The 288,358-nt window shown below is 41.7% G+C and overlaps 3 protein-coding genes across 4 annotated transcripts; 2 read left to right on the top strand and 1 right to left on the bottom strand.

Moving 5' to 3' along the window:
* The first annotated feature begins 149,716 nt into the window (after positions 1-149,716).
* On the top strand, positions 149,717-242,422 carry TIAM2 (TIAM Rac1 associated GEF 2). Of its 2 annotated transcripts, XM_074162188.1 has the most exons (25): positions 149,717-150,913; positions 156,774-157,209; positions 162,222-162,394; positions 163,406-163,630; positions 173,988-174,173; positions 175,404-175,550; positions 179,180-179,242; positions 184,061-184,228; positions 186,892-187,002; positions 187,465-187,543; positions 188,475-188,567; positions 189,612-189,872; positions 208,030-208,133; positions 226,827-227,006; positions 228,572-228,640; positions 229,021-229,146; positions 230,362-230,470; positions 231,051-231,230; positions 232,667-232,785; positions 235,064-235,172; positions 236,825-236,883; positions 237,724-237,829; positions 238,585-238,672; positions 239,640-239,794; positions 240,665-242,422. In XM_074162188.1, the coding sequence occupies exons 1-25, from the start codon at positions 149,717-149,719 to the stop codon at positions 241,309-241,311; spliced, it is 5,190 nt and encodes a 1,729-aa protein (XP_074018289.1). In that variant the 3' UTR covers positions 241,312-242,422. The 2 variants fall into 2 exon arrangements, with proteins under 2 accessions (XP_074018289.1, XP_074018296.1); XM_074162195.1 differs by lacking the exon at positions 179,180-179,242 and having other exon boundaries at positions 184,064-184,228.
* Positions 241,735-269,882, bottom strand: TFB1M (transcription factor B1, mitochondrial). Its single transcript, XM_074162208.1, has 8 exons — positions 269,600-269,882; positions 268,696-268,853; positions 267,010-267,161; positions 263,238-263,346; positions 261,329-261,480; positions 256,370-256,489; positions 245,724-245,851; positions 241,735-242,790 (listed from the first exon to the last, which is right to left on the bottom strand). The coding sequence occupies exons 2-8, from the start codon at positions 268,826-268,828 to the stop codon at positions 242,529-242,531; spliced, it is 1,056 nt and encodes a 351-aa protein (XP_074018309.1). The 5' UTR covers positions 268,829-268,853; positions 269,600-269,882; the 3' UTR covers positions 241,735-242,528.
* On the top strand, positions 251,931-252,590 carry CLDN20 (claudin 20). Its single transcript, XM_074144272.1, has one exon. The coding sequence runs from the start codon at positions 251,931-251,933 to the stop codon at positions 252,588-252,590; it is 660 nt and encodes a 219-aa protein (XP_074000373.1).
* Positions 269,883-288,358: the final 18,476 nt, after the last annotated feature.

Genomic DNA, 288,358 nt, shown 5'->3' with positions numbered 1-288,358 from the left:
TTGTTCCATTGAGTACTCTTTTTTTTTTTTTTTTTTTAACGTGTAATGTATCATGTCTGAAAGGGGACCAGCCAAGTACACCTCTGGAAATAACTGGGTGAAGAGCTTTTACCTGAAACTGTCTGCTCTAATGCTGGGGGTGAGGATTTGAGGTGCTTTGCAGATTTGTCACAGCTTTTGGTAGGATGATTTTGATCCTGTCATCTTTTGTATATTTTTCTCCTGTATTTACATAGACCCTCAATGAGATCAGTTTTCTTTGTAGATTAACATTCATGGGCTTGTGTATATTTAGATTAATACATCTGATCCTTCTCCAGAGATGATTGTAGGAGTGTTCTAACACAGTAGAATATTGATAAAACTTGCTTCCAGACTAGAGATGTAGTAAATATGCTCAGACAGTTTGATATTTCTGGATAATGTGACTCTGGTGAGTGATACGTTTCAGCAGATAGGTACTTCCATCATTTTTAGACTGCTCGTGTTGCTTTATTATCCATTGTGTTGGATGTGGGTGTGCTGACAGGTAACCAAGTCCCACTCTGCAGGAGATGGGCAGCTCTCAGGAACAGCCCCCCTTCAAACCCTCTCTCCGACAGGGATTCCCCTTCCCCTGCAGCCTCTCCTGCCTTCTGGCAGGGCTGGGGGTCTCTCGCCATTCCTCCAGAGCCGCTGCAGCTCTTGGCTGTGCAGCCCCATTTATGTCTCGGGTTTGATGACCATCCGCATACCCTACCAGTTGGAACGGTTCAGAAATGGGAAAGTAGCTGTAATCTTCCAGTTTTAGTTATAAAACAGTCTCTATCATCAGTCCTGTGAGAAATACTATGAATGCTTTAAAAATCTTTTTGCGTAGTGTTTGGTCATTTATATGATGAAGTCTAATGAATAAGACAGTCCTTTGGCTTTAATCACTTACAAATTTGCTCAGAAAGGGGTAGTATTTATTTTACTACACATCTGAAAGATTTCTTAATGAAATCATTGCCTCTGTGTACTCTAACAATAAATGTATTGCGATAGTGATACAACATAAAACGTGATGATTTTTTATATCTATATATGTATTATTATTCAATAATAACATATTCAATACTTTGAGTATATTGAAAACATGAGCACGTTTTATAGTTTCAGTAGCTTAATGTAAAATACATCACAGGTACTATTTTCTAGGACATCAAAGGAGTCTTTATAAGTTTAACATGTAGGACCATACAGCTGTTGCACCCAAGCAGCCCTAATTTAATTTCTGTAAGAATTATTTTAAGTAAAGGGGGGAAAAAACACTCTGTAGTTTACTTTCATAATGTAAACATTAATATACATTTATCACCAGTATGATACAGTTGCATAATACCACTTTGAAATATTTTTTTGTCCCACAGTGAGGCACTTTTATCCTGTGTTTAATTTTACCCTTATGTCTGGCTATTGGAGTTTCTAATGCTTGCTCGTTAGAATAAGTGCCTAATTCTGTAAATTAGCCTGCCATAAATCACTGAAATACGCTCTTAGCTCAATTTCCTGTTGACATGTTTCTGCTTTGCAATGTCTCCTATTTGTAACTTTTTTCAAAAACATCTTGTTTTTCCAGCATCTTGTTGGAATCAAGATCATTGTATCAAATGCAACTTGATTTTTGCTAGTTTCTACCAGCCAAGCTCATTTCCAGTGAGTTACACTGTAATTAAATGTCTGTCTTTGGATCTTGAGGCTTTAAAAAAAATTTCTTTGTAATATTGTTTGTAAGAAAAACCTTGTATCATTCCAATTGAGCCTTATTTTTGTAGCTCTGAAAACAGAAACCCAAAACTGCATTTGCCCTAAAATATTTTTCTTGTGAATTTACAGACGTCATCCTGTGCTCTTCCTCTCACACTCTACCTGATGGTCCTTGTAGAGGTGGGAAAATGTCAGACCATCCCTGGAGAGCATTGATTTAGGTAACTGCTGTAGTTGCAAGTTTTGAAGCTTCTGCAGCCTGCTGAGATCCCGCCAAACTATTTAAAGTTAATTGTTCGCTTTCATGTCAAACAGCAAATTTCAGCCTACTTGTGGTGGGGGTTTGCTTTCTTGAGGTACGTCTTTCCTTGCTCTACACTGTGGTCCATTGGTGTCTGGGATGCACGGGCTGGAAACCACTGACTGAGGCTCATTATGGATATAATTCCATCAGTTCTTTCTTTTCCACATAAACACTGTTTCTGCCTGAAAGAATTCTCAGAAGCCAGTAAGGTAGCTAAGGCCTGTGATGTCTCTGACTCTGGGGGCTGTTCTTACAGAACAACATGGATTCTGCAGGGAAATGCAGTGTCTAAATGCTGGTACAATAGGTCTGAAGCGTAACGTTATTTGTATCGACTTATCTCTAAACTCATTTTTACCCGCTTGCAGTGGTTGGGAGGAGGGGTGATGAAAGGAGGTTTGCATCTAAAGGAGCAAGTGATGTGAGGTCTGCTTTGCTTTACTAAAATCTTAATCTCACTGGTAATAAAATTAGTTGGAATACAATTTGGGTCAGTTGAGATTTGCCTTCATGAGGGTGTTGTATCTACATGGGTTTCCTTAGTCCAGTGTTACCTTTAACATGTTGGAATGCTCGTTGGATTTTGTATTTCAGTTTTTTCACAGTGCTTTGTACTCAGTGCATCAAGAGCAACCCATGGGTTTACTCTTATAATGTTGAAATGTGAAAGGAAATGCCAGAAAACTAGAGGTTTTTATGTGATAAACTTCATTGTGAGTGACTCATTTCTTATTCATCTCTTTATTAAGATCTTTCGCGGTTCTTCTCTGAAGTTCTAATTCTTTCTGATTTTTTTTCCCCCCATACTACAGTGAATATCTTCTCACTCAGTTCAAGAGCAATGTGATTATAGTATTCTCTGCAGCTACAGAGTATGAATTAAATTATGTTCTTTACTGTGAATTAAAGGAGGGAAGTAAAGGAGAATCTGGTTTTACACCTCTTTGGGCTTTTAGAGTATAAATACTCTTTCAGATTTTACATGGGCATGAAGTCTTGTCAAATACAGATTCAACAAGGTGTTTTTAAAACTGTTGCTTAAAGAAAACCAAACTAGTAGATTTTTTTCATTGAGTCTATTAACAGAAATCCTAATTTGTTCCAAAAGGATTAGAGTAGGAAAAGAGTCGGAAAGAGGCATTTTTGCAGTTTTATTTATATCAGCAAAGGAAGAAACTTCTGTAAGTCCTTTCCCTCTTGTTAGAGTCGGTCGTGTGAAGGAGGTGCAAAGAGTACTTTCCACGTAGCAATACCCAGATTTAATCCAGTAGAGGTTACGCTGTTTGGTTGCTGCTTGAGTTAACCTGTATCAGGGCAGTGCAGCAGGTCCAGGACGTGCATCTGGACAGGTCTCCCTCTGCGTGGAGCCAAGGGTGGCATCTGTATCATTCGGCACCACATACTGTTGCTTGCTTGTCTGTCTTGGAGTCTTCTACCTCTTTACCGTCTGGCCACCGTGTTACTGAGGTCATGTCATTACGGTAAAATCTCACGTGGTCCCTCCCTCCTGTCAAGAGCTCCACTTCTGCACTCCTCTTGTAGCAGAAAGAAGGAAAAGTCTCCCAGCTTCCAGATTTTCTAGATCAGGCTGTCCAGCTCCTCTTGAGACAGAAGAGAAGCAGCATTTGAATGTCTAGTGAATAGCAACTGGAGAGATGGCAAGTGGGATGGCTTCAAAGACAGCTTGGGTGGAGAAGAAGAGCAGCGAGATGTGTAACAGGAGAGCTTAAAGGCCACTTTCCACACAGGAGTCAGGGGAGTAAGGAGATGGATGGGCTTCTGTACCGTCACTTCGTTCACGTGGCAGATGAAGGGGTACTTACGGGTGTACCAAAGAAAACTGTTGCCTGTGTAAAGAAGACAAACTTCATTGCATGGGTGACTACAAAGCAAATGGAAATTCGATTAGGTCTTCAAATATTGTTTACAACTAATGATTGGACATAGATTCAAAGGGGAGAATTGAATACAACTAAAAAATTATGACCTTGAAAATAAGATTCGTAAAATTTATAATTCTTTTAGACATAAGAAATCAAGATCTGAATATGTATTAAACTTCATCATTGCTGAACAAGTTTATGTTGATATACTATATCCTCTCAGAAAAAAAACTATAATGGTCCTATTTAATTCCAAATCAGTATGTTTAGGTGGTTGTTTTAGTGAGAGTGAGCCTAGCTACAGGGGAAAAAAACAACAAAAAATGCAAAGGGAAAACAAGATTAAATAAATTATCAAAATACTCTTTTTTTGCTGATTTAAATAACTTTAAAATTAAAACAATTTCAACTTGAACAGTCTTTCTAAGGTAATTTTACTTTTCCATGTTTTGCACTACCTCTGTAAATGCTAGACCTGAGGTTCCCTGGCCCCTGTGTCAGGCCACAGCACCAGAGGGACACCTGCAGCCCGGTGGCTGCTTTCCTGCTCCATGTGCCCGTGCTGTGGACAAGGCTGCTCAGCAGCTCTGTTTGATATGGGGGCTGTCCCAGGAAAGCCCAAGTTGCCATAGCGGTGGGGTGGGAAGGAGTGAGGAAGTCATCCTTCCACCTCTTTGCTGGCCAAGTAAATGCGGGTGCAGAAGGTTCTCATTCCTGCCAGAGCAAAGTACAACCTTTCTCCTGGGTTTTTCCAGGGGAGGGTGTACTGCTCAGTGGATTGTATCAGTTTCCAAAGGTCAGCTTTCTTAAAGATACTTCAAATATGAAGAAAATACTTCTTTTTCACATGCTCATGTCACTAGGTTATGAGCCACCCACCCTACTGTTGCTCATCCACCATTGGGCCCGTAAACACAGGCCCAGCAAGGTGATTTCTCCCAGAGGATTTTCTTTAAAACACAAAATCTGACTCTTCCTGCTGAGAAACAGCTCTCCTGGCAACTTGACAAACCTTGAAAAATCTGCTGCTTCTCATTTTATTTTACAGCCCTCCTGTCATTCTTTTAAGATGCTTATAAAGATCTGAGAGGCCCAGGAGAAATCATAGTATCATTTGGAAGGAGTCAACAAAATTACTTATTGTTATGTCCAATTCTCAATCTCCAACATGGCAAACTTTTTACCGCCTAGAAAAGGGATGAGATTTTCAGAGCAGGAACTATGTATGTCTTCTATAAAACATTCATATTTTACACTGTTATTCCACAAATTTGAGCTTGCATGTGAAAGTATGAAAGGAACTGACAGAGAAAAAAGTTCTGCATTACTGGAGTTTTTGTGGTTATCAGGGCATCGTAGTTCCCCATCGTTGCTCCAGGCGTATTCTATATCCCTAAGAAAAAATTGTTATTCTAAAGAATATCTTAAATATTCAACGCTGACACAGCCAGAGACGCTAACTTACATTAACTCTGAGATCACTATGGAGAGCAAGGCTTGGTTACGATAGAAACTGTTCCCACACTGGCGAGATGTCTTCCTCGCCTGTTTCCCAAATTCCTGCTTGATCTCAAGTGAAGCACTCGTCCTGTGACGTACAGGGCCATCAGCTTTGGTGTCAGGAGCAGACCCTGGTCCTGCTCAGCCACCACCCTGGTAGGGTGAGGAGCTGGGGAGCTGAGTCCAAGCCGCCACCACTGCCTCATCATCAGTACCCATCCAGACTCATTGCAAGAGAGTATGAAGTTAGTTTTAGTCATAGGAAAAAAATGCACTGCCCAAGTATATAAACGGGTAGACGGGAAAATAACTGTGTAGAATTAGATTCTCCTCTAGTAAAGATGGTTTGAAAATTATTAGGTCATTCCTTGTCAGGGGGCAGGTCGATAAATTTAAGAAAACTCATGACTGGTTTCTGCCAGTTCAAATTATGCTACTATTATAGAGCAGGTAGCATGGTTATTTCCTTTTATGTGTAAGCTGATGGTGGATGGGATGGATGTTGTTTTGGTAGCTATTGATTGCAGAGTTGCTTTGTGCATCTAATGTTTCAATAGTGACCATCTGAAAGCAATAATTAAACATGACTTAAATACAGAATGTAATTTAAAGCTCTCCTGCCTTCTTTTGTACACTTTTATTTCATCCTTGACAGTTTTCAGGATCAAACCACATTTGAAGAGGTTGAAGGGCAACGCTGACAAAGAGAATAAAAATAATCCATTGGAATATGTCCATTGGAGAAACGATCAGCTGTGAGAGCGCTCATTTAGACACTCGGCAGTGCTTTAGGTGTTATAATAATAAATGCCTTTGATTTCTCATTAATACTTCGAGAAGTGGATTGAACTGCTTCCCCCATTGATTGTGGTGTTTGGTTTAACCACTCTTTTTTATGATTAAAATGAAATTTAAGAATCTAGATACTTAGCAAAGCACATGAAATGTGACTGGTCTGACTAGAATAACTGGAATTTCTTACGTACTTAAATTTAAGTACATGTGAGTGCATAGTTGCAGTAGTGCCTACATGGAAAGGGATAAATAAGGCAAATATGGAGAAATAGAAAATAATGTAAACGACACTTGTGAAAAATGAAAGATGAGTTTAAAAACACTACTTATGTATAATTGATAATTTGCTTACTTGGTTTAAGCACGATTAATAAGGCAGTGACAGGTTTTAATGTCTAATATGTTAAAACACACCATTAGTTTGTCCTTTTGTTCAATTCATGTTTCTGATTCCCAGGTTTCTGTTTTCCTGATATTGTGGTTCAAGGTAGATGAGCTTGTGAGATTTTTGTTTTCTTTTGTTTTTCTAATGAAACCATTTTTTCTATGCTAGAATGTGCAATGCTATTCAAATTTTTAAAAACCCCAGCATTTCATGAAACTGGGTTGATTTCCTTAAGTTTCATATTAAAAGTTAGGCAAATGTTATACAGAAACTACCCTCCCACCAGGGAGCTCTTGCTTGATGGAGTTACCTTTGGCGAATCTAAACATACTTCATATAAAGGAGTTTAATCCTCTGAAATGCTCTGTGTCTTATCTTTCACAAATCATTCCTTGAGATTCTCCTTCCTCCCATCTGCTTGCAGCAGCACTTCACAATTTTGACAGAATCAGGAGGCAGGTTTTTCATTAACACTGTGAGATATGATACCTTCCTTGGCTCTTAATTAGGTTTTCATAAAGGAAGTATGTTTTCCAGGCTGCAAAATTTTTAACTGAGACAGATTTTAGTGATGTTTTATTTATGTGCATTAAACCATATTATAAATCCTACAGATGAGTGTCCATAAGCCTGGGTATTGTCTGAGTAAATATGTTGTCACCAAGATCCTTCAAGTTTTAATTACAGTCTTCCTGGTGTCTGACTACTTTTAGTGCAGTATGATAGTGCTTAACTCTTAAACAGACTAAAATTTACAGCACTTTTAAGTCCCTATTGGACAGTGAAGATATAGTTGTAAATAGCTACCCATCCTTAATTTGTCTCCTTATCTGCTTTGACCTTTGAAACTGTATTATTGAATTAGTGCAGTGTTTAAACAAAAGATGACTCAAAGACAGACATGATTTGTATGGAAGTTGCTATACAAAATAAAGCTGCATGGTAGTTGCCTCCAAAAATCAATGTGTCATCACATTAAAAAAGGACTCCTCTGCCATAATAGATTATCTTTGCTTTACAGGATATGAAAATGCCATTTTATTCTTTGCTCTTGAGAAATCTTTTTTTTTTTTTTTTCAGCACAGGAACTGAATGCTTCTACCTTTATCAGGTTTCTTTAGCTTATAATTGTGTAACTATGAAAAGTAATCAATTACAAGACACGGCAATCTGGCCTTCAGTACTAAAGATAAAATAATAATTTCGGTCTCGGAGGTTACAAAAGTCCATCGTTCCCTTCTTTTGAGGCATCTGTTCATCCTGAGTGTGGTACAGAGCACAGTATAAAAGCACAAGTTTTCACAGATACAAATTTTGTTCCCCAGCAGGTGGGTGTAAATCCCGATGTAATTGCACCTGGGAAGTAAAGCAGATTTTGAATCAAAATGTTTGATAGTTCCTGGTAGTTGTGCTGAAATCAGCCTATCTAGAATCAGATTATCACAGAATAAGCATTCTGTGCGTGCCTATAAATATGCACTTAACGTAGTCTTTCAGGTTGGATTTTCCCGAGTGTAATGTCTTTTATGTTCAAGCTTCCCTTTATTCTAGAACCGCCCAGCTCTTGCATACACCATCATCTCATTTCTCACGACGCTTAAGCCAGTACTTAACTTTGTGTCCAAAGATTTTAACTAGGAATAGTTGAAGTACAATGCTGAAAAAAGCTGTATGCTTTTTTGAATCATGGCCAGTTATACAAATGTGCTATTTTATCTTTCAAGCTCTTATGCTAAGATATTTGTAAAATAAACCAGTGAAGTCACAAAATACGGAATTTTATGGTGATGGTTAGGGTATTGTGCCTGCTGATTTTCTGTAAATTCCTTCTTCTTTCTCCTTGTTTTGGAGAGATCAGAGGAAAGTACAATATTAACTTCCATAAACCTTGATCCTTCATTGCATCTTTATTTTTCTCCTTATTGTATCTCATCACCTGGGCATTTTGACATGCTTCTGTTTCCGTGCCGTGCTCTCCCCAGTACAGATGAGAAGCGTCCCCGCTTTATTTCTTGTTGGAAGGGATCTGGGCCTCTCAATTAAACACATCAATGATATGATTTCAGAAAAGTCAGGGGAATCAGGCTTTTCTATCTGTGTTAACACCCTGTCTTATATATATCGCTAATTCATAGGCATATTATCCATTATATGAATTATAGTTTAATGGGAGACAGATGGAGTGCTCCGAAGTTAGGATCTTAGGTGGCTTACTGTAGGCTTTCGGTGTGATACTGAACAAATTGATTCATGTCTCAGTGTCTTGGTTTTCCATTCACGATAAAGGGTTAACGGCAGTATTTCCTTTTTTCAGTTCTTTCTCTTACCTGTTTTGAATGTGATCTTTTAGCCGAGGAAGTTCTTTTGCATATGTGTGGTAGGTTTCATAACAGAAGTGCTAGGAATGGACTTGGGTCCTACTAGTGGTAATGGGAAGTTTTGTGATGCCTTCACATTTAACATCCCGTATGCTTTCAGGGAGATTTTGACTGAACTGTTTAAGACAGATGAGGATGCTTTCATGTAATTTGGGAAGTTACGGGAAACTTTTCTATACTTGGCAGCTCATGTTCCTTTTCTGTATATTCAGTCCCTAGTTAGCTTGGTTTCTTCAGTGTTTGTGCCACCATAAATGCCCGTAATAATTGTTCAACTTGCAGCCATCTAAAGATAACATGATACATAGCAGAAAGAGGAATATTTACTACATTCATAGCATTTAGCTGGTGCCAGCATTCCGTGAGGAGAGGCTAAAGTAGATGCCCAATAGGGCAATCTTACAAAGAGAAGAAAAGCAGGCATTTTCTGGAAACTGATGATGTCCCACATAGCTACATAATTTTATAGAGAATTCGCCTTCAGAATTATTCTTCTTCATGAGTCATCATTACCCATGCTAATGTGGTCTGCAGAGGCTCTAGAGAGACTGAGGAGTCAAAGGAGGACATAATTCTTGTAAGTGTTGCTTTCTTGGTCGTTTCTAGAATTACAGGTGCACCCCCCAAGAAGTGGTTAAGGGTGAAAACAACTATTAAATTTAAATGAATTTTAAAGGGCATTAGGCAATCAAATGTTAATTACCTCAGTACATTTGAAAAGGAATAAAGGATAATCAGGATGTTGGGTGACAAACATTTCTGTATCAGTATTGTACTATTTCTTTTATACTGTGTTTTTTTCCCTGCAGGGACCATTAAAACATTCAAATCTGAATTTCTGTAAACAGTAGAGTCTCCTTAGTTGTCTACATTTGTATGTAAAAGCTAATGTAATTACAGTAATTTTGGAAATCATACCAGGAAAATCATATAAATCATCATTAAAAATGGTTGAAGTATGAACTTATTTTTTTATTCTAACCTGAGGAAGGTTTTCAGAAAGCTGTTATGCTGGACAGAAGAGTAGAAAGAAGAACTGGGTAATTGACAGGAGCTGTTTAATCCCATTTACCCATGAATTTGATTTTCCCGGGGCAAGAGCTATAGTCTGCATTGTCATGCGAGGAGAAAGTTCCAGCGTGCGTAGTACGTCACCCAATCTTTACCAGCGATCGAGTGTAAGAGCAGACTTTTGGCTATGTTTGCATTGCTCTCCATTTTATTTTATTTTATTTTTAATGCAGAGTGGTTTGTTTTATAGATAATTCTGTCTAAGGTTAAAACACCGACAGGAAGAGTGGAAATGTTTCTGCTCTGCGCTCTGATTGCACACGCTGTAGTTTGGAAAATGGATTTGATCCACCAGGAAGGCTTCAGATGGAGCAGGGCACTTCCTGCCACATGCTGTCACCCGGCAGGGGCTGCGTGGTTACAGAGCGGGGAAGGACCCGTGGGGGGACCTGGCAGCAGGACACCCCCCTCAGCGTACCCCGACAGCTCCTTCTGGCCCTGCAGCCTCTTCCTATGTGAATCCATGAGCCCTGCTCACCAGCCCACACGTGGATTTGTTTTGGAAAATCCCTGTTAACTTCAGTTGAATTCTATGCTGCTTAACAAAAAAAAATTAAGAATATTAGTAACGAGACACCTGTTGTGAATCCACCAGTGTAGAGGGCGAAGCCACTCCGAGGGTCTGTGTGCTCCCTTCTGGGAGGGAATAGGACCTTTCACGCTCCTTTTTCTCTGATTTTTACTCCTCAGACTCTTCTAAAGGCGGCAAAACCCTTGGGCCTCACCCTGATGAAGGCTGACCTCCCCTCTCCCTGTCATACTGGGGTTTCTCATCGCATTTTCCCAACCAGCCACCAACATCAGCCCCTCTGGTGGTCCCCGCAGCACCCTGGCCTTCTGTGGCAGACCAGCTTGCCCACCCCGGTGGAGATTCGGCACCGGTGGCCACCGGCTGTGCCCCCATACTGGGAATCTCCACAGCACAAGCTCTTGGTGTGTCACCTCTTCTCCTCTGCACGCCATTTGCCTTCTCCAGGGCCTTCTCTAGGACCATCCTGGTCCCTGCCAGGCGTCACTACGGCCTCAGCCCTACCAATTTCTTTTCAAGCCTGTTCAGTTAATTTCGCCAGCGGCCGCACAGTGGTGTATACCCAATTACCCTGTATCACTCCCTATAAACCAGTGAAAAGGGCTGTTGGCAGCAAAGGTGGAGTAAATAAAGGTACAGCTGAGCCATGAGCACGTTAAACAAGTCAAAGAGCGGTGACCGAGTGGGTGCTCTCCGCTACTTCCAGCCAATTGAATTAACAAGCTAAACGGATTTGGGAGATCCATTCCTTGTCCTGCAGGCTCCATCCTTCCTGGCAAATATCTCGAGACAAATGACAGTTGTGCGCATCGTGGTGTTTAGTCTCTTTGGTGGAAAGCTCTGATCTGTGCCTTGTTTCTGTGGCCGAGCATGAGGCATAAGGCAGGACAGGATCACACACGGGATCACCGAAGATGTTCCCTGGCTTTTGGGGAGGATCAAGCATAGCTCTCCTCTGCTTGACAAGTGTTTGTCTCAACCACTCCTATTGCTTCCTGTGACAGCGTTCCATGAAATACCTGTAGATAACCTGCTGCTGGGCTGATTGTCCTTGTGTTAGAAAGCTTTTGTCCGCAACTGTGCAATAAGTCGTGTTCCGCGTGATGGACACGGAGAACAATTAGTCACCATCCTCTTCTCATAACAAACTTTTACATATTTTAAATATGTTATCATGTCTTCTCTTAGTCTTCGCTTTTTCTAGACTAAACAATCTAATTCTTTCAGCCTTCCCTTGTTCTACATCTGTTACCATTTTTTGTGGCTTTTATCTGGACTCCCTCCAGCTGTCTCCTTCCTCCGACAGCCCAGTAGGCAGAGCTGGACCCAGTAATGCAGTCAGGTCCTTGCCACTGCTGGTAGGGGAAGAATAATTACTTGATTTGCTTATGGTATCACTATGAATATACATCAGGCTGCCTTTTTCTGCAACTGGATATCATCCTGATTTATAGTTCGCTTATAGACCGCTATAACTCCCCTGCAGATTCTTTTTTGCAGCACAGCTGCCGAGCAAGTCTCCTTTCTATCCTTGTGCACTCAGATTATCCTTCTATGGGTAATTTGCACTTCTCTTTGTGGATCTAATGCATTAATTTCAGAACATTTATCCCAGTTACTGCGATGATGGGGAATTCTAATCCCAGCTTGTAAACTGCTTGCAACCTCATCCAGTTTTATATCACACCAGATTTTAAAAATCTCTCTCATCCCCACAGTACCAGATCCTCAATTACACAAGGCCTCAGAATTAGAACTAGCTTGTTTGGAGAAACCTGGTGAAAGCTCTTTGTCTGGTTGCACCCACCTCTCTGGTGAGCAAGCAGCGGTTATGTTGCAGGACGTAGTCAGACTTTTCTCTGTTTGTCACCGTGCAGGTGTACAACAACCCATGGTAACTGACATTTCAGCCACCAAAGGCTACGCTCAGATGCTAAATTAGCCAGTGCGGAGCTCCAGGTAACAGCAGCAGTAGTCTGTCAGGCAGAGAATATTTTGAATTAGCCAGGTTGTTTTATGCTGCATTTCTTTTTCTAACACATTTTGCAGATTCTTTTCTTATATTTCGTATTCTTTCTTTTCCCTGTGTCTTTGCATGGTGAATTCTTTACAGTTCTCCCAACATGCTAAGCCATGTGTGCTTACCGATATCTTTTAAATTACTCCTTTGGGGCTTTAAGGTAATTCAATATCTCTGGTATAGCACACTGCTCGCTTACTCTGCACTGGGTTAATTTGCTGCTGTGCCTTTTGCCCTGCCCTTCTGTAAACTTCTCCTCTCCTCTGAACTCCTCCTGCCTTTGCCAGGGGACATCCTGGATTAGTCCCGGCATCTGGCTGCGACTGCATTCCCTGCACTCCCCTAGTGTTTGTCTGCTCTTCCGTTCCTAGGCATCGTGAAGTCTCATTTTATAATCACTTTCATTTGATTTTCTTTTCATCACTAAATTCTTAACAGTTCTTCTACAAAACTGAAGTTAAAGCTAGAGCACCATCACCTCTGCAAGGTCTTTCATCACTTCTTCAGCAAATACCTGGGTATCTTTTTCTCCAGGAGCAATAAAAGAGGTGTTTAATACCAAAGTTCATCCATATTCTAATTTTGAAAGCCTTTAGAGTTTTTGTGTGCTTTCACGGAGGAGATCTTCCATCCAGGAAGCCAATAGAAGACTGTTTTGGAGGTTGTCTTTGCTCCTTCGAGTGGCCAGGTGAATATTATTATGAGCTAGTAATCTAATCTTTTCTGCAAAGCAGTTGCAACTGAAAAACGCAGCCTGCTCTGACCTTGGAAGCCTAACATTGTTTTAAAACGTATCCTGCAGCTTTTTAAAATGCATCTGGAAGAAACTACAAGGGGTTCTGAGCCTCATCAGTATAATGACAGCCCCAAAGAGGTGAAGTATAACCAGCTACGACCTTACCCCAGTGATGGGTAGTCAACATGCAGCGTAATAAATCCCATCTTCCCTGAGCAGCAAACAAAGCAGAGCTAAGTCTGACAGGGACTTCTACAACATATATGAATGTAAAAAAAAAAAAAAAAAGCGTGAACAAGATAAATCCAATACAATGTTGGTAGAACATCCATTGGTCTCAGAGTGAAAACTTTATGGTTGTTCTGTCTCTTATGGGCCAAACTGCAACCTTTTTTTCCTTTAGGAAAGGATGTATGCGGTTCAGCTATTTCAGCATGTTTCTCGTTTTCTTTATTTAAAAAATGTTCTGTAATAGTTATTTCAGACCTCTGTAAATGGATGACAAATAGCCACATTTTAGTTAAGCCTGAACTTACTTTATAGCCATTTCTTACCCTGCTATCAGTGCTATTTCAGTAGCTCTGTGGGTAACAACAGCATTTTTCTTTCTTCGGAGGTTCCAAATATTAGAATTATTTCAGGGGAGTGGTTTTGGATTCAGTTTGCATTCGTACTGATAGGTTATATATCATGGGTATTATATAATGCCTGTAATTTAAGAGTCCACAAAGAAAACAAAGCATTTATTATATTCTGAGGCATTTCCAGGGAGTGAATAACTATGATTAACTGAATAGGCCATTAGCTACCACTATTACTCTGCTCAAATGCAGCTGAAATAGCATTTCTTCAGTGGTAAAAATATTTGGCAGCACTGCACTCACAAAAAAAACCCCAACACTTTACAAATGACATTTGTGGAAAGTCCTCTACATTCTTAGGAATCTCCAAAGAAGTTGTATTTAAAAGCACCAGACTCAATTTTCCTAGGCTGAAACCATTCAAAAAATGTAATAAGTATATAGTTTAGGTGAATATTATATTTCACCAATCTTATGCCCACATATGTAGGAATTCAATCATTAAAGTATCTGTGGGGATAAAGTTTTCTTTGGATTGATTAAGCCTTCTCACCCAATTATCTCCATTATATTGTACATACTTACTTCTGGTCAGATGCATATGTTCTCTGCATATGTTTTTCCAACTATTTATATCACTGCAGAAATAAGTTCTACAATTAGAGAAAAAAAAAATATACTGGTTCATTTTATAATAGAATTACTAATGAAATACTGATAGCAGGATTTTTCTATTAGCGAGATTAGCCAAAGAGCATGACCTAACAGTTAATAGGTTAATTACCATTTTATTACTTCTGTGATGTTTTTTTTAATGCTATTTTGACATTGAGATAGATTTTTCTTTTTAGTACATCTTAAACACCTTCTATTGCAATGTCTTGTTTTGTTTACAAAAGCTTTCCTTACAGCAACAGAATTTTCCTTTGTGCTGAATTTTTGTTCAAAATAAGAAAAAGAATATGTCTTCAAGGTAAAATTAAGGGTATTCAGATTATTTTTAAATTTCATATTCTTGACAACTTAGTCTGGTTAGAAACCAACTGTCCTCTGAAGTTTCTTCATCTTCCTCTGCCTCAAACAACTTGTTAATATATTTTCATGCTTTGCATAATGTCAGATCTCTTCAGAAATACTGGTGGTAGTTACAGTAGGAAAAGAATATAGCAATTAGCAAGAATATTTCTGGTTTAAATCCTTTGGTGAAGAGGAATGATATGAATTTGGATATGTTGCTCTCTGGAGATCCTTGGCATCCAGAGCGGGCTGCGTTCCTCCGCTGACTGGAGCTGATGGATAACTTTCTGTAGATTGGGTGGTCTGTGGTGGAGCTGAGGAACAAAGGTTCTAGCTCTAGTGATTTTCTTTTTTAGAGAAAAATATTGTCTTTGCACAACTAAAGTTGAATTTTACTGTAATTTTCCTATTTCTTGAAAAAATAATGTCTACTGACAATAGTATGTTTTAAAAAAGCTGAAGATTTTTAAGGCCCTAATGTTGAAGCTCGACAGTTTTGGAATTTCACAGGATTTTAGAAGTGGGAGTATGCAAAAGGAATCATTTTAAAAGCAGTGGTGTCAAGCAAATGCAACTAACATTGTTTAAAAACAGATTGAAGTCTTTGTTTGTCAGAGTTAATAGAGAAGAATAGTGATGATGGAGATGTTTCTGTGTTGATGTGAAGAGTGCCTGGGTCTGTATTTTAGAAGACAAAAGTGGGGTCAGTAGCTGGTAAAATAAATTCTCCTGCCTTCTCCATTAAGATTTCATTTGATTCTTGCAGTAGTGTGATTAATACTGCTTGCTTAAGTATTTTGCTAATTATCATAATTATTTATACAGAACTATTTCAGTTGTTTTTCATTAAGAAGGATAGTAAAGATTTTTTTTAAGAGCTAGATTTGGGCATTTTAAAATGTCTAAAATGTAATATGACTGAATGACAAAATCTATTGACCAGTTCATCCAGTTAAACCTCCAGTACGGATTTAATAGTAAGTCACTGAGAGACCACTGCTGACATAATAGCAGCCGATAGTCTTCAACGGGTGGAAGAGCTTTGCCTGTGCCCTGAAGTTCTGTCATCCCACAATAATGATCTGAGGCACTTTTTACAGGTTGTGGTATTTGATTGGAATAAGTGAAGTGGATGCACAGTAACACCAATATGGACTCAATCAATGTTTTTAGAATTTGCAGAGAGACAGCTGACTAGAAAATGGAGTTAAAGATTTGAAAGAAAAAGACCTACAGGAAGAGTATCTTCTGCTTATTTAATGCTGGACGGATCTGCCATCAATGCAGAGACATTTGTAGAATAGCAAGAGTACGGGAGTAAGAGGCATTCTGTTTACATATTTTATAAATTTTAACTAAAGATGCCAAAATATTTTTAGTGCCAGGCCCAACAAGACAAAACCAGCACTGGAATTATTGACTTTCTGATCAATAGCAGCTGAGGTCACAGAGAAACCACAAGTAATGACAGATCATAACTTGTACCTAAAATAAAGTTATTTAAGGCATTAATTAAAGCTAAATATAAATAATTATATTTAAATGTAGACTGATATTTTCAAGCAATTTTCAGGATCTTTAAGAGAAGCTCTAGGTTGCAAGATTCATCTTTCATGGCTATTCATATATTTCTAATTCAACAGGGAGGCAATTCCTGCACTGTAGCTGTTGGAAGTGGTGTTTCCACTGCAGAGTGGGAACTGTGAAGGGCACATGTTCCCGGGAAGGAAGCTGATGGTCTCCACTGCCTGGTTAAAGCCAGGCAGAAGACACAATTCTTAGACAGCAGAGGCGCACGTAGACACAGCAAAAACGCATTCATTCTGCAGATTGGCAAAACCCTTGTGAGCAACTGCACATGGGTAACTCTCATCCAAAGGAGATGCTGAAAGACCAGAATGAAATTTAGTAGTACAAATGTCAAGTCAGGCATTTAAGAAACAAATACAGTTTCCACATTTACTTTTTGGAGACAGCAAAATGAGGGAACACCAAAGTATGTTTATTAGTTGTGAGATGTCTCTGAGTCATTGGTGTAATACAGCTGTGTAAAAAAAAAAAAAGGTGAAATGCTATCTTAGGACATGTCAAGCAAGGTATCTGCAGTAGAGATAGTGAAGTTATCGGTGCCTTTATCACAGAAGCATAGAATCATTTACTTTGGAAAAAGACCTTCAGGATCATTGAGTCCAACCGTTAACCTAACATTGCCAAGTCCACCACTAAGCCGTGTCCCTAAGTGTCACATCTACACATCTTTTAAATACATCCAGAGATGGTGACTTCACCACTTCCCTGGGCAGCCTGTTCCAATGTTTGATAACCCTTTTGGTGAGGAAATTTTTCCTAATATCCAATCTAAACCTCATCCATTTCCTCTCGTCCTATCACTAGTTACCTGGGAGAAGAGACCGACACCCACCTCGCTACACCTGCTTTTCAAGTAGTTGTAGAGTTGTCTCCCCTCAGCCTCCTTTTCTCCAGGCTGAACAACCACAGTTCGCTCAGCCACTCCTCATAAGTCTTGTGCTCCAGACCCCTCACCAGCCTCATTGCCCTTCTTTGGACTCGCTCCAGCACCTCAATGTCTTTCTTGTAGTGAGGGGCCCCAAACTGAACACAATACTTGAGGTGGGGCCTCACCAGTGCTAAGTACAGGGGGATGATCACTTCCCTAGTCCAGCTGGCCACACTATTTCTGATACAAGGCAGGATACTATTGGCTGCCTTGGCCACCTGGGCACACTGCTGGCTCATATTCAGCCGGCTGTCGACCAACACCCCCAGGTGCATGGGGTTGTTGTGACCCAAATGCAGGACCCAGCACTTGGCCTTGTTCAACCTCATACCATTGGCCTTGGCCTATTGATCCATCCTGTCCGGATCCCTCTGTAGACCCTCCCAACCCTCAAGCAGATCAACACTCCCGCCCAACTTGATGTCATGTGCAAATTCACTGAGGATGCACTTGATGCCCTCTTCCAGGTCATTGATAAAGATGTTAAACAGAACTGGCCCCAATACTGAGCCCTGGGGACGACCACCTGTGACTGGCCATCAACTGGTTTTAATTCCATTCATCACAACTCTTTGGGCCCGGCCATCCAGGTGGTTTTTTACCCAGTGAAGGGTATGCCCATTCAAGCCATGAGCAGCCAGTTTCTCAAGGAGAATGCTGTGGGAAACAGTGCCAAAGGCTTTACTGAAGTCCAGGTAGACAACATCCACAGTCTTTCCCTCACCCACTAAATGGGTTACCTTGTCATAGAAGGAGATCAGGTTAGTCAAGCAGGACCTGCCTTTCAGAAACCCATGGTGACTGGGCCTGATCACCTGGTTGTCCTGTACGTGCCACATGATGGCACTCAGGATGATCTGCTCCATAACCTTCCCCGCCACCAAGGTCAGACTGACAGGACTGTAGTTCCCTGGATCCTCCTTCCGGCCCTTTTTGTAGATGGGCATCACATTTTCTAACCTCCAGTCAACTGGGACCTCCCCAGTTAGCCAGGACTGCTGGTAAATGATGGAAAGTGGCTTTGTGAGCACTCCCACCAGCTGCCTCAGTACACTTGGGTGGATCTCATCTGACCCCATAGACTTGTGTGCATCTAAGTGGTGTAGCAGTTCGCTAACCATTTCCCCTTGGAAAATCCCCCTTGGGGCTTCATTCTGCTCCTTGTCCCTGTCTTCCATCTCAGGGAGCTGGGTACCCCGAGAACAACTGGTTTTATTATCAAAGACTGAGGCAGAGAAGGCATGAAATTCCTCAGCCTTTTCCTCATCCAACCTCATTTCCCTCCGCATCCAATAAAGGATGGAGATTCTCCTTAGCCCTCCTTTTGTTGCTTATGTATTTACAGAAACATTTTTATTGTCTTTTACAGCAGTAACCAGATTAAGTTCTAGTTGGTCTTTGGCCCTACTAATTTTCTTCCTGCATAACCTCACAACCTCCTTGTAGTCTTCCTGAGTTGTCTGCCCCTTCTTCCAAAGGTCATAAGCTCTCTTTTTTCCCCTGAGTTCAGCTGGTCTTCTTCCCCGATGGCTTGTCTTTTGACACATGGGGATGTCCTGCTCCGGTGCTTTAAAATTTCCTTCTTGAAGAATGTCCAGCCTTCCTGGACTTCTTTGCCCCTCAGGACTCCTTCTCAAGGGACTATGTCAACTAGTCTCATAAACAGCCTTTTGTAGGACAAAGTCTGTAAGTCTCATCACCTGTGTTCAAGAAAGATTAAATCAAACTGGAAGAGACTCAGAGGCAAGATAAGGAAAGAATAAAAAAATGAAGAAGCGAGAGGATGCTAACAGATGTTGACTTAACCTAGTAAAAGGAGCCCTGGGAAAGAGACTATGGTCATGGTCTTTCTAACTACCTTCAAGTAGTGCACACCCGAAAAAAAAGAAAATCTGTTTATTGTAGACACAAACCTCAGGGATATAAATTGCTCATGAATAAATGTAAGCTGCAAATTAGAAAAAAAAAATATTCTAGCTATCAGAGCAATGAATTTCTGGAACAATAAGCAAAAATATGTTAAAAAGGGAAAAAAAAAACCACCTCTTAAACTCTTAGGATAAAGCTTAGCCAGTTAATGGAAAGGAATAGGAGGAGCATTCTTGCTGAGACCTTTCTGTCTCCTGTTCCCCTACTTTGTACCCCCCTATTCCACATAGCAAAGGACTATAGACAGCTTTGTACACTCCTGAGATTGCCTCGTAGGTAACCAGATGCTCGTAGGTATTCAGTGAGCTGGGATGTAATAGTAAAAAAGCGAGACACTTTAGAAGAAAAATTTAGGTTTGTTTGTTGTCTCAGGATCTCTGCAAGCCTTCGGTGTGATGCAGCCCTGACAAACACTGAGAGGTGTAAGAGCTTCAAGTCCATTTCAGGGCAGGGATGCTGATTTGGGTTTCACTTGCTTCCTCCATGTTGTTGGAAGCCCAGACTTCAGTTACTACTTTGAGACAGTACAGGGAGGTGCTCTGTGCTGCCGGCAAACAATTTGTTAGCTGATTCCAGCTGATGTGCAGTGATTGCGCAATGACTTTTTATCTACTTTGTCCCAGTGCAACCAGTTAGGGGAAGGCACCAGCCCCACAACTGGGAGGCAGCAGCACCTGACCTGCCTGTTGGGTGAGAGAGGTACCGGTGGTGAGCGCTCTACCTTCCTACTGGCTTCTGCCTGGGGAAAGCAGCAGTCTGAGACAAATTACATTCACCTGGACTCTGGCAGCAAACAGCTCTCTAAATCAATCACTGCTACCCGTAAGGAGAAGAGGTCCAGGGTAGTTTAAGGCTTCTCCCGCAGGCTTGAGGCAGCACAGGAGCAGTCATGCTGTCGGCTCCTGGCTCTCCCACGGGACGTGTGGCTGGGTGGTGGGGATGCTTTTGCCGGACGTACCCAGCTCTGTGAACCCCTCCTTACTGCTCCAGCGCAGCGCAAAGGGGTTGGCTTGAGCTGCCCTGCTGTGTTTATGGATATCAAGCCTTCGCCTGGAAGCAAACCAGAAGCATTCCCGTAGTCAAGCCCAGCTGAGGAGAGATTAAGGCTGCTCTTCATTAACACCTTGAAGTGTTGTTTGCAGTTCCCGGCTCACACCCTCTGCCACACTGGAGCCACCCCGATGAGCGCTGTTTGGCTTGAACATCGATGAAGTGTTCTAGCAAGTATGTCAAGGGTTGGCTCGTGGTCAAGATTCAGTCACGTAACTCTCTAGACATACCCCAAAACGAATATAAATCTTTGTTTCCCTCATGGCAAGGCAGAGCAGGATAACTGCTTCAGCCTGCAAAGCTGGAAGACAGCAGATTGGGATGTTTCTTGTCTTGCAAATGTCAAACATTCAAAAATTGCAGCTTCAAATGTTATGAGACTGGCTTTAAAATCTTGAAATCTTAAAATTAAGGCTCTGGAAATCCCTTTTATTTTGCCTTCTGTTTTTCTGAGCCTCTTCTGAGCCTAAATCAGCACCTAAATTCACATTTTACACCTTTTCTTTCCATCTGTGAGCATACAGAAATAAGCTAAAAGATGAAAACTTAGATTCTCAAACAAGCAGTTCTCTTCTGAAGGAGAAGCTTTACAGAAAAACATCACATCACGGAGCTCACCAGAAACTCTCCAGAGTTGACAACACTGGATTTGATAAAGCCAAGGACTGAGCTTGGTCGGAGTTTGCACAGCTGCAATGAGGATGTAGTTTGGATTACAGAATTCTTGCTGAAGGAAGAGGTGTATGAAGTGAAAAAAAAACAAACAGGCATAGATTACCTGAAAGGAGTGGAAGAAAGTGAGGAGGCCAGAGGTGGCTACAGTTGTTGGCTTGTGCAGTGCAGAACATCGGTTTTTAATCACACACCAGGGAAACTGCTGCAAGGCTGTGAAATTCCCCCTCCAGCGCAGAACTGGCCCGCTCCCATAAAAAGTTGCTGGGTCCCAGCCTGTATTTTGGAGGACTGGCAACTGCATTATCACTTGGTACCCTAATGGGGTCTTAACTACAGAATGCAGCGTGCCACTGGACTGCTCATTTCTAACTGATATCACACACACCACCATATTCAACGCAGAAAAGCTTTTCAAGTTAAGCAGATTTTTAAGTTGTGTTATATAGGATTATTTTCTAATGATTTAGGTCGTTTTAAGGAATAGTATATGCTACTATTTCTGTCTAGTACCTAAATCATTCTCCTATTTTAAACCGTTTCATGTGATTGTTAAACTGGCAGATCCTTGTTAGCTTTAAAGTATATTTCTAAATTAATTCTATAAAAGTTTAGAGATTTTGTTATCCATTGTAATTAAGTGTAATTTGACTTTAGCACATTGTAGCTTCCCTTTATCCTTATATCCCTGGCATCTTTATGATATCAACTCTTAGATATATTCTAATACTTCTGCTTAATGTTAGCCTATTAATTTGTTTAAAAAAATTAGCTATAAGAATCTTTTTGTATACAGGTACAGAAATAATGCAGCAGTGCAGATACTGAACATCACAACTCATTTTTTCCCAAGAACACCACTTAGATTGAGTCACATGAAACACCATCATAATTTTCAAATTTCCTACTGCCTCTTTAGATATGACACCAAAATATTAACATCACATGATGTTCCAGTTATTATTATTACCTTGATAGAGTCTTCTCCGACATCAGGGAAAGGGGCTTCATGATTTAATTCAAGTATATACAATCATCCGCATTTTTTTACTCTAAAGCCTTTGACTAAAGATGTTTGACTTCAAGGAACGAACAGATCAAGGTATTTCATTATCAATAGTCTACTTTCTACCCATAAACTTTCACTGAAATTTAAATTCAGTTAAATTATGTAGTTTTTATGCTGCTTGCTAATATCAGGAAAAGTTTTGCATTTGCTATCAATCTCTGTTTGGTAACTTCAGTCTTAATTACACTGAGTGTTGCTAATTTTCCTGCTGTCAATCAACACACTAATGTTACACTGTTTTACAGACAGACTCCTATTTCTGCTTTTGAAAAAAAAAATGAGTGGGACTCATCTCACTTAACTGTACCCTTACAAAACATTTACACTGCGAAGCTGACTCTTTTCTCTCTGTATCATAGAGTGAGTGCTGAACAGTGGGGGTGGGACGCCCACCCACCTCTCACGGCTGCTCCTGCTGCTTGTGTTAGACACTTGGCCAGCATGGGACAAATTCTCCTCCCATCGTTGACTGGCTGTAGGTAACTGGCTGCATACGTGACATTTGTCGTGGGTTTGCTTGCTTGAACTGTAGTGTACTGCCATTAAAGATGTCCTGACGGTTCCCGTGCTAATGAGGCAGGAAACCTTTAAGATATCTGAAAAGGCACCAGAAACTTAAGCATAGATAACTGAGTCCCATCCTTGGGTACCCAACCGTGGTGAGGTGAGTGGCCCCCACCCCGTTCCACGTGACCGGAGTGGCCTCCTACATGTTGTTTGAGGCACAAGAAGAGATTTTGTGCGCATTGGAACTGCATCTCTGTCTGCAGCTTCAGCCACCGCTGAAAAGCAGCAGTCACTGAGGGAAAAAATGCACTGGATATCTCAAAAACAGGCAGCAGTATTATACGAGGGTTTTGGACCACTGTAGAGTTACTGCAGAGGAATTGTCTTTATTTCCAGCCTAGGTGGTTTCAGGTCACAGTAATATCACCTGTCCACTTTGTCTCTTTTGCCCACAGATGGGTTGCACCCTGACATGATGTGCCCAGCTTTGCCTGACATGTCGCGGGCTTTGGCTGCCCTCCGCCTGTCCTGCCCTCGGGCCTGTGAGATACATCCCACTGTGGTGGCAGAACTCACCCAGTGCCAACAGGCCAATGCCTCTCCTCTTCCTCCCTTTTCCCCGGAGGGATACCACCAGATCCACGTTTCTGTGTTGGGAAACTCACACAGGTGACTACACATGCAGGTTTCAGTGGTCTGGGAGGAACGAAGCAGTATCCTATCCATGTGTTAGAGCTCAGAGCTCTTCAAAGCACATGCAGCCCTTTCCCACATCATAAGAGACAAGAGGACAAGAAGGGACATATGGACAAGAGGAAATGGGCACAAACTTGTACATAAGAAGTTCCATCTAAACACAAGGAGGAACTTCTTCACTTTGAGGGTGGCAGAGCACTGGAACAGGCTGCCCAGAGAGGTGGTGGAAACATTCAAAACCCACCTGGACACGTTCCTGTGCAGCCTGCTCTAGGTGGACCTGCTTTGGCAGGGGGATTGGACTAGATGATCTCCAGAGTTCCCTTCCATCCCCGTATTGTTCTGTGATTCTGTGATAAGCAAGATCCACATATCCACACAGAGGTAGGACTGTTCAACCACCGAGCAGGACAGTGCAGTCCCCCTTGTCCCCCTTTCTCTGCCAGGAGATGACTGTGTCGTTATGCACCCAGTGCACAGAAAACAGGGTTCACCCTTTAGCAGTTCTCCTTTCCATGCCTGCAAAGTAGACAAGCTGAGCAGATTTAGTTTCTGGATCGCAAAGAGAACGATCATGATCTTGTAAGAGAGAAGTCACCATGACACCTACATCTTTCCATGTCAACAGGGTATCATCTCTTCTGCTCCTGAGCGAGCCCCTGCCTGGGCTTTCTCTCAGCTGTGTTTCTGACTGAGCAGTTTGTCTGTCTTTCCCTTTCATTGTTTGCAAAAGCCTTGATCCCAGGAAAGGTCAGAAATCCTAGCCCTGATTCTGACAAAAAGACGAAGGTAATTTTGCTATCTGGGTGTCTACGATTCTTGGCGAAGACTCTTAAATCCTTATAATTGTAAATCCCTAGAGCTGTTCTCAGAGAGGCGCAGACATCTGGCTTTTTTCAGCCTCAGGACTTCTGACTTCCTGTAACAAGTGAGTTTTTTGTGGGAATCCTTCTCTGCCTCGGCGGTCAGACAGCGGCTTTGCATCACGAGCGGTCCTGGGTCACGCTGGCCCATCCTTCCTTCTCCTGTTTCCTGTGCTGCTGTCTCTCTGCAAGCACATATCTTTCAGAGGAAAGCCAGTCTCTCTATTCTTTTCAATGGAAATCCAATGGGATCTATCCCTAAATATCAAATCAAATAGAATTTCTTGTTAATTGAAGGTGGGCTTCATGTTGTATTTACTGACTAGCTTGTATTTCAATTTGTGCTGGCCTCCGATTCTTCCAGTCCAGAACTGAAAATACAATATTGTACCTCTCTGGGAAGGAACTGGGGAAGACTGGGAAGTCTCTGCCTCAGGAAGCAGCTCAGATAGCGTAAACAAAATATATCATAGAGTGAGAAGTAGAAAAGGTCTGCCAAATAACCCCAATTAGGTAAGAAGCATGATCTCTGCCTCCTGTATTTGTGGAATTGGCTTGTATCTCCATAGAGATTGATGTAAATGGTAATCCTTTCTTTGAAAGGCTCAACATGATCAGTCCTGTTGGTGTTAGCAGTTCTCCCTCAGTATGTTTGATCAAGAACTTATGCAAGATAAATAGTAAACAGTAATTTTGCAGCTTGGAGTTTCATGAAGCTGTGCAACTGATGTGTTTCCAAAGGAGGGATTGTAGTGGTATGTCTTTGTTGCTTTCTCAGTGGAGGTTTCCATTGAACAAAACTCAATTTTAAGAGGCTATGAAAGACTTCCATTAAGCCTAAATTGAACAATATTGCAGCAGAGCACATGCTTCATAAAATTAGCTATATGGATGTAAAATCAGTTGTCAGCAAGACTGTATTCTCACTTGAAATCTTTTCTCCATAATGCTTTCATTTTCAAAGTGTATACAATACTTCATTTTAAAATATATTTACTAGTATTATCTGCTTTATTTGAACAAGACTGTGTGGCAAAATATTTCAGTTGTTATTATCCTCATGTGTGCTAGGGAAACTGGGCTAGAATAAATTATTATGATGTGAGTGCACAAATGATTTGGAAACCATACGCGGAGAGTAGTTCTCAATGATACACCATTAAGCGGAGTTCTGCAAGTAGTTTTCCTTGTTCTGGTGCTGTTCGGTATTCTCCCTGACAGCTTGGATGAAAGGTTAGAAAGTATGCTTAATAAATTCATCGAGCAGAACAAGCGCGTTGGAAGCAAGGCAATTGAAAGTGACCTTGATAAAGTAGCGGAGTAGCACAGAAAATATCAGCTTTCCGGCAGTTAAATGAGAGCAAATGCAGAACTGTACAAATAGCTCGACAGAATCAGCTGCACATAAATACAGATGGGAAACAACTGGCCAAGCAGCAGCTCCGCAGAAAAGACCCGGGGTCATAATGATCCCAAGCTGAACATGCCCCAATGATGTTGTGCTACTGCCAACAGGGCCAGCGCTGTTGTGGGCTATAGGAAGGGGAGTAATAAAGCATAAAATGTAATTAATTCGCTCTACTCGGTGCTGATAAGGCCCTCAGTGGAAGAGCTTTACCCACTTGCAGGAACTGTGGCTCCGGTGGGATCCGACAAACTGGGCTCAAAGATCTAAAACTCCTGGGCCTTCAAGGAAAGGTTGGGAGGGTTGTTTAGTCTAGAGATGAAGGGAGGAAAGGAAGACGTGATAGCAGCATACCTATAGCTAGGGTAGCTCTAAAGAGGAAGGGATTTAGCTGCCATGTGTGCTGTCAGTACAGGAAAGCAATAGTAGGCTTAGATCTCAACAAGGATGATTTAGTATAAGCATCAGGAGAAAAATGTAAGTGGCAAGGAAAAGCAGAGACCTGGAATAGGTCGTTTAGGGGGAACTGATGGAAACTTCAGCCTTGCAGATGTTTAAAAGTAGGTTAGACAAACATCAGCAGGAATGGCATAGGTCAGGGATGGGCGAAGCGATCTCTCAAATTACCTGCTAGCCCTATTCCTTTAGTGATTTCCAACTATGTGATAACGATAAGGATAATAATTATACATGCAAAAAAGTACTTTGGATATCACCACAAAATTTCAGGGTATGTAACAAAAAACTTAATACTAGTTCTGGAATTTATTGCATGACTTCTGTGTTTACATAAGATTGAAGCAATTAGACTTTTTCTAATTTTGCCTGTGTCAGTATTGATTGAAAATTACTGGTATCTGATGGCTTTGTGAATGGTCTTTGTGAAATAAATAGGTGAACACAGTCAGATACCTGTGGTAGGGTACAAAGCACTCAGTTCTAGCCATAAGAAAGTTTGGTCTTTAGTCTGATTATAGTCCATGGAAGAAAGATGGACGCCTTTTAGGCATTACCTAAGGAGTGTGTGAATCACCCTACGGAGGTGCCTCTGCTTCTCCTTCTACCTATTCTGCAGCAAATACATACTGGAGGCGTATTCTTGGTCTCTCCTTTTCTTAGTCCGCGATATGAAAAGTTTGGGTTTCTGAGAACCAAAGTGCCATGTCTGGACTTCACAGAGGACTATCTTGAAAAATCATAATTGTCAGGAAATCAGAGCAGATAATCTAGCGGTCTTTTCTGACCCTTAGTTCTGTGAAGCCCGTTCAGTGGGTCATTTATGAAGGATTTATAATTGTTACAATTAATAGTTGTTATCAATACATAAAGGGCATGACCAATATGTGTTAGAGATACTTGTACACCAAACTTACATAAGCCACTTATTAATCTGTTGCATTCTTACTCGTTAATTGTTTATTAATCCTCTAAATTGTTTACACTGTATCTTGTGTACAGTGTGTGAGAGACAATACAGCACTTTTAGTCAGAAAATCTGATATAAAAATAATTCTTTACAGAGATATTTTAATGACGATTTTAAAGTACTAAGCTACTGAACACTGAAAGGGAAAATTAGTAATATTTTAAAAATAATGGTCTGTTTAATCCTGGATAATATTTTAGGAATCATGCAGTATAAGACGCCTTTGTCTCTCAGAAGCATCCTATGGCTAACAGAGAGACTGTAAACATTATCCCAAATCTGTTATTTATGAAACATTTGCTATTGCCTGGTAATAAATAAATAAATAAATAAATAAAAGAGGTCTCATTTGTAGGGCTTTTTAAAAATTGGAATTACGCTCCAGCAACCAGTGATGACTAGTTATTGTTCCTTTTGTCAACAGGCAAGATGAAGGAGGTTCTGGCAGCTTACCCTGTCCCGGGCTCTGCAGAGCTAATGAGAAGTGCGCCCATGTTCTAGCGTGCATCACATCGCGTCTTGGGTCTGAAGTGCCAGAAGGATCCCAGCGCTGCAGACTGAGACGGCTCTGAGCACCTCAGTACCCCGTTTCTGACAGAACCCAGGGATGGCAAACTTACATACCAGTATTACCTGTCTGGGGCAGGTTTAATTTTATAAATTAAAACCATAAACTCTATGAGTTTCTAGACCGTATTTGTGCTGTTGAGGATGATCTGCTCAGATGAACAGTTTTGCATCCATCGGAGAGACAGGTTCTTCTGCTGGACCAGAAGATGACAGTGGACTGTATATTGTAACTAATGCCATTTGTAGCATCTCCTAGTGCAAATAATTGAAGAACAGGTTGCAAGAAAATCCTGTAGGGAATAAGACGTGCTTCGTTTTGATCTACAAATTTTAAAAAAAATGTTTTGTTTTTTTAAAGATTACCACTTTTACATAACACTATGTGTGCAGTCTATGTGCAGCTCTTCACTGTGGCTATCTATATTCCAGAGATGATGAATTCCTTGTGAGACACCTGAACCTTTTTAGATTTGTGATGAATCCTTAAATTATGAGAGCATCATGAAAAACTAGAAGGGAAAAGTTCCAGGGCTTTTATTCAATTAACGTCTCCAATTACTTCCTGTTGGTGTCCTGAAAGGAGGAGGAAAGGGCAGGAAGTAGAAATGAAATACAAAAAAATACGTTGCATTTCTTTTTTGGCATATGCACCTATCCGAATGTGTGTTTGATCTAATAGCCAAGGGGAGAGAAACAGCTAAGTTATAGCTGAGCCCTCACATGACAGGTCTGCGTTTTCGGGCAGTATTTGCTAATTTTGTCTCTTGAATAGCTATAGAAAAGAAGGAATATGTATATGCCCCACCATATGTGAAAAGGACATACTTACCATTCCTTTATTTATTTTTGCTCTTTCAAAAATTAAAGTGCCAGTTATTTGGAATGCTGTAGTCTGTGGTCTCTTCACGTTTGTTTAGTGAGATACTTTCAGCAAGATCATTCCCATTACGGTGTATCTGCATGGTGACCACAGCTTTGGGCCTGTATAATAAAGATATAAATTCAAAATTTTGTTTCTCATCGTTTTCTCTACTTTTATACTGTATCTGCAAGTCTCTGAGTGGAATCCTGCTTATCACTGTTTAGAAGAAGATTTGGCAAAAAATGTTAGAGAGGAAAGTACTTGTATGGTTGGACCTTGTTCTCCTTTGTATCATTATTTACAACAGGTTAAAGGGCAGAGGGATACAAAATGTTAGCAAATCAATAGTGATGCTTAAATTCAATTTGTACACGAGTCCCGAGGGCAATAAGGAGATCAGGCTCTTTGTATCCTGGATTTAAGGCCATGCTGAAGTATTTGACATCTGGTCTCTATTAATTAGTAATCCTGGAAAGGTATGTAAGGAAAAAGCTTCAGAAAATCTGAGTCTGAGCTGGCTTTGCTTTGCTCTGTGTGTGATATATTGTGCTGAACATCAGAGTTTAAAAGCCAATTAGACTCTTTTTCCTTCCTTCTTCTTATTTTCTTCTTCGAAGACAAAATTTTAAACTATAAAAATGTTCTTCATGTAACAATTAAGTTTGTGTGAGCAAAGACTGCATGTTGCGTTTCAAAAATTAATGTGGTCCTGGCAAGACTACCCTGGCCCGGCTGCGTTATAGGCAGGGGTTTGTCCTGCTGACACTATGGGTAGCTTATAGCAAACATATGAGTTCACATCAGCAGAGCATCCCTGACCTTTGAAACCTCTTAGTCAGGTGTCACTGTTACCCTGCAATTCATGTAGTTGCGTATGGATGGGAGAGTGCTCACCGCTGTGAAGTCCGTACCAGCGCACTTAAGCGTGAATGGGGTCAGACAACAGCGTCTCAGTGCAGTTTCCTCATCAATTTAAGCTAATCTAAGGCTGTGCTCCTGCTCACGGGGTGGGGGCAAGTCCTGGCTTCCCCTTCTGCCCTGCTCACACCTTCCCACTACCTCCCTCAAAGAGCTGAGCACCTCTGAGGCTTCTTGGTCTGACTGAAAACATCCTGGTGTAAGATTTTAGCTCTTGCGCCGGCTCTGACACCAGGGAGAGGGCAGGAACAAACACCTTTTTATCAGCAGTTTAGTTTTAGGTTGGCTTACACTGATGGAGGAACCATGCCTTCAGGTCCCTCTAGCTGTCAATTAGCTAATCTTATTAGCTAAACTTTATATTTAAGCACAATTGCTTTCTTAGGGCTAAGAAGTATTCCTTGATTCAGTGACACTGCGAAGAAAATAAAGCACTGGAAATGAATTAAATCCACAGGGGGGGAAAAATAATCAAACCACCTTTAAAATTACCTGTCAGTGGCAGTATTTGGGGTACAAGAAAAATACACTGTCCTGGAAGGAATACATTCTTGCCTTTCAAATTACTCTGAAGATCAAAACTTTTCCAGAAAAGCAGAAGTGAAAGGTGTGTGCCGCGGCAGCCCCGGGGCAGCGTCAGCCTCCCGTGCGAGCAGACCCTTGGCTATGATTGAGGGACATGCCCGGCATGCGGCCAGCTGGGCCCACCACAAGTGTAGATGCTTGAGCTTGGCCATGGCATCATTTGAATTTGAATGTCAAAACTACTTGCCCCAAGAGCGGGACCTGGTTGAGAGAAGCAGCTTTTTGTCTGTGCCGTACCAGGGGCTGTTGGAAGCCTGACCATCCCGTTGGGTGAACTTTCCTGAGGAGATGTGTGACTGTTGCCCATCTGTTGAAGGAGTGATTAAAACACAAAACACAACAAAACAGGCAAACCTCCAGGCACTCTGGTAAGGGCAGAGGTTGGGGCTTTTTGTTCTTTGGATGAATCCCCCTTTGAGAAGCCTCCAGTGCTTTCCCTCAGCGCCAGGACAAGCCCTTCTTTGTGAAGGGACATGAATATGGAGGGACCTGCAGTGCTCCCGTCTCTTCAGTCAGCTTCAAAGGGACATTTCAAAAGTCATTATTTTCTGGCAACTTTAAACATCTGAATCGAGGCAGTGCTGGCATTACAAACAGTATTAGCTGACTTTGATGACTTGGAGCAATTCAATATTTGCACAATTAGAACAAATACTTTATGTGGACTATGTGGCTTAGCAGGCCCGAGTGTTGGTTTTTCTGACTGAGTGTAGTATGTGAATGTGTTGTTCACATTCAAATAGGATGGTCTTAAGTCATTTCCTTAGCAGACAATAATCCATTCCAAGAATAAGAACATCTGTTCAGGGCCCAGACCTGAAATAAATAGTAGGCTTAGAGACAGGTCTTTTGTCCAGCGTTGTCCAGCATCGTTTGGGTATTAGACATCTAAGAAACAGTTGACTCTTCAGGTCACAGCTGGGATTTTGGTGACAGAGGGTGAGCATGCCTCTGTTACAGCCGACCACCTCAAATCTTACCTTCGACTGCAGTTCTGTTCCTCCTGCCAGTCTGCGCTGCTGTGATAACACGGGCTTTTACTAATGTCGGCTTGCTTGAGATTCCTCACAGTTACATTCCCTTGTTTTTCATCTCTGTGTGTGTGTACATGTGCTGCTGTTGATTCATATTATTCACACAAGGGCAACCCTAACAGTTGGCTATGAAATTGTCATTTATTTGTTAGTTATCATTCCAAAAAGCCCAAGTTTTTGAGAAACTATGACCGTATTTCATAAGCAATTATCTGGCTTACTTTTTAAATTCTCTCTTGCAACCTTCATCTAGAAATCTCCAAATACTTGTCAAATATTAAATTAGGAAGTCTCACAGAAGTTTCCAGGCAGCATACATTTTGTTCCAGTGTATAAGTAGATAAGCCAAGTCACCAGAGAGCTAAGTAACTTCACCGGTATTTCACAAGAAGTTGCTGCGCTGAAATCAATGAACTAAACTAATGACAACTTTGTAAGGAAGCCAACATCTTAAAAGGTTATTAGCACGGTTTGTCTCACTCCCTGTTGTGTTTTCCTTCTCTGCAGAGACCCCCTCTGTCATAGAATCATAGAATCATCTAGGTTGGAAGGGACCTTTAAGATCATCTAGTCCAACCATCAATCTAACTCTGACAAAAAAACCCACATCACTAAACCATGTCCCCCAGCACCATGTCAACCCGTTTTCTGAAAACCTCCAGGGATGGTGCCTCAACCACTTCCCTGGGCAGCCCATTCCAATGCTCGATACCCCTTTCAGTGTAAAAATTCTTCCTAATATCCAACCTGAACCTCAGCTTCCCTTCACTTCAGGTCTGTACTCATCCCCTCTGCATCTTGTAAGAAACAGTTGGGTTGTTTTACTCCATATGGTATCCTTAACTGCCTCCCCGGAATCGCTCTGAAGGGTCATCTTCATACTTTGTGTTGGGTCAGTTCTTGGCTAATTTCAAGGCTGTCTTCTTCTCTGGCTTGGCTGGCACCTTTCCCTCCTAGCAATAAACGATGCTCTTGAGGTCACGTCTGGTTTTGAAGTTAGTCTTGGCTGCTGAAGTCAGAGGGAGAGAGCGCACTCCTGGCTACATTATAAAGAAGGAGAGTTTCTGTGGTGTGTCGCTGGGCTCTGCACAAGGCCCTCCATGGGGGGTGATGTGCCGCCGCTCCGGGTGTCGGATACGAGGTGCAGAGTTAATGAAGTACTCACCATAGTTTATGAGTTTATTTCACTGTTTTCTTAAACCCCAGGGCAGAGCTGGAAGTTGAAGCGATGGGCAGAATTAACAGGGTGCTCACAGAGGCCGAGAGTAAACCTGACTGGGAAAACCCTGTCCACACAAAGAGCTTCCCGTGCAATTATTTAGGTTAAAAGAGGAAAGGTAGCCAGGCACTCACTCACAAACAAACTGGTGAAGTCAGAAACTTGCAAAGCAGCACTGAAAATGGAGAATCTGCTGTTCACACCAGTTCCCGCTTTCCACCAGGGCTCCCTATTGCCAGCGCAGACCTTTAAAAGACTTTCTACCTCTTTGTTAGTGCCGCTAAGAACAAGCAGAAAACAGTTTGATTGACTCGAAAAGAAAAAACAGTGTAAAAAAAAAAAAAAAAGTTGCCACCTTCCATCTTACAGGGAAACGGGTACATTCAGTATTAACTCGAACAGCTGAATTAAATATCCCTGACTTGAGAAGCAGGAGGCAGCAGTTGCTGGAGCCGTGCCCTGCCTGACCCACCTGCAGGGACCTGCAGCCAGAGCTTCTGCGAGGCAGAAGGTACTGCCCGCCCAGGGCAGATGAGCTTCGGCAGGAGAGGGAAAGCTTTTCCTCGCTGGTCGTTAGTCCTGGGGACATCACAACACTTGTAGTGATAGTGGGCGATGAAAAGGAACCCAACTGAAGCTAGATCAGAATGACCCTGAGCTCTCTGTCATCTCATCCCAGACACCTCTCACAGCTCCCACCCTCACTTTACTCCAGTACTCGCTTGGTGTGTACGCACCAGAGAGTTCATGGTCCTTCTCCATGGGAAGCTGGAAGTGTGGAGCTCTAACCACCTGTGGATGTCAGAAAAATAACAATTTCGGTTGTGCCTGTGGTAGTCAGCCAAACAACGATGCTTTCCTTAAAACTCCAAATACTTAAGTTCAGACTGAGCAAAATCAAGCCCCCGACTCTTATTTAGGCACAAAGCTTCCTATTAAATCCAATTAAGCTGGAAAATTAGAAACTAAGTATTTGAAACTGTGTCACCTACTGCCTTCAGTAAAATTCTGGAAGCTATCCAAAACCAGAAGAGTCATGCTTGTCATAGCCTGTTTACTTGTTTGTGTTCGAGGTGTTTTGTTTTAAAAAATAGCCAAAAATATATGTGAGATAAGATTCTTGTCACATAACCGCTATAAAACTTTTCTGTTGGTCTTGCTTTTGCTGCAACACTGAAGTGTCCTGTGCGATACGGATTTGGATGGTTTCAGGAATTATCCTCCCAACACTCTCATTCATAGCAGTTTTTATCACGTGGGTTTCTAATCAATTCCCCTCAAGAGGCCCAGAGTAGCATCTGCTGTTTGGATTCATTTTGTTAGCATTTTTTGTTAACAAAATAACTGTAAAATAAAAGCCAGAACGTCAAAGTGAGTCCAGGTGAGCGAAGGCAGAGACCTTCATGCTTTTCAGCTGGGAGAGCTTCTCTGATGCCACCTGTACCCCCTGCTGCCATCAGTGGGTATATTAAACAACTGCTCAGTGCTGTGCTGAAGTTTCTCTGATGAAGACCTGCCCTGCACAAATTCTTGCTTGGTCCTCCACGGCCGATGTGAGGTGCTGATCACCTCGGCTGTCTTTAGCTTGGGTAAGAACTGGGGCACTTTCAGGCCTGGAGGAGCAGGCTCTCTGGAGAAGTCAAGCCACGAGTTGGCAGAGATGGGACCTGTCGTTTATGTTTGGTGAAAGAGGCCCTTTGCGCAGTAGGGGAAGCAGGAACGGCCTCTAGCATGAGCAAAACCATTCCCGCAGAGTTTGAACAATTATTGTCATCTGTATCTGGATGATACTCAAAGGAAATAAAATGTCTTTTTTTTCTTCTACTTCTTTTTTAGAGTGCGTATTCTGAACATCAGCCAGTGCTTTTTCCATGGGCATTCTCACAGCCTCCCTGTGTTTAACACAGTGACAGAGTAAGAGGAAGACTTTTTAGCTTAGCTTTGAAATTATCATCACTTCTTCGCTCAGTTTTGTAGCTTAACTCCACATAACTGATTAGAAATACTGTTACAATAAGAAGAGTGCAGAATTTGCCTAGCTTGTTAATGTAATCTCCAAAGAGAAGAATATTCATTCCTATTCCAGCTCCACTTCTCAGGCAGTTTTACAATCGACTTCTGCAGGGAATACCGGAGCAGTGATTCATCGTTTAAGGGCAGTCCATTCCATCCCATCTCCAGGCCAGAACATTACATTTCCCAAATGTCACAGTTTATAAAATATAGTCAGTTACCAGGCTCCATTTTTTGTGCTGTCATTGCTCTTTTCTGTGTTTGTTTTTAAGATCTCCAAGCCAGTGGCAGTGATTTTTTTTTCCTTCTTTATTCATAGGCATAAATTCAGGAGCTCCAGAAGCACTAAGCAACATATATTAGGTGATGAATCAAAGCAGTCTTAGAACGCATCATGTGCTGTGGCGGAAACAGTCAATAGGAGAACCTATACATAGCAAATTAGTTTTGTAATGAATTTTTTCCAGGTCCTGGGCCCTTCTTGTATGTAATCACTTTGTTATCTCTTCCAATAATAGTACAGAGTATGCACCTACGGTGTTTTGTAGGATATATTTGTGCTAAGAATTACAGCCTGAATTCCTGTAATTCAATTACCTCTTGAAGTCCATGGCAAAACTTGCACAAACTTCCCTGGGACCAAGGCTTGGTTCAGGATGGTAAATACACATCAGTGCACTCTGAGAGACAAACTGCTATGCAGATAATCAAGGTTCTTCGCCACATATGGAAGCTGTTGTCTACATCATGATGACATCTCCGTGTAACTGAACTTGCTGTGAGCCAGAGCAGACGTAAAAATTCAAGGGAGAGAAGAGTGCCCTAGATGATGAAGATGTCCACATCTTGTGAGTCTGTTCAGTAATGCGGCAGGTTCTTTCCCCAGTTAAGTCAATGGGAATTTATTAGTCCTAAATATTCAAGGCTAGCAACAACTGAACCCAAAAGAGAACTAGAAGCAAGCGCAGAAATACAGAATGGCACAATGCATTTTTTAAAAATTATCCTATTTCCAATCTTTCAAAAACCCCGAAGGAAAATCCAGTTACCATCTTAAATAAGTCTCCAGCGGTTCCGGGGGCACAAAGGCTTCGAGGCCAAAAAAAAACTTATCTTGTCCCTAAGATTCCTGGTCCTCATTCAAAAGCAATGAAAAATAATTGAAATAAAGGAAGACCAATTGAAAGATTAAGCCCCTTCAGCAGTGTTAGTACTTCGAATGATAAATGCTGCCTCTCAGGTTTGGAAAGGCACCTTCAAACTCAAAGTGACATGTTTACCTGGCTTGATACCCCGTAGGTCCTTCCTCCCACCCTTGCTGTGTTTCTATTTGTGCACAGGGAAGGTAAAACCATGCTCTGAGTCATGGGCACGCAATGAAGTTGAAGTCAATGACCAGTTTTGCTTCATTAAAACTCTAATGAGTGTTGCTGATCCTGGAAATGTTGGTGACTGCTTTGTGGCAAAGCTGTGTGCGTCCTTTCAGGGTGATTGGCCACAGCAGAGCCCATGTGAGTGTGTGGCCACCTTTGATCTTCTGATGCGCGCTCCCAGCAAAACAGCTGCCCTGTTCCAGAGTAAATCAAGGAGGAACATCTGAGGGCAGAGCTCCAGCAGCACAGCAAAGCAATCTGATGTCTACAGCTACCGACCTGCTGCAGCTGGGAAGTGTGGGTCGCATAACTTCCAAATGCAAATGAATAGGGCCTTGTAATAAAGCTGACCTTCAATCTTAGGCTTTTCCGATTACTAAACTAAATTAAAAAATACAGATTCTTTGCCATTTCTTTTGCTACCACATGCCCAGTTATATATAATTCCAGCCAGCCTAACTCTTACCGTCTGTCTTCTTAGAAAGTCCAGGTTGTTAGGAACCATTTGATATTTATCTCAGAACATCTTTTCAAGCATCACTCATGCTTCAAGCATGCTTTTCAATGGCAGCTTTCTGTTGTTACGGGTGAGGACTGTCGCTTAGGTGGGTTTAAGAGCAGTACTCTGCCACTTCGGGCATTTTGCATCCGCAAGGTCTTTCCAGGGCAGCTTGTGCCGCCCCGGTGAGGGGCAGGGTGGTGGAGGGCACCTTCCTTTCCCAGCTACAGCACGTGCCGCCCATGGGCTGGGGTGGCAGGTCCCCCCCGGTGGGGCCCTGGAGCAGGCAGCAGGTCGTGACGGGCTCGCCAAGGGTTACAGGGCTGCAGCAGAGCCCGAGCCCTGGGTTGCCGCCGCTGCAGACTCCAGACGGGAGGGATCTTTGGCAGCATTCCTGGCTCTCCGCATGAAGGCGAAGGGAGCCAGTTACTAGCTAAATGAAATTATATATTCAGTCGAAGTTTAGACAAGACAGAGTAACTGATTGCATTCCTTGGGAGACGTGAATAAAAACACCTCTCAAAAGAGCTCTCACTCAAAAGCAAGGGGCTGTTTGCCCAAGTACATTTTCCTTCTGGCCCATGTAAATCCAGTGCATTTTTTTTTCCCCCGCGCACCGTTAAATCTTTTCATCCTCTCGGAACCAAAGCGACTTTAGACTTGTTTGCTTCCCTTTGACTTTTTTCCTGGCTCACTTCCCCGCATTTGCGGAGTGGCCGGGGGTGTCCAGCGCCACTGACGAGCGGGTGGTTGCCCCAAAGGACTAGCGGGGCTCCTACGCTCCTCCGGCCGGGTGGCCGGGTCGGCGGGGGCTGAGGAAAGATCCCGGCAATTAGTAGCAGTTTTTCCCCGCAGATACCACGGGAGGGAGCCCTTGGCCAGCCGGCCACCGCCGCCGCCGCCACCGCCGCCACCCGGGGCCACCCCCGCCCGGGTCAGCGCGGGATGCCCGGGGGGAGCTTGTGGGCTGAAGCGGTCGCTCTCCGTCATTTCTGTCCGTCCTCGCAAGAGCTGCGCTTTCCCACTCGAAACTGTTTCAAATAAAAGAGAAAAATACAATCTAGGGGGACGTACAGGAAGGACATGGACCTGTTGGAGCAGGTCCAGAGGAGGGCCACGAAGATGATGAGAGGGCTTGGAGCACCTCGCCTGTGAAGACAGGCTGAGAGAGCTGGGGTTGTTCATCCTGGAGAAGAGAAAGCTCCGGGGAGACCTTCTAGTAACCTTCCAGTACTTGAAGGGAGCCTACAGGAGAGATGGGAGGGACTCTTTATCAGGGAGTGGAGCCATAGGACGAGGGGTAGCGGCTTCAAACTGAAAGAGGGGAGATTTAGATTAGATATTAGGAAGAAATTCTTTACTGTGAGGGTGGTGATGTTGCCTGGAGGAACAGGTTGCCCGGAGAAGCTGTGGATGCCCCATCCCTGGAGGTGTTCAAGGCCAGGCTGGATGGGGCTTTGAGCAACCTGCTCTAGTGGAGGTGTCCTTGCCCATGGCATGGGGGGGTGGATCTCGATGATCTCTAAGGTCCCTTCCAACTCGAACCATTCTATGATTCTATGTGTGTGGGAGAGTGTTTCTAATCATTTCTGTACTTCAGAGGGCTGGGTGAACACAAGCAGCGTTACTGCTCTCCTGCTCCAGTCTGATCACCCCTTTCCCCTATAATTTGAGGAAGCCTTTCATGCAGCAACAGGGAGAAAAGAAAATATTGAAGAAATAAACAGCAAAATGTCATTTTGAGCCTGGCCCTATATTTTATGGCCCATTCTATCACTGCTTCCATGGGAAATGACATGTTCTGCCGTAACGACCATTATCAGTTTTACTGCAGAAATTTTCGACATTCCTCAGGACTCAGCCGCAGTTGAGCCCATCTGCTGCTGCCCAGCGGAAAGCAAACACCTGCACATGTCTCTGCACACTGGAGCTGGCTCTGGGGATTAGCAGCTAACTAAGAGATTAGCTTTTGTGTCTGGGCACTGGGGCGTGCACGGCACTTGCTGCTGGAAGCAGCCTGCGTGGCTGGCCAGGGGGGAATGCCTCAATGCAGAGGCCAAGCCAAAAAGCAGGTAAACTAGCCCCCAGCTTTCCGTAGCCGTACCTGGGAGCCCTGTCAGCTGGCTCCAAGCTCTGTCTCTACTCCAGGTGTCAAACCCGAGCTTACTGGTGTGAGCAGAGCAACGAAGGTGCTTTCTAGCAGGACAGCTTAGCCCAAGCAGAGCTGGGCACGAACACGGCTCCTGCCATTTCTGTTGCCTCTGAGCAGCACGGTCAGAACTGATTTGGCATCGTGCTGTGCAGATGTGGCTTGACAGGGCCTATTTTGAAGGCTTGAAGGGCCTATTTTGACCAGATCTTCATACGGCAAGAAACTGAAATGTAGCTGGCCAAGAAGGAGTTGAGATGACCTTTGAGGCGGTTTGTAAAGGAAGGCTGAGAAGGGAAGCGAAGGCAAATCTTTCGTTTTCTCAGACGCCACAAAATCAGGCAGTGGTTGCAGAGCACACAAACAGCTATGGAACATTTGAGAATGAGCAACGATGTTCCCTGAAGCGAGGGCTATGGATGTGTGTAGAGAACTTTTGTTGTCTCCTTGATGTCTGTGTGAAGAGTCGGAGGTGGGGAACTGGGAGGGGGGTTACTGTACACAGCTGTTCGCACTGGAAAAGGGAGGAGAAACTTGCCCAAAAGAGAAACCGCATCTCGTCTTCACACAGCCTGAGGACCTCCATGCTTGGAGAAGTAGAAGTCAGTGTGAATATTCAAACGGGGCAGGCTGTAATGTGAGCAGTGAAAGAAAGTGCTGCAGCCAGGCAGAGACTGAGGAATGTATGTCCCTGGCATACTGGTTAGCAACTGTCTGTGTTTACAGGCAAGATTCAATCCAAAGATGGATTGAAATAACAGACCATCCAATTTGATTGTAGCAGGAGATGAGAGAGACGCAGAAAAGCAAACAAGGAGATCTATTATAACTCAGCCAGAATAGAAGGAAATACTGAGATCTCCTCCATCGGGTGGGTTGTTTCTTGTCCCTGATAGAAAGCCTCTATCTAAGGCTGGGTTAAGCAGCCAGCAGCTAAGCCTGGGTTAAGCAGCCAGCAGAAATGCCTAGCTGGAGCAGAGGTGGCAGCCAGGGTAGTAATACTCATTCGCTTGGACAGATTTGTCTTTTCTTCCATTTAATCAGTGGCTCTGTCTGCTTCACTTTATGTTTCTCGGCAGCTGTAGCGCTCACTTTCCACGCCAGGGAGCCAGGGACAGGCCGAGAAGCGAGAAATATAGTGGTCTTCTTCGTGCCTTAGCAGGAGCAAGACCTTGCCCTGTCTTGTGTTCCTTCCTCTCTGCCCTCTTCAATACACTTCTCCTTCTCTTTCCAGCCTATTGCACCATCTTCTTCTGCCGTGCTCCTGCTCCTCCATCTTTATACCTGATCCCCACGTTTAAAGAACTTTGAATTTAAATTTGCCTTCTCCTCTCTCTAGAAACAGCTTTTCTCAGTCCCCTCATTTGGGGGGCTGTGGGTCAACTCCAAGGAGGACTCACAAATATGAACTCTTTGGTTGCTTTCCGTGGCTCTTCTGCAACAAGATAGCTTTCAGTGTACACGTGTACTGTGCTCAGTGTAAAAGAAACCATCTCTTTCATCAGTGAAAACACAGCCCCTGTGCCTGCCAGGCCAGCTCTGTGGCTTTCATTGCATGTCACAGCGGAGGGATGGCTGCGAGCAGATAGGCGTGAAGGCAGGTTCAATGGATTTTCAGCTGTGAAAATACATCAGCGGTCTCCCCCAGGGCCAGGAAGGTTGAGTACAACCACAGGGCACGTGGGTGAAACCCCTGGATCTCCCCAGAGCTCAGCCTGGCAATGCAGGAGCACCCCAGAGGGGTAGGGGTTCCCTTTACCCGGTTCACATCTACTTTTGCGGTCCCGGTGCTGGTCTGCAGCTGGTGGCCCCAGCACGGCGGCACTTTAACGAGCCCCACACGGACCTTCTCCAAGTGTTGCCAGAAGGCGCCCGCAGCCCCCTTCCAGGCAGAAGGAAAGGGTTACATGCGTCATTAACAGACCGTGTTTACACAGAAAAAGCAAAACTCCTCAAAGAAGGTGACGTATGCACGCAGGGAGGCCCAGTTGCCTTTTTTAAAACACAGTGACACAGCTGAAGGCTGCCAGATTCTGCAGCTCTTACACGGTATGCGGATGGTGAATTTTTTCATACTATTCAACATTTGCCTGGGTCTGATTTTAATTAAAAACAGATTGAAAAGCTGAGGGGAAAAAAAAAACAACAAAACAAAACCAAACCCAAACCCAAAACAAACAAAAAGAAACAATAATTAGGAATTAAAAAAGCCAAACAGAAACCCTCTGATAATTGTCACTGCTTGGGGTTACGACATACGCAGAAGATGGCAAAACCACTGTCAGTGAATCACCGTGGAATGCATCCATTTGTTTAACTCCTCATGAGTCGTGACATGACTCATTTCCAACCTGGAGACCAAAGGGAGGTTTTGAAGGGAAAATATCGGATAAAGCAGGCTCCTTGCAAAAGAACACGGGCAGTTAATTCTAGCCTTCGCAATCTGATTCATTAATGGTCTGCAACGTGATTGCAAAACGTGGCCGTCCCCATTTGGTAACATCAGGCACTCGTGTTCAGTGGCACAAATTGGCTACGTGTGGGCTGGACTATGCTGAGCTGGACCTTATTTCTATCACCGACAAGTGCTTTCTAATATTTTGATGTGTGTTTTCATCCAGTTTTGAAAACCCAGTTTTGAAATCTGCATGACTAATTTGCAGACAGGGTCCTAAAGCCGTTAGGTGCTGTAAAAGATATTACTCAAAAGACGGCATCCTTCTTTTCCAGGGGAGATTTGTCAAGCGTCGCATCTGATTCACACGGGAAAAGAAATTTTGACCGTATGAGTCACTTCAGTCTTTGGATACTTCATAAAATGTACGGTGTGATTTGATGCATGACTAATGCGTTTGTGTATTTAAGAGTCTGTGGATGCTAATGGAAGTTACAGAGCCACATCTAGAAAGGAAGACACTTCAGAGTAAAGCAGTTCATTAACTTTCATCTCTACGTAATCAGCTGCTGTTTTATAGATCTAAAAAAACTCCTTAATGCTCTGTATGCTTTAGGACTGCGTTTTAAAAATTCCCTACATTAAGTTTTTGTTTAAACATCCCACTCATCCGCTATTAACCATCTCATTGGGTTTTATTTCAGTTCACTTGCAAAGCCTGCGCTCTATCTAATTAACAAAAATTTTGTTGCTTGCTGGGAGCTTCCCTTTTCCAACCCATCGCTCCCCAATACGTTCACGAGAAATTTCAGCCTCCTTTTGTTAGTAGCATTCACGAAGTGACCTTTATTCTCTCTGGAGAATACTTTCATTATTCACAGGTAGTTACTAAGTAACCCGGATGAATGCTGCAGGCGATGCATCTCTGGTTAAGAGTTGTGCTCTCTGGTTATTCAGTGTTGGCCTTGTGGGACCGAGGGTCCCAACCCTCTGGTATTGGCTCTACCCTCCATTTGAAAAGGGTACTCGTGAATCAAACGTCTTGAAACTTTTTAATTAACAGGGATTTTCTAATGACAAACTGGGCTTGCAATAGGAAGAGAAAATGTAGAAAAAAGTCCTTATGTTTGTCATTCTCTTTAACCAACAGTTTGCAAGAAAAAAGTGAAATACATTTCTTGATGAAGTGGTTTTTTTTATTTTCCCCCAATTAGCATATTATCTATATTCCTACAGGTTTTCCTTTCTAATGGATGAAAAGTAATAAAAAATTCTTTAGAAAAAGAGGTTAACTTTTTTTTTTTAAAAATTTCATATAAATATAACAAGTTTTTAATAATTTAAATGACATAATTAGTTGTATTTTTAATTAGTACAACCAAGAAAATTAGTATTAAATAATTTCAAGCCACTCTAATTATTGTGGATTTCGGTGGTGAAAATCCATACTAAAAATTGCTCATGTTAAACTTAGAGAAACTTTGTGAGTATCTTCATTTACAACTGGTAGCAGTCTGAAACACATTGCTATTGAATTTTATCATTCTTTGGATCAGTGTTTATCATCACTACCATTTAAGACTTCTTTTTGCACACATATTTTTCAGCTCCCTGATGTGTATCCTCTTGAATCGTTTCCTTTCCTTTCCTGCTTTTGGCTGCGTTTTGCACAGGCACTATCATGACGTTTGAACACCCATCGTCGAATTATAGAATCATAGAATGGTTAGAGTTGGAAGGGACCTTAAAGATCATCGAGTTCCAACCCCACTGCCATGGGCAGGGACACCTCCACTAGAGCAGGTTGCTCAAAGCCCCATCCAGCCTGGCCTTGAACACTTCCAGGGATGGGGCATCCACAACTTCCCTGGGCAACCTGTTCCAGTGCTTCACCACCCTCACAGTAAAGAATTTCTTCCTAATATCTAATCTAAATCTCCCCTCTTTCAGTTTGAAGCCGCTACCCCTCGTCCTATGGCTCCACTCCCTGATAAAGAGTCCCTCCCATCTCTCCTGTAGCCCCCTTCAGGTACTGGAAAGCTGGTATAAGGTCTCCCCAGAGCCTTCTCTTCTCCAGGCTGAACAACCCCAGCTCTCTCAGCCTGTCTTCATAGGGGAGGTGCTCCATCCCTCTGATCATTTTCGTGGCCCTCCTCTGGACCCATTCTAATAGGTCCATGTCCTTCCTTTGTTGAGGACTCCAAAGCTGGACACAGTACTCCAGGTGGGGTCTCAGGAGCGCAGAGTAGTGGGGCAGAGAGATTGCTTTGGTGCTGCGCTGTAATGAAGTATGTGGGCAGAATGGACCACAAATGAATTTTGAGCTCTGGTTCCAAGCCCATCTTGGTTGAGATCGGCAACATTATCTTTGTCTCATCCTTCTGCTGTTAGTACTGTGCAGAGCTGTCACAGCATGAAGGAGCCAGGAGAATCAAAAATACCTTCTGACTGTCTCTCCGGTCAAATATAGTGTCACCCCAGTCCTGTGCTGAACTTAAAGCAGTTCCAGTAGTGATGCCAGGCAGTGACTCCAGTATCTAATTCTGCACCTAACAGAGAAATGGCATAACAGAAAAAGAATCTTTCAACCACTCTGCCACAGGACAGCAGGACTAGAAAGCATTTTCAGCGACACCGCCACTGGCTTTAGACCCAAAAGAAAGGAATGAGGGCTCTCTGTCAAGTGTGTTGTGCAAAAGTCCCTTCTCAGCCAATGATAACCCCTTTAGGTGGTCAGGATTAACCCATTAGCTGAAGGACTCATCAGCCATTATTACTTAAGCCACTTAAAAACTTTTGCCTGTGGCTCTGGCTGCCTTTAAACAAGAAGGAAGGCCAAATGCATATAGCAGAGGAGACGCTGAGCCCATCCTCTTCAGAAAACACGTGCTGTAACACAGACCCTGCGTCAGCCCACAGCCCTGTCTTAGCACTAAACTCTCCTTGGTAACATTGCAAAAAGCCTGTTCCTTTCACATTTTATTCGTCATGCTATTATAATTCCTGCTCCATGGAGGAGCACTAGAACATTGCCCTTCCTTTCCCAGGAACAGTACAGATCTGTAAACCGGTGTCGCAACTGCGTCTGTCACAAACTGGCTGCAAGGCAGTGCCACGAACGCCAGCTGTATTGTGGTATTGTTCGCCTGCAGGGCAATGCAATCATCAAACACCAATTTGGGAGTATTCGCTTTTCCCCACGAGAGGTGACATCCGTGCTCTTCAGCACTCGTCAGGATTTCGACATTACCTTGCCTTTTGCTGGCAGCCGCCCGGTGCCGTGCCGTGCCGTGCCGTGCCGTGCCACCGATTCCCACGGCAGGCATGGGAGGGCTGACGGTGGCTGCAGGTCCTGCTGAGATCCAGCTCTGCAACAGCGATGTCAACCTGCTGAACCTAATTGAAGGGGAAGCCGTGTTGGTTTAGAAACAGTGCGGGCAGTGCTGCATTTTTGAGAAGCTCTTAAGTGCTTGTTCCTTGGGGAGCCAGCTGTGGAGCTGCGGTCTGGATGCAGGCCCCGGCGTACGGCGGACATCGGATAGGGATAGGTTTACTCCGTGCTAATATCTCTTTACCCCTGGTGAAAAGTTCCAGCAGAGTTTTGTTTCTTGTTTATTTTGTTGCAAATGTCTTCTTGGGAAAGCAAATTTATTCGTGTATCTGTGCTCTACTGGCTTTACTTGACATCGTGACTGGTGGTTTTCATTTTCCTTAAGAGCTGCCCCCACCTACTGTACTGTTTGAAATAAATGGACCAAAAAAAAAAAAAAAAAGGCAGAAGTGTGTATTGAGAAAAGAGGAGAGAAATTGTGGTTGGTTCAATGAGGTGGCAAAGCCCGTCTGAGGCGAAGGGAACCTCCTACTGCTGCACCGGTTCTGCTGGAGACGCAATAGAATTCCATATCGGGAAACCTCGTGTGCAAATTTGAGCTACCAGCCTACATTCAGACTTTCTGGCAACAGGGGTTTATTTTTTTTTTCCTGAAAGCAGTCTGGTGTCTGATATCTGCAACCGGCTGCTGTAACAGGACTCTGTCTTGTTTCTGATTTAAAAATACACCACTTGCCTGCCCCAGGAGGATTCTTTCCCTGTGGACCATCATGTCCACAGCATATCTTGCTATCGCACTGGACCATCACCCCAGGTGCTCAGGGCACACTTCTCTTTCCATGAAGATTGCTTTTTTTGCAGTGACGAGGACTGCCAGGTAGCAGGTCAGAGGGAACGATGTTGCAATGGTGCATTTGTAGGATTTCTCTGGGCTGTGCATCACCTTGGTTAAAAGAAGGTCAACTTTTTGTCAAAGGAGACAACCTCATTTCACACCAGACATCAGAGTAACTACAGCAGGGTGACAATGTGGTGGCCAGAGTTAAAGTCCAGACAGGAGATCATAGTGGTGGGCTTTCTGTCTTGCAGAAGAAACCTCTTTGGGCTTCTCTTTCACCATAGGCTGACCAGTTGTCACAACAGTTCACCACTGCTCAGGCAAAAGCATTTTAGCAAATCTTATGTCCCTTCTGTGGACTTATATAGAAGCAGGAGTACTTCCCTTGCATGTAATCCTAAAGTGTGTCACTATGTGATGCAGAGCCACCCAGTTACTCACTTTGAGAACCTTGCAAAATGCTGGACTTTTGGTATATGACTCATTCGTCGTACCTCTCAGTCTGTTCTAGCACAGGCCAAGGGTACGTGAGAGGCTAATGGAAAACCAGAGTTTTCAATTGTCAAGGTTTAAAATGCAGAGTCAAAAGGTGCTGCCAATGGCAAAAGACTGTATTTGTGTCACCGTGCCAGTATGCTGATCCATCAGTGCTGGAGCATGTGGGATACCTGTGTGACAGCTTTCACAAAGTCATACATCAAATTACGGGCACACGTGAGTGCCTTCAGAAAAAAATGGCTTTTGAAAAGCTCCTTTTCCCCTGGCTACACGTTCAAATTCTGTGGATGGATCACTGTAGATAAAAAGTAGGTAAAGAAAATAGGGTGGAGAAGCGTAAAACTGGAAAAAGTACTGCATAGTATATTCATGGTGATGGTTTCTTTTGCAGTAGGTAGACAAACACCTCTCCCTGATCTCTTCCTCTCCCATTCACCATTATGGTGCTGTGGCATCATAAGAAGCTGTGATGACCTGGTCATTTCTGAAATTTTTTCAAAAGAATACAACTGTCATAGTCAGGAAAAGAAAGTCAGTCAGAGCAGAATTTTGTCAAAAGCAAATGTTACTGTTTGGGGAAAAAGATAGGATTTGGCTTTGGGTTGGGCTCTAGAGCCTTATGAGGAAAGAAAAGACTGGTCATTTTTGCTTTCTTCCACCTTCAACCCAAAAGGATGGTCAGGAGCACAGATAACTGTGTCTGTCCCAGGGCAGCCATCCCTAGGGGATCTCATTAGCTCCTGTTCAGCAGATGGCAGAGGAACAGGGTATGAACCTCACATCAAGTGAAGTCCACGAGAACAGACAATGCCAGAAGGACCTGAGGTCATTCTGGCCAGTTTGACATTTACTTGCTTCCAGCTCCTGTTTTAAATTATGTTACCGAGAACATGGATTTAAAGTGCATTCCAAAACCAAGGGGGATGAGCAGTAAAAGAACTGCATACAGCAAGTGCAAAGTGAGAAGTCTGGTGACTTTAGTAGTGAAATTGTTTCACTGCAAAACCAAAGGTAGCCACTTGAGCCTTGCTAGGCAAGTGTGAAAGGTTTCCCCAGTAGGCCCTGGTACGGGTATCTGGGCCACCAGGGGTAGCCAGATGTGATGCTTTGGCAGTACCAGTTCCTTACACACCATGAGCTACAAAACCTGTTCCTTGACCACAAGGGCCTGGAAAGCAGATAGGTGAGGGTGGACATCTGTTTCCTACAGTGTGTAAAATGCATCTGTGTAAAGCTCACAGTCTCTATTTGTTCTCCTGCCACAAGGCTTTCCAACATTTGGAGACCCCAGTTTGCGTATGCGCTTCTGAGACCGGGTGTCCTAATGTGGGTCTACTCCTGATATAAGCACAATGAGTACAGAAGTGATCATTATTCTCATATCAAATAACGCAAGGTCAGTGTCTGTGAATGAGTCCATTTTCTTGCACATCCTATAGCAACAGCCAGACTGCCCCAGTGATCCAGACCAATGGAGGAGCATTAATTTGCACTTCCTGAGGATGCAGCAAACAGCACCAAACAATCAGAATGTCACTAACTGCAGAATTTTTATCAATCCGATATATAACTGAAACAGATAATTGTTTCAGATAACTATGGGCTAAAATAGCTGTACGCCAGGTCTGTTACTGCACCATATCGGCTTTTCCTCATAATTTACATGTGTTGAAAACTTGAGTTGTCAACGAGAAGTGATCTTCAGACTTTACATGATAGTTTTTGGTAAAGACTATGTATTGGTGAAGGGCTATTAAATTGCAGAATCATAATAATTTCTGTCTTTCACATTCTCATGACTCTTCTCTACCATTTGCTAATCCACCACTACTCTTTACATCCCAGTCCATTCTCCTGCTGCAAATGATCCCTGTCTAAAAATATAAGAAGAGGCAAAGATAATGTTTTCCTTCATTTGATGACTGCTCGTTGGAATGCTTTTTTTTCTCTGCCGGTGGGTGGTTCCGTAGCACCAAATTTATGCTGGGGAAACGTGCGTACACGTAACATCCTGAGCTCATTCGTGGTGGAAGGACCCAGAGACCTAAGTAGGATGCAGGGCCTTTCATATCTAGGTCACCAGTGTGCCGATAAGTAGGTCAGTAAGGATGGAAGTAGGTTATCCAATTGTTATGTGGGGTGAGGGGGACCCATCCACTTCTCGGGTCCGTTCCCAGGGCACAATAAAATAGCATCACAACTGACATTGACATTGACTGGTGTCCCCCCTGGCGATCTCCATGGAGATGCCATGAAATAAATGGACAAGGAAACAAAACCATCCTGTCACATGGGAGAGGGCACACCCGGGCCTCGGCGCAGGCATATTGGGAGAGCAGCGTGGAGCCCGGCTGGGGAATCTTTTGCTTTTCCATCCATTCTGTGCCTGATTAATGGACAGAAAAAGGACTTCACTTTCCAGGGCATTATTCTGACACATTTCATCAGCACTATCACGTATAAGACAAATAGTTTTATCCTATTATGTCAGAACAAATTGCAGCCTGCAGGCCTGATTCTCTGCTCCATTATGCCAGTTTTACGCTGGTGCAATTTTACTGAGCGCTGATGAGCTCCACCAGCCTAAAACCAACATGACAGCATGAAGATGCAGTCTTCATCTTCCAGAGGTTGGAAGATAAAGCTCCAAGTCCCTGCTGCATTAATAGCGGTGCTCCTAAGTACGGCTCTGATGAAAAGTAGAGCCCAATACTGCATTTTGAAGCCAGATCATTTCTATGGCAAAGAACAGAAAGACGTGGTCATAGTATTTGTGCAGTAGTTGTGTTATAGCAGGTCCTGGTTTGGATCTTTCAGCTTTCTAAGGCATCGCCTTGGGTGGTGCAGGCAACAAGAGGAGCCGATGACTTGTTCCCACGGCTGTGCTGGGCTGATGGCAATTTAGAGCAATGTCCCCCCTCACCTCTGGGTCCAGTTACCTCTCAGCCCTGGATAAAAGCATTTCATAAAGTGTTTGGAAGAAGGCATTTCTGCAGTATCCATTCTGTGGTTTCCTTGCAAAGAAACAGCTGCTCAGAGTGCAGGGGAGAGGAAGCAAGAGAATGCAAAGCAGATGCCGTGTGGTGCTTTGTAAGAGCAAAGGCTCTTGCAAACTACAACCAGTTGGCTTTTTATTAGGGAACTCAGAAGTACCTGAGGATAAGGAATGTCTGGATTTGCAAAGCTGGTCCAGAAGTTTGTCCTGGTTTCCTAAGGTACTCCAGGGTGGCCCCATGCAGCCAGTGGGCTTGAAGAAGGAGGAGGAAATGGTCTGACCATTTCCCACCCACCTGGTTTATGTAGTTTCTTTGCTCATCTTCCACAGCGTGCTGTCTCCACATCCAGGGTGATTTGGATATAAAATCAAATTGAAATGGGGGGAAGGGAGTGAAACCATACATTAATCCAAATAAATCAGACAAATTGTGTATGTTCCCTTTGCCCCTCTCTGGGAAAAAAGTCTGTGTTTACGTTCCAGCTTTTAACTGCATTATTTTTTAGTACAAATGTGTGTGTGCTTTAAGCCTTTCAACACCTGCAATGAGCCCCAGATCACCCATAAAGTCTTCTGTGACAGTTTGACAACAAGAGTAACTGAGCAACACATGCAGAAGGGGGTAATGGCAGACACCATGTTAAGCAAAGACAAAAAAAACATTACTACAATGATCTCAGCTGTTCAAAAAAAATAGGCTGAAAAGAAACCAGAGTGCTTGTAGGTATTTTTTAGTCAGAATTTCTTCAGTACCCACCCCTGATTATTCCATTCAGTAGTCTTTCCCTTGCTTTGTCCTAGCCCTATCGTAGGGCTGCCGAGCCCTTGCAAACATCAGGAGCACTACTGTTATCTGTAGCTTCCTGGGTGCAGCGTAACATGTGATCCAACAACATCCTTCCCCTCTACTTCCCATCTCCCCACATAACAGCGCTTTGCAGAATTCACCTCAGTTACTATGCAGTGCTTCCAAACCCCCTGCTTTTTCCTTTGCTGGGAGCTGGAGACTGCCAGTATGTGTAACGTAGTGACTGATTCCCTTTGATTTTATGCATTATCTGTTGGCTTTGCTGCGCACAGTGCTTGCATGGTAGAAAAAAAAAAAGAAAAAAAAAAGGACTCACTCAAATGTAAGATAAGAGAGTAACTGAACATGTCTGCTTGGAAATGGCTTGATTTTTATCGGGGAAGTAAGCATTCTCAGAAACCTTAGTTAAGCAGCAGCATGTGTCAATCCCTTTAAGGCTTTTCCTTAGGAATAGATACTATATCCTATAATGTATGTATATGAAAAAGATTTGAGGACAAATAGTTGCTATTTAGCTCCAGATAGGACATTTCAGGGCACTTAAATAGATTATGTTCCCAAATTCACTGTAATGTAGGTAAAGCAACATGAATCTCACCACCTTTTTACTCTTCAGCTGCTGTGTGCTCACTGACTCAGGGAGGTATGAGCTACAGCTGTACTAGTAAATTAATGCCCAGCACCAACCTCTGGACTGAAGCCAACCATGTCCCCCTTCTTAAACTCTCCTGCCCTCCAAAACCGGATGGCTGCACCCACACTTCCTATGGGGAGTGGTACTTGGCCCACCCTGTTTCCAGAGACAGTTTGGGAGGCAAAACTGTGCTGGTCATGGCTCAAATGATTTAACAAAGTCAAGCTCAAGCCCCAGCAACCAACTGCAGTTGAGTGTTCCCTGCCACCATCTAACTTGGCTGTATGGATACAGCCAGAGAGAGCTTGTGCCACGAGACGGAACATAGGTCCTGAATCCCAGTTTTTCTTTCCGTGGCCTGAGACTTCAGGTCCAATGCAGATCTTAGGACACCATTGCTGTAGATCTTGGTGTCAACTCAGAGCCAGGGAAGCAGATCTTAGGAAAAGACTCTGAGCCAAACTAAGGTGCCATGTAACCTAACAAGATGTATGTATGTGGCTTTATCTATAAGTTAGATTATACTTGCACTTAAGCAGCTACGTTCACCATCAGTAATGTATAAAAAGGACATCGTGTTGACACATTTGCAGGAAAAGTCTAAGCGTGACTGTGAGTCACATTTCACTTATACTCGCATTTCTATATAGCCCTTTCACTGCTCCTGCTCTAGGCAGAACTTCCTATTATTAGTCATCCAATTCAAACTAATTATCATGACAAGAGAAGTTTTCTGAGTGCTTGAAGAGAAAGCAACGACTTTTTATGGGCTGTTTGCTGTCATGACGTTTCAGGAGAGACCACAAAAAGAAAAGAGGAAGAAGAGACAGACTGTAAGGAAACAAAACTAGGGAAATATTTTGATTGCAGAGGAAGTTGGCTAGTCAAAGGGACCTTATCTTTGTATGATACTGTTTATTTTCCAGTTAATTTTGGATATTGGGTATTGGATATTTGATAGCAAGACAATTGTGAACAAGGCTTCCTAGCAGGCAGGACTCTTTCTATGGCCCATTAAGCTATTGCAGAATAACCATAAAGAGTGCATTACCTTCAGCAAAGCTCTGAAAGGCAGAGTTGCATCCTCACATGTTCGTATTTCACACACTTACACCCTGCCCTTTTGTGTTAAAGGCATTTGTGCGTGCGATTTCCTTGTACAGAATAAAGAGTATATATTAAGCATGCACTGAGCTAAGGGAAGGGCAGCATTATTGCAAGTCAGCACAGGGGAACCTCAGTAGGCAAGAGAGACTTTGAACTTCCAGCAGCCATTTCAAGTCAGAATTATGAAGAAAAAAAAAAAAAGAAAGATACTTTGGACACTCCTTATGCAGTTTTACAAGGCAAGAAAATGAGCAAGGTATTTGATACACACACAATCACACCAACACTTTTTTCTACCACCATGCAATAACTCATTGGAAAGCCACAGATTTTTTTTTTTTTAATTGTTGGTACCCTCATAGAGTTTATGAGTAATAAGAATCGATCAAGAATGATCATGTTACTGAACTAGCATGTGTATACCAGGACAACAGGAAAAAATCCTAGCTAAGCGAAGAAAATTTTTTATTTAGGTTTTCATTAAAGTCAGTTTTCCTACATCCTCCTGGTGGGCTATACAATATATTGCTTTGGCAATATGGGAACTGATTCCAGCCCCCCAGGGTCAGTAATGCTAGATACCAGTTTCTCTTCACACCATTTCTGAGTTAGCTCCGTCTCTATCCTACCACATATCAGCATTATTTTTTTATACCAGTTATGGGGATAAATTATATACATTTGGGAAGGACCTTCCCTGTTATTGATGTGGCGAAATCCTTTCTTGGAAATCTACTGTGTGATCACAAATTGCACACAAATCTTGGAGGTCTTTATTTGTAGGTATTCCGGAGCTTAGATAACACTTTGCAACACCATCTTCTTGAGACTCGGAAAAATCCCAGCCACCTAGTCTCAGTAACTGCAGTTGTAAAGAAAAGTTAATTGTATTCACCCAGCAGCTTCAAGAGTGTCGTGAGAACTGGTTATTCAATGTTTGCAAAAGGATCTGATAATGAAATATGCTCCAGGCTCCTCGTGTCCTGTGCACAAAGCATTTGATTATCTTAATACAGCATTAAAAGGCTGCCTATCTCCAGGGACTCTTCCCCCTAGATGTAATGCACACCTGTAAAATGAATGCCCAGAAAGCACAATTAGACTCCATGGTTTTTATAACTGCCTCAAGAGCACATGGTCCCTCCGCCAGTGAGAAAAAGCAAAGGCTCTCAGCAGGCAGAAATAAGTAGGGATATCATATATTTGTTTCCTACTCCTTGGTATCTCCTACCATTTGTGTTTTATCTCCAGAAATACTCAGAGGAGGTGGCTGGGGTCTTCTGGAGACAAAATTCTCCAGGCTTTGCTGTTCTCTGTTCAGAGACTGTACCCTTGAGTAGGCCGGCGCTGACACACTCGGCGTTTCAGTCGTTGCTCCAAGCTGTTCCGTGTCAAACCAAACTTTGCTCGTGCCTGTGGAAAATGTGTTCGAACCAGTTAGATCCTCCTGAAACCATTCAAAGCCATGTGGAGGGGGATTCTTGAAAAAAAAAAAAGCCAACACCCAACCCTATCTTAATATCTCTCTCTCTCTCTTAGTATTTATATGTCTTAATATTTATATATTTATATTGTATGCAATTATTAACAATCCTCTTGAGAACTGAACAGAAGGAAAGCCTAACTTTTATAATGAAGTGAGTAACATACACTCTTATGACAGATAGTTTATTTTCACTATGTGAGTCTGAAAGAGTGGGGGGAAAAAAAAAGCAAAAACCCCAAGGGGCCTAAACTGCTCCTGGGTTTTGAACTCAAGCCAACGTGTAATATTGAAGGCTGGTGCTTTTCAAGAGCTTCCAAAGCGCATACAAGATGGAAAATGAAATATGCAGTCAAACCTTGACAGGCTTTTTCAACAAATGTGGTTACTAGCTGCAGAGATGAGGCTGTGGTCCATAGCAAGGAGGATTTTGCTGGAATTATGTAAGGGAATGAATCTGAGGCAGCTGGAGGAGAGAAATCAACTGTCCTAGTGGGTTATTTTCTGGGTGTCTGCTGTACCCTCCCTATAAACTTGTGTCGTATTTTCCTACGTTCATTCCCACTTCCCAAAACAGTATCAGCAGCTACTTTTTGTGTCACCATCAGCTCCACATCCCTGTATCACTAATGGCTCCCTCAGGCCAATTCTCCACTACCTCCAGCTCCTTCACAGGTCTTCTACCTTTGCTTATCCCAGCAGCTGAGTAGAAAGCAGTGTGTTTCATGGCTTTTTCAGAAGCCATGTAGAAATTGCTGTTTAGGCTGCCACCTACTTTAGCGCTAATTGGCCAACTCTTTCTCCTAAATCCCTTCAGAGCAATCAAACTAAATGGCGATGACTGCCCTTCCATCACTAGCAGCATTAATGTGGCCATTTCTCTGTCTCCTTAACAGATTTACCCTAAACGTGGGCAGCTTTGAGGTCTCTTTCACTACATTTGTTTGAAACTGATTAAAGTTCAGAAGGTATTGCAGGTAGCAGCACTGATGATGGGGGAAAACTGATGGACAGGCACATAGACAGCAGCTCACATAAGTCTTGTTTCCTTAGGAACCAGACTGAAAGCAAATTAGAAATGTTGAAAAAAAGACCCTTCTGTCTTGTGCTTTGTGGTTAACAGACCTGTTTTTTACGCTGTTGTTGCCACGGGTTCATTGTTATTGTGTACTTCATAATATAATAGTACCAAAGAGGGTTAGTGCCAAGAGATAAGACGTAGGTCTGTTGTCACATCAACTTCCATGTAGTCCAAGGGATATATGATGCTGTGCTCTAATTAATACTGACTTCAAACCCCTCAATCTCAAATTAACATGCTCAATAGCCTTGCAGTTAAAAGAAAGACAAGGAATGTGTGCTGGTCAGCCCTGGCCCATGAGAAGCACCAGCAGGATCCAGTCCTGCTAAATGCAGATTTTTTTTTCACTCGGTATCTTTTTACCACAGCCCGTTCTTCCTCTCTGCTCCCAAAAAGGAGCAAAAAGGAGGCCAAGTTCTCCTCTCATTCACACAGTCCAGATTCATAAGTAAAGCACACCACAGGTAGATTTGTCCTTGCTTTGTCTTCTGCCCCCAAAAGCTGTGTATGCTTGGCTTCAGCCCTCCCTCTATCTGGCCGGATGTTGTACTTATCTAATGTCCCTCTGGGTGTGCTTGGTGCTCACCTGGCAGTGACCTGCCTTCTCACCAGCAAGCCCTCAAAGTGGCCTGAAATGCTGGCTCAGCCTTGGGGTAGCTCTGCTGGAATGTCAAAGACGTAGTAGCAATGCTCAGTTCTACCACGTCAGGAGGACAAGCCAGCTGTGCCTTCGTGGCAATGTCCATCTTTTCAGAAAGGGGAGAAAAACTCCATTCTCCCAAAAGAAATTCTTGCAGATCTTTCCCTCTGAGGAGGGGTATGTTTGCTGTCTGTGAATATGTGAGAAGGAAAACACCAGAAGAGAAATTTAATCTAGGATACATTACTTAGATGAGAAGAAATAAATGTGAAGTGATAATAAATGGCTGTAACCTGGTTATTCAAAGGTTTCTAATTGATAGAGGAATGAGTTAATGAATGATTAGAACAGTAAAGGAGACAAAAACCTGATAAATTAATCTCAGTGACTGTAAGGAGAAGATAAAAGGCAGCTGCCTACCAAAGGTCTGTGTCTGACGACCCAGCCACACCTTCCCTCCTAAACTCTTGGGGACTGCTCTTGTACGTACCCCTCCTCCTGACTCAGAGCTGAAGGTGCGATTAGCTGGCAGGTGTGGGCTGTGAGACATTCCATGGAAAACTACCCCCTTTACATCAGTAGGGACTGATGTACAAAAGGGATCACATCTTTGAACCCACCATCAGCCCTCTTCTCTAGGAAGTCCTTGTGCTGGCAAGGACTCCATCAAACTTCCACTGGAATTATCCACATGCCCCCAGTCTTCCTCTGAAAATCAAAAAGGAAATAGGTACTCAGATTTCATGGTGATGAAAACCATTATGAAAACTCTTATAAAACCCCTAAGAAGGAAAGAAAACAACTAAACCAGCTGGTCTGTCTTTTGCCAGCCCTAAAAAGGCCTAAAATGACATCTACATCGTGAACTTAAAATGTAGGACCAGGAAAATTGGGTCTCTGACTTAATTCTGGATCACCTGGTGTAAATCAGTAGTCAGATTTGTGGGTCACACACAACTAGATCCTTGTTGTCATGCTCTGCGATTGTCTGCTTGTCCTGCAAAGCAACAGCACAGACTAGCACAACCCTTTTAAAGGCTCTGTTCCTCATCAGGATTTAATTATGAAAAATCTGCCTGCTGCAGAAATTTGTGGTCTGGGCTTCAGTGGTACAGGCTTATTCTGTAAAGGGATACCCGCCTGCCTCTCAGACATGTCGTGCTGACCGTTTTCCCTGCTCAAGCACTCTTCTGGAGCAACCACTGGCAAACAGAAGAAATAAGTCACTGCTGGGCAGCTTCATGAGTCCAAACACTACAGTATGTAGGAAAGAGCAATAGCATAATTTTCCTGTTCCAGGAAGAAGTTTTGTCATGTATTCTGGGTTAAGCTAGGACACACAGCATATCTAGAAGTCCTTTAATATGTGCAGTCTTGTGTCTCTCAACCCATGTCTGTACCTGGTGAGGGTGGTTTTTTTTTTTTTAAACTTTTCTAAGTAACCATTAGCTTTTGAGACGCACAAGGCTTTGTACTTTGCGTGTACAAGTGGTCAGAGTTTGCACGACACTTCTACTTTTTGCATTTCATGTGCTAATAAGGTTCAGAGACATTAGGCCTCTCGGGTAAGAGGCCTCCAAAGAAACTCTGTCTGTGTGCACCAAGGCTTATGTTGGCAGTTTAGGGCTGGACTCCAGATGACATCTTGGTTCAGGACAACATGTAGGCACATGCTTCGGTCTATTAAAACCTGGAACCTATTTAGAAAACACCCTCTTTTTTTTTTCGCCAGCAATGCATCAATACAAAAATCAAGTCACAACTGCCTGGCTCTGCCATGACTGTGAATGCTGGAACGGACAGGAAAGGGCGGATGAAAACCATGGAAATGAGTGATAATATTATACATTTTTACTGTGCCTCAAAGTACATGCCAAAAATCTGGGGCAGATACCGTTGACTGTATGAAGAAGTGAGACCTTGTTCTAGTCAGTTTACAAAGCCATGTCTATGTGAAGAAAGACATTTTTAAGAAAGCATTGATTATGCATTTTAAACTACTGTGTTAAACGTGCTTTGGCACCTACTGAGGACTCAAAGGAAAACTACTCTGCAACAGTAGTCATACGACATTGAGTATATGCTTTCTTTGCAGATAACAGATACAGCTCCTAAAATTCACGGAAGAAATTACAAATGCAAAGGTTCCTTTAAACAGCATGCTTGTTTTATAGAGTTAATGTATAAAAAAAAAATCATCTTGCTATATAATAAATCTGCCCCCTCATTCTATTTGGAGTCCTGTCTGCTGCTACCAAGGGAGAAAGGGGAGATTACCCTTTTCTTTTTCCTAGCAGTAAGGGGCTAATGAATTCACAGGAGAACTGGATTTATATACTGCCCTCTGTAACAACAGCAATCGATAGAAGCAGAAGAAGAAAAGACCGGAATGAGCACAGAAACTAAATGCTGACACCTAAAAGAAGTGATGGAGAGCACAGCCCCTTTTAGGAGCTGTCTTAGGGGTCGGCATGTGCTAATACAATTAGGCAAGTGGAGAGCCTGTAAACACCCTGCTGTGGAAGATAAGATATGTTGTGCCTAGGGTATCTTTTTGTACCAGTGATGGTATCAGTGCCAGCAGAAGCGTTGCTCTCGTTTTGGTTAGGAGAGAGGGGTTGTGTCAGCAGTCCCGGCAGTTCTGCCACTTCTGACTTGGAAAGTGATAATGTCCAAACGTGATAAAAGCTTGAGAAAGACTGTGATACGGAGTCCCACCACTCATCTTCCCGTCAATGTTTTGAGAATATAAGTACAGGCTAAACCACAAAGTTTTTGGTATCTTGAAATGAAATTGGTATCTCTAAGCGAAATTAGCATCTCGAAGGAGCCAAGGGGCCCAGCTTTGCCTCGCGCCCAGGGAGCTTTTAAGTAGAGCTTTTGGAAGCTGTAAAATTAGGCATTACTTTGTGCTTTCCAGAGGCTGCCATTTCCTTATCTTCCCCCTCCATTGGTGCCCAACAGGGCAAACAGCCTTCACCAGAGGAGGCAGTCACCTCACCATCATTTTTGAAAAGAAAATGTTCCTCTTTGGGCTTAAGACGAATCTGACTTAATATAAAACTGCATTGGCTTTACAGGCTTCAGACAAGGACTTCTGGGCATGATTTGACATGCCAGAAAAATGTTAGCATCCCATTTCTGGTCTTGGAGTGCCGGTTTGCTGGAGCCTTTGGCCAGGGCATTTTCTGTGTAGGCAACAGGGGGGGAAGAGAAGAGAAGAGAGGAGAGGAGAGGAGAGGAGAGGAGAGGAGAGGAGAGGAGAGGAGAGGAGAGGAGAGGAGAGGAGAGGAGAGGAGAGGAGAGGAGAGGAGAGGAGAGGAGAGGAGAGGAGAGGAGAGGAGAGGAGAGGAGAGGAGAGGAGAGGAGAGGAGAGGAGAGGAGAGGAGAGGAGAGGAGAGGAGAGGAGAAAGGGCTCGCCAGCTCAAGGGAGTCCCCAAGAGGCTCTGAGCACGCTTTGCTGTGCACTGCTCCCTGTCCTGGGCAGTGCGATGGCTAAAGGACAGAGAAAAATTTTTTCTTCTTGTACTGCTTGCGTGCATTAACAGCCAGGGCACTGAAATCCAAGAATGGTGGTAAGCAAAGCCACAGACACAGCAGGGTGAGTGCAGAGGAGGAGGGGTTGTGCTTTCAGGAACTGCAAGAGATTTTAGATGAAGTTCAGCAGAAATTAGCCCATGTGTTGATTATTTTAAAGAGCACAATGTTGTTGCTTTCATTTGCACTGTCAATGCAAAGAAATGTCTTTGTCTTGCAGTGATACAGTCCTGGATACCTAGTCACGTGGGAAATATTCACTTAGAATAATCATAGAATGACAGAATGCTTCGGGTTTGAAGGTACCTTAAAGACCATCGAATTCCAACCCCCCTGCCATGGGCAGGGACACCTCCCACTGGACCAGATTGCTCAAAGCCCCATCCAACCTGGCCCTGAACACCTCCATGGATGGGGCAGCCACAACTTCTCTGGGCAACCTGTTCCAGTGTCTCACCACCCTCACAGTAAAGAGTTTCTTCTTAATATCTAATCTAAATATCCCCTCTTTCAATTTAAAACTGTTACCCTTCATCCTATCACTACACTCCATGATCAAGAGTCCCTCCCCATCTCTCCTGTAGCCCCCTTTAGGTACTGGAAGGCCACTATAAGGTCTCCCCAGAGCCTTCTCTTCTCCAGTCAGTCTTGCACAGGGGCATGAACAAGAGGGGTTTCGGGAGCTTGGATCTTTGCTGCTCATTTTCTCTTCCAGTCCACCATCTTCCTCTTCCTAGTCTAGCTTTTTTGGCTCTTTTTAAAGTGATAAAGCTGCAGAACAGCTCCCTATTTTTATATCTTTTAAAAGACAGATACTTTTGGTTCTTTACATGTAACATCTTGAATTAAACTGTACTTCAGCTATTTGAACAACATATCACTTTTCTTTTAGTAAATATTAAAAACTGCTTGGTGAGTGAGACAAACTTTACTTTTTTTTCTCTCAAATTGTCCTAGCTCGACTTTTTATAGCTTAGAAGAGCTGCAGATGTTACTCACCACACCTCTCAGCCCCACAGCTAGGTCAGCTCCAGTCCCTTTCCACACCCGCATTGGAACTGGTGAGTCCTCTGGGGTTTGGACGTGCTTTGAATGGCTTTGCCTTACTGCTGAAAGCTTCTGGCTGGTAAAGCCCGGTCCCGCTGATGTCAGTGAGACCAGAGCAGGTTTCAGTACAGGTCTCCCAGCCGCTGAGCATGGCTACAGTGGAACTGGTGTCTAAGTTTTACGTCCTTGCTTGTTTTTCTCTATATGTACCTATGCCTGTATCAAGCTTGTATTTTTTTGCTTGTACCTATGCTTGTATTTTTTTCATAATTTATTTTTGAAACTGCATTTTTCCTTAGAAGTTTCGATGCATCAGCTCAAAATATTGACATACTTGTATATTTGTATATATATAGTATATAGGTAGTGATAAATAAGTGAATTTTCAGAATTTGTTTTTGATGGAGAAAAAATACAAAAAGGAGGGGTTGGTCTCTTCTCCCAAGTCACAGGCAATAGGACAAGAGGAAATGGCCTCAAGCTGCACCAGGAGAGGTTCAGATTGGATATTAGGAATAATTTTTTCACTGAAAGGGTTATTAAGCATTGGAATGGGCTGCCCAGGGAAGTGGTTGAGGCACCATCCCTGGAGGTATTTAAAAGATGGGTTGACATAGAGCTTAGAGACATGGTTTAGTGATGGTTTTGTTATCAGAGTTATGTTCATGGTTGGACTAGATGATCTTAAAGGTCCCTTCCAACCTAGACTACTCTATGATTCTGTGATCTTACATCAACAGACTTGAAATTACAAAGAAAATAATACAAAATCCCATCCACACACATCCCCTGTGTTTTGGAGGTGCTCCTTTGCTTAGGATTTTTTACAGTGCTCCGTCAGCTTTAATAATAATAATAAAATAATAATCTTAATATTTTAAAAAAATATTTTAAGTCTATGGTGCAAATAAGGCTGAAATTACAATTCTCTGGTGTTCATAAAGTTCCTTACCCTCTGTAGTAGTTTTATTAGCATGGCTAATTTCGTTAATGTGCCAGCATCGTCAATAATTCCAACACACCTTTTTAAGGTAGCTTTGTCAATACAGATGCATAAAGGCCAGCCAGTAGAGGGGGCACAGAAGCCGAAACGCCAGTTTGGTTATGTACCAAAGGTAGGCATTTTTCCCAAAGTGTGTTTGTGTGTGTGTGCATGTGTGTGCATGCAAAGAGTAGAAGAGAAACATTTTCATATTCTTTAATTTACCTTTACTAATTTCTCCTCAGTGAAAACATGTTCTGTCTTAATTAAAGACAAATACTCTTGGAGACTATGTCTCATTAAATATGTTGAAAGAAAGCGTGTTTGCAGAGGATATATAGCACTGGCCATCTGATGACTTGCAGCATATAAATATTTTTCCCTAGAAATTGTCTGTACTCTTCCATACTGTATTGATGAGTAGGTGGGATAGAAGGGATCCCAAATCTTTAAGGAGTCCCAGGCCCCTGCCTGCCAGAATACCATGCGTTTATGAGTTGAAATTTAGAGAATGACCAGCTCCCCAGTCTGTACCCCTTGTGCTGGGGCTGTGGGTGTCCCAGAAGCCCCCATGGGAACAGGCAGAGGTAGACCAAATGACAACCAGCCACCGGGGCTGGATGGGACAAGGACGGCTGCCGGAGAGCAGAGAACAAAAGTAAAGCAGATACGCAGAAGACAGACGTGCAGGGAGGTCAGGAGGGGACACATAAAGGATTTCACTACTTAAAAGGGAGAGAGAGAGAGAGACGCTTGGAGGACGAGCAGGAACACCAACCACCGAGAGGAAATCCACGCAAGCACTGACACAGTCAGACACGCTGCTCCACAGCAAACCAAAGGGAGCAGGATTAAAGCGGTTAAGATCGAAGAAACATCTAATGCAATGGGGCCTTGAGAGGGAAAACCAAGGAATACAGCGGGCAAAGGGGGAACTGAATATTCTCACAAGAATAGCACTTTATTGTGTACCTTGGGAACCTGGTGTGCAGGAGGAACAGCCACAGATGGCGTTCGCTAAAGCCTACTTAGCCAGGACACCGCCGGGTAAAGGCCCATCGGAAGTCCTTTGGTAATCTCACAAGAGAATTAAGCTCTGAACAGCAGACTTTGGGTCCAGATAAGGAACCAAACTGCCCCAAAAAACCAGAGTGGTTCTATCCCTATTTTGATTTTGGCCCATCCCTATCCTTTTCCTTGCCAAATTCCCATTTACTTCAATAGATGTTTTGCTGGAGTTGAGTCATGAGGTAAGGACTGGCTTGAGACTGCAAAACATCACAATATGTGAGTCTGCAAGGAATATACTATTTCTTGATGTTTTCAAGAATTTTAATGCTGGTCTTAAGAGCAAATTTACAGTATTCAGCATTTGATGGTGACACTAGCTTCAAATATTCGTCACAACAGATGAAAGTTTCTGTTGTGACTCCTTGTGTCTTTTTTGACAGGCAACTGGTTCAGCACTTTGCAAACGTAAAGATTTTCCTCCCTGAAGTACACTACAAACTGGATTTTCTAGTAATATGAGTTTACTATAAATATAATCTATTACAGCGGAACAAAGGTGTAGGGCTCAGTGGGGCATTAATGCCTCCATCAGCACCTTTGCAATTCTACCAACACCACTGATATCAGTATTTTTAATGATATTCAGTTTGGTTTTAAATCCATGGTTCCAGAAGTCATTTGAATATGAGACAATTTCAAGCTTCCATTTCTTTTTAAAAGTAAGTAGTTAGTTCTCAGGCCTGTGAAAAATAAATTGGAAACACAACCCTGGCATGATCCTAAAAGCTCAAGAGCTAGCTGTTGAAGAACAAATAGCTTCTAAGGGCTTCCATATGACTTTTTGTATGACTTTTTTCATATGCCATATTAGCAGTACTGCCACTGATTGTTTCCAACAGCTCTCCATGGGTCTGTTTTGCTCCAACTCTTGCTCGGTTCATAGAGCTGACACCACGGACACCAGCTGAAAGCCTGTCCCTAGAGTCTTTATTGAAGGGTGTTGCATACAGGCAAAGCAATACTCTAATTACAGGTGTATAAAGGAGAAAAGCCATCCCCAGGGAGCAGAAGGTGATCTGGGACAGGGTGAACACCCCAATCCCAAATTAAATGTCCTAATTATGCAATAGAGACCCCTGTCCACAGAGACACTGGTTAAACCAGAACATGATGCGGATGGCTCCTCTGTATAACCTTCAGCAGACTCTTTCCATCCTGTGTTGGAAAGTCTACTCCTTTTTTTCTGAATGATTACCTTAAACACAATGAAGAGCCTGATTTTTGACTGATACTTGCCTGATATTTCTTTTTTTTTTTTTTCCACATAATGAAAAATGCTTCTGCTGTAATAGTTTTGCAGTGTTCCTGCTTCCTTCCATCAGTAGTGGTGACTTCAACTATATCCCTAGTTCTCTAGACAGTACATCTTCCTTCAATGCTCTTTGCGAGATCAGTAGGAGAAACCATACCAGTGGGAGATGCCACTCATTTTCATCTTAAAACTATTTAGTGCTTTATATTTAAAGAGTCCATAGTCACTGTACGGTTGTCTTCATTGAAATGTCATAATCACAATTGGCTCAGCCAGTTTGTAGGGCAGGAGTGCTGCCAGTATCCCACCCTGACGATACACTTAAGTGTCCTACCACACACGGGTAGTTTTTTTCTGACAAAAAGCACTTGTTGGCTAAAAGAGCCTCTTCTCTCCTGACAGACTATGGTTCTGATGACTCCATCTCTCACTAGATTACAGAAATGAAATTGCAGGCATGAAGCCAGCAGAAAACTCCAACTAATATAGCATATTGTCTAAGAAGCCGAGCCTACCATGAACATAAGTCCTCGGCTTCTCGCTTCAGCCTCCCATAGAGATTCACTTCCACTCAGTTTTCCTACTCTGCCGCAAGGGACCTCTCTGCAGATAGGGGCATAGCCTGCCTGGGGAGGAGACAAAACTTGAAGAGCGGGCTGTGGCACGGACCAGCTGAGGAACAAAGGCCCCCCGCAATGTTCACCACACTGCTCTCCATAGCAAAGAACATTTTTTGATCTAGTCTTTTGATGAGAAAGACATTGTTCCTTTACACTTGTATTTCTCCTGTTATATATGCTGGGTGAGCAACCTGGAGTGGGGCGACTGCAGTCGGGTCTCGTGGCAGGATTAGAACTCACAGGTGTACAGCAGAGAAGATAAATAAGACTTTTAGTGGGTGTTTTTTTAAACTGAAGATCAGAAAACAAAACCAAATCAAACAAAAATTGTCAGGGGAATAAAAAAAAAAAAAAGCAACTGACTATCCCAAAATAAAGCCCTTCTCCCCAAGCTCACAGCTGCCCTGGGGAAAGAACAACAGGGCTGCCAACATAACAAAGGTTAATTCTGTAATACAGCATGCAAGCGAACTGTGCTTGCACGGCGCAATAATGGCAATAAACACATCAGAAGAAGTGAGCAGAGGAGATAATTGCAGATTGCGCGCCCGTGCCTCCGTGCTCTTACGACTCGGCCATGCAGGGGCAAGGGCCTGTCCCAGCTTCCCTGAAGAGCCAGCTGGGCTGCAGGAGCCGCTCCCTTTGGAGCCGGTCCTGCTGTGGAGCCCCTCTTGGAAGAGCTCTCCCAGGTGGTTTCTCCTCCGTTAAAAAGCTCAGCGGGGGGGGGGGGGGGAAGAAAAAAACCCCCAAGAGGCGCAAGGTTCCTCTTGGGTTTAATTTTTCCTCCTGCTCGTAACTCGCAGTAAGTTTGTAAACAAACGAGGAGTAACACACAAGAGGTTTTGCTCTGGCAAAAGGAAGTTTGAGGAAGAGGAGACTGAGGGGTGATCTCATCACTCTCTATAACTACTTGAAAGGACATTGTAGAGAGGCTGGTGCTGGTCTCTTCTCACAAGCAAATAGCGATAGAACAAGAGGGAATGGCTTCAAGCTGCAACAGGGTAGGTTTAGACTAGACATTAGGAAGAAGTTCTTCACAGTAAGAGTGATCAGACACTGGAACAAACAGGCTGCCCATGGAGGCGGTTGAGTCACCATCCTTGGATGAGTTTAAGAGTCGCTTAGATGTGGTGTTGGGGGATATGGTGTAGGGAAGAACTTTGTAGAGTAGGGTAGATGGTTGGACTCGATGATCCCAAGTGTCTTTTCCAGCCTAGATGATTCTATGATTCTATTCCACTCTATGAAACGGGGGAGGATGGGGGGGCGGCGGCGGCTGCTCCTGCACCCTTTTCCTGCCCCTACGGGTCCAGGTGAGCACCCCCAGCCCTTCTTCACTACCGGGGCCGGGGGGGGGGGACACACATCAGCCAGCCCGGCACCCCCGCTGCTGCCCGGGTCGAGTCGGGTCGGGTCGGGTCGGGTCGTTCCTCCAGCCTCCGCCGCTTACCCCCGACGTGCGGTCGTTCCGCGGTGCCCGGCGGGGCGGGGCTACTCCGCGCTCCGGGCGGCCGCCGCCGCCGCCCCCGACGGGAGGGAAGGAAGGAGGGAGGAAGGGAGGGAGGGACGGACGGACGGCGGGGGAAGCGCCGCCGCCGGTTCGCGGAGCGAAGTAAGAGGCAGCAACTTCTCCAGGCGCAAAGTCCTCGGGGCTGCGGCGTTCCGCACCCGCGGACAGGTAAGGCTATTACGGGAGGTGGGTTGCCAGCCCCCCCCAGTAGGGGCTACCGTCTGTCTGTCTGTCTGTCTGTCTGTCTGTGGTGAAACCTCTCCTCTGCTGTTCGTCTGTACCGGCGGCTCCGCGGAGGCGGGATGGGGTCCGGCGTTCCGCCCGGCTCCGCGGAACAAAGAACCGCGGCCGCCCACGGTTCCGCGTCCCACGGCGGGGTTCCGCGGGGGAGCCTGGCCCCGAGACGCCGAAGGCGTCTCGGGGACCAGGCTCCCCCGCGGAACCCCGCGGAGAATCCTCGCTCCCCCTGCGCTCTCCCCGCCCCAGACATAGTGGTTGTGACACGGGGCTGGGTGAAAAAACAAATGTAGAGAAATACAAAAAGATTTGGTGTGCCGGAGCTGGGTTTAAGGCGGGTCGGGGGCGAAGAGGGAAATAGTGTAGTTGGCAGTGACCGTTTAAAAATCGTCAGGCTTGCAGAAATAGTTTTAAATCCGGTGAAGATGGCTCGGTGAAGGTCGTTTTTGTGCCGAGTTTTCGTAACGTCCACTAAATTTTGCTTTTTTAGATGGTCTGCAGGGCTCTTGTCATTTCCCAAGAGAGCTGCGTGGATGAAGTATCCAAGGGTGCCACGCTGGGTTCCCTTTACATCCAGAATTCCCATTGAAATTAATTTAGCGTTTTGTTTTAAGTTAACAGCGGGATTAATGGTCATTTTCTTTAATCAGCTTTCAGTAAAGCTATACAAGAAAATCCCAGTGGGACCATTGGGATCTTTGTATATGCAAAGAATGTGAAAGGAAACCAGTACTTTGTATGACCTTTTTTTATCTAACTTAACTTAACAATAATGTCCTTTTATGTTTTTGGCATAAGTGAAACTTAAAATCCTACAAATATTTTTCTATGTATTTCGGTTTACTTCTGTGACTGGTCCCCGTGGGAGGCATCAGCTGGTCCCAGAGAGGCTTTCTCTCTGTAGTTGGGGGAAATACAGCCGTTTTCCTCTGGATGCACTAGGAGGAGCTGCTATGGTCTCATCGCACCCTTTCCCTTGTGCCAGTTCATCTGTCCCTGTGGAAAGCCAGCTCTGGGAGCCAGCGTAGCAAAAACCTTACCCAGCCTGAGCAGTTTTTGCAGGAGTTTTTTGCTGCTTGGGCTTCCCAGAGGATGATCTGGGATTGCTGCTGTGCTCCGGTGACATGGGGAGAGGGCAGGGAGATGTAGGGAGGAAGGGAAGGACCAGCCTTTATCGCTCCAGTGTTGGTGATGAGTGTAGCAAGGCTGAAACTACAGTTGTTGGGGTATGGTTGTACTTTGGGTGGTTTAAGCTGGCATAACCTGGTGTCGCCCTGGCAGCCCCTGCCTACCTCTGCCTCTTTTCCCCGTTCGCACCAGCACGAACACTTATGCTGCCCTGCGGTGGTGAACTGGATCCAGGCACTGAGCAAAAACCAGATTTAATTTTAACCTGGATCGGTTCCATGATTTGGTTCACTGGGGGGTAAGAGAATAGGAAAGAGGGTGTGGAGAAGGTAGGGCTGCCTTTTTAAACTGGCAAGACTTGATATTGCTGCCAAAACTGCTTGTGGAGCTGCAGTGTGACTGTAGGTGCCCTCAGCAGCCTCTCCCCCTCCCTACCTCCCACAGGAGTCTGTCCAGTAATTCTCTGCGTAGCCTTGGGAGCCTTCCCTCCCTGGGTAAAAAAATTTGCAAATTAATCCATTATGTGTAATGGAGTAGTCTGTAACATAAAAATTAAGCAAGTGCCCCCCAAGTGTTTGCATAATTGTTGTTTTGGACAACAGTAAACACCGCAGATAGCACAGCACAAGATGCAGGGTTTTATACAAAGTGTGTGCGTTTCTGAGCTCTTACGGGTTTTTGCTGTTCTTCGCAGTGTGTCTGTCTAGCACTTAATGCACAGGGTGAGCCAGATGTTTTACAGGCCGTCATGACACTTGTAGTAATAAGCAATTATCACATGGGCTTATGACAGGAATGGGTGCTGATCCGCTGGGTGAAATTAGCTGTGTGTGTTTCCCAATCCCAGAGCTGGTTGAAAAGTAGAAACTGGTTCCCAGTGTAAGGCAGCAAAGTCCTTGCTGCAGCAGAAGATGGGGAATCCGCCCTTCCCCTTCTTGGTTTATACCATCCCAACATGTCGCTTGCACTGGTCCTAGTGGCTGTGAGTCAGGTCAGGTGACTCAGGCTGAAAATTAGTGCTCACGGTTGAAAAAATCCATCAGTGTCCTGACTGAACTGCTCCTGTTCCAACACTTGGAATAGCATGGCCTGAAGACAGGAGATGGAAATCCCTGGCTGGAGACGGAGGGTGCTGTGAAACCCCCACCTTTTTGCAGCAGTGAAGTTTTAGGTGATGTGAAGTTGCTCCTTCCATTCCCCTTATTGCAGCCCCTTGAAAAGCTGGCAAAAGGTATTCATGTGGTGCTCGGGTCTGGGGAGCGCTCACTGCCTTATGTTAGATCCCTACTGTAAGTATTCTGAATATCTGGAAGTGATAACTGTTGCTGCGAGTGCAAATGATAATTCGTTCTTATGACTTGTTACCTGCAGAAAAGAGGTTGGCCGTAGGTTTGCATGCTCAGCTCGATGGTATTGATTTGTGGCGTTTGGGTACTCTTCCCCTTGGGTCCCGGTGCAGCTTGCCATGGGGCTGACCGCAAGTTAGTTGAAGGACTGGTTTTTGTTTGTTGTTTTTAATAGCAGATGCACTTTCCAAAATCTGCATTTGTTAGCCAGATCTGAGCTCTTCCATGCTCAGCTGGTGGCGTTACCACCAAGCACAGCCGAAGACCTCAGTGAGATGCCTACAGAGGGTGGTGTGGGTGCCCTGCTCACTGACTGCACTAGTGAGCTCCCCACGCCGGCTGCTCGTGTTTACAGTGACAAATTCAACTCAGACCTTATGTTTAATAGTGCATAGGCACAGTGAGAAGGATCCTTCATGCTGCTGTGGAACGCATTTATAGAATGGCAGGGTTGCTGTACCATTTGGAGCCAAAGGTGAGATTCCGATGGTGCCGAAGTGAAGTGCATCGCTTCTGAAAATGCAATAGTAATAATATAATGATAGTAGAAGAGAAGAGTTGTAACTGTTTGTCTGTGTACTCTCAAATTCTCTGTGGGATTTTTTTTTTCCTTTTATAAAGTAAATTGCAGCGACACAAAGTAATGCACTGGAAAAGTTTGGACAAATGCTACCAATGAGATTATATAATACAATAGCAAAGGAATTTATTATGAAGCCTGTTCTTGATTCAAAGATGAAAGATTTTCCCTGGTGGATTGTGGATAGTTTATAGTTTCCTCTCCCCTCCCAAAAGCGTATGTATCGTATTGTGTAACCGCAGAAGTATATGCTTGCTCCTCTTCAGCACATGGCTGTGAGGCCTTTAATAGCAGTTGTAAAGCTTATACTTCGTTGCTTGGGATAGCACAGCTGAAAATAGGTTTTACTTTTGGTGGTAATTAAAATATTAGCATTTTTCTGGGCTCTGTTTCTATTTCTTGTGGACCACGATTAAATGTTGGAGTGTCTAGATGTAGAAGTGTTCCTACTGTCTACAGTAATGTTGAGATAAGGATTTCCTAGGTGATCTCACTGCCTGCTTTTTCTCTTTAGAATTGGCTATTTCTTTCTTTATTTTAAAATCAATTATTTGAAAAAGAGTAATAAAGTAAGAGTAATAAATAGGTTGCATGTGGTTTTGTTTTATCACATTTGCCACTGAAAGAAATATGCTGTCATGCATTTGGAAATCAAATAGGTGATATTGAGAAGTCTTAAAAGTTTTGAAGTCATAGAGAAGATCACAGCAAAGGAAGCATGTTTGCTTTGCTTTAGATGTAATTCTTATCACTCATCTTTAATTTTTCATTCCTTTCATGGTTTTTCTAGCTTGGCTTTTCTTTTTTCTTCAGTATAGGGCTTCTTATTTCTAGGATGTATGTGCTTATATCCCAAGCATCAGGGAAGCATGTTTCTCTGCAAACAAGTGATATCATTCCAAGGGATGAAACATGAGAATAAAATCCTCACCAGGTGCTCACCTGCTGAGTAAACAGTGTCTTCTCTGTTGTGGGTACTTGGTGCCTTGCTGTTGGAACTGGGTGGGCTTGTGCCTGGGCGCAGCATCATGGAGCAGCACTCTGGCTCCTTTTTGCTCACCTGTGAGTCCTTTTCCCTGTGTGATCATAGAATCATAGAATGGTTTGGGTTGGAAGGGATCTTAAAGAAGACCTAGTTCCAAATGTCTTTGTCTTGCAATGATACGGTCCTGGATACCTAGTCACGTGGAAAATATTCACTTAGAATAATCATAGAATGACAGAATAGTTTGGGTTGGAAGGGACCTTGAAGATCATCGAGTTCCAGCCCCCCTGCCATGGGCAGGGACACCTCCCACTAGACCAGGTTGCTCAAAGCCCCATCCAGCCTGGTCTTGAACACCCCTGGTCTTGAACCACCTGGAGGCATTCAGAGCTTGTTTAGGCGACCTGTTCCACTGTCTCACCACCCTCACAGTAAAGAATTTCTTCCTAATATCTAATCTAAACCTCCCCTCTTTCAGTTTAAAACCATTCCCCCTTGTCCTATTGCTCCAGTCCCTGACAAAGAATCCCTCCCAATCTCTCCTGTAGGCCCCTTTAGGTAGTGAAAGGGGCTCTAAGGTCACCCCGGAGCCTTCTCTTCTTCAGGCTGAACAACCCCAACTCTTTTAGCCTGTCTTCATAGGAGAGGTGCTCCAGTGATGCTGGGTCAGAGAGCCCTGGGGTTATGCCCACTCCTCACGTATCAGTAGTCTGTCAAACTCGAGGGTGATGAAGGAGCGCTGCTGTGACATGCCAGCATGCCAGTCAGCTGAAGGGAGTCCTGATTTTGAAGGTACCAGGAGGTCCCTTGGCTGCCTTGTCACCTGGTTGTGCTGCATCGTTTGCTAATGTGGTTTCCTACTTGCTGGCCAGCGTCTTAATGGAGTCCTTCAACCACGCTAACTGCTTGTGATAACTATTGCTTGTCTAGACAGGGCCTTACTGTGTCTGATTAGATCCCAGCCTTGTGGCGTGCATCGCTGCCTGTTTCTTATAAATGCGATGAAGGGAAAAAAAAAAAAAAAAGTGCATGTTAATAGTGCTTAGTCTGTTTTTTTTGCTTTGCAGTGTTAGTATAAAATGTTTATAGATGTTTACTTTTTGCCTGGAGGAAAATAGTTTTAGTCAAATGTCTCTAGGATGCAGTTTAGAAGTGAACTTCTTATCTCCAGTTAGGAAGGAGGAGACAAATGTTCTCTTTGAGGATATTAATTGGGGCTCCACTGAAGTCAGTTGCAGAAGTTTGTTGCTTGCTCAAGTCAGCAACTTTTTCTTATATGTGTAAAAAAGTTCATTTATCTGAATCATGAATAAAAATTAAAAGCAGGAAAAATGTTCTTGCTGCTTATTTTTCTTCCTTACTGCTTTTTGGAAGTGAAGTAAGTTGAATTTAACTTTGTCATTCTCAGTATTTAAGCACTGTAGAGGAAAGGTTGTAAAAATAGTTTTCTACTGTAATTTAAAAAAATAAATTATTGGTATCAGGTTTTACAGCAACCAGTCTTTACAAAGTACAGGATTCGAGATAAATTTGGGATGGCAATAAGGTCTATCTTGTCTCTTTCTCCCATGCCTTCCCCAGGAAAAGAGATTCAGATTTTAAAGTCTCTTAATTAAAAAAAGAAAAACCATATTGGGAGAAGAAATGAACTTCTAGTTTTGATTCGAAAAGGAAATCAGAAGGTAGTACAAACGTGCCTGCTTTTCAGTAGCTCTTATTAGTGTTTTAAAATCTGTATCATGGTAACAACTGTTTCTGTTTTCCTTGTACTGTTGGGATGGATTTAGACTTAAAGAAGAAAGGAAACACGTCAAAGAAGTTAGCAGACCCTTCTGGTGTCTTGCAGGAATGGGAAGTAAGACTACGTTTTTTTGGAGCTGGGAAAAGCAGTCGCAGCTTGGCTGGTGTGCGGTGCCTGCCGAGAGGAAATTCCTACTTTATAGCGAGAGAGTGGCCAAGGACTAGAGCATATTATTCTAATTAAATCATTTAGATTGCATCATTGTCATTCGAAAGGCTGTGTGCATCTTCTCTGAGTATAAAAATGAGAGTTACAGACGTGTTCTGTGGGGACGCTGTGAAGAGTCTGGATACTTAACGTGCCAAAATGTCTTCTTCAGTTGATGCTGTTAAGTTTAAATCGCTGATTTGTTTTTATATTAGTCACTTGAAAATGCTCTTAAAAACTGTATCTCTTCAGAGGTAGGAGGCATGTTTATGTGCATTAACCATATGTAGAATTAGTTGTCTTTATGAAGCACCACAGCATCAATAAAATAGCTTTTAAAAGGAAACACTAAATGCAGCCCTATAAAAATAGGACATTTGCCTCTCATTCTAGTTCAAGAAACCAGTCTGCTGTGGAAAGACTGAGTCCCAGATCTGGGGCTGGTGTTGGTGTAGCCATGCTCCTGCCGCTGAGCGCTCCTAGAGGCAATTCATGCAAATTTTATCTTGACTGCCTGTAGATGTGACCTACCCATAGATACGGAGACATCGCACTTTAACATGGTAGTGGTACCAATAATTAGTGTTTAATTGTCCTGATTTCTAATAGAACTATATCGCAATTTTAGTGTGTGATATTTGGCAGTGCTGACTCCCTATAATTAACTTGTGTGATCATTGTATATACGACAGCAGAAAGAAGAGAAACTTGAACCATTAAGATACCATTGTTTGGAATACAAAGCTTGTTAAGTAATTATAAGCTTTCAAGCTTTACCAACTGACTGCAAGGCATCTTGTTTGAAAAAAGAAACTGTTAAAATAATTTACTTTTTTTTCTGTGGTTTTAAACCAACAGGAATGTTTTATTTGAACTCAAATATTTTGTATATACTCCCCTTTATCAGATCTTGAGGGGGGGAAATACTTGCTTAAAGATGTTCAAGTTTTCAAATAAGTAACACACTGCTTAGTTTCAGGCATTTCAGTCTAAACTAATTAAGTTGAAATCATCAGTGAATGCATGTCTCTATTGGGTTTGGCTTGGTCTGAATGTGAGCTTTCTAGAATTGTTCTCATTGTGTTACAAGGGGTCTTATTAACTTGATCCTTACACCTCTTCCATTCAAGATGCATGCAGGCTGATGTTCACCTCCATCCCGTTGCTCCCCAGGAAGCAGAATTGGATCCAGTTCGAAGGGATTGCTCTTCCACGAGCTTTTATTTCCTGTTACGGAGCAAATGTATGGGCTAACTCTGTAGTCCCCTGTAGTTGTCTATTGTATTCCACTGGCTGGTGGAAGAATAGGGATGTATGGGAGATGCTTGCCTCTGCTTTTTATTCTCTGTGTTATGTTCAACTCAGCATCAGCTTTTGAGGAAAGAGCTAAAAAAGGGAAGGAAATTCCTAGCCCGCTGTATATGAGCAAGCAAGTGGGCATATTGTTGCCGAAAGTCCAGTGAGTTTTTCTGACTCTTTGGTTCTCAAAAATGGCAGCGGATTGTGTAGGAGGAATACCTTTGTTCATTGGACTGCATCACGCTTTCTGCACGCAAGCTTTGAAGTTCCAGTTGTGATAGTACTGGTGCAAAAGCCGGAGACCAGTGATGGAACAGATACGGTGCTGCTTCTTTGAGATTCATTTTCACTGACAAAATAAATCAGTGTCACCTGACAACAGGGATTTCAGTGTAGCTATTTATCCACATAACGGTGGTCCCCGTTTGGAATAACTGTACCTATGAAATCCTCTGTCTATGGAAAAATGTTAGATGCTACTATGCTCTTTCATTATCACAAAGCACAAGTAGCACCTGAAAAGCAAAGTTGTTATAAATAATTATAAATGGGGTCTTTTATAAATATCGTGTAATTACACGTGATGACTTTTTTTTTTTTTTTGAAAACCTTCTTTTTGTCTAGGTTTTCATGACCTCATGTTCACAGTCTCACTATGAGTCTATTCCCCTCCCTTGGTACTTTTTATTTAGCAAGAGTATTACTTTTTGCCGCTGGAAGTTTAAAAAAAAATAAAAATAACACAAATAAATTGCTTTTAAGTGCATTGGGCTCATGGAGTTCTGAATTAGGAGACAATTTTTAAATCATATCACAGTCCAGTAGTTAACAGCAATAAAGGGAAATACCTGCACAACACTCACAATACTCTCCCCTGTGTAAGGTTTATCTGTTTTTATAACGCCAGTAATGCATTGGACATCGGATAAAAGAAGATGCTGCTACAAGGCAGCTTAATCTAGAAATATCCCCCAAGGATAATATAGATTGCAGTTGGTGACGGGGATTGAACAGGGTTTTAGCATGTGGTATCATGGCTGTGATTTTTATTTTTTTTAATTACTCTGTAGGCTTCTATTTTTCTCTGCATCTGTGACTAATTTGTCTCTGGCCAGGTCGAGGTCAATACAACATTACTAAGATTATTGAGATTTGTCCTATGACTGGCAAAGTGATAAAACTATTATTTTTAAATTTACAATTGAGTTGACATTTCAGGGACATAAAATGATGCGAACTTTGCTTCTCGGCAATCGCCATGTAAGCTACTGATGTGTGGTGACACTCCGTTCTTGTTGAGCAGATTTGTTGCAGTTGGCGTGTTATTGCTAATAGCTCTCAAATTCCTCGCAGTAGCCCCGCTCCTACCTTTGCTCTTGTGATGGACAATCAGTTCGTAGGCTGGCAGCAGGCAGGGAAGTTAGGCAGACAGCTAACTGTTATATCAGGCACTTGAAAACATGCAATAGATAGCAGCAAGGCCTAATTAACAGCTGCAATTGCACCATCGGGAAGTATCGACACGTCCAGAGGAGTCTTGCAGTCTGCTCAGGGTTGCTTTGATTATTTCCCTGGGTATTGTGGACACTTGAACCCCAGTAAAAATACCGTGTATCTGATTACTTCTCCAGAATCAACCCCTTAATAGCCATCACAAATACTTAAATGCAGTGTGTCTTCTCATCTGACCAGGTCCTTAGGCTTTGAATTTAGACGATGAAATCTGCATTTTATTTTTTCCTTTCTTTTTGCCTGATCCAAACAGAAGTAGGGAAAAAGAGAGTTGTGCTGCTTTTTCCATTATTGAGCGAGAGACTGCACCAGAGCATCTATTTGAAATAAAGTCAGTCCATATTGTTTACTTTTAAAACTCCGACTCAGGGATGTCCTTTCATCAGGAGTAAAAACTACCTTTTTATCTAACCTCTATTATTATGAACAAAACCACATTTTTTTGTTGATGTTGTCTGTGGTACTGACAGGAGCATGAAACTACAATGAAATGAGGAGAGGAATATAGAACAAAATAGGAAACTTGGGACCGGTGCTTCTGTACTGCTTTATTCGCTGAGGTGTAGCTCAGGCATCACTTGCTTGCAGAGTGTTTGTTTCTTCAGTAACGAAAAGTGGATGTTAGTATTTTCTGCCTTTCAAAAGTGATGAGATCTGCTTCATTCTGTAAAATAGTAGAAGACCCTCTGAAGAGTTACCAGATGCATATATTGTTGTTTGCTCTTTCTGTTGAAGTACACAACAGTTTTATCATCAGTACTGCCTAATGAAGGAAAAGAGAGATTTGGGTGTTACAATAGCCTAATTGATGCTCAACAATTAATGATAGCATCCTTAAAGTAATTCTTTCCTAAGTGTTGTGCTCTTTCATAATGCTACCGAACCTTGGTCTTAGAGAAACATTTTCCTTCGCCTTTTTGCTCTGTTGGGAGACACCTTCTAGACATCATCTTTCTCCCCTGTATTTCTTTTGGATCCTGACAGCTTCTACATTTGGTCATGGAAAAGACATTTCCCATAGCGGAGAACTACATTAGAAAAACAAATCACCCAACAGTTGCGGTTCTCTTGTGTGACAGTTTATGGAGCAAATGCTGGCTATGCACCATTTAGCATTCTCCAAGACAAAGTACCCACACAGTGCTGCCAATTTCATTATAGAGCTACACCAGCTACTTTTAAAATTTGGTCCTGTTTACATAGGAATTTCAGTTTTACTACCATACCCATCAAAAGGTTATTGTCTGCACACAGAGAGTCACTGTTTTTAGCAAATCTGCCTATAAATCTAAGTAACCAGTAATTAAATGGAAGTCTGAATACCAGGCAAAGAATAAAACTGAGCGTCTCCCAGTGGATTACTAAGTTATGCTTAGCATGGGCTGGTTTTAAGCACCAATCATCCAAAAAAATATTGTAATTCATCATTAGGACCTACCTTTCCAAGAACCCCAAAGTTAAATTTCAACAAAAGGCGAGAGATGACTCAAGGAACAAAATGGTCACCACAAAGTGATGATTTCTTTTTCCTCTCAAAGGAAGGTAGCTGGAATTGGTGCTGCTTTTCCAGTTCACAACACACGTGGGAATAAAAGCCAGGTGCCTGGGGATGGTGTCAGGAGAAGTACGTCCAAAAGTTTTGTTGTTTTCTCAGTTACTGCATCAGCCTCACACTGGTCCGCTACTTCTACAAGCTTTCTCTCTTTGCTCCCATTTCCGTGGCCTGAGATCCACAAGAGGACCTCAGCAGGTTGAGAAGCAGGGTACAGAGTTCACATACTATACACATGAATTATATGTCCACAGTGTATCAGGCTTTGCCAGAATCTGTCTACAGCCAAGACATAATGTATAGCAACACTTTTTTAATGAGGAACATGCATCTGTTACACGTTTAGCAGAGGATATTTCTGGAGCAGTGTTAAGAAAATATGCTTTGGTTTTACAGTCCCATGCCCCTCTGTCTGTCTGTAGAGATGTCGGTTTTGAGTCAAAGACCAGACATAAGGGCTTTCAAAGGCTGTAAGTCTTAAAGCTGGATAGAAGCCTGGCAGCTCTACCTGCCGTAAACACGGTGTAAGTCTCATCATCCTCTCTTCTGCTCCCCCACCAAACCCACTAAACAGATGTGTTGTTTGGAGGGTTGAGGAAGTATTTCCAAAGAAACACGTGAATAAAAATGCTGTTTTGTTTAAGAAGTCTCGTGCAAATGTGTAAATTCCTATTTTTCAATAGAAAAGCTGTTGTAGAACAGTGTAATTCAAAGCTGAAGTCAAGAGTATTGCTTCAGTTGGACTCTGAAGGTGTCCAACTTCAGAGTTGAAATGAATAACACCTTTCATTGCCTTCAGGTGAAAAACTTTGTTTCTGTGTCAAAACATTGACACTTGAGTCAAAAACTGGCCTGAAATGTTTTTTTGTTAGATGGATAATGGGTATGAATGGCCCCAAGATTAAAGTCAAGGCTTGAAGACAAAGCTGTGAAGGTGACGGCAGCTCCCTCTGCGTGTTGGGGTGAAGGTATCTGGGGGTGAACTCTCCCTGTGTTTTGAGCCAGCATGAAGCTCTGTGAACATTCCCAGCATGTGCCAAGCCCAAGGTAACGGCACAGAACTAAAGGTGGTGTCCCTGCGGCTCAGCAGAGTTTATTAGTTTGGCCCAGAGCCATGCTAAGTGTTCAAAAGCCTTTTGGTTATCTCCGAGTGTGGGCAGGGATTCCTTGTCTCTGTTCAGAGCAAGTTTGAACCTGTCAGCATCCTAATCTATAGACATATCCTGTGAATCTGCATCTTTGATGAAAGGAAACTGGCATCGTTTAGTATCTTGCCTCTCTTTGACGGCCTTTGAGTTTGTTAATTGATTTTTTTTTTTCTTTTAAAAACCTTGCAAACCTCCTCTCACTATGTAGAAATATTAAAAGAGGAAGAAGCAATTAGTTCCTGATTCGTCTTTTCTGGATCATGTTTCACCTTCTTCATCAAACCTTCTTTTTTAGGCCCTGTACCCATAGACTCAACAGTCTTCAGTAGCAAGCTGCCAGGAAGCAGTGTTTCCATGTGGGAAGGTTAGGAGAGGCGAAGACTTTGAACCTTGCCCAGTGCCATCACTCCCTTCCCCATCTGCAACAAAGGGCTCCTTTGTCTTCCCTGCTACTTTGGTCTGACTCGGAGAGAGCTTTTGGAGAAAGATGCAATAGTATAAGCATTTTTTCTGGTGTCCATGTCTAGCTTTTTTGTGCTTCAGGCCTTGTCTGCTTCAGCTGTGCTTGGATGGCATGCTGCAGGTTCCTCTGGGAATGGTTGCCAGATGACCTGAAGAGAAAGAGAGGTCAAGGAGACCTCCTTAAGCTGTACCATTGGATAGTTGCATTGAGGGAATGGTGTCTTAGAGCAAGTTACAGACAGAGGTGTCATCCTCATCAGGAATACTGGTCAAGGGCGTTGTGTTGAAGCCAAGAACCAGATGATACGGAATTCTCATCTGCTCAGGATTTGTGTGGCTCTGTCAGCTAAACAGCTGCAGAGAAGACCCCTAATAGAGTGATAGGACTGAAGGTTTTCCCATGAGGCATCCTACTTGGATGACTTGCATGAAGCAGCCATCTCCACAGTTTCAGGAAGAAAGAGTTTTACTTGACTTAGGGTTACCTAGGGCCTTGGTTCAACAGTGTATCTCTGGTTAGGCAGCAGAAGGCATCATGCTGTATGTGAAGAACAGGAGGGAAGATGTGTTCTGCCTCTCCTTAAGAGGTGTTGAGGGTAATCTGCCCCTCTACTCTTGTCCGTAGCTTGTGTACAACTTTTGCGGATCACTTCTCTGCAGATTTCCCTGTGGTGTCTCAGCTCCCTGCTCTGGGACTACTCTCTGTGGAGAAATTGGTGTGTGTGCAGGTGGTGGGCCAGTGTTGACTGCACAGTAAGCAGCAGGAAATGTTAGAATGAAACACTGCTGTCTAAAACAAAGGTGTGTGTTTGGTTTTTTGTGTGTTTTTTTTTTCTTTTTTAAATGGGGGGAACCTCCTCATCCAAACCTCTAGAACAAGTAATTTAAATTTGTCTTTGGAAGATTAAGAAAGGAATCGTGTTCCTTTCCTAAATGTGGTTCCTGCTGTCCTCCTGTCTCCCACCCAGAGCGAGGGGAGAAGGAGGTATGCTTGTGTCAACAGTGCTAGTGACTGCCATGTGGTCTTGGGGGGGCAGAAAGGATCACAGGGAGGAAATTAAGTCATTTGAGTGAGCTGGTGGTGTGTCCATGTGAGGAATGGGTCATCCTTGTGCCGGTTGCATTGGGGTGGGGAGGTGCTATAGGGGTGGAGGCGGTGGCTCCTCTGTCCTGCTTCCTGGTCTGGGAAAACCACCCTGGCCCTGTCAGCCTTGCCCAGGCAATGCCACCTTTCCCTGGTTCTCCCCATCCCAGTGCGTGACTTGGGCCGCTTGCCTTGCTTGGAGGAGAGCAGCTTTGTCCATCTGAAGTTGCAGTGCTGGCCTGGTTTCTTCCCGGGCTTTAGAAGTGACTTTGTGTGATGGGGCCGAGGAGCAGCCCATGGAGGGTGTGCTGGTAAATCTGGCAAGTGCCCTTCGTGTAACCCCTCGTGCTCTTCAGTGCTGCTGGGGTTGCCCGTCAGCCCTGACCCCTGTCTAGTCCTTAGGCAGCAGTGTCAGTCGCCCTTTCCTGGTGCTGCGGGTCACTCTCAAGTACTGAGAGCCTTCCTGGCCGACTCCCTCCTTCCACAGCTTCCTTGTCTCCCAGCCTGGGAGCGCTCACCTGTGGCAGCGCCTGTCGGGTCTCATACCCCTCACCCCCAGCTGGTATGGGGATAATTGAGCTCAAGGTGCTTTCTCTTCGATGTCTTCTCTAGCAGCAAAATAGGTCAAAGTGTGTTCAGGATGCTGTTTCATTGTATATCAGAATATCTTGCTGTATTTTGCTTTACTAAATATTTTAAGGCTTTTACACTTTGGCCTGTGTCAGGATAAAAATAAGTACAGGACTATCAGACTTTCCCCGCAGGACAAAAATTCCATTTTCCAACCACCTCTAATTATTTCCATTCTGCTGTCTGGAAAGGATCTGGAGACAATTTAGGAAGCCAATTTACAATTGACTTGGGAAAAAATTATTTACCCTCCTGAGCCTCCTTAGATGTGCAGCCAGTGGCCTGTGATCAATAGAAAAATCTCATGCTCAATGATTTTGATGCTCACGGAAGGACCTTGAGACCACGAAACTCGGCCTGTGTCCTGCTAACCTGTACGTGCAATTTTTGGAGCTGTGGTAACCAAACTGCCCACTTGTTGAAGAGCTTTGTGTGGTGGGGGGAGTGCCGGAGGACCATTAAAAACGTGAAAAGGGTAGCTGTGCTCTGCAAAACACATTGCCTTGAGGCGTGCGGCATGCCGTTGCTTGCTTCCTTCCCGTGGGAGCTTTGGTGACCTTGCAGCGCCGGGGCCCAGCAGTGGTATCTCCACATGGCATTGGGGCATGCTCCCAGTTCCTGCGGTCCTGAGGGTACTGGGAGGTAGCATCTGTAGCTCCAGCATCTGTAGCTCCGATGATGAAGGGAGGTACCGTGAAGGGTGTGTGTGCACCTCGGGCACTGAGCTACTGCTGCTCCCAGAGCTTTCTGTCCGATCACTGCTCTGCAGATGGATCCAGATTTTTCTTCGGCTTTTCTTACATACCAAGGCTGCATACATCATCCTGCATGCCTTTTTAATCCTATTAGGGCTGTGTTTAACTGGGTTTAGGATTTGTCACTAATGAGTGCGTTGAGGTTAGTAATTTTCAATTACACTTTTCTAACTCTCAATTAATAAGGTGGTTGGCTTTTTATATGGAGATTTTAAAAATTCTTATTTTTCATTTAGGCCAGCTCCAAATTGTAAAATGGGGACTCATGGGTGTACAGAATTAACATTCTTAAGAAATATTGTAAAAAGTGTTCTTTATGGTTAACATTTAGAATTTTATTTTAAGATTTTATGTGCTTTATGCTATGCTGGCAAATTGAAAAAATATTGGATCTTTATATGGAGAACCAACAATTTCCCACAGCCCTGCTTTTACAGTGCTGAACGCATTTCATTTTGTGTGTGATTTCCCCCAGTTGCCAACTGACTACATCATACAGTTTTTTTGGCTTATCCTTTCTGTCTTATGACCATCAGCAGATATTTTGAGTAGCATATTATAAAGCCACAGATCCTTTTTGCTGCCTTGGATTTTGCCTGTTACCGCTGGTAATGGAAAAGATTTTATTAATTTTGTGGCATCAGTGAGTGTTTCAGATGGAGCTTCGAGAGAGCCTTTGCGCGTGATCCCAGTGCTCGGCACTGGTTGCCCTCCACGTCGGCAAAGGAGGGATGTGTCTGACGATCTCCAGTGCATTCTTCAAAAGTAGTGCGAGATCGCTCTGGAGAGGGACAAGAAAAAAAGATTGGTACTTGTAAACAGTTCAAGATGCTTTGCAGATCCTTCAGGATGATCCAAGTGTTGAAGAGATGGAGCTGAATTTGAGGCGTACTGCTGAAGTTGAGAATAACTTGAGGAAGGAGAAGACAGCACCAGGAATAGGGGGTGGCAGTAGTGATTATAGAGACATGGAGTATTCTTGGATGGCAAATTAGTGTTTCATGGAAGCATAGACTGACCACCAGAAATTGAGTTAGGGAAACTGGGGAGGAGATAACATTGTTGGTCTGTAGCAGTTGTTGTACGGTTACATCTGGATTATTGCCTTCAGGTCTGGGCACCGCAGCAGTGGGAAGGAATATAATATATATAAACTATAAGGCAGTTCTCAACAGTCTAAAAATTTATGGTGCTTAGGACATTGTGTGTATTTTTCAGAGATTTTGTGAGAGAGCAACAGATGATTGCATACTGAAGGCTGATTCAAGTGGAGTAAACTAAGACTCGGGCACAACCTTGAACATAAGAAGTTCCATCTAAACATGAGGAGGAACTTCTTTACTTTAAGGATGGCAGAGCACTGGAACAGGCTGCCCAGAGAGGTGGTGGAGTCTCCACCTCTGGAGACATTCAAAACCTGCCTGGACATGTTCCTGTGCAACCTGCTCTAGGAGGACCTGCTCTGGCAGGGGGGTTGGACTAGATGATCTCCAGAGGTCCCTTCCAACCCCATATCATTCTGTGATTCTATGTGAATGTGGGATAACTTAGCTTAATGGTGACAGGGAGAGGGCTAACACAGTAATCAGCATACCGAAAGCTACAACCCTTGTGCAGAAGGGGCTCTTACTTAAGGCACTGCAAGGGATTATGAACGGTAAAAATTGGAAGTAGTAAGCTTAGTAGCAAGTTTAATCCGAATAAAAGGAAGAGCATCTTCACAGTTGGACCTCATAAGTAGTAGAGCATTTCCTTGGGGAAAGGATGGGAACCCTGTCCTTAGAGATGTTTAAATTTAGACTACTCAGGACATCAGAATATGCACTGCTGGGAGGCATCCCTTCACTGGCAGGATGAGGATTGGCTGCAGCATTTGGCCATCAGTGATGTTATTATGATGAAATGTTTCCTGGAATGATACACAAGGGGTTTAGGGCCATAAAACATTTGGGGTTTTGTTGGTATAATGCTTGGGGTGAAAATATCTGCGATGAATTGTCACTGTCAAGTCTCTGAGCCAACGTTTTTATTAGAGGACGTGTCCTGCCATATCTCCACATGCACAGCTATCTATGTGGAGAGGGTGTCACCCAAGGCCAGTGCTGATAGATCATTCACTAAACTTGTGTTGTAAAGGGTGGTGTGTATTGAGGGCTAAGAGCAAGTGTAAAGGGTGGCTTTTATTGCTGCTTTCAAATTTGCTTTTAGTCCATTGCTTTTGTCCTCTCGCACTTTATGAATGTTGAATCCCAGTGGCACAGGAGAGGAGATATTAATTGCCATTCACTGAATTCAGACTGAGACAATTCTTAATCAGTGGCTACTTCTTACTTGTATAAAACTGGTGTAGAAATTAAGACATTCAGCCTGCCAGCTATGAAGAGTTACCAATAGGGCTGAATCATCACAAAAAGTGTCTGGGTTATTTAAAATACTTATCTTTTACTACTTCTTTTTCCCCATCACAAGATCATAATAAAAGATTTTTCACATTTCTGAGCTGTGCTCACCAATAAGCCTATCAAAACATTTTGTTTCTTTTAAAACAATTTACTTTGGTTTGAAACGGTTCTTTATTTCCTCTGATCCAAATGCTGACACTGTTTTCGTTTCTTGCAGTATTTCGTGTTTCACTGGGACTTCTGTGTTATAGGGAAGACAGTCTCCCAAATAAAACGTGTTTGGTAAATACTTCAAGCAGCTACGTGGAGCTAACTGGTTTTGGATCTCAGGATGGGAGCTTGACGTTAACTTTTTGTTCACTTATATTCTCTATATCCTCTTGAGACAGGAGATTCTTACTGTGCAGTTATCTTCCTCAGCCAAAGACCTTTTTATGAGCAACTGTTATATTTTGCTGACGGCTTTTTCCATTCATCTCTACAGATTTCTTTGCAGAATTGCTGTAGTTGAGGTTGGTTGTTAGTAGAAGTTGAATTTGTAATACTTTGTTTAACATACTGGAATCAATATTACAGTATGAAGTATTATTGATAATTTATTCATCATTGTTTTCAGTAAAGTTTTTTCCATTCATTATTGTCACTTTAAGTATATCTTATTGTACTTAGTATTTTATGTATTATTTATATACACTTATTTATAATACTTATATATAAGATGTAAAATCTTGCAGAGAAAATGTAGGAATGATTAAATGGTGTCCTCAAAAGCTCATGGGAAGTTTATGGGGGAGTAATGTCAGTAAAGGTACAGCAAAAGTTCTCTCTACTGTATCTTATCCTAGCTCCTGCTAGGCTTTCTGGACTGGTTTTGGAGTAGGAGCCACAATCTCCAGAGCTTTAGGCACTAAACCCTGAAAAGCTCCAAGTTCGTGGTTTAGCCATGTGAGCTCTTTGCTATCACATGGATAATAGACATTCCCTTTTGCATTCCCCGCATAAAAAGTGAGTCAACTGGAAGCATGTTTGTACTAAGCCACATCAGAGTTATCCTCTGGATTAAGGCTATATAATAGGTCCTTTAAGAGTAAATTTGTACAAAAAGGTCAGAAATTTTTTTTTGTTAGTTCAGATATAATTTGACAGCTCTATTTTCATCCCTATTATATTTACTGTTTTATTTCATCTGAATGAAATGGAGTGTGGTTAATTTGTATGCATCTTCATATACCACTAAAAACTTCCGTATGGAATTTAGATTAGATAAGGTTCCAGGAAATGAGACTGAGCTTTAGATGTGAATGACTGTAAACATGCTTAAAGAGTCATTCTGTAAGTATTAAATAATGTTTAAAGTTAATTCTCCTGATTCTTTTTCTCCTTTATAGAGCACAGCAAACAGTGTAATTTGAGTCCTGAAACCCAGACGCGTATCACTGCAGTACTTTGCTGCTTCATAGTAATCCATGGGCTATGCTATTTTACGAAGCAAAGCAATAGATGCTATGCAAAGAAAGTCAACAAAACAGATTCTTTGACACCCAGAAACCTCTGGAAAAGTTGTTTAGTGGGTGAGCATTTTGTCCCCTGGCTGGTTTGGAATAGGAAGTGATGCCTTCGACTCTAGGTCACTGCTCCGAAGGCAGGGTGCCAAGTCCCTGGAGTTCTTGCCGTGGTGAAGCCTTTTAGTCCATCATCCTTCAGCAAGTGAATGTTGGCACTCTCTGCCTGTGCGCATGGTAACACTGCTCTTTCTGATGCATCCTTTTGTATTTTTAATTATAATAGCGGCTTTCGCTGAATGAAACTATTAAGTGAGCCTAGTATAGAGCCAGCATTAAGTATGTGACTACTTCCACTGATTTAGATGGCAGTAGTCTTGTGCCTGGGATTATGTCCATCTTCAGTAGCCTCTCTGGTGTAAAGCTGATGCGACAGAAGAGTAGCAGCTTGTTATCCAGTTTAGCAGTTCCATTTATACTTATTTTGCAAGAAGAAACAAATTTCATCTTGAGTGTTTTGTTGTTCTTGTGGTTGTTGATCAGTTTGTTTTTACTTTTGCAGGCAAATAAGTATTATAATTAGAATAGACCCCTTCTTTGCTTTCTGTTTCCCAGAAACGTTTTAAAATATTAGTCTCCTGGAGCTGTCAATCTAATCACCAAGTTTTCCTGATGCATCGTTTCTTTCCTTGATTGTGGATGTATATTTTGATATTTATTGTTAAGTTTTATGATTCTTTGAAACCGCCAAGATAGTGGCTGTCTTTAAATTAAACTCCATTTTGCAAATGGTTGGAACGGGGACTGGTGAAAACCTCCTCAATGTTTTTTCAGGGTTTTAACAGGTTTATTTACCTTGTTCTGAAATCAAACCAATAGAGGAGGCAAATTTCTGTATTTGAAGCATTAACAGCATGTTTCATTAAATTGCAATAAAGACAGGTTGTGAAGTGTATGTGGCAGGATCATGCCAAGGAGGCTGGGCTTTTTTGTTTTGTTTTGTTTTGGGGGTTTTGGTGGATTCATGCGTGCTTCTGCAAGTGGAATTCTGCAAGTTACATCTCAGAAATTAGTCTAAACTTGTCAAGTAACAAAGTAATCCCTTGAAAAGTAGTTTGCCAATCAAGGTATACTAGATTATTTTAGGAATTAGAATGGGTTAAATATTGAAATCATCCTAGGAATAAAAGGCCAATAATAGGATGCAAAATTTCCAAGATGTTTCTGGAAAGCAAGCAGAGAAGTAGCCCAGCAGCAGCAGCAGTAGAAGTACTGGATGGGTCACAGATTGCAGCAGTTCGTTCAAGCTCTGCAGACCAGACAGTGCTGTTCTTTTACAGATGTGCAAGCTGGGACACAGAAAGATAAATACAACCTTGTCATGACACTGCCTGCAAACATAAATGATTTAATGCTACCATGATTAGCCAAATGCAGGATAATTAGCTGGTAAGTGCACATTGATTAGTTTCTTCATTTTCAACCCCCTCAGCTGTAGAGTTTGTGTGTGTCAGGGCACTGTCATGGGGAGAGGCTGAAGACCTGTCTGGTGCGTGAAGCTGGTCCTTTGGATAAGACAAAAAATGTTTTAAAGGAAAAGTGGAAGAGTTTTGAAAAGGTGTTTGTTGTTGTTTAATAGATGAAGAGAAACCTCTGTGAAGGAGTCACTGTAGCCAGTCATCCCCGAGTGTTGAGTTTCTTAATAGCTGGGACATTGCAATGTGTTGTGCTTTCCCTGCAGACCAGCAACCTGAACTTCATGGGACCTGCAATAAGCAAAGCTGTGAAAGACTAGTAAACTATGGTGCCAATTGCACTTTTCATCCCTGTTGGTCGAGACATTTAACATGTTCCATTTCTCCTTTTCTGGCCATGTTCACTTTTTGGCTGTTACGTACTTGATGCGATAGAAGCCTACATTTATGCTTGCAATGAAGCAGTCTGTGATGTCTTCTGAGCACATCATGTTACGTTTTCTTGCATTGGGAGGATTAGAAGCTGGCTGAATGTAGGTAAACTAGGAAGGCTGGCAATCTGAAGCCATCATCTTATCTTTCTTTGATGTAAAGAAATTTCTGTGGCTAAGATAATCAAATCAAAATTTTTCATGTCTTCTCATAAAGGTTCAAGAAAACTATGAACTTTTTTTCTGCTCTCCCCACCCGAATTTTTTATGTATATGTGCAGTGTGTGTGGAAACATCCCCTCAGCGCCTCTCCTACAAGTCACTACCTTCTGGAGTACAACTTTTGCAGAGTAGTTCATGGACTTCAGAATTTTGGTGGGTTTTATTTTTTTTTTAATTAAATATAGTAATCCTTTTGGGTTTTTTTCTCCCCATTGCTAATAAGATTTTAGGAAGTCTTCTGTCCCCTGATAATCCCATCAGCGTTGAGTGGTTTCCAAAAGACCCCTGGAGACTTTTTCTGAGTCCTCCTCTGTTTTATGCCCTATTGGCCATTGATACTTTATTCCTTAAAGAAAAAAAAAAAGAAGTCCCTTGGTGTGAGAGCTGGTTCATCAGGCAATTTGTCAGACCCTTAAGATAACTCATAATGGTATTGACACCAATGTGTGAAAAACAGTGAAATGGCAGGGGACCAGGGCTTGGGTCTAACTTCAAAACAAAGTGGATTTAACTACCGGGTCTGATACATCTTTTGCAGATGCTATAACTTGCTTTGTGGGGAAGGGATCATATAAAGTAGTTTTTCTCTGCTGTTACAGCCCAGTGTAGAGCTCATTTAAAATCAATAGAAGTCCTTCCATCAGCCTCTTAGTGATGGATGCCCACAATATTCTTGCAATGCGCAGCTAGGTAAATGCTGCTTATTTTTTCTGTTGCTGTTACATACAGATTATTGCATGATCAGAGCTAAGATAAAAATGCTGAGAGTAGTAGCAGCAGTCCTGTGCCGATAGCCTGGTGCTTCCACCACGGATGAGCCCAGGGGACATGCAGAAGGAGTGACCGGTGGTGTGGCTTAGCCCCCTCCTTGCCCTCCTCCTGGCTGCTCTCCTGGCATGTCCCACGCGCTGCCAGCAGCAAGTCTGTTAGTCAGGGGCTGGAATGCACAGGATGATCCAGGAATGGTAAAGTATAAAGGGAATTTAGGAATTGAAAGGGCCGGGACCTCTCAGATTTACATTCATTTAAGCGCTACTGCGATATACATACCAAGTGTAAATGCGCTCTGTGTTTAAAAGGGATTAAATGGTTAAGTTCAAAATTCCTTGTGTGCCAAGCGTGGTCTAGATGGTTTATAGCTGCAAAAGCTATAAGCGTACAAAAGGTTTACTTACAAAATTGATTTATATGTTCATTTATGTTCTTGAATATTGAGAGCAGGCAAGGAATTAGCAGTGTTGCATGAGCTGCACTAGCACATTTTTCACCTTATATGGAGAATTGCTGCCACTTATCAGGCAGGGTCAGATCTGCTGTTATTGTCGCATTCCTTAAAGTTGGAAGAAATCACGTTCCTCTGACTGAAAGAGTCAACTCGTAAGCTTATGGTTTTGCAGTTTGAATACTGTGTTTTTCATCCAGGAATTGCTGGGATGGGCAGCGCTGCTTCAGAAAAATAGCGGCGTGGAGATTTTCACTGCCGTGTTGTGGAGTTCATTCCTCAGCTCGGGTGGAGAAACTTAGATGCTTGCAAGGGAAAAATATGTTTCTGTTTGGAGTCATCTGGAGTTCCTCCTGGCTGGCTCTTCTAGTCCTGAAGAATGCAACAGGAAGGAAGGTTGTGGGGAACGAAGGGAAAGACCTGCAAATCGTGTACCCATGGTATTTAAGGGGGGAGACCTCACTGCTTTGTGTTGCCTTTTTTCCTGCCAGGGTGGCTGGTGGTTGAAGCAGCCTTTTCATGGACTTGTGTAGACAGTGACTGACAGCTGTTGGCTGTGAAGTCATCGACCTGCTTTGGAAATAGCTGTATCACACATTCATCACCTGAGTGTCAGGTTAAATAAGTGGAAAATATGGAAGTAGAGACAAATTGCTTGTTTAGTCACTGATATTTCAGATTTGAGAAGGTGGACAAAAGGCTGAAAAAATGCTTGAAAGGTTAAGAAGATGACGATTATAAAATTTCCTTTCATGATCTACATTCACTGAAATACTTGAATTTGGAAGGTGGGAAATCAGTATCAGATCTGACTTAAGTCTTTCAAACTAAAAAAAGAAATGCTTTCTGTATGAAATATTCTGGGATTGTGGCATTCAGTAGGGCAGCAAGTCTCACCTACTGCTGTTTCTTGTTTATTCAGTATGTAGACCATTGTAAGTGTTTTTTAGAGCATGTGCTCCACTGCTCTTGTAACTTGAGTTTGCATTGTGATTGTAGAGATTTTTCTGTGATACTACTTGGGAAATAAAATACTTTAAAATGGTAGTGATTAGGTGCAATGATTAGAAAATCTGGCCTGAAAGTGCTGTTGCTGATTTCACTTTTGTGCAGATCCAGAAGAGTTAACTGGAAAATGATACTCAGGGTTTTCTTGCTCCATAAAGGCAATGTTGGCTGTATTTTGTTGAATAATAAGACGTAAGGAAGAATTCATGAGCCTAGGAACATTTGAAGCCAACAGAAACAAAAGAGTAGTTTATATGGCTAAATACTTTGAAAAACCAACATTTGAAACATTTAGCCAAGTGGTTGCATTGAAGTATCCATGCAATTTTGAGCGGGTAAGGCAAAAGATATGGATTTTTATTTTCTGTTTGCTTGTTGGTGGTTTTCCCATTCTTCCCCTTTTATGGCTCACCAGAAAAGAACCAGATTTCTTATCATGTATGGATATAAAAGATCTTAAACTACATATATTTATTTTTAGGACTCCACCCTTGGGCTTTGGATTTTGTGAACAGCTATTTCAGTAAATTTACATCTATATGGGGAAACTGGCAAATTGAATACTGTGCAAATCCACGTTTTAAAAAAAGCAATTGCTATTATAGAAGGTAAATGATATCATAAGAAAGCCAAGTAAAAAGATTGCATTTTTGTTTGCTACTAAGGGAATGATCAATGCTTCCTGCTGGCTTTTGCACCCTGCAATTGGAAATTCTGGTGTGCAAATGGTTTAAATAATGCTAGGTTTTGTGACTGGTTGGCGCTGTATAATACTGGGACTGGGGTGACTTAAATATACAGAGTGTGGGCCAATCCCAAAGTCCTTTCTCAAGCAGAACACCCACTGAAATCACATTTAAGTGTCGTCAGTGGAAGCTTTGCCAAAGAAATCACTATGGATTTGACCCCAAAGTTATTACTACTAAATTTCATATGTAAGCCTTTCATTATTGTGTTTTTTAAGAATGGAGTACTCGAATGAATCCTGGAATTCATTATAACTTTCAGATTTTACCAGGGTATTGGCCTCTTAAACTACATTTCCATTGGAAAAAAATTTTTGTTACTTTTTGTATTTTTCTATTTTGTTGTTGTTCAAAAAGAGGTAGGAGGGATATTCTGTGGTTCGGATTAGTTTTACCTGAGGCAAGCAATCTAATGAGGTGCCTAAATTAGGAGCTTGGTCTTCCAGCTTCTCTGTGCGTCCAGTGGAGAGGGTCATATCCAGAGGGAATTTTGCTTAGTGTTGTCTTGTGGATGTGACTCCCCCACTCAATTACCTTCAGAGGTAGTGTAGGGTGCACTGATTTAGGAACCCAGAGGGATGTGGCTTGTAAGCAAAGGACCTGCTGTGGTTCTTGACATAAGACCTACATAACTTGTTTCAAAATTCCTTTTTAGGAGTTAGTGGGTTGCTTTTTTTTCCTCTTTCTTTTCTCCGTGGATAATGAAGATGAGTGATAGAACTGTGTCCTTTAGTATAGAAAGCCTCATGTTGCAGTAGGACCCTTGCGAGATTTTCAGTCTCTCTTGCTCTCTTGTACACTTGGTGTCTGTGGCTTTGGTTGGGCTGCAGTTTCATCTCAGATCTCAAGAAGTGTTTTGTGTGTCATGATGTGGATGGATGGATTGTATGAGCCATATACCCTTCAGACCACATGGCTGTAGTGCCTGGCTGCTTGTGGTGGGACTGGCTCAACCAGGTGGTCCCTTCCTGGCCTTGGATCCCAACAGAGGGGTTTTCAGCACAGAAATCCGTGTGTTTCATACTTTATATTGTTAAAATTACAGTAATCCTGCCTTCTCCTGTTTAAAATATCGAAGCAACAACAACAAAATGGTGGGCCATTAGTGGTTTAAAGCTGTTTTAATATGCATTTACATTTCCAACTGCACTGTACAATATTATATATAAAATATTTAGGTGGAGGTGGTAGGAGAACCTTTAAGCATGCCTCCTATATTCTATAATAACATTGTATTTTCACCTGTGTTTAGTTCTTGCCAGCCTAGAGTCATTCATACGAAAAATTTCCAGTGTTTTTTCTGCTTCAGGCTGAAACCTCTTGGAAAGGTTTTCAACAGAAGAACTCCAACTGTTTTTAAAAGAATGCATTACAGCAAATTAGAGAGGTTTGTCAACTTTATTTAGCCAGCCCTTCCTTCAAAGAGCTGTTATACCTTCAGGGAGTAGAGGGGGGAGTCGGAGTGCTTTTTGCAGCCCCATGGAAATTAACCCAGATTTACCAACCTACCAGAGTTGATGAAAATTGTTATCTGCACGTGCTCTCAAGAGCAGGCTAGAGGCTTTGCTGATAAAATCTTTGAATACTCCCACTTAATAAAACATGCTTCAACCCCACCAGCTTCTGTCTGTGCCTGGGGTGATGAGTATGATGGGTGGTACTGAGCACCCGGCTGGGTACCACCATGCCTCTGCTTTATTGGAGGAAAAGGTATCTGGGCATTTAACAGTCTTCCAAATTCAGTAAAGCCTTATGCCAAGGCATAGTTGAAAAGCAGTTGAAATCACTACTGTTTGTCATCGTTTCAGCTGGGGTAGAGTTGACTTTCTTACTAGCAGCTGGTATAGTGCTATGTTTTGCATTTGGGGTAAAAACAGTGTTGGTAAAACACTGATGGCTTTGGTTATCGCTAAACGGTCAAGGCCTTTTCTGCTTCTCACCCCACCCCACCAGTGAGTAGGCCGGCAGTGCACAGAAAGCTGGGAGGAGGCACAGCCGACCCCAACTGACCAAAGGTATATTCCATACCATGCGACATCACGCTCAGCATATAAAGCTGGGGGGAAGAAGAAGGAAGGGGGGACGTTCAGAATGATGGCATTTGTCTTCCCAAGTAACCGTTACGCATGATGGAGCACTGCTTTCCTGGAGGTGGCTGAGCACCTGCCAGCCCATGGGAACCAGTGAATGAATTCCTTGTTTTGCTTTGCTTGTGTGTGCAGCTTTTTCTTTACTCATTAAACTGTCTTTATCTGAACCCATGAGTGTTTTCTCACTTTTACTCTTCCGATTGTCTTCCCCATCCCAACTAGGGCGAGTGAGCTGAGTTGCTGGCTGAGATTAAATCATGGCACTGTTATACTAGTTGTCATTCATGCAGTTAATTTCTGGTGAAGCTGGGAGTAGAATTTATACTCTTGTCTGTATACCACTCTCGGGAGTGCCTAGAATGAGAGGTGTGATGCCCAAAATTTGTGAACTTTGGGAACGAGGTTTGAAGAATAACTTTGTCTTCTTTCTTTCTCCCAGCTTGCAGGGAGGCTCTAGTACTGCCAGGTTTTAGGATTTAATGACAATTCTTTGTTATTTTAAAGTCACAACTCTTGAAGTCATGACTTCCATAGAGGGGATGGATCTTTCTATTTTATTTTAAAATAGCTAAGCGTGAAAATACTACTGGGGTGTTTTATGAAGGTTGAAATAAAACAACAAAACCAAGAATCTAATGTATGTTATCTTTAAGCTATTGAAGAAATCAGGATAACAAGGTCAGGTCTGAGTCATTCTACAGGGTGGGAATGAAGTTGCTGCTGATAGTCAGCATCGCTCTAGTCAGGATCTGAAGGCTTCGTGTAGTTTGGATTCCCTCCTCCTACGTTCCTCTTGTTCTTTCATATTTATAATGGCATCGATAACTCTTGCTTCTCCCTATTTTAAGCTCTTTTAAAATCAGCCTGCTCAGAAGGCACAAAATATTCCTCCTAGTGATAAGTGCTTCAGATATTTGCTTTTTCATTCATGATCCCTGAAAGGCACCGGGAGCTTTTCAGGAAGGGAGGGTTTATATTTGGGCAGGTGAGGTGGAAACGGAGAGGGAAGCACTTGCCAGCCTCTAGTGTTGACCAAGTTAGTGGGCTAAGAAATAGCTCAGGGTTGCAATAAATAGGTATTTGCTTGCTAAGTATAAATTACTAGGTTGTTTTTATAATCTCTTAGCTAATCTGTCGTGCTAACCATGATGAATGATGTTTTGACGCCCTTCAGATTTGCATTCGCATTTCACACCCAAATGTGAATGTTACCATGGATGCCCTAGCAACCTGCAGCAGTCATGATACACCATTTAGCATTTTCAGCCTATCCAGGCTATTAGGATATTCTGTAAGGATTGTTCCTTAGCAGTAAGACTGCCATTCTCAAAGCATGCTCCCATCAACAAAAATGCCACTAATTAAAACTTGTGTGAATGGAAAGGTTCTTGTCAGTGTCAACTTTATGCTCGTAATTTAGAAAAAAAACCCATAAGGGTTGTAGAGCGAACTAAAACAATTAAGTAGTTACAGACCTTGTGTTGTAAAATTCTGCACAAGACTTAATCAGTATGGTGAATTACAGGTTTATCTGCCTGGCAACTGGAGTTAATGGTGGGTGACTTCCCAGGGAGTTTGGGTGTTGAGGTAAGAAGGAGGAACTCTAGTGTTTCCCTTAAATGTTTATCCTGATGTGCTGAATGTTTCACAAACATATTTAAGCAAAAAGACAGAATTTTGGCCTGTATTTGAGGTTAATCTTTGAAGTCAATTTTTCCCACCATTTCTGTCGTTTTTAGTCAATTATGAAGGTCCTGATGAAAATGCAGAATTAAAATACCAGGCTATTTTCTTGTACTAAAAAATTATACAGGGTGAATGTGCTAGAAAAGGGAAAACAAAGTACTTGAAAAAAATACAATATAATGCAGTATGTTCTGAAGCATTTCTGACAACATAGTATCTGTAAAATGTAGATATCTAAGTGTTAAATTTGCTATCTGCCACCAAATGCGAGCAATGACCTGTTGATAACGTCGCTGCTAGCTTTATGGAAGTCTGAGGTTCGCCTTTCTATGTGCAACATTTTTTGGTTTTCTTTTCCTGGGGTATTCAGCCAGAGCTGTGACAGAGAATAACACTGCAGTTGCTTTAAGCCCGTAGCGTTGCTTTATATAGATATGGCCTAGTTTATAGTGTTGCTTTAAATATACAATAAGGGAGTTCATCTCCATTTCAGAAAAGGTTTTATGACTGATCACTGCCTGGCTGGGAGTGTTTATTTTTTTAAGTTGCTTCACTGCAAAAATGTTTTGAAATTGAGAGTCCCAAGCTGGTGATGGGGCCTCACTTGTGATCTCTGCAGATCTAATCCCTTCACCGCTAGAAAGCTGTGGTTTTGTGATGGACTTCACACAGATCAAGCTCAATTCTGGTATTTCTGTGTCCCTTCCTCATCAGTCACCCTCTTTTTAAGTCTGTGCCATTGAACTGATCTATGGGTGTTGGAAAGACCATCAGAAGCCTCGGTGGGATTTAATTATCAGTCCTAGTCCTTTGCAATAACATAGGCTTATTGTGTTTTCTCCATAACTTGACGATAAAATAACTTTGAAATAAACAATGCATAATGGCAAGAGAGAAGGGATTCAAAGAGAATTGATTCTGGATGCTCTCAAAATGGCATGCTGGTGTAGGATCAGCTTTCTCGCTCGACTTCTGCTGACGCCACGTATTGATTATGTATTAAGTTGACAGAGGCCAATGGAAAATTCCTTTCTAACCGCCTACCAGGAGTTCTGTGGGACTGTGGTGTGTCCTGCATGGTGGCTTGTGCTTTGAAAGTCAATAAATAATGCCGAGTATGGGAAGAAACATAAACAGGAGAAGAGCATGTAATTTAGGATGTGGAAGAGAAAGCCCTGCTCCTCCCTCTCTCCCTGCCCTGCCTAGCCTGGCTATCCAGTCTGCCCCATGTCTGCCTTCTTAATGTCACTGTCTGGTGACCAGGAGAAGGATTGGGCTGCTCCTATATGCAGAGCTGAGACACCAACTCTACCTGCCACTTTGCAGGGGACCTTCCTGTACAAAGGGAAGTGGAGCAGGAGGGTTATTTTCTTGAAATCTCCTGGGGATCAGCCATTCTGTCCCTAGACCTATGGGAAGGAGATGGCCTCCCACTTGATCACAGGGCAGTGGACAAGATCATGCCATGGGGATGCTTTCTATTCATGTGTAGAGACCAGGAGGGGATTCTCATGGAAAGAGAAAAGTTAGCCAGTCCTTCTTGCTGTTCAGAGCATCAGAAGACAGAATTGTGACTCTGAGGGCAGGTGAAGCATGAGCTTTACCACACTAAGGGCAGCATGAGCTGTGGCGCACAGATATGGTTGAGGAAGGCTTACTCATTTTTCAGGGTTAAGAGGCTCATGATCAGGCTGTAGGCCAGCCTACAGCTGGAAAATACTTGATGAGAGCTTAAAAAGGAGTGAGGGAACCTTTAAATAAGGTTTTCTCTTTGATTGTCTTCCTAGGTGGGACACTGAAACTACTTCTGAAACTACTTGCTGGATGGGAATATACCTGGTTTCAGTTGTGGTATGTACATAATGCTGTGTACATTCCTGTCAAGTATCAGTGTCATCCTTCATTGCTCGCCCGAGCCAACTAATTTATGACTGCAGTTCTTTGGCAGGGATTTGCAAGTGCGTATTGAACCTCCAGCCTGGGTTTGTTTATTTTGTAAAAACACAATAATTCAAAAAAATTAAGTAGATGGCTGTGAAATCCAAGGCAAGAAAATTTGAGACTTCCTAAAGAATAAAGTAAAATAAAAAATACCTCAGAAGTTTAACACTGAAGTTTGTTTTTTTTGTTGTTGTTGGCTTTTGCTTTTTTTTTGAATTTGAATAAAGAGGAAAGCAGTTTAATGCAGGACTAATTAATGTACATTTCTCTGGGGTGGAGTGATTTCTGTTCAGTCACACCTTCTCCAGGGTAACTGAAGTGGGTTAATCAATGTTCATCTTTCTAATTGAACTGCTGAGTAGAGAGTTAGAGGCTTTAAATTATGATAATTAGTTTTGCATAGAATCAGTGAATTAAAGGTAAGTAATGTTAGCAAGATGTTCCTTTTTCTCATAGGATCAGTGACAGGTTAGGAAAAAGGTCAGTACTTTTGTTCATGTGCTGCCTCTGAAATGTACATCATCAACAACAATAAAAAAAAAATTTCAAATGTTTTCAGAAATATATTCTGAAAATAGCAAGAAAGACGGGGAAAGAAATGCCTTGGATCATCCCAGATGTACATACCTGCTTGACTCTGTTAGGGTAGAATCATAGAATGGTTAGAGTTGGAAGGGACCTTAAAGATCATCGAGTTCCAACCCCCCTGCCATGGGCAGGGACACCTCCACTAGAGCAGGTTGCTCAAAGCCCCATCCAGCCTGGCCTTGAACACTTCCAGGGATGGGGCAGCCACAACTTCCCTGGGCAACCTGTTCCAGTGTCTCACCACCCTCACAGTAAAGAATTTCCTCCTAATATCTAATCTAAATCTACCCTCTTCCAATTTAAAACTGTTACCCTTGTCCTGTCACTACACTTCCTGACAAAGAGTCCCTCTCCGGCTGTCCTATAGGCTCCCTTCAGATATTGGAAGACTGCTACAAGGTCTCCCCGGAGCCTTCTCTTCTCCAGGCCGAACAACCCCAGCTCTCTCAGCCTGTCTTCCTAGGAGAGGTGCTCCATCCCTCTGATCATCTTTGTGGCCCTCCTCTGGACCCGTTCTAATAAGTCCATGTCCTTCCTGTGTTGAGGACTCCAAAGCTGGACACAGCTGGTAGATCGTGAAACTCTGCTCAGGAATGTGAAGTTTCCCAAAACAAACCCCCAGGCACAGGGAAGCGAAGTCCTTGTGCAGACAGCTTCTGCCTTCTGGCCAGAGCTGCCCACGGTGGCACAGCCCTGCTTTCGCGCTCTGGCCAAAAGGATGCTCTCAGTAAATGGTCCCTTCCTGTGGACCAGAAGGTTTATGGCCCATGAGTAGAGCTGATGCTTGGTGTGTTGCTGGGCAGCCTGGACTCCCAGGAGTTGTGCTGCTACTGAATGTATGCTGAATGCCTGTGTCCAGTACAGTGGCATATTTAGAGTGGTTCGATAGGGCTGAAAAAGTTCTGGGATTTTTTTTTTCTTCTCTTCTGTCAGCAGAAGCAGCTTTCAGTGTTACATCTGATCTGCAGACTATTCCCAGGTTTCTCCAGGGGAAAGGGAGGGGCAGAAGGAATCCAAGAAAACCACATGCCGCAAACTGATGGACTGCTGCAGAAAGCTGCTCACTGGTTGTTGGTTGAATATAGATGGCACAGAAGAAGTTAAAATCTCTTTCCTGTCTGATGACTGAGAGGCCAAGGTCTGGATGTATATACTGTGCGCAACTATCCCTGAGAGCTGTTTGCACTTTATAGGAGGGCACTGTGCTGTTGTTAGTTTGGCTACAAGCAGCTAACCCTCCAGGGCAACCAGATGAACACCACACTTCTCTGCTTCCTTCTTGCCAGACCTGTTGAGGTTTGGTAGCATCTCACACCTCCCTTTCGACACAGGAGATGTACTACAGCTGAAATGAGTGGAGGTGTTTGTAGAGCTGTGTTCCTGAATTGCTCAGCATCTGGTCATTGTACGCTGGCTTTAACCAGGGGCAATAATTTGTACTGAAGATGTCTGGCAACCCAGAAAAAAATAATAAACAAACCACCACCCAACAGCTGGTGTTTGCTCCCTGCTCGTGCAGGTGGCACCTACCCTGAGTTTGTACAGCCCTTCCCAGAGAGCAGTGGAGAAACTCCATCTATCACTTGGATCTTGCTATTGAGTGTGTAAGGTAACTCACGCTCACCTTACAGTGGAGGTGGAAGGGCCCATGGTATCTTTGGACTAAGATCTTTCCTTCCCTGCCACGCCGGCTAGCCATTTGCTGGTGTTTAATTTTGTGTACCGCCCTATTCAGTAGGAAAATGAAAGTGTGAGTAGGAGATTAACGACAAACCGAAGTTCTGATACTGTAGTAGTTACTGTCTAATCTGTTCTGTTAAGACTTTTGCAGCTATGCCTACCTGTCTGTCCTTCACTAAATGGCAGAGCCTATGGTGGTGTATTTGCCACGTTTAGTGCACGGGGTTTTGTCATTTTCTCTAGCGCAGGAGGCGAGAATCTCAGCCCGGCATGTGTGAGGTTTATGTGACTTACTTTGGTATAGCAGTTGTCTTTTAATTAATACCTTATCTTTTTTTTACCCTTCTCCCTTTTTTTTTTTTTTTGTGATCCACAAAAGTTATTTTTCAGATGGATTCCTTCAGAAGTGCTCGGCCCTCGGTAGAACTTTGATGGGAATCCTTGGTATTAAAAGACTTGTTTTCGGAAAGGGGAAAGAAGCGTGTTGTAAGATCACCGGTGTAAAATACTGGTTTCCTCCTAGCCTGCTATAAAAAGATGCTTGAATGGGTAAAGTTCTTGAATGGGTATGCAGCAACATCCTACCCTTTATTTGGAGGCCTATAGGTTTTCCTTATGTGTTTGGTGCTTACACTTGTTGCCGTGGCAACCAGGGTCAGCTGACCTGGCTGTTTCCCTTGTGGAGAGGCGTGGTCAGGTCAGGTGACCCCAAACTGACCAATGGGGTGTTCCATCCCCCTCTGCCACGCTCAGTATAAAAGCCGAGGGAGTAGAGGGGCAACTTTGGCTGCTCTTCCAGGGCTTGGCTTCTCCAATGGTTCTCTTCCTTCAATGAGCTGACAGCCTTATTATTCAGGACTGTGCAGATATGAGGAGATGGGTGTTGCAGAGCATTGCTGGGAGGTTTGAATTCACCACGGCAAACTTCCTTCAACGTGTGATAGACCGTTTGCAGGGGAAGCATCGTGACCTCCCTGAGGAGTAGCTTGCTGGGAGCGCTGGAAGCACATCAGAAAATCTGGCCCTCTTCTCTGGCCAGGAAGTTCTCTTCAAACAGAGCAGCATATCATCCTAAATAAGTTTCCAAGTAAGACCTGAGTGGTAGGCAGGTCTGGTATTACTTTGCCATAAACTGGTTCTTTTATATCAAAAGTAGTACAGTGTCTGCCTGCTGTGAGTGCTGTGCTCTCATTTCTGCTGTTCTTGCCCAGGTTGAAATGTTTTAGTTGTACATTAACAAATCTGGGATAACTGAGTGTTAGTAGCGTGAGGTCACCACGGCTGTAATTAGCCGGCAGCCAGCCGCGTTTCCCCTATAGTTATGGGCCAGCAAAAAGCCAGGGGAGTCAGGTTTGCCCATGAAGGAAGAGTTCAACTCTGCATTGTTGAAATTACACATATATACTGACATGGGCCTTGCATTTAGTGTCATACTAGGTCTCACTCTGTGTATATTAAAGCATCAGTAAAGAAGCCTCGTCTGTGAGGAGCTGGAAAATGTGGTTCCAGCAGCACGGGGAAAATGCTCGAGCAGCTCTCTGCAGTGAGCTGCAACATGGTAAGAAAAAGGGCACTTCTCAGTTCAGGGATTTTTGCAATCACGTGGGTGAGAGCAAGCTACTCTCCAAGTCTTTTGAGTCTTAGTTGCTGGTGTTCGGGAGCTGGGTACCATGGTGAAGGAAGTGCTGTGTCTCTTTGAGGAGCAGAGCCATGCTGTGCCATTGGGTAGGAAAAGTAGGACAAAAAACCACACGTCGGGCACAGTAGCAGTGCTGTCAACTTTGCGACAGAAGGGATCATCTGAACGCCATCATCGTGACACTCGCAGCCCTGCCCTGCAGCGCTTGGCTGTGTGTCTTTTGCAGCGACAATGAGGAGGGTTTTGGTAGTCTGAATGTTCTGTGTAGACAGTTGCATGCCCTTCCCCACCAGCAAAGCAAGTCTCTATTTTGTATTTGGAACTTTACAAGTGGATTTATGGTAACAACTAAGGAAAATATTACTTGCACCTTATTATTCACGTTTCCTCTCGGGTGTAACCTGCAGCCTGATACTGCTCTTTACTTTGCTGGCCCATTGTTAATTTGACCCTTTTGTATGGTGGTTTTGCAGCTTGTACTATTTGCTATTATGTCTGTATTTTATTTTAATGGGATAGCCTTTTTTTTTTTTTTTTTTGTGAAGTCAATTTGGGATTTTGCTCTAATTCCATTGAGCAATCTTATGAAAAGAAAACTTCCAATACTATGTTGCCCTATTTGTATGCTTGACAGCTTTAGATGGAGGAGTAACCCCTAGTTTCTATTTTACGTGTTTACATGTAACATTTTAGTTGACAATCTGTTTTGTTGTATGCTGACTCCATCACCAGGCTTCTCAGTAAGATCTGCCTTTTGAAGCATGAATATGATAAAATTCTTGTGTTAATTTTAATTCTGTGGTATGTCAGTTTAACTTGCAGAAATAAGGATATTTTTATGACAAGGTGCTGTGTGCCGTGAAGAAGCTGTTAAAAATCAGCCATGCCAATTTAAACATCACAGAAAATATTGTAATACAGTCTGACACTTTGCAGCATGAAAACGACAGACTTTGTAGAGCATGAAGTTCTACTTGCCAGCTTTTGGGAGCTCAGTTACACACCATCTTCAGTCTATCTGCATTGAACAAGAAGAGCAGCTTAAGTCTTCTGTCTTAACCATTTTCAGGTGGTATGGGCAAAAGAGCAGCTGGTTACTCCGTATCGGTCTACCCAAAGGCAGTGGCTGGCTTTTCAGAGCCTGGCACAGCTGGTGCAAGAGAACTTCCATGGGAGATTGCTGTAGCTGGCACGTGGCTGTTTTGCAGAGGTCCTGGCTGGGATTTGATAGCTTGTCTGGGCCTGGGGTGCAAAAAGCTTTAAATAAGAACATACGGGAACAGACCTAAAGGTGCTCTTGCGTGGATTGCAGTCCTGTTGTGGTGCAGGCACAGTTCATGGTTGATGCTGCTGCTGTAGAAAAGGGCTGGGGGTGATGCTGGCCCGTTTCAAGCTGCCTTTCCTGGTTGTGTGTTGCCCAGATGGAAACCTTAACAACAGCTTAACAAAAACTCCTCTTGAAGCACGTGTTTGTAATGTGTTGCGTTACTGGTTTCTAACTTCCCTTTGTGTATAGAGAGAAGTTTTCAGCTGCTGCGCAGGAGCAGTCCACGCAGAATGTGTGAGTGAGGTATGAATTGAGCAGAGATGTTTCCTTTTTTTTTTTTGTGTAGGCGAGCTGTTGGTTTTGCATGGGAGAGGTTAATGATTTTGTTGGCAGTGGTTCAGCTCAAAACTTATTTCTAATGTATCAGGGGATACATGTGTTAACAAAACAGTTTTTGTTTTTCAGATTTCCAGTGCTACGAAAATAGACACTTCCAGAAAAAAAAGCCTTCAGCTGGTGAAGCGTCAAGGGCAGTGTTGAGAATACACCCCACCCAACCTCCGTGCTTTCACCCCAGGATGCAGAGGGAAACGAGGCATACGGAGAGCAATTAAATTATGCAAGGTTTGTTTGTTTTTATTTTGTAGGTTTGTTTATTTCTGAATGTAGAAATTGGCTTATGAAACAGTTATAGGCCAAGGTCCAGATACAACCAGCTTAAAACTTGCTTTAGTCCCTGGGTCTTAACGTTTCGTATTGGCTGGGTGCCTTTGATGTTTTGGAGTCAACCAACAGTGAACGCCAGCACTGGGGGAAACGTAGGCTATCTGAATTGTTTCTCTCAAGGCATTCATCCAACTCTTAATGCCTCTGACTTCAAAATAGGTTGTATTTACAAAACTTCAGTCCAGACAAGCATACAAGTCTGTAAATAGCATAGATGCTGTTTTCTATACTTAACTTAAGGAGGGAGAGGGAGGGGTTTAGGCTTTTTCCTGCCCAGCTATTAAGAGTGTTATGATGTGGTAGATGTCTGTCTATCAAAGGAGAGAAAAGGGATGAGCAGTTTCTGCTGTAGACTGCGTCGTCCCAGAATTAGACAGAAAATTGCCAGCAAAGACATGCCCGGCTCCTGATGTCTCACTTTCCCCAAAGGACAGAGTGGCGTTAAGGTTTAGTTCTGGTGACCATCAGATGTCTTTCTGCTTTAGTCACATAACTTGTGGGGCATGTGAGAGAGAGAGATGCTTTGGTTGAGGGTTTGAAAGACCTGGTGCAACTGAGCTTATGGGAGGGCAGCTTTCCTCCACCCCCTTTAGTTTTGTCGTGTGAAATACAGAGGTAGTTTTAGAGATTTTAAAAGTCTTAATCGTGATGTTTTATAAAAGGGTGGTGAGAAAGTGTTTATTCAACTTTTCATTATTTTTAATTGCTTCAGTATTGTTTGCTATCATTAGTTGAAGAAACCCCACGTTGTTGTCAATGCTGTGCTATCTGCTACACCGTGTATGCTACTAGTTAATGCAAAATCCAGACGTGTTTGGGCTTTGTAGGAGGCATCTACTCCACAACCCTGACAAAGCCACCTTTTAGGAAGTTCAGGCCTGTGGGCAGTTCTGCACATCACAGAGTCCTAGGGAGAGGGCTGGACCTGAACACATCCAGTTCATCCTCATTCCCTGGGAGTTTGTCTGATGCAATCTTAAACACATCCAATGGTGAGGACTGCAATTTCAGAGGGATTCGGTCTCATTCTGTGCTAGGACAGGATTGCTTTTCTTACCTGACAAAACTTAGAGGCAAAATTGTGCTGTATAAACAAGGGAACTCTCCAAGTTGCAGGTTTTTCTCTGACTGACACACCAGGCAGGTGACTCTTAGAGCTGATTGTTATATGATATTCAAACAGTTAAATTTAAATATATATTCAGTTTATTTTGTAACTTACTAATCTCTTAATATCTATTTTAATACATATAATATAGCATATATGTATAATATATTTATGTAATATATATTTAATAAATAACATATATAGAGTTTATAATGAGCATTACTACAGTTTGTAATGACTTTAGAGTACTGCCACTTGAAAGGAACTTAGGGCACCAATGCCACCGAAAAAAATATGTGTAGGCTCTGTGTTTCCTATTCTTTGGTTAGTAGAGTATTTGACCTGTTCTTTTCTAAAACAGACAAGTTATTTTTAATATTAGTGTATACATTCAGGATATATTATAAAATGAAAAAAGATTTGCAGGGGTGATCAGTGTTACGTTTAACATGATTACAACAGTCTAGAAGCTCTTCTGAATTTTGTAGTTTTCCCTTCTCAAAAAGGTAAAGAAATACAAACAACCAACTCCAAAATAGTCAGCTTCTAACTGATTTTGATAAAAGGACAGCTGTGATGCTGTGCCATTGTAATTGATACAACTAGACTTAATGCTCTGGTGTGTTGTGCCATGCTGTATTGCCTCAGGTTAAGAGTGTTACTGAGATTTTATACACTGCAGCACTCATAAAAAGTCTTAATTTCTCACGTTAGCAAACCTGTTGGAGGCTTGGTGTTTTTTGTGGGTTTGTTTTGGTTTTGTTGTTTTTTCTGTTTGTCTGATCTGTATTGGTAAAAAGAAGTATTGGACCTGATTCTAAAATGTAATGAAACTGATGTCCGTTAGGGGATTGGGTCCCACAACCATCAGAGCCTGCTGGTGGTTTTTGCCATGTTTGAGTGCTGTGGGCTGGATGCACTGTTTATTGCCTTGCTGTAAGTTCTTCAGCTTTGTAAAAGTTCTTTTGATTGTGATCACCTAAAGCTTTCCAAAAAGCAGTGAAAACCCAGAGTGACTTTGTCAGGTGAATTTGAGAACCATGTGAAGACACGGAAGAGGAGATTACGGCACAGAGATTCCTAATGATAAATATACCAAGAGCATCCTAAAATTATAAAGCAGTATGGTGCATTAAAGCATTAATTTGCATTTTGGCTAAGGCGTAGCTGCATTTTTGGACTATCCCTTTAATTTTGCTCTGTTAATTACCAGCTGACCGGTTCCTAGGGTGGAAGCAGCAGGAGCTGTGCCTGCAGCAGTTCCCTGACGTAGTGGTTTCTATCAGATACAGCAATGGGACTCCTAAGGTTACTTTGAAACCTGGGGTCTCCCGCTGTAGACCAGCAGATTGACTTGAACAGGAATCTAATTAAAAAGTCCAAGGTATTGAATAAAGCTCAGAAGTGCCATCTGTTCAGTTTTACAACCTGAAATTACTCAGAGAATCACAGTAACAAGTTTGATTGTTCCTGCATTTGTGTTGCAGCTGAATTTTGTTACAGCAGCTGGCCTGTGCAAGCAGAGCTGTGCAGACTGTGGTAGTGTTAATAACTGCATGGATTTCATTAAGTATTCCAGCAAAGTATGTTCTGGAGATAGCGGTGGTTTAAAACTTAATCTCCTGAGGAAGGCGTTGATACCCTTCAGGCCCTGTGCTGATTTCCCAGCTCAGAACATGCTTGGAAGGGGCAGCACATGCTGGGCACGAAGAAGGTACCTTGGCGAGGCACGCTTCCTTGGGCTCTGCAGGAGCAAGCTCTTCCTGGCTGGCTGGAGTTCCCTGCTGGAAGAAGGCACATGGATTGTCCCCTTTGCAGGGTGATGTACTCTGGTTCCCCAGGTCCGAGGGCTCTTGGTTCATGCCACCAAAGAACCTGTTTGCTGCGCATTGCACATAGGCAGAGTGATGCTTTGAAGCCTTTGGACACCACTCAGAAGACACAAGCATGGATACCCATGCTACACTCTGACTCTCAGATTGCTGTGGGGAGTGATTTGTTATGCGTGTGTGAGATGTAGAAAACCCGAGTTAGGAAGAGAGCTGGTTGCTGTGAGATATGGACATGCTGAAGGTGGTAAGAGTGAAGTACGTATTGGTATGTGTTCATGCTGAATCTTCAGTGGTGCTATAGGCTGAGGAAGATGGACACCTGATTTTTCAGAAGAGGCTCTTCTGAAGCAAAGCTGATGTATAATTGAGATAAGTAGGTCACTGTGTGCTTACTTTAATAGCTGTTTAATTATGACCCAGCATTGCTGGAATATGCAGTAAGACTGTGAACTCAGATGTTTGATTAAGATAGGATCATAACTCTGTCTGTAGACTCTTGCAACAAATTGTTCCTTGGTTAAAGTAATTAAAAACAAGGCTTAGTTCTTTATCTCCTTTCCAAGTGAAAGTCTTAGTTGTGTAGTTGATTGGGTGAGAGAATGCCAAACAAAAGTTTGTAGACTCGGGGGGGGTGGGGAAACCCCAAATTTGTGATAGAATGATCAGGAAGCTAATCAAATGCGAGGGGAAGAATACACAGCAGTGCCTTCACGTAAACCATGGAACAGACCAATCTTAAAAACTTTTTCAGTAACATATAATGTTGGTACCAAGAGTGAACATTCAGACTTCATGTGAAACAAGGTACGGATGTGGCAGAAGGAAGCTTTGTGGATATTTGGGCAAGCCTCTGTGACTGATGTTCAGACATACTGTGCAAGAGGAAAAGTGCAAAAAAGGCAGAGGAAGCAGAAGAAAACATCGGTCTGGTGAAGGAAGCCTTGTGGGCTGCTATTTAAGCTCTGTATTCAGGAAACAATTTCTTATTGACAAACAACAGTGGATAAACTCAGTAAAACTGAGTTACTGACTTCCTAAAAAATCGATCTGGTGTGTGCATTTTTTTGCAGTGTAACCGTAGAAGGAATATATAAGGCCCTAAAGACTTTGAGTTGAGATAATATTCCTATCTGCAAAGCTGGCTAGCTGTAGTTACTGCCTACCCTTATTTTCTAGTCATATATTAATTTCCCCGTTGCTTTGGTGTTCTCTGTCATGGCCTCATCCTCCACTGCCCCACAGCTCGACTGCACCGGCAGCAAGGATCATCAGCCTTACTAAAGATGACACTGAAAAGTTAGGCACGCCTGACAAACTTTAGTGATGCTACCCTCCAGTCACAGGGCCGCTCTCCCTCTTAAGTATATCCACTTGGACACTTCGATAAGCTGGCACTGCTGGCAAGATGCTGAGATGAAAGGAGCAAAGTGGCACCTTTCCCCTGTGGAGCTGTTGGGGTGGTGGGGTGTGGGAAGGAGAACACAACTTCCTGGGGGAGCGTGAGGTGCTGACCTGTGGTTCCCCTGGGAGAACTCCCTGAGTGCCCACTCTTGCTCTGCAGCCAGTAAGATGTAGCTTGTCTGTCATGCTGGAAAGCTCATCCTCTTTCCCTGTAATGTGAGGTGGCAGGGGGTTGGTGTGTGTGGGTACCGCAGCTGTTACGCAGTAATCATCACCCCAGGTTTTTCCTGGTTTGTGTGGCCTTGAGCAGAAATGGTGGTGCTCCCTGTGTGAGCATGGGAGCAGAAGGAGTATTTTCTTTTTTTTTATATTTCTCCAAGAGGCATTTCAACTGAGCTCCCTGTCAGCTGGGGTAGATCGTTGTTCTTCCACTCTCATCACCAGGCTACATCCCTGCTTGAGGTTCTGACAGCTGCTGTTTTTTCATCTGCTCAGAGATGTAGTCTCCTGCCAAGGAGGAGCTCTCATTTCTGCTTCCTCTTTCCAGTGTCCCGTGAAACCTTACGGCATGTTCTACTAATATATTGTCTTCTATCCTGATGTGTCAGAGGTTATTTTTTGGGGTTTTTTTCTCGTTAAAATTATGTACCTCAAATGTTTCCTTACAGTCTTCAGCTGAATTTCTGTATGGAGCTTGTATCTTAAAAACTATGTTACACTTTTGTATTGGAGAATGACAAATTTCAAAATCATTGGCGGTGTAATACAGGGTAATGTTAAATAGGATAGCAAAATTATCTTGGAAATAGAAGATCCAAAAAAGAAAATGATGAGTAGTGGATATTGAGTATCTTCATTTCAAAACAGAGTCAATGTGTCTTATTTGCATGCTCAAGTCCTGCACAACCTTTGATGTCTTATAAAAGCATTGTGAACAGTATTAGAAAGAAATGTGTAGGGGATATTTTCCCTCTAAAGACAACATTTAAGAAAATATTACCTCTTCGTATCTGCTGTTACATGCAAGCTTGGTGCTTAGTCCAGTCTTGCACACGTTTGCATGACCTGAAATTTCAATTACTGTTCTGTCTGGCATGTTGTTGGCATTTTAAAAATTAATTATTAATGAAACTGAACAAAACAGATGTGCTAAATTTTATATTTTTTTTTAATGAACATAATACTTTTTTTAAAAAAAAACAATGTATAATAATTCCATAGTTCTGGAGTTCAGTGCACTTCCCTGTAGCAACACTAATCTTGTAGAAGTTCCTACAATGCTGTAGAATTTAGTTTTCAAGTGGTTGGGCCAGTAAATGTAGTCTCGGCTTATTCATTAAGGTCTTGCATGAAAGTTCTGCTTTTCATATACAGATACCGTTGTTGTTTAGGTGAAGTGGGTCGTTTGTATATGAGTAACAGCTGTAGTTAAAAGTCCAGTATCTTATGAAAGACATTTGGCCTTTAGGTATATTTATTCCTTTGGACCTACCAAGCCATTTGATTTCTAGAAGGATTCTTCCTTTGAAGTCTCTGCAGTATATCTGAAGAGGTGACAATATAATTGCAAAACTCCCTTTCATTTGGGACTGGAGCGGAATTTGAATGGAAACCAAATGGTGCCACTCGCTTTCCTGCATCGCTGATAAGGGATGTTGCACACTGGTCGCTGAGGAACTTCCCTCTAACCTTAAAAAAACAAAACCAACTTCCCCCTTAGTTTTAGGAAAAGCAGTGCTCTGGATTTAGTCACTGCAAAACTGAGTTTTAATGTTGTGTATCTTTTCCTGCACTATTAAAATGTGATAGATATTAAAATGTGTAAGAGCTGCTGTGTTGCATTTTGCTGGGCATGAAACAGTGGAAAGCGCAGGGCATGGTCCAAATCTGGATTGCAAGGACTGATAAATCAACTACTGGAGCATTGAACCTTTGGCTTGTTGGCATATCAGAGGGAGTGGCAGAAATTGCATGGAAGATCGAAGGCATTGGAAGCGGTGGTTAAAGCAATCTTATTTATTGTTTTAGTTCTATATTTCAAAGCTTTTTCTTTTCCCTTTTCTGCTTTATGAGTTGGCACAATGGATGAAATTCTGTTGCTATTGAAGTTAGCAGGGAGTTTGCCATCAGCTTTAATGGGACCAAAATTTCACCCACGGTGTTTTAAGATGGTTTTAGTGTTTATACAGCATGTGTGTATTTTATGATTCTATGGTTTGTAGGTAATAGTGAAAGTGTTAGATATCTTTTTCAGTTACCTGAAGGAAATGATATACTATATATTTTTACAGTAGGAAGTTTCTCCTAGTTACAGGCACTATTTTCTCAAAACTTCTTGTTTGACATGGATTTCTCCTGCTTGCTGTCTTGAAACAGCCCTGCTAACTCCTCTAGTGAGTAAGGAAAAAAATTGCAAGCAATAATTACATTTAAAGTGTGTGTCAGTGTAACCTGCTTGTGTAGACCTCTGTGTATTTAAATTCATATAGAATACTTCTGCTTTTTTTTCATAGAAAAAAGATTGTAAAGATGTGTTATATTGATTCTTAGCCTAGGACACTGATGTCAGATGCATGTTTTTTTAACATACTGTATACTTTTCTGCATAAGTGACTTTCTTATATTTTAATTTCCACTAAAAGGCTGTATGAAGAGTGAGTGGGAATAGTAGAATTATTGAACAATAATCAGATAGTAGGATGAGATATTTCTTCATTTTCTGGCTATTTTTAACTGGTAAAATTTACTTAGATGAAAAGCAGTTCTCTGTACTGTTCATCGGTTAAACCCTCATGAGCTATGTCCTAGTGTTCCTTAATAAAATCCATGTTAAAATGTTAATGGGTTCATCTGGCTTCTGGGATGTTGTCTTCTGTTGCATGCAGGCAAACCTGACTGAAACATGATTATTTCTTTGCATGTGTTGATATCTTGCTGTAGCCTGAATTAAGTGCTCTTGAGGGCAGGGACTGAATTTTTACTCCGTCCACTACCTGATGCAGTAGGAGCTTGTGGGAAGGAAGTGGATGTTTTTGACCATTAGAGTGGAAAACATGTGCTAATGGGATGGTATCTGAATGGAACTGGGAGTAGTTCATAGAATCATAGAATGATAGAATGGGATGGGTTGGAAGGGACCTTTAAAGGCCATCTAGTCCAACCTCCCCTGCAATGAGTGGGGACATATTCAACTAGATCAGGTTGCTCAGAGCCCCGTCCAACCTGACCTTGAATGTTTCTAGGGATGGGTTTTCTACCACCTCTGTGGGCAACCTGGGCCAGTTTCTTGTTTCATGTTTCTCCTTATATCTAGTCCGAATCTACAGTCCTTTAGTTTAAAACTCCTTGTCCTATCTCTACAGCCCCTACTACAGGGTCTATTCCCATCTTGCCTATAAGCCCCCTTTCATTAGGGAGGCAGACAAGGAGAAGATGAAAAAGCTCTGGCATGAGGTTAACTGTGACCTTTTTCCATGTGGCCTTCTTTTCCCCAGCCATTACTTGAGCATTCACCACATATTAATCTTCAACTTTCTTGTTTTCACAGCCGCTGCAGGTCTCCCCATCGGTCCATAGCTGCCATAGATGACCCATGATGGTACCAAACAGTACCCAATAAAGCGTATTTCCAGGTGGCAAATAGCTAACTATTCCGATAGCTTGTTGCCTTGTTCATCCTTTTCTCCTGTCAGGACCCAGAAACCACACTGGGAGAGGGGAAGCCTTTTTGGTGCTTGCTCATTCCTCGTGTCAGCAGCATCTGGGTTGTTTCAGGAGATCAGCAGATTTCTGCGCTAGAGCTTAGGAAATTATTGTAAGATGTCTGTGTTGGTTTATTTCCTGTGTGTCATTTCCTGTGATATTTCTACAGAATAGCCCTTTTTGTTACACAGACATAAATCACTGGCGCTATAATGCTGCCATAGAAAATGGAGCAGTATGTTACCCACGCACACACGCAATGAGACTGTAGTGCTGTCCACTAGTGCTATTAAATATTCTTAATATAGTGGTAGATTTCTGGAAAATCAAGAGTGAATTCCTGTGGGAGTAACAAAATAAAAAATTAGTGGATATTTGTGTCTCATTTTGTGATAAGTCTAAATGTATTTCTGTCTTCCGAAATGCTTTTGGAACAAGTTGAATTTTTAGCTAATGTACATATCCTCTAGCTTTTACAGCCTGTAATTTCTTTACTGTTGTCTTTGTTCTCCCCAGAACATTTTTCATTTCTTCTTAAAATAATGTGAATTTAGATCAAAGTATTAGCAAATAGCACAGGATTGGCTGTACACCCAGAATCTCAAAATCAGTATTTATCCAGGCTATATATAGCCAATTGATTAAAGTGGTTTCAGGTTTTGTGCAAGTCAAGAAGCTATTTATGTGTGTTGGAATAAAAGCCATAGTGTTGAACAAAGTTTTGATTATTCACAGAAGTTGGAAATGAAAAGATATTTGATTTCCAAGGCTTTTGTAGAATCAGTGAAGGAAGATTTATAGTAAAATCCAGGAGATGAAGGGTGGGTTTCCTAAGTTCTTTGGACTTCATCGGGAAAAACACAGAGAATGAAGTTGATGTTTGACAATTTTTAGAAATTAATATATTGCAAGGCCATAAATGATCACTGTGATCATCTAGTTTGATTTCCTGAATAACACAGTTTGCGTCACCAAATTTTTTTTACTTTCTAAAGGAACACGAGTTCATGTATTTTTGTTTTTAACAAAAACAAAATAGCCTGCAGTCCTTGATAGGCTGCTTTATGATTAGTGTATTTCTTTAATTCCCCCCCCAAACCTTGCTTTGCTGCTGGTCACTGCTGGAGTGGACCCGAAGTGGACCTGTGAGCCTCACCCACTGTGTCCCCTTCCACATTCTTGCAGAATGTCATGAAATAAGCAGTATATGGTGCTTTACCAGCTGCTGCTGCTTGCGTGTTTTGACAGACAACACACAATGTGAAATCCTTTCCTGCTGGACTAAGTGTGCAGCCTATAGGAAAAAATGCAGCAATAGAGGTTGGGGTAGCTGAGCCCCATCCATCCTTTGGCCACCGTTCTGCCTGGAGAAGCCCTCTTGTCCATGTACCCTTCTCTCTTCTCCCTGTCTTTCCCCCTTTCCCCCCACCCGTCACTAGGGAAAACCATACCACTTCAGCACAGCACTTCTGGATTTGTAAATGAAAAGCCCAGTTTATTATGATAATATGCCCTGTGTAATTGTTTGAATATGCTTTGCCAGGCAGTAGCAGGTGGCATTCAGCAGTAAACAGCCTGATTTTTGAACTAGTTACGATAGTGGAAAATTGTAAAAATTTCCCTAGACAAAGTCTTGGCATCACTGAATGCTGTGGGGATTTTGCCATCAATGAGATCTGGGTCAGCATTTATCCACTGCTGTTTTTTTTTTTCTTTCTCCCCCTGCCCTTGGCAACTTCGAAGAAGATTTGCCCTACTGGGATGGAGAGGCCAATCCGATTGTAGTGCTGAGCGTTGCCTGTTGCAACAAACAGTTATGGTTATTGACAGTCCTGGTCAGAACTATGTCATTAGTTAAAACATTGTGAAATTTTAAAACCGAGGTTTTATACCTGAAGGGGTTTGGAAACCTTAGTTACAGAGTCACAGCTTCTGTCTAGACTGTGGAAAGAAAAGAGTGAGTGTTACACTGAAGTGGTAGCTTACTTTTTGGCTAAACAGTAACAAAATATTCTGTATGTTATACAGAAAACTGACTTTGTCATGAAGATCAGTTTTCATTAGGAAAAATAAAAATGCAAAACTATACTGTCAGCTAGGGGAAGTTTTTTTCCAAACACTTCTGCAAGTAGTGTATGGAAAATTTATACTATGATTTTTCCCAAAATGTAGTCTAAATCTGAAAAGCCTATTTTAAAGCAAATACAGTATTAAAAAGTTTCAAAGCCATTAGTTGTAAGCTGTGCACTATTTATTTGGAAATGATTGCTTTTGCCTATTTCCTGTAAAAACGGATCCAACCTTCTGACACTTGGAACAACCATTTTTTGTTTCATTTTGGCACAGCCAGTTACTGGAGACTTTTAGCACCATTGTAAGGGATAATACGTCATTTCCCTCCCACGTTGCCATTTTTTTGCTAATTTGTCTGTATATGTAACCTACCTAAAGTAGCTTGGTCTTAGAAGTCCTTATGCTTAGAAAGCGTTCCCTAACACCTATGCAAAGGTTTCCTCACTGAAAATCAAGCTGATTTGATTTTTATCTGTTCTTGATGAGGCTGGCCAGCACCTGATCCCAAATCTCTTTATATACTGAAAGAATATTCTGCTTTTCATTTTTTGCTCTCTCTTCTAAAGAGGTTTGTCCTTCCTTTCACTTCTTCAAATTGCCTGTCTTTCTTTTAAATAACTGAACAAAGTAGGTCTCTAAAAGTTCCAACAATATTGATGAAAGAATTGTTATCTTTGATCATTTTAGTAAATCAAAGAATGTTTTATTTTTGTTTAAAAAATTTCTGACTTGTATTGTTTTGTACCTGTATTTTTTTAGTTGTAGTATCATTCCTACTTCCTTCACACACACCTGACAAAAAAAAGATGTACTAAAAGAAAAAAAATAAAACCAACAATACAAAAATGATGATTTGTATGAGGAGAAGAAACGTAAATTAATTTCCATTTATTTAAGGAAATTGTTTGAACTACTCTCGAAGCTCATCGCTTTTTTCCTACCCGTTATGATTGTGATGTTTTATTCTGTGACTTATTTATAGGGCATGCTTTTCAAACAAGTGGAAAAACTTCATTTGGGTTCTCAGTTGCACCAGTGTGAAAGATACAGGATGGAGCTGTTGTTTTGCTGGTAAAGATCAAGAACATGTCACACGTTCAGAGGAGCTTAGCGCCTAGACTCAGCAACCTCATGTGCGAATACACAGTTGGGATATTGCTAGCTAAAGAGAAGGAAGATGGTAGATGGAAATAATTGCGAAATACTATGATGTGTTTATCTGTTTAATTGGATGATGGGGCTTGTGTTTCTGTACCTGACTTACACAAATCAAATTTACCTCCTTGGAGGAGGGAGGGCTACAGAAAAGAGAGAAGAAGAAGGAGAGCAGGGCTCTCGGACCTTGTGCTGCTGTAGAGTTCCTGTGTGAAAATGCATTCAGAGGCTTTTTGGTGAGATAATGGAGCATTTAGAGATGGGCTGTGCAGTATCAGGCATGTCAGGGAGCAGAGGTGGTCCAGGGTGGAGTTCCTGTTGGCAGCTGGTGCCAGGGTCTGCCTGGGTCACCAGATAGTGGCCAGCAGCCGTTAGAGCAGCTGCAGGAAAGGGGGTCCCTCCTAGGGTTCCCCCCATGATGTCGGTGCCTGCTGGAGGGGCTGTGCTGGCAGGAAGATAACCTTCCCTGGAAGGCGGGGTGCCAAAATATGTGAAGAGTTGTCTTTTGGGTGAGCCCTTCTTAATGCCTTTAGAAAAGGGCTTGATGGTGACCTTCTCCCAGGTTCAAGTCTTCAAAGAGGTCAGAGAAAGGTGGGGTGAGAGGGGTGCATGGAGGTGGGCAAGTCTGGGGATCCAGGACCTCGCTCTGCTCACCTGTACACCAGGGTTCTGTGATGGTTTGCATCACCTCTGGAGTCCCTCTGCTCCTCTCAGCTGGTGGCTGAGACACATTTGTGCCTGTCCTCTCTATTTTCAGAGCAACAAAAAACCCAGCAAGTCGGGTGTCGTGGTGCATTTAGCCTGGGAAGCTTTCTGGAGGGAGGGAGGAAGCTAGCTAGAAATAACTTTATGTTGCAAGGGAAAAATGGTCTTGATTTATTGTCTGATTTCAGAGCATCAGTGCTCTCTCTGTGTAATAAATAGTTCATATTCACTGCTTTATTTTGTTTTCTTTAATAAGATGTTATAGTGGAAGAGAAGATAGCTGTTCAAAGATTATTGAAAGCTGATTTTGATACCATGACACAGACGGAATGAAGAAATATAACAGAAGTCAATGCTCCTGCTAGTCAGGGTGGGCAGAGGAACTTGAAGTCCAAGGATGTGAGTGGGAGAAGCCCACATAAACCCACAGGATGACAGCATGGCCATCTGGTTGTCTTGCACGCATTGGCTCAGACGTCCTCAGTTCTCCTCGTACGAGAGATTTGTAGCACACAGCTGTGGCAGAAAGCGTTACCCGTATCCTAAAGGCCAGGTTGCAAAAGCCAAGTGATGCAGTGAGATAAGGGCGAGGGGAGAGCCAGGCGGTTGCGATGGACAGGGCCATGCAGCAGAGTTGCTCCCCGCCACCAGGAGCTCGGCCCCATTCCTGGGCAGCCAGCTTCAAACCAGCACCTGCAGCAGAAAGCTGCTGGAGGTCAACCAAGCAGGCATGACTCAAACCTGCCACGTCGCCTTGCATGGATAACTGGTTGGGTTTTGGAGACCTGTTCTCAGGCTGCGGTCGGAGGGGGAAGCAGGGAGAGGAGGAACGGATGGGGTGGCTGGCAGGGACCGGAGGGAGCAGCCGTGTGTTGCAGAAGGGGGACTTGTGCAGGAGGGGAAGTGGGGATGGAGAATAGTTGTTCAGCAGATGAAATGTGCGGTGCTGATGTGACAGTAAGGGAAGATGGGAAGAGGAGGTGGTGGAGAAGAATAGCCAGGAAAAAGAATCTGGGAAGCACAGGAAGGTGTAGTTTGTGTTTTGTAATTACTTGGTGAGCAAAAAGAGAGCTATGAGATGAGTCTCTCAATAAGAGACAAAGCTTGCACGTAATCGGGACAGCTCGACGGCACCCCCTTGTTTCTCAGGTTGTAACATACCTGAATTGCTAAACCAGGCTATGTCCACAAGGATTCTTCTAGCTGTAGAAATTGAGTTTTCAGTTAGACTTTTCCTTGAAGAGAGGTAGCTTTCATGTAGTAACGCCTGTACATGCAGATGTTTCTTATCTTGTTGGAAAAGGAAGTAGGAGAGTTATTTCAAGGCAGACAGGATACCCTTATCTGGTGCTCTCCTTTTTTTCAACTACTGCAAGATGTGCAACTTGTCACAAAAGAGGAAAGCCTTATTTCCAGGAAAAGTAGCAGTTGAAAGTGTCGATGAGTATGTTATTGGGGGGAAGAAAAACCCTGAAACAACCTCATAGAGTAGCTTGTATCTTGTATTTTCATAGCAAGAGATGAGGCGTGCATATGTTCTGGCTGCAAGATTACTCAGAACAGCTAGTACAAATGCCCAGCTATCTCTGGCACTTAATTAAAAGGGGATGAATTAGTTTCCAAAATGCCTGGGTCATTCCACTAACTGTAGCAGGAACTGGTTGATTTACCAAGTTTTAGCTAAGATCAGAGTAGATGAATTCCACCCCCCGCCCCTTTCCTCACTGCTGGAGACGCCTGGTACAGAAGAGCTGTTTGGAGAGGGGATCTGGGCAGCGCTTTGGAGAGGTTTGGGCTGCACGGCAGAGCCATGTGCCATCTCCGAGCAAATACCGGCTCTCACGCACCGTTTGGTTGCTGCACAGATGGAGTCAAAATGACATTTCAGGCCGCGTTCTCGATGGTTGTTTATGGCTTGTAGCGGTTTCAGGAAACGCTGCAGTATTAATGTTGCTGGGATTCTTGGATGGTGCCATTTCCGTCACTTCGGGAGCCATTGTTCTGGTGTGTGAAGGGCTGCAGAGCCATGTGTCTGACACAGGGACAGCACACAAACATTTGTGCTAAGACATACTGCCTTTTTTTTTTTTTTTTTTTAAAAAAAAAAAAAAGGCTTTAATTTTCTTATGACATTTTTGCTTTGTGATCTATCACTCTGTACTTCTTACAGGATTAGCCAGTAGAGTTTAATCAAAACCTTTGGTTAACACAGACATGGTTATTTTTTTTTTCTTTATGTAAGAAAAGTTTGAAAATTTCCAAGGTGGTGTTTTCCAATGAGTTGTTTTTACAGACCACAGCAGCTTGTTAGCGGCAAATGTGAGCCTGCACAAAGTAGCGAGGACCTGATGATTATGATGATTAGAAACCAATCCAGGAGGTTCATACATTTGCAGTGGATTCGGAATAGGAAATCTCTCCCTTTTTCAGATACAGAAAACTCACTGAGTATTACTACACACTGCCTTCGTGCCTTCCTGCAAGTCATTCTCAGGAGTAATACAATTATCAGCATTCACGGTGATAGCAAAACCTTTCCACCAGCGTTCCTGTGAAGTTGTGAATCACACTTCTGTTGAGACGCCTCTTGATAGACTGCACGAACAATGGTAGTTAGAGATATTTGTGGTGAATTATATTACCAATGTGAACACAGTGTGAATTATAATATGAATTGTCTTTGATTTGCATAATACGGTAGGTCTGTTGAGGTAATGCTGCTCTTAGAGAGGGGGTTACTGCTGTATTTAAAAAAAGGTCTTGTCCAGTTATGTGACTGGCCTTGTTAGACCTGCTTGTTAATCAAGCAGTCATAACAACCCTTCCCAGATAGATTAAGTAATATTCTTTTCAATTTGCCGTTGGAGAAGCTAAATGTAATCAAAGGTGCAAACCAGTGATATTGAATCTGGTATTTGAAGCCAGAAGCTGCTTCCTGCATAGGCAGCCTTTTGAGCAAGTCTTTATTGTTTCGTGTGTGTGTTCCTTTTTTGTAACTGTGGTTTCTCAAATCATGGTTCATTAAAGTGAAATTAATCTAAAGCCAGAATTTTGGTAGTTGTTGTAGGACACTGTAAGGCCTGATGTTTTCTCATTCTCTCATGCAGAAGTGGTTGTGTTGGAAGGTAGGCTCTGCTGCCTGTTGCGGCTGTGTACCTGAGCAGGCGTGCAGGGACTGGATGTTTCTTCTGAATTATTTTGAAATTTTGACAAGGACATCATAAGTCTGAATAGAGGCTGTTGCTTTACAGTTTTCTTCTGTGAAATACTGATCAAAGCCATAGCTTTAACTGTTCTAGGATGTACCTGCCTCTCTCCTTACCTCATAAGATCCTAGAGAAGGATGAAATGATGTGGTTATGGTGCTGAGAGGCAAAATATTTGGTTGGTGTGGGCAGTGAGTCTCCAGCTCATGCTTTTCATGGACTAGCTTGTTTCCAGGGCAGCTCCCAGAGTGTTTTTGTGCAGCTTGGAGAGAGGCTGAGGTGGGCTGCTGGGTCACCCCCAGGGTGCAGGAGTGCTAGGGGGGGATAGCGGCGTGCAGAGGTCCTACCACAGAGCGATCTTAAAGAATTCTCCCTTGCATTTTGCCACCAGTCAGGAAATGGACATCTGCTACTGTGGCTGTGTTGCTTTTAGACCCAGCCTGGGGAGGTCCACACCTCAGCAACAGCTTCTGCTTTCCTTTCCAAAAGCCGGTTCTTGGGTTGGGGTGTTCCTATCAAAGTGGCCGTGGCCATACCTGCTCTTTAGGTGGTGGCCAGCCTTGGCCCTGAGGTTGCTGCCCACACATGGCTTCCTTATGTAGTTGCCCATGCCCAGGATTGGCCTGGGTTGGCTCCTGTACATTAAGAACCAGCTCCTCCTGCTGTGAGGCTGCTCGGAGTTAAACTGCGGAGGAACAGAGAGGAGGAGGGATGGGGAACGACATGAAACATATTTGTTTTAGAGACAGTTCTAGACAGTTTTGATGAAAATTGGAATTGAACATTTGCATGCACTTAATTAAGGGGAAGGAAGGAAAAAAAAGTACAGTTTTATTCTTGCTAGCGCAGCTTGTGATGACGCTGTCATGGGCTCACACGTCGCCAGAAGGGAACTCAAAACAGGAGGAGAGTGGCCCTTGTGTGGTCCCCGCGGGCAGCAGGCGAGCCCTTTGTGAGTTGCGGAGCTCTGTGCCACCACGGTCTCAAGGTGCAGCAGATTGTCTGCTTCTGCCCTTCCCTGCTGGGTCCCAGTGTCAGACCGTCATATTCTTCTGTCACTCCATCTCCTCTGGCTACTCCTCGGTCCTTCCTATCAAGTACATTGGCAAAGGTTTTTGGTTTAGCAAGTGCTTCTGTTCGTGGGCAAGGAGCAAGGTACTGTTGCCCTGTCTACACACCTACCCAAAAGTCAGCTCCAGGCAGCATGTTCTTCAACCGCCACTTACAGGGCACAACTCTGAGTCATGTTGAACTATCTGTTCTTAATACCCCTTGATTAGAAAACGGCAACACCTTTGCGGCTCAGTGTGAGGCAAGATAGACAGGCTGCATCCCACACCGGCGGGGGAAAACGGCAATTCCCACCCCCCCAGCACAGAACATGCTGTTTTCTTGCGTGTATTATTTGCACTTCACAAATATTTCTCCTGCTTGACACCCTGCAAAACAATGCTGTTTTGTTTTCATGCTTTCTTTTCTCTTGGTCAAATGTTTGTGTTTAAGACTTGATTAGTTAAAGCACTCAGGAAAATTAACTCAAGTAGAGCCTGCCTTTTGAAATGGCAAAACAAAACATGAGGTGGTTTGAGTGGAATCAGTGTTTATCTTGCTCACAAATGAAGGCTCGGATAATACTCTGCACATTGTTATTGTTTGCTTTCCTTTTAGTGCTTTTCTGGGTGCATCAAATGCCTTAATATGCAGCAGGCATCACCGAAAGGTAGCCTGACAAACATCCTGAAACACTGCTTTCAGCAACGTTTGCTCGTCCTTAATGACTTTTTAGTAGGTCAGTTGAGCAATTTCAGCAGCAAGTTTCCAGCAGATTGTGGATTGCCCTTAGACAACCATTGTATGTATTTAAGAACCATCTTTCCTCTGCTTCTCACCTGGTGGCTGGAAACGTGTTTTGCCTCTGGTTAACTCTGCAATCTGGCTTTTTAAAAGAGGACATCTGACACTGGTAACGCTACCTCCGTTATCATTGCTATTCACTAACTTTCAATAGCACTAGTTGTTCTCTTATAGCATTTTGTGATGGGTAACATTACCCTTCAGCCCAAACTGCCTTAGAGCAGTGTGCCCCTGTTGCTTCCATCCTGAGGGCATCAGTGGGAGGGGAACAAAATCCCCTCCAAAGAAGGGGGTCGTGGTCCCTGCAGGGTTGGCATGAGGGTTTTTTTCCCTTGCAAAGACTATGATGGGGCTTCAAAGTGAAGGCCGTGTAGCCTTGTGCCTGCATGCTCTCCTTCAGGCTTCCTGGGCTTTCCTCAGCCCTCCAGGACAGCCCCCAGGCTCCTGAGGAGGTTGATCAGAGGAGGATGTGTTACCTCTGGTAGGAAAATGGTAACGTGCATCATTTAAAATAACAAAACAAGGATTGCAATGGGACAAATCAATCTGGAAACTCATAATGTGGTCCTAGGTCTCTTGCCTGCAAAATGCATGCTGTTCTTCTCCCTCCCTTTTTTTCTTGTCAAAGTCCAGACTGCATTTTTGTCCTACCAATTTATTTCAATCTGTGGAAAAACTGAGATCTCTAGCTTCTTTTGTCCACTTAATGAATTTAGCAGAATAGGGATTTTGGTGACACCAGTCATGAAAGTACTGAACCAAACTGTGCATTTACGTGACACACATCTGCAGAGGTCTGTGGGCTCAGTCCCAGTTGCAGGCTGCCTCAGGCCCCTGCCAGCCTCGGGGGCAGTGGCCAACAGCGCTGGCGGCTCCCGGGGTGATGGAGCTGTGCCCTCCGCCACCACGGTCACGGGGCTTTGCTCCCAGGATGAACCCTGAGAAAGGGCAAACCACCTGGGGCCAGTCAGGTCAGACCCTAAAAAAACTCAGGGGGCAGGCCGGGCTATAAAATCTAGTTAATAAACACTCTGTTTTACTGTCTGCGCAACATGCAAGACCTTTAAAAATCTTCCTTATTTACCATCTCAATTGTAGTACAAGTCAGCATCACCTTTTTGGCTTTTATTTTCTTCTCTTTCATCCCCAGATTATTTCTGCAAACGAGGAAGAGGAAATAATTCTGACAATCATTTATCAAAGGTAGCTAATAAAACAATGGAAGGATGTAGGCTGAGGCATAAATGGGATATTGTGACAGATGTAGATGATTATTAACCAGCTGATGTTTCCGCAAAGGCTTCTAATCATAAACACAGCATGGGAGTGAATCTGGGTGTATAAATAGCAAAGGTTTTATAGAAAATCTGAGTGTGGGCTTTTTCTTTAACATCCCATTTCCTGCTTTAATTGATAGAGTGTGAAGCTTTCATACAAATAATTTGGAAAAGATTATTTTGCGTCTCTGACATTAAGTACATGGTACAGGCCAGGAACAACATGTTGCGGAAGGATTTGTTGAAAAGGACTCCTACAGTGATGCTTTTTAGAGATGTGACTAGTGACAAATGCTAAACTCGGTGATATAATAAAGCCAAGTGGCTGTGGTAGAGGAGTATCTATTTGTGTCCATGCAACCTATGTTTTAATGTGACTTTGCAAGAAAGAGGAAGATATTATCAGAGAGAGATCATTATGTTGTGAAACTTGTGGGCTATGCCTCCAATTTTTCCCTGGCTTTCTATCAGATGTCCTCTTATTTAGTTTTAGTCTCATGTTGTCCCGTGTGATGCTTTGGGAAGTATAATGCTAGGTTTGTACTGTAATCGCTGGGTTAGAGTTGAAATAGTTTAAACGTGCACCTTTCTTTCCGAGGCTCTGCTACAGCTTTGGCCCGTCACTCTGCTTTTCTGAAATTCTGAGGGGGGAATAAAAATGTTAAACAGGAATTGCCCAAACAGAGCAATGAAAGCTCTGTATAACATCTTATAGCACAGCTCTTGCAAATATTGAGTCCTGATATCATTTGCAGGCATAAACAGTTTGTTTGCCTTATAACAGCTGGTATTTCTGATGTGTAGAGTGGTTGCTTGCAGTAGGGATAAAATGGGGTAGAAAATGTTGAGGAAGAGAAATATCTTTATACTGCTACAATACATTAAAAAGACAATAAGAGTGCCAATGCATGTGGTGTTTTAATAATAATTTGTATTCTGCCAGTATCAGGCAGTATATTTCAGACATTTTGTGACTGGAAGGACCCCATCTTAAAACTTGAAAATAAGGCAAAACAGCGTAAGTTTAATCAAAAGATATGGACAGACACCAGGTCACCTCCAGTGCTCCGGAAACGTGGTATAAAGTATAAAGCCAAAGGGGACCAGTAGTGTCAAACTCACAGCAGTTCCTCTGGCTGCAGCATCTGCAGGACACCGATGGGTCTGCAACAAAGCAGGGCTTTCTTTCACAGCACTTGCTGCACATGGTCTTTCCTAGCTCCGGATCTTGTTTTCTGGTGGCTAATTAAAAGAAACTTTATTGTTCTTGATCTTAATTGTTCCCTTTTTTTCCTCTTTTTTTTTTTTTTTTTTTCCTTTTCCCCTCAAAGCTGCTGCTCTGCTAAAGAAGTCTGCTTAAATTAAGCAGTCTGTGCCAAGTGAAATCATTCAATTATTGGTGCTTTTTGGTGTTTCCTTTGAATAAACAGAGCCTTCCTGACGGCAGGGCAGTTCCTCAGGAATTCCTTTATGGTGAATTAGGCAGGGCAGTGATGAATAACTGGGGGCAAAGGACACCCTGAGCAGCGAACCAAATTGATTACCTAAGTCCTCAGCTAACTCCTTCAGGGCAATTTTGGATGGGCCCGGTGTCCTCTAAGGTATAGGTGGAGCCTATCTCATACCAGGGGCCTGCTCTTTTTAATGCTTTCTGCCCCGTTATCTGCTGTGTCTGCATGCAGCTTTAGAGGGGCTAGAGCCCTGTAATGAATTAAGGATTTGCAAGGAAGACCAGGAGCTGGCGTCTCTGCACAGTCACACTCATGGACCCCCACCAGTGCACGTGGGGTGGTGGTGACAGGACCTTAGGTTGGCGTGCCGGGTAGCCCCGTGTCGTCGGCTGCCTGCCTCTTCCAGCTGGTTCACCATGGTGGCCTTCCTTCTTGGCACATCCGAGATGGCTCCATCAGGCATGGACTTTGCCAGACAGCCGTTCCCCATCTGGGTGCTCGAGGGGTCCAGGAGCTCTATGGTCAGTCTGCCCATGCCCCGTTCGCTCCCACGCTCCAGTGCAGAGCAGGCACCTATCGGGAACACAGCTACACAATTTCACTGTCCTGCTGTGCTTTGGAGAGAGGTTAAAGCATTTGTCAAGAAGCCTAGAAGAACCCTTTACCAATATCTTGGAGTTAAAGCTACTGAGGCTGTCACCACAGCAGAGCATCAAGCCAGCCTGTAAGGGGTGCGGACCGTGATCCCCCCATTGTATTCTGTACAAAACTAATGTACTGTCTGATTGCTATCTTGAAAGGTGAATCAAAGGTTGTTTATTACACTTTTTTTTATTTCCACTGTTCTTTCATCTCCTTTGAAAGGTCCTCTCAAGATTCATTTAAAATATGATCCATTGTTTGCCCATCTGGTTAGGTTTGAAGAGGCCCTGGATTTAATATTGAGTGCTGCTGCCTGGTGAAGACACTGGCGACGTGATCGAAGATAGAGTGAGGAAAAGGGATGTGGGGCTCAGGATGAGAGCAGGAGGGAGTGATGATTTCACTGTGCTGGTAAGAAGCTACTTCAGCACTGTCTGTTTTTTTCAGACTTAGATTGATCATGAAATATGCTGCTGCTTATAGAAACTATACAGACATTGTGAAATAGGCGTCAAAGTGGATTTAGGAGCATCCCCACTGTTGCTTTCCAAAGAGCATGGACCTGAATGGATCAGTCTTTGCTCCTGTGCAGCCCCTGGACACTTGTTCCTTACCTTTTCTCTGAAAGAAGAATCTTCAAAGGGTGCCAAGTTTTGAGGGTAACGTTAGTTCACAGCCTTTAATCAAACCTCCACCTCGGGTGCCCATATAGCACAGAAATTCAGTGCCTGCTGGAGAATCATTTGGATCTTTGTTTGTTTGTTTGGGGTTTTTTTTTTGTTGTTATTGTTGGTCTTTTTATTTTATTTTATTTTAGATGTAGTGTTCCAGGGGGAAACAGGAGAAGCAGCAGGTAGAAGATACACGGGACAGCAGTTAAAGTTCCCTGCACTCACCGGTGGCAGATTGGCATGCACAGTTTAGATTTACTCTTCCGGCTTCTTACAATCAATTGCTACTTCTAGTGACAGGTCTCAACATGCTAGCAAACTCCTGAGAGAGTAACTTTTTTCTTGGAAGAAAGAGGAAGGGGAAGCATTACGGGAAGCTATAGTTCATTATCTTGGATATACAGAACGGAAGTGAGTTCTGACACTGGCACTCTGCTTCTGAGATTAAGTTCTCATGCTCTGTGAAAATGTTTTCTGGGGCAATATGCTTCCCTCATCAACTATTTAATTAGCTGCATCTTCATCAGAATTAAACAAGGGACTACCCTCCTGTAGGTGATACGTACTTATCTTGAGATTTGTGCTTCTTGTTCATTCAAATTGAGCAGAAATGGTAGATGATGTATAGAGAGACAAGGAAGGGGAAAGGCTGGGTGGGAAACAAAGTTCACAGACTGTCCAGATCCATTTTTTTTTCTTGTCATGACCTTATGCAGAAAGTCAGTCTGATGTAGATTCACAGGTTGCCTGGTACAGAGGTCACACATGGAAGAGTTTGTCACATGCTAAATTTTGTGTTCAGTTTCTTTGTTTCTTAGTGCTATTTGTTGGAGAAGCTTGTAGGAGCATGGGAAACTTGGCTGGGCTCTGGCCAAGGAATTGCAGCTGGTCGCCTAATTACAAAAAGGGAAAATGATATACAGGCCTGTGGGGATCTGTCAGACACAGATTTATTGGGCAGGATGGAGAGGGACTTAAAGCTATCGCCTTCTCTCAGTCTCCCCCTCCCTGTACAGTGCACGTGCGCTGAGTTTCATGATGCTTTTGCAGCTATGTGAAAGTCATCATCTAGAGCACCCTTATCATCTCCCTTCTCCCTGGTTCCTGCCCAGTTTGCAGCTCCTCCATGTTCCAGTTAATGGCTGCATAATTCAGGAAATAACATGTAAAATAACTTTATCCATATCAAAATAAGGGATTTAGCAGTGTAGGACTGCTAAGTTATAGTCTGACCACCTTTGCTGTCTCCTATGCTTCCTCAGATATCAGTAAGGAAAAACACATTGAGATTGTTACTGATAAAAACAAGAGAAGAACCCACGTGAGCTGGCTGCAGCAGAACCAGTTAGTTGGAATAGTTAAAAAGAAGAAAATAATAATAAAAAAAGGCTTGTCAAAAGTGAAATTTGTTGATTTATACTGGTTTCTGCAAAACTTGGGTACCCAACCAAGTTCTTGGACCAGTGCTTGGGGAGGAGGAAGAAGGACCAGATCATATTGGGGGTCTGTGCTCTGCTCTTGAAGGACTTGCATGTAACTTCCTTCATGATTTTTAATTATGGGAAAAAGAAAGGTGTGGGAGCTTACAACTAAAGTGGGCAAAAATATGCTTGTCATTCATTAGTGCGGTTCCAGACTTTGGCTAAAGTCTGTTGGACTTCTTGCTGCCTTTGCCCTCCCTGCATGGCCCAGCCTCTCACGGGGACTGCGGGCAGAGGTGCGCAGCAAGGGCGCAAGTTTTGTACTGCATATCTACCACTCTCGTGACTCTGAGGACACAGTTGGTCCCAAGCTATTCTGAAGAAAATTCATAGCTGGGAGTGAAATCCTGGTGCTGCAGTAAGTGACCTCATGCTAGTTTTGATCTAGCTGGGATTTCACCTTTAGGAATGTGAAAGAAAATTCATCAAAAAGGAAGTGCTTTTAAAAGGGAATAAGCATCAGTTAAGCCTCAGTAGGGTAAAGATGTGTTGAAAGTTAAACTTGTGCTTAAAAATGCTTTTCTGAAGTTTTTCATAAATGGAAACTCTGAGTGCTCCAGTTGTGTACTCTGGCTGCAGTATTCTGGAGTGTATGCGCCACCCTAACATATGTTTTTCAAAGCCAGGGGAACTATTGCATATTATGTCATTCTTCATTTCATGACACTGTTGATGCAAACCAGGACAGGAAGCTGGCTGGGATCACGATATATCACTTCTATTTCTTCTCTCTTTTTTTTTTTTTTTTGTGTCTCTTCTCCTTGCTTTCTGGAAAGGAAAAAAAAAACAACATTAAAGCAAAAAAGAAAGGACAGACTTTGAAATTTAAGTGGATAAATGCTTCCCTTCTGAAAGAAACTGTGGACATTTTCTCTAGTCTTCCTTACTAACTCTTGATGGAGAAAAAAAAAAGTAGTGTTAAAAATTGTTTTATAGCTACTGTTTCCTTTTTGACCTTGCTGCTTGACTGTGATTACAGGAGAAGCTGATCAAGAGATCTCAAGAGTTGCAGCTTCCTGGGATTGTCTGTCACAGGGATGAAGAGCAAAAGAATAGCTTTCCGTTGTGAAGTATGTGCCAGTATACTTTAAAGTGTCCTTAAAAGACTTCTCTTTGGACATAATCGAGTGGATTCAAGGACCCAGGAGGCCAGACCAACAAACAGATATCAGTCCTTAAGCTAGTTTTTAAAAAATGAAAGTCAGCAGTTGATCTTGATAACATTTCCTGTCTAAAATACTGGCATGCCTTTTGGTGCTCATTTGTTATCCGGGTTGTTTACATTAGGAAGCAGGGTGACCTAAAGAATTAAGCATTTCTTTGAGGAAGCAGTGTTCCTTTACGGTGAATATATAAAGTCTCCCCTTCAGCAAGCAGCTGGAATCCAGCAGTGGGAGGCAGTAGGATTGATCTTCTGCTTTTCCTTAACATCCCCGTCCTCTTTTCAACTATCGTTTTTCTGAGACAGTGCTGTCTTGATTTATCTCAGGGCCAGGACAAAACTGTTTCCCTCAATGACCTTGAATTTCTTCAGCCTCCTCCATCCTCTGGTTTGATGTTTCGGGCTGGATGTGTTCATCTTCCCAGCAAACACAGAGCCTGGCCCCTGACTGGCCTTACTCACAGTGTCTATTTGCAGTCCTTGCGGCTCCAGAAGCTGTACATGGAGGAAGGGCAGCTCTTATGTTCAGCAATTTTGGTTAATTTTTATTTGGAAAAGCAATATTTTTATTTCCTTAGGTTCCAGTGGGATCACTGTCATGTAAATGCTAGTGTGCATGCTTCACTAAGTGAAATTGGTGCCTAGGGTATCAAGATGGAGCCTTTTAATGTTCTTTTCTCTGCCACTGAGGTGTCTCATCTGTAGTTGAGTAGTTGGCTGCATACTGAAAATGTTTGTTTTCATCTGGGAAGTGACTCATGCCCAGTTAAACTTCAAGTAGCAGCGTCACAAATCCGTCGCTTCCCTGTCTGCAAGAATGAGTGTGAAGAGACTGTACCCAGCCCATGGTGGGTTGTGTGCGATCTCTCCTCCTCTGTTTAAAATGGGGTTTATTTTGTTCCAGAAAAATGATGACAGTACGCGTTAGTCTTGTTGGATATAAGATGCCTCAAAGTTAAGTGCTATTGCCTTTAACTGCTGTCTGAGGGGAACAGCCTTGGACAGGGAGGGTTTTGGGATTGCCTCCCTATACAGTGCCTGTGCGAAGAGGCCCCTGACCAAGTGCAGCTCTTGTATGAGCATGAAAGCAGTAAATGGCATTTCATCTGATTCTTATTATGCAATCGCATTACCTTCATGTGTGGCCTGGGGAGGGAAGTGGGAAGGGAGGGCAGAGCGAACCAACCCGCTTACCTCCCTGGTGGTAAACCAGAGTTTTAAATGTGAACTGATTTGGGGCAGGAGAAAGCCAGGCTGGCATCTGACGTCTCTAACTGCAGGCTTTTTCCATGTTCAAATCCTGTATGTGTGTGGAAACCGGGCTTCATCAGCATGAGAGGGTTTGGAGTGGCTTGTGCTGTCATGCTAAGGGTCACCTACGTATGGTAGTAGTGAGTGTGTTAAATTTATTTTGTGGGTAGTTGTCTTCCTAGAGCTGGGTTGGTTCTCCTTGGTTATTTACCATGAAAAATTTTGTTTTGCAGCTGAGAAGGTATCATCATACTTAACTTACTGATATGCAAAAAAGGTACATTATCACTTATTTAAACATTTGTGTGATTGTACCTGATTTTAGCAAATTCTTAATTTGGCACTTTCATGCGTACATTTACACATGACATTTTCATGGCTTGTTAATCTGTTAATTGTGTCAAGTTCTATATTGTGGAAATTTGAGTTATATTTGAAATGGAAAAAATGTTTTTATTTGTTTGTTGACCTGAACGTCTTAAATGTGGTGGCTACAAGAGGAGAACAAAATATGCAGTTATTTAACTGGAGTAACAAAAGTTAGTTCAAAAGACCCATAGAAGTGCTGCGCTGCTGCCCTCCTTCCCAGCCTCTTCTATGGCAGCCGGGTGGGCTGCTGCCAGTGGGGAGAGAAGCTAGAAATCAGCAGACCTCTAACATTCCTGTATCCCTATGTGTAGACACTGGAGATGTCCTGGCCTCTTGCTCCTTAGGAAAAGAGCAATTGATGATAAGTATGGAGACAACTAAATGATACCTGGAAGCCATGTGATGTTTGCCAAAGAGGAATTTATTGCTGAAGAAAAGGAGCAAGTAGGACAGTGATGAGTATTTGGGGACAGAGTTGAGGAAAAAGTTTAAAATTTGCCAGGTGGAAGATGTTTTCTAAAGTAAGTTTAAAGGAGGGACCCTAAGATACATGGTCTGAACACCAGTGTTTTGGTTTGTTTTTTTTTAACCTAATCTTGACAAAATCAGTTGTCTTAAGTGCTCGAGACACACACACCGTGCACTCTACAGATGTTCGGTGAAAACTTTATGAACACTTGAACACTGAGCTGTCTGTGAACTTAGTCCAGGTCTTGACAACAATTTTAAGGACTGATTAATGACCTGTGTTACTGTAGATGCAGGTTTCCTCTTCTGTCTGTTGGTGGTGTAACTAAAACTTCCACAGATGTGGCTTTTGCCAAAAAAAGCCCAAACCAACCCCAAAACCCAAGGTTGCGCGCTCTTAAGGCACAGCTTCAGATGAGAAAGCAAAATGGAGAACTTCCCTCCCAAAAGCTGCAGAAGGAAGCATATGTAATATACCCTACAGAGTAATGACTTGCAACTCCAAAGATCTACTTATTTTGAATTGTTAAAGCAGGGAAAAGCAGAGTAGATGCCACCTATTGAACCATCAGGGGAAGGAGAGTCGTACTAGTTATTTTAAGTCTTGGTTAGGCAAATAGGATTAGCTAGGGTGGATTAAAATGATCAGGTCTGAATTTTACTTTAATATAAGTAGGAACCCAGACCATATGTCTTTGGGGAACCCCATCTGGTTTCAGTCATTTCTAGTGGGAAAATGAGACAATTTTGATACTTTTGTCATCTGTTGTGGGGTTTTTTGGGGCAAGGCGGGAGTTGCCACAGTTTCAATTTGTTCAGTTCATGAAGTTCCTGCTGGATTAATATTCTGTAACTGAAATGTTCTGGGTTTGTTTTCCCATTTGTCAGCTTACACTGTGTTTTCTAAAGGGACAGAGGCAGCTTGAAAACCGAATGCTCTTGCAAAAAAACCCCCACAGACTTTAAAGTCCATCATTTCTCATAGCCTTCATTGTCTTCAGAAAAATCTGGCGTGACCATTTTTTTTAGAAGGAAATAGATTCTCCCCCCTACTGTTCCCTAACTGACTTAACGTAAGTCACGCAAATCTTCCATGGGCTCTTGAAACGCAGGCTTCTCCGTTCCTGTATGTTCCAGGGTGCTCACAGGTTCAGCCTTCAGCTATTGCTACAGAGGAAGCAGAGAAAGAGATGAAACTATGTGAAACAGATGAATTAAACACAGTGAAGCAGCCTGGTTGTCCTTTTTTCCAGCATTTCTTCCTTTGCTTTGGAATAATTGCAGTGATTTCATTGGAGTTATTCCTGATGTAAAGATGTCAGTCAGGCACAGTTACGGTGGTCTTCGTCTGTCATGCAGGTGGACTTGTAGGTGTTACCAACAAAATGGCTTTAAAATACCAGAGAAGTGTCTTTTTCTTTTTTTTTTTTTCTTTTTATTTTAAAGAAAAATATAATATCCATTTAAAATAAAAATCTTACATACGGCCTTGTGGTTTAGTGTGAACCAAACAGGAATCCATGAGGTTTTGCACTAGTTTTGCTGAGAAGAGCTTCATCTTTTTGCTATCTTAGCCCTCAGTTCTGCTATTGACCTGGAGCCTGCGAGATAAAATTACTGTTTCACCTGTCACCTCATTTGGATCCTAAATGGCTCCATCACCTCATAGAGTACAAAATAACAATAGAAAACAGTAAAAATAATACTGAGCAAGACTCGTATTGTAAGGGAAAGTGAAAGGAGTTGGTGCTTCTAGTCCTCTGGGGAGCAGAGAGGAAAAAGCAGTACAATGGCTGAGCAGTACAAGCCAAGCACAGGAAAAAGGTTGCTGTTTATGGGCTTCCTAGGAATACCTACATAAAGCTCGGTGTAGTGTGAGAAATGCAGTAATACAGAAAGAAAGGAGAAGAAAGCGATAGTTCTAAATATAAATTTGTGCATAGCAGAAGAGCCACACAATGCTTTTCTCCAGGGAAGTTCTATTTCCTGGTTAGTAAGTGGTACTTTTGGGGTCGCCAGAAATTCTGTTTCCCAAATTAACAACATGGTATGGTTTTCTTAGGCCTTACTGTACGCTTGCCAGAAATGCCATTCTCTGAGTCTGTGCTCTGAACTCAGGCATTTATTTAACCCAGCTTCCAGTATTTTGAAAAGACTGGTCTCCCACCCCGATGATACTTGAGACAAGCTTGATTGTAACTGTTTCTTATTTTCTCAACCAACAAGAAAAAATGACAGAAGGCAAGACCAGATCTGCTGCTTCCACTCCATTCTTGCACAAAAAGTGATCTAAACAGGGAGCATCCCTCAATGACCTTCTGTCTTGTGCATTCATTTATGCTGGTGTGCAAAGCAGGAGGAAAGAGCTATGTGCTGCAGTGGGTCAAATTTGATGCCCCGCCTGCACTTGCAGAATAAGAGACAGTCTTCTGTAGAGACTACTTTTAAGGGAGCTGGATGTTCTTCAGGGGAATGAAGGTTGATTTAGAATCCTGTCTTTAGGAAATGCACATGCATCCGTTGGTGTTTGTTCATAACTTCTTGTATTTGAGAGTCAGGGAGGAAAAGACATTTTCCCTGTTACTGCTAAATAGCGTGCTGCATGCAGATAGGGAAACTGCTTTCTTCCACAATCCGTACTGGCCAGGTATCCACCACAGAAACCTGTGGAAAGCAGGCATGAAAAAGGGCACCAAATATCAGTGATCCAGTGAGCTACTTCTACTAGCTTGGGTTTGTAGTGACACTGGGCTTCTCTCCTTGGCATCACAGCTGTTGGTGAGAAAGCTCTGGTCAGACTCCTGCTGAGGGGCTGGTCGGCATCTCCTTTTTCCCATCAGCCTGTGGCTAGCAAGTGCTGATAAGCATATTTGGCTTAAGGGCTTCTCAGCTCCTGCTGCCAGAAAGTGTGAAGATCTGTTTCTGTTCCTACCCTTGACTAACCATCCCAGAAAATCTGGCAGATGTTTGTGTGGAGCTTTGACAAATTTCTGGTCTACTGCCTTCTCTTGCGTGTTTTTGTGTCAGTACTTCTGAATCCTACCTCTGCTGCAGTAGTACTTTTCTTAAATAACAGCAGAAAAAAAACAACAGCCCAACACCCAACCCCAAACAAGCACTCCTCCTGTTCTTCTGTCCCTAAACACTGCTGAGGCTACACCTGGAGTATTATGTCCACTTATGGGCTCCCCAGTACAAAAGAGAGATAGACATCCTGGAGAGGGTCCAACAGAGAGCCGTGAGGATGATGAAGGAACTGGAGCACCTCTCCTGTGAAGAAAGGCAGAGAGAGCTGGGACTCTTTGGCCTGGAGAAGGTTCAGGGGGATCTTATCAGTGTGTATAAATACCTGAAGGGAGACAGAGGCAGGCTCTTTCCAGCAGCGCCCAGTGACAGGACCAGAGGCAATGGACACAAATTGAAACACAGTAGGTTCTTCTGAACAGCAGGAAACATTTTTTTACTGTGAGAGTGACCAAGCACTGGCACAGATTGACAAAAAATTTTTCAAAGTCTCCATCCTTGGAGATACTCAAAACCCATCTTGACATGGTCCTGGACAACTGGCTCTAGGTAGCTCTGCATGGGCAGGGGGGCAGGAATAGGTGACCTCCAGAGCTCTGTCCCTTCCAACCTCAGCCATTCTGCGATTATGTGAAAGCTGGAATAACCCTTGGTTAGTTGACCATTGTCATTTACCAGTAATGGAGTTGCTCATAGTTTAAATGATTTATTTCCACGTACCTTGACAAAGTAACAAGGAACAAGCTCAAAAACGTTTGCAGTCTCTGCAAGGGTCACTGCTGAGTTTTCACTGTGGTTCATGTTGAGGTGTTAGCTTGGTTGCTGTAACAGCTACAAACTATGTAACTGGGGTTAATCTGGTTTATTAAAAGCAATGTACTGTTGCCACACTATTGGTGTAATTTTACTTGGTTTTTCACGTGCTGGTGGGCCTAACAGCTGTCCCCACTAGAGAGAACTTGCTGCCTGTCAGGGATGTTGAGCACTGACAATCTTAACCTTGCCAATACAGACCACCACACTGAAAACGAGGTCCTCTGCATATGTTTGTGTATCTGTTCCTCTATCAATTTCATAGTTATCAACCATAGTAGTTTGTTGTTGAAAAATGGTAAGTCACCAGAACATGTTGTGGATTTTTACATGGACTTTTTTCCAAAATTTCACATTTCAAGAAAAGCATTTTATTTAAACACATGATTCTTGAAAAGTTTCAAGCATCTCTAATTACTAAAAGTAGCAATTTGTCCAAATTAAAATATTACATTGGAACTAGTTTGAAAACATAGAGCTGAAATGCAAACTATACTGTAAATTTGATTTATTCCAGACACAAGTAAGTGACGCTTTGAGATCCAGACATTCCTAGTTTTTGAATGTTGTTCAAAATCTAGGTCCAGACATGAATCTTGCGTTGGAAGGTTGACCAGTTTATGTATCACTGGGGGATATTTAACAAGGTTTGATTGGACCTGGAAGGTAATGACTGCCTAATATTTCTGATGAATAGAGAGGAGTTAAGGATTTCCTGGGGATGGCCCTGAGGTCATCATCCATTTCACAAACACAGCCTGAGAAAAGAGATTGCAGACTGTCTCATACATTGCAAAACTAATGCCAGCATTGATAAACTCAGTATATAGCAAGTGTGTTAGGTGAGCAGAATGTTCTTTTTCTGTATTTAGCGCTGTTAAAGCAAACCCTCATCTTATTTATGTAGTCTTTTCTTGATTTTATTTATATATTTTTTTACTTCAGTATCTCAAATTTGCAGAAAAATAAAGATGTAATAGTCTGAATTTAAGCTGAGACAAGGGATATGTTTTAGTATGTTGGCTCAGCGTACCTTGCCAGCCCAGCATAAAGTCAAGAATACAACACCTAAAGTTAGGCATATTTTTAAGGACCGTACTGAAATGAAAAGCAGATCTGTGTGACTTCATCCTCTGGGTACTTTCACTGCTTTCGGCCAGATCCAAAGCCCACAGAAGTCAGTGGGAGCCTTTCTATTATCTGCGGTTGACTTGGATTGGGCTCTATCTTAGCAATGCCATTATGTCAGCAATAATATTTCAGGAAGCTGAAAGGCAGCTTGATAAGATGGGAGAGAGCAGGCAGGACTCAGAAATCACTGCTTCAGAGGAGGCTGTTCACGCAAGCCTGAGTGTTGTTTAGAAAGAGTAGAGCACTTTGGAAAAACAGATCTGCTTCTGCAAATTGCTTAGGGATACTGAAGTCAAAGAGCATCCAAACATTGCTTTGTGGGTTGCTGTTACTGCAAACAGAGTTAATGTTTCGTTATATATGGAAAAACGCTATAGAATTCCCCTCTGGGCCTCATGGAAAAAGTGAACCAACAGGAACGTTAATTGTAACCCCTTTCTCAGATGCCAGGAAAGAGTCCTTGAGGCTGCCATACCCTAACAAGATATCCTGTTGAGGTCAAGAACATTTTTTTTTTTTTTCTTCCCTGATCTGAGCTCTACCTCAGGCGAGGAAAAAGGAACTCAAATTATTTGAGAAAAAATAGGAAACAGAAACCGCTGATGCTCCACTTCTTAATTCATGTTAAACTCTGGGAAACGTGTGGGGAAACGCTTGTGTCATCCATGGTTGCAGGGAAGAGCCCTTTGCCTTTGTACCGGGGAGATGGATGGAAGCAGGGTGATGCTGCCTGGCCAGCTCTGCTCTGGGGGGAGAGCAGCACATGGGAGGGGGTACAAGCAGGGCTGGGCTGGGACAAGGGGGTGCAGAATTTCACAATGACCCAGACATTATGAACTTCTGCACATTGGGGTATTAAGGATTACGTCCTTAAGTGGCTTAGCTTTGAAGGCAGTAAGTATGGGCAAAGAGGACCTCGGAAACCCCTGGTCCCTGATTCCCTTTTGTCCCTGAGCTGGGAACTAAAGCCCGGCCCGGCTGCCCTCCCCACAGCTCAGACTGGAAGTGGAAAAGGATGCCCTATACACAGCAAGGGGAAGAGGAAATCCCTGGCCACGTGACTTTGTGCAGATGGTCTTAGGCTTCTCACATAATCCTATGCTTTTGTTTCTCGGGAGGGACCCCACCTCTCCCTTGCCTGAGTGTAAGCATGTGTAGGAGGCTCAGTGGGGGGAATCTTGCTGATTTAATTATTCTTTACATGTTGTTTGCCTGTGTATGGGACAATTGAGCCCATAATAATCAATCTTGCATGCTCTCAAACAGGAAAATGCTACATATGATCTAAGCTGCATGCTGAAATGTGGTTATTGGAAATGAATTTTATGGCTGAATAGGCCGGCATCGTGTTGTCTCTTTGCTTTTTTGGGCTTTTAGTTATTTATTCACAATGTCATGCCGGCAAAATATTTTATGTCTTTCCATTTAGCTCGCTGACTTAATCTTCTGCTTCTGGAAATGTTTATATGCAGATGACAAAATATAGATTTTTCTATGTAAACTGGTGGCTTACTTTTTGTTCATGTTAATTGAAAGGCTTATCTCTGTGCCATCTTTTTATAGAATGGGAAAGGAATTTCCCAAACTCCTATTATATGCACTAAGGTAACTTATTTTTGCTGTTTTTTACCCATGTTGTGGTTGCTTAAGAACAGAACTAATAATACTAATTTTGAAGTCTTCACCTTCCATTTATACTTCCATCAAACTGGGAATTCCCTATAGCAGTTGTGTTCCATATAGTAATCTACTAAATATTTATATGTCTTCCTTTGTAGCCTTTGAATGCATTTGTATATCTCTTTCTTCTCACACATGGTCTGTGTTTTGGTAATAGAGGTCTATTGCAGGCATTTGTAATTACTACATTAACATTCCTTACAAAGTTTAGGTGAGGAACTCTGTTCAGGTGTTACAGGTTTGAAGGGTTTCCAAATTTCAGAGGTCTCCTGATGGTGTGAGGAAAATAAGACAATCCTGTTGATTCTAAGTGTTGTGTATTTTTCCCGTGTTCAGGAAGGCTAGGATTATGTGAGATAATTACTGCCGCAGAACATGTTTGATTACCGTTAAGAGAAGTGACTGAGAAATAATCCATCATATGTAAAACTGCTGTCATTCTGCTACCTTAATAATAGTGTTCCCCATCATTTCTATAGTTATTAGGTGTGGAAATATCTTTGAATGATGTTTCTCTTTAAGTATGAATGTAATTTGTCTGTAACCTCTAGTGCTGCTACATTAGTTTGTTTATACCTGTCATCTATCATATAGCAGATGAGAAGGAAAAAAATCAATAGCTGTATTGCCTCCCCCTTCCCATATGTTGAGAGGCTTACTGTTGCTCACTTAGCATTCAGGCTTGAAACAGCGTGTTTCAAATGTCTCTTTAATATAATTTAATTGTTTGTTTGGTAGGTGCAGTGTTTATCGGCGACATATGTCCTCTTTGTTTAAAGTGAGGTTTTTTAAAAAATGTTGAGACGATACACTGGGGTGTGTAGCCTTGCGGAAGCCGGTGCCCTCTGTCTTTCATTGTATGGTGGGGATAATAGAAGGCTCCTGCCTACTTAACTCATGTGATTAAAATGGGACACATTGTGATGTTCTCCTCAATTAGCATGATCGGCTCCTGGGGAGCAAGGGAACCCTGGCTGCCGTGGTTTGCATTTTCGCCTTTAATGAGTAGAAAGAGTCTTTTGAGAATTGCTAAATAATTCAGACCATTAGGAACCTGTCAACTTAAACAATGCCCCCTCTGACCAGAAAAATGGTTGTGAGCAGTTGGACACCCTGGCAGATGTTGAACTTGTTCTCGTGGTTTGCTCTGCTTCAGGCAAATAGCTTTGCAGCCACTTACAGGATTTGTGCGTCCCTCCGTTCAGGCGGTGCGTGCGGGTGTAATCAACACATGTTAGCCAGACTTCTAGCTTTTATACCCTGGTATTTCTTTTAGCTAATTTAATGATCTCGTAATAAGCTCCTAGTATTGCCATTTACCACTTTTTAGTAGGTTTGCCAGCCAGCTATAATGAGAAACCACAACCAAGGCTTAAAAAATAGAAGGCAAACAAACAAACAAAAAAACCCAAACCTCAAAAATTTGACTTCTTTAATATTTCTTCTGTTGTGTTAATTCTGTATTTTGCATTTTGAAGTGCTTTTCTACAAACAGAAAGATTAGAGGTATTATTAGCAGAATTTGCCAAATACTCATATAACCCTAGGATCTAAAACTTTGGGTGAAACATTCATGTCTTGAAACTTCCTATGAAATCATATGCATACTCGGGACTACTTTAGGTAAAATTAATTAGGTGACAAGATCTATTTTATATGTGTTTTGGTGCATGCTATTGAAGCAAACACCAATTTGACATAATTTTCTTAAAAACTTTGCCATACTTATCCTTCTGTAATGTTTATTTATCTCTCCAGATTTTTCTAACTTAATTGATGAAATGATCACTGTTATAATGAAAAATTATGTAATGCATTTGAAATAACCATTACGGTTAGAAAACAGTCCCTTAAAGCTTCCCTGCCCCCTCCGGCAACTGTTTGCGCTTCTGACTTGAATGGGTGATAGCAAATAGTCAATCTTGCACAGGCAATTAGCTGGTCTGTTGGATCAGTTAATGGAACAAGCTATGGTAGTAATGCAATGTGAAATAACATCTGTGCTTTATAAATATTTATGTTGTAAGATCTCCTAGTATATTCTTGTGACAAATGACTCCACCTTCAAATATTTTTACATGTTTAATAGACGTGCTTGTTTTTAACAGCATGTGTGAAGGCTTTGGTTTTGGTTCTTGTTTTTTTTTTTTTTTTTTTTTTTAACCTAATGCATTCAAAAAACCTTTCCACTCCTATTTTTATGAGATTTGTCCAAGTTTTAGATTTTTTTTTTTTTTTCCTGCAAAGTAGCAGGAAATTGAGAGCATTTTTATGCCTGTTTTTATTTATTTATTTATTTAATCTGTTGGATATAGAAGATATCTATATCTGTTGGATATAGAAGAATTTTTAATTACAGCTCAGATGATACAGTTACCTAGTTAACTAAAATTTGTTACTGCCCATTGTGTATTGACAAAGCGTATCGCTGAAGTAGTATGGTTGTCAGAAAAGATAGATCAGTGCTGCTCTAGTGATACAGAAAGTAGCAAATGCTGCTCAGAAGGAGTTCCCACCTTGATCGGGTGAATCACTGTTTCTCTCTCACTTTGTTTTTCGAAAATGAAGCTTTTACTGTTAGTTCCAGAGTAAAAAGAAAATTTAAAAGTGTGAGCCTCTGAGGCTGTGCAGGGTGAGCGTCTCTGTAGCAGTAGCTGTCACCGCGTCTGAGGGCCACCTTGGTCTCGGATGTTAACTCTTGTGAGGGCCTTGTTGGTCTCAGATGTCGCAACAGCAACCCTAGCAAAACAACCTCCCATTTTTATTGCTGAGCATGACACACATATGGTGTGTGACATCCCTTTGGTCCGCTGGGGTCAGCTGTCCTGGCTGTGTCCCCTCCCAGCCTCTTGCCCACCCCAGCCTACTCGCTGGTGGGGCAGAGCGAGGAATGGAGAAAACCTTGGTGCTGTGCCAACCACTGTTCAGCAACAGCTAAAACACTGGTGTGCTACCAACACTGTTTTGGTCACAAATCCCAAACACAGCACCGTAGGGGCTGCTCTGAAGAAAACCAACTCCTTGCCAGCCAGACCCAGTGCAGGAGGGGCTGCTCCCATACAGTGTGCTCAGTCACCTACATTGAGGAGATGGGTTTGCTGCATAGTTCATCTCTTCTTCTCTCCTAATTGATTTCCAGTTTTTCAGTAATGCTGCTGCCACATGCTCTGCCATCATGTGATGCTGCTTTATCTGTCTTCATTTAATTATACTGAAATTAATAAGACAGTAACCAGAGGCACTTTGATTCCCCAACTATTCTCTGTAACTCACGTGAAGATAGATCCTACCCACAAATAGTAAGCCCGTGTCTACAGCAGTGCTAAAGAACCAAGCAACATAAAAATAAATTTCATCTTGCTTTAAACATCAGGTGTAGTTTACTGCATGCCTTGAGTGTCAGTGGGTGCTCCCTGTTTTGGATGGTGGGACCCACTTGAGAGGAGCACAAGATGCATGTGGAGAGTGCATGGACAGCGGCCCTTCTCCTCTGCTGAGCTGGGCAGGGGCATGCTGGCTCCACAGGGAGGTGGGAATGGAGAGCATCCCTTTGGTCTCCTGTATTACAGTGTTTCACAGGGAGAACAGGAGCCTGTGACAGGAAGGTAATAGCCAGTTAGGGCACTGTAAGTCTCTGTGATAGCCGTGGATATAAAATTGTGCTCATGTGCAGCATTTTTCAATGCTTAACATCTGACTTATAGCCAGAGCTGTTTGACTTGTGTTGATGCTGTCATTCAGTAAGTGACATGGCCTGCTGGGGTCTGTGAGCTCTGGTGAGAAGGAACATTCTAGCACATAGGCTCCTGTTTACTCTTTTCCCAAACTCCTCTGAATCAGAATTAAGTAATGAATGACCTCAATCATTTTTGTCGTTTTCCATCTGATAAACATTTGGAGATGAGACCAGGAAACCGAGTGGGTGAGCACTGGTTTGCAGAAAGGTGAGAAGTTCTCAGAAATTAAATTGACGTCTTCTAGAGGAATTTCATGTAGTATAAGGCTTCCCTTTGCTGCTGGCTGAATGGGAGACCATTGCCTTTCTTGTGCAGTTCCTCTCCAGGGCCAAAGACACCAAGGATGGACCTTGGGTACAGTTTAATGAGAATATTTATTTAGCAAATACCGTGTGATTCAGATGTTTTAGTCATGAAATCATCAAGGCTTCTAAACTCATCTCTGGTTATTATCTTGTTGACAATAACATGTAATTATTTTTCAGCAGCTTGGTCAAACTTAGTGTAGCACAATTTCCCTTGTTTCTGAGAGCTCTGATAGAAGTTTCTGATTTGAGAAACTCAATTTCCTACTTCAGAGTTCTTTAATTTCTACACATATTCTGTTCTGGAGAATACAGGAACATGTTTTAGATTTCATGGGAATTCTCTGTATACATCTGCCAGTCTGTCATTAACCCATGATCGGCAAGATACCAGCATCTCTCCACACATGTCCTTCCAGTGCCCTTCTGTTGAGCTTTGGCCAAGGGAACTTGTGGACCAGGGGTTTTCACATGGCTCAACTGTATCACTGTCAGGTGAGACAGGCAGGAGAGGGCAATAAGAACAGCGGAGAACTGGCCTTTCAGAAATAGACTGGACTGTGTCTCGGACAACAATATTTTATAGGGGTGGCATATGTTTATAAAAGTGGGCTGACTTTAGGGAAGAATGTGTGTCATCGTCTTAGCATGAATGCTGGGGATATGTGCATTTTCTATGCTTTTCTTAGTGGATTTCCATTGCTTAGAAAACAAAACAGTGGTGACAATGGGATGTCTTAGCACTTTCAAAGTAAAATCTAAACATTTTTGTAGTGTAAAAGTAGTGTAAAACATAAGTTAAAATATCTGTCTTTAATTTTGGAAATTCACGTATCTCCATCTACAAATAAAAGTTCTTGGCTTTAAAACATTCTATAGAACACATGTTTAACACACAGCCTTCATAACATCTTTTTAATCTAGAGTGTTTATATAGCCAACCTGCTGTACAAGGCACAACTTTTGTTTTTAATTTTATTACAGACTTCTCTGCACAAACTACAGTTTGTTTTTACTGCAAAACAGAGATGTTAAGAGCCATTAAGCTAGCAGAGACATGCATTAACACGAGCTACAGAGCTTCCTCTTGCTGTATTGAAATACCCTTTAATTTCCTATGTGACCTAGCAGTTCTCTAGAAAATGAGGATAATGACACCCTTCTCTTTCCCAGCAATGTTTTGTGGAAGACTGTGAGGCACATAAATACTTCACATAGTAATAAGAGATTAATCTATTGTGTTCAGTGTGGGGCTTGCCTACTCCATGTTGATCTCCAGAGAATATTTCGTTATCAGGTTGTCTCAAGTTGGTATTGGCAAGGCAGTGGGTGAGAAAAGGGGAACAAAGTGGAGGTAGATGCTCAGTTTTGGGGGTGGAACGAAGGAGCCATGAGCTAGACTGTACCAAAGCACTGTCAGCCTGTCCTGCCTGCTCCTCAAGGAACAAGTCAGGAGGAGGCCCCATGGTCAGGGGCAGGCAATTGCAGCAGCCCTGAGACGGAAGATGTTAATGCTCCATGTAAGTCAAGTAGAAGTCAGAAAAGTATGCCTTCAACAAATTCTGTCAGCGTGCTAAAAGTAATCAGTTAAGTATGCTAGAGGTGGAAGCAAAAATAAAAGAACCTGGGGGGTATCAACCGGAGTCTTGAGACCAAACTTAATGAGTGTTGGTTGGCTTGTCACAAAAAGTGGGAATGTGTTGATTAAACTGGCTGATAAAGAGTGGGAGACGCAAGTACATGGATAGATTAGAAATAATATAGTAAATAGCTGACTGACCCCTAGGACTGGAATGATAAAGTGTGGTGAACTTGTAGAAGGAGAAAGTACAGGGTTGAGTGCTTTACAGTAATAGCAAGAATGCCTGTTGACATCTGGGAGTCACCCTTTGAAAATGAAAGAGGAAGGCAAAAGACAGCTTTATTATCCATTGCTGGAAGATTGTGAGGCACTAATGTGATTCAGCTGGGTCCCAGGTTATGTCAGTCTAGGTATTTTTCATTGAGTTAGGGAAGAATTACTATTATTGAGCAGGGTGCTGGAGAGGCATCTTTGGGAATAGTGTTTATACTTCTGAACATTCACCTTTAAGAAAGATAAATTCAAGAAGATAGGTGCTGATGAAAGGCTTCTGGGCTGGTTGGAGTCTAACCTTATCTAAGGAATCATTTGAACACAGTATTTAATCAACTAGGAGGTGGACTCGGGGGGGAAATGTAGTACTCTGTGAGAGAAGGGGGGTGGGACCAGAGGCCGAGTATTGCTCCTGAGAGAGACCTGGTGCTTTGACTTGTAAGCTGTCATTGCTTCCACGTTAGTCCCAGGACTTGGATCTGGTCTGTAAGTGAAATAGTTGGACCACAGCAAGGCTAAGTGAAGAAAATATAACTGTACTGGGAACAGGAAAAAGAAAATAGTCTGTTTTTCACAGAGAGCAAAGCTGTTACCAGAACAAGCAGATGTGAAGCCCCCAGACTTCAGGTGTAGAATTAGGAGTATGGGCCTAAGTCATGTACTGCTCTATTAGGTTTTACAAAAACTAACTTGTGGAACTCGCTTATCAGAAACTTAACTAAGCTCAGTAGAATTCAAAGGAGGAGTTGACCTTTGCCATGATGAGGAGAGCATATTCATTGCTAATATTGTCAACCTGTAAAGTTTTAGAAGAGATTTAAGTCATTGTTTTCCAGTGGAGGAGTTAATTATAAGTGGGCTTTGGAGATTAAATAGAATTTTGTTCCAAATTACTCCAAAACTGTTGGGTTCTGGAGTTTACTCTGTAATGAGACAGGATAGTGGACATAGTGAAAGGGAGGTCCACTTTTAGGTGGCAATTCCTGTGTTACTGTGCAAATCACTACTTCATTTTTGTGGACATAAATATTGATTTGGGGCTTTTATGAGTTACTAATGATTTCTATTATAGTGTTCATGTGTTTCTTTTCAATTGAATATGTTGTCTGCAGTGTAACTTGGCTGTATTTTCACGCTTGGCACTTGAATGTGACCCTGCAATTTTATTAGAATATTTGAATAAATGCCTTGTTTTTTGGCTGAGTGTGTTCACCAACTGTTGCTGCAATCAATGAAGTGTTGAGCTTTTCTGATAATAAAGCAATTGTTCACGCGCCTAACTACAGATTTAACAGCCTAGCTCTCTGTGTTGAAATTCGGAGTTGTCATTTGCATCTGAAGAGATGCGTTTCATCTGAGGTCACTTATTAAAAAACAACTAATTCTCTCCATAGGATCGTATAAAAAGTATGACAAAAGAAAGCAGCAAGGAAGAGAGCGCCGGAGTTTGCTGTTGCATACGTGATGCCCTTGTGCAGAGTCATTAAAGGCAACCGACAGCTGCTCTTAAGAGAGGGTTTTCATGACTACAACATTCCCACTGTGGTTTGGGAAGTTACGTTTTTGCCAGGGTGTCTCACGCAAGGATGTCAGGAATACCTACTCCCTCCTAGAAAGTTTAAAAAAAAAAAAAGAAGAGAAAAAAGCTGAGGGGAAAAAAAAAAACCCACCCCAAAAAAGACCCTGGAGCTACCTTCAGGCAAGCAAAACCCTCTCGGCTCGGCAGCCTTCCTCGCAGCTTTCCTGTGGAAGCAGCCGGGCGGCTGAGGAATGTGGGGTCAGACAAGAGCCCAGTCACGGCATATTCCCCGGCGGCTGCCCAGCATCGTGGCAGGCCGGCCCGCGTAATCGTTTCAGGCGGCCCGTGGAAAACCACCCTCTGGTTAAGTCTGCATCATGCTGTTCCACCAATGGAAAAAATTGAATGGGAGGAGGGTGTGTAGCCTGCAGACAAAAATACATCCAGCCTCGCGCAGGATCTGTTTTTAGTTCCTAACGGCTGAGCGTTTTGAAGTGTTAGGCACAGTTTCCTGGCGTGCCCAGGGTGGGGAGAGTCCCTGTGTCTGCGTGTCCGTGTGTCCCCGGCAGAGCTGGGACGGCCGTGGGACCAGGAGGCTGAAGCCAGCTCCTCGGGGAAGGTAAGCGGGATGGAGAAGTGGGGCTTGAGCTGGGGAGGGAGCTGCCAGGGGACCGTGGTCCTCCACTTGCCGGCTGCCGGCCAGACCCAGAGAACTGAAGGAAAAGTAGGGAGAGACTTGGGAAGCCTTTAAAAGCGGAGGGCAGAGCGGGCTGCTGCAGTGCCAGGGCTTGCAGCCCCCGCGCTGCTTCTGCTATCGCCGGCTGCGACCAAGATGAATGGTTTTCCTCCAGAAAACAGTTCTCGGTGGTCATCTGTCAAACTCAATTGCCTGAATTGCTAAATAAACCACCGCTAGGATCATTTTACAGCTCTGCTACGACTGGACTGGATTACTTTTTTTAAGGCAAAATATGAGAAAGTATGTTTGAGAGCGCTACAGTTTCTGCAACATTAAAGTGACTCTCCTAATACAATATGATTAATAATCCCTCTGAATCTTTCCTTTTTTATTATTCTGTCTATTCTCACTAATTCTTAGAGTAACTTGCAATAAATAGACAATGTACCCAAGCAAGGGTTATATGTTTGTGAAGTGTTAGAGGAAAAAGTTTCAGTCAACGCTATGCTACCACTGAACAGGGGTGGTGCAGAAAACCAGAGCTTCTGCATCTGGCAGAGAGAGGTCCTGCACAGAGTTTGTTTCTTCTATGTCGATTTTTCAACACTACATAGTTTTTTAATACGTAACTGTACACAAATTGTGAAAATGCTATGTTCATTGGCACAGAAAAAATAAAAAAGAGGGAAATGCCCAAGAAATGGAGAAGTGCCTCTGCCCTCTCCTTTTTTTTTTTTTTTTTTTTTTAAGAGAGGGGTGATTAATTGCTTGTGCAATGTAACCAAAGTTTGCTACTTTGTTTATGCTTGTTGCTGATGTGGTCATGGAGTTAATTTTGTACGCTGGTGACTTCATTCTTCATTCTGGAAATCGTGCCTTTCTTCCCCTTAGGGTGGATGATTTGATAACAATATACAATGTATAGCAAATTGCTACTTAGAGGTAAGGAGGGAAATGTTTTTTTAGCTGGTCACTTTCAACAGGAAAGGGGTATCCACATACCATGGAAGAGAGGACTCTCTGAATAGGACACTCTGTAGCTGTGAAGCTGCAAAGCAAGTGTTTTAGTGGGGAAACCTAATCCTCAGTGTACTACTTTATTCTTTTAATGTGCGAGTGACATGCTGGTAGTACAGGGGTACAGGAAAGGAAGCCCTAAGCTGTGTTACTACTGTAGGGCTCTTAGCATGCAAAAATCAAGATCTGCTTTTAATTTTCCAAGGGACCGTGTCGTCAAGTTTACTTTGGGTGTCTAATTCCCAGATCCTCTGTCCTTTTCAGGAACTCCCAGGGCCGAAGGTGGGAAAGCATTTACTTTGGAATCGACACCCTCAGGTGTTTATGAATCGGTAAACCAAGAAGTAGAAAAGACCATGCCAAATGCAGCGTGGTTTCCCATCCCACCTGTGGAGGAGGCTGTGTAATAGGTGACAGGCAGGGAGTCCTGCAGGCCCTGCCCCTCAGCCTGAAGCACCATTTTTCTACTGGTTGCTGCTGGAACTTTTTCTCTGTTGCAATAGGTTAAGAGTTGGTCCAATAGACTTGGAAGATGTCACACCAAAAAGGGTCTCTTGAGGGCAGAATGGGTTAATGTTCCTGCCTGAGATTGCTCCTCTTTGCTGCTGGTCTGCAGGGTTGCTCAGGGCATGGTGTAGTAAACTGCCTCCTAATCCAAAAATAACGTTTCTCCTACCCTCTCCAACACTGATGTTTTGGCACCTACAGTTTTGGGTGGGTACATGTGAAAGAATATCCCAGTGTTGCCTGCTGAGTTGTATTTGATAGCATGAGCTGGTTGCTACTGAAGTGGACAAGAGAGGAGAAGAGCAGGTGAGGATTTGGGCATCCCAGTTTGACCAGAAAGCCCCAGTATCCCCTCCTGTTGTTATTGTGAGTAAGGAGGACTGAGGCAGAGACCTCTTCAGGAGTTTGTCTAAGCCCAGGCAGGAGGTCTGCAGTCCTGAGCTTGGTCTCTGAAGTGTTGTTACTCCACAGCCCAGGGCAGGCAGCGAGGCTGGAGCCAAGGCTCCCTGCTTAGAGCGCCTCGGCTCCTTTCAGGTGCACCATCCTCCCTGCTCCAGGCCCCAGGCCTTGAAATCCCTTGAAAGCACCATGTTAATCTGCATCGGGACCTGCCAGTATGCTTACAACCAGAGTAGGTGGAGAAGAAAAGACCTTTCAGATCACTGAGTTCATTTCCCCTTCGAGGGCAGGAAATAGATCCTCTGACATATCAACTCTTTAACTACTGCAGCTACTGCATTAAGCCAAGATGTGAGCTGGCATTCCTGGGTTTTTTTAACAAGCTTAATGGCTTTTATTTAAATGGATGTGCACTTTAGCCATTGTGTATAAATTCAATAACATTTACAAATGGTGAAATTTGTTTTTCCTGCCAAAGAAAAATAAGTCTCTGGAGATTTAGATTGTATCAGCACTGGTGTAATATGATAAGGATCTTCAGGCTTGACTCAACCTTCCATATTGAGCTAACTTGAAAGCTATAAAGCATAATGTAATTAGGCAGCCAATGTCTTGGACCCAGAAGAATGAGTTGAGTAAAAGAAGGAATCATGTCCCAGGTACAGGATGCGCAATTCTTATGCGACATATCTGTGATACAGTGTAGACCTGCTGGATTAATGTTATTTTAAGAGAAGGAACCGGGAAAGGAGATTGTCCCCTTCTTGCTTCAGCTGTGAAATTAGAAGCCTATATGCAATGTAGGTATGATTCACAGCATGAATAGAAGTGTTTGGAGTAATAATGACTACTTATGTTTAATGAGAAAAGCTATTGGGTTTAATTTGATCTGTGAGCTACCAAACAGTTCCTAATACAGGAGGCTGTAACTCTTAAGAGACTAATGAGTGAGTGAAGAATTCTGGTTTCAAATTCGATTTTTAAGGCAAAATAGTCCTTTTTTTTTTTTTTTTTTTTTTAAAGACAGACATACTTGTGGTGTTTTGGTTATTCATTCTTTGAATACAGTGGTATATAATGCAAAATATCCTGCCAAGGATACCATGGTATAATTATTACGGTATATTTTTATAATAGGAATGTGATTGAGATTGCAGGAATAAGAAATCTGCTTCTGATTTGTGGAAGCATGTGACCAAAGTGCGTAGTTCTAAAAAATACAGTAAATTGTTTCCAGTAAGAAACTTTACATTTAATCCAGCTACAGTGTTGTGCTAACCTGCCTCCCTCATTAATTTCATGTATCTGTCCATACGCAGCCATACAGAAAGGTGAGAGCAGGTTCACATTCTAGCATTCTGTATTACTTTCATAGTAAAACCCAAAGTAGATTAAAAGTTAATTAAAACTTCAAACCTGTAATTCTGTATCCCTGTAAGAATTTACCGAGCACACTGATTCTTTGCAAAACTTATGAACGCGTTAGTATCTGAAAGATAGTTGTATACAATTCTAAGACTTTGTAAGCCATTTAAAATGGATGGCGTTTTAACCATTAGGTGGAAGAGAGTGTAAAAGTAGTTTGAAAGAGAAAAAATAGGTCAATTAAACAAAAACCAAACCACCAAAAAAGCTTTTCCTGATGTAAAAACCCACTAACATAGTTGCTGTACATCAAAGCCTGCAACATTTCTAACTAGATCTGCCATTAAATGAAAACAAGTTGGTCATTTCATATGGGGGCTTTGTGTTTCGTTTTTTATTGCTCTGAAATACTTTCAGATTCTCCATTATCCCAGCTCCACTAATCCTGATGACGGTCTCCTGTGGTGCACTTACAAACCACGCGCTCAGAGCAGCCGCCTGTGTAAAGACCCCAGTGCTGCCTTCTCTACTGTCACACCCTGCTTCCCCCTGCACCTTCCCACCCCACCCTGCACAGTCCGGAGGTGGCCGTCACGGTCCCACTCTTTAGCCGGGAGTTCCTGCCTGCCCTTCTGGAAATACGGTTTCTAAACACAGCAAAAAGCATACATGACTCCCTTTCTTCATTTCTAGAGAGTAGTTGATGGGATATACTCTGCCCTTTGCATATAAAGACCCTTTGTATAAGTATTTGTAACACAACAAAGTGAGTTGAAGCTCTGCCTTTTTTTGGCAGGCAGAATCACAGCATGATATGGGGTTGAAAGGGACCTCTGGAGATCATCTGGTCCAACCCCTCTGCCAGCGCAGGTCCACCTAGAGCAGGTTGCACAGGAACATGTCCAGGCGGGGTTTGAATGTCTCCAGAGATGGAGACTCCACCACCTCTCTGGGCAGCCTGTTCCAGTGCTCTGCCATCCTTAAAGAAGTTCCTCCTCATGTTTAGATGGAACTTCTTATGTTAAAGTTTGTGCCTGTTACCTCTTGCCCTGTCACTGGGCACCACTGAAAAAAGACTGGCTCCATCCTCTTGACACCCACCCTTTAAGTATTTATAAGCATTGATCAGATCCACCCCCAGTCTTCTCTTCTCCAGACTAAAAAGACCCAAGTCCCTCAGCCTTTCTTTATAAGAAAGTTTATAGATGTTTATACCAATATGGATGGCTGTGAGGGACTGTGCCTGGTGGCAGGTCCTTGAGAATTGGTCCGATGCCCTCTCAAAAGGTACCAGTCAGGTGCAGGTAACAATCCTCCTGCTTATGAAGAAAGTCTGAAGAGGTTGTGACACATGGTTGCTGCTTAGGCTACAAGTAGGAATAAAATACTCGGTTATCTTATTTCTTTCTTGAATAGTTTTCTGTCCTTTTCTCAAAGAAAGACCTTCTTAGAAAGTTTAAACTGTGTCCTGGTGTGTCATTGTAAAGAATTGAAAAGATGTAGGCTCTTATATTTTAGAGGTGAGGCAGCTAGCTCTAGCTCTTACCTATTTTCCAGCTTTTAATTTAGATCTTCTTTTAAAAGCCTTTTTCGTGTTAAAGGCAGGAGGTTTTAAATTTAAGTTCTTCTGCTATGCATAAAGAGTTATTGTTCCTGATAACGCTGAAAACTCTCATGAGTTCCCGCATTTTTTAATGAGTTCTCACCCAATGGTGCTAATTTGATGGGATGATATCCTCATCTGGACCAATCCATACTGTTCTTTTGCTGCTGCTGTTGTTGCTAGTCTTGCACTGATGCCGTGTTTAGTGAAGTGAGAATCGACTTCCCTGCACCTCATCAATAGATTTTTGGGGAAGTTTCAGCAGTTTGTAGATCATTATACATCTACCAGTGAAGTTTCATTGTCACCAGCCATCTGTAGGAATAAAGGCATCAAAATACATCAAAGAGAGAGCTTTGGTGCGTGTCTCATGAGGGTAACTTCTTGATCCAAGCTGAAGTTTAACATTGCTAGGGCTGACATTAGTTGAGCTCTTACGACATCCTGAGTGGTGACATTGTCAGTCCCGGTCAGGGAAGTCTGCTGAGCCTCCCTAGGAAGATACTACCACAATCTCTTGCTTTTTTGTAATTGGTATATGGCCACTGTCTGATGCTAACTGTGGGCGTGGAGCATTCAGGCTACTTACGGCTCTGTGCTCGCCTCCCGTCAGTCTGGAGCTTGCCATTTTCTGACCTGTAGTTTTAGAAGTCTCAGCCTGGCTAGTGTGACTGTACTGGAAGTATGTCTGGGGTATGTTCCTGCTGTAGCAGATAAGAGCAGTGTGGGAGCCTGTCACCTTTGACTCAGATCTCCCACTAATTCATGATAGAAAACCTCCTTCTTGTCTCTCATACACAAACCCAGTACCAGGATATTATTTTTATGGTTCAGTTTTACTTGCAATATGGTTAGTGAGTCAAGCTTTGTAAACCTTTATTTTGAGAGATTAAGAGTGGGGAGGAAAGCACCCGTGCAATTGCAGAGCACCTTAATCTTAAGGCTTTTTTTCCTTCTAGCATTTATAAAGCAGTCTGGCTGCTGTGATATTAATGAGGGAATATAGGTGGCCGGTGCTTCTCCCGAATGGCTCCTGAGCTCATGTGTTTGTTTTTTGGAGCCAAAAACGTCTAGGAGAACTTTATGTGGAGAAGCCTAAAGGTGGGGAAATACGTTTTTAGCTCTGGGGTTATGATTTGCGTTAATTATTGGGTGTGGTGGGGATGGTGGGGTTCCCGGATTAGTATGTTTGCATAGCTGTGTTTTGTGAATGTGTCAAGGGGAACCAGGGTGAAGATTAAAAACTTCTTTTTTAGGGAATGTGGGTATAATTGAAAGCAAATAAACTCTTAATAGTCATCTTCAGGCGCAGTGAGCTGCTTTCTAAATATACTGGTTATAATTGCAGAAAATATTCATAGAAACTGGTTTTGCTCACAAGAAGCATTCATCCCTCTGCATAGTAAGAGAGAAAAGCACGTTGTCTTCTGCGGTGGTAGGTTGCTGTGAGAAATATAGGGGAAGCTGAACTCTGTCCCCTGCACTGTAATTTCCAGTGCTTCCCCAGTTCAAATAGTGTAAAAGGTGTGAGTGTTTGGAGCAAGGGCAACCAGAGCTTGTCCACGACGAGCCCCCTGCCCCGCTGTCACGCTGCCTTTGGGCGCAAGGCCACTCGCTCCGCTCCCCGCCCCCATTGCAATTAGCAGAAAGAAAACCGCTCCCTGTAAGTGTGAGGCAAGAGAAAGGCATCACAGCTGATTTTCAGGGGTGTGAGAGGGTCTTTGTGCAACCTCACAGATGCCCCCATTGGTTATCGCAGCGTGCGGGAATGTTTAGCCTGCCGTAGCCTTCTGGATGGCCAGGATGCTGAGAAAAAAATCCCTCGGGGCCATTTCTCTGGGATTTATTGACTGTTCTGTTGTAATGCTGACTGATTCCTGCACAGACTGAGACACTGTTTTGTAGACATTGTACCCCCAGATAAATTTATTCGTTCACCCATTATGTGACCTGTGTATTGGATCAGACACGTACAATGAACCCTTGGCAGCAGCAGCTCGAGCCTTGACGAATTGAATGTCTATCTTCTGAGGTTCATGACAGCAGCTTGCTCGCTACCTACTCTGTTAAAGGGATTACCTAACCATTGCACAATCACTATGGAGACCAGATGGTCTTTTTGCCTGTTTCTTTAGACAAATTGGGTTCAGTGTTCCCTTATGAATAGATATAAGCCTTTCAAAGCCCCCTTGTTGAATGTACTTTCTGCTCCCAGATGAAGAATTCTGAATGTAAACTCATTGCTTGTTTGTGGTCTGCACCTCCTGGATCGAGTAAGGCAGTTTTGCTGGGGGTTCACAACTTGTACAGCGGCTTGGAGCTCAGGAAGATTGTGTGTTGTCTTCTGTTTTTACCTTCAATCAAAAGTCTTTTTTTTCCAATCCATGTGGCGTTTTTCAAACTGTTTACATAAATGGATGCACTTACAGCATAGGCAAATCAAACCTGCAAGGCAAGGGTGTCCTAAATTGCAGCCTTCCAAATTGGTAGAGAGAATAAGGAAGTTAAACAGATTTAATTTTTTGTGTATGTAAGATGAAATTTCTGTGGCTTATCTGTTTTATCAATTATCTTTGTGATATGAATTTGTGTTTATAGGTCTGTAACATCTCTACCATGATCTGAAAGTATATATCTTTTCTGAGTCGTTTATTTGTTAACCTTTTTCTAGGCTTCCATTGAGACTGTTTTTACTTCTAGTTTGCAACCTTTACCTTTGTTTTTGGTAAGGTTAGCAAAATACTTAGGTTACCAGTGAATTCCTTTAAATATCTTCAAGGTTCTTATACAGTAAATAGCCACAAAAGGAATAAAAAAGAGCAAAACTCTGCATGCTCAAATCAAGTAGTTATTCAATTGAGAATTATGCACAGTCGCCACTGGATTTATGCAGAAAAGAATATTTCTTGGGGGTAGTGTATTAAGAAGAGTTTCTAGCTAAAACATATGTTCCGAAACATGAGCCTAAGATCTCGTACAGCTTCTTTTCTACCGAGTGTTTCAATCCCTGAACTGCTGGTGTGTTCTGTGAAATTCAGCTCCTGTCCTTTTGTTTTGAAGTGCAGCCTTTGTGTGCCAAGTGAGGAGCCAATATGTTCAGATGGTCAGGAAGAACTTGGGTCTTGTTGCCTTTGGGTGTGTGCAGTGCTTGGTGCTGCCTTTTTCTTGTTTTACTGGCAGATTTAAGTTGAAATCAGAACAAACCTAAAGAGCGAGGTTGCTGGGTGGTTGGTGGAGTGAATTGCACCGTGGCCTTTCACTGCAAGGGTCATAGTTGGAATCCAGGCATGGGGAAGGATAAACAGATGCTGCGGGACATTGCTGTGATCAGTTTGGTCCATGTTGTAATGGATCACTGCACAATCCTGCCATCTGTAATTGGTCTTCCAAAAAGAAAACTGGAGGGGGCTCAAAGTTTACCCTAACTTGTCAGTAAGAGCGGAGAAGGACAGAAATAGAAAATAAAACACTTACCCAAACAGTGGCTTAATTGTATTAATTCAATGTCTGTTGTTAAAGTATGTTTATGAAAGTGTATGTCTGAAGTCCAGGAATCCCCTTAACCAGACCTCTCTTCTCCACTTGTAACTTCTGTCTGGGTTTTTTCGGTATTCATTTTGCTTACAGCTGGAGTAAAGAGTAAGTTCTGTTTGACTGAGAGACCTTTTTGTGTTTTTTGGTGTTTTCTAGGAAGACTGCATGCAACTCCCTCCTGGTTTTGGCAAGTGTAGCGGCTGGCCACGAAGACAATGCAGAGCGTGCTAACTGCTAACCCTGCCCGTGTTTAAGAGTCATCCTACAGGTTTGCTCTACGCTTTATACTATACTTCTCATCTAAAAGTGCTAAGGGCTAGAAGTAGGGATGTTAAAATATATACAAACTCTAGAAGATAAGATTATGCTTTCACAGTGGCTTATTTTGACAAAATTTTAATGAGGCTGCAGTGAATTCTCCTAAGAGTGATAACCTGAGATCCAATGTGCAAAGAAGCATAGTGCTGATGGAAAAAGTGCTTTGATGTTGTTTCTGTAAATTACAAACAGTGGAGATTCACTCCAAGTAACAAGAAGAACAGATCGATCTTTTTTTACTTTGGGGTACACTTTATGTAGGTCCAAAATCTTCAGTCATCTCACTGGGGTAATTTCACTGCTCCAGTGTGTGCAATTCACCGTGAATTCAGTAAAAAGCTGAAGAGCATTTTACTAAGCGAACTATCAAAACTGCGCCATGCTGAATGAACATAATGCAGTTTTGTGCTATAATGGAAAATTTGCTAACCAAGTTTTTTTGTTTTCTGTTTTCTGGCATGGGGTTTTTTTTCCCTTTCTCCTGGATTGACTCCATTTAAACACAAAGTTGGGGTTTGCTGAACAGTTTATTGAGGCAACACTTGGTTGCACAGAAACCAGTCAAGCTGAAACTGCAGTGGGCTTGTCTCCTGGCAGAAGGAATTTCTCTGAAAGTACAGTTCACTTCACATCTAAGTTATGATTATCTTGCTGTCTCCCTTTCATTATGCCATTGTTCTTGGGAGCCAGAGATTTTGTAAGCTATAAGAAAAGGATGTTGCCAAGGGTGTGGGTGGAGAAAGGTGTTGACATGATTTCAATGGAGCTAGATTTCAGCTTTAAAACAGAGGGATAATGAACCATGCAGAGAATAGGCTTTCCTAGCCTGCCCCTAAAATAAGTTCAGTTATGAATTTAATGTTGCAAATGGCTATTTAATAGCTTTTTTTCAAGACAATTGTTTCATACTATTTTTTAAAAATGCACTTTCCTGCATAGAGGGTAAAAATGGTCTGTTACTTTTCACTCTGTCTTCTAGCCATTGTTTCTAATGAAACTCTTCTTAATTTAGTGGAAAATGGGGAATTCAGAAAGCCAGTACAGTCTTCAGGGATCAAAAAATCATGCTGCTGCTACAGCTGGTGCCAAGCAGAAGCCTTGCTCTCTGAAAATTCGCAGCATTCATGCTAAAGATGAAAAGTCTTGCTCTATGCATGGATGGGGACATACCAGCAGTGGTTCAAACTACAAATCAAGATCCCTTGCCAGAAGCTGCCTTTCGCACTTCAAGAGCAGTCAGCCTTATTCATCTAGACTTGGTGACACTGTGGTGAAGGTCTCTAAAAGCAATGCCCATGCCAAACACAGGACAAATGCCTCAGGGGACTACTGCCAAGGAAATAACACGGTGTTTTTGCCCGAGAATGGTTTCCACTATATTGGCCTTCAAGCTGGAAGTAATCACGCTGCCTCTCGAGAATGCAATGGACACATTTTAAATTGCTATGGCAAGAATGAGACTCTTGCATCAACCTCCCCATCAGAAGACAGGAGAAGTCCAAAAGTTCTCATTAAAACACTGGGGAAGCTGGACGGTTGCTTGAGGGTTGAGTTCCACAACAGCAGCAACAGCAAGGTACCGACTGAGGAGTCCAGTGGCCCGGTCCAGTTGCTGAGGTATTCACCTGCTTTGGAATCTAAGCCGAATAACCTGCTTGACGTTAGGAGGAACTCCAGCGCAGACTGTTCTTCAAGCCATCGTCTGTCACCTACTGATTCAAGGCTTCGATCTAGTAAAGGAAGCTCCCTCAGCTCCGAGTCTTCATGGTATGACTCTCTCTGGGGAAATGCTGGGGATATCAATGAGTTGGATGGTCCATATTTGACCAGGAGCACTCCAGATACAAGCATTCATGCCAGTTTCCCAGCAAGCGACAACAAGAAGTCCTTCAACCAAAGTTCATCTCTTTCCTCGCTCCGAGATCTCTATAAGGATACAAATTTGGAAAGCACTCCTCCACCTGGGATCAGGCTGTCTGATGAGTATATCGACACTCATGGTAGCCTAAGCAACCGTGTCTCATTTGCCTCAGACATTGATGTTCCCTCCAGGGTAGAGCAGGGAAGTCCTGCACATTACTCCTCTTACACACTCCCATGCAGAAAGTCCAAGCCTCTCAGTGAGGATGCATCCAAGAAGGATACATTAAAAAACCGAATGCGACGCATCAGTGACTGGACGGGAAGTCTCTCGAGGAAGAAAAGGAAGCTCCAGGTATGTGCAAACTCTGCCTAAGTGTCTGAAAGTTGGTTTGTAGATTCCTCTTATAAATGCAGTGATTGCATCATGTTTGTCTTTCTCACAGGATAATTACTTGGTAATCTCATTTAGTAATTTGTGGAATTCTGAGAAGTATTGCATCCCTGGAGTTGTCTGAAATATCAGCAGCAAAAAAAAGATATATATTTGTGTGTGCAAATTTTCCCTTCCTATTTTTGCACTTTCTTAGCTAACTCCAATCTCTGCAGCCTAATCTCTCGGTGAATTAGCTTTTGAAATCATTGCATTACTTAAAAAGTGACTTGGAGTTTTAAAGCCTTCTCTTTATTTCAGCTGTGAAAATATAACCTAGATATCATATATATGTTATGAATCAGCATACATTATCTAAAGTGTGAAGGAAGGAGCAGTAGAAGAAGGATGTTATAAATATCTTTCCAGGTATTCCCTATTTGTATTATTGGCTGCACCACTCACTTCGGTTTCGTTGCCGGTCCGTCTTTAGCAAGGCGAGCAACTGTAGAGTATTGACCAGAGCTGCTGGTTCTGCCTCCCACCTCCTTTGAAGGCATTACATGGAGCACCCTCCTTCTTCCTGCATGTCAGCTTAGTCCACCAGGTGGAAAAGCTTGAGTTGCCATCTGGCTTACTGGGAGATGGTGGAGTGAAGAAGGAGATGGGAGGAGGGCAAGAGGGAGGGAAAGGATGTTTCTTTAGAAGAATTTAAGGCTAATCCCATTAACAGGAGTTTAGGATGCCTGTGGTCAGGAATGAAATTCTTGTCTCTAGCTGTAGGCCCCAGAATGGGCTCCTTAAATGCCAGACTGTGCCTGGACTTCTGCACGTGAGTTCTCAATCTGAGAGGGAGGGTAGAGACTGGTTTTGGTTTTGGATGTTTTGTGTGTTTTTTAATCTTCCCTAGTGTTTCTCATTCAGGAACAGTCACTGTGCTTCCTTAAATGAAGGATCTGCTCTCTTTCAGCAACATTGGGGTGCTGAGAGTGGGGTCCGCTCACTTCAGAAGTGAGCGGAGAGTGAAGGGAACACCTATTTCTGCAACTTAGGCAGCAGCGAGGCAGTAGATCATAACATATGCTTTATGTAGAATGTCGAGCAAAGTCTGTCTCCCGTGTTGGGAATTCGGACAGGTATCGTGCTTAACAGGCATCTGTCATTGCAGAGTAAAACTCTGATGGACCTTTAGGCTCAGAAATGAGGTCAGCGTAAGGTTTGCCAGTGTAAATCGTAGGTAAGGGCTACAGAACTGGGAAAATGAAAATGAAAGCCATTTATTTGGATCGCTTCTTTTGTGAGTTGGTGCTCATGTATTTTATCAGATGCTGTCTTTTCAACTTCTTACTCAGCTGTGAAAGAGAAGGCAGAAAAACCGGAATCAGAGAAGAGCCTCAGCGCCTTGTGCCAGGATTCTTCACCGGTTTCAACATCCGTAGCTGTTCTGGATTTTACAGCCAGGCTTTACATATGATCTCTGCATCCCAGACCTTTGCCATGTATTACTTAGTTATGACATTTTCAGAATGGTATTTGTGGTGCACGATTCATAGCTGTTTTGAATTCACTGTGCAGTGAACTGACTTCAGACACAGCAAGGAAATTTGGCCAGCGAGATTGCATCGAGCTTGAATCTGATTCTGGTAGAGGGAAATCAGCCCCAGCTCCAAAAATGGTGATTTCTTAGAAAAAGGCATAGGAAATAGTTAGTCATAGATTTTTATCAGACAAGTATCCAGCGACAGGAAGGAGAAGAGGGGTAGCGAATGCTTTATGATTTTGCCTTCCTCGTGAGGCTTGGTCAGCTCCTTTCCGCCTTGCACGCACTGAGTAACCTGCCGGCTCTTCTGGGGGTTGCCACGTTGTAGTTTGGTAACGATTATACTCTCACTGGATCCCTTGGCTTAAAAATGCAGAAGTACCGTGCACAGTTACGATCTGTCAGATGGTTAGTCCCTGTTTGTAGAACTGTTCATCACAGCGACTGTAGCCTTTGTGCTTTGCTCTGAACAACGTGTCCCTTCTCCATTGCATTACTAATAACTGATTGTGAGTCACTTGGGCTGAACGTAGGTGAAAGCTGGACTCTTTCCCTACAAGCAGGCTGAAGCGCCAGTTCTGGGTCCCTCTGGCTTCCCCAGTGGAAACAAGTCAGCCAACAAGAAGCCTCCTGCTTCACTGGGACACAGGATTAAGAGACACTGGGATATTGAGGCCAGTCCCTTGCCACTAGGAAGGCAGTAGAGTTTAATCTCCTTCATGAACAAATTGCAGCTTAAAATCAGGTGGGCTTTTCCCCATCTTGGAGGCTGTTTCCAGACCTTCTTACTCTGATGCTTGCTAAATTGCAGAGTAAATGTAGTCCCAGCCAGTTTGTTCTGATGCCAGTATTGTCCATTGCATAGTTATCCTTCCCTGTTATTTAATCTGTTACGATTTATTTAAAGGGAGAAATGGTATCTTTTCTCAGCCAGCGTCTGTGGGGCTATGCAGACTCTATTTGTTCTCCTGTCTGAAGATAGGAAGTCTGTTTCCTTTTCATTCTGGCACCATTCCTCTGCACCTGTTTTAAATCATCCATAAACAGATTTGGATATGGGATATTCCAAAGGAGCCCTTGGCTGTGCCCTGTCCAGTGACTTGGATGTTTCCTTATGTCTGATTTGATCTGATACTTGATCTGATATATCCTGGAACTGAGTTTGCCTTTCTAATATTGGGTTCATGTCAAGACTTGCAGTCATTCTGTGCCATGACCCAGCTTTTCTTGCATGAGGGTGTCCTAATGCATTCCCTCGATTGCTGGTACTCTGCAGTGTGGCATCTCCTCATGTAGTTTAATCCTTGCTGAAACGGCATTGGGGAGAAGCTGTAACACAACACACTATGTGTGAGCAGCAAGGTATATGTGATGCATGTGAGACCTGTGGACAGAATTTCATCTGATTTGTTGCGTAGTTGCTAAAGGTGGTGGTGTAAACTCAGTGTGCAACTGTATAACATGGAGAAAATGAGCAAGCACTGTGTCAAATGAAAATCCAGCCACCAGAAACAGCTGCTGCAGATAGGTTCTTCAGTGGAGTAAATAGCCTCTTTATGGGAATAATTTCTGAAACTTCCTGACTTCATAAACCAGAGCCTGAAGTGTGGTGTAAAGAGAATTTAAAAGAAAAGTACATTGAGACAACCTTCTATTTGGCTTGAAAACTGGTATTAGATTCTACTTTCAGTTTGGGTCCTAATGAATTTAGCAGGCTGCATTGTTTCCTGCGCTGTTCTTTACAGCTAATTATTATATGCTTCACTTTGTCTAATTGGTATCTTATTTAGCCACTTTATCTTTTGCATTACCTATGACTATTCCAGGGCGTATCTCAGACTTTGAGAGATCTGCTTGAATGCAGCTGAGCGGAAAGAGTGGTAGTTTTCTATCATGACTGGATGCAACAGAGGGAAAACAAGCAGAAAGTTGCCTGGCAGGGAACCATCACCAGCAGCAACTTGGGTCAGACCTTTTCAGTGGTGACCAGGTACCGCTACAGTGACAGCCTCCCTGAGGACTGGCAGAGACTGCGTGGCTGCCAACTCTGTTCATTAAAAAAAATAAAAAACAAGTGATGTTGTCATGGTGAAGGGTATATATTCATTTTAGATGTGGTGTCCATTTACTCTGCTCTGGTACTTCCTCATTTCTGCCCTTTCTGTGTGTGTGGAGAAAACATAGGATGTGGTTAATGGCTGTTCATAGACAGGTCGTATCCCACGCCTTTCATTAATGCTTTTCATTCCTGTAGAGGCCCTTCACAGCAGACACCTTCTTAAGTATGCATGTCATATTATTTTTCCTACTAGTGCTTTGGGACTGAAAGAAATACATATTCTTAATAAACTGTATGTTAATGTTTTCTAGAGGATACTGGCAGCTCCTAGAGAATAGTCAAACAATTAAAATACAGGATTTTTGGCACACACGTACAGTGACAGTAATTAAAAAGAGGGTGGAGAAAGCTTCCAGTTTCCCACCGAACTGCAGATGGCTGGGGCAGTTGTGTAGGATCCATGTCATACAGTCGCTTTGTGGGCATAAACACATTACATGCGTGATTATTCTCCCCCCTCCCCCAACTTCCCTCCCTTTACTGTATAAAAAGTAAAACTGTCAATGTTTAGGGAGTTAGTCTTGGAGAACGCTGCTTTCACTCTGCAATAAGATTTGAGGAAGGTGCTCCGTTGCCAGGAGGGTGATCTGACATCGCTAGACACAGTGATCTGAAAAAGCCAGCCTTGAACTTCAATGCACCGTAAGAGAACGTGGGTTTCAGCTGAAGCTGGCTTTTGCGAGGCCATGGCCGGCAGTGTCCTGCTGCTCGAGAAGTGGCTCGTCTGGCGACTCCTGGGAGGGCGTGCGCTCCCACTGTTGCTCTTGGCTGTGCGCTGGGGATTGCGATGCTATCAAAGCACAGCACAGCTTTTCCGCTGCAGTTTTGAAAAGCATCAAGTAGGAAGCAAAGGAACAAAATAAAGTAGTTGCTTTCAAAGCTGCTGGTGAGGGCAGCTCACAGGAGACCAAGGTTTATTTTCTTTATTCGTGTACAGAAGTCTGTGAGCAAATAAATGCTTTTGGAGAGGCAGTCTAAACTTAAAAGAATAATAGCTTTATTATTACTGAGGGTAATAGCTTCACTTCTGGAATCGTTTATAGCCATCTCTTCTTTTCTCTTCCCTCACACTTTTACTGCAAAAGGCAGCAGGTCTATTGTGTTGTATGTTCTTAAGTCTTGGTTGCTTTTAAATAGCATCAGCAACGCTTGAGTTGGGAAGACAATAAATGGCTTCTTATGATGGATGGTGTGGTTCTTGACAGTGAAGTTAGTCCAAGGAGCTCAGTCAGCACATTACTGGGAAAGACTTAAGAAGAAAAGGCCCAGTCTTCCAACAAGGTCCCACATTGACAAGTAGTGACAAGAAATGCGTCTACGTTAGCATCCATATCACAAGGCAAAGTTAAAGTCATGCCATCAGGCCTGAGCATTTCAAATCAAATTGGCCAGTCCTCTCAATGCAAGGGATGAAGTTGCACAATGCAATTAGGAGAAAGGCCCGTCAGTGCTCGACAAGATAGTCAAGCTCCCAGGAGGTTTCCAGCAAGTCAGATAATACACACCTTTGCAGTCTAGAGACTGGATTTGTGCCACTCAGCAAGCGCGTCTTTCTTTTTTTAAATCACGTCTTCTGTTAGAATAGATTTTTGTCTATTGGTCGATACTAACAAGCTTAAAATATTCTCAACTTCTGATCTTCTTTGTGTTGTTTAAGCACGGTTTATATGACAAATAGAAAGTGGAGGTAAAATCAGCCTAGCTGTGCTGACACTAAATGTAGCTGCCTTGCACAAATGGAGTGTCACCACAGTATTGGAAACACTGTAATAATAAAGAAACTTCTTGTGACACTGTTCCTGCTTGTACTCAAACAGGCATGTAAGCAGTGGTGCCTGGGTTTCAGCCGGAGGATGTGGTTGTCTCCTGGAGTCCATCAAGTTTCAGCCAGTGTAAGCCCCAGTAGTTACTAGTGAATTTGGAGATTACTCGCAGGTGTCTGAGTTACCAAAGCTCGCAGACCTGGTGGTTAGGATTTAATCAGGTTCTGCTGAGAAAACCGTGAGTAGTGGCACCAACAGTGTCAGTGGCTGCTGAGGCAAAGCCCGATGTATTGGTGAAAAGAGGTGGACCTCGATGACAGAACTGGCAGTGTCTAAACATGAAACTTAAATGCATAATGAGGGGTATATTTTCATCATAGCTTTGGTGACTGATCTCTGGCAATTTCTTTTTTTGTGCAGGAGCCAAAATGTAAAGATGGGAGTGAATACTTTGACAGCAGAATGGACAACTTCTCCACAGACACGCTGGCACCATCACAGGTCTCTGCTTTGCTATGGTCACCCGGCTCCAGCCATGTCCTGTCCCAGAGAAGCGAGTCCACCAACGCCGTCAGTAGCGATGCCCTGAGGCAGAACATTTACGAAAACTTCATGCGGGAGCTGGAGATGAGCAGGACGAACCTGGAGAACACCGAGACCTCGTCGGAAACGGAGGACTCCAGCGGCGAGTCCCTCAGCTCCTTGGAGCAGTTGGATTTGTTGTATGAGAAAGAGCAAGGAGTGGTACGCAAGGCAGGGTGGCTGTTCTTCAAACCCCTGGTGACCCTGCAGAAGGAGAAGAAGCTGGAGCTGGTCACACGGCGGAAGTGGAAGCAGTACTGGGTCACGCTCAAAGGTAAACCACCGTGTTACTCCTTCGGCTTGGCGGCAGCAGTTGTTTTCATTGCATCTCAGCAGCTTTTCATACACGCTGGCTTCTGTCAGCAGGTTTAGGGGGATCAGAAATTCATGCTAACTTTACATGGTCTACACACACCCTAAAGTGGGCCATGTGCCTTGATTCACCCACTGAATTGAGGTGGTGCTCATGTCTTTGGTATTGCACATGCAGCCTTGCAATTTGTACCATAGTGGGAATGGTTTTGTCTGACATCCCAGTTTCTGTACTTGTGCAGAATTGGGGGCCTGGAAGATGCTTTTGGACGTTTTGAGGTCAAAGAAAAAATTGAGCCAAATCGGAGAAAAATACAGAAGTTGCACCTCTGTCTTGGGGGCAGTCAAAGCTTAAGGAGAATTACCTGGTGCCCAGTTCCCTCTCACAGGCACACGGTTCCTTGGACTCTGCTATGAACTTACTTAAAGTTGGGATAAGTTAGTGTAAAAATGTTCAGTTCATTTCCAGTTCTTCAGGTGACAACATAATGAAGAGGAGAACTCCCTGTGCTAGAGCGTTTACATGGAAAAGTGTGGGATTCAGGGCAGAGAAGGCCAAAGCAGCAGCAGGTTCCCAAGGCTTAGCTGCCATGGACTGCTCCCAGGGTTCCCCAGTCTCCCTCCTTTCCCTGGATGGTCTTTCACCTTGCCCGCTCCCCCCACCGTACCAACCCCTTCTGGCTTTCGGCATGCCCACCTTCCCATGCCCACCAGCTGCTCCTGCTAGGAAACAGCCCCGTGGGAAGGCAATTCACTTTAAAGGGGCTGCGGTGGGATTGCTGTGCTCAGCCCTGCATGTTGATGGCTCAGAGTAATCGAGCAGGTAGGTGTGCCACAAGAAGTGTACGGGTGTCAGGAAGTGAGGGAAGGAAAATAACATCGATTGTAGTGAGGAAGAGGAATTTAATGGATGAGTTCATAGCCGCCTTTTTTGAATTTCATCCAAAGGATTTGCCTTTCAGTAAATATAATGCTAAGTTAATGAGTAAGGAAATGATCAAACTTAATAATTTCCTAGCATATCTGGGACTGGAGGAGAGAAAATAACAACTTTCCCACAGGTTGCCCTTTTCAAAATTCTGCATGGGTGTAGACCTGAAGAAAAATGAACAGCAAACAGCAAGTGCTGGGAATGCTGTCCTTGATAGTGCTGATTTCAAAGAAGCAAACTCACAAGAATGTAGCAATTCTGCCTAATAATTCAGAGACCTGTTATCAAGGGATCAAAATGTAGGCAGTCTTAACAGTTTAAATCACTTCTCCTGATCATCAGATAGCATGATTCATGCTTAGAAGCAGTGTATACAAAAGGAAAAAAAATATCTGAATGCCACCCGCTTATTTTATGTTTGCATTATGTAGTATGAATATGAGTTTGATCTGCTTCTTCTAAAATTCAAGTAGTTTCTAAACAATCCCATCAAACCTCTAAACTGAAGTACATTATATACTAGTAGTTTCTGCATTTCTGGGATAATAAACTGTGGGAAGGAATTTAGGTGCTTCATGTTTGATTCTTTTCTGTAAAATTGGCTTATTGGTGACCTTGAACAAGTCACGTCCCTTCTTGCTACCTAACTTTTCCCAGCTATAAAAAAGGAATAATAAAATTCTTTGTAAAAAGCTTTATTAACTTCTAACATTATAAGAAGTATTAGATAGAACACTTTTTCCTTCGGATGGGTGATATGGCTGCATTCATGGTGCAGAATCTCTTCCGCTTTGTTAGCTGTTTTGAATATACATTCCTCATTTCCTTGATCTTGTACCTTTATTGTCCTGTGGAGACTTCTGATGCCAAAATAAACCTGCCTGTCTGGATATCAAGGCGGAGTTCTGTTTTCATAATACGCTATATCAAGATCAAGGCGCTTGCTTTGGTACTCCTTATACAGGGTTTTGAATAAATCTGTATTTAATTTGTTCTTGAAGTTTAAATAGCCAAGATATTTTAAAATATGACTTAAAATAGCCACATATGCAAATGGAGAACAGCATGTTTCTTTGCACTCTGTTGAGATGTGTTTAATTATAAATATGCAGAAGCCTTATAACCATCTGGTTACCTGCCAGACTTCAAAGTATACATGTCCTGAGGCCTCTGCTCTACTTTCAGGGCCACCAAGACCTGAGCTTGAATAGTAACCCTTTAACAAGAGGAATTCTCTTTCCCATCTGTCCTGTCTAATTAGTTTATTTTAACGAGGGAGACTGCTTTCCCATTGCCCTCCCCGTTCAGTTCAAGTTTTGATTAAAATACTTGGACAATAATCAGTCCCAGTGGGTCTGTCAGTTTATGAGATTAGCTCCTTCCAGGGATCACTTGGCTTGACCTGAAGATATACCTGGGGTGCCATACACCTGAACACACAGGCATGCCCTTCATTTTTATGTACATGTGAACTGTCAGGATAGAAGACAATGTATCTTTAGTTACCTTTTTGATAACATGTAGGGGAAATATGGGAGTTTAAAATAGAACTTAATTTGCACTTTGCTAAAATGCAGAAGTGGAAATGGTTGTACAGTCCTGCTGCTGCTGAATGCAAGAGGGGCCTTGGTTCTGTTGGTTTAGTTTGCCCTGTTATGTTGAAACGGTGACAGAAGAGCAGTGCCTGATATGCAGAGTGTAACAAACCGTATCCTTCTTTACCAACTGCGGAGATCTCCAAGTGTTTCTGTGTCATAAAGAAGATCGAGTGAGGGCTGTTAAAGGGAAAGGATAGGACCAACTCTATAGGATTTGCTCTTACCCTGAATATTCTGCCAGACACTCTAGACAGCAATAGGAAAAGGTGCACTTAAGCAGAGGCATTTCTATATATTGCATTCCTTCCTTTGAAAACTTTTCAGTCATCAGATTATTTGGTTGGTAACCTGTGAAATATATATATATCCCTTTTTCTTGTAACTGTTGTACATTCATTGAGAATGTGATGAAATCCATCTGATGGATCTCACTTTACATACACTTTAGATTTGGGGTGTATGAGGACCAGTGTATTCCATCTCATAACTTTTCACAGCTAATGTGTTCCATAAACTCTAGTATGCTCAGCTTTCCCCCTTATCAGACAGAAGAATCCAAAAAACCTTGATTATTGGTTCCTATTTCAGATTTGACCTTTGAGGAAGCTCACCTCGAATTTATATGACTTTGGCTGATGTGTCTGGGATTTTTAATACAGCATTAAGTGTAAATGTTAGAGAATTACTAAAATAATGGTTGAACTCTGTTTTTTACCTAACTATTTTAAAAGTGTCCACAGAGGAAGCATTTCTGTTTCGCAGGTTTTGCTCTGTCCGCTTGATAGGCACTTCCTAGATGTATTTGCATGTGCATACGTACACACAGTGTGTCACAGAGAGAAACACCAGCAGGCTGAAAATCACCAAGTCAGCTCAGAACCTCAGTTTTGGTGCTGCCCTGTGTTGTGGTTCCTCTTTGATTTGAAGGAAAAACAACAACAAAAAGCGTGCTAGAGAGATGACAATGCTGTAGCCGTAACAAACTCAATCCTTGCATTGGCTGAATTTCAAGTCCTCTACTGAATATGTATAGGGCTTCCAGCAGTAAAATATTCATGGATTACTAGGCCCTAAGGGACCAGTGTGATCATTTAGTCTGACTTGCTATGTAATGCAACCATAGGTCTTCTCTAAATTAATTCCTGAATGAATTTGAGCTTATCTTTTGGAGAAGGCTTGCCTTGCTGGAGAATCTACCATCAGCCTCAGATTTTTCTAACTGCTTAGGTTATTCTCAGTTTTCAAAATGTATTTATAGTATCTGGTCTTAGTTCTTCCAGGTTAAACATTCAGCCATAGTATAGTATTAATTTATCTTCCAAATTGAAAAAGCAAACACCAAACCCTCTATTATTTAACTGCTGTTTCCCAGGGGTGAAAGTGAGGTTTATTTTCTTACTTCTTCTGAATGCACAGCTAGCCTAAGAAATTCTTGAAAAATCTAGTTTATAACTAGGTTATTTTAGTAATGCAGTTCAATAGGCAAATCAGTGCATCTCAGAGGACAGTGGATTGTACCGTGGTGCAGGAATGAAAGGCTGGTGGGGTTGGAGGCGACAGACCCTTTCTGAGCCAGCTTCTCTGCCAAAGGCAACATGGCAATGTAGTCATACGGCTGGGACTCTCTGCTGTCCTCCAGAAGTAATTCCTCTTGTTACACTCAGGATTGTCATCATCAAGGATGAAGTTTGTTTTCTGAATGCAAGTTCTGTACCTTAGACGTTACGCTGTTTACAAGACTAAACATGCTCAAACTCAGCCCCTTTAAACTGTTTTAAATTACTCAGTATTGTCTTAGTCTTCAATTTTCAGGTAGATTTAAGGAAATCTGGTTTAAGTTTGAGAAGTTTATTCACTAAGCATGTTGTTTGAAGACAAAAGTTTCTGCAATCTTTTCAACAAATACAAAGATTGCTTAGGTGGCTGTTACGAGAGAGTTGGTTCAATTTAATAAAGAAACTCAAAAGCCGATTTAACTAAGCAGGAATTAATCTTTTCTACATGCTTTAACATTTTAATAGGCTGAGTTTATTCATAGAATCACAGAATGGTTTGGGTTGGAAGGGACTTTTAAAGATATCTAGTCCAAGCCCCCTGCCATGGGCAGGGATATCTAACTAAATCGTTTACTCAAACCCCATCCAATCTGACCTTGAACGCTTCCATATTGATGTATCCTGTTTTATTTTTTAGGTCCGTGGATGGTTGCTGTGTTCCTATTAGATGTCTGTTCCAAATTCTCATTGGCAAATTCATCATTAACTTTGCCTCTTTTCCAGTGTAGAAGATCTTCCTTTTTTCTCTATCTCAGAAGAGGGGCAGAACTGATGTTCCCTGTCGGTGAAGTGTGTCTTAATTCACAAATGCATTAATATAAGAGAACTCAAATGGGAGATCCAGAACTTACTTTCTCCTTATGGTTTTTTGTTCCTCTGAACTGCAAAGGTTGTACTCTGCTGTTTTATGAGACCTATGGAAGGAACTCAATGGAGCAGAGCAGTTTGCCTCGATACGCCCTGTTTGCAGAAGACAGTATAGTTCAGTCTGTTCCCGAACATCCCAAGAAGGAAAATGTGTTCTGTCTCAGTAATTCTTTTGGAGATGTCTACCTATTTCAGGTAAGAGAATGCATACGTAACTTTGTGATTGTTTCCGTTCTAGAATGTGTTTGTGAGTATGCACATGCATGTATATCATTGTATAGACACATGCAAACACACACATCATGCTTGTGCATTTGACTTAAGAATAATAGCATAATTACACTATTACTCTACACTACTATAATATTGATTTAAGTGTATGATTTGACTTCAGATATATGATATTACACCAGCTGGCTCAGTCAGTTATGGTTCAGAAATAAGAAGAACAAAGATCACAAATCTGCAAGACACTTTTGGTACCCGGTTGTTACAAGCTTCTAGAAAATAATCTTTATTATCAATTTTTTTCACATGTATTGGCATTCCAGCCTTACAGAATGATGTGCTCAACCCTGAATCTGCTCGCCTCAAAGAGAGTTTGCTTGAGCAAGATGTTCAAAAAAGAAGGCTAAAAATAATCTAAAGAACGTGGCTGCTTAACTGCACCACTGGAAGTGTTAACAAAGAACAGTATTATGTGGAGCTGCCTGCACAGAAACATGTTGATTCATAGGCACACTTGTAAATATCTCCACAGACACTTTATGCAGATGTATTCTCTTTACCTTGCTGTCCTCTCTCCACTAACTTGACATTTTTTAAGTAAGCAAACACCTCTCCTCAGACCTTACATGTAAAATTTACTCTGTTGCTGTGTTACCTGCAGAAGAGGAGCTTTATTTTTGAAAGATGGTGGGTTTTGTCTTAATTAATTGGAGGGGTGAAGGATACAAGTCACATCCTTCCTGCAGCTCCTCAAGAAGCAGAAGGTGAAGGTTGGAGGCAAGTCATGACGGAGTGTAAGTGCCATCCTTTATTTGCACAGTTGTAAAGATGAAACTTTATTTCACTCATTTTAAGATAAAATGCCTAAGATCACAGTGAACCCACCAAACACTTCATGTCCTAGAGCTGCTGACTTCCCCCCCTGCCCCCTCCCCACCTTGTCTGCTCATAATGTTGCACCGTTGATTTGTTTCACAGGCGACAAGCCAGACGGATCTGGAAAACTGGGTTACTGCCATACATTCAGCCTGTGCTTCCCTCTTTGCAAAGAAGCTTGGGAAAGAGGACACCGTTAGGCTGCTGAAAAATCAAACCAAGAGTCTCTTCCAGAAGATTGACATGGATGGCAAGATGAAAAAGATGGCAGAGTTGCAGCTCTCAATCGTTAGCGATCCAAAAAACAGGAAGGCCATAGAGAATCAGGTACTGGAAACAATATTTTTACAGGAGCATATTTGACATTATTTCTTGCTTTGGGCTCTGACTGCCTGTGCTTTCTAGGCCTGAGAGTAATTGTCTTGGGGACAGCTGGCACTGTAGTTGTGATTATTGCCATTTCTGCAGCAATCCAGAGCAGCGTGGGAGGTAGGCTCCTCAATACTCAGGATCAGACCGATCTGTTTTATGAGCACAAAGCTATTTTTTTTCTCTTCTGGAAAATTGTAATTAATTTTCACTGGTTTATGATATACTTAGCTGTTAATAATACCTAGCGGTTACGTAGCATGCCACAGAATATACAGTATGTTCTGTGAATAATTTAATTTATTGTTGAATTGCAGTAGAGATTTAAGAATAGGTACTTAGCAATACTGTTCTGCATCTTAAGACAGGACGTGAAGAGTATTTTATCCAAATAAAATTGAAGAGCTGAGGCAGACAAACCCATGTGCTTCAGTTGAAATTTAGCCATGGTTAAAAGGCCACGATCCACTAGGCTTCTTAAAAAGCAATAGGAGTCTAAATGAGAACAAGAAGTCAAGACTGGAGTTTTCCATGCTAGGTAGAAAAGCCCTGCCATGAGTACCACTGGGAGCCACTGGAACGTTACGCCAGTATCAATTCAAAGAAATGGGTAACACTTAGTAACAGCACTTCTTGTAACACTCTCTGGGGAAATTTTTATCTCAGTATATGCCCCCGTCCATCGCTGCTTAGCCTGGGAGAGCTCACATAGTCAGGCAAAATCTTTGCCCATGGCTGGAGCAGAGAGAATGAATGTTTGCATCCAAACTTGTGCCTAGGTTAATTTTGTTACGTTACAGCAAGAAATGAGCTGAGTTATCAGTTGCCTCCCCCTGCAAATCTGAGTATAGCTTCTGAATGCCTGATGTGTTAATTCTGATCATGTTTTCATATTATGGTGGTAGGAATGCCTGAATCTTGGCTAAAGCAGCAGGTTAGTGCTAAGGAAGATTCACCGCTAAGACTTGTTTTTAAAACAAAAACCAGAACAACCACCCCAAGATGTAGTGTTCATGGTATGTATGTACCTCGGGATTTTAGCCAAGCCGTGCCTAAGACAAAAGTTCAGGGCAGGTTAATGAGCAGCTAGAGCTGTTCCTCTGTGGAAATGGCCACTTTATTGTCTGTACGGTGGGGCACTGACATCAAGCCTTACTCTGCTCTCACTTCTAGCACATGAACCAGGAATCATTCCAGTGATACTTTACGGAAGTACACCTTGAGGAGTTGACGTCCTGCCCGTGTCCCCGGTTTTGCAGGCAGCAACTGGCAAAAGACTTAGTGTTCAGGCCAAGACCTCACTACCCAGGGCCTCTCGTGTACTAAACTTGTTTAGTAGTTTAGCCTAATAGGTCTGTGGACTGAGGTTGCTCTATCTTTAATTTTATTAGGCCATTAACAGGACACATCTGATAATTTGAATTCATTGACTGGAATGTGAGAGCCCATCCCTACTTGCCTTTCCAGTAAGAGTAGGCATTGCCCTGTCATTACTTTAGGCTGCCCATTATGGCCTCTTGAGTAGCAACCAAAGATCATTTCCTTTGATCCAATGCAGCGTAATTGTTTCTTTGGTTAGCGGAACATTTTTAGTTTAATGAATTTGATGCTTATAATATTTAAAATTCTTACTATACTGGTTTGAACTTGAGGAAGGGCAGACTGACTGGTACTGACTTCACTGTCAAGCTCCTGTAGCACACTGCAGTCGGAAGCTATATGAGCAGAGTTCAGTAAATATCCAGGTTTGTGTAGGGATTTGTGGTGCAGATGTTCGTAAGCCCTTTGAGTGCTCGTATGTTCATAATTTGTTTCCAGGTCACTTTATTTCATGGTCTGGAACCTAGTGAGGTGGATGGAGGCGGAAAAATGTTAAGCATCCTCTTATTGCAGTAGGTTTTGAGACCTAGAAGAATATACAGATTTCTAGAGATCTCTAGTGCTTGTAACATGCAATGCACTGAGGAAAACCACTGATGTATATTAACTTAATTTATCCCTCCCCTCATTACATACTGATGCTGGTAGTTTACCTAGAGTCAACTGAAGAGTATTAATGATGCTCTCTTAATATCAGCTAATTAGATGTTCTGTCCTTGAGCAACTGCCATTGTTTTCCAGCCCAGTCCCTTGAAGTTGGCTGCGTTCTGCTAGAACTGAAATCCATCGCTAGGGCTGCAGAAGATTTATTCTTGTTAATCTTCTGTCTATGAATGTCTCAAAACATTGAATGAGGGCAAACCAGTGAAACAAAAAGTGAGATGGATCATGTGCAAACATCCACTAGTTAGCAAGCAATAAATTCATAATGAGCCTTTTCTCCAGTCTTGATCCCTTTGGTCTCTATAAAATCTCTCCTTACAATTGCGGAAGGCTTATTGGCAAAGTCACTTCAGAGAAAAGTCGATAACTGGGTTTCCTAATCTTTTGATTTGACGTTTCAGATTGGCTTTTGCAAAGGAAAAAAAAATAATCTTGATGCAATTAGTAACCAAGAATTCTTAGTATACTTAGTAAGCTAACAATTTTGAAAAAACATTATTCCTGAGGGAAAAGTTTGCATGTATGTAGCTCAGTTGTTTAGTAACTGTGGTTGTTTAGTTGTCTTTTGCCTGCTTTGAGTAACAAGAGGAATATAAATTCTGGGTTTGGTTTTGTGTAAATTTGGTAGTGTTTTCAATCATGTGGCAGTTACCATTCCTCCATGCTGAATTATATTGTATTGCCAAAACTGCAGTTTATAAGCATGCCCTACATCCTGTGCTGGAAAACTTCACTGGTGATATATTTTGGGAAGTCAGCGGAAATACTGTAATTGACTTCAGAGGGACCATGGTAGTTTTTTATGTAGAAAGATGAGGCACAATCTTAATTTATTTCCACTGGGGAATTGTCTTAGAAACTGTGATTTCCAGATCCTTTCTCCTTTTCCTTCCTCTTCCTCAGAAAAGCAACCAGCCAACCTCAGTCTATTTTCTTTCACATCTGTATTGATTTAAAACCAATACTTCTCTGCTGAAGACTTAATAATTCACAGGGCTTTACAAGCAAGCAAAACTTTTTCTTGTTTTGCAGTTACCATCACCTGAAAGGCAGTTGCAGTAGGAAACCTGGATTTCTAAAACTGTTATAGGTGTTATAATTGTACATAAGCATTTTTTTGCTGTCCAGCAAATGGACTGGAGAAGCTCATCGGATGCTATCTTTTAAATTTAGTGGATTTTTACAGGCTAGCAATTAATAAAGCTAGTGCTAACCAGAAGAAGTGCAAACAAAAAAATGACAAGGAAAATGTTGCTTTTTTAGAGAAATGATTCTTTAGAGACTTGATGCTAACTGGTTGAGAAATGTCTTCAGCCTTGTGGCCTAGATGAGGGATTCTCTCCATCTGGGTTTGCTGGTCCAATAATAATAATAGACTTCTAACTGTTTAAGAGAAAGTGGCAGCCCTTCACCTAGTTATTGGTATCGTTGGGCTGTTTAGAAGAGATCAATGAAGCATCCGTGAGAGCTGTGTACATACAGCAGCCAGTCCCAGTAGGTCACTGGCAGCATGGCTGGAAATCCCAGCTCTGCTCATACTACCTACAGCCACGTGCGTTTATATTACTATATGCAATAAATATGTTGTAGGTGGTGGTATTCCCCCAGGGTATAACTTCTCCCCTAAACTGAAGAGAATTAGGACAAAAGGTAGCAACTTTGAAAATCCCCTGGTGCCGAGAAGAATTTCAAAGCCCATCTTTCAAAAAAAAAACTTAGTTTTCCTAGATCTTTAACCTGGTAGAGAAATCATAGCGTTTGCTGTGTATATGCAGCCCTGTCTAACTGCTACTGAAGTTAGTGAAAGGGATTATTAGCATTTATTTGGAGCTCTTTTAACAAAATTTTGTACATTAAGTCAAAAATGGAGCTGTCTCTGCCTATAGAACTGTTTTTAATGGGATGGAAAATCTACCTCACAGTGAGGGCACCGCAGCTCTGAGTGCACTTTATGTACTTGGTACATAAATCTGTTCTGTTGTCTCACTTTAGAGCAATAATACAAATAATAGTTGCTTGAAAGCATTCTGGGTTTTTCTCTTCAAATTTTAATATGTTAGTATAATCATGTTTTCCAAGCTATTCAGAGGTCTCTGATGTGATTCATATTTTCTGTGCACACGGTATTTAACTTACTTATCAGATGTGTTATGAACATAGGGATCTAGGCACTGAAATGGTGAGGCATTAATGAGAAGAACAGGCACATACCTGGTGATACTTTTTTATGGAAGTTTTCATATGTATCCTCCAACTAAAAGTAGTTTATCTGTTGCCATAAAAAAATAAGGGGATCAGTAAGGTGGTGATCTGCTTACTCTGGGTGGTCATTAAATCCATTAGTACCTTTCTTCCCTTCCCTGCAGTGGTCTTTGGCTTTTTATACAGAGCATAACTTTATTACCTTTTTTTGTTTAAAATATACCCGATGCTTTCTGTTTTCTCTCACATTTATAGAAAGATTATTGGAATACTTTGGAGAATTTTATTCTTCAGCCTCCCCAAAGCCCAAATTTCATGTCTGAATTTACTATAAAGCATCTGATGAAATATTGTCTGACATTCAGATGAAAACTCACAGTAACAACAAAGAGAATCTTTCCAGGGAACTTTGCTAGCACTTGCCAGTTTTGCCACATACAAATTCAACCCGAATCACAATACACAGTTAGTTTTCTTCCTTCCATACCCTCCTAAAGTGAAAAAACATTATCTAAACTTGTTAGAACAGATCTTCAGATGGGTGGTCTTTGAACTAGCTAGAGCAGAGCCCTGCTTTCTGAGAGGTTCAGTACTATTTCTTTTCAGGTGTCACTCTTCAGTGTGGGGTGGTTCCTCCCTACATCATTAGCAAAATCCTTCTCTTTAGTAGTAGGAGGCTGTCGCTAAGGAATGAAGTGAGTAGGCAGCCAGAAAGTTAGGGAAGGTCATCTTCATTCTCCTCACTGCTGTAATTACTGTTTTGCAGATGGGTGAATTTCCATCTTTGTTTCACACAGATTTAGTATAAAATAATGAAAAATGAATAAACTATTACTGAATGTGGAGTTGCATTGTATTATCTCATACGATGAAGCTGGTGAGGGACTGTGTGTAGAAAGGGATGGTCTTCTGGTTTTTGGGGAGGGGTAGCTATATAATAAGATTCAGTGGCTTTCTTAATTACATCCGTAGCTATAGGCATACATGTGATACTACCATTTTCAATCAGATTATTTACAAGAATGTAAATTGGGTGCACGTGGGTGCACTTTTGTGCTATTGGTGGTATTGGGAATAAGATTTCCTCTCTCTGTTTTGGTTAGAAATGATGAAAATTCTGTCCTGCCAAAACAAGCAGAAAGATGGCACTTATTGTTAAAAAGAAAAAAAAAAAGGCTGTTTTTTGTTTTAATTTCAGGAAGTTTTCTTAACCTTTCTTTAACTCATTAGGCAGAATGAGAAATAAAGGGTATTGCTAATTGCTCATCATTGTTGTTGTACTCTCTTGTGTTCCCTTTTTTATTTCTTTGAGTTCGAAGTTATGACAGTATCTCTGTAGTGCCCTTTAAAGTAATGGAATTTCTGGGACAGTGATGTTTTTGCTTCTTCGAGTTCTCTTTAGGAAGTAATGACAATAAAAATCTTTGCCTTGTCGCCAGAAACCAAGTGACTCATTTATCCAGATGGGTACAATATGAATTGTGTCTGAGAACCAGGGACTGGAATGCAAAGAGTTTGGTGTTGTTTGTAATGTGGTTGAGAAGCTGTTCATATAAAACAGCAGCAGAAATTTCTTTTACATCCATACAGTTCCCTACATCAGCTTGCAGAGAAACTTTCCATCTGGGCAGAAGATGTGTGTAGGGGAAAATTCTGAATTTTTTACTGCTATAGATAGTGAATTGTGTCAGCAAGGAGCTCGTGTTTCTGTATGGTATTAGAACCTTTATTGAACCAATCAGTTTTAAAGGCTTAAGCACAGAGAGAAGGCTCTCCTCCCTCTGCATCTTTTCTTCTGTGCTGCCTTAAGTAAGCACAAAGTGTAAAACTGGTGTTTTGTTATCAGGTGATCTGTTAAGGAAGTTTCTTCCATCCTTCCTCTAGGTCCTTGAAGTATTACTCCCTTGAGTTGATATGGCGTCATATCTGGCACTGCTTTCCACCATTCACATACTTGTTTGAGTTTTATTGCACTGAGCTCTCTTAGTCCGTACAGAAGAGGTGTTTGAAAATGAGACAGTCCTTCCTCAGCCCCCCAAAAGGCGCTGTTTGCGCCCTACTGTCAGAAGGGTGAGGAGCCAGGGAGCCTCCATGAGCCACACTGCTGGTGCTGCCTTCGCGGGGACTGTCGGCACCTCCCTTCTGCAGTCTGCAAACTCTAAGCATGTTCAAGTGGCGGTGCCACGAGAAATGTCACCTGCAGAGAGGACTGTATAGCACGCAGGAACTATGGATCTCCATGTCACCTGCTGGAAACCTCTGATCTGTATTGTATGGTCTGAATTTATTTACCTCGCTTTTCCCAAGCTCCCACTTTAGAGTTTGCCTATAGAAAACCGAGCAGGGTTATTGAATTAACAGAGACCTGCTTTTGAGCATCTTCCTCTAGCACATCTGTTTGTGTGATTTAAAATGTAATCAATTTATGTTTTTTTCTTAGTGTCTGAATAGATTTTTTCGCTAGCCTGGAGGAGAATTGGCTATTTATGTTCTGAGAACGATCATTACTGCTAAAGTACTGCCAAAAGTGTATCATGCTGGTGTTCCTTTGTTTGTTAACTCTTACAAACTCATTCCTGAACTACATCTCTGAGGCAAAAGCTCATTCCATCACTTAGCACTCCCTGCATAGTTACTCTCTTGTCCCTAAGCAGAGCATGTTCTTGTCCTGTCCCTTCCTTACATGAGTTCTTCTGGTGGCCTAGGCTAAATAATTCATGGCCCTAATTCTTGGGGCTTCCCACATTTTACTCCTTCCTATCTCTCTGCCACAGCCTCCTTTTTCTCTCTACCTTACAGGCATCCTGTTAGGCTGAACGCATTTATTTGGGTGGCCTCTGCTTGCCGTTCTCCCAGCCTCTCCCATGCTGCAGCTAAACTCAGAAATCCTTGCCTAACATTTGCCTGCACTGAGAATGACATCCTCCCTTTCCTCTAGGAAAAGCCTTTTGTGCTTTTCCTAGAAATTCACATGGAGGCTTTGAAACAGTGACTGAGAGAGGATGGGTTTGGATGCCCCGGGCGCTGTAGCTGATGGTGTAAGGCAAGCACAACAGCCGAGCAGCTCACGTGGGGAGTGTTTCATGTGTGCTTGCTTGTTTTGGCGTGCCGCACGTCGGGCCGTATCTCTTATCTCTTTGCAGACTCGCTCCGTGCTGCTGTTAGCCTTTGTCACCCATTCCTGCTTTCGCGGCTGTCTGGTGCATCCACTTTTCCCCCTTTGCTTTCGAGCAGAGTTCAAAAGGGCCGTTTTGTCTGGGCACGATGAAGTTAAGTCCTTGAGCCGTCTCTCGGGCAGTCCCCCCACGTGGGGCAGAGATTTGCCTCACACAATAGCAGAATAAGGATCGCAGCAGCTCGTCTGCAGGCTGTAAATTAACTTCGTGGACCAGGTCATACTGCGCTTTGAAGTTGTTGCTTTTGTATTTGTGTGCTTCCCCCATTTAGTCTTCAAGAATATAAATCTTCAGGAAGAATTATCATAGTTTAAAAGGCTTAGACAAATAGCAGCTGGTATTGGTTCGTGGTCTCCAATTGGTTCCAGACATCCCTGGTTTTGATAAGACTACAAGACAATCCCAGAAATTCCCTGCCTACAGCTTTTGCTAATGCCATTAAATGTAACATTGTGATTACTGACGCTTTTGGAGCTGATTAGCTAGCATCCTGTGTGACTGATAAACAACCTAATTTAATTATTTCTTCAGAATGTCCTCATGTTGTACCCCACTCCCCCTTCTTAGATTATCTTTATTTTAAAATACAACTTAGTACAAATGTTTAATGGGGATTTTGAAGAAGGCCTCAGAAACACAAGGATGTGTGTGTTCAGCTTGTGCTCAGAGGGGACAGGATGCTTCACTCCAGCAGTGTCCAGAACAAGCCTTGCTCTGTTCCTGAGCTATTCAAAGTTGGCCTGGCTCTTTGCCCATGGAGGTGTCATCCCAAAGGGAAAGACTTCACCTGGGCTTGTAGCTTTTGCCTTTGTGAAAAGCTGACAACCATGTTTTTATTCTAGTTGGGTGTCAACACAGAGAAAGAGCTCGTCACAAAACCTCCTATTGGAGTCGTCCCATGCGTAAAGTACTGGCAAGCAGAAAAATGCTCTGTGAGGAGTGTCTGAGAGCACAAAGAATTCAAAGGAAAGCGCAATGATCAAATAAACCCAAGAAAAAAATGATTATTCTTTCTGGGGCACAAAGGATGCATGTTATGAATGTCTGTGGTGAGAGATGAGAGGAGGCATCTTCGTTATGTGTGTATCTCTGACCTTTTTCTCTGGACTTTTGTGCATTGTTCTTGTGATAAGCTTTTGTAAATGCTATCTTTTGCTTTGAATAGTCATTCCTTGAAAGATTATTTTTCTTTTTAAGTGTACTGTAAATTATAATTTTGCATTTACCAATGTGCATGGTGATATATTGTCTTTCCTTTATTCACCTTCCCTGCCAAATAAGATTACCTCTTACTTCCAGGAGTGTAGCCATAACGTATACCACAGTTCGTGAGCGCACATGTAAGGAAGCAGGAATAGGCAAGGTCTCAGCTGTAGTATAAGCCTTAGCATTCTTTTGTTAACAGGGTCTTTTTCACCCTTTCACTGCTCACTTCTTCATTGTTGAAAGTAAGAGGCAGAGGCAGGATTAGTTCTTGTGATATTTGGCAGCATTATAAGGAAACTGAACTGATTTTGCTTCTAGATGAGCCCGCAGGTCATAGTTCACCTAAGATTTTTATTATATTTATCAGCCTGTGTTCTGAGTCACAAAGGTGCTTGTCCCAACCTTGGCTAATCTCAGTGTGAGGTGATAATGTCCTGTGGGCACAGGGACAGGCAGGGTGTGCCAGTGAAAGGTATGAAGTCAATGCACATTATAGAAAACTTGATGAACTTTCTCTGCAGCCCTAAACCACCTGTTGAACAACCAACATGCAGTGATTGGAGCTGATATCGCAAGATCAGCATTGTCAGGGGTTTTTAACAATCTTCAGTACATGAACTTAGTGTACATTAACCTAATCAACATGTCTTTTCTGCCTTCCCATGTGAGAATGTGCCAACTCTGTTGAACACATCTGCCTTTTTATTTATACAGTTTATCGGTATCAATGTATATTGTATGCTGTGGGGCAGATTTTAGCTGCAACTACCAATCTGTAGGTTGGAGAAATGAAAAGCAAAAATTGGCTTTTGTGCATTGCATAAGAATGTGTGTTTGTGTAGATGAGTGTGTATCTACACAAATACTTAAAATCTGTCATCTGAGTCTTGATTTAGAACTCTTATTTGTCTAGTAAATATTTGGGTCTCTTCGCTTTCCTAATTTTTCATTTAAACTGCATTAAGCTGTCTATTACATGTGCATGTACCTGTCTTAGATGTGTTTAAAAATTGCCCAAAGGGGATGTATACATTCTTGCTTTTGGTCCAGTGATTCCTGTTGGGCACATATAGCTCATTTTTGCAGTTTGCCTGAGCGTAAGCATGTCTTAACCTATTAGTCAGACAAAGAACCGCACACGCTTGCGTTGCCAATACCGTCTCCTGTTTACAGATGGAGAGGCCGTAGGACGATAGTAAAGAACGAGCAGGACCTATCAGTGCAGCTACTTCACTTGGCGTAGTGTGTTAGTGTAGCTATGCAGCTTTGCTTTCAGCCAGCCAGCTATACAATCTGAGCTCATGAAAATGAAGGAAACAAAACTAATCTCCAAAAAGAGAGAGAAAAGGGGAGGGGAAAAAAAAAAGAAAGAAAAAAAAAAGCTTCATGAACCACAGGGCTGTGTTTTTATGTAACTGCTTTTGTGGCTATCAAACTACCCGAAGTTCATGGTATGTTCGTCTTGTCAGCATGCATTTAAGACCACCAGCTTTGTTTTATTTCAAGCCATCTTTTGGGTTGATGTAACACAATATGACTGAATGTGTTTTGGCAGGGAATAACTAATCTAATCCATATACCACCAGATGAAAGTAATTTACTATGGGTTTGTGGAAGAGCTTGAATTTTCAGTGCAGCCCACAAAGACATTTTTCCCCTTTTAATTGTCCTTTTTTATTTCTAAACAGATCCAGCAATGGGAACAGAACCTGGAAAAATTTAACATGGACCTTTTCCGAATGCGATGTTACCTAGCCAGTTTGCAAGGTGGGGAGCTCCCAAACCCAAAGAGCCTTTTAGCTGCTGCCAGTCGTCCTTCAAAATTGGCACTGGGGCGGCTTGGCATTTTCTCCGTCTCATCCTTCCATGCACTGGTAAGTCCGAATGTGTTTTTCATGGGTGTGTTACACAGACATCATCAACATTGTACTTAGATGTGGAATTGTGCTGGGATAATACATGTCTGCATCCACATGCATTGGCTCAGACAGCCCTGTTCCCCTCTCACCCTTTCTGCCTGTTCCTTGACTGCAAAAAAAGATTTTCTTTCACAGACAGAGACCTTGAAAGCATGAGGATACGGCTATGACTTTTTTTTTTCGCCTCTGAGGACTCCAGAATTGGGTACTTCTGGCCTATAGTTAAAAAAGAAACAACCCAAAATATTCTTTAGATGTAGATGAGTCATTGTGTTGAAATTTTGTCACTGCGATTTCACATCCACTGAATTCAGAGTTTAAAGTGTGTAGAGGCTCAGTCACTTAGAGTGAAAAGAACCTAACACTGAAATTTCCAGAAGTGATTCGAGTGCCTCTGGGCTGAGTTGGTCTCTTTTGGAGGTCTCAGATGGCTTTGTTTTTCAGAAACAGTTTGATACCCTCCCGAAGAGGAAGTATTTTTAGAATGGGCTAAAACTAGAGAGAATCCAAAATTATAAGTCACTTTTTAAGAACTGTGGCCTGTGTTTGCAGAGGAGAATGAGGGACATCCACAGCTGCAGTAAGCTGTTGTCACCCTGTCGACTTCAAGTGAAATATGGCAGTAGTGGGTTTGCCTCTGCTCTTTAACCTTGGCAGGGCTGCGAGCCTGATCTTGGCAGAGGGGGGTGGACCACATGAGAAGACAATCTGAATAGTAGTCCTGAAAGTCCCATCAGGGAATGTGGTTCTCTCTGCCACTGTTTTTATCTGTGTAGTTTATGTCGTTGCTTGTTAATAACTCAATGCCATAGCATGTTTATCTCCTATGTTTGGCAATTTCGAGTCTTTCTTCCTCTAGCAATTTCATATCTGAATGATAGGTTGTCATTCTTCTTTGGAGTCTTTTCATTAACTTCTTTTGTTGTACAGAGCAATATTTTTCTCAGTTCTTCCCTTCCTGTGACCTTCTAATTTTGCCCCGTGACAAAAAAATTACACTATCACGCCATTGGAATACCAAAACAAGCATCACCACTGAAAGTTTAGAACACTGTCCTTGCACCTTGGCATATTACACTGAATTCAACTGATGTAACTATCGTTTGATGCCTTAAGTTGAAATAACTGTCAGTATTTTGCTGTTATGAAAGTGATATAGGAAGGCCTGTCTCTGTGTTTAAATAGATCTGCTCCAGGGATGAAGCTGCTCTCAGGAAACGTACCCTATCTCTGTCACAAAGAGTCCGAAATAAGAAGGGTTTATTTTCTTCGCTAAAAGGACTGGACACATTGGCAAGAAAAGGAAAAGAAAAGCGACCTTCTGTAACTCAGGTAGATCTTCTTTGCTGGGGATAGGGTAGAAGGGCTTGTTTTTGCTGGGGCTCATCTTACGTTGGTGCACAGGGCATGAGATGTCTGTCCATCAAATTTGCATTCGCAGTTTCAGTAGACATGACAGACTTGCAACAGGCACTCCACTTGTGAAAAGTATATATCTAATTTTGGATTTCTTTGGGATAAATAAGATTGGTGAGTGAGAGGTTTTGACCCAGCGGGTTAGTTTTTCATCAGCAGCACAAGACCATGGCAGGGTTGTTGGAACTAGATGATCTTTAAGGTCCCTTCCAACCTAAACCATTCTATCACTCTATGATTATATGAAAACTTGCCTTCTGGCACATTGCAACTGTTTGGAAGTAGGGTTTCTTTGGAGATAACCTGTGTGCACGGTCCTTAGCAGGGTGTTCTGCTGGGACTCTGAAATATTACTGCAATTTAACGTAGGGTAACACAGGTGAGTCCTCAAGGACAAAAGAGGAGGGACTTCTGCAAAGACAGATGTCCTTGGCATGGCCTCTCAAAGCAACACACCCTGCTTGGAAGCACGCTTTAGCCAAGAGGAGAAGACCGCTGTCACGCAGGTGGCCAGCTGCAGATGCAGACAGCAGACAAATAAAGCTGTGCTAGATGACACCAGGTGAAGGCAGGTCTGATGTGGTGGGGCAAGCTGGTCCTGGGGAGAGGGGCTGGGCTCTTGCGTGCCCCCGCTGAAGGGCTGCCTCACTCCTCATGAAGCTGCATCATCTCACAGGGTCATTTTCTCTTTGTGAAACTGGTGGCCCGTGCACACATTTAGTGTAAACCCCACACTTCAGGAGTCTTTTCTCAATCAAAACACAAGTGAACGTGAAACAGAAGTTCACCACCTTTTTCCTGAAAAAAAGGTAAATAACACCAGAGATGCTTCCTTGACAGTTAGGAAGGCATAGAGGTGCACCCACACTCAGAGCATTACTGTTTTCACTAGCGTCTGCCACGTCTGCTGTTTCTCCTGAAAAAAATGCATTTTTGTGCATTATCCAGTAGGTGACTGTTCCTGCTATTCCCTGGCCCTGTGTTTTGATTTTATTAGTCAAAAATCTATGATCAGCACTTGAAAAATCAGCTGTTCTTGCATGTCTGGTAACCTGCTTATGGAATATTTAAACAAGCCTATCTGCACACATACTGCCATAGTCCCAGAGCTGATGCAACAGATTTAATGTTGCAAAATAACACATCAGGATTTTCTGGTCTAGTGGTTTGTATTTTTAATAGGTAAATATTTATGCGTTACACTGGGATGAAGCTTCTTGGGGTGACTGTTACGCATTTTATCATATCAATCGAGATGTGTTTACATAGTGCAATTGAATAAGAATAAAACTCAAGTTTGTCTTATGAAAGAGGGAGCTGAAGGAGAAATTTTCTCTGCGTCGTCCTTTTCACATAATTTCCCCTGTGTTCCGCAGCAGATGAGGCTGATCTGCGAGTCCTGCACCCCTATTTCTTTATTAGTAAGAGCCCTGAGGGAAGGGACATTGTGCCCCTCAGCTCTGTTCCCAGTGAAGGTGATACCTCGCACTGTCTTAAGTGGGTAATACGTCCTCCCATATGTTTTATAGCCCGTGAAGGGGATTCTGTGGAGCTCAGGGGACGGGGAATCTTATTTCCATGGCAAGGAGACAAGGCTTCTGCTGCCCTCCCAGTGCTTTTGCAGGCGCGGAGGAGGGAGCTCTGGAGCAGGCAGAGGAGCCCCCAGCACTTTCCTCACCCTCCTTATTCCAAACCTTGCAAAGAGCTGGTCCAAAAATGTGTTTATTTTCATCCAAGAGCTGAGGTTCTTGTATTTATTTGATTTTTTTTTTTTTGGTAATAAACATCCTACAATAAAATTAAAGAAATGTAAATGCTGGGTATTGCATTTGAATAACACCGGGCTGTGACTCATACCCATAAAAGTGAGGAATTTTTAGGGACATGGATTGAAAACTGACCCATGAACCTAGAAGGTGGCTGAAAAAAGAGCCACGTCCTTGCTCAGACTTCTATGTATGCACATAATTGTATATTGTATATCAAAATTGGAATAGGCCTGAGGCTGCCTTTCTTGTCAGTTCTTTCAGCCCACTGGGAAACTGGGTTAAGCTGAGAAGCAGAGCTCGTTTCTCTGCTCATTGTGCTCCGACAATAGGTTAAAAATGTCTTGCTTTCTTGGATTTAAAGTTCATTTGACTGGAGCTGGTATGTTTTAGTCTGCCATACCCTAGCTTCAAAATTAGATGGTATATTCTTGAACATGGTTGTGTCCCAGAAGTTTTTTATTTTATCTTCAGTTTAATTTTATGGTATCAAAAAAAAAAAATAAAGGTTCAGAGTTTCTATGCTGGGAGGCTTTCGTAAACATTGATGAAGTGGCTAAGTCTTTTACAAAGCAGTGTAGCAGATGGGGGATGTCTAGGCTCACGTTATCCCCAGTTTCTTAAATGCTTATCTGCTTTCTTGTGTCTAAATGATAAACTGTTTTGAGAAATCATAAACAATAAAATACTTTGATTAGGTCTGTGGGTTGAGACAAGGAAGAGGAAGTTCAAAAGTGGGGCCCTTAATTTGCATTGGCAGAAACTGGATTTCTTATGAAATTGTGAGAGAGAGGTTGTTGTTTATATGAAAGGCTTTTGTTAGTACAACAACAACAAAAAAAAAAAGGAAGAAAGAAAAACCTAAACAAAAAAGCTTAGACATAAGTTTAATATTGTCCTGATTTGTTGACTGCAGAAGGAGTTAAAAAAATGTTATTTATATTTTCACTTTGGAATTGTAATGTTATTACCTGCAAATCTCAACATTGTGTATAAACTATATAGATCTATCTGTGTGTTCATACAACCCTTATCACCAAAATAGCTGTTTGTATCCATAGCCATTTATTGGATTTTTAAAAATATCATTAATAAGCCTAACACCTTTGTGAGATGCTAGTAGTTAAGCTTTCAAAACAGATGGGGAACGTAAGTCTCAGTTTCTGCTTTCATCACTTTCAGAGCAGACACAGTAGTCAGTTATTTTCATTACTTAATAGTGTGGGGTTTGGGTTGAGTATCCCTCTAAAGCTAAGCCAAAAGTTTCCATCGATAGTGTCAAGCTAACTGCTCAGTTAGAAGAGATGAAAAACTGTAGGGTAAGAAGTTTTAGAAGACAACAACAATTATTTGAAATAGTTTCTTTAAATCATTATGAGATTTTTAGCTGTAACTAACAGTATCCTGAAGGGTGAAACTATAACTTCGAGCGTAGTGCATGAATTGAAGGTAAATTAATTTAATCTTATTACTAAACAGTAGATAGGAAAAAACAAGGACATGAATGCTTTTGTACATATTTGAATGTGAGTGTGCATGTAGCCTGAAAGAGAAAACTGGCTTAAATTTTCATTATAGAGTGAGATTTTTATTTCTTTAATACTACTTCTAGCCAGAATAAAGCAATAGAAAGTACAAAAAGATCCCTGGGGTTTATCAGGTTGATATTTATTTGTTTAGTTTTCATTTTTTAGTTTTTCAAAGAATTTATCTTACGCAGGTAAGAAATAAAGAGGTTTAATTGGTTAAACTATTTATTTATCTAATATTTTTTAACAGATTTTTGATTCATCTGGAGGACATGGATTTGCCGGTGTCCAGAATTCAGCCAACTCTGCTGAGGTAAGATATGCCTGTCCTCATTCTGCACCATCTTGTTTTTAAATTCCTGAATATATTTCACTAAGTGAATGATGAGGCTGGTTCAGAAACCCCACAGAGGTTCATAAAATGCAGCTAGTGTTGGATGGCAGGATTATAATTCTGCTAATGGAACCACTTTAATGGAAGTTTCTGAACATGCATGGTAGCCGTTTCTTAAAAAAAATAATAATGATTAAAAAAAAATCCCTAGAAGCTTTCTCACAACAGTAATCCTTACAGTGTAAACACTGTCTGAGAGAGACTTGGAACCGAGCTTTGTCCTTCACAGTATGGCAAAGCCCAAGGTGTATTTTTCCCCTCCACCTACTTCAGCAGAGCCTGTTGAAGTATAAAGGCAAAGTTGAACGTGTTTGAGTATAAAGGCAAATAAAGTCTAATTAAAGTCAGTGGAGCATACCACTGAGAAGTGTGAGTTAATATATAGCTGGAGATTGCCCAAGTGAAGGAAGAGGAAGCAGCATCCCCTCAGCTGCGTTACTCAGTAAAGAGCTGCGGCTGATTTCCTCAGTGCCCAGGAGGAAGAAAGCTGCTGCTGGCCCCTGCCTGGCATAAGTCATGGTCCATCCCTGGGGACAACATTGCTGTCCTCCGGTCTGGAAGCAAAGCAGGATGCTTCAAAAATCCATAAGCACATCCATGTAGGACCACTGAGTGTTGTCTACGTACCGTGGACCTTACATAGATGGAATCCTTCTCCTCGGTAGGCTTGTGCAGGCTCCAAATAAAAAAATTCAAATTAAGTCTTAGGCACAGAGTTTCTGGACTTTATTTTCTATGTGCTAGAGCTGGGTTTCTTTGATGGCAACATGTGCCACACTCAAAGGGGTATTTGTCTTCCCATCAACCCCCTGTCCCTCTTCCTCCTTTGTTCCCCGAACCAGGTACTCCCCCGATGCAGTTTAAAACTTGAAAGAAGACTTTAAAAATCACAGTTCAGTACTGTTCCCTTTCAGCTGAGTTTGTGTACCAGGTATTAGACAAAAATTGTAAATCTACGTTTAAAATGAAATATTGCTCTTGAAAATGATTAACTATAATGAAGAGCTGCAATGAATCTCGTGAGGAAGATTTGGACAAAGTTCATAATTTTTCATAGGTTTTTATGTTGTATTTTTTTGTATCATTATGGTTTATTTTCTCATCGAGTGCATTCATTTAAAGGCTAGGTAAGAAAGAAATATGTAATTATGCAGAAGTTATACCACTGAGAGAGGTATCTCCCACTGGCAGAAGCTAATCCTATAATGCTGTTTTGCCTCCTGAAAGTATCTTCACATTTTATCTGTTCTTTGAAGAAGTATTTTGAAACACCTGAATTCTCTTAGTTACTTGCTTGTTATGTCCTGGGGTGGGAAAGTATTTAAATCAAATCACTCCTCTCTTTTCAAAATGTATTATAATTATGAGGAATTTCTGGGTGAAATGATTTCCTGTAGAGAACACTTACGGATTCCTCCAGAACGTACCATTGGGTGTGGTGTGAGATGGTGTTCCATTTCCCACCTTGAAACACAATTTGTTCCTGTCTGGTCCTGTGAAAAAACGGGAAGACTTGGCCCCTCTCAAACCTGAAAAGAGGCAAAATCTCTTGGATGTACCCCCTGAAGGTTTCTCCCGAAGGACTGTGGCAGCAGTCCCTTGATTTAGCTCTGACCTCCTGGGGGTTGGGAAGGTTGATGGTGCTGCCTGGGGTTGATGTGCAGCGGGGTCTGCTGCGAGTCTCCTGTCCTGGGGCGTAATTGGTATATTTGCTCTTCCTAAACCCTTTTGAGGAGACACAGAAAGGTTTGGAAAGTGCCAAGGAGCAAGCAGAATGAAGTGCTCTCCCTTTGGGGCTGTGTCGGGGAAAGGACAAGGTCTGGCTTCTTGACCCGGCTCTTGCAATAGGGTGCTGGATAAAAGCAGCTGGCTCCGAACTCAGGCTGGGGCTCACAGCCCCAGTCCCCGGATAGAAGGAACTGGTGTGGGGGCAATGTCACTACAGATTTTGGGCCAGGCTGTTAGAAAGTTTAGCAGGGTTTTGTTTCAAGACTTAAAAAAAGGATTTGGATTTTTGTTTTATTTTGCTTTCACCCCAGTTTAGGTGCTGAAGCAGAGCTCGGGAACTCAACCTTATTTCTAGAAAAACTTTATTATTATTATCTCAACAGTATTTCTAAAACCTTTTTTTTTTAAATGGGAATTAAATATAGCGTGGGCATTTTTAAGATCCTGACATTTTGATGAGTCACACGACAACTCAGAAATGATTCATCATAACTCTGAAAACCGTTACTTTGGCATCAGCCCGGTTTCATTGGCTGATTTCAAATGAAAAACAAAACCAGCATCAAAACTTTTATAAAATGCCACCTGAGGAGTGCAGCGAATGACGAATAATGAAGTCTGCCAGACAGGCTGTATTTTCCTTGAAAAAGATGATAAAAACAGCGGCAAATAGCGGTGGTGGGGGAAATTACGGAGTAACCTATTGGTCCTGCAGCAGCCCTGTGGCACAACGTGTGACAGTCTGCAAATCCTGGCACCTATTTCTGGAAAATTGGATGGGTTGTTATAACTATGTGGCAATGAATGAATGAACTATTGTAGAATTAGTCACTGCAGGCATAACAGGAAAAAAAAAATAAAATCTCTCTTCATGTCAGATTTTCTAAAATGGAAAATGTGGATGAAGCAACAGTACCTTGACTGCAGTTAAGGAACAGAGTCATGTTTAATAACAGAGGCAAATTTATCTCAAAGCATTTGCCTGACCATCAGTGTACGTGGCAAGGAAAAGGAAGTATCTCACGTTGGCTGCAGAACTTTCTGTCCTGTCTTAAAAGCTTCTGGAAAAAAGGTGGCCTTAAACCTGTTTCTCATCACCTTCATCCTCTGTGTTTCGGGGTTTGGTTTTTTTTTTTTTCTTTTCATCTCTGCAACTGAAATAAATCTCACTAGTGCCACAGATTTGTAGAACTACTGTTGCAGTGCAAATAAACTCTTGTGGTAGTTACAAACCTCTGAGCATCTCCCAAGCTGGGGCAACGTAGCTTCAGTTTTCCCTGAAGGAAACTGCTGGAAAATTCAGTCTGACTCATTCCTGCTCAGCTCTTGCAGCTGGCCTGTGTTGCTCTGTCTCCTTTCTGTTATTTACACCATGGAAGGAGGTCAGCGTTTATTCCCAGGCACTTGATTTAGTGCTCTCTGAGAGGACCACGCTTCTATGGGAATTATCTTCTTCAACAGCACCAGTGTTAGGAGCAGTCTGGAACCACAGCCACCAAGGTGAAACTTCACCTGGTGTAGATTTCATCGCTCCATTAGTTAATAACAGTGTTCCTGTTAAGTATAATAGTTACTGTATTTTAGTAGGATTTCCATGGGCCTGTGTTAATTGAAATTTCATTTTCAACTAGTTAAAAGGGACAGTTAAGCAAGAGGTGTAAGATTAGTGAATGTCATTAGTTCATTAATATCATTCCACCAAAACCAGCATTACTCTGGCACTGAATTATTACCATGCCATACTCTGGTTCAGCTGCAACCTGAATTTCTGCATTGTTTAGTAATTACCTGAATTAGGATTGCTTACTGTATCATTTTCACAGCCACAGTTGTTATTTGGAAAAACAAAATAATATTGGTCTCTCTGTTGCTACTGGTAGATTGTTGTCAATAACTTTGCTGCCTGCAGCAAGGGAAGCAGTCCCTGTGCAGTGATTTTACTGCAGCTTTTAATTGCAGTGCACCCCTGGGCTTGTGTCCCCACAGAGCCAGCAGGAAGAATTGCATAGCCAAGGGGCTTTGTGCAGGGAACAAAAACCCCCAACTCAAACAAACAAAAATATAAAGAAAACACATTAGGGAGGTAGGCACTCCTGAGAACAGCTCAGGATATATTAAGATATGGGTGGCAGTTCTGCCACTTCACGGGGTTATTGTCCCGTTCCATTGACTGTAAGGGGAACTGAAGGACCCTGTCTGCGTAAACTTAAATGCCTTGATGTGGGTATTTAAGTGATATGCTGAACAGGCAGAGCCAAATACATGGGTGAAACTCCAAAATCTGAACGGCTCTCAGTGTTTTTCTTCTCCTCCTGTGGCTTGCTTTGTAACTGTAGCCTGAAGTGCGGCACAGAAGAAAGTGTGAAAATAAAGGGTGAGAAAACGACAGGGAATTTATTCAGGGTGGATGTTGTTATTTGATCAAGTGGAGTAGCTTTGGAAGGAGCGTGAGTGTAAAGCAAGATGGTAAACAGGCAAATGCCCTGTGCTACCTGTGAAACAACATGTTCTTAAACTGTAAATAGAAAAGGAACGCTTCTTTCCTGCTTTAGCCTTTTATTATGTTATGGCAAGCCTTGCTCCACAGTGCTCTCTGCTGGAAGTTTACTATACTATAATTTTCTGTCAAAATTACAGTAATTCCATTTTTTTGCATTTGTCAATTAAGTAAAATTGCAGTAGTCAGTTCTTCTTAAGAATTTATTCGCACTGCGATATAATATCAGGTAGGTACATATTTTCATTTTGAGTTAAATCAACAATTAATAGGAGATAAATGCATAAAAGTCCATAATGGGAATGCAGAGGAAGTGCAGTCCTTTGTCAGGAAACTCAAGTCTTGGATAGTGAATGAGGGCAGGTAACAGAACTTTGTACCTCTCTTGCCATGGGGAAACACACAGTACCATGTTTAAATACATATCCACTGCAAACTGCCAAAGTAATTGTACTTTTGGGGGTTTTTTTGCAACATCCACATATGTTATACGTTTTCTCCTTTGTTTCCAGCAGCAAGTCGATGACTTTTTGAATGTCTACTGCTCAGTGCCAGAGAGTATCCAGAAGGACAGTGCTTGGGAAACACAAACGTATGTTCACTTCTGTGATGGCCAAGGAGTGGCGCTGACCCTCAAGCCAGAGCACAGGGTGGAAGATGTTTTGTCTTTGGCTTGCAAGGTACTCATTTTTCATGTACAACTGCACCTTGTTAATAGCTGTAGCCTTGAGAAGGAATCTAATATATCAGAGGCTGTCTAAATAGTGAGAGCATAATACCAGCATCTCCCTGTCGCTGTATTAAGGCACATCACTCTGTTTCCTTGTGTTATTTCTTTATCGTAGCCAAGGTAGTAGGGTTGTGGAAAGGTTTTCAAGAAGCGTTGCTTGAGACAGCAGGCAGTGAGTACTTCAGGAGCGGTGACAGTTTGTCAGATAGTCGTTCCCTGAGAAATCTCAGCACATGTCCACTCTACGTTGTCACTGCAGCGAACCCGGTTGTTCTGTGCAAGTTAGAGAGGAGTAACAGGGACTGGTTGAGTTAATGGCAGGAGATTAAGACATTTAAGACTGCTGTGACAAAGGCTATCATACATTTTTGCTTTTCAAAGTACCCTTTTAAGCTTTAATTAAACACCAGCCCTACTTGTGAATTTCAAAAAGTGCATTCCCTTCTGAAAGTCAGTGCCAGCAATTTGAAAGGAATTGCTATAGATCTTGGGACAGAAAATTGAGTCACAGGTTGAAGGTAAAGTAGAAATATCAATTTTAATGACAGACAAAAGACCAGTGCCTCTAGAAAGTCGCAACATAACTAGCACTTTAGTCTCCATGTGTGTCAGTACTTGAATTTAGCTCTAACTTCATGATTCAAGCCACCTAAATTATGCTGACAAGCTTTTTGGAAAAACTAAGTTCTGTTTTCTGACAACTGGTAAATATAGTTTATTTACTTCACAAGCAAAGAGGAAAAACAGGAAAAAAAAGGAGGGCTGCTCTGTACAAAATCCAGATGTAGCTTTTGGCATAGGTTAGTTTGAACTTTCAGGTGAGCTCATTCAACTGGCTTGAAGTTAATGATTTTTCAGGCAAAAGTGGACCATTTGAGTGGACGAAAGGACCAATTTGCTCTTTGGACCTGTTAACGTTTTAATCAAACAAAAAATTATTACATTTTACAAGTTTTTAAATATCCAGGGTGAAACTGTAGTTTTAAAATTAAAATAAGCACACTGATTTAGCCAAGTCACAATATATCTCCATGGCATCACTGAGAAGAAGTTATCTTCTCATTGCTTTTGCTGGTGGAGACTGAGTCCTGGATAAACAGTTTATGCCTGGCTTTACTTTTTAAAAAGTCACTGTACCCAGTCAGGTTAAAGGGATTGTCTGAGACGTTATTTGACCACCAGATGGCAAGGTAGAGCTGAAACATTTCAAAGTACTGACATTTGCAAGATCCCTGAAAGACAAAATAAAATTTATAACTGTAAAATTAAGTTGAAAAGGAAATTCCTTACCTCTCTTACTCCATCATTCCAAAATATTTGTAATTTTAAACCTTTTAACTTTCATTGTCTGTATCACATGAAAATTTAGTTTTAAATTATTTTATTTTTTTTCTTAAACGTTTTTCTGTTTTATTTTTTCTTTCTATTCTGTGTGTAAAGCTTTTCATAAGCATTCTCTAATGCTGAATACTTTCTGCTCATCTATCCTGCTTCTTTTCCTTCTTACATTTTCATTCTGCTCTGGTGAGTGTAAGGAATCTTTCTTCTTAACAGAACACGTTTGAATGTTATGTGTATAAGGATAAAGTTCAAAGGGTTACTGTGGTTTTTTCCCCTTCACTCATGCTTTATGGGGTTTATACTTGTCTCATTTCTGTTTTCCATCTGAGGCTTTTGGATAGCACATACAGGAAACAAAAAAGTGCATTTAAATACAATTGTTCAGGATACAGAACACACGCAACTCGTAAACTGTTACACATAATAAAATGTTAAGATAATTACTAGTTACTCAGTAGGTTTAGATTTTGTAAGCTGCAGAGATGAGTTAAAGAGGTTAAATAACCCTCAGGGATGCAGTCATTTAGAACTCTTTAGAAATGTTACTTCCTCCTCTTTTAGAAATGTTGCTGTATTAATATGCTAAAATGAAATGTTTTGTGTAGCAGTCTCACCAGCATCCTGATTTTCAGAGAGACTCCCATCAGGGGCTTGACACTTTCAGGCTAATATCCTTTGGGAATATTCCTATTTCCCTTTGACTTCCTGTTGAGACAGGATTTTTGCTTTGACCTCACATGGTGAAAAAAAATAGGTGAAACTCTCTGATCGTAGATGAAACCCAGCAATAAAAATAAAATCCAATAAAGGCAAACCCTTAGGGAACCTGCTTCCCATCCCCTCCCCTCTCCTAACAGCCCATACATGCATATGCATTTTCTACATCGGAAGAAAAAGTTGCTGAGCAGAATTGAGTCATTAAAAGTAGTCTTAGAAAAAGATGGTTGTGAGTGTAAGTTCAAAAGGACAGAAAACAGTTGTGATATCTTTGGAAACATATAGCAGTGCTCAGTTAATCTAATAGCCAAGACATAGTGTTTATGAAAGGATTTGGGAGGATCACAAGGGAAAATGGAAATTGCGCTTAAACCTTATCTTCTAAGCAATGCAGCTAGTTTTGTTTATGCCACAAGAATAGTTAAAAAATGACATGATGAGGATTGCTTTTGCATGATTTCTAAAGAGCTTTTTGTGTGTGTGTGTCACTTCTTTGTCTTTTGGGATCCTGGAAATAAATAACAAATTCCAAACTCCATTCTCTTTATTCCTTAGATGAAACAGCTGGAGCCAAGACACTATGGGCTACAACTCAGAAGACTTGTTGATGAAAATACTGAGTACTGTGCTCCTGAACCATATGAATACATAGTAGACCAGGAAAGTGTGACTCCTTTTAGATAAAGCTCTGTGATGTCTGTAGCTACAGTTGAATTATCACCTACCAATATGTGTGATTTAGACCTATAATAAGTTTTTGAAGCTGTTCCTGGCTTGCATTCTGCCATCCTCATTCACACAGTCCATGCCTATGCAGACGTTTGGGTGGCTAGACACTGCAAACACTCTTTTAAAGAACCGTTTGAAGATTTAAGTGGGGCTTCTGGTACAAAAGAGAAGTGTCAATCCCTATTCCAGGCTGGATTTTCTATCTTCAGCTACTCTGCATTTAGTCCCCCTGATACTGGTGACGCTTGCACAGTAACACAGTTATCTGTGTAAAGACAGCAAGTTTTGGCTCTTTATTGATGCGAAGAATACTGTGTCTATTTCTCGTGCTGTACCTTTGGGATTTGATGCTTGCAACTTCATAATTTGATGACTTCTGTTATTGTCTTTTTTCAACAGGTGTATGATGAAATAGAAATTTGTCCATTAAATGTTTATCACATTCATCTTACAAAGACTGAAAACATAAGTGATTTTGGTAAGGTCTCAGGGATTTTTCTTTTTATTCTTCTCATTCCTCACTTTCTCTCTTCAGGACTTTTCTGTCTCTGAGAGCAGATAGAGCCATCCTTGAGCTCGAAGTCTGAGTCTGCAGGGGACTCGAGGCGTCATAGCAAAGATCCAAACTGGTTGTTTTGCACTGGCAAGCACATTTCTTGTGTTTGGGAAGGGTCTACTTTCTAATTCTGCTGTGCTGGCCAAATAATTCAAGCATGGAATTGTCAGAAGACAAATGTCCTTTGCCAGGATTTACACAATTGGTCTCAGTCAGGCCATGGTCAAGGTCTGCCCTTTTCTTTTTTGGTAGGGGGATACTCTGGTGGCACAGTATCAACAGAGTGTCCTTTGGTACAAATTCTGACAGGCTTTTTATCTGTGGGAGGTGATTATGCCTGGGAATAATTTTATATCTTGCAAAGATACCTTTGTAAAGTAGTTCTGTGCTGTTCTTTAGCTGCAAGTCTGTTTGTTAAAAATTATTCCTTTCTGGGCTGTCTCACTCACTGGTCTATATGATTTTGCTGCTTTATAGTTTGGGTTTCCTGATTTTGGATCTGTTTAAGATACCTCTATGTCTGAGGGACACACTGCGGAACTCTTACCATATGCTCTTAAAATGAGCTGTGTTATTGAAATGCCTTAAGGGACTGAGGTAGAAAATATTTTTTTTAAATGGAATTTGTTTTTTTTCATGGCACAGCATGATATTTCCGGGAAGTTGAAAAGTCCTATTAACTTTAACAGGCCTTACAATGGCTGAGAAACAATGTGATAATTTCTCTGTGCTCCGTGGGCATGTTCTCATGAGAATTGTCCTCTCTCTGGTTGTGTAGAGTCTACTAAATACACAAAATAGAAGGGAAATGTTTCCAAGAAAGTTTATTGGATTTAAACCTCTTTTGCTTCAGGCTTTGCTGTCACAGCACAAGTTGATGAAAATCAGCATCTCACCCGTATATTTGTAAGTGATGTTCTCCCTGATGGACTGGCATACAAGGAAGGTATTGTATCATATTTATGTTTAATACTGTACTTCAATATCTTTTTAAAGTCCCAAAACATGAAGAGGCTTTAGTACTGTCTGAAACGGTTCTTGGCTTTTACTAGTCATAGTTTTCTTTCCTGAGGACCATGGAAAGTATGTGATATTAGGAATGATAATGTACACAGAGTAACTGAGTTATCCTTTCAATATAATGGGGAGAGTTCTTGCTCGCCCTTGGAGACAAAGTCTCTGTTCAGCCATCTGACCAAGTGCTTTTGCACAGTGGAGCTGGCTGGAGGAAGAGTTCATCTCACACTGGGGAACCTCATGGGTTTGGCCAGTCTCCAGGACCCATCACTCCCACTTCTGGCAATGAAAAGTAGCCTTCCTCCCCAAAGTAGTTTTCTGCATATGTTTCTGTGAGCGCCTTCTTTACTGTGCTGCTCAGAAACTGTGCTTCTCTTCATTGGCACAGCAGGATTGCGTGAGTTCTGCTCTCTGAAAAACAGAGACAAACTCAGAAAAATGGAGATGGAGAGTTTCATTTGCTGCCTGAGGGTAATGACCGCTTGGTTGTTGCTGACCTTGAAAGGCAGCGGTTGCCACTGTTTAGATTTATACAGAAGCTGATAAAGACTCCATCCGCTGTTGTTCCAGTTTTGCATGAATGATTTGATTTGTGCGACTAGTGCCTTGTTCTTCCCAGGTAATGAAATACGTGTTATGGTGCTGTGCACTGGTGGCATCCAAGTTGGGAGAAGTGTCTCTATTCTAATCGTCTTGAAAGTTGTGCTGCCCTCCCACACACCAAATTCTGTAGCATCTTTAGAAAGAAACAACTCGATTGCTGTACTATGTGTAACATCTATCAAAGTAAGCATGAGGTTGATCTGTGTAATTATAGCACAAATAAAGCTCCGATCGATTCTAATGGAATTGTGGTAGGATTAGGCTATTTGAATTAAAACCAAAAGGTGAATCAGCATAAGGTTTGGTTTTTGACCATTTAAATTTTATGTTCCCTTTTCTTTCCTCCTTCTTTCTTTTCACGTGTTCCCAGGGCTCCGAGTAGGCAATGAAATCCTAAGTATAAATGGGGAGGCTGTGTCTGATCTTGACCTCAGGCAGATGGAGTTACTGTTTTCGGAGAGGAGTGTAATGCTCTCTCTGAGAATGAACCATTACGGCACCCAGCAACCCTTATGTGCATCCTGGTCAGATGGCGACATTTCCAGGGACCCAAAGACTTTGTTGCCCCCTCCAAACCAGTCACAGCTCCTGGAAGAGTTTCTAGATAACTTCAAAAAGAACACAGCAAATGGTAAGAGGTTGACAATAATTCCATTACTTTTACCTCACTTCCAATATTGCTGTTCTTTAAAATTCAGTTATGTTTAAATTTCTGTGCTTGCCTCAGTGAGAAAACCAAGTACAAACTGTTTAAGTTCTATTTATGCTCCATATCTGTCTGTTATTTTATTATTTTCTAGAAAATAGAAATGGAACAGAATATGATCATTTCTGCAGGGAAATTGTATTCTTTTAATCTGTTTGGTTGCACCATCCAGAATTATCAAGCACTTTCTTAGCTGTTTTGTGTCATCTCTGGTACCTCCGATACATCCATTTCCCTGGCATTGGTGGTTGAAATGATGTGATGACTTTCAGAGGTGGAAGTGTTGTTCTGTATTTACTGTGCTTACATATGGTAAAGTACCACGTACATTAAGGGTATCTTAAATGTAATGATCATCTTCACCTCAGAAAGGAGTCATTCAGCTCTCTTCCCACCCAATGATATTAATGTGTTCCCGTTGGATACAGCTGCTCACTGTGTAGAAGAAGGCATATGAAAAGAGCTTTCATAGAATCGTAGAATGGTTTGGGTTGGATGGGACCTTAGAGATCATCAAGTTCCAACCTCTCTGCCATTGGCAGGGACACCTCCCTCTAGACTAGGTTGCTCAAGCCCCATCCAGGCTGGCCTTGGGTAATCTTTCACAGGGATTGTTTTGCTACTACCTGCTCATATTTCTTACTCAATGTAATACCACTGCATTAAACATCAAATGGAGGACATATCCTAACAGTGCTGTGTCAGGGTGAGATCCTGAGGGGTTTCCATATGAGGAGCACGAGGCAGGGAAGATGCCAAAAGCCTGTGTGGTAAGGGCTGTTCCTGGATGTCACCACAGTCCCCCAGCCCCAAGGAAGGTGCCAGTGCTCACTGCAGGGTTGCCTTTTCAGCTAGAAATAAGAGGTGGCACATAGAGGGGCACTGCCACGCTGGGTAGAGAGCCGTGGTCACCCTTCCCTTCCTTTAGATCATCTTACTTCACATGACAAATACATCTTGTGATACCAGAATACTTGTAAATGCCTGTCTGAAATAGAAAGTACGTGGGGATTTTCTCCCCTTCCTTCCCACGCCTTGACTATTTTTCAAAGAAGATAGAAGCAAATTTAAATTGAGTTTGTTGAGTGTAAAAGATGCAGTTTCCTTGCTCCACCTCTGGAGGATGCTAGTAAAATTCTGCAGGAAAGCTAGGCAGGGTGCACTGCTGTGCGAGGAGAGCAGCAAGAGGTACAAAAAGGGATCACTGATTTTTGTATATAATTATGATGGCAAGTGGTTTCTGATTGGAATTTTTTTCTTAATTAAAAATGGGAGAAGGAGAGGTTGTTAGAATGGATTTAATTATAAAGCAATTTTATTGGGTCATCTTTTGAAATTAAAAGAAACCTGAATGTAAGAGTTGTGATACAGTAAGTAGCATCTCTCTCAGGGGCCTTATTTCAATTTAAAATGCCATTAAATTGACTAGTGGCACATAAAAGTTAGTGTCATAAACCAAAAATTATGATAGAGCTAATTAATTACATAATTATACCAGGCCTATCATTCAGCTTGTTGGCTTGATATCATAGGCCAGCATTACCTCGAGTATTCAGTATAATAAATGTATGTGTCCATTCACTAGATTCCTCATTCCTCCGGGATAATTTTGCAACCTGTGCAAATATTCCATTATAATAGGAAATTACTGGAGTATGTATTATACTCTAAGCACTAGTGGATAAAGAGACATAGTATATTTGCTTTTCTGCTTAAAAGCGTCTGAGGAAGATTTATTTTATTCTGAAAGGGAACAAATAGTTCTAAATTAAGCTTCGGGGGCAGGACTTTCATGTTTATTGAATTCAGTGCTTAGTGTCTGATCACCTGATTGGGTTCAAATGGAAACAGAAGAAAACTGCATTACTTTGAATTAAGAGATAATCATAAAGGGTTTAACTGTTCTATGTCCCATTACTCACTCAAGACCTGAATAAGATTTTAGATAAGAGGGGGTATTTAATGTTCCGAGCAGGGATTTTGGAGGCCAGAGATTCTTAAATTCACATCCAGTGTTTAATACTGTCCTGTCTCCTTTGGTAGAGTGAGTCACTCTTAAGACCACAGTTCTCAAAAATAGTTTCTGACATTGTTTGTCCATGTTGAGCCTGTTCTTCCAAGGCAGCGCCTTTGAAAGCCGGTGCCAGCGGAGGGGGACTCTTTCAAAAATCAAGCACAATTTGGCTCAAAGTACATACCTGGAGTTAAAAAGCTTAATGTTTCTGCTGTTGCCTCCCTTTTAAAAAAAATTAACTAACTCTGTCTTTCTAGAGCACTATGGGGATTAATGAGCTAAAATTAACAAAGTGCTTGGAAAGTGCACTGAGTCGGGCAGTAGTACCCTGCGTGGTCCTTGGTGACAGCCACCAGGCAAGAGCAAAACAGAATTTCCTTTTAAATCACTGGCTTCGTATAACTTGGGTGGTAACAGTTTGTGCACATTTGTTTACAGTTTTGTAGCTGCTTAGCATAACTCTGATGAATGCCTTTTCCTATGTATTCTGCTATGTTGAGGATACCCAATTATACCTCGTGGCAAACTTTGGCAACCTTTTCTGTACAGAAGGGAAGTGGTTGGCTTTCTCCAAAGCCACGAACCCTGCCACTCCTAAAAATCATTCCCAGGGAATTTTCTGTGACAGTGATTCATTTTCTCCAAGAGGTTGCTGTACCTTGGTAGCTGTATTTTGGACCTGCTGTGGTCATATCATTTGATCTCCCACATGGCAACGCTATGTGCTTGCTGCTTAGCTGCTTGGCTAGTAATAAGCTTATCCTGGAAAAGAAACGAGATTAAATACTTTTTAAAAATGCACTCATAAATGTGGAAAACCAAATAACAGAGCAGCTAAATTTGCTGCAAGCTCCGGTGCTAAGGAAATTAAACAAATATTTGTGTAGAATTAAAAAATGAGGAAATTGTACTGGAATTATTACAACTGTGGAGGAAAAAAATACCTCATTTTAAGATTGCATGGATATTTGAGGAATAAACAATGGAGAAGGCATGATAAATGAAAACTGTATATTTAGGGCAACGCCGTGTGGGTTAACGGTATATCTATAGAATGCTGAGGCAGGAGGTAGAAGGCATTGGTAGGTGTGAAAACCCATTGCGGTATGTGAGTTGCTGTCAGAGTTGGGCAATTTATTTTTTTTCCCCCAGCAAGTGGGTTTTTGCCAAAAAAGCTGTCATTTCTGGTTAGCTGACACTGTTGAAATCAACCCTAATTTGTAAACAGATCTCTGTGATTAAAAGAAAAAAAAGAAAGAAAAAAGTGAGGGATGGCAGTTTGGATATCCTTTAAGAAGTTTCCATGAAGAAACACTGTCATCTGGAGGGTTAGAGAGTTAAATGGTAAAGAAGCCATTAAAAAAAAAAAAAAAAAAAAAAGAAAAAAAAAAGAAAATGAAAAAAAATAAAGATGGACATAGTGTTCCTTCGCTCCTCATTGCCCTCCTCGTCTTTGGAGTAGGGCACTTCCCTTCTGAGGGGAGTCTGAGTTCCTGTCTGGCCCATCTTTCTAGATGTGGTGAAGAAAGCTTGGGTGCTGCTGACAAGGGAAAGGCTTGCTCCTCCTCCTCCCCTGCACCATTTTAGCCCTCCCTTCCAGCCCCATAGCATTTGTCCCACCCCTGTGCTGGCAGCAGCACTTGCTGGAGCCCTTGATGAAGCTAATTAAGGAGAAAAACGTCTTTTTTCCTCCCCCATGCAAACTCAGTGAGTTGAACCAGCGGGTGAAGAGGTCTGAGAAGGGCCAGAGAAAGGTAAGCGGGAGGAGGAGGAGTGGGGAGCAGGCAGGTGCCGGGGGAGAGCTGGCTGCAAGGAGAGTTACTGTCAGAGGTGGCAAGCTCTCTTTCAGCCAACCTTCCTGCCAAGCACCTCTCTAGCCATTTTGGAGAACGGGGTTTTTCCCTCTGCTTTCCCACCCCTTGCCCTCATCCCTGGGCAGCAGCATAGTCTGGGACATGCCGGTTTGAGTCGCTCCTGGTAAAGCTATTTCAGGTTGCATAAAGCATGGCTAGAGTCAGAGAGAGAACCAAGCTTGGTGCTATTTGACAAGTAGCTGGGATTTATGCTGGAGAGGAGCAATGACATTTCAGCTCCTGATCTGCTAAACGTTGAGATATTTATGCAAAATGTAACTGTTTCAGGAGGAGGATCAGTGGTTTGAACCTTCGTGTGGGAAGTGGCTCTTCTGTTTCCCAAGACATGAGCTGCTTCTGATTTTAATCTTGGTAAGCACACACAGAAGCAAAGCACATCAGTCAGCCACAAATTTAATTCTGATATGACTAAATTCTTTTTAAAAATGTGGTCGTAATAACAATTGGTTTGAATTCAGTTCCAAGGTAGTTTCTGTTTCAAGTACACTTTGCTAGATGGTTTAGGCGCCTCTGTAAGGAGTAATTGCAACTCACAGCTTCTCCAGAAAACTTTGCTCCATTCAGCTTCACCAGATACCACCGAGTTGAGGGAGGAAAAGGGAGACACGGGTTGGCTCTGCAGCCAGTGGCTGTAGGCATGTCCCTGCCCACACCTCTCCAGGTAGCACTCCCTGCATCCTCTCCCAGCCCCAGCCCAGCCTGACTGTCAGAAACACCTGTGTGTCTCTCTTAAGAAAACAGATAAAGTCAGGAGGACGTGAAGCTAAGGTGGTCTGTAGCCTCCAGCAGCTGGGGGCTGTGCCTAGAGCACCGGCTCGGAGTGCTCGGCTTGTTGCTGTTTGTCCGTAGTTTCTTAAAGCATTTTGCGTGCTTTAATGTTACGTTCAAAGCATTTCGTAAACAAAAGTAAAACTATAACTTAACTGAAAAACATTTCTCTTTTAGTGCAGCCCAAATCAGGACCTGTTTGCCTGGCTGCTGTTTCGACATGGACATTTTCTTCATCGTGCTGTAGGGCATGGCCTTCATTGTGCTGCGTGTGTGAGGAATCAAAGAAATTTTTTTTTATTCTTTCACAGGAAACTCTTTTGAGCTCAGAAGAGGTGAATATTGCTTCTTAGCTTCCTGAGGCCTGAGGACTCCCACAGTCCTGTTAGATTTGGGCCCTGATCTGTGTTGGTTGTGCAGGTCTGCACGCATCGCTCCCTCTTGCCTGGTGGACCTAATACTAGATATCCGGTAGCTTTGCGTGTTGTGAGGCAGCACACTAGAAAAGCAGTGTCTCATTTTAACGTAGACGTGTAGTTGTCTATGCAGCAGGACTGCTTATCTGCCTGAAGATCAATGACTCTCTGGGGCTTTATTTTTTTTTTAACACGTTACCCAATTTACTTCAGCAGGAAGCCACGTAGATGTGATAGGACATGCAGTGGCAGTTCATTAGAGCAAGCTCAGGGGTGAGGTGTGTGTTTACAGTAGTCTTGGACAACCATGGTAGGTTGGCTCCTGCTCCAGCCACTTGTGATCCATTAACACAAGTGCCTTTGTCCTGTGCTCTTGTGGATCACTGGGAAAAGACTAGGTCTGGCCTCTGACAACTCCTGGAACTGTAGCAGCATAGACAGTAATTCAAAGAAAGCATTTGACTCTTCAGAAGCTGGATCCATAGGAGCACTCGTTGCCTTCTGCATGTTTTGCAATACAGAGTGTTTCCCAAGAGTGGTGGTTTGATGAGCTCTTGCTGGCACTTGACAAACTGTCCTGTTGGCTTCCTGCTAGATGTGTATGCTGCAAATTAAGAGATTGTTTATGCTATAAAATGGGACAGCCTTAAATGCTCTTCATTGTGCTTTTCTACTGAAAGAGCATTCTGTTCTGCTTTGCTAAATGCTGTGATGATTTAATCCCTGTGAAGTCAGCAGGCCAAACTGTTTTTTCCTGGTGTAAACTTCATTAAACCCTGTGGAGCTGCACCTTCTGGATCAGTGACAATATATAGGCATTGCCCATCCTACTGAATTCTGTAGAGTGGCAATATGGACAGCAAGGAGATTTATTAATGGTGATAAAGTCAGAGACATCAACATTTAGACCAGTGCCTTAGGCATAATTTAAAACACATCAAACAGGAGATGTTCTGTGTTTCACAGAGGTAAGGTAGGTTGAGTAATAATAACATGAAACTGTCCAAGCTAGCCACAAATTCTTGCTAAACTATGAAGTAACTTCTTTCCCCCCGCCTTTTACTTTCTGTTTTCATTACATTTGTGCTTACAAATCTGAGATGGAGGAGAAAATGTACCACTAAGGTGGTACACTTGATACCTGGGCAGGGCCAGCTCCATTTGCTTTCCAGCTCTCCTTGGTGCAAATGACCTTTGGGAATGTCCAAAGTCATCCCACATAGGCAACCCCGCAGTAGCAGCAGAAACCAGGAGAGGAGCTACTGACAGCACCCCTCCGTGTCCAGCAGCCCCAGCTCGGAAGACCTAAGGGGAGCAGTGGGCTGCAGCCTCTGCTGAGACTTGTAGAGGATGGTGGCCACCCAACTTGGGCTCTGCTGCGTCTTCCTCCTCTGTACCGCAGCCACACATCTCCAGTTGTTGAATTGGAATAGAAGGGTGATGCACTAACTACGGTTAACATTGGCCTCCAGTGAGACTGTGTCTAAGGCATTTGTTATGCACTTAAGAAATGGACGTATTTAGGTAACAATTTGAGAAGCCAGGTGTGAACCGTTAAGCTTAAAACTGAAAAGCCTGAGCAGTTGTCTGACTGGCAGATACTTGGACAGAGAAAGTTTAGAAAGTTAAATTACCCTATAAAAACATACCATTGACATGCAGGGGCTAATCAGGCATTGCTACAGAAGCACAGGCAGCTATTTCCTATTATGTTGCTAATTTGTATCTCCGATTGATTACTGAATTAGCAAATGAATCAAATTACTTTGCTTCACTACGAATGGTTAACTGACAAAGGAACTCCCAAGGGATCTAAAGGACTCTGCTCCAGCTTCAAAATGGATGTTTCTGCAAATTTTTGAAAAAAAAAAAAAAAGAAAAGAGAGCATAAAGCAGCCTACAGAAAGTCACAGTTGCAGAAGTAGGTGGCTGACTGGAGCTAAGCCACTGTTCAGCATGTGGCCCAACATGTCTTAAGCAAGCTGTACGATACAAGAATATGTGCATGAACGTGCTGGCTTTTTCTCAACTTGAAAATGCGGAGTGTTTAAAGAAGCAGCATCACTTTCCTCACTGAAGGATGAGAACAAAGGAGGGAGACTTGTCCGGCTTGAGCATTTCAGACCCTGGCCAGAAGGATCAGTTGCTCTTTGTCTAGGCAGTATCAGATCTGCAAAAAGAAGCAGCTTGGTTGCCTTATCCTTCAGGAAGCATATGTAGAGCACCTTCTGATGTTTCCTGGTTTGTTCCCTGAAGCCAAAACATGTGGATGAGAGGGCCCGTGAATGGAATCTTCATGTCTGGCCTGTAATTGCACGTCTTATTTGGTAACAATTAGTCTTGTCAGTGACAGGCATCTATTAATTCTGTGTTTAAGAACCCTATCTAGGAAGGCTGATGTTATGACAGCTGTATGCTAATTTCCTTTCCAGATTTGACATCTTGAAGGAATTCCTGAATGAAGTTTCTAGCTACGCCAAAGAGTCAGTTGTTACAGCCTTGAAGCAAAGCTGAGAATGTACCTTCCAGCCAGTCCCAAAATAGGTTACACAAAGCCCAGGAAGACAATGAGTGATAAAAGCCAAAATATCTTGCAGAGATTAAAAAATTTCTGAATTATTAAAATCCGGTGCATTCTCTAACATGCTTAGTTTTAGTTTTCTAGAAACTGAAGTTGCTTGTATTAGTAGACTCAAGTTGTGTTAATTTAGCAATGAGAATTTGAGCTAATTGGTATCCAAAGTTAGGTCAAAGGCTTCCAGAAGAACTTGAAAATTTCCTAGGCAAAAAGAGGAAGGGGTTTTTGAGTTGGTAATGAGTTTAGTATTTCACTATCTTTTTAACTTTTGGTTAAAGCGGTATGAAAGCTGCAAATCACTGTAGGGTTAATAACCACAGTTACTGCCCGCAAATTGTTTTGAATTTATTCCAGCATTGGAGAGTGAATGTTTAAGTAGTAATGGCTGTGAGTACCAGCTGTGGGGAAACAACTGAACTGGCACTGTGCGGTAGTTTAAAACTTACATAAATTCCAGTTAAAATTACTGAATTGAGCTGACATGAACACTCCCATAATTCTGGAAAAATTAATTGGAAATTAATAAGAATCTGCTCTTAGGGTCCATCGTACCTCAGTCGTTTGCCCAGATTCATAGACAACCCCAGTGAAGATGAAAGGTGAATCAAATTGCTTTGGCTTTCAGCTTGAAGTGGTGGAGGATGTGATGTGTTCCAACGGATATTTCTCATCTGTGGCTGCAGCCTACCTGCCTTCTCTTACATTTGTTTCCTTAACGCAGAAGCTACCTGGAGACTATTTTTGGTCTAGAAATCAAATTTGGCTTTAAAAACTCCTCATGAATAAGCTCAATCTGTAGCAGCCATTTTTCATCTGTCAAGGCTTGTACTGGTAGGGCATAAGAATGCAAAAATTATTTATTTATTTGTAATTTAGATGCTACTGTGACATGCAGAAGAAATAGATCAACGGCTTGAGGTAAAGTAGGTCCTTTCAGTGCACTTCTAGGTGGAGACTAGCTCTCCACATGTCACTTGAGTTGGACCATTCTTGTGCTATGTGCTCTGAATTTTTTTCCAACTGACTTATCACCAAATTTATAATCGTCATTCTCTGGCCAAAGAGGGTTCAGAGGAAAAAAACCTGCTTTTCTGTGAAGGCCTTAAAGAACTGTATTCCTCCAAACATCTCCAGACCTGGGCCTTCATGATGCAAACCATGGAGCAACTCCAGTGTCCTCTTATATCACAGCTTTACTAAAGCTCCCTAGCTTTATCCCCAAACCTCACCTTCTAGACTCTCCTCACTTTTATAAGCAATTTCTCCAGTGCAAGTGGCCATTGTGGGACAGTTAATGAATATTCCATGGGAGTTTGTCTTCTCCTCCCAGAACGCTCTTGCTTTCTCCTTCCTGTCCACAGTTAATGTGTTTTTTGCAACCTAGACAAAAATTTAACAGGCTGCAGAGATTGCATGGGCTCTGTCCTGGATGCTCGCTGCTGGGTGCCCCTTCCATGCTGATCCCAGGGGATAACATGAGCCAAAGAACTGAAAGATCTGATCCTCACACAAGCAAGACATAAGAGTTATGAATAACTGAACTAGTGAACCCAGAGCCCTTCATATCTCTCTGGTGAAACTTGGATGCCGCCTTTAACAGATATTGTGAGAACATCTCTTGAAAGCCATTGAATAAATTCCTTTGGATCAACTGTTACTTTTTGAAAGATATTTCTTGAAGCCTTTCAGAAAGGAAAAGGGTGCAGAAGGAAATGCTTACATACCTATTTTTTTAGCTTCATTACAAAAGAGTAAATATACTGTTGAAAACCTGAAATATATTTAGTTGTATCAAACCAAAAGAAATAAGCACATGCGTGCTACCTGCCAGGCTGAACCGTTTAACTGAAGTTATGAGTATTAGTCTCCAAGGGAGCATTTTTAGAGTTCACCGCACTGATATTTCTCTTCTCCAGGCAATGCTGGAATGCTTCACCTGCCACTCCCTGTTTTTCAGTAAGTCTGAAGGCATTAAGACCACCAAGGCTTTGTACCTTTCTGAGAGTTGGCTCAGACTTTAGTATTATTTGCAGCAGGGATTTTGGAAATATTTTTTATCTTCTCTTGGAAGCTTGCTTTTCTCTTGATAGTAACATTGGCTAGAAGAATATGGGAACTGCAAGCTTATCATAATTAACTGATCAGTCCAGAGAATTCACACAACAATGAAAAATGCAGCTTTCCATACACCTGGCTTAACTTTATTACCCAAATGTAATATCTCATTTCCATCTAAACCATGCAGCCATGTTATGGAAACTCTCTGTAATGGGGAGAGGGAGAATATCCTACATGCTGAAGAATGGCTGTGTTGCGTTTTATTGGCAATTTCTAAAACATTTGGGAATTAGTGAAAATATTGAATACGTTCTTTTCTTTCCTAGTGGATAGACTGGACCTCCTATAATTCCTTATAGTTTTGGATCCTAATTTTTTCAAGCTAAAATTCGTATTAGTGTTCTCAGAAGTAAGTTGATACCCACTTTTGCAACTTCTGTCTGAAATCAGTGGACATTACCAGTGTCTAAAAATGCTGTCAGTTTCTCTGATCTGAGATCCAGGTATCTGTCTTTTACAGATTAGACCACGCCATTCATAACTGCTTGGAGCTCTGTGTGTGTGTGTTGCCATATCTGAAGTGTCTGACTACTGCAGATTAGAAACTGCAGCAGAGAGGACAGGAAATGAGACCCCGTTTCCCAGTGCCAGAGAACTACAAACGAGAAATATCAGTTTGTAGCAGCATAACCACTGGAGTTAATAATGAACATCTGAGCTGGAGTCAGCAAGTGACCAGGGTGATGGACAACTGTCGGGGCTTCTTCACTGCCTCTCCCAGGCCTAGAAAATCATTTGGACCAATCTATTGTTATCTTACCTGGTGGCCAGTTCTGCCTTGGTTTAATTCCTATCCTTTCCATTTTATCTAATAATTTCCCTTGGGGCAGTATAAAGGTTTCTTTTTTCCTTTTTTTTAAAAAAACCCTGAGTTTCCAGAAGGTTGGATTTATCCTATGTTTGTCTTTAAAAAAAAAAAAATTTGTTATCAAAGGCAGATGTCAGGCAGATGTTAGTTTGACACGGTCTGTTTACCCATACTGTATTTATATAATTTTCCATTTATCGCCACGTTTTTAAGCTTTCTTTCCATGAATTAATTGTGAAAGCCTTAAGTTACTACATAGGTCACAGATCTGTAGTTTACTACATTAGATTTCCCCAATATTGTCATTCTTTCTTTAAACATAGCTGTTGCCTGTTATTCACCAGCTACTTAGCATCATCCTCCTTTTCCCCATCATCAGTCAAATCTTTTATTAAAATCCTTGCTCTTGAGTTTCCATTTCATATGCCAGTTTTTAAATGTTGAGAGCTAAAGAAAGTTTAATCCTCTGCTGAGTTACACAAGTGCAACTGGGTTTGTGCCCACCTCAGGCACGGTCATTTTCCAGTCATTGATTGCTGTCCTGCCTCAGTCTTCCCTGTTGAGGACTGACAGATTTCAGCCTGGGTCAGTCACGTCCTGTGGGACTGCCTTTACCATGAGCTTTGGAGTCTGAATCTATTTGCTATAGTGAATGTTTGGTGATGGATCAGGTGGAGTTGGGGATACCAGGGAAGACTCACGGCTACTAACTGTTAGTCAAGCATCTCGCCTTAGCTGTGACAGACCCCGGTTCATCTTCCTTGCCTGAATCTGACAGAGCAGGAGACTTCATCTCTCTCTCTTCTACATCATGGATGAATATCCTGATCTCAAGCTACTTCTTTTTGATCTGTGGTGTCTCTTTCTCTGCGTTTTGGCAAAAATAAAATAGCATAATGTAAAAGGACATGGTTTCATTCTGATACAGAATCACAGAATGATATGGGGTTGGAAGGGACCTCTGGAGATCATCTAGTCCAATCCCCTTGCCAAAGCAGGTCCACCTAGAGCAGGTTGCACAGGAACGTGTCCAGGCAGCTTTTTAATGTCTCCAGAGACAGAGACTCCACCACCTCTCTGGGAAGCCTGTTCCAGTGTTCTGCCAAAGTAAAGTTCCTCCTCATGTTTAGATGGAACTTATTGTGTTCAAAGTGAACCATTTTTGCAATCTCAGAAATGCTGTAGAATGGAAACCCTTTTTTCCGTGTTGGTGTAGTCACTATATTTTTACTGAGGGCAGGATTTGCCTGTGGCTGTCAGAGCGCTGCTTTACTTGCTGAGCATAGTTTTCAAGTGTTTCACAGAACTGCTGCTCCCGCTAGATCCAAAAATGATGCCCTGCAGTGGTCTTAGTTTGCCTTGGAGTCAAAGACTGAGTGTGTTTAATTTTGCTGTGCTGTCTTCTCATGGAAAGCTAGAAGGCATTTTTTGTTCCATTTATTGTTGTCAGTAGAGTGGCAAGTGGAAACACACCCTCTTGCTGTAGTCTGAAAAAAAGGGGGCGGTTACACCACCTACGTAGTGCTTGACATTTGATAATACTTGACATGCTTGTGATGATTATTTAGCATTTTTTGAAATTGGTGAGAAAAATCTAAAACAGAACAAGTTCTGAATTATTATGAAAAAAAGACTTAGAGGATCCTCAGTTCCTATTTCTCCGCATGGTGATTTTGCCTTTGCAGTGAGCAGCTAAAGTAGTAAGATCAGTGCTGACTAGAAAGTAATTAAGGCTTCTTCATCGATTAAACAGGAAAAAAAAAAAAGATAAGTGACATTTGTGTTTGTTGATGCCTTCTTTATGGTAAATGAATTGCCGGATGGTCGATGTTGATGTTTTCCAGTTGATTTCCTTTGGTTTCTTGGCTGGGATTGTAGCACAGATTATTATTGTCTCACACATCTGCTAGAGGATGTGTTTCCATTGTACCTCACCACTCACAAACATGTGAATAACTTCCATATTGACCACTTGTATGTGTATCACCGCAGCGACGTGGGAAGAGACGTTTCTGTAGGCGTACAGAGCTTTTGGATGTGCTGTATGTGTTTGTTTCTCTCACCGACCGTCCCATCTGTGTGCTCTGTGCCTACTCAGAGTTGAATGGTGAGGAGCATGACTTAGGAAGTATGCTTCCTTTCAGTTTTTAGTGGTTATGTTACAATTTCTCTTGAACAATTGTGAGTCACATATCTGCCTGCCAGCAAGACACAACATTGCAGGAACAATGGCATTCTTCTTTGGTGATGCTGTTGGTAGCAGAAGGTGCTGAGCAGGTTCTTACTACATGGTTGTTCATTGCTAGAAACCAAGCAAAAAGTTTGGTATGCATTCCATATAATGTAGTTAAGCTTTTCACATAATGGCATCTTTCCCTTGTGCTTTTCTGAGAATTTTAGCATTTGCTACTCTTTGTGTATGCAACAAGCTGACTGTATTGGGTGTGTGTGGCAAGGATTTGGTAGCAGGAGGGCTACAGGGGTGACTTCTGTGAGAAACTGCTAGAAGTTTCCCCTATGTTTGATACAGCCAATGCCACCTGGCTCCAAGACGGACCTGCTGCTGGCAAAGGCTGAGCCCATCAGCGACAGTGTTAGCGCCTCTGAGATAACATAAGTAAGAAGGGTGGAAAAAACCTGTGTGATTGCAGATGGATAGAGGAGTGAGAATATGTGAGAGAAACCACTCTGCAAACACCAAGGTCAGTGAGAAAGGAGGGAGAGGAGGTGCACCAGGTGCCAGAGCAGAGATTCCCCTGCAGCCCATGGTCAAGACCATGGTGAGGCAAGCTGTCCTTCTGCAGCCTGTGGAGGTCAATGGTGGAGCAGATATCCACCTGCAGCCTGGTAAGGACCCCATTCTGGAGCAGGTGGATGTACCCGAAGGAGGCTGTGACCCTGTGAGAAGCCTGTGGTGGAGCAGACTCCTGGTGTAGGACCTGTGGCCCAGTGGAGAGAGGAGCCCATGCTGGAGCAGGTTTGCTGGCAGGACTTGTGACCCTGTGGAGGACCCACATTGGAGCAGTCTGTTCCTGAAGGACTGCACGCCATGAAAAGGACCCACACTGGAGCAGTTCGTGAAGAACTGCAGCCTGTGGGAAGGACTCACGTTGGAGAAGTTCAAGGAGAACTGTCTCCTGTGGGAGGGACCACATGCTGGTGCAGAGGAAGAGTGTGAGGAGGAGTCCTCCTGAGGAGGAAGGAGTGGCAGAGATAATGTGATGAACTGACTGCAGCCCCCATTCCTCATCCCCCTATGCTGCTCTGGGGAAGGAGGTAGAGAAAATCAGGAGTGAAGTTGAGCCTGGGAAGAAGGGAGGGGTGGGGGAAGGTGATTTTTAAGATTTGGTTTTACTTCTCATTATCCTATTCTGATTTTGCTTGGTAATAAATTAAACTAATTTTCCCGAATTTAGTCTGTTTTGCTCATGGCGGTAATTGGTGAGTGACCCATGAGCCTTCTGTTACATTTTCTCTCCCCCATCCAGCTGGGTGTGATAGAGAGGCTTTGGTGGGCACCTGGCATCCAGCTGGGGTCAACCCACCACACTGACTTTGTATTTTAGTGTCTGGAGACACTCCTGTTTGCTAGATCAGAAGCAACTCTCTGCTTTAGAGGTTCCCAGGTGGAAATGATACACATTTCAACTCACCATGAATGAGTGTGTGTGAGTGTTCATAAAAATTATGTTAAAAGATTTAAATTGAGTTTTGTTTAACCCAATATTATCAGTCCCTTTTTTCTTCCAGACAGGTTTATCACAAGTATGTCAATAGAATAGATCAGATGTACTATTGTAATGGAGCTGTAGAGGCAGACTTAGTCACGGTATACTCACCATTACTATGCTGGAAAGCCTCTCAAGCAATGGTTCCAGCAAAGTAGTCTATGTTTTCTTTAACTAGTCAGTAATGTAATGTATTAGGGTAAGTAACATTTAAGGTGGTTTTTTAAAAATAATAATATTAATTTAAAAAAATAATTTTCCAGGAAGTGCTTGCATTTGGATAATTTTTAGGAATATATATCTCCTTGCATACTTTCCTGTGCTCATTCCCAACAAAGATCCAAAATGTCATATACTGGAATGATTTTATATTCACATAGCTGTAACATTTCTCTTAATGCTGTGCATACTTTCTACAGTTCTATTGCTAGTTTTGCCTGAAAGGATAGTGGTTACCCAACCTGAAAGATAAGTTTTATGATAGTGCTTTTGAACATCTGTGTTAATATGAATCCCATTGTTGATCTAAATTCAAATTTGAATGTTTAAAGAAAATACAGTTTGTATGGTTTGGCTTGTTACTCCCCTAGAGTAGAGAGAATTTCAGTATTAAACTTGCTGCTGTGTTTATGTCCCTATGCTTTGCGTTTGAAGTTGCCTGTTCTCTAGAGTAGTACTGATTTTCTTTGTCCCTTGATTTTTTTTTTTTTTTTTAGCTATGCAACTGATGTTGATGCTTCTGTACTCTTTGGGAATAGTTTGATGGTTTGTAGGAGCAGATCCAGAGGAAGTCTGCTTCCACAGTAAAAGAAGGAAAGGGAGACAGGATATGGATGCTAAACTGATCAACAAGCCATACGTCCTTCCTTCCTTCCCTCCCCCTGTTAGTTTGGCATACAATGTGCGTTAGGATGTCCTTTTTCACCTTGGATCTTTTCCGTGTAACTTTTTTTAGTTTTTCCTATATAAAATAACATTTACTGTTGCGTACCCTAACTACCATCAGCAACACATTCTGCCAGTAGAAAATGCTATAAAAATGGGAAAGACTATATAGATCTACCTCTGACGGTCCTGTAGACTACAAAGGAAAAATAGAGATGAGGGTGAAGGGAGGAAAAGGTAGATCATCTGGACAAAGTGATATAATACTCTGTTTGTCTACTTTGGGTGTTGTTATCCTGATGTCTTCTGTTCATGTTGTCTGCTGATGGTTTTACCTTATTTCCCTCTTTCTACATTTATGCTTTTTCTTCATTGCTTGACTAGGTTAGTTTTACTTCCTGTTTTGTAAAGAACAAATATGTTTAAAGGTCACTTTGTAAAATCAGGGAAAGGTCGTAGATTTTTTTTCTCATTAGACAGCTACCTGAGATCAAACTCTAGATCCTTTATGCCACTGCAACATAGAATCATAGAATTGTCTAGATCATCTAGTCCAACCATGAACCTACCTCTGATAAAAAGAACCGTCACTAAACCATGTCACTAAGCACTATGTAAGCCCGTCTTTTAAATACCTCCAGGGATGGTGCCTCAACCACTTCCCTGGGCAGCCCATTCCAATGCTTAATAACCTTTTCAGTGTAAAACTTTTTCCTAATATCCGATCTGAACCTCCCCTGGCGCAACTTGAGGCCATTTCCTCTTGTCCTATTGCCTGTGACTTGGGAGAAGAGACCAACCCCCGCCTCTCTACAGCCTCGTTTCAGGGAGTTGTAGAGAGCAGTAAGGTCTCCCCTCAGCCTCCTTTTCTCCAGGCTGAACAACCCCAGCTCCCTCAGCCTCTCCTTTTTCTCAGGTGCATGTTGTTTGGACATCTGGGGGGAAAGTGCATTAAAACGCAGAAGGCAAGTGAAAAGAGCATAACTGGAAAACAATGGGAAATAATATCCTTGGTGTCACCTCACCCCCAAGAAAATGTTATTTACATCAGTTCAAGTTTTAGGGGTTGGCTTAGCTTCTGTCTACCCAGGAGCTGGCAGTGGTGGAAGTCAGTAGGCATTCACGTGTACCCATATACAGAAGAGAGACTCAAAATTACTTTAAAAGTCCAGAAGGAAGGAAAAAATTATTCAGGCTTAGTGGGGTAAGAGAGGTAAAAGAATAATAAGATAAATAGACAAGGCAGACTCCTTGTTTAGTTCCTGAAGAAGATGGGTGGCTGTTTGGTGGAGTTGTGTAAAATATGCTTTTTCTGCAAAGGTGGTAACTCTTGGAGTATTGCATGTTATGTAGGCTCTGAGATAACAGGAGCCAGGAGACTCCAGGAGGAAAAGGTAAGAACAAAACTTGAGGGAAGAAAAGCAATGAGATGTTGGTTCTGTAAGGGCAGGGAAATGACAGTCTTTGGTATCTGGGTAGAAAGATATGTCAGCCTCGGCGCTAAGCCTGGCACAGGCACCTTAATGACATACGGAGAAATAAAGTATCAAGATGACATCGTGCTGAGTTATTTGCATGTTTCTCTCTGGCTTTCCTGTGGAGTGAGCCTGCCATGTTTTGTCTTCCAAGGAAGGCTCCTCATGGGCTATAAAATTCCCATTTCCCTCCCCACTTCAGTCCATGTTTCTCAACTCTTGCTGAGAGGAGCTGGTTCTACTCTGCAGGGCAACAGCAACACCCAAGTGGAGAGATACTGTTGTCCTTCACGATTTCGCTATTGATAACTCTCATGATTTTACTGCAAGATGAGTGATGCTTGTTTTAATTACCACCTCAGTTGCGGGAGTCAGTGATTAAATGAGAATCTCAGCTTTCACTTAAAAATAAATCTCCAACGTTTGTAGGTGTTGAGAAAGAGTTTGAAAATGTGGTAATGTGGTGTGAATTATACCCTAGAGTCTTAATGGCTAGGAAACAAAGCAGCAAATTAAAAAAAAACCACCTTCATTTTATTGCTATTTTATTATCTGAGGTTGCTATAAATCCTCATTATTTTTTTGGTGGCTGCTTTATGATGTTCAGCTACTCGGATTGATAATACAGCAGATCAAACATAACTTCTTCACTTCTAAGAGTTTTAATTAGAATTTCTGTGTAAACGTCTCTGCAGATTTTAAGCAGCCAATCGAGGAAATGTAAAGAGAAAAAAACCATCATTTTTATATGAGTATTCAGCACTGTTGGATAGATCTTGAGTTTACACATGAAAATTATTGAAAGCTACAGTCTCTTAACAAGTAGAGCAGGGCAGTGCCTCCTTTGGTTTTTGCATTGTGCCAGCTACTGTGTATGTGGACTCCAAACTTAGTAAAATTGGGAAACAATTAGTAACAAGAAGGCATTTTGTCCGTATTACAAAATGTGGTATTTGTTCCAAGGCAAAATTCTCTTTTCTTCTTAAATCTTTAAGGGATTCAGGACTAAGTCGTGTCGAACAATAGTGTGCTCATCCAAGGAGAACTACTGAGTGCATTTAATTACCCTCACTGGTTGTCTCAGCACAGAGTGCTGATTATAGATAATGCTAGCTTCCAAAGCACGTTCTTAGCAATAAGAGTGTTACGTTTATTTTGGTAGATCAAATACGCGCATTGCTTCAGACGTTCTTAGATGTCCAGCTGCTGTTTTGAAAGCAGAGTTTCCAGGCATAGCTGTTCCTTGCTTTGACCTCTTATGTTATTTTCTGGGGGGTTGGGTGGATTAAAAATTTTGTATTCCATTTCTCCCCCCGTAGTAATTCTACTAGACACTGAAAGTATTTGCAGATAAAAGACTTTTCCTGTTCCTGTCTCGTAACCCTGTTATTTATTTATTTATTTTCTTTTGAATGTAGATTTTAGTAATGTGCCTGATGTCACATCCAGCTTGAAAAGGAGCAGTACTGATGGCACTCTGGACCAAGTGCCACACAGGGAGAAGACTGATCCACCTTTCAGGGTAAGAAGGTGCTTGACATAGCAATCCTTATGAACAAAAAGACAGTGTTGTAGTGTTAATGCTCTGCATTTTGTGGGAAAGAATTTAACATATGACACAAATTTTGAAATTTTTTAATGTGTATTAGCTGTGCTTAGTGTTTATTATCTTGAGGTCACCCTGACAGGTCAGCATCTACGGCACAGCTGCTGCATCTCCAAGAGCAGTGTGATGGGGTCAAATTCATCTTTCTGTGTTGCTTGAATCCAGATCTGCAGAGAACAGTAAAGCTGTTACAGCTTTCTGACTGATTTGGTTTGGTTCATGTTTTCTTTTTGCTGATACTTCGAGGGCTTGTTGTTAAGATTGCAGTGACCATAGCAACACTCGCTTAACATCAGTAGTTTTAGACTGGACTCCAGACTTGGAGAGGTGCAGTGTTTAAGAGCCAGAGATTCCCACTCTCTAATTTGGAGAACCTTTATGCATCTGCAGTTACTGTTTGACTTCAGCTGGAGTAATAGATGCTCAGACTTTCTCTCAGTCAGGACTTTGGAAGCAGAGGCAAGGATCCCCAGAATTACTGTCCACCTTCAAATGGTCTTTAAAGAGCAATTTTTCATCCATTTTGCTCCGATTCAGTCAAATTGCAACCTGTGTCCGACTCAAGTGCATATTGTTTTGAACCCCCCAACTGCTAACATGGGTAGCGTTTTCATGTTGGTGGCCATGCTTTTACTAGGCATTGCCATTCTGGCAACAGAAATGGTTTTGTTATTTCTGTTCATGAGTTGGTTGTGTCTCCAAGCAAATTTGTGATAACACTTGCTTTACACTTTTGCATAACAGAAATTAAGTTAGAATTTTTATGGTCCTGGAATATATTACTGCCTTGTACTAGATTGTATGGAAAATTGGTAGAGATAAGGCAGAATGTAAAGACTTAGAAGACCAGAAGAGGGAAGAGATATTGTGCCTCTAGCTGTACTTACCCAGAGGACCTGATCCTCTCTCATTTTTTGTATGACTTTGTAGTCTACTTCAGTCTGTTATAGGTAACTTTATGCAGGTTTTTTTGAGAGTAAGCCCAGTGATTGTGAGTCTCTAGCCCATCTCCTGCTGCACAGGGGATTCCCACAGAGATAATCTATATCCTGTGTAACACATTGCTTACGCTCCTAAAAAGTCTTTGCAACCAGACAAGAGTAAACTGGATTTTTCTCTCCCTAGGACACATTGTTTGTTTGGAAGGGGTAATGCAGATTTCTCCGCTGTCATGTTTTGGGGCTTCTGTCTGTTTTAGGGGCAGGGATCTTTGCTGGAGCACAGTGGAGGTGGCCCCAAGGCTTTGGATGTCCTGGTGACTAGCTGCACAAGCAGGCTGGTGTTTGGCCACCTTTCCCTGGGTGCCCTGCTGGGTGCCCTGCTCACCCAGGATACGCGCCTTGGGGTACGCGTTGCCCCCCATGCACTGTGTGGACATACACAACTGAGTTCCCGTCCTGCTGAAGGGGAGGAGATTCTGGGGCTTTAGCAGAAAAACAAAGCCTCTTCTGATCGTCTGTGTCAAATACACCAAATGACAGAAAATTAGGGAGAGTTCAGCAGGATTTAAATTTAAATACACAGAGAGCAATTCATGTATATTAGTTGTTGCTTTGAACGCACTAAATTTGCTCCCATGCTTTAAATTACATGCTGCAATTGAAGCTAAAAAGAAAAAAAGAGGGGAGAAAACAGACAGGTCTGCTCCCTGCCCTCTCTCCAGCCTCGAATCTGTCACATCTAGCAGTATTAATGGCTTGTGCACAATTTGCTGAAGTAACTGCCCCTGCCATATTGCAGTTCACTTCTTGGGTTGGCATGGAGGTCTGGTAGTGTCATTTGAAAAATTCTCTGAAGCTGTCCTAGTTTTGTAGGTATAAGGAGGGGAAATAGTTTGGCAATCAGAGGCAGTCTGACTTGAACTGCAGCTGTAAACGAGTCTGTGACAGCTCTACAATTTCTGCAAATGGTTTGTAATTGATTGCTGTCTTTCTGTTGGAGGGTGCCTATTACTGTCAGAGCTTTTTGTCTGACCCTTTTGATTTCTCCAATAGATGTAGAATTAAAAAAAAAAAAAAATCAAACCTCACAGTAAATTTAGGTAGTGTATGTTGTATGTGCTTTTGTGATTGGGTATAAAAGGAATTAAAATGATTTCTGTTTTTATAGCTGTGATTTGGTTCGGCACGCCAGATGAACAATAGCTATTGCTAATAAAAGCTGCTCTGAGGAAATTGTGCAGCCTCAAAAAGCATAGCATCTGGATTTGGGTTTGGTGTCCTCCTGTTCCCCCCCGCCGCTCCCCGGCTTTGCCTTCTGTTTCCTGCATGTGCTAACCTGACCCGTGCCTGTGGGAGAGCAGTAGCGCAGACACCTCAGCATTAGGCGACATTGCAGAACTATGGGGGAGAGGAGATCTGTAAGCACAGCTCTGTGGAGAAGACGTTGGTGGCGCTAAGAGGTTCTTGGAACAACAAGCAGTTTGGGAATATTTCAGGGGGGAGACAGCTAGAGATGCTCACTTCCCAGTTGACAGCAACTGTAGATGCTATTACGTGGCTCTGAGGGAGCAGACTTCTTTGAAGTTTGGTTGATTTTTGTCTCGTAACATGTAAGTAAATAAAAAAAACAGCCTTAAAGCTTTGCATTTAATGATTGCATGTCTGATTTCTGGATTTTGTGTTTCTCATTTGGAGTATTTTTGTTTCTTTGTTTTTTCACTACTATTTTCTTCATCTCATACCAAGCTAAGGTTAAGCATCATCTTAACTGAACATACAGTTAGGCATTTCAGAAGTGCCTTGTAATCTCAAAGGAAAAAATCTTTGGTTGCACGTGTACTACATCCAAACACGCGTTGATTCACACGTTCATTCATTCATTTTTTGTAGTCTGAGAAATGAATGAATTTAGAGTAGTTGCATGTTTGTCTTTCATCTGAGAGCTAACAGATGAACTAGAAGAGCCATAGAGGATTGTTTCATTCCAGAAATGGAAGCTGTTCCTTAAGTTATAAAATATTATTAAAAACACGTGGACATCAAGAACTATCCATTCTGGATACTCATTAGTTTTGTCAGCTCTGTATTCTCTAGGATGCCCCATTTATACCTTTAATACCTTTAACTTTATTTTTTGTTTTATTAAACAAGGATAGATGTTATACTTTTAACACACTCTGCTGCAGTACATTTTCAAACTGTGTTAAAATACTGTTTATGTGGCAGTGGCGTGTCGTCCTTGCAATTGTTGGTTCTGGAGTATGTAGGCGTACTGTTGACAGAAGAATAGAGGACCTCAGAAAATCTGAGGATTGAGAATGCCTGTCAGTGCAATTAGGTTTAGTTGTGTTTAATCATTTTGAGAACTAATTGTCCGTGCTCAGTTGACAAATCCTGGTATGTTGACAGTTGCCAAGAATCAAGCTCTCTGTACATCAAAATAGCACAAAGCTGAATAAAAAATGCAACTTTTCCTTTAGCTAGTCATGATTTCTAATTGCAAACTGTATTGGTAAGAAATGTTTTCTCTAGCCCATGGTTCTTTTAAGATGGAGTTTAGTAGTCTGTTACTAACTTGCTTATCTTTACCTAGTATTTTCAATATATTAAACATAGCCTTTTATGAAAGATGAAGATAACTAAAAGGTGAAATTTTACCATATAAGTAACTACTATTCTAAGGTCTCTTGTAAGACTGCTATCATCTGACTTTCAGTTGCTTTTTGAATATCATCAGAGATAAGTATTTCCCAAATCAAATTTTAACAGAAGGAAAGAAGTAACTTAATGTAAATGCATGTGTGAGAGGGGAAAAATGTATTTTCACTTTAAAAGTTCATAAGAAAAAAAACTTAGAGTAAGCTCTGTGCAAATATTTCACATAACTTCATTATATTCTCAGCTGTATCTTAGAGTTCTTTAAGAAACTTAAGAACCACAGTAAAAATAGCTAGTGTGATGCTTTGTAATCACGGTAAAAATAGTGAATGCAGAATGGTTTTATGCTGGCATCTTCAAAAATTAACATTGCAGATGCAGAAACGGAAGCTAGTGTGATGAGAAACTTTGACTGTTAACAAGAATTTGCTTTCTAAAGAATGGCCAACTGGTTTGATTTTGTAATGCTTTTGAAGTGGTGCTATATTTCTTTCAAACAATGTAATAAAATTGATTCTGGGAATAAATTGGGTGTAGAGACTTTCAGAAATTGCCTCTGCTGTTGACTCTTAAAATAGTCAATCTGCTCTCAGAACAGGTTACTGATCATACATCAGTACGTATATATGACAAGTCTATCCCCATCAACTCTTAATAAAAAATAAATATAAAATAAATAAAAAATACTACACACTGCAGAGGGAGTAAACTAACCATTCTTAATGCAATGAACAGAAATTATGGTTAAAGATCCCTCAACACCTTTCCCTGGCATGGGCTGCTTTAGATTAGCTCAACTCATTCCTTCTCCTCTCCTGCTTGACAACCATGTTCACTTTCCCTCCATCTGGTGAGGAAATGAAGAACTTGTGACCGGTCTGCTCAGCAGAGCACATGGTACCTTTGGCAAACACAAATCTGCATCTCCTGCAGGGTGGAGCATTTTCATCAAACCCTTTCAGCTTTTTGTAGAGATGAGGTTCAAGTCAGTGTAATGGCCCTACTGGAAATCTCCATGTTTATAGATATAGGGGGAAAAAATAAAGGTGAAGAATTATGGTACTTGTGCATTTCAGAAGTCTGCTTTTGAGTACTCAGGTTTCCTATGTAATGTCAAATCAGCCTTCCAGTGCTTTTGAAGCTTGTACATTCTGTTTATTGTGATGCCAATTGCAGACAGTCCTCTATTTGCCAGAGAGGAGCTTTTGCACGTGCAGTGAGAAGTAGATGTTTCCATGAACTCTGCACGTCTGGGACCATGGTCAGAAATCTAGGTTTTGGTCTCCCTGCATACAGTCCCACTTCTCATGCTCAAGGAGCCAACGTGCAAACGTGCCTAACTTGGACAACTGTTGAGGTTTTTCTTCCAACCCATATAAAGTGTGTGTGCAATTAAGGAGCTGATTTGCATGTCAAATGCTGCCCGAGCGGTGTGAACGCAGAGGCTGGGACTGGGTCAGAACGCAAACCCATCTTCCCTCTTCCGCGTCATCCGACTAACACAACAAGGTTCCCAAAACAGTGCTTTTCAACAGATGCAAAATGCATGTGTCATGATTTCAAAAAGGAAATCCTGTTGTTACCTATTAGCTTATTTCACACGGCTATTTCTGTAATGAAAATCAGCGAGTATAGAGCTTACTGCATTTGTGGTTTTGGCCTCTTGTATATACAGCATAGCCTTGTACTGGAGGGATGGTTTTCATAAGTTGAAGACATTAATATTTTGTCTTCAAACTGTCTAGAACTGATTTTGAAACCCCTTAATTAGAAGTAACACTAAAGCCATCAACTTCTCATGCAGATAGAGTAATTTAATACCTCAAAATCCTGAGGTACAATATACATTCTAGGTCTAGGTTCGAACCTGAATGAAAGAATGTGCATCTTGTTGCTGGTCTGAATACTCGATTGTTAAAAAAATGTGTGGTTTGATTTTGGGGAGAGGAAGGGGGAAACTGCAACAGTTGCCATGGAACAGTAGAGGTGAAAGCAGTTAGTAATCATTACTCATGTAGTCCAATCCCAGCACAAAATTAATACAATTGTTTAGCATTTATGGATGATTTGAATGGTATTTTTGATTCCAGAGGAAAGCAAGTGGATGCTAGGAATGATGTATTCCTCTGAAAACATTGTAGAAGCATGTGGTCTGTATCATATGTGCTGTGGCACATATGTTCAGGGCACCATTATTCAAAACACACCCAACAGCCTTTTATTGGCACTTGCGCTAAATGTAAGCCTATATATTCAGTTGCAGCGGTTCATTTATTTATTTTAATGTGGTGATGGCACTCATTCACTCCGAGATGAGATAGGGATCATCAGTCTGAATGTGTGTATATAAGCAGTGGGTAAATGTCAATAAATGGTTCTTCATCCCCACCAAAGTTAAACAGTTTCCTAGTATGACTTTTCGGTGAGAAAGTTAAAGATTTACCAAAATATGCTGAATTAGAAGGAAGATTTGCAATGATACGATGCATAAAACATAAAAACTGACAAGTACAAATCATGTTTTGATTACATTTAGGATGGTGTGGCAGTGTATGTATGTTAACATGCATCTGGTAGATTTCAGAGCCATGTTTCCCTCCATTTGGTATAAATGGCATCCTTTCTTGCTAGACAGTTAGTGACTACCCCCAAAATATCCTTAAAGAAACAACATTGAAATAAAACTGCAGCAAATCTAAAAAGAAAAAAGAAGTGCATGTGGAGCAATTTTGTTAAGCAAAGACTGTAAAAATCAAAATTCTTGGAAGGTGGGTGTAAATTACTAGTAAAATAATCAAGTAACCATCAGTTGTTGAGCTACATTGAAAGAAAGCCAAGCAGAAATGACCAGAAGCTCAACAGAAGTTACTCTGGGAAAAGTGAAGTAAGAGGAAGAAAAAACTACTGGTATGCCCCTATGGCCCCAAACCTATTTCTTGCATGGAGGCAATTCTGGTTAAACGATGTTCATGGTGATATCTTCTCATTAGCTCTATTTTCCATTGCCCAGGCACTTCCCACTTGCACAGCATGTCATTAATTGCAGGAGAGCTGCCTGCCTGAAGGTTTGCTCAGCAACCATAGGACATTAAGGGTCTTTCCTTTTTTTTTAATCGTGAGAACTTCTCTTTAGCAGTTGATGAGATCCAAAAGCTTGGGGAGTAGTCCGCAATTAACATCCTTTTTTTCCTGTTCTTTGTAGGAAAGGAATTAACAACTTAGTGCTCTCAAAATCATGTAAACTCCTCTGCAATCCAAGTGTCATTTCCTTCCAGATGTGAGATGCATTTAAGGAGTCTAAGAGCTAACATGGGAAAATAGCACGTGTCCTCAGCAGTGGTTTTCCTTGATTCAGTTGTGCCTGGAGGGGACAGTTCTGCCTTGAAAGCATGACAGAAGCCCGTGGGGAGCTCTGCTAATTATTGTGCTTCCCCTGCAGACAGCCCAGCCTGTGCTGAGCCCAGCCAGAGCTGCTGGCTTCAGCGGTGTGGAGCTGCGGCCAGACCCCTGCTGTCATCGTGCACCTTTTGAGAAGGATATCGGTGATATGAGTAAAACTGTAGCCTGTGAAAAGTCTGTAAGAGTTTTGCTAATTAATTTAGGTTTCGGTATTTTATTCCACCCCTTAGAAGAAGGCACCAGAACTGATGAACTGTAGGTTACACTGGCTGTAAACCTACCAGTGAGTGTCTGCTGCTGACTGCAGTCCTGGATTTCACTTTGTTGCATTGATCGTGTAGTTCTTTAACTGTAGCAGAGCCACCCTACTGATGGCCCAGAATTCAAATATAAGAGTTGCCTGTCTTGGCTGACATAGTGAGGAGCCTTGAAACCATAACGCTTAAAGCATGAAAGGTGCTATATCTAGAGTGAACCTGTAAGCAGACATTAGGTCAAACCATAGATGGAGACCTATATGCACAGCTACTGCTGGGGAGGCATGAGAAAGGCAAGAAAGAAGAGCAAAGGGAGACTGTGCAGTTCTTGCAAGCAGAGGTGTGAACTTGTGTTCTGTGCTGTTACATTGAGTCGCTGGGGTTTAGGGTGGGGAGGTGGTATTTGATGTCTTTCCTCTGGCTGAAAGAAATGTCCGCTCAAAAGTACTGTGACAGTTGTTAGTGTAAAATGTGCAGAGGGTTTTGATGGGGAGAAGAAATTGTGTTGTGTTGATGCTTGCAAACGAAAGAAGCTGGTGGGAGATGACTTACGATACAGCTTTTCTTTGTAGTCTTTTGGGGAAAAAAACAAGAGGCTTACCTGCGGGTGAAAAGGGAATTGTATGATAACAGTCCTGGTTCATTGCAGCAGGATATGATCAGCAGGGTCTCTGGGGACGCTTGTGACTTCACCCATGAAGGGCAGGAAGCTGCGCTGGAGTCCACCACCCTGGGCCTCCAAAGGCAACCCCAGTCACCTGCAGTGAGTGCAGGATATGACGGCAGCATTTCACTTTGAAATCAAAGGCAGAGATATCTAATCGTGTTTCTGACAGACCCGGGGAACTGGGTAACCTCTCTGCCAGCTGTAGATTATTTGCTGGTTTGTGTTTTTTTTTTTTTAAGACTGAGATACTGCTCAGTTACAGTGCTGACAATAACATACGTGTTTTTCCCTTGCAATGCTGAAGCATTTAAGCACAATTTTAGCACATGCCGAGTTGGGTGATGTGCCCAGCAATTACCTATAGGACACAAAGTCACTTTAAAGCCCTACAAAGTTGCAATACAGGACTTCAGACAAAAACTGCATTCTGCGTATCATCATATACTTCAGTGAGGCTTTGATTCATGTTTTGTGCTGTCAGGAACATGTAAAGCCAAAGGTAGACCTGAAATGCCAGAACTGAAAAAATCTGCTACCTGCAGCAGATTCTGCAAAAATTCAAAGATAACAAAAAGATACCTGAAAGGAAGGAAGAGGGAGGAGAATTAAAAAAAGTAAGGGGTCAGTTGATTCAGATGCACAGGGAAGTTCCAGCAGATTTTCATGTTTTGTTACCTGTTGTCCATAGCACTCTTGTTCCTTCTCTCTCTACTTGTTAACATACTGTGGGCAGCCCTTCACTCACAGGGTGACTATTTCCTTCTGAGACAGCAGAATCCTTCTGTAGAACCTAAGGAAAACCCCACCGAAACCAGGGGAGAGGCTGATGTGGATTTCAAGGGGTCCACATTTGTCTTTACAGGGGGATTATTGCAACTTTTAACATTTGAAATGCGATATGCCTACAACTAACAAGAAGAGGTAAGGGTCACCCTCTCTGACTCTAAAGGCGGCACAATGCAAAAATTTATTATGAAAGATGAACACAACTGCAAAGAAAATGTCTCAGTGGTTGCCATAGTTTCTAATTCAGCACCAGAGAAAAGTTTTTGCATTCACCACAGAACACTTTGGGTGAGAATGTTGCAAACAGTATTTAAGATGCTTGAAAATAAAAATTAAATACAAATTCCATATAAACATTTGGAACGTTAACTAGTTTTTTTATTGCTGGAATTAAAGCAGACGTCTTCACTGTGGTCAGTTATGCTTTGAAAATACATTTTGAAGGCATTTAAAAAACACGTTACTAGTATAATAAGCGTGATAGAAAAATACTTAGAAAAATCATCCACCCACATTTGTAAAAAGTAAAAAGCAGAGTCCCTCTAGATCACTGTAGAGATCTGAAGACCAGCTGAATTAAACCTGAGCTTATAACGCTTACAGACCACGAACATCACAGAGCTCCTGTTTAGTACAGGGGGTGTATGTACATATTGTCTGTTTTCGTATATATATGTGTGTGTGTGTATACATACATATAGACACACAAACACTTATATCTAAAAAATACATGTTGTGTACACAAATTATGCTCCTGCTTCACTGGTGGTCCAGACTGATGTTATTAAGTAGCCCACAAGCTCTCAGAACTCTCCCGGAGGCAACTGCTGTTTCCTTTCATTCAAAATATATACAGGCAGAGCAAAATTAGCCTTTTACCTTCATGCGTTAAGGGCAAAAGCAGGATGGGAAATGAACTCGATGCAGATAAGCGCACCTAGACATGTCGGGACAATAGAGGGAAGCCTGTATTATGAAGGATGTTACTGTTATGGTAACTATCAAGCCTGGTGCCACTAAAATGGAAAGATGAAAACCAGATGTCTGTAAAGGGAATGTGTGTTACTCAAAGCACACAGGAACAAACAACAAGGCCATGTCATTTTCCCAGTCATCTTAAAAGTATTTCAAGGTGATTGATTATTTTACGTGTGAATTTTACATACAAGGCATATTCTTGAAGAGGGCTTGAATGTTTGTTGCTTGTTTCTGGAGAAGAAGAAAGGCTAAATAAAATGCTTTCATTCGTTTCGTTTATTTTAGTTTGTGTTTTTCACTTTTTTGATTTATCCAAGTCCCTCAATAGGAGTTGGAAATATTACTAAAACATCGGGTTTTTTCTAATGAACACACATTAAAAAAATCTTTTAATTGGTAACATCTTTTAGCTGGCATATGGCTAGCTAATAACTCAGACTTAATTAGCAAATCTGGGGAAGAATAACTTCCTAATATGGAATTAAAAAGGCCTGTCATTGTTTTTCATCTGAGACTGACGATATTGCTTGGACCTGAAATTTAACAGCCTTTTTTATTTTTTTTTTCCTGGTCCCAGTGGATGAGCTGTGTTTTAACACACATCTAGTACAAAAAGAGAGTTTGACATTGCCACGAATCATGCTGATAGAAAATGGAGAAAGAGCACCTTTCCAGAAAGTATAGTTACACTCTTAATAAATGTACATCTGGTGACCTGACCTGTGTTAGTTTTTCAGTGCTGTACGTGGCACTGTAAACATTTAATTTCCACAGACTAGTCATTTTTTTTTCTCTTCAGCCTTGGTCTGTGGATCCCTAGGGCCTGTGTACTACTGCAGAGGCAACCACTAATGGTGGGTAAGAAAAGTAGCCTTGTCCATGCTACACAGTAGTCCATATAATTGGATTTTTTAAACCAGGCTGTGCGTCCATTGAAAAATTGAACATTAGGGAGCAGGCAAAACCTCTCTCTTGTTCCTTTGAGACCATTCCCTCAGTTTTCTGTTATGTAGTCTTCACACCCAGTGAATCCGATCTCTGCCTCCAAAAGAAAGGACATAGTCCATCAGCTATTGAGAGGTTCCCACTATTGTGATGAGTTCTGCCAGCCTTATCAGCAGGGTGTTGTTTCAGGGCTCCAGCGTTGCGGTTCCTCTGATAGGCGGCTGCTTGGCAACTGAGCTTCACGGTTTGGCAAATGCTGAGCTGTCAAGTTGCGCTAATGATTTGGAAAGAGATGGATGTGAGTTTAATTGCAGTAATTAAAGGAGAGGGCTGTCTTAATCCCTTCCTTGTATGAAGGTGAATATCCTTGAAGCCGCTGAAGCAGCACGCTCATAACCAAGGATATAGATGCCCAGGCTTGGTGTATCATTTGGGTTCATGGAAAGGGTTTGCTCAGAGAGCAATAGAGGGTGACAAGGGCAGTGTTGAGTGAAGCCTTATAGATACCATCACTGCACTCTTCACAGGGCTGCGATAGAGGGAACATGGGCATTACTGTGGTTTATTATGCCACTGGTATAGTTCTCATTTTATTAATGAATTGCTTGTCAGTCTTCTAATTCTTCAGCTCAGTGGTGTCATGTTCTATAATGTTTTATTTAAAGTTGCATTGTTTTTAGAATAATCTAGCTGTAGACCTGATTGGTTTTGTGTAAATATATCAACATGGGGACTTTTACTTTCAACCCTGAATTGATTACTGAGCACGGTTTAAATTTCTTTTTATTGATGTAATTACAGCTAAAAAATTCAAACAAAGGACAAGCACAATTATGTGAAGAAACCATCCAGAGAGCTGCCTATTTGTTTTTCATTTTATCATTGTAAGAGCATTTGTATGCCACACCATTTAGTGGCATGTACCCTTGACAGAGCATCGGTACCACTGATAATTCATGCTGACCTTCAGGGCAGTCAGCACCCTCTAGATATTTTTAGGCGTTTGGCTAATTTTCTCAAAGCACCTGATGTTTTGTTTATGCAGTAAATTTCACGGGCACAGAGGCAGGTACATTTCTGGGGAGATAAAACCCACCTTCCCTTGCCATAACTGCACTTTGTCCTGTATTTGCTACATCAAGCTATTTATGAAAAAAAAGAATAAATCTTCTCATCTGGCACGTTTTTCCACGTTTGTAGGATTAAAGGGAGGCATGGCAGGTCTATTTGTGCTCTCGTACGCTGCTTAGCCCCGTTACACTGGGACGTTGACAGCGTCTCCGATTTTCGTTAATCAGCACAAAGGAGAAACTTCGGCGCCTGAGCCTCAGAGAGCAGGTTTGCTCGTGGGGGAGCTTCCTTCCCAGGGACCTTTTTTTTTTTTTTTTTCCTTTGGCAAAGTTTGTATTCGTAAGCCACAATGCCCGCCTTCCGGAGGAGTAAAACCAGAGCTAAGAGTTTAGCGTTGGCTCGTAAAACCCAGCAGCAGGCAGCAGCAGCGTACGGCTCCCTGCACAGGATGCTCTCTGTGGTGAGTCCCGCAGGGTTAAGCTGGGGGGGTGCCGCTTAATTAGGCTAAGGTAGGTGATGGGGGCTGCACCAGCCTGTCTGTGCTTGATAAATAGCGGCTGCCCCAGCATGGGGAATCAAATAATGGATTCTGGGAATGTGTAGTCGGTGGGTGAGTTGTATACCAGTGCAGTGCATGGGAAAAGATTTGGGCTTTTTGAAGTTTTGGGGGAGGGAAGGGTGGGTTGGTTGCCTGTGCTGTTTGCTGCTGGGCTCAAACGCAACGGTTATTTCTTGCGTCTGTCAGAGAAAGGACAAAGTCACGATCCAGATTTTGACAAGAAGTGGGATGTTGAAACGAGATTCTTCAGGGAAATTTGGAAATAACTGCAGCATGAATGTTTTTAACTATTTCTCTGGTTTGTGACTAATAATTTAGGATTGTGGAAAAGGGGAGGAAAATAAATGCATAATCAAGGTACTGCTGGGGGAATATAAGAAGGCTGTGAATGTATTACACAGGTGGTAGAAAAATACTTGAGCCTTCTGCATTAAGATTGGCAACATCAGGACAAGAACGCGGGGAAGGAGAAAATGACAATATTTTCACAGGTTCAGGGTTTGAGAAAATTTGCATTGTGTGCTTTAAATACTACCTGACAAGAGTCTCCTTTTCGTGGCCTGGGCTGTAAAGGTTCCTCTCTTTTTGTTTGCCTCATGCTCTCATCTGTATGTTTAGTATGGTCAGGATATAACCTTCTGTGTTGGAACTGATTTGTGTTTTACCTTTGGCGTACGATGGGTTTTAGAGATTTTAGAGATGCTGAGCACAGCATCTAGGAACTCAGTGGAAGCTGCTGGTCCTTGGGACGTGGTCGACGCAGGCTCTTGGGCGCAGATCCCTGCTGCGTGACTTGGTTTGTAACTAGTGCGTCAGTCCCAATCCTAAGTCACCAGCGGTTCTTCCTCTATACCCAGGGAGAAGGATGGGCTTCTCTCTCTGTGTGGCAGCTGAGAGGGAAGATTTGCCACCATGCAATTCATATTAATAGCTCAGGCCCCATGTCAGGTGGGTTGCATCTTCGCTGTTTTACACAGCCATGTGTTCAGCCTTATTCCAGGCCTTGACCCGTGCTGTTGGGAAGGAGTTACAAGGTCATCAACCCCTCTTCTTACTGTACTTGAGACTTCTAAATGAGGTTGGTGACACCTACTCGCATTACTGGAACAGGCTGACTTCGCTAATGTAAATGTCCCTGAAATAGGGAAATTCTGGCTCAAAGACAAAAGTTTATCCTTAACTCCTCCCCTGTTGTCTGGTCTGGTAGGGCAGCTCTTCAAAATGCAGCATAGAGGGGTTGCTTCTCCCTCCTTAAAGCCTGACTCTAACTATGCTTGGCGTCTTGCTACAAAGGATCTGAGTGGGCACTTTTTAAAAAATATATCTTTCCTTTAGCAATGTTTTAAATATTTTGATTAAAAGACATGCAAGAGACATGGCGAAACAAAACCAGACCCCTGAAATTTCAGCTGTGTCAGTCGGGAACAGTTTCATGTTCGGAGTGGCCTTGAAGTTGGGAAAAAAAGGAGAAGGACAAGTGGCGACCGAGGCTACTACTTTGTTTTTAGGTTCTGTTGCCCAAAGCTGAGCAGCGTTTTGCCCAAATACCTGTGGGGAAAATCTCATAAGGCAGTTTTCAGTAAAACTTTGAGGTTTTTTTTCAGTCTCAATAAACAATTTAGAGGAGTGCACATACTGTATTGGTGTGTAACATAAGGCAACTTTTTTTTCAGTCTTTAAGGAAATTACAGCCTGCAACTTTTTAGCCTTTTACATTGCTTGGTTACAAAGTACTTCCCAGTCTGAGGATGACAGAGCAGTCTAGAGACTGATGGACCCACAAAAAAACCAACAGCTCTTCTAGAGAGAAGCATCTTCCAACACAAAGGAAAAGTGATGGACATCTCCAAAAGCCTTCCTTCTTCACAGAGTGAGGGATGTAAAGAGGTCTCTGGCCAGTTGTTCATTTCTCAAAATCCCATGTAATTGTATTTCTTTTGCTGACTGGTGCATTCAGTCTTCCTGGAAATACGTACCTCGGGCAGAGCTGAGCTGTTAGCTGTTGGTTTTTAGAGGGTACAAGACTAATCTGTTTCTGCAGGATGTCTTCTGAGCACGATTCCTCTTCAGATAAGGAATTCAAAGGATTGGTGATCACCCTGTAGACGTGGTCAGTGTCCTGCTCAAGGGTACAGGAGTCTGAAAGCTCATCAAAGAACAGGCATGGTTTTAACCCTCCCAAGGAGTCTTTCTTAGGCTGTAGAGTTTTCTAAGCCCATTCAAAATATTTGTTTCCATCACTTTTTCAAACAAACCCGTATCAACTGATGGAGTACATGAGGTGTATAAATGAGGGTAAAATAAACAGCAATGAGCAGAGACACCATAACACTAATTGACCTTGTGCAGCATTTATGCTCAATCAGTATCATTCAGTAGAAAGTCACAGGGTAGCCATGAAATTGTTGTGCTAATGCTTAACCACTGCTGATTAATGTCTTCTGCTCTGTCACCAATTAATTTTATGGAGATTTTTAACTCTGGTGGGGATAGCACAGCTTCAAATGATGATATGCTTGTCTGCAAGGAGGAAAGAAATTCTCCAAAAGGTTCTTTGTAAGAGTATCCTTTTGTTCAGTTTAAAGGAATAATCTCTAATATTTCAGGGGTATTACTGATAATGGGATGTGCTTCATGTCCATCTGACAAGCCGAGCACCACTGTGGTGGCTGGCTGCTATGGGTCAAGCTGACAATTATGTGGGCTGGAATTTTCCCTTCTAAGGTTACTGTGAGCAGTCCTCACTCACAGGGAATTCCCCCTGCAAAAGGATGTAGGACCTAACTGTGAGTCACAAACATGCAGGGATGAAAAAAAAGTTTCTCAAGGCTGCTTCCACGCATCCTTCAGTTTTCTTAGAGCATGAGGCAGGAGGCTGCTCCCCCTGACTGCGAGGTCTGTAGAAGGGTTTATACAGCTTTGTTGGAAAATCTGTGAAAATGGCCAATGAAGCAGCACAGTTCTGCTTAACTTCATTCTCTCTGGAATGCACGTATTTGTTTTTTCTATAAATCCTTCATAAGCACCAGTTGACTTTTTCGACTCTGACATTCAAATCTAGCACTTTTAGTCTAAATTTTTGGATTTTTAGCCTCATCTCTCTGCTGTTCAGTGCCAAAGGCAAGCTGAAGCTGCTTGCCATCTCCTATAAATGTTGCTGAAAGTGGCACACATAAGCTCAAGTGATGGATTTTGGAGAAAGTTAGTTACTTCCACTGTGTACTCTCCAGCTTTTCTCTGCACCCATTTGTGTTGCAACCTTGCCCACAGTCAGTCATCTGGGCTTTTCTTCTCACCAACTTAAATGTTGTTATTCTGATAAGCTGCACACTATAAAGGTTGTCATAAATCATTTTTTTTACTATTTGCTAAGCACAGTCTTGGCCTTGTGCAAATAAAAGATGTTGCGTGCTCAAGAAGTTTACCCAATGTATCCGAGAGTCAAATCTGCATGTTTTAGCCATTGCAGTGTCATTGTTAGAGCAAATTCAGGGTAAATTTCCACCTTAATTCATGGTTATGGTGTCAACTTGGGGCTCCTCTTGAGACATCTTGGTTTAAGGGCACTGATAGCCAAAAGGCACTGGAGGCAAAAGTAGCATCCAGAGCAGTGTGGAAAAAAGATGGAGATCCCAACCTGGGTGGTAAGGCAGTTTTAGGAGGAAATATGAAGCAAGAATAGTTTTTATTCCTCTTTATTTATTCATTGTGAAGTCTCTCATGAATACCGGGCTTTTGGTCCGGAACCTAACGTATACTTTGTGATTTCCCTGGCAAAATGTGTTTCTGCATCTTCTATGGTCTGTGCAATGTGTAGGAGTGAATGTGAAACACTTCTGTGATCAAGTAGCCATGTAAATGCCACAGTGGACACAAGGAGTGAGAATCAGGTCTGGATATAGCACAGTCTGAAAGTCTCCCATAAAGGAAAGGACAGAGAGCAGCAAAGCTGTGGGAAAGGACCGGAGCCTACAAGCAATACTGGAGGACAAGGGCTTTTTTCCTTTAATGCCAGTCTTGCAAACACAAAGTGCTTGTATGTTCAGAAACATACTAAAGTTTCTAAAAATCACTACTTGTCAACAGTATGGCTGAGAGGTACGTTAGGGTAATCCTGTGCCTTGGCCAATTATGGGGAACAACATCCGACACCAAAATTATGTTGCTTAGGTGCTCAAATAGTATTTATGTTGAGGAGTATCATCTATTTCCATGTGCTTTCTTAACCAGTGGTCCTTGGTGGCAGATGCAGCTCTGGCCCCAAAACTGAAGGAGATGGAGAACATAGCATGTTCTCCAATGTCTGCCTGCCCTACATGCGAAGGTGGTTGAGGAGGAACAGAGGACTTCTAACTCCTCCTTGTAAAACTGTGCCTGATGATGGTGTTTATGACTCGCTTTCAATAGGCTGTCTCATATCCTTGATCTGGTGTCCTTGATCAGGCATCAGGTTGATGTAAATCAAGCTGCCCACACGCACCTTGAGCTGTAGAGAGCATAAAATCTGAGTCATTCTGATACAAATACAAAACTTTCTGACATCAGAAACAAAGAAAACAAACTCAAGTACTTTGGCATTCAGCTATTTAGAAGTTGCTTTAAAATATACCCTCCCCCTCCATTTCCTAAATTAAGTTGCGATTTATTTCCAAAACCCTAATTAATTTTAGTGGCACAAAGTGACTGTGATTTTTAAACGTATTCCATTGGTGCGCAGCTGTAATTCTAGCAAACACCGTTCAATTTATGTTGCTTTTTGTCAGTTCCTAATAAATGTTGTGAATATAAAATGTATCTAAATTTCATAGTCCTGCAAGCTGTCATTATACAGGATTGTGGGAGTTGGTTGCACATATTAGTGAGGAAAGTAACTTTTTAATTATTTTTTTTTTTAGTGTGGTGGTATTGTTCAAAACTGGGGGCTGGGAAGCTGCAGAGCAATATAGACTCCATGGCAAATAGTTGTCATTTTAACATTTATTTCCATCAGATAGGTGTGAGGGATGTACCTATGTATTGTCACATGAATAGTTGAGATTTGATATTGTTAGTGCATTTAGCCTCCGCCTTGCAGCAAGGCTTTGTATAGCTTAGCTCAGTTTTAGAATACTTTTTGCATTTGCTCATTTGATGACCTAGTATGCTGGGGAACTTGGCTGCGCAGCTAATCCGTGGTGAATCGGGAGATCCAAAAAGGACCACTTGAAACAGCGCGTGGAATAAATTCGTACAGATTACAACAGTTCTGTAATGCACTCATGTCATAATTTCTTCACTGAAACGAGATTACTGAAACAAGGTTTCCACTTGAAATAAAGCAGCATTCATGTAGTCTTCATTTGAATGCACTCACTAAGTAGAAGATAATATATGGCACAGCATATGCAACTGTCCGGTATCTTAGAGAGTGTCTGAGAGACAGAAGCTCCGCAGAAGAATTGTTTCATGTAGTATAAAGAGGTGGATACTGACAGCTACTAAAGTAGAACTGGATAACGGTAGTGATATTCTAGCTTTCAGGAAAGCGTCGTATAAGAAAGAGAACAGTGGAATAATTTTCAAATGAAGCATGAAAGATTACTGCCTGCAAAAGTTGCTCTTGATGGTCATGCAAGAGTGAACTACACAACGATTTTGTAATGTCAGAAAAATCTCTTTCTCTTCCATTTTTGCCTTGTTAGATTAACTCTTGTTGTTCCATCTCCAATTCCTACCTTGCTTGAAAATTTTCTGGGTTTTTTCATGTTTATCATTCCTCTAAAGAATCGCCACCTTTGAAAGCAAAAAAATTTTATATGTAGTTGTCTTCTTGGAGAGGAAGCATCTAAACATCTTTTGACAACCCAAGACATTGGAATCTGAACCTTAAGCTCCAAGACTCATTGTCTGAAAAAAACAAACAATGCAATATAGGTAGCAGATGACAAATGAAACAGTTATTCTGGATGTGTAAAAGATCTTTATCTACTAATTCTTTCTATTTTGATGCAGTGAGTGTTGCAAAATAAGAGAGATGGAAAACAGTGTGGTGCGAGTGTCATAAGAAGCAAAATACATGATATATCTGAGTGTTCTCTCAGCTTTTGCATCTCACAAGCTTGTATCTGAAGACTGAAAATAATTTGCACTGGAAAAATCACTGGAAAATTTTCATTTTACTGCTGTGATCTGGATCTGCTATAAATTGAAGCTGTTCAAAGCTATCAGGATACGTATTTCACAAAAATCAATGGCATGTTCTGACCCCCCAGTTTGGAACAAGAGAAAAATTTGAGGAGTTTAAAAATAATTGCAGTACAGCTTGTGTTCTAAAATGTCATTTCTTGTCTCTTTCTTCTCATTTAACAGAGTGCAGAACAGATCAGTGCATTGTGCCGAAACTTCCAAGAAGTCCAGGCAAGCGGTATGGAAGGACAGAAGGACAACCAGGATCCACCTCCACGGCCACTGGCTCGCCACCTTTCTGACGCAGACAGATTGAGGAAAGTCATCCAAGAACTTATGGACACTGAGAAATCTTATGTCAAGGTACAAAAAAAAAAAAAAAAGAAAAAAAAATCTGGCTAGCTACAGCCTTGTTTTTGAGGCTGACCATGATTTATGGATGGTCTTAATCTACTTCATGCTTACCTTTGTATAAGCAGCCCTCTACAAGGGCCGTAACCTACAAAGTTCACTTATCTAATTGTTCCTGTTGTTTTCAACAGATTTGCTCCTGTAATAGCGGCTGTAGGATTTGATCTAGCAGCTTTAGTTCTAGTCAGTTTGTATTTATCTTGGAGACCAGTAATTTGTGGGGAGTAGAAACCTGCAGTATGTTAACATAGGGATTTTCCAGGGGATGTTTCCATAGTTTTCAAGATGAAAATAAATCTGGTAGAAGAAAAGAATAGAGTCTCCTACAAATTAGAAAAAAGGTTTAATTGTGGAAAATTGTGCGTAATTATTTTCAAATCAGCAAAGCTAAAAGGCACAGCTCCAGTTGGTTGTAGCATCACACATATGTTATTTCTCCTCTGACTGATAAGTCCATAATTTGTTAGATGTATGTCTCTTCTTTTTATAAACCCCAAATTCATGTGACTGGATGCCAAAAGAAACACGAAAACATTGATTTCATTGACATTGATTCATTGACATTGATTTCATTCATCACGGAGGAATCATCTACTTTGCTGGATCTCCAAACACATACTTACAGATATTGGTACTTGCTGCAATAATGTATATGGAAAAGAAAAGAAAACACTTTCAGTCTGTTGGTATTATTACATCCACCAATACACTAATACAGCCGTATGCTGTAAAGCTCGAGGAAGCTTTACAGAACATGAACCCTCCTGTGTGCTTCTTATAGAGGAATCGCTTGAACAAAGGCACGAGCATGGAAGTCACCGACGTGTGTGAAATTTTGCACCAGGAAAAATCCTGGCAGGTTGCACGTACTCGTTATGGCGTTCTCAGGGAAATGCTCATTATTCCTTCTCCATAAGAACTTCTGCCGTTTCTCTCCTTGAGGTCGGAGAGCCCTGCAGTGGTCCTTAGCCCTGCCATCATGCTTTAGGGTGGGATAGTAGGTCTTCAAAAGGGGCACCAATTCTTTGAAGAAATGGCCAAAAAAGGCCCTAATCATGTGTCGTCCGTGTCCCCCCCAACAACATAACCAAACACGTTAAATACCTGATAGGATTTTTAAATGTTACGTGTCTTTCTGGATATTACTACTGATGTTTAAATGAGTGGCTATTTATATGGTTTATCTAACATGCACGATTAAAACATTCAAGGTTGTTCATAAAGACGGACTCTTTAGAAATCCATCATCTGTAACATTTTCTCCTCATGCTATACTAAATATAATTTGTTATAATCAATTTGTAAAGCCTTAAAGATGAAACAAAACCTTTACACTGAAATCAATTTGCGTCTAATTTAGCAATGACTTCAGTGCTAACATCATACAGCTGATTTTGTTGCAGAAAAGGAATTGTATCTCTAGTTCATTCCTGAAAATTGCCCCAATCCCACAGTTGTCATATAAAGAACAATTTCAAACTGTTACATAAAAAGTGAATAAGTTCTATTTCTTGCAGGACTTGAGCTGCCTCTTCGAGCTATACTTGGAGCCCCTTCAAAATGAAACCTTCCTAACCCAGGATGAGGTGAGGGAATAACTGAAAGATGTGCTTTTCATTCCTTTATGGGTTAAGACCTTGGCATTTGGGTTTTTCACTGCTGAGAGCATGACAGAAAAAGCAAACAGCGAACATAACAATAGGAATTACACCAGTCAGTGCCTTTCTGTCTGGTGTGTGCGTCACTTCTTTTTTTAAAAAGGTAATTGTTCTTCTGACTTAACTCCTAAGAAATCTTTGCTTTTGTGTAGGGGTTTTTTTTATAAAACCCGTTTGAAAAGTATCAGTGAAGATGTTACCGTCCTTTGCAACCTCTTCGTGTGTCACATCTCCTTCATAGATGGTTTTCTCAAGACCACAGTTAGGTGCATGGGGTGCTGTTCTTCATAGCCTGATGTTGTTCACAGATGGAGTCCTTGTTCGGCAGCCTGCCAGAAATGCTGGATTTCCAAAAGGTGTTTTTGGAGACCCTGGAAGATGGAATAACTTCTTCCTCAGATTTTAATACACTGGAAACGCCATCCCAGTTCCGGGTAAATATTTCATCATTTAATACTTGGTAGTGTGCCTGCAAATGTTTGTGAAAATCTGGCTTTAAGAACTCTTAAGTTTCATATGGTTGCTTTTACGTTTGAAGCTTTACTTTGGATTACAGACATCTATTCAGCAGTGAAAGATAAGTGCTATTTTTCATGGTTTTATCCTCCTCCTTCCCACGGCAGAAGATGCAACATGAAGATGCAGAGTAGACTTTGAGCATGCTACAAACTAGCAAAGTTTATGATGCAGAACTCCCTTGTAGAAAAGTTATCGTCACTGGGCTCAATTCTGCCCTGCGCTCCTCCCTGCTGTGCCCAGTTCACCCACTACAGACTGGGAGCTTTTGCTGTTAAGTGCTGCATGAGTTGCCCGTGTTGTGAGGTCCAAGAAGAGGACCTACAAAGTGTAAATGGCTGCAGGCTATGCCCTTGCTGTGCTGTCTCACTCATGGTGGCACCACGCAGGACCTGCCCTAACTGTAAGAAGTAGGTTCCCCGGACATGGAGTCACTGCCACAGGACCAGGCGAAACTGCTGGCAGGTCTCCTGGACACTTGCTGCCTTTTGTGGAGCAAACATTGATTAAAAAGAGGGGAGAAGGCTGCTCTCCTCCTCCCCTCCTCTTCCTCCCCCACTACTCCTCTTTCTTATCTTTGCTTTGGCAAGCATTTTTCTAAAAACATCTCCCTCGTGATTCAGTCCCTCCCACACCTTCCCAACCTCCCCTTCATCCAAGAGCATCAGAGGTGCCCTGTAATTACCACCTGCCTGAAAGAAGGGAAACAGTTGGAAAGCAATCCTCTGTGTTTGTTTTACACTGTCCCTTCGGGCTTTGGCACTTTTGTGCCTTGCTTACTATTGCTCATGTTTTTTCTCAGCACAAGATACCCTGTTATGTGTCTGTTGATATTTGTTCCTGTGCTGCTTGAAAGATACAGCAAGACTGAGTGTCTGCAGGGGTCTTCCCTGCTCAGGGAGAACGGAGAAAATTGCAGCCTTTGCCTAAACAGGCTGAACTCTATGCCCAGAAAAATACAGAAACTGGAGTTACTACCAATAGTATATTCATGATTTTTTCATACATAAATAAACATAGGATATGTATAGAAAGATAGCAAATAATCACAGCGTTAAGCCTCTGTGTTATCTGCTTGAACATTTCTTTAGAATTCTAGCAATGGATTAATATTTTGCTTGTGTTGATTTCAGAAATTGCTGTTTTCCCTTGGAGGCTCCTTTCTGTATTATGCTGACCACTTCAAACTGTACAGTGGCTTCTGCGCAAACCACATCAAAGTTCAGAAAGTTCTCGAGAGAGGTAATTTATTGTTTTCATTGTTGTAATTCATTTGCATGACTTTAAACTGCAGTGAACTGCTGTAACAAATCTTCTCGACTTGCAGAGAATCCTGGTACAAAGCAATCAGGTATCTTTCAATAGGAATAGCAAAGATCTGTGGTGCTGCTGAATATGGTATAGAACCGAAGGGATAAGATTCCTTTCGTAACATCCAGGCAGCCTGAGTAGCTACAGAAACATCTTTCAAAAGTCTGCAGATCCAGTTCTGCTCCAAAAAGAAGCAACAAATGGCAAAATAACTGAGGAATTACTTCCTCTGCCATCACTTTATTAATTTGATGCAGAAGCAGCCTGCAGTGCAGTGGGAAAATTACACTGAGCAATAATGTCACCTTGATATAATTGCTCTCTTAGCTTTTATGTATGTTATTTAATGCAGGAAATTATTATGAAATGAATAGTGTAAACTACTTCGTTTGAAGTATTGAAAAGGGCGAGGCTTTTGGTGCTGGTTACAAGTTGCAGTTCTGTGCTTTCAAGTTATTGTAGCTTCTATGACTTCCCTGTTCAACTGACCAACTCTCTTATTTACATCTAGCCAAAACAGATAGTGCCTTTAAGGCCTTTCTGGATGCTCGAAATCCCACAAAGCAACACTCTTCCACGCTGGAGTCCTATCTCATAAAGCCTGTTCAGAGAGTGCTAAAATATCCTCTGCTTTTAAAAGAGCTGGTGTCTCTGACAGATAACGAGAGTGAGGAGCACTATCATTTGACAGGTAACTTCTTCCTTTCTTCTACAGGAGTGAATATGAGTTAAGTTTTATTTCCAGTCCCTTCTGAAGATGCAGGTAGCCTTTCTGGTAGATGTCACAGAATTTATCAAAACCTCGAGAGAATTTCCTCTCTTCTTAAAAATTATAAGTAGCTTTTTTGTGCTTTTAGCAAAAAGTCCTGCTTGGTGTGTCCAAATCCCTTTGAGAGTAGATATGGCCAGGATTTGCCATGACAGATGGGGTCTTTCTCCTCAGTTCTTGCGCAAGAGAATGTCAGGTCATAGTGATGCTTTCCCCCACCTCCCCACCCCGCCTTGGGAAACACTGACCAAAGCTCCATCTTGTGGTTATTACTCAGTTCTTGCAATGTGACAAAGTTTAACCATGCCACAGAAGGAAGTTTTAGTTGTTTGAGTTTTGGCTGTCACTCTTTCTTGAATAGAAGAGATCTGTGTCAAAGCTTTGCAGTCTTCCCACGTAGAAAGGCGTGTCTGTCTAATATATATTAGAGTTGATTGCTTTTCTAGGCTCACATGCTTGAGACCTCACCCTGGCAAATTCCAGTTCAGGTCTGTCAGCACCTGGTGGATGGAAGTCTGGAGATTTGTTTTATGGATTGATTGTCATTTTAACAAAATAGATTCAGGCAAAATACACTGTCAGCGAAAGTCGTGAGGCTGTTACTGACTTCAAAGGGAGCTTCTCATACTGCTTCCTTGCCCTTACAACCAAGCTGGGGGTGACTTACGTGCAGGTCAGGATGGATGCCAAACTGCTAAAAGGCTGACCCATTAAGAGCTGGCAGGACTGGAGAAACTAAGTGCCCTTCTCCAACTTCTTTCTGAATCAACACAAAAGTCCAATGAGATCTAGTGTCATTCTTGCTTAAAAAAAAAAACAACACAGAAAGTAAACAAAAGCTGGCAATGGCAAATGGTTGCAATCCATGAGGAACTTGTATGACCTAGCACTGTATTTCTTTGTCTGTTCTGTGGTAAGCCAAATGCAATTTGTTTTTTGCATATTGCCAAATGCAACATGTTTCTATTAAAGCTCATCAGGTGACTTCCCCTAGTACGGGTGTAGATTACTCTAGAGACCCTAGTGGCCCCGTGTATACAAGGTGTAAAACCTAACGGTGTTTACTGTCATGTTGATGGGAATGTTCATACATCTGGGGGCTCCTCACTGCAATGTTTATTGCAGCCGTCTCAGGCACTTAAGACACCAGACGAGCATTTTTTCACTTACTCTGAGTAGGAAGCGTACCTTCTACCGTTGCTGTCAGAAAGCACTGATGTAAAGCTAGAACTCTGTTCACGAAACCTCAGGAACACTGTGTCGTTTTGCCTGCCTCAAGTGGAATTCATTAAAAAATGTCATGTTTAGAAAATGCAATTGAGTTACATAGCTGTCTCTGAAATTTTTAAACCTTATAGAAGCGCTGAAGGCAATGGAAAAAGTAGCAAGTCACATCAACGAGATGCAGAAGATATATGAAGATTATGGCACTGTATTTGACCAACTGGTTGCAGATCAAAGTGGAACAGAGAAGGAGGTAAGAGAAGGAACATGTTTTATTCACTCCTGAAGCATTATCTCGCTTGCCACTGGATGTTTTATCTCTTCCTGAGGTACTTTTGGGAACTTATTTGTGCTGGGCTTCCTCCATTCTCCTTTAATATTTTGACTTTCATTTCATATCTGCCTGTCAAGTTCCTTTTTGTCAGTAGGGTATGGTAAAATTTTCAGACAGCTGCCAGAGCCGCCTTCCGGACTGACAGGGATTGCAAGCAGGAGCAGACATAATTCTCAGTAGGAAAAATCCGCCTCTTCTCAAGTGTTGCAGAGATTATCCATGCCCCAAGGCATTCAGATTTTATGCTATAGAGTTCTTAAGTTCTTAAGGTATTTTTTTTCACCCGTATAAATGAAAATGGCAATTTGAGGGGTTTCACATGAAGGTTTGTTATTCTCATTCTCTACAGTTGCAGTGCTGAGGCATCCATGGGTATTTGTCAGAGCAAAAACCATTAGTTAAACAGACTGTGCACACATCTCCCAGAACTGGGGCAGCAAGGTCTCAACTTAGCTATCTACATCAAACGGTTACTAAGCAGAGCAAATCCGGAAAGGTGAAGATCAGACAGGAGAAATGTCAGCTCGGTTGTTTTATTTCCTCCTAGTAAAACCCAAATTGCCCCCGTTGGCTGCCTGGTTTCCCATCGTTTATGGTGAAACAAAACTTGACAGCCTGGGAGTTTCTTCACAGTGTTACGTTGTGTCCCACAGAAGAAAGCAGCCTCAGAGTACAAGACCTCCATTAATTCTGCCATTGGCATTAATACTAATTACTCTATAGAAATTAAAGATACTTTAATGGTATCTCTCTATAAAAATTAACTATATAATAACTATAATAACTATATATAACTATATAATAACTCTATAGAAATTAAAGATACAGTCTCACCTCCGTGCCTGGCAAGATCATGGAGCAGATCCTCCTGGAATCTCTGCTAAGGCACATGGAAAATAAGGAGGTGATTGGAGACAGCCAACATGGCTTCACCAAGGGCAAATCGTGCCTGACAAATTTGGTGGCCTTTTACGATGCTGCCACAGACTTCGTGGACAAGGGCAGAGCAACAGACATCATCTACCTGGACTTATGCAAAGCATTTGACACTCTCCCGCACGACATCCTGGTCTCAAAATTGGAAACCCATGGGTTCAATGGATGGACCACTCGGTGGATAAGGAACTGGCTGAATGGCCGCACTCAAAGGGTTGTGGTCAATGGCTCGATGTCCAAGTGGTGGTCAGTCACAAGTGGTGTTCCTCAGGGGTTGGTACTGGGACCAGTGCTATTTAACATCGTTGTTGGAGACATGGACAGTGGGATAGAGTGCACCCACAGCAAGTTTGCCGATGACACCAAGCTCAGTGGCGCGGTCAACACGCTGGAGGGAAGGGATGCCATCCAGCGGGACCTGGACAGGCTTGAGAGATGGGCTCGTGCAAATCGCATGAAGTTCAATCAGACCAAGTGCAGGGTCCTGCACCTGGGACTTGGCAATCCCAGGCACAAATACAGGTTGGGGATAGAATGGCTAGAGAGCAGCCCTGAGGAGAAGGACTTGGGAGTGCTCGTGGATGAGAAGCTCAACATGAGCCGGCACTGTGCACTGGCAGCCCAGAAAGCCAACCGCATCCTGGGCTGCATCAAGAGAAATGTGGCCAGCAGGTTGCGGGAGGGGATTCTACCCCTCTACTCTGCGCTCGTGAGACCCCACCTGGAATACTGTGTCCAGCTTTGGAGTCCTCAACACAGGAAGGACATGGACCTATTAGAACAGGTCCAGTGGAGGGCCACGAAGATGATCAGAGTGCTGGAGCACCTCTCCTATGAAGACAGGCTGAGAGAGCTGGGGTTGTTCAGCCTGGAGAAGAGAAGGCTCCGGGGAGACCTCGTAGCAGTCTTCCAATATCTGAAGGGAGCCTACAGGAGAGCCGGAGAGGGACTCTTTGTCAGGAAGTGTAGTGACAGGACAAGGGTAACAGTTTTAAATTGGAAGAGGGTAGATTTAGATTAGATATTAGGAGGAAATTCTTTACTGTGAGGGTGGTGAGGCACTGGAACAGGTTGCCGAGAGAAGTTGTGGCTGCCCCATCCCTGGAATTGTTCAAGGCCAGGCTGGATGGGGCTTTGAGCAACCTGCTCTAGTGGAGGTGTCCCTGCCCATGGAAGGGGGGTTGGAACTCGATGATCTTTAAGGCCCCTTCCAACTCTAACCATTCTATGATCTATTATGTACTGTTATAATTTAATATAGGTGACAGAGCTTTCCATGGGAGAACTTCTGATGCACTCTACAGTTTCCTGGCTGAATCCTTTCCCATCACTGGGCAAAGCGAGAAAAGACCTTGAACTTACAGTGTTTGGTAAGTGTCTTCCTTAGTGACTCTGCTCTTTCAAATCTAAAGATTACCACATTAAGTCTTCTCACAAGATGAAAGCCACCATCTCCTTTCTCTGTAGCCATCAGAAAATATACGTAGTTATATTTCATAATATGAGAAGTGAAAAGTTTCCATTCCTTTGTTTGCTGTTTGCTCTGTGAAGCAACCTCAGTTGCTCTCCTACCTATATGTAAACTATGGAAATCAGTGATTTTCAAGAGATGATATTCTCTTTAGAAAAATCTGCTAAACCAAGCTTTCAAAGGAGGCTGGTAGGAAAATGGTGATTTATTCTACTCTGGGGAATTGAGGCTAACCTCTGCTTTACAGCTACAGCATCAAAATCCCCGTCCAGATTATTTTAATAGGAGAAATGAATGTGGAAATGAGAGCATGCAACCAAGAGTTTTATTTAATAGTATTTATATGATTAATCATTTAATAATTGCCTAAGTAATTAAATCTTCCAGCGAAACATCTTAGGCACTTGTCCATTCCTTTAAAATATTATTGGATAAACACCTACAGAACAACTCAGGTTGATGAGAGACAAGTTTCTCTTAGGGCTGTCGTGAATTCCTTATCTGGGAAGCACGACAGGGTTGGGGAGAGGATGCTTCCAACAGAAGAATAAACAGGTTCCTTGGATGAGCTTCGCAGTGATCCATGAATGCCAGACACTTCCTGGCAGGACACGTATGAATGAATGGCAGACTACTCATCTGCCACTCGGGAAACCCAGTTTTATTCTCATTTCAAACCCTGTGTGGGCAGCTTAGAAAATGCACCTACTGTGTGGAACTGAGGGAAACTGCCGAGCTCTGGGGTAAATGCTGTGCTCACTATCGCTTCATGTAGGGATGAGACTCATCTGCGTGCTGTTCCCCCTCTCTCCTCTTCCAGGGGAAGGAAACGTGGACGCATGAGCAAGGATAGAGCTACACTGCCCTTGAGTTCAGTCTGGGATCCAGGACTGCTCTGCAGAGCCTTCCCTTGGTTCAGCTGCAGCTTCAATGCCCCCATATTTTTGTTCCTCCTTACAGATGAGAGAGAATACGTCCCTGCCTCCCCAGAGGCTGAAAGATTAGATAACGTTAGTGAGACACTCCAGTTGGGTGTTGTGGAAGCCAGAGAATCCCTGCAAATGGAAAAGCAGGAATTGAGATGTTTGAGTTCCCCACTAAGCCAATGCTGAACTGCGGGAAGAACAGAATTCGTGTCCTTTTTCACAGCCCTGTCTTGCTACAGGCCCTTCACTCTGCTTGAAAATGTCCACCAATTACAAAAAGAAAATCTGAAGCTTTACATCTAACGTACACCTGCTGTATTTGTTTACGTGAGGACTGCTTCATGTACAGGAGACAGGCTGCTGGTAGTTTCAGAATAAAGGTGCAGAATGGCTTCATCCTAAATGTTCAGAACCAAACCTGAGGCAAGACTGGTGCCATTGCCTGAGCAAGTGTAGGAGGAAAAACCCAGTTGTCATTTTAACACAGGGCAGGTGCTTTTCAATCTGTTTGCTTATCTCATCCTTCACATTCCTGTGACTACGATCATCGGCTTCTCCAAGATAGTATTTTCATTGAATATTACACCTGTAATTAACAGTTTTCCTTTTTCTCTTTCTTTTTTAGTTTTTAAGAGGGCTGTAATACTGGTGTATAAGGAGAACTACAAACTGAAAAAGAAAATGGTAAGTCTGGCCTCAGTGGAGGCGGTGGGTGTTTACGCACAGCATCCTGCTGCGGTGTGAGATGGACCACACTGGTGTTGAGGGGGCGGTGACTGTGGTGAAACGCCACCTTCCCTCGCTAGGCTGGAATTCCAGCTATCCCAGCTAAAACAAGTGCTCAGTGTCTGTGTGGCAATAAATATTTTTTGTTATTTATTAAGCAGCAGCATCTTTGTGTGAGCCCCATGTCAGTTCTGTCAGGTGGAATATGAAACACTGCCATAAAGAAATCATTAATTCTTCCAGATGGCGGTTACCATGGCCTACCTTAACGCAGTGTGGAGGTTAAAGACCTCTGTTTATAGACCCTTGATCACCTGGAAAGAAAGGAGAAGGGACATTATTAACACAACCTCCCTTGGCCCCATTTACAAAACTGGAATGCTGAAGTCAAGTAACAAGTTGTATATCCTGAGTTCCAGCAGGGAAGTTCTGCACCGTGCTTATCAGAACAGATGGAGGGGCTCTAAAAGTAGCAGCAGCAGCTACATGATTAATGTATTCTGCTAATCAACAGTCTGCAGGTTCCTTCGCGGGACACTCATTCCCTAGTAGTACTTATATGCAAAGTATTATTTTTATCCATTAAAAACAAGTGCTTTTGAAAGCTGAAGCAATTACAAATTCCAAAGGTTGTGTCTATCACCATTTCAACTACATTTGCAAGCACATATTAGGGTACTGAAGGAAAAAGTCTCATGAATTTAGGTTCTCTTCAGAGGCAGGTCTTTTAAGAGTAACACAAAAAAAAACCCCACTTTTTTTTACTTCTTAGAAATATCCTTGTTTTTCTTCTTGCAGCCTACTAATGCTCGTGCTGCACATAATTATGGTGACTTGGACCCATTTAAATTTCGTTGGCTGATTCCTTTATCTGCTCTTCAAGTTCGACTGGGGAACACAGCAGGTAATTTAATAACACTTTATATCCTTAATACTTTAGGATTGAATGCTTTTCTGGGATTCAGTCACACTGCTGCTTCCGTGTCTTTCTGGAGCCTCTGGGAACAGGCAGGTGTAGACAAAATAGTGTCTGCTGTTGTCTCTGTACTCGGGGGGTACAGGCGTGATGCGTTAATGGACTTTCTTCATTTGGTTTGTTGGCTTCTTCCGTGGGTTCAGGAAGGTGCAACATGACAAAATGGCAATCCCCAGTGAACAGACACCATGAACAGGAAGGTGATTGACCATAGCTGATGTCCTGGTGACACCCTTATGCTGTGTGTGCACTGACCCTTGGGTTTTCCCAAATGTAGGAGAGTTTACTGTGTAATTCGTGGCAGTAGCCTGTGTTTTCATTTTTCCCTGGAGTTGACCTTTATGATCCTATCCAGTTCTATATCTTCTGTGAAGTGTCACTAGTGCTCTGTGCACTTGGGAGAAGGCATTCTATGGCTGGAAGGCAGCAAGAAGTGTTAAGAAATGGGGAAAACCATTTCTCTCCAAGAGGGAAGGTCAAGTTATCAAAGGCAGCGCTGGCTGGGCTGCTGCAACAGGAGAGATCAGGGATTTTCCTTTGGGTTCCACCTCAGGTGAGATCTTCTGTGGATCCACCCATGCCTGTGTTAACACTGCCTTCAGAAGAGGAGCTCTAAATGGGTCTTTCTGATGCTGAAAGTTCTGTGAAGTATATACAAAAATAACGTTTCCTTCCATGCACAGGAACAGAGAACAGCTGTGTCTGGGAACTGATACACACCAAGTCAGAACTAGAAGGCAGGCCAGAAACAATTTTTCAGTTGTGCAGCAGGTAAGCTTTACATGGAGGTTGTATTTGACAAATCACATCAATGGAATTAATAAAATAAAATATTTTCTCCCACATGACCTTTGCATCAGCGCTTCTAATGCGGCTCTCACTCTGTGAATCCAGGCACTACGTGCCAGCGTTAACTGCATAAAGTATAGCAATTCAGAGGGCTGGGGCACCTCTGCCATGAGGACAGGCTGAGAGAGTTGGGGTTGTTCAGCCTGGAGAATAGAAGGCTCCGGGGAGACCTTATAGCAGCCTTCCTGCACCTGAAGGGGGCTACAGGAGAGATGGGGAGGGACTCTTTATCAGGAAGTGTAGTGACAGGACAAGGGGTAACAGTTTTAAATTCAAAGAGGGGAGTTTTAGACTAGATATTAGGAAGAAATTCTTTCCTGTGAGGGTGGTGAGGCACTGGAACAGGTTGCCCAGAGAAGTTGTGGCTGCCCCATTCCTGGAAGTGTTTAAGGCCAGGCTGGATGGGGCTTTGAGCAACCTGCTCTAGTGGGAAGTGTCCCTGCCCATGGCAGGGGAGTTGGAATTCGATGATCTTTAAGGTCCCTTCCAACCCAAACCATTCTATGAATTTAAAATGGGAGTGAATTTGGTGCAGTGATCCCACGTCAGCAACCTGCACAGATGATCACAAATTCTAGCACGATACGGGCAACATAACTGATTTCATCAGACTCTCAACTGGTCAGCAGAAATCACCTTCTGATAAAGGCCACTTAAGGGGTGATCCCTTGGGACAGAAGTTACCTTTCCGGATGTTTTCCTAAGGGGAAGTAACCAAGATCTCAAAACAGCAAGGGTGCAAAATGGCTGACACGAAGACAGCTGCAAAACCTGCTGAAAAACCCACTGCGTTACAGCACATCAGCGGAAAGGAGGAAGGCAGATTTTATCCCAGTAGTGTCTTACTTCAGAGGGGAAAAGTAGGTTATCTGTATTCTTAAACTTGCAGTGACTGCGAGAACAAGACGAACATCGTGAAGGTGATCCGTTCTATTCTGCGGGAGAATTTCAGGCGTCACATAAAATGTGAGCTGCCGCTGGAGAAAACGTGTAAAGATCGCCTTGTCCCACTCAAGAACCGTGTACCTGCAACAGCCAAACTGGGTAAGAAACACGTTCTCAAAGCTGAAAAATGGAGCCTGGCTCCAGAGGTGGCAGAAGGGTCACAACTATGACTGTCTTATGCCAGACTCACAAATCCCATTTGTTTTTCGGGCTGGGGAGGTGATAGAGTTTCCCCATAACTCGGTGCATGACAAGGGCCAGACCAGATAAGCAACCTTCCCACCCCCCCCACCCCCCCCCACCCCCCCCCGTGATGTGTCATTAGCTCTCTTACGGGGGAAGATTTAATAAGGCCCAAATTAATTTTGCAGGGAAGAAGTGGACTCCCTTTGGCACACAGTATTAGTGTTCTTTCCTCTGGGTTCCCTTTAGTAACTCAGTCCTAATAATATTTAAAGCTAAAACAACTGGCAAAAGGCAGGGGTTTTGCCTCTTCCAGTGCACTAATAAATCTGCATCCCAGCAGATCCCCTAATTAAGTACAGCCTTCAGACATTTTAGTTAAATGAGCAGCTACGAGTATTTCAAGTTCTCCATCGGTTCAGTTGTCTGTAAAAATCCCCTTAACATCCCAGGAACCGGGACGGTTCACCTCCCGCCTACAGCCTGGCCCTCCAGTGCTTGAGGCGCCTGCATCAGTCTCGCCTTCCTGCGGATGTCTGTAAATCACTGCTACCATTTTTGGAGGACTTTGTACAAATTTCACAGGAAGGGAAGCACATAGCCCAGGGGCGGGTGGAATGGAAACTCTGGCAGGGCATGGCACTAAATGCTGACACATCTGACCCGGGATGATTACCAAATGAGACTATGGACGCTGTAATTATAAGTGGGCTATTGAGGCAGACGGTATAACCAGCTGCTGTTCTGCTGAAAAAAAATTAAAACTGCTTTTTTTCCACTGCACAGCTTCCACGAGGTCCTTGAAGGTACTGAAGAATTCCTCCAGCAGCGAGTGGAACGGTGACCCGGGGAAAGGCACCTTCCAGGACTCTGACGAGTGCAGCCTGAGCAGCAGCACCCAGAGCAGCAGCTGCCACACCGCCGAGAGCGCCCCCGACCCCAAACACTCCTCTCCCGATAAACACCCCCAGAGCTGCGCCTCCCACTTCTCTAACGTTCTTGTCAAAGAATCCGATATCCTCAGCGACGACGACGACGACGACAATGACTTTCAGAGCCTGAAGAAGGGCAGCCCTACGAAAGACATTGAAATACAGTTCCAGCGGCTGAAGATTTCAGAAGAACCAAGTACTGACTCTGAACGGGACCAGGCTGCTGAAAACGAGGAAGGAGATGCCTTCGAGACGGGAGAGCATCCAAAACTGGTGCGTGGCCATTTCTGCCCAGTGAAGAGAAAAGTAAACAGCACAAAGCGTAACAGGGGAACTTTAACGGCAATGCAAGAACGTCACCAGTCCCTCGACAGCCACTCTGAAGCCGCAAACCTGGATCTGAACTCTATTTTAGAGAGAGAATTTAGCGTCCAGAGTTTAACATCTGTAGTTAATGAGGACTGTTTTTATGAAGCTGTGGAGAGGCATGGGAAATCCTAGCTTTCTAAGCACTATATTTAAAACATTCATTTGAAGTCCACATAAAATTCAACAAACTTCCTTTGCTTTAGTAAAATGATGGAAGCTGCAGGAAAACTACTATCTGATTTTGTGCACTAATACAGGTTTTTTTTTTTCCACAAAAACAGCTGTAAAGGATTATTAAGTTATTTTAATTTATTGTGGATCAAAAGTAGATTAAGTTGGCCAAGGTCTGTAAATTAGTTCATCCCTTTGGAGCAGTTATTAAGATGATGTAGTGTTCTGGGGGAGGGGAAGGGAAGAGGGAAGGATGGTCTCGTTAGTATTTTAAGTAATGTGGAAAAGGTGCTAGAGGGGATCCCAATGGAAAGTAGCATTCCAAAATGAATTTTTCAATACCTTGGGCATTTTATTTCTTTGGTTTTCATTTTTGCTTTATTTAAAGCAGAATTAAGTTATTTTAATGTGTTTCAGTGCACAATAGTGCAGAAATTTCATTTTTGTAAGTTTCAAGATGCTGTTTATACTTTATACATACCTGTAAATACAAAAACAAAGCTTGGCCTGTAATCTTTTATTTGACTGTATTTTTTATTTTCTCTACCAGCCTGTACAGTAAAAGACAAATAAGTATTGCACTTAGCCATGTTTTCTACTTTGTATCGTGCTGCTTTTCTCTAGTTGGAGCTTTAAATCCCAAATTCTTTGCTGGTGTATAAACGAGAAGAGTATTGGCAGACCTTGAGGCAATCTGCACACTTTCTCCTCCTTGAAGCCAGTCACTTGAGTATATTTATAAAAGGCTTTTGTTTTTTAAATTACTCGGCGCAGTAGGATGTTCCAGGATAAAAAGAGCACAAAACCCCAAACACCCTCTTACATGCTGAAGTATGACAAGTATTTTTTTCTTACATTTCAATAATGCACTTTCATTCATATAAAACTCAATTATTTCAGGAGTATCCCAACTTAATTACATGTCTCACAACACACCTTGTTTTCCCCTGAAGGTAAAAAGAACCTGTAGGCACCTTGTAACTGGATGCTTCTTTCACTTCTGTCTACAGCTGAACGGGATGAATAAATAAAATGGGAAAGCCCTCTCTCCACCACTTTCTCAAAAGTATTTTTTCCACACCTGCACAGATGTAGGACTATATAAAGCCTCCTTTTATTTAATCAACACCTCTAGATCAAGGAGTTAAAAAAATAAAATAAAATCAGTCTGCTGCTAATTACAGCTGATCTTCCTCTTCAATCTCGTCGGGCTGACTGGTACTTTTAAGTAAATTCTTCCTCATCTTCTTTTGCTTCAGTTCTTCTCTGTAATTGTACACAAAAAGGCTTGGGTCTTCATCACACATTTTCCTGTATGTATTGCACAGATTTCTAAAGTGGGACATGGAGAGCTGAAAAGGACGCAGAGTTGGATCAACATTTGCTGTCATCATCAGCTGTTCTGTCCTTTTCAAACGTCCACTTTCAGGAAACAAGGTCCTAAAAGGTGTGGAGAAAAGGCAAATAAATTCAAACAATCCAGACAGAATTCAGTTTCCCTTATGAGTAACAGGGTCCTCTTGGGAATTTACTTAATAGAGGTTATTATTAAGTATGTCATTATTTTAGCTCCAGCACTCTTAATATAGCTCATTATATAAGCAAATGGAAACATAAGGACCCTTTTTCTGCAAATGCAAATTATAACAACATAGGAAAGCACATACATACATTGTACATTAAACACATGCATCTATGTTCACATTTGCTAACATTAAAACATTAACAATGCTAACATTAAAAAGGCTTTGGGTATGGCTACAGTCTGAGAACCGCCTTAGAATTAGCCTCGTATTTAAAGAGCAACAACAGATTAAACCACACAAAACAGATCAGATCCAAACCATGAGCCTTTCTTTCAGGCTGTGTGTCTCATTCCAATGGGAAAGATACTGCTATCACTTGTCATTAATACTGTAATTCCGATGCCAGAAAAAAAAAAAAACCACAAGAGGGAGGAAAGGACTATTTAATTATCATTCACTTTTTAATATTTAGAACTTGGAGAATGTGCCAAGAGTCCTAGATTTTTGTTTTCAGCTCTGTCAATATTCGTAGGTTCACCATGAACATCAGTTCACTTACTCCGTGGCCGGATGCGTTAGCACCGCTCTCTCCCTCCCAAGTTCCCCAAATTCTAATGCATAGTATTAGCTCAAGTGATTTTTTTTTAATGTCTCTTAAAAACGCATAATACAAAGCACAAACTACTGAAAGTACTGGCTGACTGGTTCTTATCAGGAGTTCTCAGGCTACAAGAGGTCAGGAAGGCAGAAATTTTGCACGTGGTTCATGCGCTTGTCTGAATTTTCACATCATCTGCCTGGGTCATATAGACATAAGCCTAGAAAAGCTGTGCATCTAATACAGTAACACCCTCCCAAGCCTCCAGGTGCTGACTGGACAAGCCAGTCAAAAGGCTTTCTATGAGTAAGTGATACTTGGCTCTTAGTGGGTGGACAGAACACAAAGTTAAAAGGTTTAAAAAGGCAAGCGGATGGAACATCTGGGAACAACCTGGTTTAAAGTACGTTCTACTCAAGGCCTTGGTCAAAAGTGTCTCCATTAGCTCAGCATCTAGGTCAGCAAGGTTAACATGGATCAATCCTTATTTTGATATCCCTCCTTAAGTTATTCTTGCCTTTGATTTGGTAGTTAAAAGATGTGGCTGGAGCCAAAAATGTTTAATCACCTTTTACATACAAAGAACTATTCCGTTGCCCAGAGAAGTTGTGGATGCCCCATCCCTGGAGGTGTTCAAGGCCAGGCTGGATGGGGCTTTGAGCAACCTGGTCTAGTGGGAGGTGTCCCTGCCCATGGCAGGGGGGTTGGAACTAGATGATCTTTAAGGTCCCTTCCAACTCGAACCATTCTATGATTCTCTGAACTATTTTATAAATGTCCATGAGCAACTCAAATTACAATGTTTTTCTTCATGGACTTAATAGTTTAATCTTCTAGGCCAGGGCTCTCTCAGATGACAAGATTTACACACAAATGTAAACTGATTCTATTACCTTGTTTTTATACAGTAAATGCAATAGACAAGATTATTAAGTTTGTTACAAGGTATCTATTATATACCAAACATTACTATTTTTTTTCAGGTCACTTAAAGAGTAAGAGGATTGTGTTTCTTAGCCGCACGCTAGTGCTAAAGTATGATAAGCTGCTAGGGGGATACGTGACGTTCAAAAGTTCAGATTCCCCCCCCCTTGCCTCAAAAGAATGTAGAGCAGTTATTAGCAATTTGAGATTACAAAATAGTTTCTTTTTTTTTTTTTTTTTTTAAACTCGGGGAAAAATATTCTATATAACATAGATAGATACACTGATTGTGCGTAACTTCTGCTCGCATTGTCGATTGAAACCATTCTCTCACAAAAATGCAACTCCATGAATCAAATACAAACCTCTCTAGAATTCAGATACCTCATTTTCTAACCTCCGAACGCACACTCAAACCTTAACACAGGCAAAATTTTAGGTAAATGTCTGCATTCCAGACATCAATGCCATTCACTGCCTCAAGGGAAAAAAAAAAACTAACCAAAACTAGAAGGAAAATTCTATGGTCACCTTTAAAATAGTGACACCCAGGGCTCGTAGTTCAGCAGGGTGGCATCCACCCTCGTTCTGGACTGCGTCAGGGCCAAAACCGTGCCCAGCAAAATTCAGGTAGCATGTTGAATTTAACAAGCCTCTACTCCCACCAGCAGCTCTGTCAGACGATCTAATGCTGAATGCTGGGACTCCCCACACCAAGTCAGACACGTAACTACACCAGAGTATTAACAGGATCCTTGGCAAACAGACTGCAGGTTTCTCCCATCAGGTAGAGAACCCAATAAATTCCCTCAGTAAGACACGGGGATTTTTAGAGAGTCAGCAATAACTCCGCAGAAGGGCAAGAACAGAAACAAGACTTTGACCTTTTGACATTATCCCCAAAAAAGTAAAATTTCGTACAGCTCCTCCTCACGCTGCCATTTTTGGTTCTGAAGTTTGAGACTTTTTTTTTTAACAAATGCTGTAGTTTTTGTGGTTGGTGCCGTTTTTTTTTTTTTGTTTGTTTCTGAGACAGGCAAGCTGTTGGAGGGATCACCAATTTACCCTAGTTATTTTAACAGCTTCAACTGCGCTAACGAAAATGCACAGTAATTATTATATAATTGCAGCAGAAAGAGATTCATCTCATCGTTTTGTCTCCAGAAACCTTTCTGAACTGGAAAGATCTGATGAACTACGATGACAAATTTTAAGAGGGAGTAATAAAATCAAATGCATGGCTACAAGTCTTCCTCAACAGATTTAGTAGCTGGCATCTTTACAAGAACAGTAGCTGTGATTTTTTTTTCATTCAAGATCCTTACTCGATTCCGCGGAAGCAGTATTTTCTTCTAAACTGGAAAACACTTCGAACCACTTTCTCTACGAGCGCGAACGGCTGCTGTATCTTTGGTTGCACCAATGGGGTGAAATGCACCACAGCCACATCCACCTATAAGGAAAAGATAGGTAAATCTGAGTATATTCCTCTGAGACACGGTATTTCTAAGTTAACGGGTTAGACGTCAGGAAACAGGCAGAACGCAGGAAGACGCTGTTGTGACAGGTAACAGAGCTGTGCAGCGACGAATGTCACAGTATTTGAACACAAAGATTTGGCTTAACTTTCAAGGCCCTACAGAATTTTAGCCTTATTTATCTACATCTTTCCGACTAGTTCACATCCCATTAGCGCTCAGTACTTTTTTCCCCATGGCACTTCCTCCATCTAGAGCAACTTCCATGTAATCTGTAAAGCAATTAGCACTTCTGCCTTCAGATCCTTCCACAAAGGCAATTCTGACATGTTACACAAATTAGCCAACGTTCAATAGGTAGGCTGAAGGGCAGCTGAAGAAAATTGGTATTATAATTAGAAATCAAACCCATTCCCTGTATGATTTCTGTTGCTCTAGGGCTTTTCTAAAATGTAAGCCAAGGAATTGCTTTTCAACCTATCAAGATTTCAGCATTCTAGTCTACTTAAAGGAACGGTAGGCAGAAATAAATTTTCGTTCAGTTTAAGTGACTGTACAACTCTGCATTTACACTGCCTATCACAGTTCATCCAAAATCGTATTTGAATGCTTCTACACAGATCTCTTTCAAGCTTGTTTTTTTCTTTTATAGTTCTGAAATCATCCTGGTTGACAGAACAGTCACTTTCCCTGTGTCTGAAAACAGAATGAAGTAACATCATTCCTTCAATGTACACATACCTATAAAACACATAAAATACGTCATGCAACTATATAGATACTGTATTATACAGAAATGCCCTGAATTCAGACTTCTGTATCACAAAATACAGGCTGGGCTAAAAATCCAGTTCTGCACAACATCGAACAAAGCAGTTCATCTTCCGAACTAGATACTAACAACAATAAAAATGAAAAGACTCTGTGGAGGAACACATTGAAAATTTGTACTGGTACTGAATGACCAGAAAATTTTTAAGTGCCAGACTTTTAGAAATTATTCAGTCTCTTATTAAAAAAATAATCATCTGCTCATACGATGGACAATCATCAATCTTTCAAAAAGTTTGTCACCATTGGCATTCATAGAACAGATTCTACGTGACATTAAATGGAAGATGTGCTAGTTCTGACTGAAATAAAAGATACACTCAGCCTGAAGAACAGCTGCTGTCCTAAGCACACTCTCAGTGTACCAGTTGGCTGAGAAAACTCTAAGAAAATTCAAAACAAATGAGTTGGTTTTTTTTCTGCTGCTCTAATCAACACTGTTCTAAGTTTGTGGGTTTTTTTTTTTTTTTTTTTAAAAAAAATCAATTAAATCAATCAATTAAATCACAGTAACTGCTGATGTGGACATATCCTTCTGGCACAAAGGTGGCATCCATCCATGTTGGACTTTGAGTGGGAACAGCTCAGCTGTCAAGGGCATCTAGTCAGTACAACTGCTTCAACAGAAAGCGTGAAATTCAAACAACATCAGTTTTTCATGCAGACAAAATTTACGAAGCTGAATGAAAATACTGGCTAGGGAAAGGAAATAAAATACTGATTAACGCTGCTGATTAAAAAAAAACACAGTAAGTTTCCGGTATTGGCACTGCTGATCTCAAGTATATGTTACAGGTAGTCTTTTTTCTCTACTTTTCCACCTTTTCTGAAAGCCAGAGTCAAGGGTAAGACAGAAAAAAATACTTACATTACTAAAATGTAAAGACACGAGAGCTTATTTAAAAATGAGGTGACAAAGAAAACCTGACATATAGAATCTGCAGAGAAATGTGCATAAATGTATTTTTCCAAAGCAGTTTCTGAATTTCTCATGTGTTGATAACTTCCACCCACCCACGGGTTGCTGCTACCTGTCTGGGAGACCACAGGAACACAGCGAGAATTTGTGTTCACACCGAGTGTCAGAAAAGTTTATCTTTTTGAACAGGGCAAACACACACTTCGCACGACCAACCAGCTCCTCGCATGGAAATACTACGATATTTTTTTACATCCACGTACGTTTATCTACATTTTTTTGTCAAGAAATAAAAGATAATTCCCTGACAAAACTGGGGATAAGAAAACCACCGGAACCCATTTGGGATCTCACAGTTGCCTGAGTTTTGCAGAACTGCTTGTAAGTGAGATGCAAGGGCTCTTTGGGAGTAGGAGCTGCATCTTTAACAAAAACTTCTGAGGAAAAAGAAAAAAAAAAAAAAAGAACACAATCTAGATGCAGGGTACAGTTTAAGAGAAAAACAGCTCAATTTGCAATCTTAAGGCCAGTGGGCAATAATTTCTGATTCTGAAACAAAACACAGCACTTCTCAGCATTTGTTCCATTATAGACACTGTTTTCTTTGGACCCCAGGAAAGCTGCCTGGTTACCATAGCAACAGATACAGGGGAAAGCTTTTTCACTTGTAATTGGCCACTCCTTTAAAATTATACACGCTATTTTTCCCTAACCTTTTTAATATGCACAAAATAGAGAGTAGGATTATGAAAGCCAATAGAGAGTACACAACAGCACTTAAAATACACGGGTTAATTTGCGGATAATTTTATTAGTAACACTTTCCAACCCCCAAGAACATTAGAAATATTTACAAAATAATACTCAATTCTTACAAAGTAACAAATATGAAAATTGAATTCAACTGATATATCCCGAACTGTCAATAGAGGAGCAATTATTCAACCCTTGCTGTTTCAGTGTATCAGTACAATGAAGGTTTATGTTCTAGCAGGGTAGGAGGAACACATGACACAGTACAATTTAATTCAGCAAAGTCTGCTGCCTTGCTGCTGAAATCAACATTCTAAATCAGAATAAGCTTAAATGAGACAATTTTTACTAATTGCGGACAATAAAGGTCTCGTGACGGGCAATACATGTATCTGGCAGCAGGGCTGTATTAAAAGCAAACCCACATACCCTTTTTCAAGCTGTAATTTACTCATAGGGAACTGAAACCTAAGCAGAATGTACTACAAATTCATTAAAACAGACTCCTTGAGATCCTACCAAGATAATTCTAAGCCAGCACTTTCACCAACTAAGTGTTCAGTACAGGCATTTTATCTGTCTCCTACAGACAAATGTTAGGTCTAACACCAGATGTGTATCTCATAGTGATCTTGTTCTGATGTGAGGATTTCATTTTGGTTCACTTCCAGCAGAAAGTAACTGTGTCATCTCACTAAAAGCAATAATCCAATTCCTGTAACTTAACTCCATTCGCACCAGGCTGACAAACAGCATCCCAGGAAAACAAAAATCAAGGTACAGAAGCTATGGGTATATCGCTGCTGCAATCAGGAAGATTCTTTTCCTAATTTCTTGATTTTACACACTGACTTGTCAAGGCCACTTCAACCATGTGCTGCAGTTACCATAGAAGTTTTATTCCTCCATTCCTTTATACAGACTCATACAAAGGCAACAAGTTACAGGATGACCTGCAGAAGGCTAAGGCGATCAAGAAGAGATAAGCAAAACCTGTACTTGAATAGAAATGTCCTGCTGTTCCAATTACAAATTAGAATAAATTGCATAGTTCTTTCCTAGGAAATTTAAACTCTTAATAAGATTATCTGTGATGAAAAAAAATCCAACAGCAAAACCAATAACCCACAAACAACAAAACCCTCTGGCTCTAGCTCTCAGTTTAACTTAAATGAATTCTACCGTCCCTCTTCACCCCCCCCCCCCAAATCCATAAGTCTACAGAGTTTCTGGATTCTCAAAGTTGTACTCCTTTTAATCACTGTTCACAGTTTTAATCATAGAACCTGGATATCATTATGTATTTAGGACTAAAGGCCTCCATGTGTTTTTCTCCATAATCTCTTTGCTTTCCCTTACTGAGTGTTTGTCAAACAAAACTCATTAAACAAAGTACTCCTTTATTCTCGGGTAGATGGAACTAAGAGAGCGAACAAACAGCAGTAATGCACTTGCTGTAGAGAAGAGAAAAAAAAAACCCCAACATTCCAAGAAATTTTGTTAATACATGCCAATGCAGTTTTATATGAGAAGCAATAGTTCCATTCAAGAGAAACTGCATTTTTCCAGGACATCCGCAGTGAAGAAAACATCTCAGACCTCACATCCAGCAGTAAGTGCTACACAAACAGCAATGAAACATAACGGTATTTTTTATTACACTTGCAGTGCTTCTACTTGAATTTATCATGCCTTTAATTTGGTTCATCCCATTAAATGTAATGTATGACTACCATTTGCAGTGGTTTGTGTTTATGTTTGCATGCTTGTATATACTGAAATTTTTAAAAGGAAGCAATGAAAAAGGTTAACTCAAGATTCTAATTAGCTGTTCGAGAATATGCTTTTGAATGAGTTTCGAGCTATCCAGGCATGACAGTTCCTCCTGTAAAAGGAAGTGAAACATCTTTCCCACGGGCCCGATACAGCAAATGATATGTATTTGCCAAAGCGACTCTTCACAGTCTGAACAAACCCAAGAGATTTGGAAATAGGCAGGTCTTTGAAGTAAGATTTTAAAAATGAGTAGCTATTAACATTCTCACCTTAACTACATGCATTTTTAATATGTATACACTGGACAAAGTTAGCACATCCTTGAACAATTACCTGAAGTAGTACAGTATATAAAATTAGAGGATTACTTGTTATGTAATGCCAATAAAGACTGATAGATCCGTATCGATCAAAACCTTGTCTTATGTACAATGAATCGAAATAAGAGTGCAATGTTGCAGATACTTTGTGTTCCACTTATTTCAACTTTATCCCCTATTATTACAGCTTTTCAAAAAAATTCTAATGCTAAAGACCAATTTAAATGTGATTGTTAATATTTACACAGAATGTCTTAGAAAGCATAACCCAGACGGAGGACCGCCCTTTCTCTGTCGCTCTGATTCAAGACAAAACCTGCCAATTACACAGCCCCACTCGAAAGGCAGGACACCATTTCTAATCCTCATCACAGAGGTTTCAAACCATTTTTCTTCACCTGCTTTCCCAACAGTCCGGCTGATGTAACAGCAACAGTTCTCTCTTCCCAGCTGCACCGTTACCGTACTGCATAAATGTTCTCACCTGTCAAATGAAATCTGACTCTTTGTGCAAGAATAGCAGGCAGGTTTTTTAATGAATTTTTAAACCTGCCACTTCACTTCATGGCAAGTTTGTGAATGATTGCAGGTAGGTAAGTGATTTGAAAAAAAAAAAAATGCACTTAGACAACCGAGTTGTTCTCTATCGGTGTTAAAAACAGTATTTTGTTTTATAGACAAAAGCACATCCTATTCAGTCTTGTGACTTGCTCAGTCCTGCTGCTCTAAGTCAAGGACTGAGAATCACTGACTGAAAATAAAATACTGATTTAGAAGAGTCACGTGCAACTTGTGAAAATACTGCAAAAACTAAATTTTATCTTATTCTCCTTAAAAACTCTGAAATTTTCTAACAGTTAAGATAGTATTATCAATGTTCATTATTATAAAATAGTCAAAAGGAGCTGACTACAGCCATCAACACATTCAAGGAAGGTACTTTAAATAAGAGTACAATGTAGTTTCCACCACAGTGTTTTTCCAAAACGACTTTCAATCTGCAAGTTTCTAACCTTCCATTTACAACGTAGATTTATCTTGTAAGCCTGCAATCTGTATACCATTACCAAAACCAACTCCAGTAAAGTAAATTTTACTCGATGGCTTGTAATCATGTACGAAAGGGCAGCAGCTCTGTCTTACAAGCAGTTCTAAAACACTGCCCATTTGCCATCATTTACGTTCAAGTGCCTTGTGTACAGCTGCTCGGCTGCTCTCCTCTGCTGCAGGGTCATGTTCAGATACTCATTCAGATAGCTCTAATTTTAAATGCAAGCTTCTTTTTGTTTGCTGATTTCTTTTTCTTTCCCCCCTCGCACTTTTCCTCCCCGCCCCCCCCTCCCGCCTCCTCCCTATTACACAGAGGGCTACAGCCTTGGCTACGAAGCTACCAACCAGTTACACTCATTTACAAGAGAGAAACAGGCAGACAAAAGGTGACAGCAGATAATCATCATGGCATCAGCAAGTCTGCAGTTCTTTGCTTTTATTCTGGCTTTGTTTGGTGTTTTTGGAGACATCACGGCTACTTTGCTCCCAAACTGGAAAGTAAATGCAGATGTTGGTTCAAATATCATAACAGCTATAACACAGATGCAAGGGCTCTGGATGGACTGCACATGGTACAGCACTGGGATGTTTAGCTGTACCCTGAAATACTCCGTTCTCTCCCTCCCCGTCTACATCCAGGCTGCGCGGACCACCATGGTACTGTCTTGCATCCTGTCAGCCTTTGGGATCTGCATCACTACAGTTGGAATGAAATGCACAAAGTTGGGAGGGGACAGTGACAGCAAAAGCCACGCTTGTTTTGCTGGAGGAGTCTGCTTCATTCTGGCAGGAATCTTTGGATTAGTACCAACATCCTGGTACACGAGAGAAATTATTTCAAATTTTCTGGACCAGACCATTCCAGAGAGCAGTAAACACGAACCAGGAGGAGCGGTTTATACAGGATTCATTTCAGCAGGGTTTCTGCTTATCGCAGGTGTCATCTTCTGCACTTCCTGTTTTAAAAAGCAGCAAGGAGCATGGATTTACCCTCCAAAGCAGCACCACTTCCCATCCACGGAGCAGGAGAGTGATGCAGGTTACAACCTGAAGGACTACGTGTAAATACAGTGATTTCTATCCATTCAAGGGTGGTTTTTTTTTTGTGCTGTGTAGTTTGATTATTTCAAAGAATGTATAACATAGCACTTAACTTTTCTTATGTCTGGGTTGCAATGATGTTTAAGTAAGGTATTTCATTTATAGCAGCATCCACAAAAAGAATGAAGTAGGAAACAATGCTTAAGTCTGCTACAAGAGTACTTTTTTTCATTGATTTTTCAAACCATTCTTTTTGACTTTCCAAGTAACATTTAGTGAAGAAAAATGAACTATATTAAAATGTAACTGACAGTACAATTAACGTACTGATGGCTTGTTACAGCAAAGATGCTTAAAACTAACTGCTTTCTATTTAGCAAATCAGGCCATCAATAACATATGAAGTTTTATAGTGCATTTTACATTTTTATCTTTATTTTAATTACGGTGCAAGGAAGAAAAAAACCCAACCGCTCTCTGTTCAAGAAGCCCAGTTCAATGGTTTTTAAGTAACAGAGACATCTGCCTTTCATTTTCAGTTGTAAATTGCCTTGGTAATTAGATTTCTTAAAAAAAACAAAACCACACACACACAAACCAAACTAAAACAAAAAAGCACAATAAAAATCCATAGCCCTAAACCTTTGCTGCATTGTATATTCTACATATAAGGCTAAAGAATCAGCAGTACCATTCAGATCTTGCTAAAAATGGCTCTCCCGCCCCAAAGTGCCACCTGCTGTGGGTTCCATTTATTATTGTTGAAAGAAATGTCTACTGGGCACTCTCCAAGTGCTACTCATCTATCACTACACAATGAATGTTAGATTTGAGGAGCAATACAACAACAGAAACGTAACCATGACTATGAAAACACCTGCAAACTGTAACACACAGGATACAAACTAAATATGTATGTTCCAGAAAAATATGGAAGCCTTGTGGCTTACACTCGCTCAAAGTAGCTTTTAACAACTCAAATAACACAGCTACCATTTATTGTCTTCTCCATTTCTGGCCTTCTAAAAGAAGTTTAAGTCCTTTTAGTTATTCCAACAAGGCTTGTTTCAGGCCCACTACCATGTATTCTATTACTGTAAAAAGTAATATACAATACTGATTAAAAGCTTCCCCATTTAAATTTATTTTCTTAACCCCCTTATTTTGCTTAATAAGCTTTAACCTTTTCTTTAAACACATGGATTTTGTTTCATATTGGTCATTGGCAGAGTGTGTTCTATCTAAATGCTCCCCTAAATGAGATTCAAATTGATGTTAATTTACTAGCATAGGTAAGGAAATGAAAAGGGGATATGATACAGGCCTTTAAATTTAGGAATATGATAATGCTGGACCAGTCTTTCAACAAAACCAAGTGCTATTTATTTTGCATATTTATATACAACTTTCATTTTCCATATTATTAGGCGGAAATTCACTAAAACAGTATGAAGGGGCCTTAACATTATATGTATAGGTCATTGGTAAAAGTAAGATCTTCTGTTATAGCATTTGAGAAAGTGAAATATTTTATGCATCTAATATGTAAAAAGTCTTTTTTCTAATATACATAGAATGGAATTATGTCTTGCATGTACGCCTACTGTTATGTAGCCATTTTGAGTTTCCTATGTGTTCGTCGAGGAGCTTGTTTTGTACCACTGCTAATGCTAGTATCAGCAGTTTTTCAGTATTGCAGAGACTTAACTATGACCAAAAAGCCAAATTTTCTTTGTTTGGACACAATGCTGTGCAGCACCACTCCATTCCATAAAGCAAGTCTCAAGGTTCACAGCTATTGTTGAAGTAATAGTCATTCATCATGGAAATGAAGTAAACTACTCGGTCCCATAAACATAAATCTCCACCGTCAGTAATGGGTTTGATGTGACACTAAGCTGCGATCATTGCTATGTACACGAATTAAAACTAACATTTGTAAAATAAGAACTAAAGGTGTACGGGAGGGCGTAAGAGAAAGGTAATAATTGCATACTATGAGCAAAATGAAGTATTCATGGGTTACATGAGCAGCAAATTTTTCTTCCTAAAACTTTATACAGAAGTACCTGAACTTCTTTGTATACCTATGAAAAAAAAAAAAATCAAGCACTGAGCCCCTTCATTCATAATATCCTGCAAGACCTTTCAAAGAAGACAAAGATTCTAGGGTAATACCTAAAACTACATCAGTCTACGGCTAAAAGAACAGGGACAAAACAGAACAATCTACAACAGGAGTTTGAAGGAAACAAAATATAGTGAAAAGAGGTGCCACCAGTCTTAAAGATTTGTACTTTCTGCTTTTGCCACATAAGCAATACTTGTTTTAAGTCAAAGAAATCTATTAAATAAAAAAATGCTTGTCCTTAGCGGTACTGCCTTTTTTATTCAACAGGGCACCAACTGACCGTAGGATTTACTTATACTAAGACATTTGTCACAACTCTTGAGTTACGTCTCTCTCAGCCAACTATGGCCTTTGCAGTGCAGGGAAACGGGAATATCGGTTATAGCTTCTCAGTTCTGAGACACAGTCTGCATGTGGCTTCGACTACACTAACCTACTATGCCTTCAAATTGTACCCACCATTGAGAAAACACAACCACAAAATTGGAATTTTGGCCTTCCTGAACGCTATTTCAGATATTTAATAGTGAGATGACATCCTGAAATTGTTTTTCAAATCAGGTAGCAGACAGGAAAAAAACGCAAAATGCAAAGCAAAAAATACATCCTAAGCATAGTCATTTTTCTTCACCCCAGACTGCTGTCACAAATAGTAACCTAACATGTTTGAACGGTTACTTGCTCAAAAAATACTAACAGAATCTTAAATTATCATCAGAATGTGCCCAGATAGCAGCTTTAACATTAACAATAATGATAGAGGGAATGACCAAAGAGGCAATTTCCCAAGAGATAAAAGGACCAAAAGAGAGATTGTCTTAAGGGGGAAGGGAGATTTATTGATGAACTGAACCAAGCAGTTTAAGAGGAACTCTGAGAAGCTGCTGTTTCGTTGCCGAAATGGAACAGTAGAATTCCACGTGTATTCAGGGGAAAAGACCCCACTTGGTGTCAGACAAACATTTTTACAAAAAGATACATTCTTGTCCAAAATGCAGTTTAATTTATTTATTCTTGATACCTGTAATCATGATGGCTATTAATAAAAACCAGTGGTAGCAGACATGAGGGCAGCAAAAAAACAGTTCTCCTCTACTCATTCCAGAGCAGATAGAAAAGATTGTTACTTTTTTAAACATGCAGTGGGATGTAGGTGACAACATGCTATAGTGAATAAGAGGGAGTTAAATATGCTAAAGATGAGTAAGGTGAAATGTAAAGATTATAAACATGGTAAAATTAGAGACCTTTGACAAAGATGACAAATGAAAAGCTTTTCTTTATCAACATCTTTCAAAAGATCCATAAAATTTTCTAGGCACAATTCCCAAACTGTTTTTAAATGCAAACTGTAAAACTGCAGCCTTTCCAAAGATGCTACAATCCTAGCAGACTCTAGTCCTTGAATCAAATCTCCCTCTCAGAAATACCCACAGCAGTACACTGATCTTGCAGATAGATTTGAAGGTCAAAGCCAAGTCCTGAGGAACAAAACCCAAAAGCACCTTCTTGAAGCAAGTGTGCTCAGTTTACAGGTGTATCACATCACTCCTCTCCGTAGTATGGAGATGTTCAACTGAAGCACCCAACTGTGTTTTGTATTCAAAAGCAGATATATTGCCTGACTGACAAATTAACAAAAAAACCCCAAAGAAATATATCAAAAGCTTACCTCGGGCTTTGGAATGAAGGCTTGACCTGGAATTACAAAACGGTTTTCAACAGTGCAGAGATGCTGAGACATGATGGACAGTCTGCTGCGCTGCTTACCTCCTGGGTTAGCTGTAAGCCTCTAGTGAAGAATCAAAACAGGTGAATCAGTGAAACTGAATTAACCAAGTGGTCAGCTACATAAAAGCTTGATTTTCAGTACAAAGGCAAAGACAAATTAGAAAAGAGCAATTAATTGTAAAAAAATCACGTCAAAGTTTACACCCAGTTCATCTAGATTTCTTTTCTCCAAAGTAGCAGCATTTCACTAAGATACCATGCTAACTTTACAACCTCAGTCCTGAAATCAAGTGCACAAGAACAGGAGCTACTTGAACTTCTACAGAACTTAATGTCAAAAGAATTTTCTATGGGCACAAGAGAAGAGTAAAACTCTTTTGACTGCAGGATTCAAAACAAACATAACATCAGCTGACAGTATTCTCACATCCTTTCCTTCCACTGTTTCTGTATCAAGTATTCTTTTTTTTCCTCCTTCAAGATCAAACAAAGCTCTGTAAACTGAAAATCAGACAGAAAACAAAATTTCTTCATTAGCTAGTCTATGCTTACAAGTCCATGCTTACAATATACGCAAGGAAGTTGGACCTACTTTACATACATTGAGAATACCTAACAGTAAGAGCACTTAATACTTAAAGCTCAATTTAGTAATTATCTAATTTTCCCAAAACATTTCTTACAAAGAAAAATAAATTAATAAATTAAAATTTTTAAAGAAAAGTAGCTTGGACAGAGGTTTTCTACACTTTCATGAACTGGCAAGATATATGGTCTGTGCATTTTGCTACCACAAGCAAGATTTAAACATAAAAAGCATCCAGTAAAACAAGCCCCAAATGGTAAAAGACATTACACTAACTATGCAGAAATAGAACTTTGAAGATTCCTGTTAATAAAAACATAAACGATGAAAAGTAATTAGCATATCTGGTAACATCTGTACATCATGTATCTTCAGATGAAAAGCATACTTATAAAATGCTGCCATGCTTACAATAACTATCCCTGAAAAAGAAAACTAAACCTGTTGCTGAAGTTTTACTTTTTTTTTTAAACAACTCTCCTGAAAGGCAGTTTAAGTATCAGCATAGAGCAAAAAAAATACTTTTCAATGACTTTTCAGAAAAAAAAACTCAGTGATTTTTTGCCTACATCAGCATTTAAAACTACCTTCCTGAATGTTTCATTATTATCTATCTGCCATCTTTACTATTATCTGAAAAAAACCAGGCCTGGAAAGTCTAACAATGCAATCAGATTCCTGTTTCCTCAGCCTCTGCAGTGGAAATGAAACAGACCTAATGACAACGCTTATAGCCCTTCCAATGCCAATTCAAACAAGCCACGAATTCCCACAAAAAAAATCTAACAAGTCTCAGGTGGTTAAATCCTGCTTCCTAGCTACACATGGGATCATTTAAAAACATCCACCTCTGGGCAGTAAATCTTAAACCACATCAGCAGGAACATACTGGTGTACGACACTGCTCAAGGAACACAAAAATGCTGAGAATATACTTCTGTAACCTCAGCTATTTTTGTAGGTTTCTCCCCCTCGTTTCTCAAAATTTTCTTTGTCCCTACTTCTAAAATACGGATGGCATCTGAAATTGCACTAAGTCAATCATGCTGGAAGAGGTCAGCTAACTAGGTAACATTTTTGCATTTACTATTAAAATTTTAGCAAGGCATGAAGCAAAACCAAGATTCTGAAGCCTAACCTGGCATACAATCAAGGTGGTGGTACCTGACATCTGTTTTAAAGCTGCTCACTATCAGCCACTCTCAGTGAGAGTGTTCTTGAGTTGTTTTGTTTTGTTCTTCACTAAGCTATACCATATAATTGTCCCTTTCATAAACGCATATTAAAACATTATCAATGAATCTGCAGAATTGAACACAGCAATTAACCTACATGAAGAATTAGCAAAGCTGACCATATAAAGGCATATTAAACATGTTAGTAGACAAGCCACTTTCTGCAAAACAACTTTGTTTTAGAACATAAGCATTTATATTTAACCTATGTCAGTTATGAAAACATAATGGTAATTTTTCTTCTGTTTGCTGCTCAGAAATCTGAATTATTTTCCACTTTATTAGCACCTTTTGCCTAGTGTTCTAAACAGACAGCAGTGTTAGATACAAGATAATTAAGTATTCTGCTCTTCTAACACGCCTGTCTTCTAGATATCTAACAGTTTAGCACCCAACTCCCAGCCTGCAGATCATGTTGGCAGAGAAGTTCAGGCAAACTGCTCTCTGCCCAGTTTTACTCAAAATTAGAGGCTGACAAAGATTGTCTATTTAAACTGAAATACCACTCATTTTAATGGGAGTGGGCCAGAAAGTACCCAGCCTAGGTGGCAGATTTGAGGTGAAGCACTGAGGAATTTGGGGTAAGGTAAAAATTCTATCCACAAATTAAGTAACAATTGTACAAATTTAACCTACAGAGACAGAACTGCCGGTTCTCTTCAATGGTTTTAATCAATTTAATCAAATCGTATCAGAACAGAGTGGTCTGTAGTAGCAGGTCTATACTGACATAACTCATGCTAACGTAGTTGTGCCACAAGGAAACAGAAAAGCAGGGAACCACCACCAGCAAGAAAGGCAAAGGTATTTTCTACCTCTTATACTACCAAAAGTGAACGTGACCACAAATAACACAGAATGTTGTTTTATTTTCTTACTGCTAATATCAAGTTATTCTAATTGATTATAAAGCACATGGCTCCATTCCATGACAGCATGTTACCCTTCTGCTGAGCTCACAGAATAAACACTCAAGACTTTCTTTGGTATTGAGGCTTTTAGCTTAGAAACACCCAGTGAGGACATCAAACTTTGGAGTATAAGAAATTTTCCTTACAAGAATATAAATCCACATGTATAAAATATCAGTAGCAACTTATTATCTGCATTACACTATTCTCTGTTTCCTGGTACTGAATATGCCAATTACAATGGTAAACTTCAGCAGCTTCAGAGAGCCAGAAAGAGAGAGACACAGATTTTGATTAGCATCATTTCTCCTAATTGTAAAACAAAATAGCCTCTCTCAAACAAGTTTTTCATTATGTCAAATCAATTATGAAAGCACAAACCAGGAACTATGAACAATTTTGTCTTCACTGGACAATCTGTGTTTAAATAGATGTAAGAACAAGAATCAAGAGAAACCAGAATGTAAACTCAAGGACAATTAACACTGATTCATTGCATGACCTTGAACAATGTATCATTCAATTTCCTGGAGTTTTTAACTTCTCAGCTTGCTAAGCACAAGGAAGGTAAGAGTGCATGGTATTTTGCATCTCATTGAGCTGTGCTGGTTGCAGCAGCACTATAATCGGCATGTCACCAGTGGCATACACAGCTGGCTACAGCTATATAAAGTACAGAGTGCATTTATGCTCTCACTCCGTGCTGGGCCAGTTTTTTCACTGCTGTCACAAAACTTTGCGTCTTACCCATCATCACTTTGCATTTTACATCATAGTCCATTAGCCATATTTTGCAATGAGGTATAATCTCAAATGACATGAAGTCCTTCTGCAAAACAGATCTGGATTTTTCAACGCCTGAAACCACATGAGCTCAAAACTGAATTCTATCTTATTTGGTACCAAATGTTTGTCCCTGGTGTTCTCTAGAGCCACCTACTGGAACTACTTCAGTACTTGTCTTGAATCTTGACTGCAGGGCTAGAGTAATAACAGGAAAATATGGTTTTTCTATGACCCCCAAAAATGACAGCAGACATGCCACTTGCATATACAATTATTACTAATTTACATAGTGAAAAAAAAACCACAGTAAAATTTTCCTATTAGAATTTTCACTTTGAAAGATTAGAATTAAAACAATATACACACTTAGGTTGCACACAGAAAATCAGGTATTTACTAACACTGGAGTAATTAGAAATTCAGTTTTCTGACTGATGTGCAATTCCTTATTTTTTCTGTTTTTTTTAAAAGCAAGTGAGATGCTGGTAAGAAGCCTTACTGCTTTCATAAATACAAAGCAGAAAGTCTTCCAGTCTCTATGTTATGTTTCATACAATGGCAACAGAACTAAACTGTTAAGCCTGAACGCATTGTGGAGTAAGTCATCCTGTATCAACTGATCTAGAATGAACACTACTACAGAGCAGGTAAGTTTGGCCTTTTTTGAGAATCTAACTATTGAGACAAAGTAAAATCTCCATTTGCTCTTGGACCTGCTGTGGCAGAACTCAAATGATGCATTTTTACACACACGAGACTGGCAGCAATCCATTACTAATTCTTATATCAGGTCTCGTTCAAAAAAGCCAGAATCAGTTTCCACGGTCTTGACAAAACACTCCCTGTGTTTTAAGTGTTTGATCACAACTGGAAATAATGCTAAACCTGCAATTTTTCCTGATTTCAAGGAAGGTGTCTTTTTTTAAAAAAAAATTGTAATTAAGAGGGCAAAGGAAATAACATTGAGCGTATTTCTTGAGATGATTGAAAGGAAAGGAAAACCAGACTGATGAAATGGTGCATGAATGACTGCGAGAGAAGAAATATAGTTAAAAGACAGAAAAGTGCTGCAGAAATCATGTCGAAGAAATCATCAGACTTCAGAAAAGAACAGATTAAGTACCTCAAGGAAATATACCTCTATAAGAAATTAAAAAAAAATAAAATATATTTATGTGCCCGAAAGGATCAGAGGATTGAGGTTAACTCAATAATAAAATTCATAATCTACAGCCACAAAAACTAAAAACAGAAACAACTCTTTCCTCTCTTCTTAAAGCCAAATAAGATTGGGTTTGTACTTTTAAACAAAAGATTGCATGTGAACAAATATTTGTTCAATTTAGCATCTTTAAAATTTTGGGGAAACAGTAACATCTTACCTCTGCAACCTCCTTCTGAAAAGTCAATGTCATCTGTGTCCTGCCATAAATAAAAGGTCCATCCTTTTTGGAAACATTTTCAAGCCATTTGATGATTAAAGGAGTTGAAACACTGAAGGGCAGATTCCCAATGATATGTATTTCTGGCGGATCTATCAACATTTGATTGAAAAAAAACCAAAAAACAACTGTTAAAAAGTTTTGGATAAGATTTTGCCAGAAAAGAACAAGTAAGAAAGAGATGTGCATATCAAACCTAGACTTCAAATATGAAAACGATTTTTATCATGCCACGCCAAAATTATGCCTTTCCATTTATACTTGTCTTATACTGACAAAACTGTTACTATTCTCAGTAATTAGTTGGAAAAAAGTGGTTAGGTTTGGTTCTCATTTACATTTGAATAAATCAGTAGCTTTCAGCTGATTTTCAGCTGATCAGTAGATTTCAGCTGAGCTACTCCAGAATTGCAAAACTGTAACAACAGGAAAACCACAGTAGCCTTTCCATGATTTTCAACTACGACTATTAGGCACAGAGTAAATAGCCACAGTCATCTTTCTGCCCAACACATTCGTCCCAGGGGCTTTTTACTGAGACTTCATAATTCTCAAAACAATCACCCACCTCAAACTGAGCAGAGCACTCCTTCTGTATAGAACCCTCTGAAATCAAACGGTCTTAGAGCAAGTACAAGACTTAGCCATAAGAAATTATACGTATTGTTTAATTATGTATTGTACCAGTATATATGTGTTGTACAACACAAAGGAGGCATTTCATTAGTGGGGATCCTTATGTCTTATACGGGAGTACAATAGAAACGAACAAAAGCATGTCGTCATTTCTTAGATACTACAGCATTTAATAACGTAAATAAGACATAATATCAAATTCAAACTGGTTTTGTGGCACACTTTACTTACGCACTTTCTAGGTTGTGCTATTTCTAGCATATTTGTGATCTTACACATATATCAGAGATGGTTAAGTGTTTTTCTGAAATCCACCAGCCTTTCAGATTTTCATACAGCAAAAGTATATCTTACATCTAATTAGTTAGCTCCAAAGACAATAATGACATACATATATTCAAGAAAAGTAAACTTTTAAGAACTGAACTACACCTTCTCACATGCATTTACTCATAGTTTTGTTTTGTGAAGCACTTAACTTTTGCAGTGAGGCAAATATGGCATAGAATTTTTCGAGATGAACATAATGTGTGGCAAGATCTTTTATGTCCTAAGTCAGAAAGCGGTCTACTGTTCTTCAGGCACTACAGACAGTGACTCTATCTTAAATTAAGAAAATTGGAAAGGGACCTAGGAGGTCATCTCTGATTTATCTAATACTAAAACATGTTCTCAAAGGGAAGTGAAATGGAGTCCTACAAGAACCTCAGATTTGAAAAAAAAAAACCATCTCTGATTAGATTCTACTTTTGCCAAAGATATCCTGCTGAAGCCAATGCAATGAGTAAATTAAATTTTTGAGGACAAGTTTCAAAGAGAGTTACAGGAATGTCTTCAGTGGAACGACAGCAGTGGTGGTGGTTTCTGGCTTCTTCAAAAAGAAGAAGCAGCTGGGACGAAAGTAAACAATTTGATTTGCTTTTGTACTTCCCAAGAGATATTATTGTACAGTCAAGTCATCCTAAGGTTAATAACTGCAAAGTTCCTCAATAATGTTGACTGAGTGTCACACAAATTCCATTGTTTGTCTTTGAAGAGGAAGATGATTCTCTCTCTCCTCTAGAAAGGGTTAGCTCACCCTTCTCTTCTTACCTTCAAAACATACCAGAAGAGAGAGAGTAACACCTGCACTGAGTGAACTCCAACAATATCACCACACCTAAGACAAACTCAGAAGCCTTAAAAATTAAATAAACCAAACCCAAATACTAACCGTCCTCCCAGTTCTTCTTTAAATGCTTTGGAAAAGCCTTCTCCATCTTATATGTCAGAATATCTCCATGAACAATGCGCACTTTTCCTGGAGCTGCTTCAGAGAGCATCTGTTTGTAAGCAAGCAAGTAGAATTCACACTGAGTATTAACCAAACTCATTTCCAGCTTCAGCCACAGAAGGAATGAAACCTTTGCTATATATTTATCTTCCATATACAAAAAAAGCACAATAGCAGTTAAACCTGAGCACACTGTTAGTAAGTATATACTTTCAAAAAGCAAACACTAACAAAAAAAGTTTAATGTGTGATTCTGTAAATGCTTACTATTCACAGCTGTAGAATTCTTAATAGGGAATTTAAACCTGAAAAGACTGCTAATAGTCTCTTCAACACGAAACAATTAACAACCCCTGGGCCACTAATAGGACCCCACCTGATCTACGTAATAATGCAAGCAGCAGGTTTTGAAAAGTTTTTAGATCCATTACCTATGGAAACATGGCTCATGTTGTTTATTCTGTCTCCCCCGTAGCTGTAGGGTCTATTATCCAATTTTAGCCGTATGTGGTACAAGACTGCAGAAATATTCAGTCATTTTTTCTTTTACATGAAAAAGGGGAAAATATTCTCTTAATACACCCTGTAGTAGTCTGAACTCACACCATTAGAAACCATGGAGTTCCCAAAAATGGAGGAATGAATACCTAGCAGTAGAGGAAATCTCAAAAATTCGTATCGTTAGACATTACAAAATCCACTCTGTTGTCAACTTCTCTATCCCACTTCTGCAGCTTATCTAGTATTTAATAAATGCTGAAATGCAAACGCAGAACCAGCTGTAGCTTGATGACCAATTCTTTCATTTCTGCTATCAGGTTACACAATCAAAATCAGTTAAGTTTTTTACCGTTGTACTCATATTTTCTCTTACAACATGAAACTATGCATAAACAGCATAATTCAAAAGCAAAGTCTACTTTTACAAAGATGACATCTGGGGATATTTATTGTTCCTAAGTCAGAATGTCTTAAAGAACAATTTTGCTTCCGCACAGAAATCCAAATCCATAAACAGTTAAGTGCTAGTGGCTTAACTACCCAAATAAACTGCTCACCATTGTTAGTTTCAACTTCAATCTCAATCACATTAATATGCTCAGGGGCACAAACAGCTTTCACAGGTCTCTGAGCCAAAGGAAAGTGCTGCTTTCTCATACTGCTTACAAAATGTTTGCAAGACATTTTTTTGAGTAAAAGGTTTTTTTAACTTCAAAACATCTAAATTATGTGTAGAGTACTAAAAAAAAAATGCTTAACTAAAAACTAAGTGTTCCTACGTATTTTAAATGCAATTATTTCCAACTAGAAAAAATAAATCTAACATCAACTCAAAACCACTTAACAGATTTTTCAGCATTAAACAAGCAATTATATTACATACAAATTCACTAATCTGCCATTTGTCAAATCTTTCTTTGAAGCTGCTATAAATGCTATAATAGGATGAAAGATAATGTAAGATCAATAAAGTTAGAAAACAGCGTATTAGGAAGCAGGCAGCTGCCTACACAACAATGGATTATTAACATATATTGTTTTTTAATAATGGTTTTTGTGTCAAGAGAAGTTTGGGTGTTTTTCAGTGTCATGCAAGATAACTGAGTACTGCATTTAATTTGTGAGCAAAAAATCACAGTTGTGTATTTCTAATTTGAAATAAAGACTCAGAAACCCACTGAAACTTTCCCCATTTTTAGGCCAATGTGTGCACCCAACACAGTTCTAGGAGCTCTTGTGCTCCAAGTACATGAGCCAAGTGATTCTCCATCATACAGATTCTCTTCTTCTTCTCTTTGGTTCACAACCAAAAAGGCACGAAGAAAACATAAAGGATATATAGTTTAAAAAGTGAAATGGTGTTCCGGAAAGAATTCTATATTCAATCCACTCTCTGGTTGAGAGCGCCCTTCCTCTCTCCTCATAAATCCTTCCAGCCTAACAACTATTAAGGCATATGGCACAGGGAGGTTGTAATTCTTTAAAAGTGAGACAGACTCTCAGCTTGTGTAACTGTTACTCTGAACACATATGTTCTTCACTATAGTTCCCTTTTGCAGTAAAGAGCATCCCAACTTCAGTTTCGTGATAGAGATCACAGCCTGGAAAACAGCTAATGAAACACGCTGTATGATTTATGTCAGTGATTTTATAAGTATCTAAAAAGACGTTTTTAAAATAACAATTGAGAACTGTTACTTAATCTTTGACATTTTCTGTTATTCAAATCTCAACCCTTTCATAAGCATTTGGTTTTGATAGAGCTTTGAATGGGAAACTAAGAAAAAAAAAAGGTATTACAACCCACATTATCACAAAAGAGATTCTGTTATGTATCATCTTATTTGGAGGGAAAAAAAAACACCACCAAATTTAAAACTATGGATGCAATATATTTCTTGCTTATTCCCATCCACTGTTACCAAGTTATAGCATCTTTATATTCAGTAACCTCATTCAGATATATTGATTTCTACTATGAAGACATTGCTAATGCAACACAGTAACTAATGTTAATTCTCTTGAATAGCAAAGATGATTACATACCAAAAGCTCGTAATAGACCCTGGAAAGCATACTTTTATTCAGAGAAATCTGTTGCAGTGGCTGCACTTCGGAAGATCAGAAAAGTTGTCTGAAGTACTTAAAAAACTCTGTAAACTGAAGTAAGTAGCATTTCATCTCATATTCTCTCCAATCCCAAAACAGTTCTTAAAATCTAAAACAAAAATGCAGATTTGCCACCACTCAAGGAAAGTGAAAACACAAAGTTTTCACACTTCATAAGTTAAAGGTGGCATACTGTAAATTATGTAAATTACTGTAGGGCTAACCCTACAAAGACATAATTACATGCATATTCAGGTTTAAGGTTATATGCAGTTTCATTTGTAACATATTATTATTGTTCTAGAAAGAGATGGTATCAGTTCTCAAGTGAGAGATTTTCACCCATTGATTTTCACTGCTGACTTACTACAGAAGACACAGGGCAATATAAGGAAAGCCCTTTGAATTGCTATGATTTGAGGTTGAAGAGGCACAAGAAAACAGCCAAATCTGAAGAGATTTTGGACTCTATTTTTCCTGCTAGATTTATACAGCCAAATTCTATAAACATGGAAGCTTAACAGCAACACAAGTAGATGGTATTTGAAAAATGTCACAAAGACTTACGAACTTACACCAGCTTCAAAAGAAAGGAACAATATTTTAAGTGAGGCTTTTTTAAAATGTGGAATAAATGCTTGCTTCTTCTATGTCTGTATGTTAATCTGTATTGAACTATATTAACTGGACATCTACATTCATAACTTTATAAGCTTTAAAGCATAATTAAAATGAAAAGTAAGACCAAAGGACATTACGTTCAGCCTTCAAACTATTATTTCACCTGCACGGATAGACCTTTAAAGCACCTGAAACATCTCAATATGAAAAAATGAGGCAGGCCTCAGCCTTAATTCAGTTGCAGGATCCCCTGAAGAGATAATGGGCATTTAAATGAACAGGAATATGAGAAAGCAGGAGCAATTAATTGCTATACTGTGTATATTCATCTTCAAACAAATAACTCTGGTTTAAGCCAAAGAAGCAAAACCTCTTTTCAATTCTGAGATCTCAACAAGATACTTAGAACCCTTCTCTTTTCTTAATATATTCTTATTCAATGTTGTTGATACATTTATGCAAACTATTCTCCAGATGGTACCTGCAATCCTGGAATAAATCGAGCATCTTTTTCAATTAAAAGGAGTTGTTCGACACCAGCACTGAGAATGGATCTGGTAATACCTCCTGGCCCAGGGCCCACTTCGCAAACATGGGCATTTTTCAGCTCACCAGCTTGTCTCACTATCTTGTCTGCAAGACACAAAGAACATACTAAGCCTTTATTCTCCAAAAGATCCAGCTTACTAAGATAAACTCATTGTTTATTGTTAAAGCACAAGTGTGCTTATCTCAGAACAGACACAAACAGTGACACATCCCAGTTAAATGATCACATGCCTGCCAGACTGCACAGAATTCAGATTTGTTTCATACTACAATCTACGCTCAGCTGTTTAAAGATGACTATTTTCAGTTTAATGGCTTTAATATACATTGTTGCTAATTACAGAATAAAAAAAAAAAAAGAGAAAATTATTTATCATCTCTAAACTGGCAGTACTATTCTCCTCCTGCAAATAAGCACTTGTGTTCAGCGCCCTGAAGTCTCACTACTTATCCTTAGAAAGGTATTTCAATAGAATACCTCTATTTCAAGGAAACTTAAGAAGCAAAAAGGATACAGTGAAGCTCTATGAAAATTACAATACATACAGAGCAATCATTTTTTGCCTTATTTTTTGAGGAAGGAGCTGGAGTAAAGTGAAAATTGGAATATAGGCCACCAGTGGTTATAGAAAATGAGGCAGTTGAAAGATGAGGAAAGAGGAAGGATACAACATTGGAAGACATTACAGCCAGGAAAGAAAACTGATTAAGGATTGACAAAGGATTAAAATAAGGATTAAAAATGTAGCTAATGAAATAAAGTGATCGCTAGGAAGCATGGAGAGAAGGATGCTGGGAGAAATTATACTGCACACTCCACAATTTCTTAAGTATGCAATAAAACCAAGAAATATCTGAAGACTCGCCTACTTAGAAGGTTTTACTAAATGCATGCAGACATTTTCATTCCAGCGCAAGATTCCAGTTATTCAGGTAGCGGAACCGAGTTTCATGTTCATATCCTAAATCTTTATCAACCTGAATGCAATCAAATCATCAGCTGCATGAAGCTGCACCGCATTTATCGCTGCAAACCCCAGCTACCACTAGGACAGTCAAGAAACTCACCACTGACTGAACAGTGCCAGCTCTGTCACACATTGCTGACATGACGCTGGAAATAACTGGAATTGTTCAGAACAATGTAACTGGTTCAAAAAAAGCTACAACATCTCTGATAAACTGAAACAAACAACCTTCCTAACAACGGTATACAGTAAATTAAACTGTACAATGAGTTACAGTACTTTTTATGATACGTAACAATCTGAAAAAACCACTCATTTTTTAATCCGACTTAGAAACTATAATAGTACCTGAATGATAAAAGTATTGATTGCACTTAAATCAATAGCCCATGTTTTATACAGGAATATAGTTTCTACCTAAAAAATTAATCTATAATTTACAAAGATTTCTATGCCTTTACATGTAAAATCAATTCATTTAAGCTAAAACTACTTTAAAAAGAATTCTTTAAAGGTTTACCATTGAGCTGTCATGAGTTTGACAGATGTCATCGCGCGAACATCATCTCCTTAGCTAGAATCTGGATTCTGAAGAAAACTGGGCTACATGCTTTTATAGTAGCTAAAAATATTAGAATAAAATATTTAACCTGTCAATCGCAAATCCAGTAGAAAGTTCTGGGAAAGTTGTTTCTGTGCTTTAAGGCGAAAAAGTTTAATAATCTCTCCAACAGTTGGCAGGGGAGGCAGATGGAAAGCCGCCACCTTTCTTGGAACAGCCATAAGGCAAAGCTCTTGTTCCTTCCTCCTAGAGAGACATTGAAAAGATGATTCTAGTATACGGCATAAACTCTAACGTACTTAATATTAAAAATGCTAAATTTACAAACCAAGACATGATTTACAAGCCACTACACAAGTGCTAAATTTTAAACATGAGTATTTTGTCTACTGTGTGCAGTGCTTACGCTAACCATGTCCATGCAGGATTGGGCAAGTCTTGTTTTGTAGCTTTGCCGAAACATCAGGTAAAACAAAAACCCTCTCACAACTGTTCGATGTCGATCTTTTCGTTACTTCAGATTCAGAAGAGAATCATTAAGGATAATCTGCTTGAATTCACGGCATTGCATAAAGAAAGATTATACTTAATTGAAGTGTCCCTGAATAATTTTTTTTTTTTTTTTTTTTATTACAGAATCATCTGGTTTTCAAAGCAGAGACATAGAATCATAGAATGGTTCGAGTTGGAAGGGACCTTAAAGATCATCGAGTTCCAACCCCCCTGCCATGGGCAGGGACACCTCCCACTAGAGCAGGTTGCTCAAAGCCCCATCCAGCCTGGCCTTAAACACTTCCAGGGATGGGGCATCCACAGCTTCTCTGGGCAACCTGTCCCCAGAGGTTGCCGGGAGCCAACCTCGGAATCCCAAGTGTAAACAATCGCATTAGCTAATTAATTAATTAGTAAATAAATGAATGAATGAATCGCTTCGCCTCTCTCTGCTGGCACCCACCACCCCCCGGCCGGAGGAGGGCCGCCATCCCTCTCACCGGCCCCGGCGGCCCCTCCGGTAACGGCCCCGCCCCGTGGCCTCTCACGCCCCCCGCGGGAGGGCGCCGCAACGCGCATGCTCCCGGCGAGAGCGCCCCGCGGGGTGGCAGAGGGCTGGGGGCCGCGTAGGCGCAAACGCCGCCAGCGTGGCTTGGGGGAACGGGGTCGCGCGACGGGCGGGGCGGAGGTCGCCGCGCGGCCGCTCGCGCTTCTCCTCCCTCCGCTGCTCGGAGGGGGACCCCCTCCCGCGGCGCGCGGCTCCTTACGGTGTAAGGCGGGAGCGAACCCGGAAACGGAAGTGCTTCTCCTCGGCCACGCACCTGTCGTAAATGCGCATGCGCTTGTGTCAGCGCACTGATTGGCTCCGTGTCCCGGGGAGGGAGGGCCGCGCATGCGCCGCGAGGCGGGTATGGGGCAAGCCGCTGCCCTGCGTACGCACGCGCGGAGGGTGAGAGGCTGTGGGGACTGCGCGTGGCTCCCCGCGTTAACGGAGCAGCTCGGGGCGGCCTTGGAGGCCGTTCCGCACGCACAATGTAAACCTTTCAGAGAGCTCTCGCTTGCCTGCTGCTGCTAGGGAGGGCTCTTGCCGTATCCCCGCAGTAGGCCCCCGAGCCGAGGCCCCCTTGGGGCTGTAGGCCCCGCTGGCCGGGTGGGCCGCAGCGGTGGGCCTGAAGTGGCGGTGTGGTTCTGGGTGTGTGCTAGCACGTCAAAGATGATTCTAGGCAATAAAAAAAACCACCAAGAAAAAAAACGACGACCCGCTGGCAGTCGTCATTGTGGGTTGAAGTGTAGTTTATCCATTTCTGTGGTAACCCGATTAGTCTGACACCCTCTCAGATGGGTAGAACTGTTACTTGCAGGCTCCAGGGGCAGGCACGTGGGTGTTGATGGTATGTTTTAATAAGACATGGGAGCTGAGTGGGAATGCAGATTTGCAGATATGTCTGGAATTGAGTTTGACATATATTTACAATGGAGCTCTGGGTTGGTTTTCTTTTTTTTTTTTTAGTTTGAGCCAATTGCTAGGCAGTTTTTCAGCTAGTCTGGATACCGCACAAATGTCTGGCTCTGCTTGTTTTTGTGTATCTAGAGATTAATTTTAAGAGTGTGGTCAAACCTGTTGTTCTCTTTATTTCCCTGAAAATTTGAATGTTGAGTGTTTCAGTGTATCTGAATTTATTTAACTGGAGCCGTACAACACGCATGTCTTGATCTGACAGGGAAATTAACATTGAAGAAACATTTAGTACTTGTGTTCTTATGAGTAACTATGTTATATAAATTCAGCTGTTGCATGTTGCAACAGAATTTTGGCTACCGGATACTGTACCAACATATAAATGCATGTGTTTCTATATACGTGCATATATATTTGTATCTATGTATGTATTCTTAAAACACTGTCCAGTTTTGCTCATCCAAAAATTCACTGGTAGCGTCAGAAGCCATTTTGGCAGAGTATTTCTGCAGTATCTTTTGTCACAGCAGATTAAGGATGTTCCCTTCTCCACAGCACTTTTGAACAACTGTTGGTTTTTAAGGTTCTTTTTCCATTTTGCCTTTATAATTCCATGCTTACTGGTTATTGTGACTGGCTAGCAAGTGAATGCTAACAAGATGTTTCCAGAAAGCTAAGTAGTTACTGAAAAGCCAAAATCGAGGATCTTGTTTGGTAGATGTAAGCAAATGAAGACATTAAAGGATTTGCAAAAAGTAATTCCTCACTCAGGATAAATAATGGGTGTAATTCTAAATAGCTTTGTGCATTAGACATAGTTTCTGCCATCAATAGCCTGTTCTAGTTAAATAACAACAGCAGATGCTGTAATGTATTTTAGTGTTGTCCTGTGAAGTATTAAGTGAAAGAAGGTTGATAGACAGTATCTGCATCAATATCTCTTTACAGGTTTGAGTTCGGTTGTGTTCTGAGATCAATCAAGTTAATCACAGTTGAAACCTATGCATGCGAGAAATAATACATACGTGAACATTAGTGGAGTCAACGGGAAAGAGAATATAATGTAAAGGGGCCTCATTTAAAGAGAAATGAAAATGGATCTAATTATTCAGTCATTAAAAACATAGGGAACTTTGCAATTGGTGTCAGAGAAAAGGAGCTGGCCTAGGGTTTATTGTTTACATACAGTGGAATATTGGAATGAAATGTCATGGTCCTAATCTTACCTGAAACACTGGAGTTTTGAGTTTGTGATGTATTTGTCTTAATATACATTGTTTGAATTTAAAGTCATTATAAATGAAATACAAAATGTAAGCTCCACCTGTTGGTGAAAATGTGGGATTTCAAGTGGTATTTGTTACTTTGCCCAATTTCAAAAGGGCTTTACAAGAAAATAATATAATGGTAATTTTTCAAGTTAAAAATTGAAGAAATTTGAAGGAATATGGACTGGATCTTAGGAGGGACAAGTGTAAAAACAGCATGGCATGAATCAGCTTTATGGCCAGCTGAGACCTCCAGGCTATTTTAACTCTAAAGCAAAAAATATGCCAGTTTTTCTCAGTACCTAAAAAATGTTATGTCAGAGCATTGTTTTAATAATGTGTTTCATACTTGGTTGTCACTAAGGCTGAGCTTTTTCATCTCATCAAGTCTACTCAGTCTTTGTATACTGTACTAGTTAAAGTACATGTTCTTTTTTGAGAAGTTTCCAGGGATTTCATATGGCCATAACAATAAGAAGAAGATATAATAGATTTATACTTAAGTATTTGAAAGAAATCTAGCAATGTATGCTAATAGATCAGCTTGTAGAAAAATTTTGGTAGAAACCCCACTTAAAAAAATAGAAATCCCAGTTTGAAGTTGAAATGTTTTCCAGAGTCCTAAAGTTGCTATAGGGGTAGTAGTGTGGGGGTTAGAGGCACCTAAATCTCATGGAGGGAAAGTGGATGAGTTAAAGGTTAACTCATCACATCATTTGGTGGTTTCTAGAAGCTGTCTCCAACTAAGTCTTGTGTCTTCTGCAAGAAGGAAAAGTCTGCTAATACCAGCCCTTTCGTTCCTCTGCAAGTTATGTAGGGCCTGCAGGAAGAGCACTTCCTTCTTACGGTCCTAACAAAGTTCACAGAGGAAACATAAGAACAAAAAAAAAGGAAGGAACTTCTCCATTCCTGTCAATGTCTGACACCCAGTCTGTGACTCTCCAGCCTCTTAGTGGAACATGCTTTCTCCCTTGCCGTGTTGGAATTGTCACTGGAGGATGTTTCTGATTATATGTCTCAAAGTCTGGAAGAAGAACAAGCTATTGAAAGATCTTCCGCACTGCTCCAGCTATCGTGTCATGTCCCAAGCTCTGCCATTGTTAAGAAGGTGACTTTCTAACGGCCTGCACACTCTGAAAGGTTTGTGTTCCAGAGTTCACCGTCCAGAGGAGAACCTTGAGGAGTCATTGGGGTGCCACGGACAAGGCAGTGACCCATCCCGGTTGTCCCAGTCATCTGCTGTGTGATTGTTGGGAGATACCATGCATGCCTCTGTATGTTCACTGCCTTATAGCTGTCTTACCTGCTTTGAATCCAAGGCCTTTGGTGACAGGATTGACTTTCTGGTGTTTGTGTAACAACAAACGGTTGTGAACGCCAGAGTCAGGACGGTCCTTAAGTATGTAGAAAGGAGCTGGAATATGGAGAGTGCCACCATAAACAGCAATAATAAAACTTTAATGACTCCCCAAGTTAGACTTCAGGCAACTAGATTTTGATGCGAGAACTTGGCCCAGGAATCTATTAAAGAAGTTTTTAATGTATTTTCTTTCCTTCCACCAGGGGAGAGAAGTTGACCAAAAAAAAAATATGAAAATAATACAGAAGTTTGGGATGCCGGTGAAATATTTTATTTTGTGAATGGCAGGAATCCACCATCTGACTTATTTCATAATTCAATTATGTCTTGACCTTGGAGACAGACCCTGATCATTTTGAAACATTCAGCACATTTTCCACAAATCAGATAGATGCCAGGGAGAGAGAAACTGGGCATCTGAGGCAGCCCGGGTTCGGGTCCTGAGACAGTTGTGCAGAGACACCTGTATGGGATCACTTGGAGTTTTCTTGACTGCAGCTTCAGGTTCACCGGCCGGCACTGCAAGGCTTGAAACCAGAGTTGCATCTGTAATTATGAAAGAGCATGTGCCCTAGTGGAAAGTTTCCACAGTAATTGTGGAATTTCAGTGGGAATTTCAGTTTTTAATTCTACAGACTTGCTGAGCTCATTCATAGATACTAATTATTTACTGGTTCTATGTTCAGGTTGTTACAACTTAAAAATAACCCCCTTTAAAAGGAAGTACAATATCGCTAACCTAAATGATTTTTTTTTTTTACTAGTTCTATGTAATGGCATCGTGCTGTAGAAAATGGGGTTCACACCATACTCTTGAAATGCCACACTCCATTCCAATTCTGGGATAGAAAAATCTATTTGACAGCTGTTTTACATCAACCTAAGGTAAATAAGATAAGTTGTAAATGGCCAGATTGCATTGAAAAAATGATAAGGAAATTTAACACCCAAAAGAGGTTAGATACAGAAAATGTTTTATTTTCCACCCTGCTGGAAGTATTTTCATATCACAAGACCTCTATTCTTCAGCTTGTTCTCAAAGACACTGTTTTCTGTTGTTTGTTAAAATAAAATGTTTATTATTTCTATTCTTTATTGTTTCTATTGCGCTACCTCATAAGGATCCTAAATAGATTTTAGGAGCCTGTTGCAGCAGGCACTGTACAAACAATACAGTGACTGCCTTCCCTCAGGAAAACTTCTGTGACCAGTTAAAATGCTGAAGAAAATAAATTAGCAAATGGGGAAAAAAGGTTTAGGTAAGATAAGAGCAGAGAAATGTACATTTGCATAGTCACAGTAATTTTAGAAGCCACAGGCTGCAAAAAAGTGCAAAACTGTTGTGAAACATCTTCACTATTAACTCTGTAGAGGGTCTGTAAGGTGGTTTCTTGCTCTTTGGTGGCGGAAGCAAAGCATTTTAGAATACCTCTTTTTGAACTAGATGTTCTGCTCGGTGCAATGGTTACATTCAATGTGAGATAAACCAGAATATTACTGCATCCATTTCTTCCCCTAGGGCAAAACAATCCAGTTTTGGGGGAAATCTTCCTACTTTTGTCAGTCTAGCACTGTGGATTCATCAAGCCACACTATGATCAAGAACGTTATTTTCCTTGTTATCACTTCCATAAAGTTGTGTAGCAAAAACTAAACACTCAAGGAACAAAGGCTTCCCATTAATAGAAAATCTGGCAGAAATTTCTGCCCAGACTGCTGAGTTCTTTCCTAACATAACTCAGGAAGTACAAAGATCCATGGCTTTCAGTATTGTCACAGCAGATGTCTAAAAATCATTATATTTATTTTAAAATATTAGAATTTCTTCTAATGCTTGATTCTTCTGATGTGCCTTTTGATTTGTGAGCCATTTAATCTCCTGGGGTCACATTGTCAAACTCTAGCTGTAGGCATCCACGCTAGAAAATTTATTTTTAGTTGACAGTTTTGATTTCCATTTGCCCATACCATTCTAGGGCATTTAGAAGGAGTTTCAGTTAATGCAAAGTTTTGGGTAAAATTTTAGAAACGCCAGGAATTATGAGAATCAAGACGATTCTCACTAAGGTTATCTGCCGACCTCTGTAGAAATAAGGATTTTCATGCTGCAAGTAGGACCCAAAACCGCAAACTCGGACTCAGCACTTCGAGCTGCTGCACCATGATGACCCATTTATCGTTGGGAATTATATAGCTTTGTGAAACGTTGGTGTTTTAGTGAGCTTGGTCTTGGTCACACAACACCCAAGTCTCCATCTTGGAGAATGTTCCCGTGAGGATAATAGTTGTTTGCTTCTTAATTAGGCTCTCTGGCAGAGTGTTTTCAAAATTGATGAGTTTTAAGCATGAAGTATCCCTAAGCTGAAGAAAAAAAATGAGAGTAAAAGCTTTCTCGCTGCTTGCAACATCTCCCACAAAGAACTTCATTAGAAGTACAGCATACCATATTAACCTGAAATTCAGAGTTTTATACTTGATTGTGTATCATGAAAAATGAATACAAAATCACATGAACACCTGAGAAGCACATTAAATTTGTACTGTCACACAAGTAACAGTGTTCATCGCCGCACTGTGTCACCACCATCTATGCCTTCTGTGCAATAGTGTGATTTATGGTCTTGTAAAACCCAGCCATGGACTGGGAGCAGCACAGAGATGGTGTGTTTCCCATGAGGGGAGATCACAAAGCAGGCTCCATCCCTGGGTGTTCCTTTCCTCCGGGGCAGTTTAAAAATGTATGTTTACCTCATCTGGACTTACTGGGCAACATGTTAGAGTCAGATGAGGTCCTTGAACTCCTCCTTCTTCTGTGCTTGTATCAGGCAAGTCAGTTGCAGCCTGACCCCTCAGAAATAAGTGACTCCCTGTTGTAAGTGCCTAATATCCGTGGTGGGTTATTTGTGCTCTCAGAAAAAGTGATATTCAAAAATAGCACAGAGAAGAAACCTTTCAGCTTCAGTTCTCTGGCGTCTCCTGCAAGTACAGAGGTGGGAGAGGGGTCTGTGAGCTTGGGTGCGGATGGATTTCTGTCTTCAAAATGCTGGAAGGGGATTTGTAAAATGCAGAAGGCGGAAACTTCAGGGCACGAATATTTAACCAAACTCTCTGGCCACTGGGTGCCACTCTTGTTCTACGGTGAGTGAGCTGCACAGTCTTCAGCAAGGAACAGAAAGTTTAGTGACTCCACTGTATGCCCTTATGTGGAGTCATCCTGCCAGAGTACAAACGCCATGTATTCCGCCTAGCAGAAATAAAAAGCAGAAGGTCAATGACGGACACTTACAGTAAACAAGAAAAGAAGATTTAGCAAGTGAATTATAAGCCACAAAACCCAGGGATTCAGGTTTACTGAATATACCACATGAAAGGGTAGGTTGTTAATCATAGTTCCTTCTGCTTTTGGGGAGCTCCTAAGTAGCTAGGTCAGAATTTGTATTTTGCCAAGAAAAGATTAGGACGACTGATTCAAAAGAGCATTAAGAAGAAAGCGTTTCATTAACTGTTAGATTTTAAGCCAGCTTTTTCCATCTAATGCAGCTGGTACAGTAAAACATAGCGCCTCTGTTTGAACCTTGTCTTATTTATATCATTAGGGAGCTGTAGGTACCACAGCGTTCTGACCGTGCATTTCTGAGGTGGCAAACAACCACCGCTACTGTAGTGATGGATATCAGAGAGTAAAATAACTGGAATGATTTCTCTGTCCAGACTAAGGGAAATTAAAAATCATCAGCAAGAAATTGCTCCCCTAATCAACACTGTGAATTTTTTTCTAAATATTTTGTGCTTAGTTTTTACCTGCCATAAATTGCTAGAGTTGCGTCAAAGCTGTGGTGACTGTGCTGATTTCTAGCAGGTGGGAATACTTTTAAATTCTTTTATGTCATCTTAGTTTTATTTGGTTTTAAATCAAAATATTCTAACATCTTTGAAAAAAACCCAACACTGATCTGCTCACTTCCAGATATATTCTGTCATACTGTGATCTGAAAGTGGAGGTAAATGGGGGATAAACTGATTTCTTTCTGGCTCTTCACTTGCAAAACTCTTGTTTGAAGTTAATTTGGAGGCACAGCTCTGCTCACACTGCTAATGAATATGTCTGTTTAGCCCTGTGTATTAAATACACGCTATTCAATGTTGTATTCAAAGCTTCGAATGGATTTTTTTTTTATTGTAGTTACACACGGAGGCCCCCAACAGAACTCCAGCATGTCAGAAATTGTACTAACACAGCAGAAGATATGACCCCTGTCAGGAAAACCTTGCCATGTAAGTCTAAAAGAATAGGAAGGAGTAGATACTGCTGGATAAAGGGAATAAGGAGGCACTGAGTTAGTACTGGTCAGCATGACAAGCTGTGGTCTCAGCAAGGCAGCATTTTTCCTATAGCATCACAAAAGAAGGATCTGAAGGGTTCAATAAGGGAACTTTATGGATGTTTATGGGAAGGACAGAGAGGAGAAAACATCAAGGTGCTTCTTTGAAACATGGGCTGCTCTCATGAACCAGCTGGCCTCTCAACAATGAGTAAGTTTCCAGGAAGGAGACTCAGAAATCTTTGTACAGGGGCAAGTGAACGTGAGGGTGTGTGGTGTATATTGCAACATAAAAGGTGAAGCAGTGGAAGAAGTAAAGAGGGGAGGGATCTGGCCAAGCAAGAGGTGGGTAAATACGCGATGAAGGCTGGATATGACAAGTGGAAGAAGGAAGTGTTTATGAAGACCACAGAGAAGGAGGTTTCAGTATGCAAGCCATGAAGAATTCAGAATTGGATGAGAATTTTAGCTACATGAGTGAAAAAGTATCTTACAGATGTTGTGCAGAAAGATCTGCAAGAACAAGGTTGGGAATGAGGCCCAGTTAGAGGTCCACAGTGCTAATGATAGTCTCATTATATGAGTAGATGGGAGCACAGTGGTAATACTGTTGAGAGTGATCAGAAAAAATGCTAGGAATGTGCAGGAAGAACATTTTAAGGTGTGGTTTTTTTGTCCAGGCCATGCCATCCCAGGCATCATTCTGTGCACACAGGTACACACTGGAAGCTTTAGCTCTTGTCCCCTATTCTTAGCGCATGCTAAGAGTGAGCTGAGAAGATCAAGATCAGAAAGGACTTGCGAAAGACTCCATATACTTGTTAGCAGGAACAATTTAGGAAAGTATTTGAAGGCTAGGAAGAGTCTACTAGGACTGAAACTGTAAATGAGAAGAATACCAAAGCTTGGATCTGGCTGTGATCTAGAAGAACGGCTGAGCGTTAGAGAAGATCTAACCAAGACTCTGAAGGTTTGTTGCTCTAAGTACCTCGAAAACTTTGTTTCTCTGTTAAATAAAAGGCCTTAAAACAGGAATTAAAATCAGCAGGAATCCAAGGCATGGCTTCACCTGGATAAGTAGCTCACTGACTTGCGGAGTCACACTAGTGAACAAGAGATCATAAGAACAGTGGAAATAGGGCATTGGGAGACTTTGGGGTGAAGATATTTGATGTGAGAGAAATGGAGACTTGCTTTGATTAAACCCACAGTAACTAGGCTGCACAGGGTCTAAATACCTTATTAGATAACTAAAACCTGCAGTCAATTATGTGACACGGGTGGAGAAAAAGCCCTTAGAGACTTGAGGAGCATTCTATGCAGACTCAGTTCCCAAGCTACCAAGGTAGATGTCTGAATATCCATAGTACCAAAGTACCTCATCCACAAGTTATAAGACCATTCCATCTAGCTCTTGCAGCAGGATGTGGAGCAGATACAGCTGATACAGGGACTAGAAAGGCGGTTAATGTAATTCTTGGTTTTCAAGGATAACAGAGCCTGCCAATATCCATTCATTAACTCAAGATTGTTTTTTCAATGGCTATTCCCCAAGTTTCTTGCGTTTCATCAGTTCAAAGCATCAGATTGGGTCAAAATCAACTGCTTCATTTTTCAGTACTCTTCTAGAAATCAATACAAAATGCAGATACTACAAGCTAAAACAATTGGGACTTTTCAAAGATGCTTAAGTGAACTATTTTCTGATTGTCTTTGATAACTACCTTGCAAAGTGATTTTTTTTTGCACTTGGGCAGTGATTCCATATAGTTAGAAAGGTGCTCAGCTGACCTGGTTAAAAACACATCTGACAACTTAACCACTTGGTAGCTTCCTCTTTGAGATCTATGGTAGATTTTCTCTGAGGAGTCATTTAGGTCCTGTGCCAAGACACATATTTTAATTGGTAATGTTAGTTTGGACAGTGCAACCTTGAATTTAACACATCTTCCCTGTTTTCCAAAATTGCAGTAGACTATCATGACCACATTTCCCTGTAAACAAAAGACATTTTAAGCTTCCCCGCTCACCTTGGTATCTCAAATTTGACAAGACAATTTCTGACAATTTGGTGTTGTTTTCCATCGGAAAGGAAAATCTGATCAGATTTTTGGTAAGTAATGATCAACACTGAATTACATTACTTTTGAGAATATAGTGTGGCATGTAGGTTTTTGGCAAAGGATACAACTCTGGGCAACTTCTTCAGATTGAGGATATATCAGATTATGTTTTTACTTCTTGTCCCTGAGTGTTTTTCTGCAGGTTCAATATTCCCTGGTGCTACCTTATGTATGATAATGGAAAGGGAGAAAGTTGCGTAGATGACCCTGAGACTTGTTAAATTGCAAACAAGAAATACAGCAATGTCTTTAAACAATTCAGTGAACCACAGAATTGTTTAGGTTGGAATGGAGCTCTTGAGATAATCTAGTCCTGTGTTTTAGTTTGTGCCCATTTCTTCTTGTTGTGTCACTAGGAACCACTGAGAAGAGTCTGAATCTCTTTCCTTCATTTTCTCCCATAAGGTACTTATACACACTGATAAGATGCCCCTGAGCCTTCTCTTCTCCAGGCTGAACAGTCCCAGCTCTCTCAGCCTTTCCTGTCAGGAAAGATGCTCCAGTCCCATAATTGGTTTTTTTGGCCTTTTGCTGGACTCACTCCAGTAAGTCCATATCTTTCTTATTCTGGGTAGCCCAGCACTCTAGATGTACCTCGCCAATGCTGAGCAGAGGGATAGGATCACCTCCCTCAACCTGCTCTTCCTTATGCAGCCCAGGATGCTGTTGCTATTGAATGATCTTGTCTTTCAAAGAATCAAGATCTGGTGTTGGGAAGCCTTGATCCCTTTATTCTGTGCTATCCTCATCAGGACATCTGCCTATGGTACTGGGAATCCTGTATGGAATAAACTGGCATCTCACTTGCCAGTCATCCATAGAGTGAACTGAACAACGTGGTCACCACTCTTGGAATTTTGCCTGCCTCAGAAACACAGGTGGTTTTTCCAGTCAACCTGCAGAGACTGTTTTTCTGGGGTACGCCATTATCCTCCAGTGATGCACCATTCTGAACATGATTTTCATTGTTTTGAAATGATAAGAGGAAAGGTCAGTTTCTGCTAGGGAGTTACACAAGTGTACAGAATGTGATTTATGGTCCATAACAGAAATCAGCCTCCTAGGTTCCAGTTTCAAGCCTAATGCAGCCGGATCACGGCCATTTGCTATCATCACCTTACCTGACTTCAGTATCAGTGTCTCTTTGGCCACATGGTAGGGTCCACAGCTGCATCCCATAAACATGCCTTGGGCCTGTTACTTAGCTTTGGGAGTTCTGAATTTTCTGTTACCTGTGTCCATCCCATTGCAGTTCTAGAAGCTCGGCAGCAACCTTTGAGATAACAGCTACAGGTATTTAACATGAGGGAACCATAGACATTAGGTTTGTGAATTGTTCACAGTGAAATAAATTAAGGACCTCTCCTTTCTGCTAAGGTGCTCACCTCTTCTAAATCACTTCTGTAATCTCCCGTGATTCTCAGAGTATGTGGACAGAGAAAACAACACCCAGCTCAGAAGAGGGGGCATCCTAGAAGTTCAGGAGGAGCTGACAAACTTAAGAGCTCAAGACCTTAGGCTTTTGGCTGTTTTGGTTGTCTAAAACCCGAGTCAAAATTCCTAACAGTTTTCTGCACATTATATCATTTCCTCAGGGCTTGAGGCATTGCTGGAAGCAAAACTTTTCTTTGTATGGTGCCAGATAGAAAGCTATTGCAAAATCAATGATTCAACAGGAGAACATGCTTCTGGGTGAGCTGCAGTGATGTTGTCCTGGATATGAGTCTGAAAAGAACATTTCCTGCTTAAATCATCGTCACTAGACACCTTCACTCACATTGCTGCAGCCAGGGATGGCAGCTCCACGGTCTGTGCCACACACCATGCCAGTGACACAAAGACAGCCCATACATGCCTGGGACACGTATGGGCCTCGCAGATCACTCTGAAGCATCTGTAAAGGAGCTGCTACCATATTAACATTACCTCTCCTTGTGTGACACTACCTTGTGTGGCATATATAAGCCCAGTCCAGTAGCTAGAGTAAGAGTAGTTACTGGGCCTCCATGTGCTTTACAGCCTTCTGCAGCTCCTACCAGCCTACCACCCGTTCTGATGCTGACAGCAGCCTTGTTGTCCACATTTGCCCCACTATGGGACTGGTCTTCCTCACTTCTGACCATGACAGGGGATTGCCAAAGCCATGTTGGTTTGAATCTCACAAGCTGGCAAAGTTTGCCTAAATCACAGCCAATCCAAACACCAGACAGAAGATGACACTAATCCTCTATGAGGCAGCATGAGGAAGCCTTCTAGCTATTCTTGGTTGAGAGCAAACCCGTTCTTCACTGAAAAATGGTCACTACAAATGCCGTGCCCCCCGTCATGCTTCCTCTGCCCCTCCCTTTCCTGAACACCTTTGGCTTCTTCCCAAGTGCAAGGTGCTGTTTCCCAACTTAACAAAAGGCCTTGTACCTTTGACAGCAGTTAGTATTGAAAATACTAATCTATATATGTCACATATTTATGTCACATAAATGCCTGCATTGTATTGAAAGTCAATGTGATTTAGTCTCCTAACTCAATTCCTTTTGAAATGTTACCTTTGATAATCCCATGTATTTGATGAAAAATCCAGTTGTAAATATAATTTTGATTTAGTTGATAACCTAGACAAGTAAATGTTATGATTTTCAGCAGCTGTAGCATCATTTAGAGACATTAGCAGATGTGGTTTTATAGCCATATACATCTGATCGTCCTCTCCCAGCCTAAACACACATTGAAATCTCATTCTTGTCTGTTTCAGAAAGTGAAGTATCCAAACAAGAGCAGCGAGGAATGCAAATAAACTGGAAGGGCTTGAAAGCACCATCACGGACAATGTCCCGAGTTAAAGTCATTTTGCAAAATGTGAAAGGAACTTGCAAATGTTCCAGCTTCATACTCTTTGTAAGAATGATCTGTGCTGTTTCCCATTCCTAAGGTAATGGGATCTGCTTAATCTAACCTTGGATTTATTTTCACATTCTTCCAGGCACCTGCACGGGCAAATTATCCTGGTTAAAAAAATTGCATAGTTCACGCTCTCAGCATCATTGTTGTGCTTTGATATGAGGATATTCAGCCCCGTTACTGAAGGAGCCCTGTAAGACGGAGCTGACAGAGGTACCTTTTCTAGAGCTTCTAAACAGAGCTGTGCAAGGAGTGTCTCTGTGCGGGTAATCAAAGGATGCTTTTTGCAGAAAGCTTTTTTTTTTTTGCAATATAAAGTCATTCTCTATTTAAGTATCTCTGGTTTTTAGGAGATTCTCACTTTAATTGTTCATCTTTTCCCTTCCCGCAGCATAATTTAGTCGTGTGCTCCATCCTTTGAAAGTGACTGGGTGGAATTTTAAGTGGCAGAACACTAAAAAAGTAATTCAGCTGTGGAGCTGCTATCATTCTGATGGTTTGGGTTCAACCCTACATGAGAGCATTAATTAGGTTCAGTTCATGAAGCAAGCTCTCAATGACTGCATTTCTAGATTGATACTGTCTTGTAGAGTAGTTTTCATTCCTCTGCTTAACAGTATGTCCCAGTGCTTTGTGGTGCTGGCAGCTAGTGGAGTTGAACTTACGCAGTAATGTATGAGTTACTTTTTCCCCCCCTCAACTTTATTTTATTGACAGGGAATTTTGAAAATTAATAGAATCATTTTCTCCGATGAGCTTTGGATTTTTGTATGCTAGTTAGCGCTAGTCAAAAAAAAGAGGATAAAATCAGTGTAATAAAATGCCTTCTGTTCTGTTCCTCCCATCACAACTGCAAACATTCATAAATATTTTCTGATTACTTCTGCAGGAGTTGAAGTGTACTAAATCCTTCCTCCCCTAGCATTAATTTAATAGAAAATATTAGTGAATGGAATAAGAAGGAATGAATTTACTCTTGTAAATAGTATTATTGCAGACACAGCTTTAATGTACCTTTAAGCAGGGCAATAACCAAATACCATTAGTGTGGATTACTAGGGAGCCAATAACAGAGGTGATAAAAAGTGGGATAAAGACTTCGTATCTTGTTCTTTTAGAATTTATTTTAAGCTGTTAATGGACAATAGACATAAGAAATAACTGGGTCCACCTTTGCAATCTTAGAAAATTCTCTAAGTACAAGCAAGGTGACAGAAATCAGAAAGCAAACAAATGCAGCGTAGCCTCAAATGGTCATAAAGGGGGTAAGTGCATCCCAGGAAACTGAAGCAGAATGTTACTTATTTACCTAGCTTTATTATTTGTTATTTTGTATTCTTTACATGAAATATTTAAAGAGGAGCTTTAATACACTTGAAATTTTTCTGATCTGTCCTACGTGAAAATGAAATCGTAGCTTTCCTGACAGCACATTGCTGTGCTCTGTGGTGTTTAGCTGGATCCTGTTACTATGTGAGGCAACAGGCATTTTCCTGTGTTCTTTCCTCAGAGTAGGATCAGGATCGAGTCCAGCATCAAAATCTGTACTCAGATATTTGGATAATATTGCTTAGTAGAAAACCTCAAATCTTGTTTCTTTTCTGATACATATATTTTTTTATTTGCTTTAAGTCTCCTCTTTTATCACAGATATGACTCATTTTATGCCATTACTTTTCATATAAATACTTTATATCATACATGTAATTCTAAGAGTGAGCAAACATATCATGCTGGTCCTGGGAATCAAAATACTTGTCTTTCAAACCATGGTGCCTAATAACAATATTAGCTATTGCCAATAAAAGAAAACAATTCAGTTTTATGTTCATTCAGAAAGCTCACAGATATTTTTAAGGGTCTTGTCAAATACACGTAATGCAGTTGATGGGAGAGGAAGATTGCTGTTGCAGTTCAAGCAATAGTCTTGGTCCTGAAAGGCTGTGGTTTAATCCTTGTTCTGTCATTCCTTTGAGAGCTTGAGGCAAACCACTTAGCACTTCTATGTCTCAGTTCCCCATCTAAAACTGGAAGTAATAAATATTCTACCTGAAAAGGATATTATGAGAAAACATGCATTCAAAGCATTTTGAACCCCAAAGGGACCACTACCCTTTTACCCTTGATGCTTAAGTAGCAGCAGCCAATAATTTGAACCCAGTTACCCAGCTGCACCAGTAACTTCCACTTAACTGAGCCTAACTCATGTCTGGCTAGTATGGACCTTCCAGAGTAGCACCCAGGCTTGACTGGATGACAGCAAGAGATATAAGTTTTACCATTTACGATGGGGTCTTCCAGTAGCTAATCACCTCCTCTGTTAAAAATGAGTGCCTTATTTCCTATTGGAAATTGTTCTTGTTATGCTTTAATATGCTAGGTTAAAGAGCCTGCTAGTGCCTAGATTTTCTCCACATGAAGGTACTCATATGCTATTATAGAGTCATCTCTTAATCTAATTTTTGATATGCTAAGCTGATTGAGCCCTTTAATTGCAAGGTATTTTCTGAAGTCCTTGAATACGTTTGTGGCTCTTTTCTCTACCCTAATTTCTTAACATCCTAAGATGTACAACAGAACAATTTGCAATATACCAGTATTAGTCTCATCCTTCCCATATACAAAGGAACAATTATCTCCTCTGCTGCATTATTTTGCTGATTGCTTGTGATGAGATGTTTGTCTAGTAAAGGCTCAATTTCGTCTTCATTGTTGCTAATTTCCAAGGTCCAGCAGCATGCTCTGAGTTTGGGATGCCTTCCACGCCCTGAGATGTGCAGCTTCTCACTTGCATGTGTTCAGACAGTTTTTGTTTGAGTGGCTGCCCTGTGACATTGCCCACTTGTTAAAGCTTTTGAAGTATTCAGACCTTGTTTGGTGATACGGGCTATATAAGAGTTTAGAAGAAGGTTATCTTCTTTATATCTTGGTTGAAATTGGTTGGCAAATTAAGCAATATTTTTTGAGGAGTAGAGGGGCAGAAAGGGGAACCAGTGGACAGACAGACAGACACGCATCATAACTGCATAAGTTTTATTTCTTTAGGGAACCACATTACAACCAGTTACTATGGCAAATGCAAATCTAAAAATTGAGATTTGTCTTACTCGGCTCCCCAAAAAAGGGGGCAATTTCATACCCGTGTACAAGACAAGATTTATTTGGAGAGCAAAGCCAAGGAGACTCACAGTTTCTTCACTAACTCTGTGAGAAAAGTCTCTTATAATTTAGGAAAAACTTCCCTGTGGAGGCATTTGGAGTCTCACTTGAACAAAGCTCTCAAGATACGGACTGACCTTGAGCATGTGTCTAACCCCCTTGAAACAAAAAAATCATCTTATATGCTTTCAGCTAAGCATAAGCAGAAATGCTCTGCTTAATTGGAGCCTGGTGTAGTAACATTAACAATATAATGTATATTATATATACAGATATAATTGCATCTATCCCCAAAAAGGCATCTCCCCATTTACAGACTTCATTATTGATGCCTACCTACATGGACAGCAATAAGACAAACAGCATGTAGTAAAGCGCTGGCTATTTCATTATAAACAAGTCAGACAATTTGAAGTGAATTAATTTTTTTCCTTTAAAGTTCAGTGTTCGGTATTTGCAATATATCATTCTACACTGACATTGACTAACTGAGCCAAATTCCGCTGTCTTCATTTTGGCAAAACTCCAGTTAATTTTGTTGTCTGGACACCAAAGGTCCGGTTCTGCAGGAGGCCGAGCAGATACAGTTTCTCTTGGTTTCACTAAAAGCTCTTTCAGCTCAGCACCTCCCAGCATCAGGCCATTTTTAAAGTGTCTCAGGCTCTTTTAAAAGGCTCTTTTATGAATGCACGATGTTATAGAAGGATGATGTACTTGCTGTTATATACATAGGGAGGCCAGCATTTGTGATTATGCTTGATACTATAGATACATCTTTGTAATGGCGACCGCAGCTTCCATTAAATAATAAAATAGTTGATGTACGTTCCTGTCAGAGAAATTGTACTTGGGCATGTTTGTATTACAAAAGATCCAGTTCGGTCAAATCTAGCTGTTCTCCACACGGTTTATATTTAAAATAACTTCTGTGTTGACCAGTATCACAGCATACATTTGTTTGTTTCATCCTCAAACCTTTGATATTACATTCAAAGTTGTCCAGCTGTGCCTCTTAACTATCTTCCTCTTGCCAGCATGGTAAGGAATCTAATAAAAAGGGATCTTAAATGGCTAGCTCTGCATTGGTATGCGTTCTGCGTTGCCCTCTGAATTTCCTTACCAGCACACAAACTCGGAAAATTGCATGGATATTTTACTAATATTAATGAGAAAATGGTGGGCATTCTTCAATCTAAACATTTTTATCTTAATGTAATGTAATTGTATAGTAATGTATAATTAATGAGTGTGATGCATTGCAGGTTGATTAGGTGCCTGTGACCTTTTGAATTCAAAGTTTGTCTTTCAGTTGTTTGACCTTGATCAGTTCTTGGAAACATGAGAATAAATACATTGTGCTTGTTACAGTAAGAGGGAACTGTGGACATCAGCTTCTGCGAGTTCTAAAGGAGATTGGTTTCTGCAAATTTCCTGTGAGCATCCACGCCAAAACTACAGTGCGTTAATTTGGGCTCGTGTGTGCTTCCTTATTGTGGCTCACAAAATCCCACTCTAGTGCATTTTTTTGACAGTAATGATTTCTGTAGGGGGTTTTGCAGCCTCGGACAGCAGCAGGAGGAAAGATGTTGCTTTTGTGAAGAGAACCCTCATCGCAAGCAAGGACACATGCCATTGCATGGGACAGGAGATTTAACATTCAAGGCAGCGATGCTGGGGAATGGTCAGCAGCAGGGAAAAGACCAGGACTTCTGTCTTGGAGGAAAGGCTCATATCTGCCCTCTCTCCTGCTTGTTTGCATATATTCACGGAATAAAATGTTCAGATCTATGTATTCATCATTTGGCCAAAATAAAAAAAGAGAAAAGCTTTCCCCAAACCCACATTTTTTGTTTAACGGAAGCTATAAGACCACTGAAAACCAGGCCTTTTATTAAAGTGCATAAGTGCAATCTTATCTGTGTACCTTAAGGCAACCGTGACTGTAAATTGTCTCTCGTATTCAGAATTATTATACCAGAGAAATGGTCTCTAGAAGAGAATCAAGACAGTCCGAAACTTTAATAGCTGAATAATACAGATCAGCCTTCAGGACCCAACCTTGAGCCTGACATCAGTCTTCTGTGCATGAGCTTCAAAGAAAACCATATTTAGTCCTCTAGGACAGTAAAAAGATTGTTTGAAGTTAGTAAAGCACATGTGTAAGTATTGGCAGGCTCAGGGCTTTTATCCTCAATGAATACAAATGTCTTACCATGTTAGAAGTCATTATTGTTTAGAAATAATAGTTGTAAATGTTTGAAGCAGATAGCGTTTGAAATATGCTGGTTTGAGTGGTTCATTGTACTGTACAACTTTTGTTTGTTTCTATGTATTCTGAAAGGATATTAAAATATCTTTTAAAGAATTTAAGCCTTTTCGTCCTTTCTCGCTTTTGAAAGGAGAAAAAAATGTTTCCATGTCAACTGACACATTTGTTCACATAAATTAAGACCACTGTGTAATTGAGATTTTTTTCACTGTAATATATGATTTGTTGAAGGTCAAGATGACTCCTGTTAAATGGACTTAACTGGTTATAGTTTTAAAATGTAAATCATCAATCCACTCTCATTCAAACATGTTCAGTAACATGTAAGTAGATATTCCTGGAAAATGATTCTTTCTGTGGCTGCAGCTTTAACGAAATGTCCTCCTGATTTTATTCCACAGAAA

Source organism: Numenius arquata, chromosome 2 (genome assembly GCF_964106895.1).
Source record: "Numenius arquata chromosome 2, bNumArq3.hap1.1, whole genome shotgun sequence".
In the NCBI taxonomy this organism is placed as follows: Eukaryota; Metazoa; Chordata; class Aves; order Charadriiformes; family Scolopacidae; genus Numenius; species Numenius arquata.
The sequence above is the reverse complement of the archived record's forward strand: the minus strand, read 5'-3'. Positions and strand labels throughout refer to the sequence as shown.

What these genes read in the sequence shown, in the direction of transcription:
- CLDN20 (XM_074144272.1), top strand. Translation starts at nt 251,931, where the DNA reads ATGGCATCAGCAAGTCTGCAGTTCTTTGCTTTTATTCTGGCTTTGTTT.
- TIAM2 (XM_074162188.1), top strand. Translation starts at nt 149,717, where the DNA reads ATGGGGAATTCAGAAAGCCAGTACAGTCTTCAGGGATCAAAAAATCAT. An exon ending in GGAAGAAAAGGAAGCTCCAG is followed by an intron (nt 150,914 to 156,773) that starts GTATGTGCAAAC and finishes TTTTTTGTGCAG; the next exon opens with GAGCCAAAATGTAAAGATGG. An exon ending in GGAAGGCCATAGAGAATCAG is followed by an intron (nt 163,631 to 173,987) that starts GTACTGGAAACA and finishes ATTTCTAAACAG; the next exon opens with ATCCAGCAATGGGAACAGAA.
- TFB1M (XM_074162208.1), bottom strand. Translation starts at nt 268,828, where the DNA reads ATGGCTGTTCCAAGAAAGGTGGCGGCTTTCCATCTGCCTCCCCTGCCA. An exon ending in ACTGGATTTGCGATTGACAG is followed by an intron (nt 267,162 to 268,695) that starts GTTAAATATTTT and finishes TGTGTCTTGCAG; the next exon opens with ACAAGATAGTGAGACAAGCT. An exon ending in GATTTATTCCAGGATTGCAG is followed by an intron (nt 263,347 to 267,009) that starts GTACCATCTGGA and finishes GCTTACAAACAG; the next exon opens with ATGCTCTCTGAAGCAGCTCC.